Raw genomic sequence first — 252500 nt, 5'->3', positions numbered from 1 at the left:
ATATCAGTGGATAATGCAATATGCACTATTACCAAAAGTATTGGGACACCTGTCTTTACACGCACATGAACTTTAATGGCAGTCTTAGTCCGTAGGGTTCAATATTGAGTTGGCCCACCTTTTGTAGCTTTAAAAAATTCGTAATCGGCTGTCAAAAGCACTATACTAACGATCTGAAAATCGGCAGATCGTTAGTCGGGTGAAATTTTACTTCTGATTTTCTTATCGTGTGTACGGGCCTTTAGACTGAGATGCCATTAAAGTTCATGTGTGTGTTAAGCCTCGTACACACGATCAGATTATCGGACGAATTTTCCTCGCATGCTGGTCTCATATGGAAAGTGAAGAGGTTACTTTCATACGAAAATTCTCGTATGACTGAATTCAACTTCAGAAGTGATGTCATGTGTTGAATTGTTTTGTATGTATTTTTTAGTTTCTGAGCATGCCTAATCTTGCTCTTATGATTTTTTTCGGATGAAAACTGTACAAATTAAATGAAAATTTTATAGCCTGCACATCTAGTTTTTGCTGTCCGAAAATTCGTAATCTGTTGTTGCAAGCACCATACTAACGATCTGAAAATCGGCAGATCGTTCGGACAAAATTTAACTTCTGATTTTCTTATCGTATGTACAGACCTTTAAAGGCAGGGGTCCCAATACATTTTGTAATTTAGTGTATGTCATAAGAAATTCATATGACAAGGCTTCACTGCTGGGTTCCCTGACCGGCAATGGCGGCGGGAGCACCTGACAGCCGATGGAAACATCAGCTGCGGTGCCGACATCGCTGGATTCCAGGACAGGTAAGTGTCCTAATATTAAAAGTCAGCAGCTACAGTATGTGTAGCTGCTGACTTTTAATTTTTGGAGGGGGGAGGCGGAACTCCGCTTTAAGAAGTGGCAAAGTCGCATGAAGACTGATGCTGTTCTGCCCTCTGAAAAGCGATCCACCACAGGACACTTTTCAGAGGGTGGTAGAAACTGCTTCCTGCGTAAAAGAGGCGTTAGGTAGTTTTTCTCCATTGGGAGATTTCCCCTATATTCCTGTTTTAGTGATAGCTCAAATTTCACCAGGACAAATAGGGACAGTAAACATTCCCAGCAGGGTCATAAATCAAACTAGTTTGGCTGTGAAGAATAATCTGGGAACTGCTCACCTTTCTGTTGGCTGTTTCTATGTGCCAATCTCTTGCATGAACTTGTAAACAAGCCCTTTCTGTTTAACAGGTCTATTAGTTCTGATAAGACAACTTCCCCTTTCAACATACCTCATCACAGTGATAAGGAATGTAAATACATTGTAATGTGTGTTTAGCTATGGCCATAGACGATTCGTTGTTTTTTTTATATTTATCAGCCAGCCAGGTAATCAAAAAAAAAAAAATCAATGGACTACCCCATTCATACTATGGAGGTGGATGGAGGAACCCTGCCCTGGCTGCGGGACTCCCCCATTTCCAGAATACACTGATCAGTGCTGCAGCCGATTGGCTGCGTGCACTGATAGAACACAACTTTTCCAACAGTCCTGTTCGAGAGAAACTGATCACTAGGTTGACTTCTCTAAAACAGGGAGCGCCATAGATGGATCGAAATTTCGCCAGTCCCTGCTGAATCAGCCAACTTAAAGAGTAACTCCACTTTCATGGGGAAAAAAATAGCAAATAAATAAAAAACAATATAGCGTATACAATTGCGACACAAGTCATATTGTAATTGAATGTTAATAAAAATTACCTTTACTTTTCAATCTGCAGCCGCTGTAATTTTCTGAAAATGCAATGCAATATGGCTTTCTGGAGCTGTTCTGTACACGGAATGTGTACTGACCACACCCCAGAAACATCATTTCCTGCTTCTGTGATTGGCTCACCAATTTTCCCAGAAGTCTGCCTAAGATTTCTGGCATCCCCTGGAACACAAATGTCATTTTTGGTGAGATGCTTCCAATAGGAATACGTCAAAGGGATGCAGACCCAGCAGATTTCCTCATTAGTGCTCTGCAGCTGTCACAGCTGATAGATAATTATAAAACCACTCCCATTAGACTTCACTTTCCCACAGAGGAACAAACAGGTATTTCTTCAGAATAACAAAAGGTAGGAATCTGCAACAAAGTTTGTTAAAATCCTTGTTATGTACATAGATCACCCAGAGGGGAATGTTTTTTTTCTCAACAAAAGTGAAGTTTCTCTTTAACTCCCAAAAGAAGTTAGCTCTGTTATGACACTTTATAAAAATTCCCCCATAAAGCGGTAGTAAACCGCAAAAAAGACAACAAAAAATTCTTCTCCTTGCAAGTCAAGAGCATAATGTGCTAGTATGCATTGCGTACTAGCACATTATGAAAGACTTATCTGAAAACAAAGTCCACCAGCACAGCGCTGTCACGGCTCCCCTGAGCTTACATCTCCACTTGGTCTTCCTTACAGGTTTGCAGGCTGTGGCTATTTGACTGGCCAAGCCCCAATGGGGTCACTTTTGCACATGCACGTGGGAGTCACGGGCCCGGCACGGCTCTCTCTATGGCCAGCACGCACGGTGACATCACCGGTACTGCGAAAGTAAATATCTTCTAAATGGTGCACGTTTAGTAGATATTTACTGTACCTACAGGTAAGCCTTATTATAGGCTTACCTGTAGGTATAAATCATTAAAAGGCCTTTACTACGACTACCCGCAAACCGACGTACCTGTACGTCAGCTTGAAGAAGTGGTTGTACCGGGGTGATGCCTGCAGCTAGAGGCATCACACTGGTACTGTTTTTTAGAGCCGGTGGTGGCCTTTCTGATAACAACCCATACGGCTCAGCAGCCGCTCAGCCATTATCATAAGGAGCGGGAGGGGACCTCCTCCTCCCGTCGCTCTTCCCGGGTCTCCTGTGCCACCGGGAGACCGGAGCGACCAGCCAGCGTGTCCGCCGGCTGGTCAATGTCCCAATTGAAGCTGGATTCGGCTTCGAGCGGGTCTCTGATTAAGTACCCTGAAAGCGACTTCACTTCCGGTTTACTCGGCTGCCAATGGCGCCGATTTAAAAAAATTGACAGTATACAAAACGCAGATTTTGGCGTGTTGAATACTATTAAATGCAAAAGAGGGATTTGGGGTCTTTGACCCCAGATCCCTCCATAGAGTACCTGTCACTGTCTATTACTGTCACAAGGGATATTTACATTAATTGTGATGGCAATAAAAGTGATCAGATTTATTTATTTATTTATTTTTTTTTTAAGGAATAGTGAAAAAAATAAAATAGATTGGAAAAAAAACGTCTTTCCGCACTAAAGAAAACAAATATGTAAGTCGCGCCCACAAATGTAAATGATGTTCAAATCACACGCGGTGAAGTATTGCCGCGATCGTCAGGGTGAGAGCAATAATTCTAGCAACAGACCTCCTCTGTAACTCTAAACTGGTAACCATTAACATTTTTAAAACATCGCCTATGGAGATTTTTAAGTACTGTAATTTGTCGCCATTCCACGAGTGTTCGCAACTTTAAACTGTAACATGTTAAGTATCTAGTTACTCCACGTGACATCATCTTTCACAATATACAAAAAAATTGGGCTAACTTTACTTTCCTGACAGACTCCATGGCAGCATACGTTCGGGTAGGCCCTGCCTCCTCTCCTACCTCATAGGACCCCACTCCCATAAATCTTTGCTCCCTTTCAGCATCCGTGTTCCTTTTTTGTCCTCCTCATACATATGGTGTTATGTTCCTACTGTTCTTCGGTCCTATATAACGATAGCAGATTGGGTCACGGAGCCTCCGATAAGCCCTGGCTCTTAGCGGGGTATGGAGGGGGCAATGGAAGAGACCCTTAGCAGGAGCTCTGTGGTCTGGCCGAGAGAGCCCTGCTGCTGCGGGTGGCCTATTATTGCCTGAAGGTACAAGCCGGTGTTGCGTCTCCAGGACTCGATTCTGCTTTAGGCAGGGTGGTAATTCTCTCCCATTTCATTATAGCTTGCCCGTTTGCTTACTTGTGTCCGGTTCCCGGTTCGGCCGCGGCGGCAATCGCGTCCGCCGCTTCCGGGTTGTCCGGCGCTTCTGCGCATGCGCAGTACGCGCCGGATAGTAAATTCAACGCGCATGCGCAGAAGCGACGTGTGACGTCGCTCGCGCATGCGCAGCACCTCGGGATGACCGCAGGGCGGTCTATTTAAAAGTGCAAATTGTCCAGAGCTGGTGGGAAGGTCGGCACATCGGTAGCCTCTCCCAGACTCTGGTCTAGTATATTAAGGTAAGGTTTTGCTTTCCTGTGGTTGTTTTTTACAGTGTGGCATGGGACTGATGGTACATATCCTCCCTCCAGCTAGTCATACAGTTTACGGATTGCTTAAGCTATGGACTCATCGCCGCCCCCTAGTGGCCAGCCCGCTCTTCCAAGGTATGTGCTGGATATTCTGATGGGTGGAATGGTCTGTGTGTCTTTCTCATGTTTCTTATGTCCTGCTATATGTGTCTGTCTCCAGCTCTTTCAGGTCTGATCAACAGCCCCGCACACGCAGTGAAGACAGACATGCAAAATCGCAACACCGGCACTCCTCATCTAAGTCCAGGCGCAGCTCCCCCCCATAGTAGGGGACATGATGGCCAGTCTTCCACGCATCATGGCCACTCGGAACGCCCGCACGGGAAAAAATGCTGGGGGTGCGGTACCCTGATAGCAGATGGTTCCTCTCTGTGTAAACCCTGTTATACCCAAGCTACGGGTGAAAGGGAGAAGTCGGACCAACATATTGAGGAGGTTGTGCGCAGAGTTCTAAAAGACTCTCTCGCTGAATTTCACAGGCCAAGTGATTCCCGCAGGGCCGTCCCGCTCCCCTGGCAGAGATCTTTTGGTTCAAGATCCGTTTGAGTCTTCCCAGCCCAGCCATCCTTCTATCCTTCCGTCAGAGTCCGAATCTGATTCAGATGACTCCGGTACTGGGTTTGAGTTTAGCCTCGTCTCCCCATTAGTTAAGGCGGTGAGAGAGGCCCTTGATTGGGAAGATCCTGCTGTCTCTTCTCCGAAGCAGAAAAAATATTTCAAGCAGTTATGCAAGGAGCGCTTGAATTTTCCATTCTTAGGGGAGCTAGGAGACATAATCTCTGAAGAGTGGAGCAAAGTGGAGAGGAAAAATCCCATGACCACTAAAATGGCGAAGCTGTATCCTTTTAAACAGGAAGAGGTGAAACTTCTGGAGTCTTCCCCCAGTGTGGATGCGGCTGTGATGCGTCTTGTGAAGCACGTCACTCTTCCGATGGAGGATACGGCGTCATTTAGGGATCCTTTGGATAGGAGGATTGACGCTGACCTTAAACGGGCGTATCTTTCAGCCGGCATGGCCTGTAAGCCAGCCTTGGCCTTGGCTACAATTTCTAAAGCCATGGAAGTTTGGGTCAACGCCCTCGAGGATACTCTTGGAGGAGTTTCGGAAGAAGTTCTTCGGAGCTCCCCGATTCAGGAGCTGAAGATGGCTGCGGGCTTCTTGGGGGAGGCGTCTTTAGACACCATTCGCCTTTTGGCCCGAGTTATGCGGTCTTCTGTCACGGCTAAACGTGCCCTTTGGCTTCGTCCTTGGGTTGCCGATGCTGCTTCCAAACAGGCATGGTGCCGGATTCCCTTTGAGGGTTCTTCCCTCTTTGGGAACAAATTGGATGCAGCCATAACTCGGGCCACGGGCGGGAAATCTGGGTTCCTCCCTCAAGATAAACGCCCAGGCGCTCAGAAGCGCTCCTTCCCAAGGAGACAGAATGCTAATCGTTCTAGGGAAGCGCGCAGCTACAGACGGGGCAAGTCCTACGGAAGAGGTTGGAAGTCAAGACAAACCACCTTCCAGAAAGGCCCAAAAGGTTCTTCGTCTGGTGACCGGGAGGCCACCAAATCCTTTTGAGGTTGGGCCCATCCAGGCTTTCCCGGTAGGGGCCAGGTTGCTCCAATTTCGGGATGTCTGGGCGGCCTCGATCCAGGATCCCTGGGTTCTAAATATTGTGTCCCAAGGGCACTCTGGGTGTTCGACAATGTTCCCAAACCCAGGTTCGTCACCACTTCTCTTCCTCCTTCAGCAGAAAAAAAGAAGATTCTTCTTGGTTATCTAGACATCCTACTGGCTCAGCGAGCTGTTGTTCCAGTTCCCGAAGCGGAAAGAGGTCAGGGAGTCTATTCACCTCTCTTCCTTGTCCAAAAGAAGAACAGCACCTGGCACCCTGTGATAGATCTCACGTACCTCAACAGATCTATCCGTCGAGAAAGGTTCAAGATGGAGTCCCTGGTCACAATACAGCATTCGGTTCTCCCAGGAGACTGGTTAGCATCGATAGATCTGAAAGATGCGTACTTCCATGTACCTGTGGCAAGGGAATATCATCAGTTTCTCCGGTTTGCTGTCGGTCATGCCCACATGCAGTTTACATGTCTTCCCTTCGGGCTTTCAACATCGCCTCGCACATTTTCCAAGACCTTGTTGGCGGTTGTGGCTCTCATCAGGACCAGAGGTATCAGGTTGCACCATTATCTGGACGACCTCCTTCTTCTGTCCCAGGACAGATTTCAGTTACTCTCACATCTGGAGCAGGTGATCTCTACTCTCCGGGAGTTCGGGTGGATTCTGAACCTAGAGAAGAGCCATCTGGTGCCAACTCAGTTGCTGGTGTTTGGAGCACTATTCAACACGGTAAAATGCACCATCTCTCTGCCCGAAGAGAAAACCCCAGTGGTTCAAGGCAGGGTGGCTCTCGCCGCTTCCCGTCTCACTGCTCGTCAGCGTCTGAAGGTAGTAGGGACTCTTGTAGCTACATCGCCCATGGTGAAGTGGGCTCTGTGGAAACTGAGACCCTTCCAGAGGGGGGTTTCTCCAACAATGGACGACAGAGAACATGTCGCAAGTTATTCACCTGACCCCATTCATGAAGGGGTGCCTTCCTTGGTGGTTACGCCGTGTAAATCTCACCAACTGCCACTCGATTGCTCCAATCACCTGGATCACGATAACCTCCGATGCCAGCAGTACCGGTTGGGGAGGTGTAACGCTCTTGCGTTTTTTGTTAGTGAATGGATTTGCAGCTGCAGAATTATTACACTCAGTAGTCATGTAGAGATGTGTTGAACAAACATATCCAACTCTCAGGACTCATCACCGTGCACAGCCTGTTTTATGCAAATATACATACACTCAATATGATGTTCCTGGAGTGATAGGATGTATATGATAGTATATAGGTGAGAGACAGGCGTTAGAAATGGTGAGCACTCAGTAGTAATATTCAGGAGAGTGGTAGGTGATGATAGGTAGTATGCAGATAGGTTTAGCAATCATGTATAGTAACAGGTGGTAGGGGACAGCAGATGAAGTATACAAGAGAGAGTAACCTAGTGCAATGATGTAGATGATGGTAGGCTCAAGAGCTAGCAATCTATGAAGTTATGCAGATGATAGGAATAGTGCTTACATAGTAACAGTCCTTAGTATGCAGAGGTAGATAGTGTAAGTTAGTTAGGAAGAAATCCCCTGTGGGGTACTTATCACAAGTTGGGTTAGTAGTAGCAAGGTCCAGTAGCAAGAGAGTGATCCGGTAGCGAGATACGGGATCGGTAGCGAGGTTCCGGTTTTGTTCAGGCAAAGGAATAGCTAGAAGCTCCGGCAGCATAGGACAAGACTGGTCAAGCATGCGGTTTGAACGAGCAATGAGTGAGAGAAAACTGGCGATTGAAATAGCCGCTCATAGCGGCGCTCGGCGATGATGTCATCGTTCTTAAAGGTGTATGCGTTCCACCTAGTTAGCAAGGTGGGACGCAATATTAAGGTAGAAATGGGAAATAAGGGTACCAAAGGTATCAGAATCGTACAGGAGCCCACTGTCTGTCAGAAGTGGCACAAGGCAGATGGAATTTTCCGTTCACGGAGTGGTGTCCAACATTCTAGAACTACGAGCTGCCCTCAAAGCCCTTCAGGCTTTTCACCATCTGACTCAGGGAGCCTCAGTGTTACTCAGGATGGACAACACCACGGCAGTGGCATACGTCAAGAGGCAGGGAGGAACTCGCAGCATGTCTCTTCTCCAGGAAACGGAGCCGATTATGTCATGGGCCCAGCAACATCTGGCCAATCTTTCGGCAGTCTTTGATCCGGGAGTGTTGAATGTGGAGGCAGACTTCCTGTCCAGATACCAACTGGACAACAACGAGTGGTCCCTCCATCAGGAGGTGTTCGATTGGGTTCTGTCTCAGGGAATATCGCCAGAAGTGGATCTTTTTGCGAGTCCACGCAACAAGAAGCTTCGGAAATACTATGCAAGGTTCAGGGATCCTCGAGCCTTCGGAGTGGATGCTCTCACGGACAGATGGAATTTCCAAACTGCTTATGCTTTTCCACCGGTGCCAATAGTTCTCCAATTCCTTCGGAGACTGAAGATGGAGGAGGTAGAAGTCATGGCGATAATTTCCTTCTGGCCCAACAGGCCCTGGTTTCCCCTGCTGTCCCTTCTCAGCTTCAGGGATCCGATCCCTCTACCTCTCAGGCCGGACCTTCTATCTCAGGGTCCTACTCTGCATCCATGCCCTGCGTGTCTGCACCTCAAGGCTTGGTTCTTGAGAGGGGGAGGTTGGAGGCTCTCGGATGTCCAGAAGAGGTGATCCCTACTCTCATGAGTTCAAGAAGAGGTAGCACCAACAGGGTCTATGAGAGGATCTGGGCTAGGTTCATGAGTCATCAAGCCCAGAGGTCGGTTCCAGCAGACACACCTACTATTCAGCAAGTCCTGAGTTTCTTGCAGTCTGGTCTGGATCTCTCTCTTTCGATTAGTTCTCTCCGGGTGCAAGTCTCTGCCATTTCAGCCTTCACCGGAATTCCGTGAGCAAGGCATCAACTGGTCCAACAGTTTTTTTAAAGGCGCAGTCAGGCTCAGGCTTTAGAGAAAGCCGAAATTTCCAAAATGGGATCTCCCATTAGTTTTGAACTTCTTTACTTCTGCGGATGTTGCTTCCATGTCAATCAAGGAGCTTACGCTGAAGACAGTGTTTTTGGTGGCTATTACCTCTGCTAAAAGGGTCTCTGAGGTACATAATCTAGGTTGCAAAGAGCCTTTTCTGACCTTCTTTCAGGACAGAGTGGTCCTAATCCCTATGCTAGGGTCAAACCCTAAAGTAACCTCTGTCTTCCATGAAAATTCTGAGATAGTTCTTCCCACCTTCAGAACCGATGAGGAATCTCCAGTCCATCCTCTAGATGTGGGCAACACTTTGAGTCAATATTTGGAGTCCACATCCTCCTTCCGCCAATTGGATTTCCTTTTTGTTCTCCTCCATGGGAAAAAGAGAGGAATGCGTGCCACTTCTAGAGCGGTGGCTCCGTGGATTGTCCAGGCTATCCAATAGGCGTATAGAGCAAAGGGCTTGGCTCCTCCAGAGGCGATTACGGCTCATTCTACCAGAAGCATCGCTACGTCTTGGGCAGTCTCTAAACACGTTGCGCCTGATGTGATCTGCAGGGCAGCCTCCTGGTCATCTATCAACACTTTTCTTTCCCATTATTGTGTTGAACCTGCTGCATTATCCTCTGTTAATTTTGGCGTTCAAGTCCTGTCAGTTGACGGTGCCAATTAAAATTTTCTTTATTCAGCATCTTCCCACCCGGGAGTGTATAGCGAGTTATTTCCCGAACGTATGCTGCCATGGAGTCTGTCAGGAAAACGGAAAATTGATATCAAATACTTACCGTAATTTTCCTTTCCTGATGGACTCCATGGCAGCAGGAGTCCCCTCCCAATTCCTGAGTAGGCTAGTTACAGAACACGGATGCTGAAAGGGAGCAAAGATTTATGGGAGTGGGGTCCTATGAGGTAGGAGAGGAGGCGGGGCCTACCCGAACGTATGCTGCCATGGAGTCCATCAGGAAAGGAAAATTACGGTAAGTATTTGATATCAATTTTCCGTTGTTTAACTTTTTTTAAATTCAGTGAAGTGTATTTTTTCCCAAAAAATTGCGCTTGAAAGCGCAACTACCGTTTGACATAAAATATTGAAATTACCGGCATTTTATTCTCCAGAGTCTTTGCGAAAAACGGAATTTTTGTAAAATCTTACCAGTAAAATTCCTTTCTCTGAGTCCTCCGACAGTCGCCGCCTCTTCATATTCGTCACATATGGGTATTAGACTTTTCTCCGAAGGAGTAGCTAGGCAACAGAATATGTTAACATTAAAGCTTTTAACATATCCCACCCTCAAGGGGTGGTCCCCTCAGTCAATACCCTCCTACTTCCTGCAACCATATCTCAGTTTCAGTGGAATAGCAGTAGAGTATACAACCAAACCCCAAAAGAGGGGCGGGGGCGGCGACTGTCGGAGGACTCAGAGAAAGGAATTTTACAGGTAAGATTTTACAAAAATTCCGTTTTCTCTTACGTCCTCCGACAGTCGCCGCCTCTTCATATTCGTCACATATGGGGACGTCCCAAAGCAGTGCAAACATGAGGGGTGGGAAACGCATCCGCGCCGAAAGGCAACGCAGTCTCCGCATCAAAGAAAGGAACCTTACCAAAGGAAGGAAACCAGCGGGGCAACAGGAAAAACAAGTGCTCAACAGGAGCAACAACCCAGGAAAAGACAAATAACCAGGGGATAAAAAACTTATCCCAACAGCCAGAGGTCCCCAACAAGGGACCCTAGGGAATTGCCGCACTAAGAACCTTGCGGCCAAAGGAAGCATCCGCCGATGCCTGAACATCTACTTTGTAGAATTTTGTGAAAGTGTGCACGGTCGACCAAGTCGCCGCCTTACACACCTGGGCTACAGAAGCCCCATGACGACAGGCCCAAGACGTACTCAGAGATCTAGTAGAGTGCGCCTTCACAGGCACAGGGGGAACCTTCCCCTGCAAAGCATAGGCCTGTTCAATGGTCTGCCTGATCCATTTGGCGATGGTAGAGGCCGACGCCGCCATGCCCTTCCGAGGACCCTCTGGAAGAACAAACAAGTAGTCCGTCTTTCGAAAAGACTCAGTCGATTTAAGGTAAACCCTTATCGCCCGAACAACATCCAAAGAATGTAATCGCACCTCCTTTGGATGTTTAGGCTTCGCGCACAGCGAAGGCAAGACAATATCCTCATTAAGATGGAATTCCGAAACTCGCTTCGGAAGAAAAGAAGGATTAGGTCGCAAGACCACCTTATCCAAATGAACAACCAGATACGGAGACTTGCAGGACAAAGCCGCCAGCTCCGACACTCTGCGAGCCGAAGTGATCGCAACCAAAAAGGCGACCTTTTTGGACAACATAGACAACAAGATTTCCCTGATCTGTTCAAAAGGAGCACGTTGTAACACAGATAGAACGAGATTCAAGTCCCAAGGGGGCAGAGGATCCCTCCTAGGAGGAACCAGATGCCGCACTCCCTGAACGAAAGTGCCAACCAAGGAGTTGGAAGCCACGGGACGTTGAAACAGAACGGCCAGCGCAGACACCTGACCCTTTATCGTAGCCAGCGCCAAACGCTGATCGACACCCGTTTGAAGGAAGGACAGCACTCGGGAAACCGAGTACGTGCGGGTTGAAAACCCCCTGGACTCACACCAGGCAAAATAGGCCTTCCAAGTACGGTAATAAACCTTCCCCGAGGAAGACTTCCTCGCGTTGATCAAGGTATGAACGACATCTTGGGAGAGACCCTTCTCCTTCAGGACCTCGGTCTCAACAGCCAGGCCGTCAAAGCCAGCGACTGTAAAGCAGGATGGTATATCGGTCCTTGAGACAGGAGATCTTCTCGAAGAGGCAGACGCCACGGGGCGTCGACCGCCAGATTCACGAGGTCTGCGTACCAGGACCGGCGAGGCCAGTCCGGTGCCACAAGAATCACCGTGCTGCGTTCCGAGTGTAACCTGCGAAGGAACCTGGACAGCAACTGAATTGGTGGAAATGCGTACATCAGCCTGTACTGATGCCACGGGGCCACTAACGCGTCCGACGCGTCTGCCCGAGGGTCGCGCGTCCTTGCTACGAACCTTCTCACCTTGTTGTTGAGACGAGACGCGAACAGGTCCACATCTGGAAGACCCCACTTCGCGCACAACGTCTGGAAGACAGCCGGGTGGAGAGACCATTCCCCCTGATCCAGGGTCTGGCGACTCAGATAGTCCGCCTGCCAGTTCTCCACCCCCGGAATGTGGACCGCCGTTATCGCCGGGACATGAGTCTCAGCCCAAGACAGAATGTCGGCCACTTCTCGAGCCGCTCGGGCACTCCTGGTGCCCCCTTGGTGGTTGATGTAGGCCACCGCCGTGGCATTGTCCGTCTGCACCCGAACCGGGCAGCCCTGCAGCCGGTCCGTCCAGCGATGAAGACAGAGATTTATCGCACGCAATTCCAGAATGTTGATCGGAAGGGAGGACTCCCCCTCCGACCAAGTCCCCTGGGCGGACAGAACGCCCAGAACACCACCCCAGCCCGACAGGCTGGCATCCGTGGTGATTACAGTCCACGAGATAGGACGAAACGACTTGCCCCCGGATACCAACGGGGACTGGAGCCACCACAGAAGGTCTCTTCTGGTGCGATGACTCAACGAGATTTGAAGATCCAGAGATTGAGGTCGCCCGTCCCACATGGACAGGATCTCCGCCTGGAGACCCCGCGTGTGAAACTGGGCGAAGGGAATCGCCTCGAAGGCCGAGACCATCAATCCCAGACATCTCATGCACGTCCGCAGAGACGAGTGCGGAACGTCCCTGAGGGACCTGACTTCCTCCTGAAGAGTTCCGAGTTTGTCTTCCGGCAGGAAGACCTTCGCCTGCACCGAGTCCAGAATCATTCCCAGGTAGGGAAGACGAACCGACGGACTCAGTGTCGACTTTGGAAAATGTATCGTCCAACCAAACTCCTGCAGAGTTTGCATCGTGACAGACAGGTCCTCCTCCAGACCCTGGCTGGTCGCAGACCGAACCAGAATGTCGTCCAGATACCCCAGGACAGAAATGCCCTGGGCCCTCAATAATGCCAGAACCGGTGCAAGCACCTTGGTGAAGACCCGCGGAGCCGAGGCGAGACCAAAAGGCAACGCCACGAACTGGTAGTGATCCTCCGCAATGGCAAATCGAAGGTACCTCCGGTGACCCTCCAAAATGGGGATGTGAAGATACGCATCCTTCAAATCGATGGAGGCCATGAATTCCCCCGGAACCAGGGCAGCCACCGCAGGGATTCCATGCGGAACTTGCGAACCCGCACAGAGCGGTTCAGAGCCTCCAAGTCCAGAATTGGACGAACCTTGCCCTCCTTTCTGGGCACGGTGAACAGATTGGAATAAAACCCCCGAAATCTGTCCCGATAAGGCACCGGAACTACCACTCCCTGAGCCCTCAGGTCCCGCACCGCCAGGTGCAGGTCCCGTAAACGCTCCAGAGACAGTTGAAGATTTGAGGGAAAAAATCTGCTCTCCGGCCGAGAGAGAAACTCGATCTTGTAACCAGATCGAACGATCTCCTGAACCCATCTGTCCCGCACGCGGGCCAACCAGGGCTGAAGAAAACCGAGCAAGCGTCCCCCCACCCCAAAACTGGGTGAGGGCGCCCCTTCAGGCCGCACTGTTATGGGCTGCGGATCCGGATTGACCGGACTTCTGTTTCCCAGACCAGGGCTTCTTCTGAGAGCCTTGACCTTTGAACGGTTTTCCCTTGTAGTGCGACCGAAAGGCACGAAAGGACCCCTGAGGGGGCCGAAAATTAGCATGCTTCTTCCCAGAAGCCCCCTTAGCCTTGGGGAAATGGGGCAAGAGAGTGCTCTTACCTCCGGTGATCCCCTTAATCAACACATCCAAGGACTCCCCAAAAAGGCGAGACCCATCATAAGGCAGATTGGCTAAGGTCTTACGTGAAGACTGGTCCACCGACCACGCAATTGCGTGATCCACTGGGGGTGGCACACACCACCTTTAATCAGTGGAAGGCGAGAAAGGATAACGCAGCTTGAACCTACTTGGTACAGCAAAAGGTTTGCGCAGATTGCGCCATTGTTCCTTAACAGCGCGCTGAAAATCATCATTGCAGGGAAAAACCTGCGGCGTCCTGCGTTTTCTCTGCGTCCCATAAGCCGCCAAGGCAGCGGGGGGACACACTTCATCCTGCAAATGCAGTGTTTGCTTTATGGAAGCAATCAATTCATCCATGATTGCAAGCTCTTCAGGCGAGCTAGGGGGAGAATTATCAACCCCTTCAACTTCAGCCTCCACCTCGGACCCCACTAGATCCAGGGAGGAGCGGGACCCCGATAAGGAGGCCCCCGCCATAACAGCCCCATCACCTTCACCCTCAGAATCAGAGGAAAGAGCAACTCTGGGTCTTTTAGTAGATTGAGCAGCCACCAGCATCTGCACCTGAGCAGCAAGGCCAGCCACAATAGTGGCTAAATCCCCCCCTGGGGGGGAAACAGCGGTCCCCTGGCTTTCCACCAAGGCGGTAGGAAATTTGCCCTCCTGAGAATCCATTGCCCCTATAACAAATGCCGGATAATAAAGGGTTAACTGCCCCTTTAACAAGCGCGGCGAGCGCAGCCCACCGCACCACACACAAGCACAATGAGACCCCCACAGGGACAATAAAACTGACACAGGCAATGGATAGGAAGGATATAACCTGAGGAGACCCTCGCCGCTGCTGCTGCCTCGATCGGTGTTCCTGGAGAAGAGGAAGTGATGCTGCCAGGGCGCCCTATGAAAGCCTATGGGAGGCTACAAGAAAATGGCTGCCATGCATGTAGAACATGCGGCCGGAGCGAGTGTAGGCAAAATGGCGCCGTTTGGCGCCGAAACCGCCGCGCCACAGTACTGTAATGCACACATGTCATCCATGTATAAAAAAACATGTCAGATCGCCGCAGCGATCGCTGTATAATGCCCAAACATGCCACAAAACATGCCCCACAGCACACAGCTTCTCACACTGACAAGGCTGACACACACAGTGTCACACAGCTCCCCCCCCCCCTTGCAGCCCACAGCATGCAGCCGAGAGATAGGGAGACAAACAGTGTGAATAGAGGCAGGTTACACAGTCCCAGACTGACACCCCCCCCAGACAGACAGGTCCCCACATAGATACACTTACCTCACAGTGGCGTGGGGGACCCGCACAGGCGAACAAGCCGCTGCACATGAGGCAGGGAGAGTCGCATACAAGACGCACAGAATGGGGGTTAAGAAACCGCACAGCGTCCAGTGAGGTAGCCACCTCACCAATCATCCCTGCACCGAACAGGGATGGGTCGTTCACTGTGCCAGGAGCGTTACCTGGCTGAACGCTCGATGGCAGGCTGGGAAGCCACTGACCCACGACCTGCGACCAGGGGGATCAGCCCGAGACCCAGCCCGCATGATCCTCTTCATCCGAAGAACTAACTAACGCTGACAAAAAGAACAGCTAAGTAAAGGTGGAGAGAAAACTCAAACAAAAATTCAAAAAAGAAGAAAGAGTCTGGGGCACAAAGCCCCAGCACAGAGAGAGCCAGCCACTCCTGACAAGCTAGACATTGAAACTGAGATATGGTTGCAGGAAGTAGGAGGGTATTGACTGAGGGGACCACCCCTTGAGGGTGGGATATGTTAAAAGCTTTAATGTTAACATATTCTGTTGCCTAGCTACTCCTTCGGAGCAAAGTCTAATACCCATATGTGACGAATATGAAGAGGCGGTGACTGTCGGAGGACGTAAGAGAAAAAGCTGTTTGCTGTGGGGGGCACCTGAACCTGAGCAGAGCTGCAGCTCCGTGTGTCCATTCAGACATGGAGCTGCTGTTCGGCCCCGCCCCCTCTCTCTCCTGATTGGCTCACTTGATTGACAGCCGCAGGAGCCAATGGCATCCCGGCTGTATCTCAGCCATCAGGAGGGAGAGTTGCAGGATGGTCGAGGGACTCGTTGACATCGCTGGACAGAAAGGGGGCACAGGTAAGTATTAGGGGTGCTGGGGAGGCTGCTACACACAGAAGGCTTTTTATGTTAATGCATAGAATGCATTAAGATAAAAAACCTTCCTGACTTTACAACTCCTTTAAGTGGTCAATCAGAATCGAGGGAAATGTTTTAGTTTTTGGCCTAGGCCAGAATGATAGGTACCTGGCCTTGCAGCCTCCTGGGATACTTACATTACATCTCCCAAGTGTCTGCACGATCAGCACACAGAGGGGTTGGGGGGGAGGTCCAGAACGTGGGTGGGCCAGGCACATCATCGGAGCTGGCTACCTGTACCTAGAAAATGAAATCAGCTGAAGAGCATGAAGATGGCAGCACGGGACCCACTTTGTGGCATCTGAACAATGGAGTACTGCTTTTACAGATTTTCCCCCTTAATGACCAGGCCATTTGGCACTGCATTACTTTAAAGGACAATTGTGCGGTCGTGCGATGCTGCACCCAAATAAAATCCTTTTTTTTTCCACAAAATATAGCTTTCTTTTGGTGGTATTTGATCACCTGTGCGATTTTTATTTTTTGTGCTATAAACAAAAAAAGCGACAATTCTGAAAAAAAATATATATATATTTTTCAATTTCTGCTATATAATATTCTTAAAAAAAAATTGTTAAATCAAAATGTTTTAACAGTTTAGGCCAATTTGTTTTCTGCTACATATTTTTGGTAAAAAAAAAAAAAATTGCAATAAGCGTATTTTGATTGGTTTGCGCAAAAGTTATTGCGTCTACTAAGTACGGGAAAGATTTATGTAATTTTTATTGTTTTTTTTTTTTTACTAGAAATGGCGGCGATCTGCAATTTTTAGCAGGACTGAGACATTGGGGCGGACAGATCGGACCCCTAACTGACATTTTTTACGCTTTTGGGGGGACCAGTAACATTACTACAGTGATCAGTGCTAAAAATATGCACTGTTACTGTAATAATGACACTGGCAGGGAAGGGGTTAACATTGTGGGTGATCAAGGGGTTAAATGTGAGCCTAGGGGAGTGATTCTAACTGTGGGGGGGGGCGTGGCTTGTGAAATGATCATAGAGACCTGTGATCCTATATAGAAGGATCACATGGGCTCTGTGATCATTCCAGGGAGAAGAATGGTCAGCTATGTTTACAACAGCTGACCATTCTTCTCTCTCAGCGGGGAGCGATCGCGGGTGTCAGGCGGCAATCGGAGCCGCCTGCCCCCTGCATTGGAGTCCCTACTGCCGAGTGGGGGCGGGAGCACGGCGGCGTGCGCTCGCCCCTAGCTGCAGCCGCGTCACCGGTTTGCGCAGGAGGGCCGCAGTGCTGCAGTAAAAAGGCTGTGGGCGGTCGGGAAGAGGTTAAAGAAAAACTCTGCACATACATTATAGTCAGCATAGCTGCTGGAGAATAAAATCCCCTAATGCTTTGTTAGAACACTTGGAAGTCTCCAGATAGAAGCGGAACTACTTTAGGCTAAGGAAGTAAAATTGGTGGACAGGCAGGATTTTTAATTCAGAAAAGTCTTGCTTTGTCTCTTCTGCCTACTTACTTATGTGCCTGTCTACCCTTGTACAGTAAGCCACATACTCACAGCTCACTTCACAAATTTGGCAATTATTCATGACTTAACACCCGTGCATGTGCACTGGTCCAAATCATTTGGTGGAGGGGGGATTATGGTGTGGGGTTGTTTTTCAGGGGTTGGGCTTGGCCCCCCTCTTAAGGCGTCAGCATACCAAGACATTTGACAATTTCACGCTCCCAACTTTGTAGGAACCGTTTGGGGATGGCTCCTTCCTGTTCCAGCATCACTGCGCACCAATTCATAAAGCAAGGTCCATAAAGACGTGGATGAGCAAGTTTGGGGTGGAGGAACTTGACTGGCCTGCACAGAGTCCTGACCTCAACCCGATAGAACACCTTTGGGATGAATTAGGAGCAGAAACTGTGAGCCAGTCCTTCTCGTTCAACATCAGTGCCTGACCTCACAAATGCCTTTCTGGAAGAATGGTCAAACATTCCCATAGGCACACTTCTAATCCTTGTGGACAGCCTTCCCAGAAGAGTTGAAGCTGTTATAGCTGCAAAGGGTGGGCCAAATCAATATTTAACCTTATGGACTAAGACTGGGATGCAACTAAAGTTCATGTGAGTGTAAAGGCAGGCGTCCCAATACTTTTGACAATAGTGTATGTGAACTGAGCCTTAAAGCGGAACTAAATCCATCGATTTAACAGTTTCAAAAAGTTACATTCCCAAAACATGGCAGGAATGTAACTGTCACATTGCTTGTGGTTTCAGCCAAACTGTCAAACCATCAAATGGCTTTTGTCATAACTGATCACATGTGCAGCACCATGGCAGTGGAAGATCAAACAGAGGCCAACAGAGGTAGCTTCCTTGGCTGAAAGTGATAGGAAAGTTTAGTTCCACTTGAAAGCAGAACTAAACACATTGGATTTAACGGTTTCCCAATAATAACTGTCAGATTTGCTTTTTCTCTTGAACTGCCAAGCAATCACGTGGAGGATATCATAACTGATCACATGTGCAGAATCATGGCAGTTGAGAATCAAACAGGGGCCAAGATGGCAGCTTCCTTGACTAAAAACAATAGAAGGGCTTAGTTCTGCTTTAAAGAGGAAGTAAACCCATCAATTTACCAGTTTAAAAAAAAATTAAATTTCCGCCATGTCGGGAATATTTACATTGACATTCACAATGTCACATTGGTGGTGCTCTCAACCAAACTGTCAAAGCATCAAATGGCTGGTTTGATATCTGATCACATGTGCAGCATCATGGCAGTTAAAGAAAAAACAGAGGCCAAGATGGCAGCTTCCTTGGCTGAAAGCGATAGGAGGGGTTTAGTTCTTCTGTGAAGTGGAACTAAACACATTGGATTTAACGGTTTCCTAATATAACTATCAGAATTGATTTTTCTCTCAAACTAACTGTCAAACAATCACATGGAAGATCAAACAGAGGCCAAGACGGCAGCTTCCTTGGCTGAAAACGATAGGAGGGTTTACTTCCACTTTAACTCCAAAAATGAAGTTTGTTCCTGTCAACCCCCACTAGCTTTCAAATGTGTGTGTATATATATATATATATATATATATATATATAATGGCCTAGGCCAGAATGATACGCTGCTGGTTGTGCAGCCTCCTGGGATATTAATGTCACATCTTCCAGTAGGCTGCAGTACCAGGGACACAAAGTGGCCAGGATCAATAGCTGGCTAACTGAACTTGGAAGATTTATGTAGTGGCTGTATGGACCCCAGTGCACTCACGTGTCCATAGCCAAAAGTGCCTACAGGCATCAGACCTGGACCACAGAGCAATGGAAGAAGGTGGCCTGGCCTGAAGAACTCAAGAATGGTTGGAGGAACACAACAAGTTTAATGTGCTCACTTGGCCTCCAAATTCTCCAGATCTCAATCTATCGAGCATCTGTGGGATGTGCTGGAAAAAAACAAGTCCAATCCATGAAGGCCTCACCTTGCATCTTACAGGACTTAAGGGACCTGCTACTGACAGCTAAGTGTCAGATACCACAGCATACCTTCACAGGTCTAGTGGATTCCATGTCTTGATGGATCAGAGCTGTTTTGGCTGCAAAAGGGGGACCTATACAATACTGAGTGGTGATAACATTTTGACTGTTATAAATAAATGAAATGTCCATTTATATGTGGGTGATCCATCATGGGTAATAAATGAAATGTCCATGTATGTGTGGGTGGCCCATCATGGGTAATAAATGAAATGTCCATGTATGTGTGGGTGGCCCATCATGGGTAATAAATGAAATGTCCATGTATGTGTGGGTGACCCAACATGGGTAATAAATGAAATGTCCATGTATGTGTGGGTGGCCCATCATGGGTAATAAATGAAATGTCCATGTATGTGTGGGTAGCCCATCATGGGTAATAAATGAAATGTCCATGTATGTGTGGGTAGCCCATCATGGGTAATAAATGAAATGTCCATGTATGTGTGGGTGGCCCATCATGGGTAATAAATGAAATGTCCATGTATGTGTGGGTGGCCCATCATGGGTAATAAATGAAATGTCCATGTATGTGTGGGTGACCCATCATGGGTAATAGATGAAATGTCCATGTATGTGTGGGTGATCCATCATGGGTAATAAATGAAATGTCCATGTATGTGTGGGTGACCCATCATGGGTAATAAATTAAATGTCCATGTATGTGTGGGTGACCCATCATGGGTAATAAATGAAATGTCCATGTATGTGTGGGTGACCCATCATGGGTAATAAATTAAATGTCCATGTATGTGTGGGTGACCCATCATGGGTAATAAATGAAATGTCCATGTATGTGTGGGTGGCCCATCATGGGTAATAAATGAAATGTCCATGTATGTGTGGGTGACCCAACATGGGTAATAAATGAAATGTCCATGTATGTGTGGGTGGCCCATCATGGGTAATAAATGAAATGTCCATGTATGTGTGGGTGACCCAACATGGGTAATAAATGAAATGTCCATGTATGTGTGGGTGACCCATCATGGGTAATAAATGAAATGTCCATGTATGTGTGGGTGACCCAACATGGGTAATAAATGAAATGTCCATGTATGTGTGGGTGACCCAACATGGGTAATAAATGAAATGTCCATGTATGTGTGGGTGACCCATCATGGGTAATAAATGAAATGTCCATGTATGTGTGGGTGACCCATCATGGGTAATAAATGAAATGTCCATGTATGTGTGGGTGACCCATCATGGGTAATAAATGAAATGTCCATGTATGTGTGGGTAGCCCATCATGGGTAATAAATGAAATGTCCATGTATGTGTGGGGGGGCCATCATAGGTAATAAATGAAATGTCAGCACACACATATGTGGAGATATGCTTCTCATGTCACGTGCAGTCCTAGATGAACACTGACAGTTCTAGGACAGGGATCAGTGACAGAAGAAATGTGTCTATCGCACATGATGACATTCACAGTCTGGATGGAGTGTGTGGTGTCTGGGTGGCGGTGATCAGCGCATGCGCAGTACTCCGATCGGCCCCGGGGGCGCGCACGCAGCTTGGATGGTTCTGACAGTGGCAGCATCATCCCCGAGCAGGAAGCGGAGAGCTCCATCGTGCTGAAACTTTATACAGAGGAGGAGAAGCAGCCAAGCCCGCTGCACATCCCTTCTCCTGTCACAGACTGCACACAGCCCACCAATCCCGAGCCTGTCCGCGGACACAGCGACCAATGAGAAGGCGCTAAGGACAGGCAGCGGCGATTACTAGAGCGGTGTACAGGAGGCGGCCTGACTTAGCATTATAGTGACGATGATCCGTGCGGGTGGCTCAGCTCTGCTCAGAGACTTGCTCCGGGTAACTTCCAGGAGGCCTATCTCCCTCAGCGCTGCCGCTCTCCGCACTACAGCCGGACCATGTCCCTCCGGAGCGGACCGAGGAGGCGCCAACAGGTTCTGGGTGTCCGCTATGAGGAGAGCCCCAAGCCGGCTATTCTGCTCCAAGTCTGACGAGTCGGCCGGGCATGGGGCGGAGAAGAAGGGGGCTCCGGAGGAAGCAGAGCTGGCCAAGGCTGCCAAAGAGGACAAGTAAGTGGAGGGTGATGGGTGTGCCGTGACGTCACTCCGCCGAGGGGTGGGGGGCGCTAGCACATCGCCTGGTGTAGTATTACTAGTCTGCTCCTGTCCTCCCCCACCCCACAATCACATTAGACTCGACCAAGGCTCATCTGACAGCTCAGGAGACTCTCCATTCCCTGCCACACTCTGCTCATCATCACACATCATTGTAATCATAGAGACTACACATGATTATCATCATAGAGACCACACATTATCATCATAGAGACTACACATCATTGTCATCATAGAGACTACACATCATTGTCATCATAGAGACTACACATCATTGTCATCATAGAGACTACACATCATTGTCATCATAGAGACTATACATCATTATCATCATAGACACCACACATCATTATCGTCATAGACACCACACATCATTGTCATCATAGAGACCACACATCATTATCGTCATAGACACCACACATCATTGTCATCATAGAGACTACACATCATTATCATCATAGAGACTACACATCATTGTCATCATAGAGACCACACATCATTGTCATCATAGAGACCACACATCATTATCGTCATAGACACCACACATCATTGTCATCATAGAGACTACACATCATTGTCATCATAGAGACTACACATCATTGTCATCATAGAGACTACACATTATTGTCATCATAGACACCACACATCATTGTAATCATAGAGACTACACATCATTATCGTCATAGAGACTACACATCATTATCGTTATAGAGACTACAAATTATTGTCATCCTAGAGACTACACGTCATTGTCATCCTAGAGACTACACGTCATTGTCTACATTATTATTCTAGAGACTACACATCATTGTCTACATTATTATCATAGAGAATACACAGTATTGTCTACATCATTATCATAGAGAATACACATCATTGTCTACATCATTATCATAGAGAATACACATCATTGTCTACATCATTATCATAGAGAATACACATCATTGTCTACATCATTATCATAGAGAATACACATCATTGTCTACATCATTATCATAGAGAATACACATCATTGTCTACATCATTATCATCATGGAGAATTGTATTCACAGAAGGACTGTTATCATAGGAAGGATGTCCAGACACTTTAAAGTGGAACTCTAAGCAAACGTTTTCAAATCTGCAAAAATAAGGTTTAACCGCTTCAATACCGGGCACTTTCACCCCCTTCCTGCCCAGGCCAATTTTCAGCTTTCAGCACTGTCGCACTTTGAGTTACAATTGCACGGTCATGCAACACTGTACCTAACTGAAATTATCATTTTTTTTACACAAATAGAGCCTTCTTTTGATGGTATTTAATGACTGCTAGGTTTTTTTTTTATTGTTTGCTATTAAAAAAGAAGAAAAAGACAGTAAATAAGTAACTTTGCTCCTTCAATGATGTGCGCTGATGAGGCGGCCAGAACGTGAGGAGATCCATCCCGCCGTCATTTTACTATATGACGGGTGGGAGGTAGTTAAAGTGCTATTAAACCAATTTAAAAAAAATGAACAAATTTTCACCTGCTCTGTGCAATGGTTTTGCACAGAGCAGCCCCAATCCTCCTCATCTTGGCCCCTCCCCCTGCCTTGTGCCTCCAGAGCAAGCAGCTTGCTATGGCAGCATCCAAACAGGCTCACCCCTGAGCCACTGCTCTGCGTGTCCATTCACACACAGACCCAAGGCTCGGCCCCACCCCATCTCTCTCTCCTTATTGGCTGTGATTGACAGCAGCGGGAGCCATTGGCTTGCTCAGCCAATGAGGAGGGATTCTCCAGATAACCAAGGCTCTCATGCACATTGCTTCAGCATGATGGGGCTCAGGGAGGGAAAGCTGAGGGTCTGTTGCACAGAGAAGGTTTTTTTACCTTTATGTATAGAATACATAAAGGTAAAAAACCTTGAGCATTTAGAACCACTTTAAAGCCCAACTCCAGGAAAAGTGATCTCCTACAATGGGGCTGCACTAGCACTGCAAGGGAGGAGAAACACTTGTTAGGCCCCTTTCACAGGACCATTCCAGTTAGATCCACCTGTCAGTTTTTCAGGCAGACTTGATCGGATGGTCCATTCACCCTTATGGGCCGTCAGGTGTAAATGGACAGTGAAGTCTGTTTACATCCAGCCACTCATAGAGGAGAACGGGCTGTATCTTTGGCTGAACTGAACAGACACAGACCCATCACCTGCCCACTCTGATCAGCGAACAGATCCCCTGTTATTCAAAATGGAATCTGCCTCGTGTGAAAGGGGCCCTAAGGAGGAGTGCGGGAATCCTAAAAATATAAATACACATATACCACCTACCTACTGCAGAATCAGTCTAATGCTGCAGCTGTCCTCTGCCACCTCTAAGGTATAGATTTTATTGTATAGTTCCATTGGTCCAGCTTGAACCAATGTAAGTATGGATATTCCATACCAGTGGAATCTGAAATCACTGTAGTAGTCACTGCCACAACAGTAATTGCTACTGCTGCATAGTAACTAGAGGGGGCCACTTGCTTAGCACAGGTGCTGTTTAAAGAACACCTTGAATTTTTCCAAAAAAATGCAAGGCCTTCTCTGATTGGACAAGATAGAGATCAACCTCATCTAATTAGAGAAGGCGCTCTGTGAATGGTGCCCGTTCTGAGTGGCCACAGGACTGACCACTGCAATCATTGTAGTAGAGGTAACTACTACAGTGATTTCCAGCTTCCACAGGGATCCTACAGGTATGGAATATTCATACTTTCCATTGGTCCAAGCTGGACCAATGTAACTAAGCAAAAAAATCTATACCTGAAAATCAGCTTTCAGGAAGCAGAAGCCTAATTACCTTAAAGTGGAACTGCACTGCTTCTAATCACCACAAACCAAAAATGCTATTTCATTCATTTGTATCATTCAAAACAATCTCCCCCATCCATCAATGTCTCCATGCTTTATTTTGCTGAGATATCATTTTGAAAAACACCCCCTAGCATGTCTGGTCATGGCAGTTTTGAGTAAGGGAAGATGACTTATGTATCATTTACTTCCTGGAATCCATCTGCCCTCAGCTCAGGCATTGGCTGTGCTGAGAACCCTCCCTCCTCTCCTGAAGACTCCTGGGATGTATGACATTATTTGCCTAGGCATGGAAACCAGGAAGTAACTACAGAAATGTAAAAAAAAGTAAATATGATCTACTTTCTGTTCTATTTACTAATGCTAGCAGCACAAGGATTTAAAATAATCCATGTTGATTGAGAGAGTGAAGTTCCACTTTAAATGCTGAAGCCCAGCCCCAGTTAAAGGAACTATGTTTCTTTAAAAAAAAAAAAAAAAAATAGCGATGCCTGTAAATAACAGTTAATACTCACATGTTCCATCTATGCTGCCAAAAATCACTCTGTTATGAAAGCTATGCAATTCAAAGAATATTCTGCATCTGTCATTTTCACAGCCCTTAAAGTGGTTATAAAGGCAAAAGGTTTTCTTACCTTATTGCATTCCCTGCATTAAGGTAAAACCTTCCCATAGCATTTCTACCTCTCCTTGCCCCTAAACACTTACATGACACCACTCTTGACCCAGTGCTGTCACCACGGTCCTCTATTTCCGCACTCACAGGCTTCACTGAGGGCAGCGGGAGCAATTGGTTCACTCTGCTGTCAGTCAAATCCTGTGAGAAGGGAGCGGGGCTGGGGGTTGAGCCACGCTGTGTGTGTCAATGGACACACACAGCCCATCTCAGGAGCATACTCGCATGAGTGCCCCCATAGCACATGACTTGCTTTGGGGCAGTTGGGGAAGAGGAGTGGACAGTGCCGTGGGAGACACAAGGAGAGTCTGTAAGTGGTCACTACCACATGAAGTCCACATCTTCATACTTTTTCTGGATCTACGACTCCTTGCATTTTTAGGATAAATAAAACAGCCAGGCAGCTTTTATTTTCAAAAGAAGAGTTCAGTAATGGTAACGACACAGGCTTCCTTTAAAGTGTAACTATAATTGCCAATGTAGGGAAAAGCAACAGGTTCACTTTAATGCCCGCATCCTCAGCTGTACCTTTTCAGCTTCCTTCTGCTCCATTCAGCTTCCAGGAGAAGGGAAAGGAAGATTTATGTAAGTTCAGAGTTGCTCTAGTCAGCGCATTCGCAGGGCTAAGGATTTCCTTTCCCCTCCTCTAAGCGACAACTGAGCCAATTACCAAGCCCCAAGGCCCGGCATGCGACTTTTTTCTTTTCCACATGAGACAAAGGGGTGGGAATCACTTGCTGCTCTACACCTGGTAGTAATGGGTATCTTATTTGCTCCCAACCTGTTAATTGACCACCGAAAGGGAAATGTCTTACCCCTTAAAGGCCAGCCAAAGGTATATATATTGCATCATGGGGATGGGCTATGAACCTTTTGAACTAAAGCTCCACTGTGACAGACTACAAGCAGGCAGGCTGATCATTACAGAAGAGACTTAAGGCCCGTACACACGAGTGGAAATTTGGCCGTGAATTTTCGTCCGACGACCGATCTGCCGATTTTCGGCTTGTTAGTATGATGCTTCCGACAACCGACTCCGACTTTTCGGCCGAAAAAATCCTGGTGTGCAGGCTATAAAATTTTTGTCCATCGTCAAAACAAGTCAGATTTTCGTCTCATTAGTACAGATTTCGATGGGGAAAAATCTTATGAGTAAGACTAGGCATGCTCAGAGATGAAAGAACACAAAGAAAGCAATCCAACACATGACATCACTTCTGAAGTAGAATTCTGTCGTGCGGGAAAATTTGTGTGCAGTCTAGAGCACATTCCAACCAACAGACACCACTCTGGACAAAAGACGGACGACCGGTCGGTGGAAATTCGTTGCGTGTGTACGAGGCTTTACAATATCCTAAGCTCGTCAACGAAGATGGCCGCAGACCCTCATTCCTACATACACCGATCAGCCATAACATTGGGATTGTTTTACTAAAACTGTAGAGTGCAAAATCTGGTGCAGCTGTGCATAGAAACTAGTTGGCTTCCATTTTTTTTCTGTCAAAGCTTAATTGAAAAAGCTAAAGTTAGAATCTGATTGGCTGCCATGCACAGCTGCACCAGATTTTGCACTTCAGTTTTAGTAAATCAACCCCATTATGACCAATGATAGGTAAAAGAAATACTATTGATTGTCCTTTTACAGTGGCATCTAAAAGTGGGTGTGATATATTCAAAAGCAAGTAAAGATGTTGTCCCTGAAGTTGATGTGTTGAAAGCAGAAAAAAATTAGCAAGGGGAATGGTAATGGGGTAAGGATTTAAGGAATTTCCAAAGGGCCAAATTGTAATGGCTAGATGACTGGGTCAGAGCAGCTCCAAAACTGCTTTTTTTTTGGGGCATGTTCCTGGCATGCAGTGGTCAAGATCTACCAAAAGTGTTCCAAGGAAGGAAAACCAGCAAACTGACGACAGGGTTATAGGCAGCCAAGACTCATTGATGCACGTGGGGCGAAAAAGGCTGGCCTATGTAGTCCAATCAAAAAGAAGAGCTACTGTAGCTCCAATTGCTGAAAACGTTTAATGCTGGTTCCAATAGAAAGGTGTCAGAACACACAGGGCTTTGCAGTCCTGGTTTATTTGTCCTTGGTGGTAGGTTAGCCATATTGCCTGATGCCAGTGGTCTCTTTCAGCAGGATAATGCTCCTTGTCATACTGCAAAAATGGTTGAAGGAGAAACAAAACAATGAGTTTAAGGTGTTGACTTGCCCTCCAAATTCTCCAGATCTTATTCTGTGGGATGTGCTGGAAAAACAAGTCAGATTCTTGGATGCCCCACCTAGCAATTTATAGACTAAATTAAAGAATCTGCTAATGATGGCTTGTTGCCAGATACCATAGCATACCTTCAGAGGTCTAGTGGTTCTATGTCTCCAAGGACCAGGGCTGTTTTGGTGGCAAAAAGGGGACCTACTCAATTTTAGGTGGGTAGTCCTAATGGTATGGGTGATCGGTGTATATGTGCACAGCCATCATCTGTGTTTGTGTTGGGAGTACACTTACTCAGGGCTTCCAGCACAGTGGCCAGTGACGACGGTCCCTGGTTACTGTTAACATTTGAGATTCAGGGACAAGCTCCCAATCATGTCTTTACTAACGCAGCCAATTGTAATGAGGACATGATCAGGAAGCCCACATCCACTCCTCATGTGGTGGAAGGGGTTAAAATGCCCTTTTTTTATCTTAGTAGAAATGAAGCCCCAGCTGTTCCACTCCAATGCTCTAATTGCCTCCAGCATTGCTCCTGTTTCTTCTTGCCGGAGGCTGCCATTTTACTAAAGCCCAGACCCCCCGTAGTAAATCATAAAGCGATGATTTAACGGTTTCAAAAAACAGATGCATTCCTGGAATGCCAGGATTACTGTCACATTTGCTTGTGTTCTCAAACAAACTGTCAAACCATCTTATGGCTGGTGTCATAAATGATCACATGTGCAGCACTATGGCAGTTGCAGCTCAAATTAAAGCTGCTTCCTTGTCTGTAAGGCCTGGTTCACACCTATGCAGGTTGCAGTTGATGCATGTTCCAGGTGCATTTTGCGTTTTTTAACCACTTGCCGACCGCCGCACGACTATCTACGTCGGCGGTCAGCCCCTCACAGGCAAACTAACGTAGGGCTACGTTGCTTGCTTGTGAGGGTCTAGGGAGCGAGCGCGCGCCCCCGGAGGCGCGCTCCCGCGTGGTCACGGACCCCCCCGCGCGTGTGACCAGCGGACCCGATGTCCGCCGGCCACTCGGCGATCGGCGGGGGAGAGGGAGAATGTCAGGCAGCTTGTGTAAACAAACTGCCTGTCATTCTCCTCGCTGCAAAGACACTGATAAAACGGATCTGGTATGTAGATCCGTTGATCAGTGTCCTTACAGCTAGAGCCACAGCCAATCACAGTAGAAACCACGCCCCTAGGGACACACACAGCCCCTCCCTTCCAAATAAAGTTAACCCCTTCACTACCAGTGTATTTTTACAGTAACAGTGCATATGTATAGCACTGATTACTGTAGAAATGTCACTGGTAACCCCAAAAGTGTCAAAAATGTCAGTCAAGGGTCCGATCTGTCCGCCGCAATGTCGCAGTACCGCAAAAAAAATCGCAGATCGCCGCCATTACGCGTTAAAAAAAAAAACAACAAAAATGACAAAAATCTTTCCCTTTGTTAGTAAACACGATAACTTTTGCGCAAACCAATCAAAATACGCTTTTTGCGATTTTTTTTTTACCAAACATAGGTAGCATAAAACAAATTGGCCGAAAATTTTTAAAAATTTTGATTTTTACATTTTTTTTGGGGGGAATTTCATATAAAAAAATGTGAAAAATATTGCTATTTTTGCAAAATTGACGCTCTTTTTTTGTTTATAGCGCGTGATCAAAAAATCGCACAGGTGATCAAATACCACCAAAAGAAAGCTCTGTTTGTGGGAAAAAAAGGACGTCAAATTCGTTTAGGTACAGCGTCGCACGACCGCGCAATTGTGCGTTAAATTCACGCAGTGCCGAATCGCAAAATACCCCCTGGTCGGAATGGGGGTAAAATCTTCCGGGGCTTAAGTGGTTAATACATGTTTTTGATCCATTGAAGTCTATGGGACCAAAAACACAACCTGCAGGTCCCCGGGCCCTTTCAAAACTCTACAAAACTGAAAATGCACAAAAAAATGCATAGGTGTGAACAAGGCCTTAAAGCAGAGTTCCGCCTCCCCCTCCACCCACTCCATAAATTAAAAGTCAGCAGCTACACATGCTTACCTGTCCGGGAGTCCAGTGATGTCGGCACCGCAGCCGATGTTTCCTTTGGCTGTCGGGTACTGCCGCCGCCATTGCCGGTAAGGGAACCCGGCAGTGAAGCCTTGCGGCTTCATGGCGGGTCCCTACTTCGCATGCGTGAAGCGCGCTGCGCATTTGGATTGGCCCGTGGCGGGGGAAGGAGGAGGAGGCCAAACTTCAGAGGGACGGCGCCGTCTCCCGGAAGCGGGGAAGGGTACCTGTCAAAAACAGGTACCTGTCCCCCTCCCCCCTGAAAGGTGCCAAATGTGGCATCGGAGGGGGGGAGGAAGCAAAAGAGCGGAAGTTCCACTTTTGGGTGGAACTCCGCTTTAAGGATAGGAGGGTTTAATTCTGCTTTAAGGCTGTCCGCAGATCGACCCCCTGCAAACCCAGCAGTGACTAAAAATGAAGAGCAACTTAGCATATGCAGAGAAGGATGAGAGTGTATTACTGGATTTTAAACCATATAGACACTAATTTTTAATGTTTTACATAGCTATACCTGCAAAAGGGGCCAGCCTGAAGTGATCTAGCTACACTTAATTTTCTGACTAAAGTTCCACTTTGAGGTTTTTTTTTTTTACTTTCATGCATTCTCTGCATTAAGTTTAAAAAATCCTCTGTGCCAGAGGATCTCCACTAGCCCCCGCCCCCCATGACTTACCTGGGGGCAATCGCAATCTAACACTGTGCATGAGAGCAGTGGCTCTCCTGGCTCTGTCCCTCCTCCTGCTGCCACCAATCAAGCTCTGTGACGAGGTAGCATGGGGCAATGTCCCGCTGTTTGTGTCCATAGGCTCAGGCAGTGAGGCACAGAAGCTCGCCTCCGTGGATATACAAATGAAAAAGAAAGAATTGGCGGCACTCCAGATGAAGTCAAAATCCAGATTTATTAGCTGGACATCCCAACGTGACAATAGTGACAAGGTAGACGCGTTTCGCACACTACACTGTGTGCTAAATCATTAGTAATTAGTAATGATTTAGCACACAGTGTAGTGTGCGAAACGCGTCTACCTTGTCACTATTGTCACGTTGGGATGTCCAGATAATAAATCTGGATTTTGACTTCATCTGGAGTGCCGCCAATTCTTTCTTTTTCATTTGTATATCCACGGAGGCGAGCCGGGGCGTGCACCGGTGGGTGTCATCAGGCTTTTACATCACCTTGAGCAGTGAGTTTTTTTCCCTTGACAGAAGCGAGCCTGCCTGAGTGCCCCCAAAAGAAGCAGCTTTCTTTGGGGGCACTGGATGAAGAGGAGGAGCCAAAGTGCCAGCAGGGGACCTAGGAAGAGAAGGATCAGGGCTGTTCTGTCCAGAACCACTGCACAGAGCAGGTAAGAGCCGGTTCACACTGGGGCAACTTGTCAGGCGACCTGGTCGCCTGACAAGTTGCCGCGGGTCGCCTGCCATAGATTAGCACAGGACCCGTTCTAATAGGAGTGACACAAGTCGCTCCGACTTAGAAAAAGGGTCTTGAGCTACTTTGGGGTGACCTGGAGCGACCTGCATTGACTTAAATGATATGAAGTCCGTGCATGCCGCTCCGAATTCGCGGTGCGAGCTGCGCACCGCGACTTTACAGGTCGCCCGGCAAAGTCGGGTCGCGCCTGTGTGAACCGGCTCTAAGTATGACATGTTTATTTTTTAATAAAAAACAAAACAAAAAATCCAAAGCTTTACAAACACTTTAAAATAAAATAAAGTTATTAGTACAAGGTCTTATCTGACACAAATAATTAACAAAGGGTACCACAGGCCATATTAAAGCACCATTCTTCTAAGCTGAGGAGATGAAGCAAGGCTTGCTACTAATTACCAAGAGGCACAAGCCCTTTTGTTAATTGGGAGTTATTTTCTCCCCAGTCTGTGCTGTATCTGTAACAGACACAGCACAGGACAGTACAGCTGGAGCTGCATGCTCCAATCCCTCTCCCCTCCTCTGCTCAGCTGGTATTGGAAAGGAGGCGCAGGGCTGTGCAGGCTCAGCTTGTGCAGTATAATAGCTACACGAGCATCTAGATGGATGTGTGCTATCTTTAGACAGTTCACATATTGTACGTCCCTTTCAACCTGGTAGGGATCTGCTGCAGTTTTCTGCACTGAAAACTGCTGTGATCTGGTTAATCCGGTGCAGAGACCGGGCCCGTTTCTTCTATTTCACTCAGAAAAAGAAACTGGCATGGGTGGCACAAATAGACTGAAACAGGCCTATCTGCTCTGTTAATGCTGAGCAGGCCTTCTACTCCAGTTTCCAGTGCCATTATATTGGTGCAGGAAGCTTAGATCATTTCCTGGAATATCGAATTGTTTGGCTTTAGCAGTCATTTCTTATGGACTTGGGAATTCATAAATTGCAGGTTTGTTTGGTGTTCTATTCTGAACCAGTAAATGAGCAATGATTGACCCAAGTGTTGCTTAAATCTCCCTTCCCTCCAGCAGGGCATGTCTTGTAGGCACCCTCACATATACAGGTGGAAGTAATAGGATTTGGCAAAATGATTTAGCCACTTGTGAAGATATGAAAACAGACACTGTTTCTAGGAGTCAGAACTGCTGGGTTACTCGCACAAGTGCTGTTGGGCTTAAAGGCTGAATTTTGACCTTTGCAGCTTGATAATGTGTTCTAGCAGGGTGACCCATTCACTTTAAATTGGTCTCCCAACACATCACAATCTCCTGGGTGCCCCACAGTGCTCACTAGTTCCTCCTGCCAACTTCTCCATCACTACGGTGTCCTGTAATGGCTGGAGGTCAGCAGGGGGAGCCAGTGAGAGCTGGAAGCTTCCCAGCACATCTTATGGGATGATTCCTCCTCCTCCGCAACAGATTGGCATCTAGTGGCACAGGCAGCATCATAGGTTAGTATTTAACCCATTTTTCAGGGCACTGCTTACTTTTCACTGTTATATTGGTGACAGGGTCGCTTTAAAAGCTGCCAAGGATGGGTGAAATGAACCATGGCTACTGTTAAGAAGCAGAGTACATTGGGAATCTAATGGTTTCTGTGGGCACCAAGTTATATTTTAGAGGGTGGTATTGATAAAGAGGAAGAGATTTGGTAGAACAGGCACAGGAGGCTGACACTATACAATATTACCCTATATAGCAAGCAATGTACAATGCAATAAATGTCACATAAATGCATTGCATTTCACGTTTATCTTAGGCCTGTGCGTTTGTTCACACATACCTGTTTTACACATCAATAAAGTCCTCCTTAGGATAACATATAGACAGAGAGTGATCATAAAGTAGCGATGACACTCTGGAATAATGAGATCTTAGCACGCTGAAGTAGTATTGTTATATGAAAGCCTAAGGCCACAGAAATCCATCTTCAGAGCGGCAGGCGGCTTAATCACCGGAACCTTCCTTCCTCTAAATTGGTGTTTAACCAGTGTAGCAATGTATCCTTTTTAACTATAAGCATCCATTCACACCAGCAGGCACTTGTTATGCTTTATAGCAGGGATCCTCAAGCTATGGCCCTCCAGCTGTTGCGGAACTACCCATCCCATGAGGCATCGGAAAACTCTGACATTCACAGACATGAACTAGGCATGAATAACTGGAGGGCCATAGTTTGAAGACCCCTGCTTTATACTGTGTACCCGCTGGTTTGTGTTGTGTAGTGTTTGCGTTTTTTTTTATTTTTCTTTATTGAAATGCAACAAAATGACATTTCATTGAACTCTATGCAGCATGTTGTGATGCAGTGTAGCGTGTCACAACGCACTGCATGAACTGAACAATAAGATATAAAGACCAACAAATTGCCTTGTCTGTGCATCGTGAAAGCATTGGGCAACACTACCCAGCGCAGTCTAACAGGGATGGTGACCAAGCCAGTAAATTACATAGAAGTGAGTACCATGTACCCGAGAGTGGTCTGCATTGCTCTGTTATACAGGGGGTATCCCTCATGGGAGTGATCAACGGGTGATCTTTTTTTCAGAGGGCGTTTGACAGGTAGTGAGGAGGTGTTATGTCAACTCCTCATTGCTTATTTTAACCCCTAAAAACCTGCACCACTGCATTGCACGTAGTTAAATGGGTAGCAGTTGGAAGGGGTGGCACTGCCTGCCAAGTGAGATAGCAGGTATCATTTTAGATGCGGTGCTTTGGGGCTGTTGGACGGTAGCAGTGCGATTCTATTCAGGTGAATGGTTCACAGGTGGTACTGTGGCACATAATGTGGCTTGTGAGCACCCCCATCTACTGCCTTTGCAGTTTATAGGTGAGGGTTGGATGGGGTGGGTAGAAGCACGGGCCTGACCTATTACACGATAGTAACTATTGGGGCTCATTTACACCATGATGGCTTGCACTGGCCTGGGCAGCCCTTTTTTAATCACCAATGGCATAGACAAGGCAATTTGCACTGGGCTAGGCAGTTCTACCTCAGCGTGTTGACTTTAGCAGGGAATGGCTGAGATTCGATCCCTCTATGGGCAGGCTGGTTGCACTGAAGTTGATCCATTGATCGACTTGGGTACAACCAGCCTGTTAGATTTTTTACATGTGATTACTGCCAGCGGCTATAGCTGCTAACAGTAATCATTGCGTGTTGCTGGCTGGGAAGGCTCCCTGCTGTCAGAACACTGACTGTGTTGATGGGGGAATTAAATGATTTTAGGAAAATGAAATCATCTATGGCTTGTCTCAGCCTTAATTTTTATTTTGTTTTACTTATTGTGGTTGTAAAACCTTTACATATACCCAGTGAAATGACTGACCTCGGGTGATACAGAGATTAAACAAATCCTCCTACATAAGTTGTACCTGTTTACCTACGGCATTCTAGATCTATTCAAAGTGCAGAATTTACACAGAATCCCTCAGCTCTGAAAAACGGGGCATATAGCTGAAGTTAAATTAGTGAGGAGAGCTGATTGGAGAGAAGGGACACCCCTCACCCCTCCCCACAGTAACAGAGCTGAGGCTTTTAGTCTGCTGGAGGTCCTTCCCTTGTCACTATTTTTCTCTTGGTTTCAGGAGAACTTACTAGAAGTGAGACAAGTGCACACTATAGAGCAGTGATGGCGAACCTTGCCACCCCAGATGTTTTTGAACTACATTTCCCATGATGCTCATGCACTCTGCAGTGTAGCTGAGCATCATGGGAAATGTAGTTACAAAACATCTGGGGTGGCAAGTTTTGCCATCATTGCTATAGAGAGTATGCTTGGATCAAATTTCATGTCTGAGGTTTACAACCACGTTAAACATGCCAAAAAACCTGATCCTTCTTTGTTGTTGGGTTCACAAAGCTTTTTCCTGTTTTAGAACAGAAGTATTTATCTTTCAGTATCAGTAGAACCTGGTGGAAAAATTGCCTTTCTTCTGTGTCCAACACATGACCTATAATGCTGCCCAATATTTTTTTAAAGGAGCGTATTCTCCACGGTGTATTTTTCCAGCCAGGCTATAATTTCTAGCACAGCAGCTGATGTCCCTTTAGTAACGGGGGCAAAAAGTGTGCAGTTCCTCTGCTGATTTCTTACTGTTCAATATACCATTTAGGAGGGAGAATAGCAAAAGATGGCTTCTCATTCCTAAAAGATAAGACTTCTAGGTGATATGTGGCCGGAGGGATCCGAGATTATATTGGATACTTGCCATTAACTTTGGCAGACCAATCTTCCACCTTTTTAAAGCGCTATAAAACCCAAAACCAAAAATATATTGCAGCTTACCAATCATTAGATATGATGGCTGCATTAGTTTTTTCTTTTGCTTTTTACATGAATACATAAAATCTTAACATTTTAATCACCCGTGCCAGTGTTCAGTGTTTTGTCTCACCCATGTAAACTGATACATTCTGCTGGAGAGCTTGTGCTATGAAAAATACAAACTTGCTGGCTGGATTACCAAATGAAAATCGTATTTAAGAATTGGTAAGCTGCAATATAATACATGTTTGCTTTAGGGTTTCAATATGACGAAAGCCAACACTTTTTTAGTTTTTGTAAATTTTTTATTTTTTTTTGTGCCCTTGTCACATTGGGGAGATTTTACTTCACTTCTTGTTTTAGAGACACAACATAAAATAAGAAAATCTCCCCAAATTTAGCATTGGAAGGTCTCCGCTGACTAGGGCTGCACGATATTGGAAAAAAAGTACATTGCGATATTTTTTTTTCCAACTATATATATTGCGATATTGAGAGGAAATCATGGAAGTATTGCAGCAGCGCAGCCTTCTTCTGATTGTAATTGCAGATTGCACCATACAGCCAGGGCAGGCCAGGGTTAATGTTATTGTAGGGATTGACAGTGACAGTCAGTGTGGATTATGCACAGTCAGGACTCAGTGGTGGCAGGAGGTAGAAGAACACAGCCTGACATGACATCCATCCAGTTCCACACGTACTGACTCGACTCTTCACTCTGAACTGTTACAATACAAGCTTGTTTCCAGTTCTTCAGTGTCGGTGTGCTGAGAGCCGCTGATTGGTTACAGGGAGGAGCTGAGCTCCTCACTCTAGAATCATATTACAATCAGCTGGAGAACTAGGCTAGCTGCAGGCAGGCAGACTGAACATGTGGGACGGATGTCGGGCTGTGTTCTGCTACAAAGACTGTGAGTCATCCCGACTTCTCCCTGCCTAATGCCTATGCCTTACATCGTATCTTTGGCGATGTGACTATCGCACACGCCCACAGCACGATAGTCAATATCACATCGACTATCGTTCAGCCCTACCGCTGACCGTCTTTTTCCATTAATAATTGTAAAATTTTGTGTTTCTCATCACTTTTTCCCCTTGTGACAATGGGCATAGGCACAGGGACACAGATGGCAATAAAACCCTGGCAGAGGTTTATCACTGAAATTAAGAAATAAACAGAGGGCGCACCGGCCTAGTTCATTATCCTCAATAAGTAGCTTTACTAAATAAAAGAATTATACTCACAAGCATACACTTGAAAACAGAATATCAAATCAAGGTAGCTAAACGTCCAAGGTATCACGTTATAGATGTAACGTCCCACAGTAAGACTCGCTGACGCGTTTCGAGGTCTCACCTCTTCCTCAGCCAACTAAGCTGTGTCTCAACCTTTTGCTTATATAGTCAGAAATTACAAAGCAAGGGTGCGATCAGTTGCTTTCCCCACCCCAATGGGTGTAGGCTCTAGTAGCACCAATTCACAGTGTTGCCATGCAACCTGTCTCCTTGGCCCGGGCCCATGTGTAAAAGCACAATAATATCATAAATTGACAGGTGACAAAGACGTTCCTACCCCCAAATTTCGAAGGAGAGAGCAGAGTGCCCGCAGGAGAAGTTTTCTTCTTAATGGAAAATGTAGATGGGATTAGATCTCAAATGCCATGTATGACTCGGTGGCTAGTGCATCACCAGGTAAGGGGAGCGTTCCTAATGGCTATGTTTCCCTTTTTGCAGGGTAAACCGTGAGGATTCTAAGTGTATTACTAGCATGTTGATTGATTGTAAAGTGGCTGGAGCGTACACCATGGTCACAAACAGGAACTGCGATCGCATCCTGTGTTCCAGCCCATTGACGTCACTTCTGGGCATTCAGTGACGTCACTTCTGCCCTTATTTCAGTGCCTCTAGACACCCCCAGTCTTGTGAGGGTAGCAAGGTGGCATTTATCTGGATTTGCCAGGACAACCTTTCTCAACCTTTTCAAAACAAAGGAACCCTTGAAATAACTTTCCGGTTTTAGGGGAACCCCTGCTAAAAATTAATCTACAACTCACGTTACATTTTGGAGGATCCATGGTTGCAGCTGCATAGCCAGCTTTTAGTCTTCTAACTGTAAACCTCCCCAGTTCACAGTTCAGCGTCCTTCACACCCCGAGGTTGGATACTCAGCCATCTGTTGAAGCACATTATGTAGGGAGACCCAACTCTATTCCCTGCATGCAAAGGGTGGCTCCATAGGATGCTGCAGAAGAAAGGAACCACCCTAAAACAGTAACTCTGGGGCCGCAGTCATGGCATCAGCTCATACTGGCAAGGATTGAGGATGGGTTCATGCCTAAAAATAATGCGGCTCACAACAGGGGTCTGGTGCGTCCCTGTTCTCTGTTTCAGGGACGAATCAGGCCTGAATTTTTGCCTGAATTCGGACCTGAAGCGGAGCCAAAGACACACAGGACCCCTGTGCAATCCACTCTGCAGCCGCCCTAGAGCCAGGCACACTCTCTTGTCATGGGAATTTGATGCATGGAAACCCGCATTTTATTCTCACTAGTGTGAACCTAGCCTATAAGATAAAGAAGCTTCATACTCCGTAAATAAATCCGCTTCTCGTCCTGGGAAATTCTATAAAATTTGACAGCCATGGCTGTCCCTACGAAACTTACTGTACATTATATACCTTTCTTGAGAATGGAACTATTTTAACATTTATCTTTCTTTGTTTTCATCCGTGATGTCACTGTTGATGGACGGTTTTGTACATGGTCTTTGGTTGTTTTTTTTTTTCTGTACTGCATATTATTTTTACAATAAAAGCAATCCTGGTTTCAAAATCTACTTCTCAAAGTTCTAAAAAAAAAAAAAAAAAAAAAAAAAAAAAAGTTTTAAATTTCCTTTAGGAAATCCTCATCGCTTTTCCTTAATTCATCATAATTTAGGCATACAAGTCTCTTCATGTTTTTCATCCATGAACGTGGAAGTTTTGGTCACCTTGGTTTGCACACTGCTCTGACCCTACTGTGCCTCCAGGAACAAACTGTATTTGGCCTTGTCCCATGTAATCCCTCTCGTATAGCATCATTTACAGTAGAAGAAAGAGCGGTAGCATTATCGACCAGTTGGAATTTACTGCCTCTCACAGTGCTGTGAATCCAACGATTGGAGTTCTCTGATTTGAAGGAGAGAGCACAGAGATGACCTCATCAGAGAGCTGCTGCTCTTTTACTATTAATTGCAGTCTTGTTCAAGCTGGATTGTTTTAATGGAAGAAAAAGTAAATCGGACACAACTATTGTATTTTGCAGGTAGTCTTTATTAGAAAAAGACCGTACAGAATTACACATGTATAAAAAAGTGGCAACTACCCCCAGAGATGTATAGTAACGAAGTAGAACTACTTAAGTACTGTACTTAAGTACCGAAATGCGGTATCTGTACTTTCCTAGAGTAGAATTTTTTTCTCCTACTTCTACTTTTACTTCACTACATTTTTTCGATGATTTCGATACTTCTACTCAAGTATTTTTTTTTTGTGCTGCATAGTTACTCGTTACTTTTAAAAAAATTACCACTGCCAGAACAGTAGATGGCAGGTTGCATAAAGCTCAAAAAAATGTGTATAATGTCATTTGTAAATCAGCGCATACGGAAATAAAGGCTGTGTATAATAAAAGCTGCTATACCAAATCTTTCCAATAAAAAGAAAATATGAAACAAACAAATAAATGGTGCTACAGCGCTTAAAGTGCATCAAGAAACTACTAACAAACACAGGTTAATCATTTGAAATAATAAAAAACAATATGATGTTCAAATGTTTGACTTCTTTCTTTAATAACTACATAACACAGTACTTGTACTTCTACTTTCAGTACTTGAGTAGAATTTTTTTTTCAAAACTACTGGTACTTTTTACTTTTAGTACTTAAGTAGCAAATTTTTTTAAAAAACTACTTGCAATACTTAAGTAAAAAAAATGTTGAATACTTTAGTACTTCTACTTAAGTAACTTTTTCTGCGAGCACTTCCACTTCTACTCAAGTCACTTTTTGATCGAGCACTTGTACTTTTACTCAAGTAGAACTTTCGAGTACTTTATACAAGTCTGACTACCCCACTCTATAACTGGCCTGTTAGCCAAGGCAATTCGGTTGTTTTGCAGGCTGGTCGGTAAGTGTGCTGGGAAATCTTTTTTGTTTTGAGAATTACACATGTAGCAGCCCTTGCCTCTTCGCCATCTGTGAGCCTGGACTACCATGACACAAGCAGGTACATTGCATGCAGTTGCGGCGTTGCTGCTTTCTATTGAGGCACACCTGCGGGCTGTGCTGCCTGCTTCTAAAGACATGCGGTTCGGCTTGGCCCCGCCCATTTGCTCCAATGGATTCCCCTCCAATCATCAATCTGCCCTGTAAGGAGAGCGAGAGTGGAGAGAGCTGCTGCTCTCGGGAACAGCGCCAGATTGAGAATAGGCTCAAGTAAGTATAAGAGGGGGGGGGGCGGGAGCAGCACACAGGTTTTTTTTTTTTTTTTTTTTTAACTTAACGCAGAGAATGCATTAAGGTAAAACATCTTCTACCTTTACAACCACAATCATTCCCCCCCCCCCGAAAGTGGAGTTACCCTTTAAAGCTGAAGTTTAGTTACAAAAACAGCTTTGGTTACAATACTTGTAATGAAGGATTTCCCATGTTGTCTAAGTTGCTGGATTCTGTAGAAATCTTCACAATGGGGCTGCCCTGTCCTCTTCCTTCTGCTAAGCGTTCAGCATTGTGGGGGTTAACAGTCTCTGGGCTCAGTTGGACTAAAGGCCCCTTTCAGACCAGCGGACCGATTGGGTCTGCATGTCTGTTTTTCAGGTGGACCCGATCGGACCACCCATTGTTCCCTATGGGGCAGCGGACGTATGTCTTAGTGGGGATCAGCTGATTCTGCTCCCTCTGAAAGGGGCCTAAAGTTGATGCCAGGGACACCCACTGCCTGTCACATGATCTGTGAATGGGGGGTCTGATCAGTCACAGGATCCTCTCTGAATCATCTCAGAAGCATCCTAGACTGATGTCGAATGCAAGCTAAATGGAGCAGAAGGTAAGCTACGTTTACACATCAACTTCTTCCCAAAGCCCATGGACTCCGGCCCTTATGGTGGTCTTCTGTTCTTAGTCTTCTTTAACCATTGTCCTATATGCTGGACTGTCCGTAAGATAACATGAGGTTGTACTCTTACTTGTTTTTCCAATAGGAGAAGCTGTTCACCTCTCCAGTTCCCTGTAAACTACTTGGACATCTGTTAGTTATATTCATTAAAGGTTTGTTAAATTGGTTGCTCTATCACCCAGGAATAAGATGCTTGTTTGCATTATCTTTGTTGACAGCTGGTTTAAAATGTTCTGTTGATAACAAGAGGTTCAGACAGGATCATTTGCCTGAGGACATGTGTGAACAGAGGATTAAGGGTCATATTAATCATTCCTAACCTTGTTTGCTAATTTGTGCCTGTCATGCAGTTTAATATGCTATTAGAACAACCTAAGTAGCACACCTAGAACATGATGAACTTTGTTTTTGGATGGAGTGGGAAATGGTTATATGGTCTGTGAGGTTTTTATTGATGCCTGCGACCCTGCTGGGTAGATTTTACCCTTCACTGACAAGGGTCATAGGAACAGGAGGTGAGAGGCAATCTTCAGGTTGGGATGCAGAGAAAGGAAAACATGAAAGGGCTTCAAATTATTAGTAAGGCCTTATCTGGAATATGCAGTTCAGTTTTGGGCACCAGTTCTCAAAAAGGATATCGGGGAACTGGAGAAAGTGCAGAGAAGGGCAACCACACTGATAAGAGGCATGGAGGAGCTCAGCTATGAGGATAGATTAGAGCAGTGTTTCTCAACCTTTTTTCAGTCAAGGCATCCTCTAAAATGGACAGTCTTGTGGTATCCCATTCTGAAATGTAAAAAATGATTTTAATAGTTTTACATAATACATCAACATTCACACGTAGATCACCCAGCATTAGAGGTGATTTATTCTTCCAGATCCAATACACTTTTGCACACTGGTACTGGCTAGTATTCCAATGTTTCTCTTCTCCCTCAGTTTTTCACCATCACTCAGTTAAGTTTGGCCCAGCGCTGACAGAGAGGGGCAGGGGAGGGGCAAACAAGGTTGTTGTGCAGACGACCAACATCCTCCTTATCAACTGATGAACCCATTGTTTGTTAGGATGCCTGTGGCTAGAAAGTCGTAATGGTGCATAATGAAAACCTGTGGCTTTGTGTAACTAAAAGGCAGCCTTCATCCACCTGCTGGCTTGTGTACAATTTTTGGGCAATTTTTAGGCATTTTGCCAAGGCACCCCTGAAGAAACCTCAAGGGTGCCTGGGCATCCTGGTTGAAAAAGGCTGGATTAGAGGAACTGAATTTATTCTCTCCTGAGAAGAGGAGATTAAGGGGGGATATGAGTAACATGTATAAATACATAAGGGGTCCATATAGTGAACTTGGTGTTGAGTTATTCACTTTGAGTTCATCAGAGGACAAGAGGGCACTCTTTACTTCTAGAGGAAAAGCGATTTCATCTCCAAATTTGGAAAGGTTTCTTCACACTAAGAACTGTGAAAATGTGGAATAGACTCCCTCCAGAGGTGGTTCTGGCTAGCTCACTAGATTGCTTTAAAAAAAGGCCTGGATTCTTTCCTAAATGTACTAATATTTATAGGTAAAGTTGATCCAGGAAGTATCCGATTGCCTCTCTGGGGATACTATGTAATATCTACCTAACTCTACTAAAATTGTGTTTTTTTTTTTTTTGAGAAGTCTCTTAAAAGAAAAGCAGGGCCAAAGCTCTTTTGGTCATATTCTGTGGGTCACAAGTGCACTGAGTTCTACACTTCTGTTACCTAGATTCAGCTGGCTAAAGTCTCCTATTGGCTGCCATCACAGAGCTGGTCCAAGATCTGCAGCGATCCCGACGGTAGTGTCGGGATCCACCTAGATGCCTAGACCGGCAGCTGGCTCAGCCTCTGGGCATAGTGCTGAGAACCTAAACAAGCTGCTCTCACACCCTCCACAGCTCAGCGCTCCAGATAGAGGGACAGAGCAGAGAGCCAACGACTGACGGTCACCACTTTGTGCTTAGAGCCGACCCGAGAACTGAGCTATCAGTGATCTTTGATTGCTCGGTTCTCAGTTTAGAGCTGGTGGTGGACAGATGCAGCATCAGATCCATTCTGCAGCCATCTAGTGGAATATGAATGTTTGGTTCTTCTCTTTTAATTTCCTGTCCTGACAACTATCTGTCACCAGGATAAAAAAAATCTAAGGGACAAAAGAAAAAACATTAGATGGTGCAAACTGTAACACTAGCGCACTATCCGTATCACAGGGGACCATTTTGTAGGCTAAAAACTGGCAAATAGTCCCTTTAAATAAATTAAAGATGCCGGACATTCAAAATCAGAGGTCTAGATTGCACAGGGTTAAATAGGCATCCTTCATTGAACACCTTTACCACAGCTCCAGTGAGAACCTCCAATTGACAGCACATAAAACAAAAGCAGAGGGGGCAAATTCAAGTGTAGTATAAAACTCTTTAATCAAATAAAACAGTCCTCATCCATCTGCTCTGAGTGTACCCAGAGGCTCCTGAACCCCACTGCAGTCTGACTTCCCTTTAGCACACGGTGCTGTGCAGTGCAGTGTGTAAGATTTGGATGATGAAATTGGCGTCCCGGAATGTTGTGGAAGATGGCCTTGAGTTACTGCCTTATCGTGTGAGTGGTTATTTGACTGTTTATTGATTGGGGACACCATAATAAAAAAAAAACTGATAAAGTTTTAATGGTTTCGCACCAAAAAACTATGGCTGGAGTTCCACTTTCAAGGGGCCTAAGCAGAGCAACTCCCTTTGACTAAGATTGTTGTGCACTACTACTACAGCAGTGTGAAGCACTTGGAATCTCAGAATCATTGTTTAAGACGTGCTTCTATGATATGCCCTGGGCTGTGTGACCTACTTCAAGTCCAAAAAAAGTACCCATACAAAAATGGGGCTAATTTTAAACCAAGGATATTCTGAGGAAAAACAAACCTTGCTGTGCGCTTCTTAATTGGCCTTTGGGTAGCCCAACTGCCAATATAATGAGCATTCTTGGCAATGTTGTTGCTTATTGAAAGGCAGTGGCTTAGTGTTGTCAGCCTACAACAGGAAATGTTGATACTAGCAGGATCTTGATGTAAGAAACTTTTTAACAGATTGAGAAAATTTGCTAAAGGGCCCTTTCACACGGGCGTTCCGCATGTCCGTAAATCATCTATTTTTTTGCAGATGATTTACGGACATAATGTATGTCAATAGCATTGCGGATGTCAGCGGATGACTATCCGCTGACATCCGATTTTCTTCCTTTCAGTTCTGTTCCGTTTTTTGGAACGGAACAGAACCCTATTATTAAACGGAACGTATGCAAAATCGGATGTCAGCGGTGTCATCCGCTGACATCCGCAATCCCATAGACTTGCATTATGTCCGCAAACGGATGGGATGATATACGGACATACGGATCGGAAGACACAAGTGTCATCCGCTCCGTGGAAAAAAAAAAGTGCCGGAGCGGATCGCAATGCGGTCCGCTCCGTGTGAAAGAGCCCTAAAGTGATTGTAAACGATCACCTTGTGAAAAAAACCATTCAGTTTAAAATAGAATGAATGAAAGGCAAAACCTTTTTGTATAGATATAAAAAAAGGAAAAAAGATATTTATAATGTATTTTTATAAGTGATCACATTCTCTTTGTTCGCAGCTTGCAGCATATGAGCTGAAGGGAGGAGAAGCAGCAGCACACTGAGCTTCCCAGCGAATGGCTGAGCAGCGGGGGCGTGTCAGGGCAAATCTGATCATTGGAGGAGTACCCTGAGTTCCCAGCATAGCTAGAGAACTGACCACAGTGAGCTCTCCTGTTAGTGTGGTCAGTTTTTAATAGGAAAGCAGAGGGACTGGCAGGAACACCAGGGATATCACATAAAGAAAGCATACAAAGAGAACAGGAGACTTTCTCATACAAGTACATGGTACAGCAGGCACGTATCAAGAAAATGAAGTTTTGGACTAACAAACACTTTTAAGAAAATTGTGAACAGTGAGACACGATGGCAAACACTGAAAACTTGATTTGGAGTTTAAACACATAAAAAATACTTTAACACTTTGAAGTGAAAAACTTTCCACCAAGTTTGCAACGTAGACCATAGCATGTATTATATAAGGTTATTTCCCTATTATTGCACATTCTCAAGGTGTATTCGGTTCATTCAATCTTCCACCATAGCAGAGGTCCATCATTCCGTGGATGCTATTTCACCCCTCTAACAAGTAATCTGTGGTGGAGGTCTATTTAGCAGGCATTTGGCAGGCACTGAGGAGGAGATATGTCACCATGCCGCAGCCCATTCACTTGAATGGGTCATGTTTAGAAGTAGTGCCTCCTGCTGAATGCAACATGTCGTTTATATTTCTATCGTGCCTGCAGCATGTGTCTGGGAGTGGTAAAACCATGGTTCAAACACCTGCTTTTACCATCCCTTGGTAGCCCGTGTGAACAAGCTCCTTATCTAGTTGCTGTTTACAGCACTCTTTTCAATTCCCTTTTTGTGATCTGCATAGTGGAGATAAGGTGTCATTTTACAGGGGTAAGATTGTTTCCCTTTCTTGAGGTTGACAGTTCACTTACATGTAATTACATGCAGTGCACTTATATACAAATCAATGGCACTCCATAGCTCATGAAATCTACTTAAAAAAAAAAAAAAAACACTTTTTTTTTTTAACTATGTTTAACCACCTTCCTGACCAGGGGGTATTTTGAGATTCGGCACTGCGTGACTTTAACGGACAATTGCGCGGTCGTGCGACGCTGTACCTAAAGGAATTTGACGTCCTTTTTTTTCCCCACAAACAGAGCTTTCTTTTGGTGGTATTTGATCACCTGTGCGATTTTTTTTTTTTTTTTTTTTTTTTTTTTTTTTTTTTTTTCCCATGCGCTATAAACAAAAAAAGAGCGTCAATTTTGCAAAAATAACAATATTTTTCACATTTTTTTTATATGAAATTCCCCCCAAAAAAAGTAAAAATCAAAATTTTTTAACATTTTCGGCCAATTTCTTTTATGCTACATATGTTTGGTAAAAAAAATAGCAAAAAGCGTATTTTGATTGGTTTGCGCAAAAGTTATCGCGTTTACTAACAAAGGGAAAGATTTTTGTAATTTTTGGTGTTTTTTTTTAACGCGTAATGGCGGCAATCTGCAATTTTTTTATTTTTTTTGTGGTACTGCGACATTGGGGCGGACAGATCGGACCCTTGACTGACATTTTTGACACTTTTGGGGTTACCAGTGACATTACTGCAGTAATCAGTGCTATACATATGCACTGTTACTGTAAAAATACACTGGTAGTGAAGGGGTTGACTTTATTTGAGAGGGAGGGGCTGTGTGTGTCCCTAGGGGCGTGATTCTAACTGTGATTGGCTGTGACTTGAGCTGTAGGAACAATGATCAACGGTCCTACATAGTAGAACCGTATGATCAGTGTTTCTACACAGGGGAGAATGACAGGCGGCTTGTTTACATTAGCCGCCTGACTTTCTCCCTCTCCACCGACGATCGCAGAGTGACCGGCGGACATCGGGTCCGCCGGTCACACATGTGGGGGGGTCCGTGACCACGCGGGAGCGCCTCCGGCGGCGCCCGCTCGCTCCCCAGAGCCTCACAGGCTAGTAACGTATATATACGTCACTTTGCCTGTGAGGGGCTGACCGCCGTAGTATATCTACTTGCGGCGGTCGGCAAGTGGTTAATGCAAACATTTTAAATTCAAATACCGCATCGCACCCGACTCGCAGGCAGTTCACACTGCCATATGCCAACTGCTGGGGGTGTCAATACAAAGTTAATGACACCCCCAGATTAGTTCGCATATCACAATTCGGATAGAAATCAGATCGCATAGTTGTGAACACCCATGCAATCCGATTCTGGTGCGGAACAAAAAAAGGGTCCTTTCGGGACTTTGGTCCCAATGTGTATCAATCTGTATGGCTGAGTTGGCATCGCACAGACATCACATGTGATTTGCATAGCAGTGCGGTGCTAATCACATGCAATGCCTCACATCGCATATGTATCAAAACCAGGATAATGTTTATCTTTAGCTGCTATATTTTTCAGTTGAATTACAAACGGTGAGAGGATCATCTTCATTAGTGCAGGAAAGCCCTATATTTTCTCTAATTAGTCCTTGAAATTTGTTCAGGCAGTCTTGAAATTCTCAGTGACAGATGCAGCAGACTTTTTTGCTTTGTCACGTTGCTTTGGCAACCAGTGAATATGTTGATCTGCTGTCTGAATATAGTAGGTGAGTAAGCTTGGAATAATTAGTAGAAATAGTACATTATGATTCTCATAGATCATGTACGTTTAGTGATTGATGGGATCAAGCCCAGGCTTGCTTGCATATTCTGTAGGTCTTACAACATACAAGCTAGCATGGGACTGTTCAACTATGAAAATTGTTTAATCTATCGCAGAGATATTTTAGCACCTTAGAAATACTTTTTTTAAAGGAACAACCTCCTTTTTTTTTTTTTTTTTCAACCTTTTTGCTGGTTTATCCACAGTAAACCTACTCCCACACTTTGCAAATACAAGTTGGTCTGCTGTGGTCCACCACTCCGCTGCTGCACACCAGGATGTCCTGTGCCGGTGTTCTGTCAGAATACTATACCCTATCAGAATTCCATATCTCCATCATTTCCGGCTGTGGATCAGCTGTGGCTACGTCATGAATCAGCTGTAGCTGCATCACAAGTCCTACTGCGCATGCGCAGAATAGGTAGGGCATTTTGATAACATCGTAAGGGTCAGGCCAAAGTCCTAGTGTGCATGCACCGGCGCATGCACACCAATGGGTCGGGCAGCGGGATCTCTGATAACAAACATCCATCCGATCTCCATGGCCCGCACTGCACTGACCCGACACTGCGCCGAGCCTACACTGCAGCGACCCGACAATCCGATCGCCATGCCCCACACTGCGCCGACCCGACAGTTAGACAGTGGGCGTGCGCGTGTGGGTAGGGAATAGGATTGTCCCATTGTCGGCTCGGCGCAGTGTATGCCATGGAGATCGGATGGATGTTTGTTATAAGAGATGCCGCTACCCGGTCCGTTGGTGCGCATGCGCCTGCTCGTGCACAGTAGGACTTTTGCCTCACCCCCCTTACGATGTTATCAAAATTCCCTACCTATTCCGCGCATGCGCAGTAGGACGTGTGACGCGGCTACAGCTGGTGCATGACGAACCTGCACCGGAAATGACGTAGGTAGGGAAATCTGATGGGGTAGGGTTTTTTGATAGAACACCGGCATCTTCTCTGGCATCATCGGGAGCCAGCTGCCTATTCCTGGTTCTTGCAGCTGGCTCCCTGATGACACGCCACCAGGTCCCCCCTCCAGCACCACCAGGTCTGCCCTCCTCTGACACTGCATATGTCTTAGAACAGCCTTTCTTAACCTTTTCAACACAGAGGAACCCTTGAAATAGATTTCTGTTCTCGGGGGAACCCCTGCAAAAAATTAAAAATCTACAACTCATGACACATTAGTGTGACAGTCAGTGGGAAGAATGCTCCTTACTCTTTTCATCATTGGGAAGAATTACCCCCTTACAGATAGCTAAAAGGTACAGTGGCGTCATTGGAAACTTATCTTAGAGGCAGAAATTGCCCATTGCTCAAGGAATCCCTAGCAACCTCAGGAGAAACCCTGGTTGAGAAACCCTGTCTTAGATGAAGCCTCCTGCTATATGTGAGGTGTACAGTGCCTTGAAAAAGTATTCATACCCCTTGAAATTTTCCACATTTTGTCATGTTACAACCAAAAACATAAATGTATTTTATTGGGATTTTATGTAATAGACCAACACTAATTGGCTCATAATTGTGAAGTGGAAGGAAAATGATAAAATGTTTTACAAATATCTGAAAAGTGTGGCGTGCATTTGTATTCAGACTAGGGCTGCACGATATTGGGAAAAAAAGAACATTGCGATATTTCGTTTTCAACTATATATATATATTGCGATATTTGTCTGGGTGGAATGCAGAAGACGGATTAGGAGTCGGGACTCACAGTTGTGGTAGGAGGTAGAAGAACACAGCCCGACAAGACATCTGTCCCACACGTTCCCTCTGCCGCCCTGGAGCTAGTTCTCTTGACCGAGCGGTGAGCGCGGCACAGGGAACCAATCAGGTGTGCAGGCACGCGTGATTGATTAGCTGTGCAGCTGCTCACGGTGCGCTGCTCGCCGCTGAACGTGTGGGACGGCTGCCAGCACTGTGAGTCGTCGTCCTCCCCCCGAGTCCCGACTTCTCCCTGCCTCTCTGCCTAATGGTAAATATTGTGTCTTCGGCGATATGAATATCGCCCACGCCCGCAGAACGATAGTCGATATCACATCGACTATCGTTCAGCCCTAATTCAGACCCCTTTACTCTGATACCCCTAACTCAAATCAAGTGGAACCAGTTGCCTTTAGAAGTCACCTAATTAGTAAATAGAGTCCAACTGTGTGAAATTTTTGGCCTAAAAGCAAAACGCTGTGTGTGGCAGAAAACGAACACTGCACATCCCCACCGTGATGGTGGCAGCATCATGTTGTAAGGATGCTTTTCTTCAGAAATGACAGGGAAGCTGGTCAGAGTTGGAGGGAAGATGGATGGAGTCAAATACAGGGCAATCTTAGAAGAAAACCTGTTAGTCTGCAAAAGACTTGAGACTGGAGGATTACCTTCCAGCAGGACATAAACAGTAAACATACAGCCAAAACGACCATGGAATGATTTAGTTTAAAGCATATTCATGTATTCGAATGGCCCAGTCAAAGTCTGGACCTAAATCCAATTGAGAACCTGTGGCAAGAGTGGAAAATTGCTGTTCACAGACGCTCTCCATCCAATTTGACAGAGCTTGAGCTATTTTGCAAAGAAGGAGAAAAAATTTCACTCTCTAGATGTGCAAAGCTGGTAGAGACATATCCAAAAAGACTTGCAGTTGTAGTTACTGTGAAAGGTGGTTCCACAAAGTATTTACTCTGAGGGGTTAAATACAAATGCACGCCACATTTTTTTTTTGTGTTGATATTTGTAAAAAAAATGTAAACTTATTTATCAATTTTCTTCCACTTGACAATTATGTGCCACTTTGTGTTGGTCTGTCACATAAAATCCCAATAAAATACATTTATGTTTTTGGTTGTAACGTGGCAAAATTTGGAAAATGCTAAAGGGTATGATTAATTTCTTGTTTAGGTGAGAATGGTGGCACGGGGTTTGGTGGACCAAGAACTTTTCATTTATTTTTAATTTTTATGTGTGAAGATTCGCTTGAAGGATTTTTTCCTTTTTTTTTTATTTTTTTTTTTAATTCCACAGAAATGCAACCTCTCCCCAGTCAGGTGAAAAATCACAGTCCTTACAGTCTAGAACAGGATGTCGAAACTTATGAAATTTGTAGAATATTTATTTATTACAGCTACTTGCAACAAAAATGAGTACACCCCTAAGTGAAAATGTCCAAATTGGGCCCAATTAGCCATTTTCCCCAATGTCATGTGACTCGTTAGTGGTACAAGGGAGCAGGTGTGTTAAATTTGGTGTTCTCGCTCTCACTCTCTTACTGGTCACTGGAAGTTCAACACGGCACCTCATGGCAAAGAACTCTCTGAGGATCCGAAAAAAGAATTGTTGCTCTACATAAATATGGTCTACCTAGGCTATAAGAAGATTGCCAAGACCCTGAAACTGAGCTGCAGCATGGTGGCCAAAACCATACAGCGGTTTAGCAGGACAGGTTCACTTAGAACAGGCCTCGCCATGGTCGACCAAATAAGTTGAGTGCATGTGACCAGCGTCATATCCAGAGGTTGTCTTTGGGAAACAGACATATGATTGCTGCAGTGGTTGAAGGGGTGGGGGGTCAGCCTGTCAGTGCTCAGACCATACACTGCATCAAATTGATATGCATGGCTGTCGTCCCAAAAAGAAACCCCCTCTAAAGATGATGCACAAGAAAGGCCGCAAACAATTTGCTAAAGACAAGCAGACTAACGACATGGATTAATGGAACCATGTCCTGTGGTCTGATGAAACCAAGATAAACTTATTTGGTTCAGATGGTGTCAAGCGTGTGTGGCGGCAACCAAGTGAGGAGTACAAAGACAAGTGTGTCTTGCTTACAGTCAAGCATGGTGGTGGGAGTCTCATGGTCTAGGGCTTCATGAGTGCTGCCGGCACTGGGGAGCTACAATTCATTGAGGGAACCATGTACTGTGACCTACTGAATCAGAGCATGATCCCCTACCTTTGGAGACTGAACCGCAGGGCAGTATTCCAACATAACGACCCCAAACATACCTCCAAGAAGACCATTGCCTTGCTAAAGATGCTGAGGGTAAATGTGATGGACTGGACAAGCATGTCTCCAGACCTGAACCCTATTGAACATCTGTGGGGCATCCTCAAACGGAAGGTGGAGAAGCCTCTTCCACTGTTCCATGACATCCACCAGCTCCGTGATGTTGTCATGGAACAGTGGAAGAGGCTAGGTGTATGCTATTCGCTCATTATCCCATTTACAAGGAGCAGATAAAAGGTCCAGAGTTAATTTCAAGTGTGCTATTTCCATTTGGAATCTGTTGCTGTCAACTCTCAATATGAGATCCAAAGAGCTGTCACTATCAGTGAAGCAAGCCATCATTAGGCTGAAAAAACAAAACAAACCCCTCAGAGAGATAGCAAAAACATTAGGTGTTGCCAAATCAACTGTTTGGAACATCCTTAAAAAGAACGCATCGGTGAGCTCAGCAACACCAAAATACCTGGAAGACCACGGAAAAAACTATTGTGGATGACTGAAGATTTCTTTCCCTGGTGAAGAAAACACCCTTCACAACCAGTTGGCCTAATCAAGAACACTCTCCAGGAGGTAGGTGTATGTGTGTCAGTCAACAATCATGAGAAGACTTCACCAGAGTGAATACAGAGGGTTCACCACAAGATGTAAACCATTGGTGAGCCTCAAAAACAGGAAGGCCAGATTAGAGTTTGCCAAACAACATCTAAAAAAGCCTTCACAGTTCTGGAACAACATCCTATGGACAGATGAGACCAAGATCAACTTGTACCAGAGTGATGGGAAGAGAACAGTATGGAGAAGGAAAGGAACTGCTCATGATCCAAAGCATACCACCTCATCAGTGAAGCATGGTGGTGGTATTGTCATGGCGTGTGCTTGTATGGCTGCCAATGGAACTGGTTCTCTTGTATTTATTGATGATGTGACTGCTGACAAAAGCAGCAGGATGAATTCTGAAGTGTTTTGGGCAATATTATCTGCTCATATTCAGCCAAATGCTTCAGAACTCATTGGACGGCGTTTCACAGTGCAGATGGACAATGACCTGAAGCATACTGCAAAAGCAACCAAATAGTTTTTTAAGGGAAAGAAGTGGAATGTTATGCAATGGCCAAGTCAATCACCTGTCCTGAATCCGATTGAGCATGCGTTTCACTTGCTGATGACAAAACTGAAGAGAAAATGCCCCAAGAACAAGCAGGAACTGAAGACAGTTGCAGTAGAGGCCTGGCAGAGCATCACCAGGGATGAAATCCAGCGTCTGGTGATTTCAATGCATTCCAGACTTCAGGCTGTAATTGACTGCAAAGGATTTGTAACCAAGTATTAAAAAGTGAAAGTTTGATTTATGATTGTTAATCTGTGCCATTACTTTTGGTCCCTTTAAAAAGTGGGAGGCACATATAGAAACTGTTGTAATTCCTACACCGTTCACCTGATTTGGATGTAAATACCCTCAAATTAAAATCTGACAGTCGGCAGTTAAAGCACATCTTGTTTGTTTCATTTCAAATCCATTGTGGTGGTGTATAGGGCCAGAAAGATTAGAATTGTGTATATGTCCCAATATTTATGGACCTGACTGTATGTATGTATGTATGTATGTATGTATAGGACTCTTCACGTCTGTTTAGGTATGTTGCTGTGGATGCTTTTCATGTATGAAGAACATGCTCCAGGGCACGTTACGCAGCAAATTGACTACATTTATTCAGCACATTGCAATTTTACAATAGCCCTGCTTGTTACTGAGAACCAGGAAAATCTCCAGACAGAAATGTCTTAGAACAAGCTTTCTGCAACACCAGGAGTGTGAAGCCAGGAACAGTTGGCCATGTTTATTCATAAGGGAACGTAATATAATGATTGCTTAGTTTAAAGCTGCGAGCTCCACTTAAGCTTTATCTGATGAGGGGGCTGGGATTTCATAGAATAATCTGTCAGGAAATGGAAAGGGGTCAGAGATTACAATTGATTCAATGGATTGCAATTTATTAAAGACCTTATAATATCCGGGTAGCTGTAAATATGTTATTTCGTGTATCTGATGGTTATGTATTTACTAAAAATTACATGGAGAAAATAATGTGGTTTTTCATTTTAAAGCCTTGGACTAAACTATTATAATAATAATGTTATTATTTGTTTTTAGTGCGAAGGTGACGTAAAATCTTTTTATTTTGCAGGATAAACAAGCAAGGACTCTTGCCAAGCTTGGAAGATTTGCTCTTCTACACAATTGCTGAAGGTCAAGAAAAAATCCCAGTTCATAAATTTATTACTGTAAGTTCATTTAAATGCATACGGCTTTCATGCAGAATTAGCAATTTTTCTTTTAAAGGGAATTCTGAGCATAGGAACAAAAAAATGGGAGTTTTTTTTTTTTTTTTTTTTTTTTTTTACGTGCAGATCTGTGAGTAATGTAAAATCATGGCTTTATCAGCAGACCTAGTGGAAGCTGGACTTTTTATTTGGCCATGCTTACAAATTGTTAAAACGTGTAGAAGTATGGTGAAAGTATGCAGCCACCCATGTGCTACATTGAGGGATGCAGTGTGTGTGTGTATAAAATATAACATTTTTATTCACTCTGCATTTAAAGAAATAAATCTGTAAGGTCTGCAGATCAGACAGTGGACATGGAGTAAAAATACTGCACCAACAAAGTGTCTATGACATGCTTATAATGAATGCTAGAACGAAAAAAGAGCTAAATAGAGTGTAGGGGATGGAAAAAGGAAATTCATATCATAGCAATTAGTCACTGGTGTAAGGAGCACAGAGCAAGTTAAAGGTTCCCACTTATTATCTTACCCAGTAAAAATAAATCCCATGGGGGGCAAGTATCCCTATCTAGAGAGGAGGAGCAAAGCCCACATGAACCACAGCATTACAAAGTATAGTTATTGACCAAAAATGGCACCATATTGAATCTATGGGTGTCCTAATAAAAAAGGTGTGTTTTTTTTTTTTTTTTTTTTTTCGCTTCCGGGCATGAAGGTAAGTGGATGTAGAAGTACACACATCTGTGTTTATCTGCCTGCCCATAGGCTTACACTGAACTTCCTGGTCAGGTCTGCCTGAAAAACTGTCAGGTTCACCTAATCGTACTGCCCATGTGAAGGGCAAAAACAAATTATTTGCCGATAAAATACAGTACTCTCCATAAGAAGCAATGTTCTTGAAACGCTGTGACAAGAGCATGGCATTCAAGGAGAAACCTAAAAAAAGGACCTGGGTTTACAGAATTTTCTTTGTGTTACCAAAGCCTTTATGTGCGCATATGAAAAATACTTAGTCCCGGTTCATGCTGGGGCAACTTGTCAGATGACTTATCCACTTGACAAGTCGCGCTCTATTCAGTGCAATGGAACTGTTCTAATCGGAGCAACTCCATGTCGCTCCGACATAGAAAAAGGTTCCTGCACTACTTTAAGGGCAACTTGCATTGACTTCTATTTGAGAAGTAATTTGTAAGCCACGCTGAAGTCGCACTTCATGGGGCGGCTTCAGGGTCGGGCGACTTTGAAGCTGCCCCAGTGTGAACCCAGCCTAAGCAAGCGTAATGTTCATGTAAGGATACTCAAAAAACAACAATGTTGCAAGTTTACAAAACACTTCCTGGATATTCCATAGTGCTTTTTGGGACAAACATGGGTATGCAGTGCTATGTCTGGAGTAGGAATGAGCAAAGGCATTTGGGAATCCCAGTTCGAACCCACCTCAGTGAGCCTGCCAGAATGCTATCACTTGTACAGGCTAATGCTAAGCAGCCGCAGCATTCTCTGCCCCGCAGCCACATGTATACATGCCCATTCCATAGGGGTGGGGCGGGGAATGCTTCGGCCGCTTATTATTAACCCCTACAGGTGAAGGCTTCCTGGCGGGCTTGCTCAGATGTGTTTGGATTGGGATACCAACCTGCCTGAGCTCATCACTGATCTGCAGAAAGCAAATTGTCTACGCCAACACTTGTACCTTATCACAACTGTGAAGTATGGTGGAGGGACAGTCATTGTTTGAAAATGCTTTGCTGCCTTAGGGGCATAGACCGATTACTGATATGTAGAAAAAAACTATTCAAAAAGGTATTAAACTTTACTAGATAATTTTAAGTGGGCAGACCCTGTGGTGCCAAAAGTAGTCACGCTTTTCAGAAACGAAGACTGTCAAGAACAAAAATATCGGTCACATGGTTGAAAATAACTGTTTTGGCAAGTATAACACATGAGCTATAGCTTAGTGAATGAATGACATCAGACGCCCACCCAAGTAAATCAACAAAAGAATCCCTTTAATAACCAAGATCTTATTTTATGAATTGGACAAGTCAGAGTAGTGTATGCAAGGCTTCTCATGCTTTTAAAAACAGATCACTGAATATAATGGTACATGTTTCTGTGGGTTGTTAGTTTAAGGAAAGATTGTGCTTGCCTGTTTTTTTGACCAACTTGAAGAAGCCACAGTTTACGAACAATTCACATAAGTCCAGATTTTTCCAAAGGGTTCACAAAGCTTTTCTAGCAAATGTATATGGAAGCTTCCACTAAGGCTTTGTTTTGGAAGGTTCATGATCTGCAGTGGTTATTCTAATTCAAGCCTCACTTTTTAGTGTGCCACTTGTCCAAAACAAAGATTTACCAATCAAGGATCATCTTCTGAAAGAATCTGGGAAGGCAGAATGTGGTGTTGTCCTTGGATTCTTGGGCATCACTTTGTCCAACCCCCCAGTTCATAGTTCCTAGCTGGCTTGACCATGTTTTGTCTGTTTATTGCATCCCATACCTGCATTTTTCATGATTTGTTGATACCTGACTCTCAAGTTCATTGGCTTCTTGCCAGTCTGTTGTATTTTAACTAGAAGTGGGTGGACTGGAATGTTTACTGCCAGAACTAATAAATGTGCTTTCAGCTGGGTCTAGGCTTCTCCGGTACTAATCTAAAATGAGAGCTGTTAAAGGTCCCTCGTGATACATTAATGACGTAGTATTGGGTGATAATTTGCAGTTTATTTGCTAGTGCAAAACAGCCGGAGACTTGTAAAATTGCTGTAATCTATACATAAAATAGCGCACTTTCTCTTGCTTTATAATGACCCTGGAAATAATTCAAGGTTACATAGAGGAGACTTTTTGAATGAATGAAAGGTATGCAGCCCAGACTAATAAAAACTCCCTTCACTGCACACGCCATTGGAGATTCTAATCTGAAGGTGAACTCTGTAAACCCGGGAACCCTCCTATGTTTGAATGAAGCAAGTAAAAACAAATGCCTGTGTTTCTATGTCGTTTCATTTGGCCAGTTTCATCATACGACCCAGTAATTAGAAACCTCCGATTGGAACGGCCCCAGATCACACGCGTAGGTTATAAAGTACTTTTGTAACCTTTTTAAACTTGATACTCAGACGCATACAATCTGCCAGAAAAGACGGTATTAAAGTGTAGGTAACTTTAACAATACATTGTTTCTTCCCTTTTGTCTGTTTTTTTATATATATATAATGTCAATAGAATAATAGTAGCGCTGAAACACTATATAAGAGTTCCTAAAATAGACAGTGGATGTCAACCAAAATAACAGTGTGGTAAAAACTTAGTCCTCACAGTCTTTAATTGACTAATACCATAAGTCTATTAACGGGTGAATTTAAACATCAATCCCCCTTCCAGATCTTCAATAAACATGAAAGTCCAATGTTATTAACGGTAGTTGTTGGGTAAGTACTGCAAAACCTCCGTGTAGTCTGGTCGGGTCACCACAAATCCACCACCAAGTGCAGGGGGACAATAAGAAATGGCCACTCACCGGATAGATATGCTCACCTACTCTCATAAGTGAGCACCACTCGCATAATGATCACAAATCCACATGTCACCATAGGATAGGTTAAATCGAGCAAGAGATGGTTCCCAATCCAGTGTAGTGTCCCTTTTCTGCCAATGTCTCCCAAATATGTGGAAAATAAACAAATATTTCCACTAGTGCAATACGTCTCATAAGGCTTTATTCCAAAGTAAAACAACACATAATGCACTCACTTGTAGTTGGATAAATCACAGCATCTCTCATAAAGGCAGTATCGGGACCCCTTCTCCTAATCCGATGTGGCTCCACGCCAGATCGGGTAGTTCCGGATGTCCTTTGCTGCCGTAAACCACGATTGGGTGCGTCGTCTGGCCACGCCCCGACGCGTTTCGTCACTTCCTGACTTCAACTGTGGGCGCGGCCAGGACGACGCATCCATCCTCTTTATGCTCCGCAATCACAGCGTCGCAACCAATGATAGAGCAACCAGGTCAACCGGAAAGACCTCATGCCGACTTCCGCCGGAAGGTAAACAAACCATGGACAGTTTCCCCCGTCTGCTATTGATCACCCACCACCTCTGCGGACACCTGGCAATATGGAAACTACGCCCATAGATCTAAGCAACCCAGACCAACTCCTAAAAGGACTCTAGTCTGATCGGGTGACCTGTTACTCATAAACGAGCGGGCACTGCCGATAATTGTTACATTACCAGACAAATGACCCGATCTAAATATGTCATATACCCACAGTGCAAATAGCTGCGATATTAAGCATAACAAGATAAAATCATGAATATGCATAAACCTGTGTATATCATGCAAATTGGTATATATCGGGAGGACCAAACGAGCATTGAAGGTTCGTGTTGGGGAACACATTACCAATATTATCAATGGCAAAAGGGAACATAACGTACCAGCCCACTTTAGACAGTACCATCAAAGGGACCCGAGTGAACTAATGTTCTGGGGCATTGAACGAGTCACTCCATCATGGCGAGGGGCTAATTGGGTCAGGGAGCTTTCGAAATGCGAAACGAAGTGGATATTCCTGACCCAATCCCTTGCCCTGTGGGGTTAAACACCGAATTAGACATTAATTGTTTTATCAGTGACTCTTAAGTTTATTTAATTTTATGCATATTCATGATTTTATCTTGTTATGCTTAATATCGCAGCTATTTGCACTGTGGGTATATGACATATTTAGATCGGGTCATTTGTCTGGTAATGTAACAATTATCGGCAGTGCCCGCTCGTTTATGAGTAACAGGTCACCCGATCAGACTAGAGTCCTTTTAGGAGTTGGTCTGGGTTGCTTAGATCTATGGGCGTAGTTTCCATATTGCCAGGTGTCCGCAGAGGTGGTGGGTGATCAATAGCAGACGGGGGAACTGTCCATGGTTTGTTTACCTTCCGGCGGAAGTCGGCATGATGTCTTTCCGGTTGACCTGGTTGCTCTATCATTGGTTGCGACGCTGTGATTGCGGAGCATAAAGAGGATGGATGCGTCGTCCTGGCCGCGCCCCCAGTTGAAGTCAGGAAGTGACGAAACACGTCGGGGCGTGGCCAGACGACGCACCCAATCGTGGTTTACGGCAGCAAAGGACATCCGGAACTACCCGATCTGGCGTGGAGCCACATCGGATTAGGAGAAGGGGTCCCGATACTGCCTTTATGAGAGATGCTGTGATTTATCCAACTACAAGTGAGTGCATTATGTGTTGTTTTACTTTGGAATAAAGCCTTATGAGACGTATTGCACTAGTGGAGATATTTGTTTATTTTCCACATATTTTGGAGACATTGGCAGAAAAGGGACACTACACTGGATTGGGAACCATCTCTTGCTCGATTTAACCTATCCTATGGTGACATGTGGATTTGTGATCATTATGCGAGTGGTGCTCACTTATGAGAGTAGGTGAGCATATCTATCCGGTGAGTGGCCATTTCTTATTGTCCCCCTGCACTTGGTGGTGGATTTGTGGTGACCCGACCAGACTACACGGAGGTTTTGCAGTACTTACCCAACAACTACCGTTAATAACATTGGACTTTCATGTTTATTGAAGATCTGGAAGGGGGATTGATGTTTAAATTCACCCGTTAATAGACTTATGGTATTAGTCAATTAAAGACTGTGAGGACTAAGTTTTTACCACACTGTTATTTTGGTTGACATCCACTGTCTATTTTAGGAACTCTTATATAGTGTTTCAGCGCTACTATTATTCTATTGACATTGTTACCAAATATTCATATTTGTTCAAGTAGCAGCTTTAGGGGTATCATTTTATTTCCAGCAGTTGCTGGTGCATCCTAAAGCGCGGAGATAGTCACACAGTTTGGGCGGTAACTGAGGATTATTATTTTATCATATATATATATATATATATATATATATATATATATATATATATATATATACACATACACACACACACACACACACACATATATATATATATATATATATATATATATATATATATATATATATATATATATATAATTTTAATTGTATCTGTTCAAGTGCAAAAAAAAAAAAACATTCGTCCAGCCAGAAATCTTGTGAGCTGATAAGATCCTGCACTCTCTTCCTCTGGACTGTTGCCAGTTAGCATTGTTCCATGCTATGTTAACTACAAAATACCACCCCCGATGTAATGGAGGAAAGAGGGAAGTGTTGTCCTGACACATTCGGTACAGTTGTCACCCTAGGACATTAGGTGTGTTAAGCCGGCCATAGATGGTTAGACTCTCGGCCAGTTCAGCAGGGACCGGCCATGATTTGATCCATCTACGGGCAGGCTGATTGTACCCAAGTCGATCTAATGATCAATTTTGGGTTTAACCAGCATGTTGGATTTCTAGCATGCGATTATTACTACCAGCAATAATCATTGTGCTCTCCTGGCAGGGACGGCTTTCTAGCCCAACGCCGGGAGAACACCATAACTCCTCAAGAGTGATTCCTCTGTCAGCACTGACTGTGTTGAAGGGGGAATCGAGCGATTTTTCTTTTGCAGGAAATAAAATCGTATAATCTATAACCTGCCTTAAAGTGGTTCTAAAGGCTGAAGGTTTTTTACCTTATGCATGAAGGTAAAAAAACCTCTGTGCAGCAGTGCCCTCTATTAGTCACCTGAGCTCCATCACAATCAAGCGATGTACACAAGTGTCTCGGGTCTCCGGGGACTCTCCCTCCTCATTAGCTGAGACAGCAGTGGGAGCCATTGGCTCCTGCTGCTGTCAATCACAGCCAATGAGGAGGGGGAGGGGCCATGCTGCGGCTCTGTGTCTGAATGGACATGCAGAGCATCAGGTCGGGAGCATGCCTGTTCGGGTGCCTCTAGTAAGCAGCCTGTTCTGGGAGCACTCAACAGGAGGGAGGGACCAGGAGTGCTGGCGGGGGACCCAAGAAGAGGAGGATCGGAGCTGCCCTCTGCAATACTGCTGCACAGAGCATGTAAGTATAACATGTTTTGTTTTTTTTTTCTTTTTTTTAATTGTGCCTTTAATATCACTTTAATGGCAGGATTACCAGGTTAAAAGAAAAAAGGTTGAAAAGGAAAAAGAATGTAGCCACCTCATCTATAAGCTACTAAGCCGCAATACTAATAATTTTTGTTCCTTACTTTTAGATATTCTTTAATAGATGCCAAAAGGAAAAATATGACAAACTTTATTTACTGTAAAGCCATGTGACTTAAAGGAGAGCCCTTTTGGGGGGGGGGGGGGAGCCATGAGCCATGACGAGGTCCCTGGGAAGTTCAGCCCCCCCGGCACCGGGCCATTCACAAAGCGCGCGTCACGTATGCGCAGTAGGGAAACCAGCTTTGAAGCCGCAAGAAGGATTGGCAGTGGTAGCACCCAATTGTGGGTGCCGACATTGTGGGATCCCTGGACAGGTAAGTGTCTTAATATTAATAGCAGCTACAGTAATGGTAGCTGCTGACTTTTGATTTTTTGGTAGTGGGGGGGCTGGAGCTCTTCTTTATAGAAATGATATCCCCATGCCAATATTAGCAAAAAAAAAACCTTATCTTAAAGAAGATTGTTGCCAAGACTGGAGAGTGCAAAACCTGCTGCAACTCTGCATAGAAACCAATCAACTTCCAGGTTTTATTGCCAAAGCTTAATTGAACAAGCTTAAGTTTGAAGCTGATTGGCTACCATGCACAGCTGTACCAGATTCAGAGTGCTCCAGTTTTATTACATCTCCCTCTCTATGTCAATTAACCGCAAATTTACTGTGTGTTGTACATTTAATCCCCCTGTAATCTATATTAATAAAACCCATGTGTCCCTGCGTCCACATTCCCTGTGTCCGTGAAAATGCGCTACTGCGCATGTGCCACAGGACAGCCGTTGGGACTGGGGGCGGGCAATGACCTGTGTAGACTGGGGGAGCTCCTCGGTGTCGGAGGCCAGGTATTGGGGGTCACCCCCGATAATGGTGCGGTGTGAGGGCCGTTGTACTGCCGGTAGTTTCGGTAGCCACCGTTCTGAATTCGTATGTGGGGAGGCGGGAGGCGGAGTTCCAATCAGTTGCCTTAGATTTAAAAATGGCACCACCCGGCGCCAACATGTCACTGCGCATGCGCCGCTGCTCTGTAAAAGCCGTACACGTTCAGCTCTTTCCGGGAATAGCCGAACGTATTTGAGGTTTCCCGAGCGGCGCATACGCAATGAAGTGTTGGCGCCGGGTGGCGCCATTTTTAAATATCAGGAACAAGTAAGCGAGACTCCTCCACTGCCACACTGCCTGCCATTATGCGGGGCTGCAGGCATACTACAAGAGATGCAGTGCTGCAGGCATGGTACTTCTGTACCATGCCCGCAGCACTGCATCTCCTGTAGTATGCCCGCAGCCCCGCATTCCCCTGCACCATGCCCGCAGCCCCGCATTCCCCTTTGCCATGCCCGCAGCCCCGCATTCTCCTGTACCATGCCCGCAGCCCCGCATTCTCCTGTACCATGCCCGCAGCCCCGCAGCATTCTCCTGTACCATGCCTGTAGCCCCGCAGCATTCCCCTGAACCATGCCCGTAGCCCCGCAGCATTCCCCTGCACCATGCCCGCAGCCCTGCATTCCCCTGTACCATGCTCGCAGCCCCTCATTCTCCTGTACCATGCCCGCAGCCCCGCATTCTCCTGTACCATGCCCGCAGCCCCGCATTCCCCTGCACCATGCCCGCAGCCCCGCATTCCCCTGCACCATGCGCGCAGCCCTGCATTCCCCTTTGCCATGACCCCAGCCTCGCATTCTCCTGTACCATGCTCGCAGCCTCGCATTCTCCTGTACCATGCCCGCAGCCCCGCATTCTCCTGTACCATGCCCGCAGCCCCGCATTCTCCTGTACCATGCCCGCAGCCCCGCATTCCCCTGTACCATGCCCGCAGCCCCGCATTCCCCTGTACCATGCCCGCAGCCCCGCAGCATTCTCCTGTACCATGCCCGCAGCGCCGCAGCATTCTCCTGCACCATGCCCGCAGCATTCTCCTGCACCATGCCCACAGCATTCTCCTGCACCATGCCCGCAGCCCCGCATTCCCCTGCACCATGCCCGCAGCCCCGCATTCCCCTGCACCATGCCCTCAGCCCCGCATTCCCCTGCACCATGCCCTCAGCCCCGTATTCCCCTGCACCATGCCCGCAGCCCCGCATTCTCCTGTACCATGCCCGCAGCCCCGCATTCTCCTGTACCATGCCCGCAGCCCCGCAGCATTCTCCTTTACCATGCCCGCAGCCATTGCAAACTTATATTCTGAGGTTTTAATTACATTATTTTAATATAGTCAGTCATGAACTAAAGTGGGCCGGTCTAAGGCTTGAAACTCCAGGGCTGAAAATGAGTCGTACTCTGGCCCTGCCGGAGAGTCTACACTCACCCGCATGCTGGAGCCGGGCAGGAACACCCCGTCATGGGTCAGGAGAAGAGGCAGGCGCGGGGATCTGGATAGAGCCGCTAGAGGCCATGACTGGCCACACACACAATCCGTAAACCGACCGACCGAACTCACTGACAGCTCCGAGTCCGGGCAAAGAGCAGCAAGACTACAACTACGGAGAGCGGCCGGAGACAAATCGTCTCCGCCTGAGGAAACCACCGCCATCTACTGGCCAACTGTGAGTATTACAACTGGGAATTCACCTCACAGGGCTGAGGACAGAAATCACCTCATCATATATTGTGATATCCTACATACTATACACCCCAATATAATCAACTCATCATATACTATACAACCCAGTATCATCAGGATATCTGATGAGGTGATGATACTGGGGTGTATAGTATATGATGAGGTGATTATATTGGAGTGTATGTAGGATATCACAAGATGACGGTGGCTTCCTCAGGCGGAGATGATTTGTCTCTGGCCGCTCTCCGTAGTTGTAGTCTTGCTGCTCTTTGCCCGAACTCAGAGCTGTCATTGAGTTTGGTCGGTCGGTGTGCGGATTGTGTGTGTGGCTGGTCATGGCCTCTAGCGGCTCTATCCAGATCCCCCGGCGCCTGCCTCTTCTCCTGACCCATGACGGGGTGCTCCTGCCCGGCTCCAGCATGCGGGTGAGTGTAGACTCTGCGGGGAATATGGTTCTGGTCCGGAGCTGCCTGCTCAGAGGAACTTCCCTGAAGAGCACCATTATTGGGGTAACTCCCAACACCCGGGACCCGGCCTCCGACATGGAGGAGCTCCCCATCCTATACAGGTCAGTGTGACTTACTTCTGGGGCCCCTGACATGGTGCCTGCCCACAGTCCCAACGGCTGTCCGTGGGGCACATGCGCAGTAGCGCAATCCAACAGGGACGGACGCAGAGACACTTGCGTATTATTAATATAGAATAGATATCCTACATACACACCAGTCAGGCGGCCGGCCAAAACTCTTGAAGCGGCGGGTGTGCGCGGGCACGCGGCGGGTACGCGCTCGCACGCGAGAGCCGCTCGGTCAGCTCTGCGCGTGTCTCTGTTGCTAGGGCAACAGGGACGCTATGTGCAGAACTGGCTATGTCATGCGGCTCTCGCGTTGTTAGAAAAAAAAAAGAGATAAGCGAGAGCCGCTCAGTCGTCCATATGTTCTAGCGCCCGTTAATTTAACGGGCTTAATGTCTAGTTATTGATAATATGATATTGAACAGTCCTGAGACTGCTCCTGGGCACAGCCATCTTCTCGGATGTGATCTGAGCAGACTCGTAGTCGTCATTCAAATGATGATCTGGAGTATTTTCCTGCTATCATTTTATTCCTATTTATGCTTGCTGGCCAGTAAATGCTTGGCAGTTCATAATAAACTGGCCAAAGTTCCAGCCATAGATGGCCCTGTTGGCATCCACTTGCCTGACGTTCTTTGATCTGTAAATCGAAGGAGGAAAGTTGAAAATTGTATGCTGGAATTTGAACAGATGCAGCCACTGTTTGGCTATTCTGACATCTGCAGGTGCTGGCTCTCAGATTACAATAGGCAGCAAGGGAGATTCCTCCGTCCGAGCAGTTTAGTATGTACAGTGCCTTGCAAAAGTATTCGGCCCCCTTGAACTTTGCGACCTTTTGCCACATTTCAGGCTTCAAACATAAAAAGATGTAAAACTGTAATTTTTTGTGAAGAATCAATAACAAGTGGGACACAATCATGAAGTGGAATGAAATTTATTGGATATTTCAAACTTTGTTAACAAATAAAAAACTGAAAAAATTGGGCGTGCAAAATTATTCAGCCCCTTTACTTTCAGTGCAGCAAACTCTCTCCAGAAGTTCAGTGAGGATCTCTGAATGATCCAATGTTGACCTAAATGACTAATGATGATAAATAGAATCCACCTGTGTGTAATCAAGTCTCTGTATAAATGCACCTGCACTGTGATAGTCTCAGAGGTCCGTTTAAAGCGCAGAGAGCATCATGAAGAACAAGGAACACACCAGGCAGGTCCGAGATACTGTTGTGGAGAAGTTTAAAGCCGGATTTGGAAATAAAAAGATTTCCCAAGCTTTAAACATCCCAAGGAGCACTGTGCAAGCGATAATATTGAAATGGAAGGAGTATCAGACCACTGCAAATCTATGAATACTTTCGCAAAGCGCTGTATATAGGGGAATTGATAGCTCTCATTTAGCTCTGTAGTGTGTGCTCAGCTTTACTGATCAGTATCTGGTTTTTCTGATGACAGGGTGGAGAGGCTGATCGTAGGAGCTTGCACACAGCTGAGTTCTGAATATGACTGTAGTGATAATTCTACATGCTGCACATATTACAATCAGCTCCTGCTTTGTTTACTTCTTTGTGCACAAACCACTGTACTACAATTGACACTTCTGTTTAATTACTTTATGGGTGCACAGATAACAAATCACTGATCTTGCCTGAAATCCAGGCATTTGTTTGTTTACAAGTATACATGCTGTGCATACCTGTGCGATTTGTCTACATAGCAGCAGGATAATTGGGTGGGGGCTGCTACAGAGAGGAACTGACACTTCCAAGACAAAGGGGTTGATTTTACTAAAACTGGAGAGTGCAAAATCTGGTGCAGTTCTGCATGGTAGCCAATCAGATTCTAACTTCAGGTTGTTCAATTAAGCTTTGACAATAAAACCTGGAAGCTGATTTGCTACCTTGCACAGCTGCACCAGATTTTGCACTCTCCAGTTCTTGTAAATCAACCCTCATAGTTTGATTCCTACTAAAGTAACACGGGTCACGGCATCGGAGATATATATATATATATATATATATATATATATATATATATAATATATATAATTTTTTTTTTTTTTTATAGCGGGGAGCATGCAAATGTTCTCTATCGCTGCAAGGTTTAATTTTGTGAGGTCTGATGACATGGTCTTTTAACCACTTCTGAACCGGAAGGTTTTCCTCCTTAATGACCAGGCCATTTTTTGCGATTTGGCATTACGTTATTTTAACTGACAAATGCGTGGTCGTGCGACACTGTACCTAAATAAAATTGATGTCTTTTTTTTTTTTTTCCCCCACAAATTGAGCTTTCTTTTGGTGGTATTTGATCACCTCTGCGATGGTTTGTTTTTTATTTTATTTTTGCGCTAGAAATAAAAAAAAAAAAAAGATGACAATTCTGAAAAAAAAACATTATTTTTCACTTTCTGCTATATAACATTACCAATGAAAAAAAATTAAAAATCTAATCATTTTAGGCCAATTTGTATTCTGCTACATATTTTTGTTAAATCCCAATAAAAATATATTGATTGGTTTTCATTTTTATTTATCTTTTTTTTTTTTTAACAGCAGCGATCAGCTATTTTAAGCAGGACTGCATACATTGCGGCAGATAGATCGGACACCTGACATTTTTGACACTTTCGGGGGGACCAATGACATTACTACAGTAATCAGTGCTAAAAATATGCACTGCTACTGTACTAATGACACTGACATGGAAGGGGTTAACACCAGGTGCGATTAAAGGGTTAAATGTGTCCCTAGGGGGTGCTTTCAAACTGTGTGGGGGATGGACTTATGGAATTAACACAGGGACCTGTGTGCCTAAATAGGAGGAACACTGAAGCCCTGTGTTCATTGCTGACAGAACAGCGGTTTGCAATAGCAGACCGCTGTTCTATTTCCACGGGGAGCGATCGCGGGTGCCTGGCGGCAATCGAGGCCACCGGCCCCGCAGATCAACTTCCCCTCTGGCGAAATGGCGCGCATACAGGTACGTTGTTTCGCACAAACCTGCCACAGTAAGTGGTGACTATTCGCAAAGACAAATGTCTGCTGTTTGTGATTGGCCTTTTTTTTTTATTTTTCCTATTTACTGCTAACAAAAGTGCACTTTAGGGGTAAGTTTTTTCATAAAACATTTGTTTAAAATTAAAAGTTCTTATTTTCTCCTTATTACTCCATAGGCAAATTAAGCCTGTAATGAACAAAACAAGCAAGCTGCCATTGCTTGTTTATTTACAGCTGACTGGAACATGCATGCAGATCAGAAGTTCTGACCTCACTCAGGTGGATCAGAACTTCTGATCTGCATACTTGTTCTGGGTCAGTTACTTAAAAAATGTATAATTTTTTTTTTTTTTAACAACATAATAGCCAGGCAATTATCATTTTTAGCCAGGCAATTATCATTTTCAAAAACAAAGTTAAGTAATAGCCATCCATGTTTTTTTTTTTTTTTTTTCTCTGTACAATTTTTGTTTTCTCTTGCTTCGATTTGTTCTTTGCCTTTAAAAAATGGACATACATTTTAAACATTGGAATGGACATACATTTTAAAATTCCTTTTATTTAATTAATAACTTTGCTATGTTTTGTCAAAAACACAATTTTAATATTTAAAGAAGGGAACAAATCACAAAATAAATAATCCATGGGTCATTTATACAGTCTTTCATTCATTTGTATATTTTATATTGTCTAGAGCTGGGGTCTCCAAACTTTCTAAACAAAGGGCCAGTTTATTGTCCTTCAGACTTTTGGGGGGCCAGATCGTGGCCAGCAGGAGGGAAATTTTCCTCGTATCAGTGGGAGTAAATATCCCCACATTTGATAAAAGGTGGAGGAATAGTGCCCAATCGTTGGTACCACTGGGTGGAATAGTGCCCCATTGTTTGTGTCAGTGGGAGAAATGATGCCCCAGTGCTGATGTCAGTTGGCAGTATAGTGTCTCGTATAAGTGGAGGAATAGTGCCCCAAGGACCGCACCGGGCCACAGTGTGGAGACCCCTGGTCTAGAGGATCCCCTTCCTTTTTTGAATGGACCGGTTTACATCCGCCTGCCTGTCTATAGCAATGCATGGACCTTCCGATCAGGTCCTGATCGGATCTCCCATGTAAAGGAGCCTAACAGTTTACTTAATCACACCCATAATAATGCAAGCTATGCCTTTTTCTAAGCCACGTCACTTAGAAACTCTAAGAATTGGGGAGTCCTGTGAAAATCTGGAAATCTGGGCTATTGAATAAGAAATGCATGCTCACAAAGAAATAGTTTTATGAAGAATGATGTTGTGTTTACAGGCACTAAAGGCTACCGGGCTGCGCACAGCGGATCCAAGGCTCAAAGAATGTATGGATATGCTAAGGCTGTCTCTTCAGACTACTTCTGATGGTGTAATGCTCGACAAGGAGCTCTTCAAAAAGTAAGGCTTATTTATGATCTTTAGGTCATATTTTTAACTCTACATCTTTGTTCGCAGTTAAATTCTTCAGCAAATGAACTTGGCACATCAACTTCGCTCCTTATTACTAGAAAAGCATGATGTCCAGTTGAGGAAATTAAAATTAAACTACTACGCACATGCTAATACAACGGGGAAAATTGTAGCCAATCGCCTAAAAGCAAACTAAATCCAGGATGGCATACCTAAAGAGAGGCCACTCCGCTCACAAGGTCACACACCCAAATGACATAGCCAATGAATTTGAGGATTATTATCATTCACTGTACAACCTTAACACGGACCCGAACACCAGCGAACCATCCAATGCCTCCATATCCCTCTTCCTAAATAATCTAAATCTCCCTCATCTCTCAGCCTCCCAACTAGCTAAACTCAACGAACCAATTACATTAGAAGAAATTCGTAAGACCATCATATCTCTTCCACACGGGAAATCACCTGGTCCTGACTGGTTTCCAAATGAGCATTACCAAATCTTTCACCAAACCCTGACACCACACTTAGCAAAAGTCTTCAATAAGGCAATAGACACGGCGTTGTTTCCCAAAGATATGCTTGAAGCTTATATAATCACGATTCCCAAACCTGGAAAAGACACATCACTACCCAATAACTACCGCCCAATATCCCTATTTAATTCAGATTTAAAAATCTTTGCAAAGATTATAGCCAAAAGACTACAGGGAGTGATGCACACTCTGGTCCAGAAAGACCAGATGGGCTTCATACCCGGAAGGCAAACAGCTGATGCTACTAGAAGGATAATAGATATTACACATATTGCCAAGTCTAACAGAAGCCTTCTCTGCTCCTGACCCTGGATGCGGAGAAGGCGTTCGACAGAATCAATTGGAAATACATGTCCTCAACCCTGATCAAATTTGGACTAACAGGAAATATCTTATCAGCCATCTTGGCCCTATACTCCCAACCATCCGCAAGAGTCTTTACGTCGGGTACACTCTCCAAACCATTTACTATCACAAACGGAACAAGACAAGACTGCCCCCTCTCACCTTCAATATTTAATCTTTCCATCGAGCCCTTAGCAGAAGCCATACGATCTGACAACAATTACCGGGTTTTCTACAGGTGACTTAGAGCACAAAATCAACTTTTCTCTTACGTCCTCCGACAGTCGCCGCCTCTTCATATTCGTCACATATGGGGTATTAGACTTTGCTCCGAAGGAGTAGCTAGGCAACAGAATATGTTAACAATAAAGCTTTTAACATATCCCACCCTCAAGGGGTGGTCCCCTCAGTCAATACCCTCCTACTTCCTGCAACCATATCTCAGTTTTAATGTCTAGCTTGTCAGGAGTGGCTGGCTTTTTCTGTGCTGGGTTTTTCTGCCCCAGACTCTTTCTTCTTTTTAAATTTTTGTTTGAGTTTTCTCTCTACCTTTACTTAGCTGTTATTTTTGTCAGCATTAGTTAGTTCTTCGGATGAAGAGGATCATGCAGACTGGGTCTCGGGCTGATCCCCCTGATCGCAGGTCGTGGGTCAGTGGCTTCCCAGTCTGCCATCGAGCGTTCAGCCAGGTAACGCTCCTGGCACAGTGAACGACCCATCCCTGTTCGGTGCAGGGATGATTGGTGAGGTGGCTACCTCACTGGACGCTGTGCGGTTTCTTAACCCCCATTTTGTGCGTCTTGAATGCGACTCTCCCTGCCTCATGTGCAGCGGCTTGTTCGCTTGTGCGGATCCCCCACGCCATGTGAGGTAAGTGTATTTATGTGGGGACCTGTCTGTCTGGGGGGGTGTCAGTCTGGGACTGTGTAACCTGCCTTTAATCACACTGCTTGTCTCCCTATCTCTCGGCTGCATGCTGTGGGCTGCAAGGGGGGGGGGGAGATGTGTGACACTGTCTGTGTCAGGCTGATCAGTGTGTGAAGCTGTGTGCTGTGGGGCATGTTTTTTGGCATGTTTGGGCACTATACAGCGATCGCTGCGGCGATCTGACATGTATTCTGATACTGTAATGTAATGTGTGTTTTTTACTGCACTGTGGAGCGGCGGTTTCGGCGCCAAACGGCGCCATTTTGCCTACACCCGCTCCGGCCGCATGTTTTACATGCATGGCGGCCATTTTCTTGTAGCCTCCATAGGCTTACATAGAGCGCCCTGGCAGCATCACTTCCTCTTTCCAGGAACACCGATCGAGGCAGCAGCAGCGGCGAGGGTCTCCTCAGGTTTTACCCTTCTGTTCTTGCTATCCATTGCCTGTGTTCAGTTTACATATTCCCTGTGGGGGTCTTATTGTGCTTGAGTGTGGTGCGGTGGGCTGCGCTTGCCGCGCTTGCTTAAAAGGGGCAGTTAACCCTTTGTTGTCTGGCATTACAGGGGCAATGGATTCTCAGGAGGGAAAATTTCCTACAGCCTTGGTGGAAAGCCAGGGGACCGCTGTCTCCCCCCCAGGGGGGGATTTGGCCACTATTGTGGCTGGCCTTGCTGCTCAGGTGCAGATGCTGGTGGCTGCTCAATCTACTAAAAGGCCCAGAGTTGCTCTTTCCTCTGATTCTGAGGGTGAAGGTGATAGGGCTGTTATGGCGGGGGCCTCCTTATCGGGGTCCCGCTCCTCTCTTGATCTAATAGGGTCTGAGGTGGAGGCTGAAGTTGAGGGGGTTGATAATTCTCCCCCTGGCTCGCCTGAAGAGCTTGCAATCATGGATGAGTTGATTGCTTCCATAAAGCAAACGATGCGTTTGCAGGATGAGGTGTGTCCCCCCGCCGCCTTGGCGGCTTATGGAACGCAGAGAAAACGCAGGACGCCGCAGGTTTTTCCCTGCAATGATGATTTTCAGCGCGCTGTTAAGGAACAATGGCGCAATCTACGCAAACCTTTTGCTGTACCAAGTAGATTCAAGCTGCGTTATCCTTTTTCACCTTCCACTGATGAAAGGTGGTGTGTGCCACCCCCAGTGGATCACGCAATTGCGGTTTTAAACAAAGCCACTGCGATTCCTGCAGAGGATTCCCCTGTGTTCCGTGACGCCACGGATAGGAGACTGGAGTCTCTTACCCGTCATACTTATTCTGTTACGGGTTCTATGCTTAAGGCTCTGTTTGCTTCTCTCATGGCGGCCCAGGCGATCGCAAGTTGGACGCAGATGCTTAGGCGCGTCCTAGTGGCCGATTCGGCCTCACCGGCGACCCTGGATATGGTGGATCAAATCCACCAGGGTGTCATGTATCTGTGTGATGCGGACCTGGACCTGGTTCCGTTGGCTGCACGTGTGCACAGTGTGGCGGTGTTGTCTCGCCGCCTGATTTGGTTAAAATGTTGGTCGGTGGACCAGTCTTCACGTAAGACCTTAGCCAATCTACCTTATGATGGGTCTCGCCTTTTTGGGGAGTCCCTGGATGTGTTGATTAAGGGGATCACCGGGGGTAAGAGCACTCTCTTGCCCCATTTCCCCAAAGCTAAGGGGGCTTCTGGGAAGAAGCATGCTAATTTTCGGCCCCCTCAGGGGTCCTTTCGTGCCTTTCGGCCGCACTACAAGGGCAAGCCGTTCAAAGGTCAAGGCTCTCAGAAGAAGCCCTGGTCTGGTAAACAGAAGTCCGGCCAATCCGGATCTGCAGCCCATAACAGTGCGGCCTGAAGGGGCGCCCTCACCCAGTTTTGGGGTGGGGGGACGCTTGCTCGGTTTTCTTCAGCCCTGGTTGTCCCGTATGCGGGACAGATGGGTTCAGGAAATCGTTCGATCTGGTTACAAGATCGAGTTTCTCTCTCGGCCGGAGAGCAGATTTTTTCCCTCAAATCTTCAACTGTCTCCAGAGCGTTTGCGGGACCTGCACCTGGCGGTGCGGGACCTGAGGGCTCAGGGAGTGGTGGTTCCGGTGCCTCATCGGGACAGATTTGGGGGGTTTTATTCCAATCTGTTCACCGTGCCCAGGAAGGAGGGCAAGGTTCGTCCAATTCTGGACTTGAAGGCTCTGAACCGCTCTGTGCGGGTTCGCAAGTTCCGCATGGAATCCCTGCGGTCGGTGGTGGCTGCCCTGGTTCCGGGGGAATTCATGGCCTCCATCAATTTGAAGGATGCGTACCTTCACATCCCCATTTTCGAAGGTCACCAGAGGTACCTTCGATTCGCCATTGCGGAGGATCACTACCAGTTCGTGGCGTTGCCTTTTGGTCTCGCCTCGGCTCCGCGGGTCTTCACCAAGGTGCTTGCACCGGTTCTGGCATTGTTGAGGGCCCAGGGCATTTCTGTCCTGAGGTATCTAGACGACATCCTGGTTCGGTCTGCGACCAGCCAGGGTCTGGAGGAGGACCTGTCTGTCACGATGCAAACTCTACAGGAGTTTGGTTGGACGATAAATTTTCCAAAGTCGACGCTGAGTCCGTCGGTTCGTCTTCCCTACCTGGGAATGATTCTGGACTCGGTACAAGCGAAGGTCTTCCTGCCGGAAGACAAACTCAGAACTCTTCAGGAGGAAGTCAGGTCCCTCAGGGACGTTCCGCACTCGTCTTTAAGGACGTGCATGAGATGTCTGGGATTGATGGTCTCGGCCTTCGAGGCGATTCCCTTCGCCCAGTTTCACACGCGGGGTCTCCAAGCGGAGATCCTGTCCAAGTGGGACGGGCGACCTCAATCTCTGGATCTTCAGATCTCGTTGAGTCATCGCACCAGAAGAGACCTTCTGTGGTGGCTCCAGTCCCCGATGGTGTCTGGGGGCAAGTCGTTTCGTCCTATCTCGTGGACGGTGATCACCACGGATGCCAGCCTGTCGGGCTGGGGTGGTGTTCTGGGCGTTCTGTCTGCCCAGGGGACTTGGTCGGAGGAAGAGTCTTCCCTTCCGATCAACATTCTGGAATTACGTGCGATAAATCTCTGTCTTCATCGCTGGACGGACCGGCTGCAGGGCTGCCCGGTTCGGGTGCAGACGGACAATGCCACGGCGGTGGCCTACATCAACCACCAAGGGGGCACCAGGAGTGCCCGGGCGGCTCGAGAAGTGGCCGACATTCTGTCTTGGGCCGAGACTCATGTCCCGGCGATAACGGCAGTTCACATTCCGGGGGTGGAGAACTGGCAGGCGGACTATCTGAGTCGCCAGACCCTGGATCAGGGGGAATGGTCTCTTCACCCGGCTGTCTTCCAGATGTTGTGCGCGAAGTGGGGTCTTCCAGATGTGGACCTGTTCGCGTCTCGTCTCAACAACAAGGTGAGAAGGTTCGTGGCAAGGACGCGCGACCCTCGGGCAGACGCGTCGGACGCGTTAGTGGCCCCGTGGCATCAGTACAGGCTGATGTACGCGTTCCCACCGATTCAGTTGCTGTCCAGGTTCCTTCGCAGGTTACTCTCGGAACGCAGCACGGTGATTCTTGTGGCACCGGACTGGCCTCGCCGGTCCTGGTACGCAGACCTCGTGAATCTGGCGGTCGACGCCCCTTGGCGTCTACCTCTTCGAGACGATCTACTGTCTCAGGGACCGATTTACCATCCTGCTTTACAGTCGCTGGCTTTGACGGCCTGGCTGTTGAGACAGAGGTCCTGAAGGAGAAGGGTCTCTCTCCAGAGGTCGTTCATACTTTGATCAACGCGAGGAAGTCTTCCTCGGGGAAGGTTTATTACCGTACTTGGAAGGCCTATTTTGCCTGGTGTGAGTCCAGGGGGTTTTCACCCCGCACGTACTCGGTTTCCCGTGTGCTGTCTTTTCTTCAGACGGGTGTTGATCAGCGTTTGGCGCTGGCTACGATAAAGGGTCAGGTGTCTGCGCTGGCCGTTCTGTTTCAACGTCCCGTGGCTTCCAACTCCTTGGTTGGCACTTTTATTCAGGGTGTGCGGCATCTGGTTCCTCCTAGGAGGGATCCTTTGCCCCCTTGGGACTTGAATCTCGTTCTTTCTGTGTTACAACGTGCTCCTTTTGAACAGATCAGGGAGATCTCGTTGTCTATGTTGTCCAAAAAGGTCGCCTTTTTGGTGGCGATCACTTCGGCTCGCAGAGTGTCGGAGCTGGCGGCTTTGTCCTGCAAGTCTCCGTACCTGGTTATTCATTTGGATAAGGTGGTCTTGCGACCTAATCCTTCTTTTCTTCCGAAACGAGTTTCGGAATTCCATCTTAATGAGGATATTGTCTTGCCTTCGTTGTGCGCGAAGCCTAAACATCCAAAGGAGGTGAGATTGCATTCTCTGGATGTTGTTCGGGCGATAAGGGTTTACCTTAAAGCGACTGAGTCTTTTCGTAAGACGGACTCCTTGTTTGTTCTTCCAGAGGGTCCTCGGAAGGGCATGGCGGCTTCGGCCTCTACCATCGCCAAATGGATCAGGCAGACCATTGAACAGGCCTATGCTTTGCAGGGTAAGGCTCCTCCTGTCCCTGTGAAGGCGCACTCTACTAGATCTTTGAGTACGTCTTGGGCCTGTCGTCATGGGGCTTCTGTAGCCCAGGTGTGTAAGGCGGCGACCTGGTCGACCGTGCACACTTTCACAAAATTCTACAAAGTAGATGTTCAGGCATCGGCGGATGCTTCCTTTGGCCGCAAGGTTCTTAGTGCGGCTGTTCCATAGGGTCCCTTGTTGGGGACTCCTGGCTGTTGGGATAGTTTTTTGTATCCCCTGGTTTTTTGTCTTTTCCTGGGTTGTTGCTCCTGTTGAGCACTTGTTTTTTACTGTTGCCCAGCTGGTTTCCTTCCTTTGGTAAGGTTCCTTTCTTTGATGCGGAGACTGCGTTGCCTTTTCGGCGCGGATGCGTTTCCCACCCCTCATGTTTGCACTGCTTTGGGACGTCCCCATATGTGACGAATATGAAGAGGCGGCGACTGTCGGAGGACGTAAGAGAAAACGGAATTTTTGTAAAATCTTACCTGTAAAATTCCTTTCTCTGAGTCCTCCGACAGTCGCCGCCCCCGCCCCTCTTTTGGGGTTTGGTTGTATACTCTACTGCTATTCCACTAAAACTGAGATATGGTTGCAGGAAGTAGGAGGGTATTGACTGAGGGGCCACCCCTTGAGGGTGGGATATGTTAAAAGCTTTATTGTTAACATATTCTGTTGCCTAGCTACTCCTTCGGAGCAAAGTCTAATACCCCATATGTGACGAATATGAAGAGGCGGCGACTGTCGGAGGACTCAGAGAAAGGAATTTTACAGGTAAGATTTTACAAAAATTCCGTTATTTGCAGACGATATAATCCTTATGCTCACTAATCCCGCAACATCTCTACCGGCTGCCCACAAAATTCTGACTGACTTTGGGGAAATTTCTTATTATAACGTTAACCCTTCCAAATCGTGCATTCTTGACCTGGAAGTTGCACCAACCACTAAGCAATATCTCTTATCAAAGTGTCCATTTCACTGGACCACAGACAAGATAACCTACTTAAGAGTTCTTATTACCTCCCACCCTTCAGACCTACTCCTGACCAACTTAAAAACACTTAAACAGAAAATCTCTGACGACCTCAAAAAATTCGAGAAAGTAGACATATCCTGGGGAGCTAGAATGGCCACAATCAAAATGTGCATCCTTCCCCAAATACTATATTTGTTTAGAACACTTCCGATACCCATCCCTAAAACACAACTAAACGCCATCACGACCATTTTAAGGGAATACATCTGGGCAGGGAAAAAAGCTAGAATGGCTTATGACACCCTTTCGACACACAAATACATGGGAGGTGTGGGCCTACCCAATTTAGCGGCCTACTACTGGGCAACTCGTCTAGACCAGTTGAAACACTGGAATGTTAAACCTGATTCACCACTATGGGCTTCCATTGAAGAACGCCTGGTCCCAACAAACAATCTCAAATGGTTTCTATTGAGTGATCTATGGATTCCTTGGAATCTGAGCAAATTTCTGATTACAATTAAATCCTCCCTTCAAGCCTGTAGAACTGTATCCAAATCACAACCAAACCTAAACCTAGCACAATCCCATCCCCTCCCACTGGACATTCTACCGACGAAAATTCACAAACTATATATCAACCGACTTAAGACACTTAACCTACAGAACTTAAATCAATTCTATGATAATCGCTCCCTCAAAACCAAGGAAGTACTCACTGAGGAGTTTGGCATACCAGCTAACGCCTCCACCTCCCTATCCAGAATCCTACTGTTACTGTCCAAACACCCTTTCCTAGACATCCAAACCAATTCCCAAGCATGGGAATACATATCTACTGATAAACCAGGGAGGAAGGGCATATCCCTATTATATTCCGTTTTAACATCAGAATCCATGAACCAAAAATCACCTCCTATGATTAAATGGGAAAAATCCCTTAACCAACAGTTTACAGTTAAACAATGGCAAAGTGCAATTAAATCCACCTACAGGTTTTACCACTGTACTAATCATTGGGAAATGATTACCAAAATTCTGAATAGATGGTATTACACCCCATACAGACTGGCGAAAATGATGCCTAACATTCCACCCCTATGCTGGCGTGAATGCGGCATGATTGGTTCTCTCCCACATATACTTTGGGACTGTCCCTCCTTGAAAAGCTATTGGAACTCAGTGTTCCAGTGCCTCTCTGCTTGCACTGGAATTCTGAGGAAACCATCCATGGAACTAGCTATTCTAAATCTAAACCTAGACATATACCCTCACATGTACAGGTGGATAATAATCCATGTGCTGCTTGCTGCAAGAAACATGATATTAAGAAATTGGAAATCCAAGATTATTCCGAATCTGTCGGAAGTCATACACTCAGTGAATGAAAACTACCTACTTGAAAAAGCGTTATCTGTCAATAACCTAAAATATAGTAAATTCCAGATAGCCTGGGATGCTTGGCCTTATCTTACTTCTGATATTAGATTGTCTTGAGATTCTTATTAACTTGGGAGGATGGGACGGGTCTTCCTCTGTCCTGGAGACATTGATCCCTGTGGGTTCCGGACGGAGGAGTCCTGCCATGACTCCCGACTCACTTGACACTGTATAATATCACTAAAATATGTCTCGCAACTTAATCCTTGTAATATGGACTTGAAACTGGTTACACCAAATTTTTTGTTACTTGTATTCTCCTTAAGTTGATCTCCATGTTGGAGTGTTGTTAAAATTCTACTGAAAAATCAATAAAAATTTATTGAAAGTAAATTCTTCATTTTTATAGCTCAGAAAATCTCTCCTACTTTAATTGTCTAAAGCCGGCCTAAGACAGAGGGATTTGCTTTTGTTGAAGGAAAGAAAATGGCTTGATTTCCACAGGGAGGGTGTCTGATGGGGGAATCCCTCCCGTGGAGCCATTGTGTTGTCCTGGCGGGGGAGGCCATCCCCGCCAAGAGAACACCGTGATTACTGCTGGCAGCTATAATAGCCGCTAGCAATAATCTCATGTAAAATCTGATAGGGTGGTTGTACTCAAGTTGATTGATCCATCAACTTGAGTACAGTCAGCCTGCCCATACACTGTTCTAATCTCTCCCAGGTCCTGCTGAACCGGCCAAGATTCAAACAGACGATAGCCAGCTTAACTGTCCTGTAAGTTGCTAGTAGTAGAAAGCCGTTGTTCTGTAGAAGACATTTCACTACTCATCCAAGTAACTTCTTTAACTCTAATGAGTGTTGACAACATACCGTATATACTCGAGTATAAGCTGACCCGAATATAAGCCGAGGCCCCTAATTTTACCACAAAAAAGTGGGAAAACGTATTGACTCGAGTATAAGCCTAGGGTGGGAAATGCAGCAGCTACTGGAGCCAACTGGACCACCACTAGACACAAAACGGGCTGCGGGCATGGTGCAGGAGATGGTTCAGGCATGGTGCAGGAGATGGCACAGGTCATGGTACAGACATGGCACCGCAATGGCACAGGTGATGGTATAGGCATGGCACAGGTGATGGTATAGGCATGGCACAGGTAATGGTATAGGCATGGCACAGGTGATGGTATAGGCATGGCACAGTAGGTACAGGCATGGCAAAGGAGATGCAGTGCTGCGGGCATGGTACAGGAGAATTTCCTGTACCATGCCCGCAGCACTGCATGAGGAAATGCAGGGGCTGCGGAGGAGTCTCACTTACCTGTTGGTGAAGCGCCTTCAATTTAAAAATGGCGCCGCCCAGCGCCAACACGTCACGAGCATGCGCCGCCGATGCTCGGGAAAGCTTGTACACGTTCGGCTATTCCCGGTCATGCGACGCATGCGCAGTGACATGTCGGCGCCGGGCAGCGCCATTTTTAAAAAGTAAGTGAGCCAGTGACTCGAGTATAAGCCAAGGGGGGCTTTTTCAGCATGAAAAGTAAAGTTTAAGAAGATAAAAGTGCAAGCAGAAAACTTTTTTTTTGCAGAAAGAACTACTGTACGTCGCACCTGCAATGATACAAAGTTACCTGGCTCTTCACAGTTTTCTTTTAGAACGCGTACACTGAGCTTCACATGTTCAGCTCAGTGTATGTTCTTGACACGCATCACTGTCAGGATGAATTTACTCCCGTGTCCATGTGCCATTGCATGATGGCTGATCAAGACAGTCATAGACCCCTTAGCCAGAAGAAGCCAGGGAGTTGTTGGCACTGGTGAGGCAGCTTGTGGACATCACATTGCTGGAGCAGTGGCAAATATAAGGTATTTGCAGGCTTTAGTTTTGCTTTAATACAATCATAATGAAATGTGTCAAGGCAGATGTTGATTGTTAAAGAACAGGAAGTTACTTGAATGAGTAGAAAAATGTCTTTAAAATTTCAGAACAAGTCCAGCTGAATATAACAAAAAATAAGAGGGTTTGGGACTTTGAGAGGCAGGACAAAGCTGTCAGGGATATACATTGACATTTTTTGGTGTACAAATTGGTAAAGACATAATATGTTACAGAATAAAATAAACTCCGTAGACATAAGAGCTGGTAAGTGATGTCAGCCTTGCCTCTAACGCCATATACAAGCCGAGCTGTTTGTAAGTGTGGGATTTTGGGTGGTCTGTGCCCCCCCCCCTCCCTCCCTCCCTCCCTCCATGTTGGTATTTTCCCACACATATTTTTATATTCTTTGCAGATATGCATCACTTTTTACTCCTGATGAAGTGGCGATTTTTGGTCCACGATGCGCGTCAAGCTTATTGATGCTATGACTTCAATACGAAGTGTCTACTATTTGTATACTCCATGGAATGTTTATATGTTGGTTTTTATTAACCTGGACTTGGACATCACTTACCAGCTCTCATTTCTACTGAGTCATTTTATTCTGTAACATATTATGTCTTTACCAATTTGTACACCAATAAATGTCAATGTATATCCCTGCCAGCTTTGTCCTGCCTCTCACTCAAAGTCCCAAACCCTTTTATTTTTCTGCATATTAGGGATGGAGACGCATTCGCAACCCCCCCCCCCCCATTCAAAGTCCCAAAATTCCCCCTTTTTTGTAAGCTGAATATAACCAGCTACTACCAGTTCGTGACCTGGAAACTCAGAATCTTTGCAGTTCTATAATTACACACTCACTCATTCACTAATTGATACTTACTGTTTCTGTCTCTCCCTTCTAAATGGAAGGATAAGTTCACCTTTGGAAAGTGTTACATGTTTTATACGTTTTTAGGATGGAATATGCAACATGTTCAAACATCTACAGCCTCTTCCCCCACCGATACCCACTCCCTGTGACAGCGGACAGTGCATGCTCTCCCTGCACCCGCTGTCACAAGTTTTGAAAACAGTGTGGTCATGCAGGGCTCTGCCCACACCGCCACATCATTCATTCAACATTTCTTGTAAATGAATGCCTACAAGTACAGTCAGACATTGCAGCTGGTGGCTTGTAGTTCTCAATGAGCTTTGGGGGTGCTGGTGAGCGCTCTTGTAGTTCATTGATCTTCCTGCTCTCAGGTAATTGCCTGCCCGTACGAGGTAGGAGCAGATAGCTATCCTGAGAGTCTGCAGGAGTCTGAGATGGCACCCGCGATCTGCTGATTGCGAGTGCAGTGCTCTGCAGGCTCCTTAGAAAAAAATAATAAATACACTTTTTTTTTCCCTGCAAAAAATGTGCATTTATTATTTATTTATTTAGATAAAGCTGTCCATACACTGTCAACTTTTTTTTCAAAAAAAGTTGACAGATTCCTTTATCCACACAGACAAGGTGAATGGAGGAACCCTCCGCCTGGACATTTTATTCTGACAGTGGCACACAATATTGTCAGAATAAACTGTGCAGCTGCACCCGCTGATCGAGAAACGTTGTTCAACATGTCCCTTTTAATGGACCTCTATCAAACGATCCACTTCTGTCGAGAAGGGACAGGAATACACTGATCAGAGTTTGGCCAGTCCCAGCTGAATTGGGCAAATTTTGATTAGTGTATGGCCAGTTTTAGATTAAAGCCAAAGACCTTTAATTGACCTATAGGTCTTCCCTGGGGTTTGATATGTCACCAGGAGATGGACAGGCCTTTTTTCACATAGGCAGTAGAAATGGACTTGGGCGTGTTCAGCTACCCACCTGCCCGATCCCACCAGGAAGCCGTCACTGCACACGGCTAGTCACAGGCAGTGAGACCTTTCCCGACCTGTGCAGCTGCGGACCGGGAAATGTCTCACTACCTGCGATTAGCTGTGTGCGTGTCAACTTCCTGGTGGGATCGGCAGGTGGGATTCCAAACACGCCCAAGTCCATTCCTAATAGGCAGCATGTAACAGCGGTTAATCACACATGGTCAGACAATATACCCGAGCTGTGTGGGATTGATCTTTACTACATGCTACATGTGTGCTTTACACCATAGAGAGACATTTGTTGCATCTGTTTAGCGATCATTCACTGCTTGTAGCAAGTAATAGTCCCAGTAGCTTTATTCTAAAGCAGACATGACATAAATTGAGCAAATTTCAGCAGCTTTCAGATTAACTTTTTCGACACTCCCAAATAACAGTCCTAGATCTGAAAACCAAAAGATCGGGGTGAAAAATTGTCAATCTAGCAGTAGCTGCATCCGATCCCATACAGCCACTGTTCAGGTATTCAATAGGTGGCAGGGGAGAGTCCTCCATCCACGCTGTTTAGCATGGATGGGGGGTAGATTTTTCTATCAGACCTGCAGGAAATCTTACAACGTATTGCCAGTTTAACACTTGTAGATCTTGGTTTATGGCCTGAGAGATGTTAATAGCATTTCTTTAGGGCAGTAATGTTCTTGTAGTTGACATTTAGTTGTTTAACTACTTTAATCTGTTGTTTGCTTTTTCTCAGGTGTGTACAAAGCAACATTGTGCTGCTCACACAAGCATTTCGAAGGAAATTTGTGATTCCAGATTATATGTCCTTCACGTCACACATTGATGAACTCTTTGAAAACGCCAAAAAATTGTCTGGTGGGAAGGTAATGATCAATAACTTATAGTGCTCTGCTTCTTTAGCTATGTATTTTTATAAATTTATAAAAAACATGTCTTTGCAGATATAAGTGAATTTGTGTTGAAAACAGAACTGGTTATAAATATTTAAAATTCATATTTTTTTTTCTTATTGGAAGTATTCAGTTCAACATTATTGTCTGCTCAAGGCAATTTATGCATTCATTTTTATTAACATTTTTGCTGCCAGAGCTTTTTTTGCACACATATTAAAATGCACAATTTAGGCCTGAAAATTAGCTAAAAACTCCCACACGTATTTTCTAAAAGCTGGCACCTGGAGCTCCAACAAAACAAAAATATATTACGGCTTGTACGGGCAGTTAGTTTCACACTGACAGGCAGAATCCATGAACTACCACAGCACTCAACAGTGCCCTGGTAGTTCATTGAGAACTTTGAGCTGCAAAGGCTGTTGGTACATGTACAAGGCTGTTGGTACATGTACTTCACTATTTCACAGGGATCTGTGAATCAGTGATGAAGCCATGTGGGTGGAGCCCCCGCATGGCTATGCTCTCTGAATTGTGACAGAGAGTGCTGGGAGATCCCTAGCTCAGTACCACAAGGAGAGGGATCGGAGAAGTGATGCTGAACATGTTAAATGTTACACCCTAAATATGGATGCAACATGTTTAGGAAGGTGAACTTATCCCTTAAGGGGCAAAAAAGAAAAACAAAAAAAGACCCCTGCAGGGCACCCAGAACTTCATGTCATAGGCGTTAGGTGCTATGATGGGCAGAGTTTTTTATGGGCAACAATTTAAAATCCCCTACATCAGTTCAGAGATAGGGTCCTAGAATTATTGCTTCTACTCTGGCATGCACAACAATACCTAATGTGTAGTGAGATCAGCCGTTTTGTACGTAGGTGCCCTCAGGTCGTGGTTCTGTGTTCGGAAGTGCCTGGGTGTAACTTCAATTTATGAAACTTTTTGGTTTTCACTTAACTTTATTGATATGACACAGGGAGTTGACATGCATTTGTCAGTATTTTTCTAAGACCGGTTCTCTTTACTGAGACATTATCATGTTCCAGGCGTCCGTGGAAGCAATCCAACGGCTGTAAAGCGGCCGGATTGCTTCCATCTGAAAGCCAGGGAATGTGACATTTGAAACTGGAAGTTACATAATCCTTTTTGCTTCCCGGTTCTTACTAGCTAGTGGAGATCGTAAAAGACGTTCGCTGGTCTCCCTCCCCTCTGCCTATTAACAACTGCTATGCCAGTCCCGAGCCTGCAAATGGGACAACGGAGCCTGGGAAGCTTGGCTGGGTAGGGGGGAAAGTTGCTTTGTTGGTGGCAGTGAAAAGGTTAAACGTTAACAAAAGTCTGATAATCCAGGGAAAGCTGTTCTGTAGGTATATTTTACGCCTGTAATTTCATTGGAAATTTTATCAAGAATTTACCCAACCCTAAACATGGTATGCTTTATTATTTTTACTAGAGGGAGGCAGTGAAGGCACCTTGCAATAGGGTGGTATGTAAAACAATAGTGTAGCTACAATATGCAAAATATGTAAATTCAATGTGCAATAATGAACATAGAATGAAGCATGAAAGCAAATCATGCCAAATAAAAAGCACAAAAGTGACAGAAAATAAGTCCCACAGTGTATATAATCAGTGAAAATGCACTTGCTACAGCAACACCAGTAATCGTGAAGATGTTTTCCAAAGGTGCTCAGGTGACCAGCCACCAAGTGAATTGAAAACTCACCAGAGCAAATGGCCACAATTACATTAGCATATGCACCTAAGTATGAATGGTAATTCCACAGGAATCAGCGCAGCAACTTACTTCCAATGGCACCTCCTGATGTAGGGATAAATAAAGCTCGCCGCAAGCCCAGAGAATTTTCCAATAAAATAAAAATGAAAATGTTACCATAAAATAAAATGTAACCGCATAAAATCCAGAACAGTGAATCCAGTTAACTGGCATGGAAACCGCTACCGATCTGGGATTGTGAAGCAGCGTGACGTCCACACTAGAATCTCCACCTCGACACTTTATAGAATTCCTATATTTCTTTTTCTCTATTCATTTTTTCAACTTTTGTCATGTAGTTAGAAATTAGACGAAATATATGCCAGATCAGTTACCAGCAGTGTATTCATATTTTATTTCCTGTATTGATAAAGCTTTGACACATTACACAGCACTTTACAATACAGTATATAGAACCACTGACAAGAGTCTAATCCTCTGAGGGATTTTAAAATCCAAGATATCTACTCCATTTTAAAGTTTACATTCCCTGGCAGAATTTATGATTTTCTTGGCCATTTTTCAGAGAATATGAATAACACAAAAACATTTCTTTCACTCATGGTTAGTGTTTGGCTGAAGCCATTTATTATCAATCAACTGTGTTTACTTTTTTTAAATCATAATGACAACAGAAACTGACCCTGATCAAAAGTTGACATACGTACCCCAGTTCTTAATTCCGTGTATTGCCCCCTTTAACATCAATGACTGCTTGTAGTCTTTTGTGGTATTTGTGGATGAGGCTCTTTATCTTCTCAGATGGTAAAGCTGCCCATTCTTCCTGGCAAAACCTCCAATTCCTGTTAATTCTTGGGCTGTCTTGCATGAACTGCATGTTTGAGATCTCCCCAGAGTGGGCCCAATGATACTGAGGTCAGGAGACTGAGATGACCACTCCAGAACCTTCACTTTATTCTGCTGTAGCCAATGGCAGGTCGAATTGGCCGTGTGTTTAGGATCATTGTCCTTTTGGAATGTCCAAGTACGTCCCATGGGCAGCTTCTGGGTTGATTAATGCAAATTTTCCTCCAGTATTTTTTGATCACATACTGCATTCATCTTACCATCAATTGTGACCACATTTCCTGGGCCTTTGTAGCTCACACATGCCCAAAACATCAGCGATACACCTCTGTTTTTCACAGTAGGAATGGTGTACCTTTCATCATAGGCCTTGTTGACTTTTCTTTCCAAATGTAGCATTTATGGTTGTTGCCAAAAAACTAAATTTTGGTCTCATCACTCCAAATGACTTTGTGCCAGAAGGTTTGAGGCTTGTCTCTGTGCTGTTTAGTGTATTGTAAGTGGAATACTTTGTGACATTTGCGTAGTAATGGCTTTCCTCTGGTGACTTGACCAGGCAGCCCATCTGTCTTCAAGTGCCTCCTTATTGTGCATCTTGAAACAGCCACACCACAAGTTTTCAGAGAGTCCTGTATTTCACCCAAAGTTTTTTTTTTTTTTTGCATCTTGAACAGTTTTCCTAATTTTTCCTGGTTTGGTTTAAACAGAGCCCCTCCACTTCTTGATTAGAGTTTGAACCCTGCTGCTTGGCATTCTCAATTCCTTGATATCTTTTCACATCCCTTTCCTGTTTTATACAGTTCAACTTCCTTTTCCCGCAGATCCTTTGACAATTCTTTTGCTTTCCCCATGACTCAGAATCCAGAAACGTCAGTGCAGCACTGGATGAAAGATGCAAGGATCTGTCAGGAGTCCAGAAACTCATTGACCTTTTATACACACACACTATTTACAAGCAAACAGATCACAGGTGAGGATGGTTACCTTTTAATAGCCATTCAAACCCCTTTGTGTCAACTTGTGTGCATGTTATCAGGCCAAAATCACCAGGGTATGTAAACTTTTGATCAGGGTCATTTGGGTAGTTTCTGTTGTCATTATGATTAAAAAAGAGTAAACCGTTGATAATAAATGGCTTCAGCTTCAGCCAAACACTAACCATGAGTGAAAGAAAAGTTTGTGTTATCATTCATATTGAATCTCCCAGTACAAAACCAAAAAAATACAGACTTCCCTTGTGCAGATCAATCCAGAATCACATGCTGCAATACTAACCACTTGGCCTCCAGCTTGCAGGAGTGTCCCTAGTTAGTTTTAGTTCAACAGGCATATAGTATAGAATGGAAGACATTCCAGGGATCAGCAGCAAGTCAGCAAGAATAGGAATTCGTAGGCTGCCAACATAAAGTAGCGGCCAAGTGTGTACAGAACAGTAAGAGTTCAGCAAATGTCAAACCCAAGGCAGGGTGAAGCAGGAACGGCAAGTTATCAGATGTCAGAGAGGGCCTAGGTCAGCAACAAGCTTTTGGCTCTGTAAACAAATCTTTAATGCCCTGACTTGGAGGCATCCTTAGGTGCACATTGTCACATGCATTGGTGTCTTGGGGCTGATACCTTTTTGGGATTGCACACATTTAGCTGTAAAGTTTTTAATTTGTGTTTTGCTCACTTACATGCATAAGGAATGGGATTTCAGTGTGTGGACACCTGACAACCAGAAGGCAACTGCATACACAATCGTTATTCAGTTTTTTACGCAAGAGAAAATCCTGCTGTACTAGCAATAGTTTGCTTGTTGATTTGAAATTACATTAGAGTAGGATTCCACAGTTATCCTAGCCTGCAAGGAATGTGAGGGATCATTGGTGTAGTAAGTCTAAAGATGGGAGACGGCAGATTTGGTCAGTTGGAGAAGGAGGAGGACCATAACAAAGACTTATCACTAGTGGTATACCATAAGGCTCTGTACTAGGTTCTGTTCTATTTATTATGTTTGTAAGTGATATAACTAAAGGTTTGTTGGGCAAAGTGTTTTTTTGCTGATGATACAAAGGTGTGTATTAGGGTTGCTATCCCTGGAGGTAGGTGTCTGTAACATGGAACATAATTTGCCATTGCTGGAAGATTGGTCAAAGCAGTGGAGACTGCAGTTCAATGTTTCTAAATGTAACAATGCATGTAGGGAAAAGGAATCTCTTAACAGAGTACAATATTGGGGATACAGTGTTTGCCAGAACTACAGAAGAATAAGATTTAGGGATACTTATCTCAGATGATTACAAAGTGAAAAAGTAAGGTGACCATGAAGTGGGAAAAACAAATAGAATTCTAGGATACATCACCAGCAGGAGGTCCTGATCCCCCCTACAGTTAGGTCAATACATATTTGGACACAGGCACGATTTTAGTTTTTCAGGTATTTACCAAAACATAATCGAGCTATAGTTATATAATGGATATGAGCTGAAAGTGCACACTTTCCGGTTTAATTTGAGGGTATGTACATCCAAATCGAAGGAAGGGTTTAGGAATTACAGCTCTTAATAGCCATCCCTCCTTTTTCAAGGGACCAAAAGTAATTGGACAATAGAATCAAAAGCTGTTTCATGGCCAGGTGTGGGCTACTCTTTCTTTATTTCATAATTCCATTAAAAGGTCTGGAGTTGATTCTAAGTGTGGTATTTGCATTTGGAATCTATTGCTGTGAACCTACATCATGTGTTTAAAGGAGCTGTCCATGCAAGTGAAACAGCCCATTGTAAGGCTTCAAAAACGAAACATCCATCAGAAAGATAGCAGCAACATTGGGAGGGGCCAATACAACAGTTTGGTACGTTCTTAGGAAAGAAGAACGCACTGCTCAGCAATGTAAAAAGCCAGACATCCATGGAAGACAACAGTGGTGGATTATTGCAGGATCCTCTCTCTGGTAAAGAAAAACCCATTCACAACATCCAGACAAGTGAAGGACACTCCAGGAGGTGGGCATATCATTGTCAAAGTCTACTATCAAGAGAAGACTTGATGAGAGCAAATACAGAGGGTTTACCATAAGGTGCAAACCATTCATAGGCGTGAAGAAAAGAAAAGCCAGATTAGACTTTGTCAAAAAACATTTAAAACAGCCAGACAAGTTCTGGAAAAGCATTCTTTGGACAGATAAACCGAAGATTAATCTGTACCAGAATAAAGGGAAGAAAAAAGTGTGAAGAAGGCTTTGAACAGCTCATGATCCAAAGCACACAGCGTCATCTGTAAAACACTGTGGAGGCAGTGTGATGGCATGGGCATGCATGGCTTCCAGTGGCACTGGGTCATTGGTGTTTATTGATGATGTAACAGAAGCAGCCGGATGAGTTCTGCAGTGTTGATATACTGTCAGCCAAATTCAGCTAAGTTAATTTGACTGCGCTTCACAGTCATGGACGGTGATCCAAAACACACTGCAAAAGCAACCTAGGAGCTTTTGAAGGAAAAGAAGTGGAATATTCTGCAATAGCCGAGTCAATCACCTAATCTCAACCCAATTAAGCATGCACTTCGCTTGCTGAAGGCAAAACTAAAGGCAGAAAGACCCACAAACAAAGAACTGAAGACAGCTGCAGTTAGAGCCTGGAAAAGCATTAGAGAGGGGGAAACCCAGTCTTTGGTAATGTGCCCAGGGTTCCAGACTTCAGGCAGTCATTGCCAGCAAAGGATTCTCAACAAAATAATAAAAAGTTTAAAATTGTATTTATCATTATATTAATTTGTCCAGTTACATTTGAGCCCCTGAAAATGGGGGGGGGGGGGGGGGACGACTGTGTATAAAAATGGTTGCAGTTCCTGCAAAGTGGCTTACAAAATACAGCTTCTAGAGGAATTTTGCCTGTAGAAGCAGCTCATGTTATCCTGTGTCCATGCACATTGGGATGTTTGGGGGCATATTTTAAACTGGCCCATTTAGGGGCATTAAATAAAATCCCTTCTGTCTTGCATTTTTGGAGCAGTTTTCTGGTAGAAAAAAAAAAACGCTAAATGCTCCTAAACGGCTGTCTAAAAAATGCTCCTACAGGAGCATTTTGTCTGCCAAAAGCTTCTGCCAAAAGAACTGGCATTGTTTTTTAAGTCCAGTGTGCATTGACCCTGAGTGAATGTCATTGGATGGTAGTGTACTGCTTCCTCTTCCACTTTCTCCTTGGTATATATACTCTGGCTTCTCTTAAAGAGGTTGTAAACCCAAACATTTTTTTTTCTTTTTAACCTGAAAGAGAAACGCATAATGAGCTCCTTACCTTAGAAAGAGCCCCCGCCGTGCTGCCCGCTTACCTCTATGACGGGCGACATGTTCCGGGATCGCGGCATCCGGCCATCTGATTGGCCCGGAGCCGCGGTGACGTCACTCCCGCGCGGGAGCCGACGGTCACGGCACGGGGCTCTGAAGGAACGGCACCAGCGTCCGTTCCTTCAGAGCGCATGCGCCAGTGATGTCACTGGCTGCATGTAAGGTAAATATCTCCTAAACGGTACATGTTTAGGAGATATTTACAGTACCTATAGGTAAGCCTTATCATAGGCTTACCTATAGGTAAAAGTTGCAGAGGAGGGTTTACTTCCTCTTTAAGTGTTTAGTATACGAGCTGTTCCTCTGCAATGTGGAACTACAAGATCCAGCATATCCTATCTGTTCTGCCTACAATTTCCATACTTGCACATCTCTTCCTAAAGGCATTGAGTGTGAATAGAACATGCAGGATATGCTGTGTCCTTTAGTTCTCCTCTGAAGAGGCACGGCTGTAGCTGGAATAATTAGTAAAATGTTTGGTGTGTTTGCTGCTTTTAGAATGCAGAAGAAAAGACCAGTAAATCAATGGAAGAGGGAGGAATGCTGCGTGGTGGGAATAGGAAAGGTACTCGGGTAGAAGGGACAAAATATAGAACCAGCAATAGAAACCAATCTACTGAGCTTGCTTTCAGAGTCCTTATGACGCAGGTACCTTTTTTTAATTTGGGAATACTGTTATTAGTGTGTGCGATGAGTCACCAGAGGTCGCAAAGAGGACTCCAGTGCTAATAAGGTTGGTATGTGTTTCATCACAATTGCAAATGTGTAGGTGGTAAAAGTCCCATAGGTATAAGGCAGGTCAGAAGACGTTGGGACTTCCCCCACCCACTCTCTGAGATTTCTAGACGTTCAGTGTAACAAAATATCAATAAATCTAAGAAGACTGTTCAAATCACAGAGCGAACATGCAACAAAATGTTACTGCATGGTAAACCAGTTTTAAATTCAACGGGGAAAAATTAGAACAATTGAGGGTTTTTGTTGTGTTCAGTGTTCCGGTTTAGAGATAAAGGCTCCTTTCACACGGCTGCATCCGATTTTCCTTCCTTTCCGTTTTTTACACGGAAGGAAAAATGGGGTTCTGTTCCATTCGTAAAAACGGAACAGAACTGAAAGGAGGAAAATCGGGTGTCAGCGGATGGTATTCCGCTGACACCCGCAGTGCCATTCACTTACATTATGTCCGCAAATCATCCGCAAACGGATGGGATGATTTGCGGACACACGGAGCGGCCGTGTGAAAGGACCCTAAGTCTCACTTCCTACCCTAGTAACAGTTGTTGGTGGGATAGATTCTGACCGAAAATTTTACAGTGGGTATTTCAACAGGAGGTGAGGCGTGATCTCCCAGTGGGGACACCAGTTCTGGGGATAGCAGCCAAAGGTGTGTGTTGTTTTTCCCCCCCCCCCCCCCCTATTTTGAATAGAATTTCTCACTTTATTGGGTTTCCAAGACCAAATGTGATGAGGAATAGTTAATGAAAAGCACTACAGAGATTTACAGTGATACCTCGGTTCACAAACGTAATTCGGTGAACTGACTCTGGTCGCGAATTGAATTGGTCGTGAACCGAGGCACATTTTCCCATAGGGTTCAATGTAAATCCGGTTAATTCGTTCTGACCTTTTTTTTTTTTTTTTTTTTTTTTTTTTTTGGTTTTTGAAGCACAAAAATATGAAACAAATTACAATACACATTAGTACAGTATAGTAATGTATAAAGAGAGAACACTAACCTTGCTTGAGATGACTTCTGGCATGGAGGAAGGCAGGTGGGAGGCTGTGAAATACAATACAGTAAGTACAGTATTATACAGAAGTACTGTACAGTATTGTACAGTACAGTAGTACAGTACTGTATGTGCTAAAAAGCACACAAAAGAGCAAAAAGTGTCTTCACAGTACTCACAGTACTTCTTTCTGTGTCTCTTCTTTTCTCCAAGATCTTCCTACAGGAAGTCACGAACATGTGACAGCCTGGAAGTCGCATTAAAATGGCCGTGGCTCCTGTTCGTGAACCAAAGCGGAGTTCGTGAACTGGAGCATATTTTTATGAACTTTTCTGTTCCTGAACAGAGTTGTTTGTGAACAGAAGCCTTTGTGAACCGAGGTATCACTAACTTTAAAGTGATACTTTAGTCTTTTTTTTTTTTTTTTTTTGCTTTTGTTTTTTTCCTGTTTATTTTTTACCTGCACTGTGTATTGGTTTTGCACAGAGCAGCCCAGATCCTCCTTCTCAGGTCCCTCTGCGACTCTCCTGGCCACTCCCCCTTTTTAAGTGCCCCACAACAAGCAACATGCTATGGGTGCACCCGAACCGAGCCGCAGTTTCCTGTGTCCATTCAGACACTGAGCCACGCCCCACCCTCTCCTCATTGGCTCACTGAATTTGACAGTGAGCCCATGTCGCCACGCTGCCATCTCAGCTAATGAGCAGAGAGAGTCTGGGGCAGCCGAGACACTCATTCAATATTGCTGGATTGAGATGTGCTCAAGTAAGTATTGGGGGCTGAGAGGAGCTGCTACACACAGAAGGCTTTTATCTTAATGCAAAGAATGCATTAAGTAAACTCCATTCATGAAATTTGACCTAAGCACATACAGTGGATATAAAAAGTCTACACACCCCTGTTAAAATGTCCGGTTTTTGTGATGCAAAAAAATGAGACAAAGATAAATAATTTCAAAACTTTTTCCACCTTTTTAATGTGACCTATAAACTATACAACTCAATTGAACAACAAACTGAAATCTTTTAGTTGGAGGCAGTGTTCATTTTGACAGCAAGTTTTAGTTTTAGTCGTAGTCCTTTCACTAAAATGCCATTTTAGTTTTAGTTGTATTTAAGTTATCTGAATTGTTTCCGTCGTATTTTAGTAGACTAAAAAAATGGTATTTTATTGACGAAATTATTTTAGTCGACCAAATGAACACCGGTTGGAGGGAAGTGAAAATAAAAAAAAAAACTAAAATACATTAAAACCTTGGATTGAGAGTAACTTGGTTTAAGAGCGTTTTGCAAGACCAGCAACTTTTTTTTTTTTTTTTTTATAAATTTTGAGTTGATAAACAATTGATGACTTGATATACAAGTACCGTCATGTCACAACTGAGTAAAAAAGAAAAGAGAGACGCCTCTAAGTGTAGCAATATGGTTACATTAATGAAGGTACAACATTTAGTAACTCACATGGTTGATGGTTAAAACAGGCACATCGAAGTATGCCAGCATCAGGGGTAAAGCTGTCCACATAGACCATCCTCCGCACCGCCGTCTCCATCATCCCTTCCACGCTGCGCTCCACAAGCGCCTCAAGCCTCGTTTTCAGATCGCTGTACTGCAGAGTAGTCTTCCTGGTCACAATAGCAGACTAACGGCGGTGAGGTTCTCTTTTATATACTGTAGCTCCTACTGGATTTTGCTTCTATTTATGCTCGCAATCCAAGCTTTTACTGTAATATGGTTGCATATGTGTGCACACTCTTAAAAAAATACTTTTTTGAAGCACCTTTTGATTTTTATTACAGCACTCAGTCATTTTGGGATTGAGTCTATAAACATGGCACATCTTGACTTGGCACTACGCTTCTTTGCAGAAACACTCCAAATCTGTCAGATTGCAAGGGCATCACCTGTGTACAGCCCTCTTCAGATTACCCCACAGATTTTCAATCGAATTCAGGTCTGGGCTCTGGCTGGGCCATTTCAAAACGTTATTTTTCTGGTGAAGCCATTCCTTTGTTGATTTGATTGTATGCTTTGGGCCGTTGTCTTGCTGAAAGATGAAGTTCCTCTTCATGTTCAGCTTTCTAGCAGAAGCCTGAAGGTTTTGTGCCAATATTGACTGGTATTTGGAATTGTTCATAATTCCATTTACCTTGACTAAGACATCTGTTGTCGCTGAAGAAAAACAGCCCCAAAGCATGATGCTACCCCCACCATGCTTCACTGTGGGTATGGTGTTCTTTTGGTAATGTGCAGTGTTACTTTTGCCTGCTGTGTTGTCTTTTGGAATTATGGGCAAACAGTTCAATCTTGGTTTCATGAAACCATAACACATTTTCCCACATGCTTTTGGGACTTCAGATATGTTTGTACAAACTTTAACCTGGCTTGGATGTTTTTCTTCTTAAGAAAAGGCTTCCGTCTTGCTACTCAACCCCATAGCCCAGACTATGAAGAATACGAGAGAGTGTTGTCACATGTACCACACAGCCAGTACTTGCCAGATATTCCTGCAGCTCCTTTAATGTTGCTGTAGACCTCTTGGCAGCTTCTCTGACCAGTTTTCTTCTCCTCTTTTCATTCATTTTGGAGGGACGTCCAGTTTTTGGTAATAGTCACTGTTGTGCCATGTTTTTCTCCAATGGATGATGACTGCCTTCTCTGTGTTCCATGGTATATCTAATACCTTGGATATTATTTTGTACCCTTCTCCTGACTGATACCTTTAACAATGAGATCCCTCTGATGATTTGGAAGCTCTCTGCGGACCATGGCTTTTGCTGTAGAATGCGACCTAAGAAAATGTCAGGAAAGACCTACTAGAACAGCTGAACTTCCTTTGGGGCTAATCAGGGGCACTTTAAATGATGGCAGGTGTGTACTGACTCCTATTTAACTTTGAATTAATTTTGAATGTGATTGCTTAAATTCTGAACACAGCTACACCCCCAGTTATAAGAGGATGTGCACACTTATGCAACCACATTATTTATTTTAGTTTTTTATTTTTACCCCCCTCTCTAAAAGATTTCAGTTTGTTTTTCAATTGAGTTGTACAGTTTACAGGTCACATTTAAATGTGAAAAAAGTTCTGAAATGATTTATCTTTGTCTTTTTTTTTACATCACATATACCTGACATTTTACCAGGGTTGTGTACACTTTTTATAGCCACTGTATATCTGTAGTGTTTACTGATCTCGCTTTAAAGCTCTAATTAGATACATAGTGTCACAATATATCAATGTACACTAGAAAAACAGTGAAAGAAGAGTCCGTGGAGAGGAAAAACGTCCAACAGGAAGCTCAGGTAGTGTGTTGAATAGATGTGACCTTCACCAAAACACCCAAAGTAATAGCCTCTTACCAGACTTATATGATCCCCATGACAGAGATCATATAGCGCTTGCAACAAGGGCTCCTCACACTCCACAGCACTCCTCGATTCTTGTACATATAAAGGATCACCTCCAGCAAAGAACTGCCTTAGTACCATCAAACAATATCCTCTCGTGGGGACATATAGTCATGTCACATGTAGGAAAAAGAGACCTTGCATGGTGTAATACGTTCAAGATATTACTTTAATAAGAAGTAGATTTTACACTCACATGTGAATCACGACATATAGGCATCAAGTTATGGTCTTGCGGGGATCTCCAGATGAAATGTGCGGTAGCTGCAGCCCGGTCTCCTGAGTGAAGTAACAGGACACTAAAGGGTGTGCATAAAGCAGACGATCACCGGTCCCCTACCGGTTTCATCAAAATATGACATCATCAGGGGGCGTGATCACGCCCCCTGATGATGTCATATTTTGATGAAACCGGTAGGGGACCGGTGATCGTCTGCTTTATGCACACCCTTTAGTGTCCTGTTACTTCACTCAGGAGACCGGGCTGCAGCTACCGCACATTTCATCTGGAGATCCCCGCAAGACCATAACTTGATGCCTATATGTCGTGATTCACATGTGAGTGTAAAATCTACTTCTTATTAAAGTAATATCTTGAACGTATTACACCATGCAAGGTCTCTTTTTCCTACATGTGACATGACTATATGTCCCCACGAGAGGATATTGTTTGATGGTACTAAGGCAGTTCTTTGCTGGAGGTGATCCTTTATATGTACAAGAATCGAGGAGTGCTGTGGAGTGTGAGGAGCCCTTGTTGCAAGCGCTATATGATCTCTGTCATGGGGATCATATAAGTCTGGTAAGAGGCTATTACTTTGGGTGTTTTGGTGAAGGTCACATCTATTCAACACACTACCTGAGCTTCCTGTTGGACGTTTTTCCTCTCCACGGACTCTTCTTTCACTGTTTTTCTAGTGTACATTGATATATTGTGACACTATGTATCTAATATAGATTGCTCATTTTTTTGTGTTTTCCACCAAGCGCTGCATACTCTTGTTTTCATTCTACTGGGTTGAGGTACAACAACTTTCTTATGCCAGCAGCTGGTAATATCAAAACACTATTTTTCTTTGATCTAGCGCAGTATATACCTGTTTTTATTTAAAGCTCTAATTGCTGGTTCTCTCTTGGGCTTTGTGCCTCTGTTATCAGCAAGAGCCACTTCTGACAAGCTCTTCAACACATGGGATAATAGCAGCTGCAAATTTGTGTAAGGGAGGGTGTTTAGAGGTAGAGAGCTTGTCTATTCATAATACAGCTCTGCATGTTTCTTTGTTCTTCTGCCTATGTGGAGTGGGGGTGTGTGCACTTCCTCCTATTAGCTCTCACACAGTGTAAGCCCAGACTCCATACCCACCGCTATGTGCTGCTTAAACGGGAAGATAGGTTTTTAACACTTCTATCCAGAGCAAATTTTTTATGATTACATGCGAGTTATAATTTATATAGAAAAAATTAACTGTGAAGGTTGGCCCACGCCCCAATATATGCAGAAAACAAAAATCTAGAGATAAAGTAGGGGTTTCAAGGCTAGTTGGGAGAAGGAAGACCAGAAAACCAACACCTTAAAATTAATTCATTTATTAATATATCTTAAAAGAAGGTTTGTGTGTAATGAGGGATGTGCAAAGAAACACATAAGACATCCCTCATATATTAACCAACATATTAAAAGTAACAGCACAGAAATATATCCCTGTTAAGGGAACAATACATGCTGATGTTGATGCAAGAAGTCTTTGATGATATTCGGTTTGTGGGTCCCAATGAGCCAACACGTTTTGCATCAGGCTTCGTCAGGGCCAGAGAGACCGAGCAATACCGATATTTCTGCAGTGTACAATTGTAACAGGAAAAAAAACATTAAGTAATACATAATAGCAATGTTTTATATACATTTTAATAAAGCTTGATGTTATTACACTATCGAGCCCCTTTCTTTTGTATGGCACCATTGGAGTTTACCTCGATTGACATCAGGACTAGTTTACTCTCTCCTGGCTATATCCTTGGTCACTTGCTGGAGGAAGGATTGTTTATCTAAATGGCGCTGTGATGAGATTCATACAGGCTGTTTTTTACCAGTGTTCTGGTAAGGAGATAAGTGTGTCACTGTCGTTGGATCACTGGGGTGATTGCAGATTAGCTTCACATCTTTATCACTTCACCTTCCTGTGGATTCTACTTTGGGACTTTATCTGTTATTATTTATGCCCTGATTACTGATTATTTATGGAATATTATTTAATACTGTTTACATTTCTTTTGTGATTTCTAGTGGTCACTTTTTTATGTATACATCATTTTATTTGTTGCTTCACTGAGTGTTTGACATACAGGCACTATTTCTGTTATTCATTTATTTTTAATTCGGTTTTTTGCACATTACCTACTGGTTCATATTAGCGCAGCTTTTCTATCTATTTATTGTTTCTTTGGTATAGTCTCACTTATAGCTGCTGCTTTTTCCTTTTTATATTTAGCGCAGTTACACGATTTTATTTTTTAACACAATATGCACTTTCAAAAGGTGTAGAAAGGGAAAGACAGCAGATATACAAGTATAACTTATGTAGGAGGATTTGTTTTATCTGTGTGCCATCTGAGGCTGTTCACTTTACTGGGTATAGGAAAGGGTTTACAAACAATTTAAGATAAAATATTTCTGACTTTTCAACCAATTTAACCTGCTTTTATTACAAACTAAAAAGTGTCTGGAGTTCGCTTTGAAGGGGACAAGCAGAGTTGGTCTCATCAACATGATTATAGTTCCTAAAATCCTCTTTGCTGCCACCAATGCACTTGCCATTAAAAATGTAAAGGCAAGATTAAAGCAAATTTTTAATTTTTTTATTTTAGATTTGCGTAGTGTTGAGGGTTTAGAACCCTTGTCTGGTCTTTTATTGCTGTCTGTCCCCCTCCCCTCACTCTTATTGTCCTGATCACCAATGTCATTGAGAATAACATTTTTGGGTAAATCCATAATTTTTAGTTGACACCGGAGCATGAATAGAGGGGAAATCTTCTAACGAGGACATTTGTTTCTGTGACAGCTGTCTAAAGAGATTTTTCCTCACATTGGAAAGATATCTTCCCCCCTTTCTGTTGAGTCTACAGGGAGGGAAAGGGAGACCGATGGCAGAAAAAAAAAAAAAAACTTGACAGTGTTTACCCTTTTCCTACTCTATTCAAAGTGAGGGGAAAAAAAGTTTTGGTCTAAAGCAGACATTTCCATCCCTTTTCTCTAAATTGTGCCTAAAATTCTTGCACTTCTTGTGGATTATTGGTTGGGTTGAACTACAATAGTATAATTTCTTATGTATATGTAATGGTTTGACCGTATATAGATACCAATATTTGTATGAATTCTATGCCCACAAATACAACCCAAAAAAAAAGGGGGGGGGAGGATTGCCAATGTACTGTGACTGTATTATATTGTATTGGTACATTAAGGATTTTAAACAATAAAAAAATGTTCCTGATTTAACCGCTTGCCGACCGCCGCAAGTAGATATACTGCGGCGGTCAGCCCTGGCCAGGCAAAGTGACGTATATATACTAGGGATGGAACGATATCAAAATCTCACGGTACGATACAATTTCGATATTGACCTCACGGTACGATATTTATTGCGATATTGTGGAAAAGCTCATGGTATTGTTAAATAGCTCATGATAGTGTTTGTGATGATAATAGCGAAAAAATACCGACATTTATTCTGCTTTTGCCAGTCAACAGGCAATTTATTGTTGTATTTATGGATCCATGACAACATAAAACACTGATCACATAGTGCTTTTAAAGTGCAAGTTGTAGTCAGGAACATCAATATTCTGTATAGTAATATTTGGTTGCATAACTGATTCTTCTGTGCAATGTTCAAGTTAAGAAGCAGCTAGAACAATTGTAAACAAACAATAGGCAATTCCCTTTAAGTGCAAACAAAGATCAAGTTAATTTAGGTTTAAATGTGCAAGGCAAATAAAGGCAGCCTTTTAAAACTGGTATTTAGGAACATAACTTAAACTTAAATAAAATAGTCAGTCAAAAAGCCTTTAAAAAAAACACTGACCTATCATTTTAGCTTATGTTCACGTTTTTCATCAGAAAGATCAAAATATCTACATTGCAAGAAAAAAAAAAACAGTAAAAAAAAATCCTTAAACTCTGGTCTATGTAGTTAACAATGATTTGTTCCGCGGGACTGTGTTTATTCCTCTTGCTTTTTGACGGACACCTGTCCTTTTAATATTGTAACCCAACCACGACGATATCGAGACGACCACGACGATACGATATCGCGATATCTTCGATATCGTTACATCCCTAATATATACGTCACTAGCCTGTGACCGGTTTGTGAGCCAATAGCGGGCGAGCGCGCGCCCGCTGCAGCTCGTTCACGGAGGAGTCCGCGCGTGTGACCGGCGGACCCGATGTCCGCCAGTCACACTACGATCATCGGTAGAGCGGGAGAAAGGCGGGCGGCTTATGTAAACAAGCCGCCTGTCATTCTCCCCTGTGTAAAAATGGAGATCAGACGGTTCTACTATGTAGAACCGTTGATCTCTGTTTTTACAATAGGAGACCTGTCCCACTACAGTTAGAAACACGCCCCTAGGACACACTTAACCCCTCCCTCTCCAATACAGTTAACCCCTTCCCTGCCAGTGTCATTTTTACAGTAACAGTGCATATTTTTAGCACTGATTACTGCAGTAATGTCACTGGTAACCCCAAAAATGTCAGCCAAGGGTCCGATCTGTCCGCCGCAATGTCGCAGTCCCGCAAAAAAATCGCAGATTGCCGCCATTACTCGTTAAAAAAAAACACCAAAAATGACAAAAATCTTTCCCTTTTGTTAGTAAACGCGATAACTTTTGCGCAAACCAATCAAAATACGCTTTTTGCGTTTTTTTTTTTTTTTTTTTTTTTTTTTTTTACCAAACATGTAGCATAAAACAAAATTGGCCGAAAATGTTAAATTTTGATTTTTACATTTTTTTTGGGGGGGGGGGGGAATTTCATATAAAAAAATGTGAAAAATATTGTTATTTTTGCAAAATTTACGCTCTTTTTTTTGTTTATAGCGCATGATCAAAAAATCGCACAGGTGATCAAATACCACCAAAAGAAAGCTCTGTTTGTGGGAAAAAAAGGACGTGAAATTCGTTTAGGTACAGCGTTGCATGACCGCGCAATTGTCCATTAAAGTCACGCAGTAAAAAATCGCAAAAAAAACCCTGGTCGGAATGGGGGTAAAATCTTCCGGGGCTTAAGTGGTTAAAAAAAGAGAGTTGGGTGAGGTCCACTTTAAAATATACTTTCAGCGCATCAGTTTCTCAGCAGATTTCTTTGGCATGCCAAGTGACGCAAGCTACATTGGAGGGTAAAGCTGGGTTCATATTCGTGCATTGTGGGAACATTAAAAAGATTGCACACTTTTCCACAATGCACAAAAATGTGAAGCTCTTTTGCAGGCATGAATTCTTAACCACTTGAATACCAAACACTTTCACCCCCTTCCTGCCCAGGCCATTTTTCAGATTTCAGCGCTGTCACACTTTGAATGGCAATTACTCAGTCATTCAACGCTCTACCAAAATTACATTTTTAGCATTTTTTAGACAGATAGAGCTTTCTTTCTATGGTATTTAATCACTGCTGGGCTTTTTTTTTTTTTTTGGCTTTTGTTTCGGTTTAAAACATTTTGCAAATAAATAATCTTTCTTTATAAATTTAGGCCAAAATGTATTCTGCTACATTTTTTTGGGTAAAAATAACCCAAGTCCGTTTGTATTTAGTCTGTGTAAAAGTTAGAAAACGAAGTTATATTTTTGAAAATTGGTCAGTCCTGATGTACCGACTGCCCATCTCATTTCTTGAGGCCCTAAAATGCCAGGACAGTACAAATACCCCCAAATGACTACTTTTTGGAAAGTAGACACTCCAAGGTATTTAGTAAAAGGCATGGTGGGGTTTTCTTTTTATTTTTTTATGAGTTGTAATTTTTTTGTCAAATTTATTTGGAAGATGGCAAAATTTTTACATACTGTGACCAGCGCAGTACAGTGTCACCACAGTGACACTATACTGCTTTAGGTAGGTGATCAGGAATTTTTTACACTATGATTGCTTATTACAGTGTTTTTACTACGTACATCCAAAGAGTGAACCTTTTGATCACAAGCTGATGGCTGCGCTGCCATCAGCTTGTGTGGGTTTTATAGAGCCGACCACTGGCTTCAAAGTGAAAGTGATGCGACGGCTCCATAGCTGCCGGCCGTGCGGTGCCCCCTCCCACCTGCGTGGTTCCCGGGCTGTTGAATGCTTACTGACGCCCAGGAACACATCCGCCGGCGGGGGGAGAGACACTGCAATGAGACCGAGGCAAATCCATGCCTCAATTTCGCATGCAAACCATGAAACCAGAAGTGATGTCACTTCCAGTTTCATAGGCACACTTTCCTGGCCAATATAATAAGGGCACATCGCTAACCAAGCCGATCTGTGGTGTGATGTCTCCAAAAAGAGTAGCTGTCACCTGCCCAATGCTATCACATAGGGATTTAGGAGAACTCTGCCTTACAAACTACTGAAGTCTGACTAACAAACTAGTTACCAACTACTGACCTCTGCGTTAAAAACTACTGAATTGTGTTTTACAGACTGCTGAATGCAGAATTCAGTGGTTTGTAGGCTGAGTTCAAGTAGTTTGCAAGACAGATTTTAGTAGTTTGTAAGGAAGAGTTAAGGTGTTGTTAAGGCAGAGTACAGTATTTGGTAACGCAAATTACAGAGTTCGGTAGTTTGTTAGGCAGAGATGTCTGCCTTAAAAACTACTGAACTTCGCGTTAAAAAATTTTGAACTGCAAACCATGCATTCAGAGTTTAGCAGTTACAAACACAGATCAGTAGAAAGTAGCAGTTGTGCATTTTATCAGAGACCCTAGGGGGCGATCGTTGCAATTTTGTATGCCACATGATATTTGCACAGTGGTTTTACAAACACATTTATTTTTGGAAAAAATACACTTTAAAGTGGAGTTCCACCCATTTTTGGAACTTTAGATCTTTGTAATCCCCTTTAAAATGGCTTTTACCAATGGAAACTTTTTTTTTTTTTTTTTGCTAGTAAATACCTTAATTTTGGCTTTATTCCTCCTCTCCTCACTTCCTGGTCCGATCGGCGATGACGTCGTTCGGCGATCCGCAGTGTCTGCTGGGATGTATTCTACTTGCAGTATCTGTACTGAGCCGTGCCTGCCCCGCCTCCGCCCCGCCTCCTCTCATTGAATTGCATTGTATGAATGTATTAAGGCTGTTCTCTGCCCAGCCTCCGCCCCGCCTCCTCTCATTGAGTTGTATTGAGAGGAGGCGGGGCGGAGGCTGGGCAGAGAACAGCCTTAATACATTCATACAATGCAATTCAATGAGAGGAGGCGGGGCGGAGGCGGGGCAGGCACGGCTCAGTACAGATACAGCTACTGCAAGTAGAATACATCCCAGCAGACACTGCGGATCGCCGAATGACGTCATCGCCGATCGAACCAGGAAGTGAGGAGAGGAGGAATAAAGCCAAAATTAAGGTATTTACTAGCAAAAAAAAAAAAAAAAAAAGTTTCCATTGGTAAAAGCCGTTTTAAAGGGGATTACAAAGATCTATGTATTCCAACCTATTAAAAATGGGTGAAACTCCGCTTTAATGAACTGAAACAAAACACAATATATACCCCAATTTTTTTGTATATTAAAAAAATAGATGATATTACGGCAAGAAAATGGATACCTAACCAGTCACCCTTTAAAATTGCGCACGCTCGTGGAATGGAGACAAACTTCAATACTTGAAAATCTCCATAGGCGACGCTTTAAATGCCTTTACAGGCTACCTATTTAGATTTAGAGGAGGTCTAGTGCTAGAATTATTACTCTCGCTCTGACGTGTGCAGTGATGCCTCACATGTGTGGTGCGAATACTGTTTACATATGTGTATGCGACTTACGTATCCATTCGCTTCTGCGTTCGAGCGCAAAGGGTTGTGGGGGAGCTTTCAATTTTTTTTCTCTTATTTATTTTTCTTTTTTTTTTTTTCAATGTCGGTTTGAATTGTAATTTTTTTTTTTTATCACTTTATTCCTATTACAAGGAATGTTAACATCCCTTATAATAGAAATAAGTATGATCGGTCCTCTTTATGGCGAGTGGGACACTATAAAGGCAATTATAGATGTGGGAAAGACAAGTGCCCCTGCTGTCCTCATATTGCTTGGAGCGATGAGTTTGTGTCAAGCCATTAAAACAGGAGATTGAAGATAAAAGGATTTATTAAATGCAACGCTTAGTTCATTGTTTATTTAATCACATATTTGCTCCGTGCAATATATGGGGAGAACAACTAGAAGGTTGTGGGATCGCCTCCATTATCACATTTATAATCTAGAAAGGAAGCATTCTACAAATGTAGTGAGACACTTTAATGATAAGTATGGAGGTGATCCCTCAGCCTTACAGATATAGAGCATAGGAAAGGTTATTGCCTGGAGGAGAGCAAGGGATGTGCTCGGGCTCCTATGTAAAAGGGAAGTCCTCTGGATATTCCACTTACAGACAAGAATTCCAGGGAGCTTAAACTATGAGTGGGATTTGACACTTTATTATGAGTGACAAGGTATAGGCGGTATTCTGTCATAGTATGATGCAGGGTGTCATGTGTTGGGATTCCCATGGATCTTTTTATATGCAATGTTTTGTACAGATGTAATTTTGAATTGTGCACATATATTTTGTTTATTCTCCCCCACCTACATGATTGTAGGAGAGGGAGATCCATGTGTGGTGCAGTTTATATAGTATTTACTACACATACAGGTTCCTTTTTGTTATTTTATGTTTTTGATCTGCGCTTTGCTTGCTTATGTATTTGGGTAAATGTTTGCTCCCGTGCTGTTTTGTTAGAGAGAATCGTTTGAATGAGGTTTGGGTTCACCTCATGGTGGAGAGCTTGGGCACTTAGCTTAGGAGTAAGCAGTAACACATCGCGCAACGCGTCAATCATGCTTTTTTACACACACACAAATGCCTAATAAAGCTGATCTTTTCAAGAAGTGCAGCCGGTCAGATTTTTGCCTTCCAATACAGAAAAATCCCAGTCGATCCTGTTAAAAATCTTGTGTTTGAACTTCTTGTGGATGGAAATGAAATTGCCAACCAAGCTATCAACTTTCTTTGCTATCTTCCATGAACTACAGACCAACTCTCCTCTATATAATGGAGATGAGGAAAAGGGAAGGTGTTTGTATTCCACTTTAACTTTCCAGTTGGAAAATTATAGGATACAGGTCACTGTTCAGCCAATCAAATGTAATAACAGTACGGCTGCCTGAATATAACAGCCGGCAGTGAAGATTCCTCCATTCATGCTGTTAGCAGGCCACGTATGACTACCTTTAGCTCTTTCTGAGGTCAGGACTGCTGTGAATGAATTTGTATGAAGTAGTGTTTGTTCTATAAAGTAATGTCATGTTTGCCCCATATAAATAGATAAAATGAATGTCTTGGACAATGAAATGAAAATGTCTTCTATAATATTATTAAAAGTGTAAATGCAATATGTAATAATTTCCCAACAGGTTGCAGATTACATTCCTCAACTGGCAAAATTTAGCCCGGATCTCTGGGGTGTTTCCATTTGTACAGTGGATGGTCAAAGGTAAAGTATATTATATTTTATTGCTATTATCAGGTTACAACATGCTTTTATTACTACTTTCTGTTCCATTCTAGAATAGAGGAGAACTTCTGTGTTTACAGTACACAAGCACAAACAACCTACAAATTAGTGCTGCTACTGTATTTATTTAAGAGGTTGAACACACGGCCTTACATTTCGTGTTGCTGAGCAATTCAAAGTATAAGTACATTATTAGCCTTTACAAAGAAATGTGCAAATAGGACGCACGTGGAAATCGATCCCTCCTAAGGCTAGGTTCACATCTATGCAGGTTGCATTTTTTGCACTTTTTGACATGCATTTTTTATTGCATTTTTTTGCTAATAGGAAAGTATGACAGTTCTGTTCATGTGGTGCGTACTCTCCCTGGCACTCAACTGGCATCAAAGTAGTGCAGGAACCTTTTATGTGTCCAAAGTCGCATGTTGAGGTTAAGGGCAGGGCTTAGGCTTAGGGTTAGTGGTAACTGGCAAAACAAATGGGGATAGAAAAAGATGGGGCTTTGCGGGCCAGTGGGAGTAGAAGGATCAGACGCAAAACCAATTGTAAAACCAAAATTACATTTTATTAATATATAAATGATAAAACCAAGCATGGGCTACCATGCATAAGCGATGACAACAGACTAACATACAATAATAAAATCAAACATTTAAAGTCACTCGTAGTATAGAAACATATCCCATAGAGGGATTATAACCAAAAAAGAGCCTGTGTAGGATGGAGGATGGGTCTCAAGCTGGATTTGGTCAATGTAGGTCCCCAGCAAGCCGACGTGTTTCGCTCAAGGCTTCCTCAGGGCCTGAGAGAACATAACAGACCGGTGTTTCTATAAATAACATAAGAGCATAACCAAGTAAGTGTAAGTCAGTCATAAATTTCATAGTACATCATACATAGTGCTATTATATTTTAATTATTTTAATTACACTTGGTTCTGGTTTTGTACTGACCCTTCTTGGTAGTGACTTGTGCTAAGCGACAAGGTTGTAGCGATAGCAGATGCTGATTGGAAAATATTGCTTCCGTATTCACAATATAAAATCTATATAGACGTCAAAGACATATTCCTTGCACTGGATCCAATATATTAAGTCCCAGCTGTGTCACCAGAGGCAGGGCTGTAAATCAAAATACCAATAGGTATATATCTGTGTCTACAATATAACCCACAGAAATTTTAATACATTTATGGCATCATAACCAACCTTCTGGGGCTATCCCCACTGTAGCCTCTTGGGGTAGGTCACAGCCCAAAAGGTGGAAGTCCTCTCCCTGGTGTATTCACCCTTATATGTACATTCGCCCCTATATATGATAAATCTATGGATATGAGGGCATAGATTATTCACTTTCAATGGAGGATATCTAAAACTAGAATACCTCGGTTGCATGAGGCTATCCAGTAGACAGGTGATGAATATTTAGAGATACCATACATAGACAAGTGGAGGAGGGCTAATAAGGATCGCTGTTGGTTAAATGGAGATAGGGATAAATAGATAAACTACAGATCTAGTGGTAAAGTCAGAGATATCTAGCAACGGAGCTGAAGTATTAGCACCCACCTAATATTATATAACAATAGCTTGAACAGGACACAGTTAGTGGTAACTGTTAAGGTTAGGCGTTCTAACTATAACAATTACCGCTAAGTCTATCTCTAACCCTAGCCTGTAATCCTAACATTTTAACCCTAATCTGTAACCCTCACATTTAACCACAGCCTGTAACCCTAACGTTTAACCCTAACATGCCACTTTGGACACATAAGGGTTCTTGTACTACTTTGATGTAGGTTTGGCCGATAATCGGAGGCCGATATTCACTTTTTTTAAATTATCGGTATTGTCCACAAAACTTATCCGATATGACTGATATTTTCTTAAGGTAGGGCCTATTGGGCTGCCTCCGGAGGGGGGGGGGGGGGAATTAGAGCACCATCTGATTACACAGAGCAGGGTTCTTCTGCTTACACGGCGTGGGCGCTGTCATACAAAGTCCCGCCTCCTGGACCGGCTCCTACCTATGATAGACAGCACACTGGTGACGTCTATCATAGGAGACAGTCCAGGCGGCAGGACTTCGCATGACAGCGCCCGCCCCGGGTAAGCAGAAGAACACTGCTCTGTGTAATCAGGCGGTGCTCTAATCCCCATGCACTGGTCACTCTGCATTGGATGGGGGCACCGGTCACTCTGCATTGGATGGGGGCACCGGTCACTCTGCATTGGATGGGGGCACCGGTCACTCTGCATTGGATGGGGGCACTGGTCACTCTGCATTGGGTGAGGGCACTGGTCACTATGCATTGGATGAGGGCACTGCTTACTCTGCATTGGATGAGGGCACTGCTTACTCTGCATTGGATGGGGCACTGATAACTCGGCATTGGATGGGGGGCACTGGTCACTCTGCATTGGATGGGGGGCACTGGTCACTCTGCATTGGATGGGGGGCACTGGTCACTCTGCATTGGATGGGGGGCACTGGTCAGTCTGAATTGGATGTGTGATTAAATGTGCAGAATATCGGCTGATACCGATACTTTTTTTACCAAAATATCGGTATCAACCCTGGAAAAACCATATCAGTCTATCCCTACTTTGATGTGACTTTGATGCTACTTGAGTGCCAGAGAGTGTAAAGTTGCATCAAAATTGAACTACATCAACAGAACTGTCATACTTTCCTATTAGCAAAAAAACCCGCAAAGGCCCTGACTCTTTCCAAAAACACCGCGACTGAAAAATGCATAGATGTGAATGTGTCCCATAGGAAACAATGTTAAATTGACTGTAGTGCGTTTCTGCAAAACACACAAAAAAACACATAGGTGTGAAGCAGGCCTAATCTTTTTAGAGAAAAAATGAGGACAATTCTGGCAAGTCCACAATAGGGTTTCTACAGAAATTGAGATGTCCTTTTTGACTTTGTACATGTGTCTTGTTACCCAGTGGCCTTTGAAAACAAATAGAGGATCTGAGAGAGAACATATTGTTATGGCTTATCGTGCACTTATCCTTTAACCACAGATTGACAGTTGCTTCGTTTGTAGCATGCTAATTTGTGTTGCAGACAAGGTAGGTGTGAATGAAAGGATACATTCAGACAGGTAGCACTAAATTGTTACTTCAGCAATACACCACTATATCTTTTGTTGATAACTTTACCTTAAACACTATAACTTTAGAATAGAGAATAGGGAAGGATTATGAATGCCTATTTTTTTAGACCTACTCGCACACCCTTTTTTACGAGCATTCAATTCCCTCTCGAAACCAAATATTGGCACGAGTAACTTCTCAGAGGCAAATATCTCAGTGATCCCAAAAACAGGGAAAGACCCAAACCTAGTAACTAATTACTGCCTAATTTCCCTGTTTAATGTAGCCCTAAAAATATTCACCAAAATACTAGCTAACCGCCTTGCACTGATCATCAACACTCTTATCGCAAAAGATTAGGTGGATTTTGTCCCAGGTAGGGAAGCAAGAGACAACATCATTAAAGCAATAAACATACATTATTGGCTCACCACCTCCAAAGCTAAGGCTTCTTTCTTTCCCTTGATGCAGGGAAGGCGTTCGATAGGCTGGCCTGGGACTATTTGACAGTGGTGCTACATAAACTGGGCATTCAGATTCGTATACTAAACTGTATTATGGCTCTTTACGCTGCGCCCTAAGCTAAAGTTTTGGATCAATGGTCTCCTATCAAACGCCTTCTCTATCCACAGTGGTACAAAACAAGGATTCCCTCTTTCCCCTCTACTGTTTGTACTTACACTGGAACCCCTACTTAGACGCATATGAGAGAACGAAAACATCAAGGTATAACTATCGCAAATCATCACTATAAAATAGCAGCTTTTGCGGACGATGTCCTGCTCTTCCTCTACGAACCACATATCACCCTCTCCAATCTCATCGAAGACTTTCGTCTTTCAATTTATCTCTAATTTAAAGATCAACTTCAAGAAATCGTACGCACTAAATATTACCTTACCAGCTTCACAATGTAAACAAAATTTCCCTTTTTCTTGGCAATCAGAGGCGATTACGTACTTAGGCATACAACTCCCATCATGATTATCGGAATTATATGCTAGAAATTACCTGCCAATTTTACAGACTATAACTGCAGATCTTTGAAAATGGGACAAACCCATATTTTCCTGGTTTGGGAGAGAGCAGCCATCCTCAAAATGAATGTCATTCCGCGTTTGCTTTATGTCCTCCAGGCAATGCCGATAGTTACCATCAACACACCTACCAGAAACTATGCACAACCTTTTTATGGGGAAAGAAATGTCCACGCATCAGTTATGCTTAACTAACCCTACCTAAGCAAAAAGGGGGGATAGATCTCCCAGACCTAGAAAAATATTATTGGGCATATCATTTACCCAGAATTATTGACTGGCATGCACACGATAAAGCGAAGGACTGGGTGAAGCAGAAGCCTCAATCTCACCCATTCCCCTAAAAGCCACTCCATGGATGACAATTTTTCAACTCCCCACTCCCTTGCAAAAACACCTGCTTATTAAACTGACCATCACCTGTTTTCACAAAGCATATGACAAAACTAAGATCTCCTCAATGATAGTCCCTCTTAACCCCAGTGCGGATGAACCCAGACTTTCAGCCTGGGATGTCCCCAGGCTTTCTGGGAGGAGCGGACTCGAAAGATGTATTGAGAGCACATCGCTTCTTCAATACAGGAATATAATTTAACAAAGACCAACTTGCCTCCCAATTGCCAGCTGCCCATATAGCTCCTACACCACTTCTTTCTAACCCCAGGCTTTTCCACAAACATGTCCTGATCGATTACCCCATTTGAAAGCATATGCTCAAGAGCCACTCCTCAGCAACATGTTATTTCTACAATCTATGGTCTCCTCAGGGAAAATGTGCCACCGAATACAGGGAAAGCATGCCACGCCTGGGATAGAGACTTACCGGTTGAAATACCCCAGGAAGGTTGGAAACGTATTTTCGTATTTTTCATTCAACCCACAAAGGTTCAGCTAATGCTTCCAATCAAGAAACCAACTATAAACTTCTATTTAGATGGTACAGGACTCCAGAAATACTACACAAATATGACGCCTCACATCCCAATCGATACTGGAGATGCCAGCAAGAAGTAGGCACACTCATACACATATGGTGGGAAATACCCACTCCTCCAACCTTTCTGGACTGAGGTACACTCCATTATCCTTCAGGTTACTGCTGACATCCTAGAATATGCCCTGCCACACTATTTCCTGCTCCTTCTTAAGATACCATAAATCGCTCACAATGCATATGGTAAAAGTCATGCATACAAGTGCATTGTAACTCTTCTTGTGTACTTTCTTTAAGAGAATGGTTCACAAGTAGCAGAAATTGAGGAACTGATACACATTGCAAAGGAATCCATTGACAAATCTAACTCAACATGGGCCTGTTGGATCCATTTTCAAACTACAGACGCATATCACCGCACAATGAACATTTACATAGCATTCATATACTCAGCCTGACAAATTATAGACTAGTTGATACACATTTCGCCCTTACCGGAACCATTCATAGCGCCGTTGATCACTCTCCTTTTTCTTGCTTCCAGGAAACTTTTCCCTTAGTTGAGGGTTACTTGTTCCTGATATAGATAGATATTTTATTCTGGTGAGGAAAGGAGAAGGAGAGAAAAGAGAAAAGGTGCCCCCTCCCCCCCCCCCATTGTTTTTGTTTTTTTTAATAGAACTCCACACCACTTGCAGGATAACATTATACGAGAAGAGGCCTCCAAAGAAAAGATACACTTTCTTTGGCCTAATAGGGAAAACAATTAACTACATACACACCCCATACGCCCACTCTTATATCTTCTCCTCGCTCATATTAGTAGTCTCACAAGCCTGCAAAAAGGGGAGGGAAAGGGGAAAAAGAAAAATAAGAAAAAAGATTTTTGAGAAAACAATTCTTCTTTATTTGAGACCAAACCAGACGCGATAACTGATTTCCTAACAAAGCTTTGATCTCTAATATATGGTTTTGATAACCTCTTTACCTAACCTTGTGACTCATTTGTTCGCTGCTATAAGTTAATATAAGATCAGGGCGACAGCCCCCTTGTTTCTATACCATAATGTTTGTATGTATGAAATGTTTGTACCATTGATTTTGTTCATGCTATTAAGAATGCCTGTTGGGTTTTAATTGCTATCCAGGGCTGTACTAAAACGTTTTTTCACTTCATGTCTCCCTGACCGCCACTTCATCAGACAGACAGGAAGCCTGATGGTAATTCTAGCCTTCCCGTACTCTACTAAGACAACAATTTTTATTTCTGTTTCCGTTGTCTGTGTAAGAAGGCCAAAGATGGATTATTTTTTTTCAGCCAGCAGCTTGAAAAAAAAAAAGGAATAGATTCCTCTATCCACACAAGCAGAATATGGAGGAATTCCTCCTGCTTGGGGCATTGTATTCTGACGGGGGACCCGGTTCGGTCAGAATACACTGTATCGGTGTCTGCGAATCTGCGCTGTTTAAAACAGGGACAGCCACACACTGATTGAAGCTTAACCAGCCCCTGCTGAACTAGCTGAATTTCCATCCATCTATGGCCTGTTTTACTGTGTAGTAAGAAGGCCTATCTAGTCATCCTACTCCTTTTATATCCTGACAGGTAGACCCTTAAACAACATAATTCTGGACTGTATATATTACAATATGTGGGCTCAGCTTAACATTTACCATGTTCTAGAAGTTAACTAGATTAGCCAATAATTTATTTTCTAGTTTTCTATGTAGACATAAGGCAGACAATATTGGGTTTATGAACTGAAATTAACGTACCATATGTGCCTGGTTATAAAAGATGTGGACATTAAAAATGTCATTTTTTTTCAAAAGGCATTCAGTAGGTGATACCAAAGTACCATTCTGCCTACAGTCTTGTGTGAAGCCTCTGAAATATGCCATTGCAGTGAATGACCTTAGTACAGAATACGTCCACAGATATGTTGGGAAAGAACCCAGCGGATTACGGTTTAACAAGCTGTTTCTGAATGAAGATGGTAAGCAGTGATGTTTTAGTGTTCAGGTTGGATGTTAGGCTGTTTGATGTGACCTGGAAGTGTATTGCCTGTCCTCCTCCTTCATTTTCTTACTGGATTGTCTTTGTGTAAATATATATGTGTGATCTACACCACCATGCGCCTCTCTCCCTAAAGCCTCAGTTTCTACACATTACAACCAACTAGCAATCCGGTTTCCTTGTCCTCATTCCAGGAACCTGATGAAGGTGAAATCTTATTGATATGCTGTGGATTTTTGCATTTTGGACATCATTTTTGCAGTTTGCCCTTGACAGAATGCACTTATAGCAAACCTTTACTTGGAAAGCATACAGTCTGCCATTCTTGACCACTCTTTCTGAAAATACTAGTTCCCTTCTATGCCGGACAGGTAGCTAGCACTTTCAGTAGTTGGCCAGCATTGGCAGCCTCCATATATTTCTCAGTACAATTTTCTTTTACATATGCATAATTTCTCTCCTGTTCCAATGATGACATATATGACCCCAATGATTACTATACTGAGAGATGCATGGAATCCTGAGGACTTTTAAAATTTAGAACTGTCATATGAAATTTCTCTCCAAGGTGACAAGGGGGGCTAAGGGGACTTTAGAGTCACAGAGAAAATAAATAATTTTCCATACAAATACAAACAATTATTTTACAATAGCATAAAAAAATGTGTTAAACATGATTTTGATCAAACATATTTCCATAAAACACACATACTGTAGATGGATGTATTTATTTAATCCACATGGTATCAACGTATTAGCAGATCTTGCTCAGAAGTGAACACGGCTGTGCGGATGACCCATGTGTTTATCTTTTATAATGAAGGCATGTGTACACTATTGTGCTACTGGAAGGAAGCTGATACTTAACAGTATCACAAAACAGATAGCACTTGATCCCATTTTATGGTTCTATTTCCTCTTAGTGTTTACATGGCACTTGAACATGTCAATTCAACAATTCGGGAAACATTTCTGCCTATGTAGCACTTGGCATGCCAGATTGTATTATGTTAATGTTTAGAAGCTTGAGTAGAAGAGAAAATGTTATCTCCCTAAGCTAAAATGCTTTATTTGCCATAATAATTAGAACTCTCAACGAAGACCATGGTTGTAACGGCAAATAACTGTTATGCAAGGTGGCTTTGGCAGTGGTGGTTAACTTTTATGACCTTGGAGGCCTCAGGTGCAGCCCATGACATCACCAAAGATCCACACATGATATTTAGTTAATGTAATGCTATGCAAAGCTCTCCGATACTACAGGCAATGCTATAGAGGTGGTCAAAGACTGCAGAAGGGAAGTGATCAGAGATTGAACCTGTGTGAGAGTTGTTGGAGGCTCAATAAATACCCCAAGCAACAGTATTAGACTAAAGACGTGTTTCAGAAGACACAGCCCCTTGTACAGCCTCTTATAAAATACTTAAGCAACATTTCATATTTCTCTCTGCAAGATCCATTATGAAAGATCGAAGTTATAAAAAAAAAAACATTAAAAGAAAATAGCTGGACAGCACAAAAAAAGTAATATACCGTGAAAGAAATATACCAACTAAGACACTAAATGCCAGCCTAAAGAATATTTTCCTTCACTGGTCTGAACAAGCATCTAGGTAAAGAAAACACTCCTGTCTACAGGAGTTCATGAGGGCCACACAATTAGTGCCAAAGGGCTGTATACGGCCCCTGGACCCCAGGGAATGATGGGATCTTGGTCAATATGTATGCCTGTAAGAACTGATACAGCAGAACTTCTGTATCAAGCACAATACTGGTTAAGGCCCCATTTACATGGGGGTATAATATCGTACATCTGTGTGTTGGTCGTGTTTGCCTACATCCCCATGCAGGCAATCCCATTCATTTAATCGAATTTAAACTTTCTTTTAATAATCATAAAGGGCATTTTGAAATGACATATTTACATCAAATCGTGTTTCTAGCCACAGCAAAACTAAAGGAGCCTGTGCTACTGTTGCTGAAAATACAAAATGGGAGAGATTATGAAGATTCTCACTAGGAAGAAAACATTACTACTTGGAGTTACTGATTAGTAACTGTAGAGATTGCACCTATGTGATTGCTTGTACAGGGTCCAAAAAATGACTGCCTATGACTAGCTTTGCTTTCATAGGGAATCAATATCTAGGATAATCTTTGATGTATTATATTTTTCCAGAGAAACCACATAATCCAATGGTGAATGCTGGGGCTATTGTGATCACTTCTTTAATAAAGGTATGTTTTATGCTATCAAGAGTTTTCATTCATCTATGTGACAGGCTTCTTAAAGTAAATATATACATTATTTTATTACTTACTAGTTATTCTTGTAATTTGTTTTTCTATTATTTTCTATTTCACAAAAAAAGTAGTTGATAATAGAACTGGTTCATTTATCTTTCTATCCAGTTGAGCTCTGGCTGCTTCAGTTCTGATATAATAGAACTTTAACATTTTCAGCAGCCAATTAGCTGTACATCCTGCAGTTACACATTGTGGCTGTACGGAGTTGGGATTGTATTTTATTTTATTTTTTTTTCATCTGGAGATCTTTCATTCTCACCTAATGCAGAACAAGAGGTTTTGCTCTTGCTTTATTACAATGTTTAAAGGCCAGCTAAACCACAACTGGTGCTGCATTTTGGTCACCAGGGCTACAGAAGGAGCTTTATTTGATAATTTGTCAGATTTACTTAGAAGAACTATGAAAAAGATTGTTTAATTTGCTGCTGTTTTGCACAGAAATGAAAGGAAAGCTGTCATATGGAAGACCTAAATACTATCATTGCTGACCCATTCTGTCTTTTTCTGCATGAAATGAAATTTACCTGGCTCTTATGCTATTTTATGTAGTTAAAAATATACTTCACAGCTTGAGCTTTTTTAAAGATTCAACCTGGCTTCCAGTAGGCTAAGAGGTGGCTGAAATACGTTTTTACCAAGTTTCAGAAGGGTTTCAATGTACATTGAAACCCTTCTTTCAATGTACATTGAAACCCTTCTCTACATTGAATCAGGAGCTCAAATTTCCGGACACTTAGCATTTTAAGTATCTACAACCTAGAAATGAGGTTAGGGTTTTGTTTGGCCTAAGATATTTGGTTTTTCTCTACCCTTATGATACTCAACTAATCTCCAGAATCTATGGGGCCCACTGGAATAAATTTTCTGTTCCTACTTTGGCACAGCTGGATCTGTAAGAAATAAACTACAGTATTTTAAGAGGTTATACTTTGCTCCTGCCCATCTATGCAAAACGGGCAAATGGAACACCCTTGTTTTTCACAGATGTCGGACAAGGACAGGCTTAATAGTGAGAAAGAATGTTTGTGAGTCCAGAGGTCTGTATTTCTATTGCGAATTTGATTTTCATGGTTGACAATAAAAGTACAAAAATGCATGAACTAAAAAGAAGTGCTGCTGTCCTGGGGAGAAACTGATCTGGCAAGCTATCAGAGTATAGGCTTGTACACACTATAAGAAAATTGGGTGAACATTTTTTGTCCGAGGAATGATCGTACGATTTTCTAAAAGTGTGTACACAACTTTCGACAGCCGATTCTGACCTTGAGAAGGAAAATTTCCAAAGGGACAAACTCCAAAATCTTTCTTGCATAGTAAAAATATTAATGATTTTCGCTTAATGTGTACTGTTTTTATATGAGAAAAATCTGAACGAAAGACTGCGCATGATCAGAAACAAACAAACAAACAAAAAAAAAAAAAGCCTTTGTCATACGAGAATTTTCGTACATTATTTCCTACATTATTTCCTACATTTGTTCTGACTTACTGTGAAAAAACGAGAAAAATTGGATGATCGTTCGCTCGATTTTCTTAGTGTGTACCCCACTTAAGAAAAATGTGTTAAGATGTACTAATTGCAAATGTGTATAGCAGCAGTCAAGTGTGTATTTCTGTCTGGCAATATACTGTGGGGTCCATAGATACATTTGAATTCACTGTTATTTTCCTGCCTGGGTTTCACCAGTTTACTGGTACTGTAAGTCTGGCCAGCAAATGCTGCAAAAGGTGAATATGCTGAAACTGTGAACTTGGGCTAAAGGGGTGTTACGGGAAAATTTGTAACATTTGCTAGTCTGAGTACTGCGATGGTTACTGAAATCAGCATCTAATCTGGGAAGGAGAAATCCAGGAGCTGGTGAATATATCATAAAATAATGACAGGCAATAAAGCTGGCAAATGATTCATCAGGAAAGGATGGTGAATTTAACATGTGACCCTTTATAAATAGGTCCTAGAGTGTAGCACATGAAGAACATAAATTTTCATCCAACTGCACAGCATGTCTGTCCTGATGGTGGACACTGACTGTTTTTTGCTATACAGTATGTTGAGACCATCCGGTTTGTAAAGACTTGGCACAATGGAGTACATATACTCACACAATCAGTGAAACCATTAACTTGTGGTGTTTTTTCCTGCAGCAAGGAGCAGGCAATGCTGAAAAATTTGACTACGTAAGTATTAAAGATCTAGCATTTCCCATTTGCATCATTTAATTTCCTATTGCATAAAACAAAAAAATATTTGTTTTTAATTTAAATGTATTAAAACATTTATAAATGAAATGTTTCCTTAAAGTGCACATGGGAAAAATACTTTATTAGAAAGAACAGACAGAAAAAAGATGTCTGGACATATCGCATATTTCAATTGTCGCCCTCCCAGTGCTGTCCTCCCTTAGGCCCCTTTCACACGGGCGTTCTGTATGTCCGTATATCACCCTATCCGTTTGCGGGTGATATACAGACATAATGCATGTCAATGGGATTGCGGATGTCGGCGGATGACCATCCGCTGACATCCGATTTGCGTCCTTTCAGTTCTGTTCCGGTTTTTGGAACGGAACAGAATCCTATTTTTTCTTCCGTTTAAAAAACGGAAAGGACGCAAAATCGGATTTCAGCGGTGTCATCCGCTGACTATCCGCAATCCCATAGACATGCATTATGTCTGTATATCATCCGCAAACGGATGGGATGATCTGTGGACATACGGACCGGATGACACAAATGTCATCCGTGTCCGTGAAAAAAAAAAAAAAAAGTGCCGGAGCGGATCACAATACGGTCCGCTCCGTGTGAAAGGGGCCTTAGTGGAACTGAATATAGAGACTTTAATTAGCACTGATTTGCATATATGTATAGGCTGGCCATAGAGCCATAAAGCAAATTTCTTTCCTGAAATCACGTGTTTCGGGGGGGGCGCCCGGCGCCCCTGCCAGGAGAAGACCGTGATTATTTCTAGCAGCTGGCTGGTTGTACCCAAGGTGATTGACCAACCAACTTGGGAATGTTCAGCCTCAGCATACATGTTTTGAACCATCTATGGCTTGCTTCTGACCCTGGGTATTACATTGTGGGAATCAGTGCGGGATTCCTACATGTTCTCTATGTAAAACTGCCATGATTGTCCTTCTAACATTAAACTGTTTTCTGAAAATGTTAGTTACTTGGCTATCTCAGGCTTCAGTACTTTGTGACATTTGACTTCAAAAACTGAAGCCAGCCAGACAGATAACAAGCATTTCAGAAGAAGGTGAGCAGTGAAAACCTACATATCCCCTTTATTACACATTTCTTCTAAGGTAAGTGCTAGCTACAATCAGCCCTTTAGTTCTTCTGTTAGATTACACTCCTCCAACAGTTTTTCTTAAAGTGAATGCCAGGGCTTATTTAAAATATATGCAGTACATCTCTACTATACATGTACGTGTCCCCTTGTGTTACCCCTGGAAAGACTCTGTAGGTAGCGTAACAGAAAGCAGGTCCACAGATTTATATTTTTTTTTGTAACAGAAGAAAAATCTTTTGATCTGCCAAAAATGCACTCTGCTCCTAAGCCTTGTTGTAGGCTGACAGTACACAGCACATTTGTAGACTCATGATGTCAGCCATGCTTAGTTATATTTTGCTAAACTACTAAAACCCTCCAATCTTGTCATCTCTAAAATATAGGCTCAACTATTCTGTAAGGAAGAAATATACACAGGACACATCTGAAATTCAATTTTTTGCAATTGGGAGCAATGCTAGCTGATAGCAGTCGGCAGAGTGCAAAGGAATTTACCAGATCACAAGATTTTGGGCAGGAGTAACATTGGGTTTCTTTTTTTGCAACTATTAAACAGATATAACAAAACACTTCCAATAGTATATTTAACAAACCAGTAGGTAGTGAGTATCCTCTTGTGCTTAGGTGTGTATATACCCCAGCTGAACACAAATATCCCCATGGATATTAAAATGTATATTCAAACTGCAGTGATTAATAAGCCTTTACAAGTATATAAACCTAAACATATTATTGTGTTTAAACCATGAATATGAGCATATTTTCAGTGCTCCTAAATATGCATTCAGATAATCATTCATAAAGTATACAAGAGCGAAGTCCACAAACTGTGATCCATGCAAAAAGTTCTACTTTCTTATCCAATAAGCAAAGATTCACAATAAATCAATGTTACACAGCAATTCCAAAAAAATGATACAGAGGAAAAATACATAATTAATATTAAATAGATGTTTCTCTTTCGTTCATTGACAGACACAGCTCCTGGTATTCTTAACCATTGGGTTATACTGCCCCCTACAGGAGTAGGACATTAGGCAGAAAAAAAGGAGTAAGGACCTAGTTCCTTGCTGGGATCTTTGGTCTTGGCAAAAATTTTTAGATAGAAAATTTTTTCTCCTGGATTTTTCCTGTGAGATCTACAATCAACTGCCGGGGTGGGCAACCGGCTGGATAATCTAGATTCAGTGGTCACCCAAGTTTGGCCAGCGAGCGCATGCAGACCTCAGCTCCCCCCTAGGTCGGCTGCAACATAGCCCCACTGGACAGGGGTCTGGCTTGCGAGTTAAACGCCTCGCGAGGTTGCATATGACCGTGTCTCAGGCCGCGTTGCAGCGTTCCTCCTGGCCGACAGCCCCCATTTCGATGGAGTGTTTCTGTCTGGAGCGGTGCCAGCCTGGTTCCTGGTATGGTGAGTAGCTTTCCCCCTCTCACCCTGGAGGGTTTTGTGGTGGATATGGGCCCCTCCTTGAGACGGTTGGACCCCTGGGTTCCCCTCCTTCCCGCAGGCCCCTCCCCCCCAGCCATGTCCCTCTTCCTGCCCCCTTACCCCTCCACATACACTGGGGCTGTTTTTTTTTGGCCACCTTCCTGGGGTTAACTGGCAATGGGGGCCGGTCGATCGATTGGGGGGGAGGGGTTGTACCTGGTGGGGACTCCTGCCAGGGCCCCCTGTCCTGCCTGGATCCTGGGTCCCTGTATGCCTTGTAGTGCCACGCGTGGCTGCCATTTTGTTGTAGACTGTGTGTTTCTATACACAATGGCCATGTTTGTGTAGTCCGATGGCCATTTTCTTGTGGTTTGCTATTTCAAATAGCTGTGGCCGTAAAAATGGAGCCCTGTGGGCGGCGATTTCGGTGGTGGGAGCCCCTCCTTATCCCCTGGTGCTGACTCCTGGATCATTTTAGCTTCCTGATCGCCACATGTGTAGTGCAGATTCTACTGGTGCTTGCAGGTGGCGAGTCTGGTGGGGTCCTCTCCCTCTCTGCTGAGGATCGCTCTGAGCCTTGTGCTTGGCGATCGGGTGGTGCTGCCAGTGCAGTGAGGGTTGCCCCCTAACAGTGTGTTACACTATTTTTGTGGGGTCTCCCCTGGTGACTCATGGAGTCTTTAGAGCACATTTCCCCACCTGATCTCCTCTCTGAGGCTACAAGGTTTTGCAGGCTGCTGTTTCCCACCTCTCACGTTTAACACTGCTTTGGGACGTCCCAATGGTTAAGAATACCAGTAGCTGGGTCTGTCGATGAACGAAAGCAAAAATGGGATTTTTGACTTACCGTAAAATCCATTTCTCTGATGTTCATTGACGGATACAGCACCCACCCCTCTGTGGAGTTATAATTCTCCTGACACTGCTTGTAACAAAACTGAGCGGCTATAGTGAGGGAGTATACCTTCTAGGACTGCCCATGGGTGCAGCCAGAATTTTTTTTCTGCCTAGTGTCCTACTCCTGTAGGGGGCAGTATAACCCAATGGTTAAGAATACCAGGAAATGTGTCCATCAGTGAACATCAGAGAAATGGATTTAATGGTATGTCAAAAATCACATTTTTACATTTTCATACAAGTATGTATTTAAACTGAAATCTTTATTTTTGTGCAAAAACATGGCCTGGGCTATCTATGCGGAGGTTCCGCCAATTTACAGCCTGCTTCATGACCCTCCAGACTGTGTCTATTGTTTGTATGTGCTTAGAATTACAGGGAGGTGATGCCATCAATCAATATGTAATATATAGTAGCTGTTTAGTGGGCATGAAGGAGAAGGGAAGAAGTGAGCTGTCGTTTACCACTGTGTATATGCCCACGTGTGTGACTGTAGTGTCATGTGGGCTGCACAGATAAGAAAAGAGAAAAATGAACTACATTGCTGGGAACTGAAACTGCAGCATGCTCGGTAGATGGGGCAGCGGCTGGTCTACACAACCTCAGACTGCAGCAGGAACACAGACAAGGAGGGAGGGACAGTGAACAGCAGGATCAACCAGTTTTTTCTTTTTGCAGAATACAGAAAACAAATCCCATATGGACTGAGTATGAACATCATGTAATACAATATGGACTTAGTTTTTATTGATGTAGGTTTAATGACACTTTAATAAGCAGCTCTATATTTGCTTTTTATATATAACCTAAAAATGGTCTCCTTTGGTTCACTCTTTCAGCTCCTTCAGCTCCACACCGGCATATAGTAAATGCAGGTGGAGCTCACCTAGCAAAAAAACCATTTTTGAAAAAGATCCATTTAGATGAGCCTTTATTGGCACCCTGGTTTGTACCTCAAAATGAAATCCACAGAAACGACACCCTACTCGCTGTTACACTCAGGATACAGGCGTGCATTCTAAATAGCAGAAGGGACATAATGGCCCGGAGCCCTGCTCAATGCGTTTCGGCATCCATGGATGTTGTCAGGAGCCCGTTAATTTGTTTAGGTTTATTTATTTGTAAAGAAGTTTATTGTCAGAGTTTTTTTACATTTTAACAGATAGATGTACTCTAATAATAATTCTTCATCTCACACACACTGATAATAAAGGAAGGTAAATATTTACATATAATTAAAGTGAAATTATATTCCCACTAGCTGCACATTAACCCAAAACAAACATATTAAAATATAAATGAGTCAGTGTCATAAACATATAACTATGTATAAATGAACAAAAGTCCAAAACGTGCACTGCAATAAATCAATTAATTAGTGCCAAAAAGTCCACAGTGTAATCAGGGAATCAAGTGATATTTGGTGTTTAGAGTCCCCGCTTTGACAAAGTCGGATGTGACGAAACACGTGTCAGGGCGCGGTTACACGGCATACTGGAAGATCGGGTGAGCGGAGGTACTTTCCGAAGGTCCATTGCGCCATGGTGGAGGTGGTAAGGACTGAAGGAATACCTCGGACCCTCTAGATAACTATATGGGCTAATACTGTTTATCCTATGTGAGTACAATTATATTGGGCTTGATTTTAATTTAATAATGGGTCAAACTGTATTGCAATAGTGGACTCTTTTTCTCCTTACATATACATCTGAGAGAGGAAGGGGTGACACGCAGGAGCATCCTGAGGTGGATTCCTTGATTTTGCTACATTGATTTATTATGCGCATTGGGCCCTAACCATGAAGATGGTTGGCATTAGTATGGGGTGAGTAGCCTAGCTGAAGGGTGTGGATTCACAACGGTGGTGGATTTTGCGGTGACCCATTACTCAGCACGGGACTCTTAACACCAAAGATCACTTAATTCTCTGATTACACTGTGGACTTTTTGGCACAAATTAATTGATTTATTGCAGTGCACGTTTTTTGGACATAGTTATATGTTTATGACACTGATTCATTTATATTTTAATATGTTTGTTTTGGGTTAATGCACAGCTAGTGGGAATATAATTTCACTTTAATTAATTGTTTATCTGGTTTAAAGCTGCAGCACTCTATATGTGTGTTTTATAATATTTGAGCACCATTTATTGGAATACACTTTTTTTTTTTCTCATTATTAGCGCAAGAGTTTTCCTTTATAAATATTTACATATGTTTAAGTTAGAACACATGTATTACAAATGTATGTCAATTTCAACGGCAAATACTGCAGCGAACATAACCTTTTTATACCTGTTTAATCTGAATGCAAAGTATCCCAAATATGTGCAGTTTTATCTAAAAAGTCTAGAGATTCCCAGTAACATAAAAAAAAAACAATCAGCAGGCCTACTTGATAAGTAATCAAATACAGTTTGACTAACGAACATTTAATTAAATCAATATCGGCCATTTTTAGAAAAAAGAACGGATTCATTTATAACCCAATAATTGTCTGTAATCTGAAATGTTCATCAACTTCATTAACTATGACATACACCCCATGATAAAATCTATAGGTAAATAGCGATGTGAAAACAAATATTTAATATTTTACAGACTAATTATTTTTTCCCCCACAATAGAAACACATAATGTATATTTGATCAAGCTCTGTTTGTAGGTTTGTTTAGATATAATTGCACAAAAAGTGGTTCTTGGTTATATACCACATATATCTTCTCTTTAATAACTGAAGGTATTCTTTGTCCCCTAGAATCAATATAATGCTATTTCCTCCCTTAGCCGCCACCCCTCCACTTAACATTTTGATTGTTGCCTAATCCTGCCATCAGTGTGATCTGCTTGTGTATTATGCCTTTGCTCTTCTGCAAATATGTTCTTAATTTACCTTCTGCTTGATGCTAGCCTCTTCTAGTAGGTCCATGACTATCACTAAGGAATATTGGGCTGCTGCAGAAAGGAGAGCAAAGGATGAAATACCAGGCAGCGGAGCTCCACCCAAAAGGTGAAGTTTCACTTTAAGGACACGTTCCCCGCTCCTCTTGAACAATTGGCACTTTTGAGGAGTGGGGGGAGCTGGTACCCGATTTTAACAGGTCTCCTCCCTCCCCCCTGCAGTCTTCTGGGACATTGACAGGTCCCAAAAGACTGCATCCACTATTCATGATGCGCATCGCGACTCGCACATGTGCAGTGGTCAACCGGCTGTGAAGCTGCGAGCTGTCACAGCTGGGTGCCCATAGTGAAGATGCCGGGTGAGACCGACTGGGGAGAGCACACCTCTGGATCGTGGGACAGGTGAGTAGCTGTTTTTAAAAAGTCAGCAGCTACAGTTGTTGTAGCTGCTGTCTTTTTTATTTTTTCCACAGGTGACTAGAACTCGCTTTAACATCTGATGTCTTCTACTTTTATAGGTCATGCAGTTTCTCAATAAAATGGCTGGCAATGAATATGTTGGGTTTAGTAATGCTACGTAAGTACATAAAAAAATAATTTAAAATGTGTATAATCTTTAGTTTACATTTATTGAAAAAGTCATGTATGGTGTTTTTTTCATATATCCTTTGTGTATTATGGTCAGGACAAAAAACTGAAAAACAAAATTTGAATAGTGCCCTTTAATGTTATCTAGCTTTCTATCCAGCCAGCAGGGGGAGCTGTAGTCTTTTTTTTTTTTTTTTTTTTTTTCACTTGAGTACCATGATTACATTTCAGCTGTGCTGAAAAATGTCCCTTGATTACAGAACAGGAATGAGCCATCAGTGCAGCCACAGTGCAGGCTGAGGTTACTCTCAGACACATGTAGCTGCAAAGATTCTACAGTATATCAATAGGGTAAAGGCAAATGCAAAATAGTTAAAGTGGTTGTAAAGGCTCAAGGTTTTCTACCTTCATGCATTCTATGCATGAAGGTAAAAAAACCTTCTGTTCAGCAGCCCCCTCAGTCCAGGGACTCTCCCTCCTCATTGGCTGAGACAGCAGTGGGAGCTAAATTTATACACCTATACTTGGCTGTTTTTTTTTTTTCTCTCACTGTACTGCTATATTTTATGGACATGTTTAATTGTACTTTTCTTATCTATACATGCTCTACAACTGTTTTTCTTCTGTAAATAAAAAAACAATAAAGTTTACCTTTTAGGCAGTGTTCACACTGATGCAAATCTGATGCAACTGGAAAGGCATAGACCTGCCATCTGAAAATACTTTTTCTATAAAGGCCATTCACATCGATGCAGTGCAATTTTGATCCGGTTAAACAAAAGGTCCTGTGCAAGTTTTGTGCGGTTGTGCTGCGACTTTAACCACTTCCCCTGTCTTGATGTTCTATGACGTCAGGGGCTTGAAATGGTGATATCTGAATGCATGCATCATCCAGATATCTTTTTTCAGCAGGCGATTCCCTGCAATGTAAAAGCAATCATAGCAACTGTTTAGCCACTTGATTGCTTTTACAGGTGGCGGAAGGGGACGTCCTCATCGCTGCCCTACGGTGCTTCTCCCCTCTCGCCCGTGTGATTGGGGAGCTGGAGAATGAATCCGCCGGTGGCAGCAGTTTACATAGAACTGGCCATATAGTCCCTGGCCATATCTATGACCCTCGGAGGCCAGAAGCAATGTCATGACATCACTTCCGGCGCCGGCAGATGCACTTGCGTTTTTTTTTTTTTGCTGGGAAACCTGAGATTTTTATGTATTTTATTTGTACGTTTTCAGGCTTTCTAACATAGCCAAAAAAAATTAAAGGAAAAGTGTGAAAAATAAACAATGGAAGCGAACGCATACGTCGGTCATTCCCACATATGTAAACGACATTCGAACCACACATAGTTCAAACCATGCAAGGTATCACTGCTATTGGTAGAGCGAAAGCAATAATTCTAGCGCTAGACCTCCTCTGTAAGTCTAAGTTGGTAACCTGTAAAAGGCGCAGCCTATGGAGATTTTTAAGTACAGAGGTTTGGTGTCATTCCACGAGTGTGCCCAATTTTAAAGCGCGACATGTTGTTTATCTACTCGATGTAACATCGTCTTTCACATTATACAAAAAAATTGGGGTAAATATTGTGTTTTTGTTTTTTTGTTGCATTTTTTTTTTTTTTTTTGCTCTATTTTATTTTTTTTTATTCATGAAGGTGTTTTTTTTTTCCCCAAAAAATCGCTGCACAAATACCGTGTGACATAAAAAACTGCAATGACTGCCATTTTATTCCTTAGGGTCTCTGCTAAAAAATATATATATATATATATATATATATATATAGTGTGTGTGTGTGTGTGTGTGTGTGTGTGTGTTTGGGGGTTCTGAGTAATTTCTAGCAAAAAAAAATGATGATTTTTACATGTAGGAGAGAAGTGTCAGAATTGGTTTGGGTGGCAAGTGGTTAATCTCCAGCTATGCCCAGTCCCATCAGAAATCACTGTAAATCCACATCAATTCGCACCACATCAGTGTGAACCGAGTCTAAAAAAAAAATGAATACACCCAGATCAATCAGGGCTCATCCCAAATAGGTCCACAGCTGTTAACCTTAGATGATTGTACTTAAATCTTCAACTCCCAGTGTTTAACCCAGGAAATAGTTATTCTTTCATTAGATGCAACTAAGACTTTTGATAGTGTTGAATGGCCTTATTTGTATTGGAAAAAGATTTAATTTAGGTACCGGTTTTATCACCTGGGCGAAGCTATTATACCAAGCAACGATCACTCCAATAAGAGTTAATAATCCCCTGTCAGGGCCATTTTTCCTGTATGGTGGTACTAGGCAAGGATGCCTTCTTTCCCTTTTATTATTTACTGTGGCCATTGACAGCTGCTATATGCCTAGATCCATCTATAGTGGGATTCAAAAGAGGGGACTTGGAAGAGAAAATGGCTCTATATGAAGATAATGCGTTGTTTATGGGAAATAGGTGTGCTTCCTTTTAGAGCCTGATGAGCCTAGTGCAACTACACTACAGAGTGCATGAGCATCAAGGGAAATGTAGTTCTAAAACATCTGGCGTGCCAAGGTTCGCCACCACTGGCCTAGTAGATTGATTTGGGATCTTTTCAGGCTTTATAGTTAACTTCCCGTGCCAACTCTGACACGTCTTCCATATATTTAAAAACCTGCTTTTTTTTTTTTTTTTTTTTTTTTTTTTACTAGAGAATTATTTAAAATCCACAAACCTTAAATATTTCACTTTCGTTCATTGACACACAGCTCCTGATTCTTAACCATTGGGTTATTCTGCCCCCTACAGGAGTAGGACACTAGGCAGGTAAAAGCTTGAATATGCCTATGGGCAGTCCCAGGGGGTATACACCCACACTCTGCTATAGGCACCTCATTTTTTCTGCTCAGTAAGGAGTAAGGACCTAGTGCCTTGCTGGGATCTCTGGTGCTGCCAATTTTTTTCCTTTTTAAATGGATTTTTTCCTATCTTTGGGATTTTGTTCCTGTGAGAATCTTTCAACTGCCGTACTAGGCAAGGGACTGGATAATCTAGATCCAGAGGATCCCCCCAGTCTGGCCAGCAAGCGCACACAGGCCTCAGCTCTGCGCTAGGTCGGCCACGAAATAACCCTACTGGACAGGGGCTGGCCTGCAAGTTAAATGTCTCGCAAGGGTGCATACAACCTGGCCTCGGCCTGAGTCACAGCGTTCCTCCTGGTCGACAGCTGCTCACATCCTAATGGAGCAGTGGTCTGTCAGGAGCGGTGCCCATCCTGTTCCTGGTATGTAAAGTAGCTGTCCCCCCTGTACCCCTGGAGGGTTTTGGGGTGGATGTGGGCCCCTTCCTGGGACCCCCTCCCCCCAGCCCTCTAAAAATTCTGTGGTCACTGTGATTATGAGGTTATGAGCTGGCTTTTGCCACAGGCTCTTAAGGGGGGCTTGTTGGAGTTCCTTCTGACCATGTTTTTCTGTTTTTCCCTGTGCATAACAGGGGGTTAAGCAGGATTCCCCTGCTACCCTGGGGGTTGGTGACTAGGGCAGGGATGTCCTCTGGGCTCCCTGCTGCAGTTTTTGGGCTGGGGGAGTAGACGGTTTGGCATCAACGCATCCGCGCCTCACGTGGCCCCAAATTTAGGTTGCGGCTTTGCAGCCTACTGGTCGGGAGCTATGTGGGGCAGCCCCAGTGAGTTTGGCTGAAGCCACTACCTCCTTTTTGGGTATCTGCCCTTTCCTATGCTGCCCCTGGGTGGTTGGCTCCGCTGAGGTTCAGGCCCAGACGGCTTGGCATCCACAAAAATATAGGCCGCGGCGTGCGGCCTCCTAGGCCATGCGGCTGAGTCGGCCTCTGTTGGGGGGGCGGCCCCAGTGAGCCTGGCTGGGATGAGTGCACTTGCGGCTGGGCCTCCACACAAATTTAGGCCGCGGCTTGTGGCCTACTAGGCCATGCAGCCAGCTTGTCACCTCCCTTGGAAGGGGTGGTGCTGTGGGGGTGGTTTAATTTTTGATGGCAACCATTGAAGTTTGGTTGGATTCTATACCTTCAGAATTCTACTCTGGTTGCCTCCACAAAACTTCTGGGTTGATTCGGCCTCAGCCAGAGTGTTGCTTCCTCCGGAAAAACTCCAGAAATTGCAGGAGGCAATTCAGCTTCTGTTGTCCAGCAGACGGTCTTCCCTCCAGGCTTGCATGTGGGTGCTGGGCCTAATGGGGTCTACCTTTGTGGCGGTTCCGTTTGCGCAGTTCCACACGAGATCTCTGCAAAAAGAGATTCTGGTGACATTGGACAAGAATCCAAAGTCTCTAGATGTGGCTTTGTTCTCCAGCACTTCAACAGGGCAATCCTTCTCCCCTTGTACTGGGCGGTTGTCCCCAAGGATGCCAGCCTGTCTGAGTGGGGAGGTGTCCTCGGCACAGCTTGTGCTCAGGGGGTCTGGACTCGGGAAGAGTCTTGACTGCCGATCACTGTACTGGAACTCAGAGCGATCAGACTTTGTCTGGATCAATAAACAATTTGTCTTCAGGGGTGTCCAGTATGAATTCAGTTGGACAATGCCACGGCCGTGGCCTATATCAATCACTATGGGGACACAAGTGTCCTGGCGGATCGGGAAGTAGCTGGCATTCTAAGGTGACCAAAATGATCGTTCCAGTCCTCTCTGCTGTACTCATTCCTTGGAATGTGCAGATGTTTGTGGCATGGTCTCGGGATCCTCTGGCCAACGCCGCAGACGCATTAGTGGCTCCTTGGCATCAGTATCATCTGATTTATGCCTTTCCCCCACTCAGACTTCTGCCAAGACACCTGTGCAGGATCAAGGCAGCAAGAGATTCCAGGCTTTCTAGTGGCTCCAGACTGGCCTCGCCAGTCTTGGTACTGCGATCTGGTACGACTGGTCTCCGATGATCCTTGGAGACTTCCTCTCAGAGAAGATCTGCAGTCCCAAGGGCCAATCTTCCATCCTGCTTTACAGTCACTGTTGTAATGGCTTTTCTGTTGAAAGCCAGGTGCTGAAGGATAGAGGTTTGTCTGAATCGGTGATTCCTACGCTGTTAAAGGTTAAAAATCTACCTCTAGGAAAATCTACCAACGTACTTTGAAGACATACGTTGTGTGGTGTGAGTCTTTAGGGGTTCTTCCTCGCTCCTTTTTCGGTGGCTCGGATCTAGGCTTTCCTCCAATGGGGGTTTAGCAGCGCCTGGTCTTGAGTACCACCAGGGGCGAGGTTTCGACCTTGCCCGTTTTCTTTCTACGTCCATTGGCCACACATTCCTTGGTGTGTACCTTTTTATCCAGGGAGCTCAACACTTGGTTCCTTCAGTGCAGTCTCCATTACCCCTGTGGGTCCTCAAATTGGTGTTGTCAGTTATCCAGGAATCTCTCTCGAAAATATCAGGAGGTTCCCCAGCTAACGTGTTGCATGACCACGCAATTGTCAATCAAAATGCAACAGCGCTAAAAGCTGAAAATTGGCCTGGGCAGGAAGGGGGTCAAAGTGCCCTGTATTGAAGTAGTTAATATTCAAAGCAAACTCACCCATCCATCCATCTCTCCATGCTTTGTTTTGCCTAGATATCACTTTGAAAAATGCCCCCCTTGGCATTTCTGACCATGGCCATCTTGAGTAAGGGCAGAGGATTCATGTAGCATTTACTTCCTGGAATCCATCTGCCCTTAGCTTCCTCGGGAGGAATGACGACACTTGCCTAGGCCTGGAAACCTGGAAGTAACTGACGAAATGTAAAAAAAAAAAATAATTTTAAACTAGTAAATAAGCTATCCTTTCCTACTAATGCTAGCAACATAATAATTAAAAATAGATTTGAGCTTTTGTTTGTACATTATAGCGGTGTATGAATGGAACAATTTGGGACTGTATGTTTCTAACATTTTGTAAATTTTGTTTAATATTTTTGTACATTGTGTATTGATCATTATGTCTGTATACCTTTTTAGGTTCCAGTCTGAGCGAGAAAGCGGAGACAGAAATTTTGCCATTGGATACTATTTAAAAGAAAAAAAGGTTGGCCTTTTTTTATATGCAGTTTAATGGACACCTAGCTCAAAAATGGTTATGTCACTCAGTGAAGTCAGAATAAGAGGTGGCTGCATCTTAGATAAATTCTGCATGATGTTTAATTTTTGTATTTTCTATCCCCACCTGGTCTTAGATGTTTCTGCCTTTTATTTATTATTATTATTCTGTTAAATGGCATCAGATTTGCATTAGTTATTCTCTGAATTGCTCTAGTGGAGGAACAGTTGACATTATTATTTTGGGTCAGCTTTGTGCTGTTTGATTTTTTTTGATTTTTTGATTGATGGGTTGATTTGCTGCTTAAATATGCATATTTATAGCATCTGTGCATGATATATCTACAGTATAGAGTGAGTAATGAAGTTTGGATGTGAAAAATGCAGGTTTTCTTTGCTGGTCATTTCCATAAACCTGGTCAGAAGAAGGTGTGGTTAGGTGTTGCAGTCACCTTTTGGTTACTGTATTGCAGTCTATTTGTGATAAATCTTAATTAATCCAATTTGACATCCACATGGGTGGCTGAATTCAGAAATTACTTTGTGACTAATACATAAAGTGAATATTCAATATATACCATTATAAAATAAGTTTCTACTTCAGAGCAGCCTTCTGGTTAAAGGAAAAGGAATTGGCAGCACTCCAGGTTGAGTCAAAATCCAGATTTATTGACTGGACATCCAAATATGACAATCGTGACAAGGTATTACCTTTTGGATGTCCAGTCAATAAATCTGGATTTTGACTCAACCTGAAGTGCTGCCAATTCCAATTCCTTTTCCTTTATCAAGTTTTCACGGAGGCGAGCCGGGGCATGCACCGGTGTGAGTCATCAGGCAATTACACCACCTTGAGCAGTGAGTTCTTGTCTCTTCAATTGCAAAGCCTTCTGGTTACACCAGTGTGTAAGAGTTTAAAGTGACCCTGTTGCCAGACCATTCATTTCAACAGCAGTGTTTCCCTAAGAGTATTTGTGCATTTAATGTATTTTATGTATGTTATTGACATGTAAAATCCTCCCGTGCACAGACATCCAAAATTCCTGAGACTGCTGCGGGGTGCTGCTAACTTGGATTTGATGTCAGCAGCCCCAGCGCTGTCACTCAAGTGACACTCTATGACGTCATTCCTCCCCATCAGCCACATAAAAAGTTATGCGGAATGGTTAGGGAAATAGCGGAGATGCTGGATCAGTGCAGACAGTAATTAGATACTCCCTGAACAGGAGAGGGCTGTGATGTGTAAGGAAGGAGCTGTGCTAGGGGATTTATTCTTGAGAAGCAATAACATTCTTCCAGCTTTTCAAAGATATAATGCAAGTGAATAAACCATATTTATTTTAAAAGGAAAACGCTGGAAGTAAGCATTTAAAATACTTGATTTTTTTTTCTGTAAATTTGCTTGCATTTATTAAGTTGATGACACTCCAGTCATTGCTCTCAGCCATTGGCCCGACATTAGCCCGTGTGTACTAGACTTTAGTGACTTTGTCAGTTTTGAATTTCCCTAATGGGGGATTCCCAATGGATGGATACTTACCTGCAGTCTTGCTCTTAAGATCTTCACTATGCAGCCTCTTACCTGCAGTCCTGCTCTTAAGATCTTCACTATGCAGCCTTGCCCAGTGCTGCTTCGTGTTCTCTTCAAAATTGACTTTACTTTCTGTGCCTACACACCTACAGTTCACGTTCATTCTCATGGATAGCTCTGTTCTTTATTTGGAATATAATTATTGAAATATAAAGGTGCAGTGGATATAAAAAGTCTACACACCCCTGTTACAATTTTCGGTTTCTGTGATGTAAAAAAAAATGAGACTAAGATTTCACCTTTAGTGTGACCTACAAACTGTACAACTCAATCAAAAACAAACTGACATTTTTTTTTAATGGGGGGGAGTAGTAAAAGTAAAAACTAAAATAATGTGGTTGCATAAGTGTGCACACCCTCTTATAACTGTGAATGTAGCTGTTTTCAGAATTAAGCAGTCACATTCAAACTCGTGTTAAATAGGAGTCAGTACACACCTGTCATCATTTAAAGTGCCTCTGATTAACTCCATATAAAGTTCAGCTGTTCTAGTAGGTCTTTCCTGACATTTTCTTAGTTGCATCCTACAGAAAAAGCCATGGTCTTCAGAGAGCTTCCAAAGCATCAGAGGGCTCTCATTGTTAAAAGGTATCATTGTTAAAAGGTATCAGTCAGGAGAAGGGTAGAAAAGAATATCCAAGACATTCGATATACTATGGAACACAGAGAAGGCAGTCATCAAGTGGAGAAAATATGGCACAACAGTGACCTTACCAAGAACTTACTGGACATCCCTCTAAAATTGATGGAAAAGAGAAGAAAACTGATCAGGGAGGCTGCCAAGAGGCCTACAGCAACATTAAAGGAGCTGCAGGAATATCTGGCAAGTACTGGCTGTGTGGTACATGTGACAACAATCTCCCGTATTCTTTATGTGTCTGGTCTATGGGGTAGATCGGCAAGATGGAAGCCTTTTTCTTATGAAGAAAAACATCCAACCCTGGCTAAATTTTGCAAAAACGCATCTGAAGTCTCCCAAAAGCATGTGGGAAAATGTGTTATGGTCTGATGAAACCAAGGTTGAACTTTTTGGCAATAATTCCAAAAGATATGTTTGGCGCAAAAACAACACTGCACATCACCAAAAGAACACCATACCCACAGTGAAGCATGGTGGTGGCAGTATAATGCTTTGCTTTTGGGGCTGTTTTACTACAACTGGAACAGGGGCCTTAGTCAAGGTAGAGAGAATTATGAACCGTTACAAACACCCGTCAGTATTTAGGCTTCTGTTAGAAAGCTGAACATGAAGAGGAACTTCATCTTTCAGCATGACGACCCAAAGAATACATCCAAATCAACAAGGAATGGCGTCACCAGAAGGAAATTCAAGTTTTGGAATGCCCCAGCCAAAGCCCAGACCTGTGTCCTCGCAATCTGACAGATTTGGAGTGTTTTTGCAAAGAAGAGTGGGCAAATCTTGCCAAGTCAATATGTGCCATGCTGATAGACTCATACCCAAAAAGACTGAGTGCTGTAATAAAATTAAAAGATGCTTTAACAAAGTATTAGTTTATGGGTGTGCATACTTACACTTATACAACCATATTATTTTAGTTTGTTATTTTTACTTCCCTCCACCTAAAATATTTCAATTTGTACAGTTTATAGGTTGCTTTAAAGGTGGAAAAAGTTCTGAAATTATTTATCCTTGTCTCATTTTTTTTACATCGCAGATACCTGACATTTTAACAGGGGTGTGTAGACTTTTTATATTCACAGTACATCTCAAAAAATTAGAATATCGTTAAAGTTAATTTCTTTTAGCAGTTCAATTCAAAAAGTGAAAATCGTATATTATATAAATTCATTACACGTAGAGTGATCTATTTCAAGCATTTCTTTCTTTTAATTTTGATGATTATAAATTACCTTTTTGATATTCAATTTTTTTGAGATTCACCTATATATGGTAAGCACAGGGCCCAGCCAGGACTATGTTTAAGAAAAAGGGTGTAACTCCATACAGGACTGCACAATAAAGATCTCTGGTATACAACTGCACATAAGTATTTGTCCTTGGGGATTTGACTGTGAGGCTACATAAAGGGCAGCTTTATTTTGAGTAAGGGTTTTTTTTTTAATTAGCTGCATATGTCGTATGACCAGCATAAAAGCAAAATCCGTACCTGCCTTTTTTTTTTCTTTAAATATATTTAACATATATATCTAACATAATAAATACTAATAAAGTGCTACTACGCTGCATCTGAGCACCACAAACCAAAAATGATATTTTTAATTAATTTTTAATATTTAAAGCAAACTCACCCACCCAGCCATGTCACCATGCTTTATTTTGCTAGGAAATCACTTTGAAAAACACCCTCCTAGCATTTCTGACGGTGGGCATCTTGAGTAAGTGCAGTGGTTCATGTAGCATCTACTTCCTGGAATTCATCTGCCATTAGCTCAGGCATGCAGGTAGGAGGGTATGCTTAGCAGAGAAAACCCCTCCTTCCCTCCTGAAGACTCCTGGGATGTATGACATCATTTTACTAGGCCTGGAAACCAGGAAGTAACTGAAGAAATGTAAAAAAAAAAAGTTAAAAACAAGTAAATATATTATACTTGCCTATGTATTTACTAAAGTTAGCAGCATAATGATTAAAAATAGTCAATGTTGATTGAGAGAGCGAAGTTCCGCTTATACAAGTTGATATTTAGTCAAGGCTTATTTTGCTCCAGGTCTTGGACTTGGGTCTTGTGTAGCACGTTTTGTGTATTTTTACATTAAAGTTGTTTTATATTGACTGTTCTATAGCATCATTTTTGTTCTTTTTTTCTTCTTAACCAGTGTTTTCCAGAGCACACCGATATGGTTGGAATCTTAGACTTTTATTTCCAGGTAAGCTAATTGACATCACAGTCGAGTGGACATCAGAAAATGCTTTAAAAATCTTTAGTTATGTTTTTTTTTCTCTTAAAGGTTTCGTGCACAATGTAATAACGGCTCCAGTGCCCCTCTGCCTGGCACTACTGTAAGAGCCAGATGCACCATGGACCCTGCATGCTCCAATTTTGGACATTGCTCCCTTCATTATTAGTGCATTTAGCACTTGCAAAAATGTCATTGCGTTTTTATATTGTGTTCCCAACATGATAAAAAAAATTTCTGTGATGATCTCCATCCATCCTGCAGTCACCACATGGTGGATACAGATGCACTCTTGCAGATCCTGAAATTTTAGCCTTAATAGATGTGGTTAGGTCATTCTATATATGCCCACATACCCTATCTTGGCACTGTCTGTGTGTAGCACCTGTGCACTTGACCATGTCTGTCTGCTTAATTCATCCTCTACCTTACAGAATTTACTGCCCACCCAGTATCTGCAATAATGATTCTTGTTATTCACCTGCCCCACACATATCATATTGAGGGAGAAGTTGGTGTTTGGTGAATGAGTAAATCCATCATTGCATTGAAGTCTCCCTCGGTGCCATTTGTGATATGTGTGGAGCCTCCTTACACTGCTAGTGTCTGAGAACAAGGAGCGGTGGTTGCTGCCTTTCACACATAGCTTTCCCACACCTTGTCCTACTAAGAGTGTCAGGCAAGAAATCTTGAATACACTTCCTATCCACATTGTGATAAAACTAAAGCGCTAACTCAAAATGCAGGTCAGGGGTGTATTGGTGCTCTTGCCTAACATTAGTAGTGTAATAACATGTGAGTTAGCCATCACTTCAGTGTGAATGACAATTTTCTCTCTTCTTCGTCCTCCATAAACACAAGCATGATTCAAGTCTGTAAAAATTGACATTAGTTTTTGGGAAAGAGGAAGGGATGGTATGTACACTGACTGTCTATCTTTGGATGAAGAACAGGGATTTGAGATGTTAGTAGTAGGTGATCAGGAACTGTAGCTAGAGGGACAACGTACAATTGGCTTGATGTATCAATATGAGGTATTACCAGTAGTCTTATTTCAAGTATTAATACTAGATGAAATGTAGCTCTGTGTTAAAGTAGGACTTAAGGCAAAACTTTTTTCTTTTTATTAATTTTGGATAGGGTAAGGTAGGGTTATAACCCCTGTAAGGTTTATTTCTGCTCTTTGTCCCATTAGGGAGATTTATCTTAACTTCCTGTCCCGTAGCCAAAACCCAAAACAGGAATTTTGAGGAAATCCCTGTAAATCAAGGGAATCGCTTGACCCCCCCCCAGGTCACCAGAACTAGTGTCCCCATTGGATTATTTGCCTTCTATTACTTTTCTGGTGCCAACCCAAAATTTGGTATTTTTTTTTTTTTTTTTTTTTTACTTTCAATCATAATGATAAACCGGACAAAGGAGGGAAAAGACCGCGAAAAAAAAAAAAAAACACGGGGTTCTAATCTCTCTCCCCTCTATCCACAACTTTAAAAAAAGGTTTGCCTTTAGTTGTACTTTAATTAACAAGGGCATGGATATTTCACATAACTCTTGTATAAGCATTCCAGGGTGCCTGTCCTCAGTGTTGTATTCCACCCAAAGGTTTTAGGAATTCCTAACACCTAAGAGATTGCTGGCCAAGATCCTGAGGAACCCTTTTGGCTGTATTCTTGTATGGAATGCTTCACCAGTGATTGGGACACTGATGGGGTTCAGCAAGAAGGTAGTTTTTTTTTTTTTTAAGAAATTAAAAACGTAATATTTTATTAAGGAGAACACAGTACCTGCATAACTGTTATAAGGATACAAGGTGTGTACACAGAAGGCAAGACTGGGTTTTCTGTGTCCACTAACCATCATATGATGGCCAACATAGAAACGGAGATGACAAAGGTGGTCACATGGGGATAGCAGAAATATAGGGAGACAAAGCTTATACAATCGCAACACCTAGGACCATGTATAGTCATTTCTCAACTGCAATATTCCTCGTTTAAAGGATACCTTTGTAAATATGGGATTATAGTTAACACTGCTGATTTTTTGAAGGCGCATAGTCCTTTTTTTTTTTTTCTTATCCAGGCTTCACTTCTATGGAGACACTGACCCTGAACAGGCATGTGATTGTCCGATTTCCTAACACCCAATATGCACATGCTTGTTGCTTATCAGGAACTCACCAAACTGTTCAGTATGATAGCCCTGAAGCAATGTCAGTTCTCATATTTCTTTCCTGATGGGTGGTTGTGAAGGATAGTGGATGAAAATTGCAAATTGTCCCTTTATTCCTAGAACCATTGATTTATAGCAGATAGCCTAGTATCGAGCCATATTTATCCCGTTTTTATGTGGCAGCTGTGAGCTTGCTGTATTTTGTCATGTAAATACTATCAGTTTTTAAGACTGCATTGCTATACTTTCTAGTTTCTTTAAGCAGGACCTTCTGGTCTCTTTTGGCCAGCCTTTAAAATGACATTAGTGGTAATATAATTACTGTTAGTTTCATTATCTTGGAGGTGTTAAGATATGTGGAAATAGGCATGTCATCTTCTCTGTAGGACTATTTTTTTTCAGTAAATTAATAAACCTGGTAAAATGTTGTTTTCTATATTATACTAATGTTTTATGTCTTCTTTCCCCTATTTAGTTGTGTTCCATTGAAGTGACTTGTGAATCTGCCAGTGTGATGGCCGCAACCTTGGCAAATGGTGGCTTCTGTCCAATAACAGGGGAAAGGGTGTTAAGCCCAGAGGCAGTGAGAAACACCCTAAGCTTAATGCACTCTTGTGGGATGTATGACTTCTCTGGGCAGTTTGCATTTCACGTAAGAGCCTGTTACAAGTTATTTTGCACTAAGTATGTTGATGAAGAATATATACGCCAGGGGTGTCAAACCTTTTGATTTTCCTGGGCCACATTGGGAGAAATATAGGTGCTGCTGAAAACTGATGACCTAATTTAGGCGTCATTGTGAAGAGGGGGATATTTTTCTTTGGGAAGATAAAACTTATAAAAAGTCCAGTAAGGAGACATTGTCAAATTTTTCTTTGGCTGCACGTGTTCACAGTGTCGGTTCACACTATGGCGACACAACTTCGGGGCGACTTAATGCACCGCGACTTAGGCGCGGCTTGCACCGACTTCACATAATGGAAGTCAATGCAAGTCACTCCGACTTCGCCCAAAAGTAGTGCAGGAACCTTTTTCTAAGTCTGAGCGACTTGAGTCGCTCCTATTAGAACGGTTCCAATTGCACAGAATGGGGCACGGCTTGTCAGGCGACCAAGTCGCCTGACAAGTCGGAACAGTGTGAACCAGCACTAAGTGTAAACACATTTTTACAAAACAATTCCCCTGAAAAAATCAACATTTTTAAGTACGTATAAGATTTTTCATTGGGCCACATTCATAGCGGTCTTGTGCTGCATTCTGGATACCCCTGATATACATGCTACTTCTAGCTACTGCTATAAGCTGTCTGTTTCCTATAATTTGTGAGATTATGAGATTTGTGTGCCAGCATGCCAGCACTCATTCCTTTCCAAACTGTCTTTTTCAGTGCCCCCTTCCCCCACCCCCAATTTCTATTGGACTAATAGAATGATAATCGCGTTTGATTTATTTTGCTATAAAATATAAAAGAGGTTACACTTTCCTTCACTGTGCAATGATATTGTACAGAGTCCTGATGGGGCACCCATGCAGGCACGCTCCCAAGCTGGGCTGTGTGTGTTCATAGAAACGCACACCGTGGCTTGGCCATGCCCTTCTCTCCTTCCTCATTGGATTTTACTAAGCCATAGGGCTCCCGCTGCTCTGAGTCTCCTGTGAAAAGAGGAAGAGGGAGCAGTGCTGCTGCAGACAGGACAGCACTGGATCGTGAGTGGAGACGGGTATTTGGTGGGTGGGGGTGGTGGCTAGAACAAGTAGTGGGAGGTTTTTTACCTTAATGCTGGGAATGCATTAAGTTAAAAAATGTTCTGACTTTCGAACCATTTGGCTGAAGTTGCCACCGGATTGTCTCTTTTGTCACAGTGATAGATATAAAGATTTGATCAGGCTCTATAGAACTTTTGAACATCTTATCAATGTATGTATGTATGTATGTCAGAGGTATCTTATCAGTGTACTCAAATGCTTTCTTTGGTCTCTCGCAGGTTGGCCTTCCCGCAAAATCTGGAGTTGCTGGAGGGATCCTTCTTGTGGTTCCCAATGTTATGGGCATTATGTGTTGGTCTCCTCCCCTGGATAAGTTGGGAAATAGTGTCCGCGGTATCCAGTTTTGTCAGGTGTGTAATGAAACCCTGTAGATGTTTAGGCTTATGACATCCTTTTCTACTTTAGAGAGAGAGAGCGAGTCACATGTATTCAACCACCCCATTGGGGAGATTCACCCTATTTATTTGTCCTGTTTACCATTATCATTGGATGTGAAAGTAACAGAAAACCCCAAACTTTGGGTTGTCCCCAGAAAAGTAATGAATGGGAAATCTTCCAATGAGGATACTAGTTCTGATGACCTAGGAGTCCCCAATGAATTCTCTTTGTAGGGATGTCCTCTCACTTCTTGTTTTGGCTATGGCACAGGAGGTGAAGGTAAGTCTCTGTAATGGGACACAGATGGTGCAAAAAAATCAGACTGGTTATAAATCTTCCTTGCTCTATCCAAAATGAAAAACAAATGTTGCCTTTAGTTCTACTTTTAACTCCTAAGAGCAGTATTTTTTTTACAAAATAGCCATAATTTGCCTCCCTTGCTTTTTAAAAAGTTGCAGAAAACAAACGTTTCCTTTGTTTTTACAGGACTTGGTAGGACTTTGCAATTTTCATAATTATGACAATTTAAGGCACTTTGCAAAGAAACTCGACCCACGTAGAGAAGGAGGTGACCAACGGGTAAGTTTAATATTGCATCCTTGTTTGCTATCCTGACTGACTGCTTTAATACTTTCTGCAATGTGGCCCTCAGTGTTAGAAAATTTTAAATATAAGAAACCAAAATGCTGACCGCTACACTTGATTTAAAAAAATTGGAAATTGACTCATTGTTGAAATTTTAGGTTTATACATGAAGCAAGCTAACGGGGAACACTGGTTATTTTCTTCATTGTGCAAAACAAGCCCGTCAGCTTTTCCTAGGACAGTGCTACTGGAGACCAGGGCCAGATTAACGTAGGGGCTATTGGAGCTGCAGCTCCAGGCCCCTACCTTTTATATAGGCCCCGGGTTGGCCATATTCACTGTGACCGCTCTTCTGTCACTTGTAAACACAGAAGTCTGGCTTCTATGCTCGCTTCCCCAGGCAGCACCCTCAGAACCTCCCCACACAGAGCGAAGGCCTGACAAGGAGGGACAGTTGCCGATGCATGGATGTGTTTATGGGCTTCAGAGACAGCATCCCATGTTGAATTAGTCATGCATGGCTGCACCCTTCCTCCTCTGGGTGCATGCCAAGGCACGGCCCTTAAGGCCCTTCAAAATCCTCAGCACCAAGACCGTGATGCTCTTAATCCGGCCCTGCTGGAGACAGTTTGCTGTTTTTCTCTAAGATAAGGAAAACGTGTGACCTAAATTCAAATGTCATTTGAGCTGCAGATGAATATAAACCCCAATCCATTTTAGTATGACTTTACTGCTAATTCATTAGACATCATAATACAGTATTGATGTAGGATATCACAGTACTGTGTGTAAAGACTATTTTAGTAGATACAATGAAAATGTATGGATCTAGAACTGTATATAACTCTATGCACCTGATTGCTAAATATACAAGACATTACATAAATATGGACACCCAACAGATTATAATAGTGATGGACCCAAAACAGTATGTGGCATGTTCAATATTGTGGGATGAAGTATTTAAAGAGATTGTTTAAATTAGAGGAGGTATATGGTGTACATATATGAAAAGGTTGATATTGCATGGTTCCTTTTTAACAATGGAATATTATCGGAAATGTGCACCATGTTTGTGGTGGTAAATCTGATGTTTTTTTTCTTAATTTAAGTTTATTTTACACTGGAACATATATTGTGAGCCAGTACAGTAGAAATTAAGTAGCAGTGAAAAATATGAACTGTTCTGCAACTTAATATGAAAGGTAAAAAAAAATATTATTGGAGGAGATCAAAGGCACACAAACTTTTTACAGATAGTCATTATTTCATAGGATGGATATCCAGTTTACTAATATACTTTTAAAAGAAAAAAAAGACCCCTACTCTAAACTAACAGCACATAGGATCATCTATAAATTTATTTTTGTAGATGCACTAGCAAGTTTTAGCTGTGGAAAGTTCACATTATAATATAAGCCCAGGAATCATAATGTGTATAATGATAGTCTTTCCATTCACACACACACAGACAAATATATATATATAGATAGATAGATAGATAGATAGATAGATAGATAGATATACTGTGTATAGCAGACTAATAAAAATTAAAAAACCTAGTCGATAAAATGTGTGTACCTCAGCTGAGAGCATTGTACAGGTTAATGAGAGAAGACTAAAGCCCCGTACACACGATCAGATTATCGAACGATCTGTCGTCCGTTTTTTGTGGTTTCATGCTAGTCTGATGTGAAAAGTGAAGAGGTTATTTTCATACGAATTTTACCGTACAACAGAATTCTACTTCAGAAGTGATGTCATGTGTTGGATTGTTTTGTATGTGTTCTTTCGTCTCTGAGCATGCCTAGTCTTGCTCTTAAGATTTTTTTTCTGTCGAAATCTGTACTGATGATACGAAAATCAGACGTTGTTTTGACGGACGACAAAAATTATATTATTATACAGGATTTAGCCGAAAAGTCAGAGTCAGCTGTCGAAAAGCACCATACTAACAATCCTAAAATCGACAGATCGGTCCTCGGACTAATTTTCCCTACAGATTTTCTTATCGTGTGTACGGGCCTTAAAGGCGGGATCGTCATCCCTGCCCATTACTGCCTGTATGCACTTAGAAATTCACTGGTATTTGAAGCAAGGATAGCGGCCCTGGAGTATTTTGCTTTCAAAAGTAAGAAAGTTCCCATATTTACATCCCCACAATTTACCTTAATCAAAAAGTTTAGAATAGAAAAGGGATAGGTCTTCATCCTTATGATTACAATAACTAATCCAAGGGAACCAGGTCTATGGGAATCTCGCGTGAGTATTTTTAAAGGATGTGTTCACCTTTTGAAAAAAAATAACAAATGCACATTTTTTTTTTTTTATCTAAGGAGCCTTTTTTTTTAAGGAGCCTATAGCGCATTGCACCCACAATCAGCAAATTGCAGGTGCAATGCCAGGCTCCTGCAGACTCTCAGCTTAGCTGTCTGACAGTACCTCCAATATGGGCAGTCCATTACTTGAGAGCAGGAAGATCAATGAACTAGGAGAGCGCTCACCAGCACCATCCCAGTTCATTGACAACTACAAGCCATTAGCCACAATGAAAGACAGTACTTGTAGTCGGTTCATTCACAGGAAACTGTGAATAAAAGACTCAGCCATGTGGGTGGCGCCCTGCACGGACGTGCTGTTTTCAAAATTGTGACAGTGGCTGCGGGGAGAGGTACCTCTGCCCACTGTCACATGGAGGGGGAGAGAAGGCGTGTGATGAACATGTTACACCATAGTTAAGCGTTTAACATGTTCAGAAAGGTAAACTTAGCCTTTAAAAATTCTTTAACATAAGCCTTTGCTTTTCAGCAGCCATATTTCACATAAAAATAAATTGTGCACCTGCAAATTCTATGATTGATTGTTCACTAGCTACAAACACTGTAGAGTAGACAATTCATGTTCTCATTTTACAAACACTGTTAAAGCCACATTGTTTCTGCTTCTGTACACTAATGATAAAGAGTCCTATATGTATGTTATAAAGGAATAATTGAATTGGCTTTGGCTAAACCTGTCAAGGTAACAAGGCATTTTTGATGTTTGTGCACCTGGCACCAATTTCTTGTGCTGTTTGCTTGTCATTTTTTGCAAAGGTAAAGCACTAGCCTTTTGCTTTGCAGTAACCTTGCTTGTGCTTGTTGGATCTAACAAATGTGTTTGCCACCGACCCCATTGTTTTATATTTTTTTATTTTAGTATTGATAATTTTATTAACTAATCAATTATGTATGTTACTTGAAGAACCAACTTTTATATGGACCTCTGGACTATGAACATCTGCAGCAGGAACTTGCACTTAAAGATACAGTATGGAAAAAAGTGTCACCAGAATCAAACGAGGATTCATCAACAACCATAGTGTATAGAATGGAAAGCCTGGGAGACAGAAACTAAGTGCACTGGCTGTAGTTTTACAGCAACATTCTTCATTGTATGCATGATGCGTAAAAAGTTCCTCCCTTTATACTGCTATTTATTTCGATTTTACTTTTACATTGCATCTTTGCTGTAAAGCAAAACTGGAATGAGCTTATATCATTCATGCCTGTTTATGGATTTAAGTGCTTTTCTCTAAAAAAATCATGGTGCCTTTTATAGTAGTGGGTCCTAGATTGCTGCACTGCTGCAAATTCATGCAGTATTTAACAACTTTGTTATAACCATGCACTACGGCTACAAGAAAGCCAGCTTAGGCAGTTCCAATATTGTAATTTATCCATTGTGAGCAGTATTTCAAAGCTTTTGTAAGCTTATTTCATACCATATTTGTAGAACATGCCCTGCCTTATATGCAAAAATGTTTTTATCTAAGGTGTGTGTGTGTGTGTGTATTATAATATAATATATATTTTTTTCCTTTCTTTTCAAAAGCCATAACATTATGACCAACCACTGTAACCTGTTGCTCTGACCCAGTTATTTAGCCATTACAATTTGGCCCTTGTCAAAGTCGCTCAAATTCTTATGCTTGCCCATTTTTTTTTCCACTTCCAAACATCACCTTCAGGGACAACATGTTCACTCCCTGCCTAATATATCCCACCCACTTTCAGATGTCATTTTAACGAGATAATTAATGTTATTCACTTTACCTGTCGGTGGCTATAATGTTATGGCTGATCGGTATATATACATGCCTGTATATACAAACATGTACAGTGTATGCAGGTGTGTGTGTGTGTGCATATATATAATTTATGCATAGTCTGCCCGTCTGCATGTCTATATATGTATGTATGTAAAATATAGAAGTACACACACAATCTATACATACATACATATACACATACACACCTATATATCATATATATATATATATATATATACACATAGAAAAACTGATTAAAAATTTTTTGATAATACTTTGGAAAATGCACCTCTACAGTTAATTTTGATGTTTACATTGCTTCATGCCAGATGCTAAAAAGATGGCAGTGGCTAGTAGACAGAGTTTGAAATGAGGTGAAGAACTGATCTGTTTAGATTTGTTCTTTGTTAAATATAAGTTTTGTACATAGCCCCTATTTAATATTTACATTTAAAGTGCAATTCCAGGCCAGCAAACTGCCTACGCTAATAGGGCTCTTTCATATGGAGCTGCACCGCTCTGTTCAGAAGGGGAATCCGTTAGCGGACGTTTTTTTTTTTTTTTTTTTTAAATATTCTTGCCTGTTCAGTATGGATGGCCAAATGTAAACCGATGTGTCCGATTTCAATCAGGCTATCTGATATTTGTCACATTTAGGTCCAGAAAGATGAAAAAGAGCACAGTCATTTTTCTGTGTTTTTTTTTTTTTTTATATTGTTCAATTACCTGGACAGACTCAGAGGTAGACGGGTGTAAGCTGGCACAAGTCAATTTACATTATCCTGCCCATAGAGCTGCATGGAACCATCTGAAAGACTGACAGGCGGACCTGATTGGAAAGAGCCCTTAGGAAACATTGAACATTTGCTAGTCGTAAAGTGCCTTAAATTTCACTTTATATAAAACTAAAAAAAAAAAAATGTATTTTAATCTATTGTCATATTCAGGCTTTTCAAATTGGTAAATCCTCTTGGTAATATTCTTTGCCATGCAACCCTCTTCTGTAAAGAATTCACTTCTTTGAACAAGGATTTTCTATATTTGGGTTCAGGTCCTTACATAAATAAGGATTGTGGTAGTCCAAACATTTCACATATGGGGCTGCTAATTCATGATTAAATACTGTGGGGTTGATTTACTAAAGGCCCTAAAAGACTTTTCAAGTGCAGTTGCACTCAATTTTAGAGAATACGGTAAAGCTTCACTTTTTAAAGAATACCCAATCAGGTGCAGGGAAAATAGAAAAAAAAGAACACAGCATTTTTGCTTACACATGATTGAGTGATGGGAATTGTCAAGAACTTCACCACATTAGGCTCTAAGCTCTGGGGGAAATTAGTTCAACTGAACTTGCAAAGTGAACAGCCTTTAGTTAATCAACCCCAATATTTTCTTATGTAAGCATGGGGTATATCAGGTAGCTCTAGAGGACCACTGCTCTCATGGAGAGACCAGCAATCTAACTCTACAACATAATGACAATGAAAGGAGTTTTCTGTTTACGTAAATGACAAACCGTAAGCAACGTATAGCATACTATTTTGAACCCCTTATTTGATTTATAGAATTTTCTCAGAATTTACAACTGAAATGTAATCTGATGTTTAGTTTGCTTATATTTCAGGTTCCTCCACCACTCATTAACATTCTAATGACATTTTCCATTTTCCTCACATACCTTATTTTAGACGCACTCACATCAATAGTCTCTGTATATTTCCATGCAATGCAGGCAGATCATGGCTAGTGGGAGGGGCTAGCAGGTTTCTCTACATCAGGGATATGCTAACTGTGGCCCTCCAGCTTTTGCAAAACTACAAGTCCCATCATGCCTCTGCCTCTGGGTGTCATGCTTGTGGCTGTCAGTCTTGCTTTGTGTCATGGGACATGTAGTTCTGCAACATCTGGAGGGCTACACTTTGCATATCCCTGCTGTACATTGTTGCCTTAAAACATCACAGCACCCTGCCTCGGTACTTCTCTCAAGAGCCCCCAGTCCTGATGCAGAACATGATCTGCCTCTTGGGAAGAGTTATACAAATTAAAGAATGCCTTCATATGTGGGAGTCCGTCTGGAGCAGAGGATGTTCTTAGGCCCACATGCGATTTTGAACTTCCATGATTGAATGAATAAAAATGGGTGAACCAAGGGCAATCAGGCTGGGAAGGAAAGAGCTAGATGATACTGGCTGTCCTCCAGTATGCTCTATGTGACTTGCTGCTGCTTCTGTAAAGAGCTTACTGTCTTTATGTAAATTAGAGTAAGCAAATTACTGAGGATCATGTACAACTATGGAAGACTAAAGAAATGCTGTTCATCCTTAGTGTCATTTTTCTGGAGTGTGCCTTCATTTCTCTTTGACCAGGACCTGATGGCAGATGTTTTCCTAAATTAGCTTTATTTAAACATTTGTGCTGCCTTTCAAATTATTAAATACTACAAGTAACAAAATCTACTGTGCCTAAGGCGCCTTTCGCACGGCTCCGTTCCGTCGATGGAGCCGTGCTGCTCAGCGGGGGATTGATCCGTCGTTCCCCCGCTGAGCAGGCGGATGACGGCTCTGTGTGCGGAGACGGAGGTGTCAGATCCCCGCTCTCCTCTATGGGGAATCGGATGAGAACGGACCGCCTGTCTGTTCTCATCCGATCCGCTGGACGGATGGAAAATAGGGTTCCCATCCGTCCAGATTTGCCGGACAGGATCGGATCGGATGTCAGTGGACATGTCTCCGCGGACATCCGCTGCCCCATAGAAATGCATTGGGCATCTGTTCAGATTAGCCTGAAAAACTGACAGGCGGTTCTGTACGGTCCGCATGTGTGAAAGGGGCCTTAATACTTAAAATCGTTGATTGGTGCAAGTGTTTATAAACTGTGATATCCAAAAACAAGAAATGTTAAAAAGTAAAAAAAAAAAGTTAAAAGGAAAATATATCCTATTTACTTATTATCTATTTACTAAAGCCAGCAGCATAAGGAAAAATAATCAGTGTTTGAGTTCTGTTTTATTGGACTATTATTGATAATTGTGCAGTAGTGTTAGTTTGGACTATTTCAATGGTATTCCATATTTTTATATATTTTATACACACATTGTTTTGATCATTGTCGTTGGATATCACAGTTTATATTTACTTGCACCAATCAATGATTGTAAGTATTTAAGTGCTGTATATTTTGTTACATGTGGTTTAGTAAAGTGGATTAACACTTTGGGTGCTGCAGCTGATTAGATTACTACAGGTGAATGTAAGAGTTTTTTTGTTGATTTTTTTTTTTTTTCTTTTTATATAAATACTGTGGAAACCGAAAAAACAGCGTGTCTGTATTTTGGTGTATGGGACCCATAAGCAATGAAATGCAGGTATCTGCATTTTCCTCTTGTAACCTGTTAAGGGAGAATTTTGTTTGCTAGGGTTTGTGTATAGGCCCTTGAAGGAAACCAGTACTTACTATTGCCCTTGGGCAAAGTAACAGGTGAACATCCTCTGCAAGTACGGATCTTATTATTTCTCTGGCTAATGGTAACCTTTTACTTTGCCTTCAGTGAGCTGTGTGTGTTTATGTTTTTTTGATCCAGTACCATTTCTTACCTGAGCGCTAGCAGTGACCTTTTCAGGTATATGGGCTAGCCAGCTTGTGGTAATGTCCAGTTTTCGATATTTATTATAGCGGTCTAATAACTACATAGTAGAGCTGCACGATTCTGGATAAAATGAGAATCACAATTTTTTTTGCTTAAAATAAAGATGACAATTCTCGGTGTAACATCATCTTTCACAATACACAAAAAAAAAATTCAAATAACTTTACTGTTTAGTTTTTTTTTTTTTTTTTTAATTAATTGAAGTGTATTTTTCCCCCCAAAAAAATGCATTTGAAAGGTCACTGCTCAAATACAGTGTGACATAAAATATTGCAACGACCGCCATTTTATTTTCTTGGGTCTCTGCTAAAAAAATATGTAATGTTTGGGTGGTTCTAATAATTTTCTAGCAAAAAATACTGATTTTTAACTTGTAAGCAACAAGTGTCAGAAAAAGGCTTGGTCTTTAAGTGGTTAAACTACAGACCGAAGTTCATCCCTTTGATCTAAAAGAACGAAATGATACAATGTTTCTATTTTATCTCTCAGCACTGAGCATTGTTGTGATAAAGTTGTGATAAAGTTTTCCAGCTGTTTGTGTTTTTTTTTTTTTTTTGAACGCTCTGAGCAGAGAACGGTTCTGCACTGTTACATGAATTGTGGAAATGCTGGATTAAGATTGTAAGGGGGTTGAATCGAGATCGCAATTTTTTTTTTTTTTTTTTTTAACGATTAATCATGCAGCTCTGCTACATAGTTTCCAGCACTCTTTTAGCAGGTGCTCAGTACCTACCAGTCTTGCCACATTAGGCACTTGCCATAGGCATAATTCATCATTTTAAATGCTTACATTATAATAATTTATACATTTTTATATTCTATTTTAAAGAGTTCACTAAAGGGAAAAAACATTTTTTGAAGAATGCTCTGTACCTCTGATTATAACTTTATCCTCAGTGTTGCTCCTTACAGTAAAAATGTCTCATTCTAGCCAAATACTGCAGACAGCACTAGACTGAGTGCTGGTTCACACTCTTGCGGCTGCGGCGATCGCATGTAATATCGATGCGCACTGCTCCTTCATTACATGTGATCGGCTGTGCGGTGCAAATTCAGCCATACACTGTATGGCTAAATTCGCACTGCACCCGCACCAAAGTCGCACAGGACCCTTTTTTTCAGCCGCATCAGGATCGGATCGCACAGTGGTTCACACTTGTGCGATCCGATCCTGTGCGAACTGTAAAGATCGCACTGCGATATGCGATCAAACTGGGGGTGTCGTTAACATTTCATTGACACCCCCCAGCGTATCGCATATGGCAGTGTGAACTGCCAAGGGTGCGTTTGTGATGCGGGAACAGGCTGCGAATTCGCAGCCTTCCCGCATCGCATAATGTGACCCCGGCACTGACAGTTCCTGCTGAAGTACAGTGAAAGATCACGTTCATTCTCCCTTTTTTCTTTTTCCTAGTCAGTTTGCGAAAAGCCTTGTATTGTGTTTACTAAATACAAGGTGTGCTGTAAATAGACGAGGGGAGATCCTGCCATTACTCGCCTCTCTTCTCCCCTAGTCCATTTACAGCACACCTTGAATACTAGAATACAAGGTGCTTCCTGAATGGATGAAGGGAAATGAACGGGAGAGGGAAAAGCACAGACCTTGCATTGTCCACTAGCCAGAACTGTCCGTCGCAGCCCTTTAAATAATGCTGCCTGCAGTATTTGGCCAGAAATTAACTACTATTTTTAGCAGAACCACTGAACACATATGATTCTTCTCATTAGAGGCAACTTATTTTACTAGAGTATCCTTCAAAAAATATTTTTTCCTGATGTTTCACATTTAAAAAAATGATATATTTAGCAAACTTGTGCACTACCTATAATAATAGTATGTTTCAGAAAGTTTGAGACTTGTTTTATCTCAATTTTGAAGGTACAAGTAAGGCCCCTTCCACAATGGCCAGTCTCAGTTGGAGTCTGCCCCCTCTGCGGGGAATCTGTCTGGTGATCCCTGCTGAGCAGGCGAATAGGCTGGTCCGTGTAAGCGGAGCGGAGATACACAGCCCACTCTTCTCTATGAGCGTGGGGATGTAGGAAACACACGGCCCACTCTTCTCTATGAGCGGTGGGATGTAGGAGATACACAGCCAACTCTTCTCTATGAGCGGTGGGATGTAGGAGACACACAGCCCACTCTTCTCTATGAGCGGTGGGATGTAGGAGACACACAGCCCACTCTTCTCTGAGCGGTGGGATGTAGGAGACACACAGCCCACTCTTCTCTATGAGCGGTGGGATGTAGGAGATACACAGCCAACTCTTCTCTATGAGCGGTGGGATGTAGGAGACACACAGCCCACTCTTCTGAGCGGTGGGATGTAGGAGACACACAGCCCACTCTTCTCTATGAGCTGTGGGATGTAGGAGACACACAGCCCACTCTTCTCTATGAGCTGTGGGATGTAGGAGACACACAGCCCACTCTTCTCTATGAGCTGTGGGATGTAGGAGACACACAGCCCACTCTTCTCTATGAGCTGTGGGATGTAGGAGACACACAGCCCACTCTTCTCTATGAGCGGTGGGATGTAGGAGACACACAGCCCACTCTTCTCTATGAGCGGTGGGATGTAGGAGACACACAGCCCACTCTTCTCTGAGCGGTGGGATGTAGGAGACACACAGCCCACTCTTCTCTATGAGCTGTGGGATGTAGGAGACACACAGCCCACTCTTCTCTATGAGCGGTGGGATGTAGGAGACACACAGCCCACTCTTCTCTATGAGCTGTGGGATGTAGGAGACACACAGCCCACTCTTCTCTATGAGCTGTGGGATGTAGGAGACACACAGCCCACTCTTCTCTGAGCGGTGGGATGTAGGAGACACACAGCCCACTCTTCTCTATGAGCGGTGGGATGTAAACAGACCGCCTGTCCGTTTACACCCGATTGTCATCTGATCCGATTCACCAGATGGATAGGGAGGAGGAGACTGGAGGGTCCAACTGAAAAACTGAGTAAAATTATTTATAATTTTGCTAAAGCTGCTTACAAAAATTAACCCAAACACAGCCAATAATAGTAATAAGGTGTTTCTAACAAACTAGATAGAGGACTCTAAAGGCACCTTAAATCCTGGTTCACACTTATGCGATGCGGGAACCCTGCAAATCTACTGCGGGTTCCCGCTTCGCATTCCCAACGCAGGCAGTTCACACTGCCATAGGCGAATCACAGGGGGTGTCAATTCAAAGTTAATGACACCCCTAGATCAGTCCACATATCGCAGTGCGAACTGACATTCGGACATGAATCGGATCGCATAAGTGTGAACCACCGTGCGATCAGATTCTGCTGCAGACCCAAAAAAGGGTCCTGTGCGTGTTTGTGCCGATTCAGATGCAAATTCAGCCATACTATCTGTATGGCTGAATTCGCATCGCATGTGATTTTCAGAGCAGTGCGCTCCGAATCACATGTGATGTCTGCCATCGCACTAATATGAACTGAGCCCAAAAGCACATTTAGTGCGATTTTATTGTGCAAGAAAAGTATTTATTAAATTCATACAAGTAAAAGATTTTTTAACCGGCATTAGACATATACATATAGCTCTATCTATATAGGAACACTAGAATTCCCCAATAGTCGCACTTATCTGTCCACCCTGCTGCAGTTGGGTGGTGGATTGTCTCGCCATAAATTGCATATTAAAATCGCACTATATGTGCTTTTAAGGTACCTTTTTTTAAAGTCCTCTAGCTTTACAGGATGTGGTACCGGACAGAAATCTGTCCTTTATAGGGTTGACTTTGTCACCTTCTCTCAACAAAAAATTTTTCTCATTAATAGTAATAAATGCGCTACAGAGGAGCCAAACCATTCACCAAAACGAATTAACGCCTTAAAATCAAAATTGCGTTTTTAACCATTTGAATATTTGCACTTTGCCCAGAAGAACACTGATCAGTTCTTTAAGGACAGTCGTATTAAAAATAAGGACAATTCTTGTTCATAAATGAAACAAGAACAATTAAGTAGTGTCCGTGATACTTTTTTTTTTTTTTTTTGCACCAACTTCCAAGTTTTAAGGACAAGCTTTTGCAGTGTACCCCCTGCTTTAAGGTCCAATCAATGGGTGTTGCTTGAACCTGGAAAAAGTGAGTACACCCCAAAAGCTTTACCTAAAAATGTGGATGTTAGTGTAATTAAAAAAAAAAAAAATACAATGGACAGTACTTGGTTGTGCTTATTTCAAGTGCACGAATACGGCTACAAGCGTCTCAAGCTTGTTCATAAAAAAATGTTAGCCGGTTATGTGTGACACATGTCATTTAAAGTCTGCATTCTTCTGATGTTTGTAGTATTTATAGGGGATGTGCGGTCTTGAGGACTCTAAGGTCAGGGAGTACATTGGATGTCTCGGATATATTTTCAAGGACACAAGAATCATGTGACGTGCAGAGGGTAGAATCCCTTTTTCAGTAACATGGTACAGTCTGGACATGTTGCTGCTAGTAAACTAAACAACAAGATAGGTAAGGATTAATAACAATAAATCATTGTTTTAGTAAAGATCTGTTAAATATATTTTGTGTTACAGAAAACCTGTCTACATTTTATTTATGATCGAAAATTTACCTTGGGTTTCATGCTTGTTTTTAATGTTTTTTTTTAAATTACATATATTGTTAGAAACATCACAAAAAAATGACCTACAAACAAATTGGTTAGTATTAGCTGGCGTGTTAATTGCCAGGTGACATCTGTTATAGGCCATCTGCTTCTAGTTGTAGTTATATTAGCCTTCTGTAATTGGCATCAGACTTAAGCTCTTGCTGATGGAGTCAGCGGTTCAGAGGCGTTTCCAGGCCAACTAGGATCTATAATCTCTCCAACATCTTCTAAAGCATTCTTTCATTTGGGGTCTTCCAAGAAGGCTGCAAGTGTGTGATTTTTTTATTTTTTTTAGGAGCCTGGAAGGACTCCTACAGACTATCAGTGTAAGCTGTGTGCCCATACATCATATGGGCAGGCAGTTTCACAGAGAGGAAAAATCAAGTAACTACCTTGAGCATTCAACAGCACCATGATAGTTAATTGAGAACTACAAGCAGACAAGCGCAAAGGCTGTGGGTACTTGTAGTTCATTCATTCACTCACAGAACTTTGTCAATAAATGACGCAGCCATGTGGGCGGAGCCCCGCATAGCCGCGCTCTTTTTCAAATAGTGACAGCAGGTACGGCGAGAAGATCCCCGAGCTGCTGTCACAGAAACAGGTGGAACATGTTCCCAAAGGTGAACTCATCCTTTAATATTGCATGTTTCTGCTCTTCAAATAATAAACGGTGCAGGAAAGTGTCACGTCGTTGCAATGCAGCTTGGTGATCTGGACCACCTAGACAAGCATCTATTCATTTTTAATTGCCCCTAAATTTTATTATTATTATTTTTTTTTTAAATAGTGTTATAGTTCAGATGAACACAAGAAATTGAACAGGAAAAATAAAATCCTTTTTTTAGTGATTACTCAGATTTTCCAACATATGCAGTGTTATCGCTTGCAACTTCTTCACTTCCTAATACTGATAAAAATTTGTTTGGTGCAGTTGTATAGCTTGTAGATTGGACAGTACAAGGGAAGTCTTAACTAGTAAGTGTAATAGAGTATATGCATCTGTATTTGTTCTAGACAAACTTGACTTGAACATGCAATACACTCTACAAGGCTTTTAATCACTAAAATAAAATAAAAATTATATAGCCTTATCTCCATACTTGTTCTTAGTCAGTAATGACTACTAGTTAAATTATTTATTTCCACTTTTGGGGATTTCACTTTTGGGATAAAGCCAACTTTATATTTGTTACATGTCCCTATTCACATAGCAGAATTTAAAAAAAAATTAGCTTACCTTTTTATTTATGAGGGGGTATTTGCCATAATTGACCCTGTTTGTACTGTGCAGGCAAATCTTCATTATCAATTGCAACTAGATTTGAGTATTGTCCCAATAAAGTGTTAAGGTGCATAGAGTGGGCTTCTTGCGCTGTATGTTATTTAGGACAGACTTGGGACAGGCTCACTCTAACATTTTTAACTTTGCTCAGCCATAACCCCACCTCCTGAGAAACCTCTCAAAGGTAGGAAATAATAGAGAAAAAAAAATAGGCATGCTGCGTGAATGGGAACACATAACAAACGTGTAATTGAGTTTTATCATATTTGACTGCAAAAGTGGAAACACGCTTTAAAAGGTAAACTGTGCATTGCTCTGGCTTAGAAAGTCATTGTATTTTCAAAAACATCTTTAAAAAGATAGAGTAACACTTTCTGCAGGCAAAATACAAACAAAAAAAGAAGATTATTAGAAAATGGTTTTTGTCACCTAATTGTACAGAGTGTTTAGTATACTCTAAACATCCTCTGCATTGAAAGTGATGCATTGAATTCATTTTACCTAGTAAAACCACTGCTTTATCTGTGTTTCGATATAGATATATATATATCTATATCTCTAAGTCAGCCATACATGGCTCGAAATTCAGCAGGAACGTATGAATTTTGATCCATGTACCCATGTATGGGCAGGCTGATTGTACCCAAGTTGATTAATCAACTTGGGTACAACCAGCATATCGGATTTTTCTACATATGGTTACTGCCAGAGTCTATAGAGGCTAGCCGTAACCATTGTATTCTGCTAGCCGGGAAGGCTCCCTGTGCCCCCTGCTGGAAGAATACAGTAGTGCAGCTGGAGGAATTACCCCATCAACACTGACTGTGTTAATTGGGAAATCAAGCGATTTTCTTTTCTTCCACCTGTGGTGGATGGAAAGAAAATCTGATTATCTATGGCCAGTCTTAAAATTTCCATTAATTCTACTCTTTTATAAAAAAAAAAGAAAAAGTAAAGAAAATTTATCAGCTGTGGGGTCCCATCCAATACAACTCCCCGTGTAAGCCAGTGTCTCATTTAGGTTAACATGTTTAGACTCCATTGCAGTGTGCTTAATGCAAACACATTGATGTGTGTTGCGTTAAGACAGCCCCTTGAATGAGCTACCTAACACACCATAATGGAACTAAAATTGGATCTGTAGTATTTTTTTTTTTTTTTTTTGTACGCACTGACAGTAAGTTATCGTAAATTGCAGTGTTCTGCAAAGCAGGTTCTCTGGAAAGGTGCACTGGGGTGTCATTCACATTATGTGTAGCACTATGCATTGCAGTAACTTCGTTTTCAAACTAAAAGAGAAAGTACACATTTTGTTGTAATATTACTTAGAGGGCTTGATTGAAAGGCCTAGGTCTACACTTTGGTTGTTTACTAAAAGGTGGAAACTATAAGTGTTATTTCTGTTCACCAAAGAGGTAGCAGACCAAAGATCATTTACCGTATATATATCATATATAGATAGCATACCAAAGAGCTTATGGTTGTTTTTTTTATTGGCATAGTTTGTTGTATATGGCTTTCTGTTTTGTCTTTTAAATTGTCTTGATATTCAAGTTGCTTATAAAGTTCTGTACTTTGTACATTTCTGTTGAAAAGCTTTTCAATACTTGTGTATATAAGTTCTGTATTGTACAATTCTACTACTTTTTTTTTTTTTTTACATTTCTTTTATTCACATTTCATTTCCCAGCATGTTTTTTTGTATTGTGCAATAAATTTACTTCCACATAATTGCTTTGTTTTTGGAAGAGATCTCCTATTTATTCTTTTTTTTTTCTTCATTGTTCTGCATATATAACCATTATGGTATCCTTTTTTATTGAATATTTTACCCAAACGTGAGTTTAAAATTTAAAAAAAAACTAATTATGCATTTAGAGAACGCAGTAAAGTGTTTTAAACTGAAAAAGGTGACCATTCCAAAATTCAGAGGTATAAAATGTAATCTGCTTTAAAGTGCATCTATACCTAAATTCCTTATTTCTTTTGTTTTGTTTGTTTTTTTTAATAGCGTGGCGAAGTGCTATAACCCCTGTCAGATTTTACTTGTGTTATCTTATACGTGTTAGAGAGATTTTCCCTTGCATTCTGTTCTGGAGACAAGATTTTACCAGATAGAGAGGGAAAATCTGCAGCAAAGAAATAGACTACAATAAAAAGCTGACCGGAATTCTAGTGTTCCCCCTCCTTAAAACTTATGTCAAGACAAAATTTAGAAAAGGAGGAAAAATGCAGTACATCTCTGCAATAACTGCAATACATGCACATTTCCCCATGTTTTATCTCTTTACTCCCTGCAATTGCAGAAAAATGTTGTTGATCTTCCAGAAAGTAACTCTGCTCCTAATGCCCCGTACACACGTGCAGATTGTCGGCCGAAAAGATTCAGCCGACGACCGATCGGCCGATTTTCGGCTTGTTAGTATGATGCTTCCGACAGCCGACAGCGCACTTTCGGCCGAAAAGAATCTGTCGTGCAAGCATTAAAATTTTTGTATGCCGACACCAGAGCGGCCGATTGTTCGCCAGTCAATACAGAATTCGGCCGACAGCAGATTTGCAAGACTGGGCATGCTCAGAAAAGAAAAAAAAAAAGGAAAGTTAACCATCACATGACATCACTTCTGCAGTCGGCTGTAGTCGGCGGACAAAATTCTTGTGCAGTCTTTTGCACTTTTCAACAGACACAACAGCCCGGGGACAAAAGACGGCCAATCGTTCGGCTGACGATCTGCACATGTGTACGAGGCATAAGTCTTGTTGTGGGCTCACGGCGGACAGCTTTACTTGGACTAGATAGTCAGTCCCCCCCCCCCCCCAATTGTCTTTTGCTTAACCACTCAGAAGCAGGACAAGAGGGGAGGTAGAAGGGAGAAGGAGCACTTGCACCAGATGCCATGACTGTATATGGGGAAGGGGGGTGCGCTAGGAGGTCTATCTAGCAGGTCCCTTTTCCCTGCTTTATTGCTTCGGACAAAAAAGCCCTGCTGACAGGAATGACACTTCAGTCGCTCCTGTCAGTATGAGCTTTTTTTGTCTGAAGCATGGTGGTACTGCCACCTTTGGCACTAGCCCTGTGCTCCCTGATGTTCCTGTACTGGCTTCTGTGGGCACATCCTCCATGCTCAAGGAGCAGCTGCCAGAAGGCTGAGCTCTCATGCTCCTTATTTTGCAGCATGACAGCACAGCCTCCTCTCATACGCTCTTCCTGCACTGAAGACTTGGTAAGTAGCTGAGAGCAAGCGGAAAAGCTCCGTACTAGGGGGAGTGGGGGGAAATAAAGAATGAGCTTTGTTGTGGGGAAGGGGGGGGCAGGGAGGAGCTCTATACTGGGGGTGAGGATGTTACTTTGTAGGGACATTTTTTTCCTTTTAATGACACCGCTTATGCAGGGAAATGTTTTCCTTTTAGTGACACTACCAACCCAGGAACATTTTTTCCTTGACACTGTAAGACTCGGTTCACACTGGGGCGGCTTCAAAGCTGCCCAAATCTGAAGCCACCCCCTGCAGCGCGACTTCAGCATGGCTTGCAAACGACTTCTTTAATAGAAGTCAATGCAAGCTGCTCCGAAGTTGCCCCCAAGTAGTGCAGCAACCTTTTAATGAGTCGCTCTGATTAGAATGGTTCCATTGCACTGAATGGAGCATGACTTGTCAGGCGACTAAGTCGCCTGACAAGTTGCCCCAGTGTGAACCGGCTCTTAGCCCCATATTTGTGCACCGATTTTAAACAGTTCACTTCAGTATAACGTAAACATTGGTACTATTTCATTGCATTCCACAAACATTTTGGCGTTCGCCACTATTGGGCTTGTCATCCCCTCCACCCGACAGGCGGGGTGAAGGTGGTGGGGTGTCGGGGTTTGCCCATTTCTCTTTCATTCATTGACAGACACCGCGCTTCATAAATCAGAACTACTGGGTTATATTGCCTCCTCCAGAAGTAGGACTAGGCAGCACAAAAAACACCTGCTCTGGGTAATCAGTTTTTTAATCTTTCTAGTCAGGACCTAGGTTCCCAGCTGGGACCTCCACTTGAAAGGATGACTAATGAATCGTTTGATGCATGTGTCTTTACAGAGGAAGACGTTCTAAGATTGCTGTCTGAAGTGAAGACAAATAAGTCACAGGGTACTGATGAGATACACCCAAAATTATTAAAAGAGCTTAGTGGTGAGCTGGCAAAACCATTAACAGATTTATTTAACCAATCATTAGTAACAGGAGTCGTCTCGGAAGATTGGAAATTGGCAAATGTCGTGCCCATTCACAAGAAAGGTAGTAGGGAGGAATCGAGCAACTATAGACCAGTGAGTCTGACATCAATAGTAGGCAAATTAATGGAAACCCTATTAAAGGATAGGATTGTGGAACATCTTCAATCCCATGGATTGCAAGATGAAAAACAACATGGGTTTACTTCAGGGAGATCATGTCAAACAAATCTTATAGATTTTTTTGACTGGGTGACTAAAATAATAGACGGTGGAGGTGCAGTAGACATTGCATATCTAGATTTTAGTAAGGCTTTTGACACTGTCCCACATAGAAGACTTATCAATAAACTGCAGTCATTGAGCATGGACTCCCATATTGTTGAGTGGATTAGGCAGTGGCTGAGTGACCGACAACAGAGGGTTGTAGTCAATGGAGAACATTCAGAACAAGGTCATGTTACCAGTGGGGTACCTCAGGGATCTGTACTGGGACCAATTTTGTTTAATATCTTTATAAGTGATATTGCAAAAGGCCTCGATGGTAAGGTTTGTCTTTTTGCTGATGACACAAAGATATGTAACAGGGTTGATGTTCCTGGAGGGAAACGCCAAATGGAAAAGGATTTAGGAAAACTAGAAGAATGGTCAGAACTCTGGCAACTGAAATTTAATGTGGATAAGTGCAAGATAATGCACCTGGGACGTAAAAACCCAAGGGCAGAATATAGAATATTTGACACAGTCCTGACCTCAGTATCTGAGGAAAGGGATTTAGGAGTAATTATTTCAGAAGACTTAAAGGTGGGAAGACAATGTAATAGAGCAGCACAAAATGCCAGCAGAATGCTTGGATGTATAGGGAGAGGTATAAGCAGTAGAAAGAGAGAAGTGCTTATGCCGCTGTACAGAACACTGGTGAGACCTCACTTGGAGTATTGTGCGCAGTACTGGAGGCCATATCTCCAGAAGGATATAGATACTCTAGAGAGAGTTCAGAGAAGAGCTACTAAACTAGTACATGGATTGCAGGAAAAAAATTACCAGGAAAGGTTAAAGGACCTTAACATGTATAGCTTGGAAGAAAGAAGAGACAGGGGATATGATAGAAACTTTTAAATACATAAAGGGAATCAACTCGGTAAAGGAGGAGAGCATATTTAAAAGAAGAAAAACTACCACAAGAGGACACAGTTTTAAATTAGAGGGGCAAAGGTTTAAAAGTAATATGAGGAAGTATTACTTTACTGAGAGAGTAGTGGATGCATGGAATAACCTTCCTGCAGAAGTGGTAGCTGCAAATACAGTGAAGGAGTTTAAGCATGTATGGGATAGGCATAAGGCTATCCTTCATATAAGATAGGGCCAGGGACTATTCATAGGATTCAGATATATTGGGCAGACTAGATGGGCCAAATAGTTCTTATCTGCCGACACATTCTATGTTTCTATTACCACGAACGCCAGCCTCTCGAGCTGGGGTGGAGTCCTGGGCAACCTGTCTGCCCAGGGCACTTGATCGGAGGAGGAGTCCTCCCTCCCGATAAATGTGCTGGAATTGCGAGCGATAAAACACTGTCTCTTCCAATGGTCGGACTGTCTTCAGGGCCGTCCTGTTTGGGTACAGACGGACAATGCTACCGCGGTGGCTTACATCAACCACCAAGGGGGCACCAAGAGTGCCCGGGCGGCCCGGGAGGTGACCGACATTCTGTCTTGGGCCGAGACTCATGTCCCGGCGATTTCAGCAGTTCACATTCCGGGTGTGGAGAATTGGCAGGCCGACTATCTGAGCCGCCAGACCCTGGACCAGGGGGAATGGTCCCTGCACCCGGAGGTCTTCCAAATGCTGTGTACGAAGTGGGGATCCCCGGACGTGGATCTGTTCGCATCTCGTCTAAACTAAAAGGTGGAAAGGTTCGTGGCAAGAACGCGCGATCCTCTGGCAGACGCTTCGGATGCGTTGGTGGCCCCTTGGCATCAGTATCGTCTGATGTATGCTTTTCCTCCGATTCAGTTGCTGTCCAGGTTCCTCCGCAGGTTGGTCTCGGAACCACACCCGGTGATTCTGGTGGCACCGGACTGGCCACGCCGGTCCTGGTACGCCGACGTTGTTCACCTGGCAGTGGCGCCTGCGTGGCGGCTACCACTGCGGGAAGATCTCCTGTCACAGGGTCCGATCTTCCATCCTGCTTTACAGTCGCTGGCTTTAACGGCCTGGCTGTTGAGACCCAGGTCTTAAGGGATAGGGGTCTCTCCCCTGAGGTCATCCCTACCCTTGTTAAGGCTAGGAAATCCTCTTCTGGTAAGATCTATTACCGTACCTGGAAGGCTTATTTCGCCTGGTGTGATTCCAGGGGGTTTTCCCCTCGCTCGTACTCGGTGTCGCGAGTGTTGGCCTTCCTCCAGTCTGGGGTGGACCAGCGCCTGGCGCTGGCCACAATCAAGGGCCAGTTGTCCGCACTGGCTATTCTTTTCCAACGCCCTGTGGCGTCTCATTCCCTGGTTCGCACCTTCATTCAAGGTATGCGACATTTGGCTCCTCCCAGGAGGGAGCCTTTACCTCCATGGGACTTGAACTTGGTTCTGTCCTTATTGCAGCGTTCTCCCTTTGAAAGCATCCGGGAGATATCGTTGCCTCTGCTGTCTAAGAAGGTTGCCTTTTTAGTGGCGATCACTTCGGCTTGCAGAGTATCGGAGTTGGCGGCATTGTCTTGCCGCTCTCCTTACTTGATTATTCACAAGGATAAGGTGGTCTTGCGACCACACCCATCTTTTCTTCCTAAGGTGGTCTCTGAGTTTCACCTTTAATGAGGACATTGTCCTGCCTTCGCTTTGTACGAAGCCTAAGCATCCCAAGGAGGTTGCATTGCATTCCTTGGATGTTGTCCGGGCGATCAGGGTTTACCTGTCGTCTATGGAATCCTTTCGGAAGACGGATTCCCTCTTTGTCCTTCATGAGGGACCTCGGAAGGGCATGGCTGCATCCGCAGCGACTATTGCCAAATGGATCAGACAGACCATTGAACAGGCTTATGCCTTGAAGGAACGGGTTCCACCCTTCCCTGTTAAGGTGCACTCTACCAGATCTGTGAGTGCGTCCTGGGCCTATTGGCATCGGGCCTCGGTGGCCCAGGTGTGCAAGACTGCGACTTGGTCGTCGGTGCACACTTTTTCCAAATTCTACAAAGTAGATGTTCTGTCGTCAGCTGATGCCTCCTTTGGCCGCAAGGTTCTCAGTGCGGCAGTGCCATGAAGGACCCTTGTTTTTTTCTGGGTCCCTGGCTGTTGGCGTTTGCTTTCCTGGGCTGTTGCTCCTGTTGAGCATTGTTTTCTGTTGCCCAGCAGGTTCTCCTACTGTGCATGTAAGATTCCTTTCTCTGATGTGGGTACTGCGTTGCCTTTTCTACGGTTGCGTCTCCCACCCCTCATGTCTATACTGCTTTGGGACATCCCAACAGTGATGACTTAGAGGAGGCGGCGACTGTCGGAGGACGTAAGAGAAAACTGAATTTTTGTAAAATCTTACCTGTAAAATTCCTTTCTCTGAGTACTCCGACAGTCGCCGCCCCCGCCCCTCTTTTGGGGTTGTGTTCTTATTACCTACTGCTATGCTACCAAACTGAGTTGGGTGTGGTCACTGCAGGGGGGTATTGACCAGATGGGACAGCCCCCATGGGTGTGTATATGCAAACGCCTTTGTTCTTTTGACTAAGTCTTTATGCCTAGCTACTCCTGCGGAGCGGAAGTCAATACCCAACAGTGATGACTTAGAGGAGGCGGCGACTGTCAGAGGACTCAGAGAAAGGAATTTTACAGGTAAGATTTTACAAAAATTCAGTTTTTTCAGATGGGGCTCCTGTAACCCGGTTAAGGCTCCTGTGTCCTGGTTAAGGGCTCTTATGTTTAGCCCTGGGTTATTTTCCCCACCCCTCATTTTCCTTTTGGCACTGCTTTTGGACGTCCCAGTAGTTATGATGTATGGAGTGCAGTGTCCGTCGATGAACAAAAGAAAATTGGATTTTTGTGCCTACCGTAAAATCTATTTCTCTGAGTTTGACGGACACAGCACCCACCCTTCTATGGAGTTTTAATACTTCTAATACTGCTTGCTACTAAACTGATTACCTAGAGCAGAGAGGGGGGTTATATACCAAGCTGAGGACGGCCCATGGGCGTAGCCAGGTATTTTTTGTTCTGCCTGATCCTACTCCTGGAGGAGGCCATATAACCCAGTAGTTATGATTTATGGAGCTCTGTGTCCGTCGATGAACTTCGAGAAATGGATTGTATGGTAAGTACAAAAATCCCATTTTTCCCGTCTTTGCCCTGGGCAACTGCGTAATTTGTCTTAATGCAGAGGATAGTCCCACAGCTGCAGGTGATTTCAGCTTACACTCTACTAAAAGTTGTAGTGTCATTTACCAGGGGTCCCAAGATGTAACAGAATCTGGAGCCTGGGATGTCTATCATTATAGGGTATAAGGGGAAGCCGAGGCCCAAGGTTGTTCACAGTTCTCCTGTTCTTTAGAAAACTTATGGTTCAGATTCAGATGTTGGTCTTTCTGGTAGTTTCCGATTGTTCCTGGTCCTATCTTAAATCTGCCAGTGGCTGTTGTCACCTCTCAGTTGGACTGCATTTGGATGTCCTAACTACTTCTGAACTCCTGTGTCCGTCTGTAGACAAAAAAATAAAATAAAATGTTTTTGCGTATTGTAAAACCTTTTTTCTTGAGGTCCAATTACGGACATGGGCCTGCCCCTCTGTGTTTATTAGCCATATGTACTGCTTGCTCACAAAACTGAGGCATGCCAGTTAGAGGTTTTACAGGGGCTGGCTTTCAACATTTTTTTTCTGTTTACCAGTGTCCAAAACTCCTATAAGCAGCAGTATAACCCGACTGTTTCAGACAGTGAAATGTTGTCCCTGGGACAGTCAGTAAAGGGAAATCTCTATCAAAACACTGAAGAGCAGTAAAACCTGACAGGTTTCTAATCCCTCCCATCTTTTTAAAAAAAGAAAAAAAAACAACAACTTTGGCTATATACAGTGCCTTACGAAAGTATTCGGTCCCCTTGAACTTTGCGACCTTTTGCCACATTTCAGGCTTCAAACATAAAGATATAAAACTGTAATTTTTTGTGAAGAATCAACAAGTGGGACAGTGGAAGTGGAACGAAATTTATTGGATATTTCAAACTTTTTTAACAAATAAAAAACTGAAAAATTGGGTGTGCAAAATTATTCAGCCCCTTTACTTTCAGTGCAGCACACTCTCTCCAGAAGTTCAGTGAGGATCTCTGAATGATCCAATGTTGACCTAAATGACTAATAATGATAAATAGAATCCACCTGTGTGTAATCAAGTCTCCATATAAATGCACCTGCACTGTGATAGTCTCAGAGGTCCGTTTAAAGCGCAGAGAGCATCATGAAGAACAAGGAACACACCAGGCAGGTCCGAGATACTGTTGTGGAGAAGTTTAAAGCCGGATTTGGATAAAAAAGATTTCCCAAGCTTTAAACATCCCAAGGAGCACTGTGCAAGCGATAATATTGAAATGGGAGTATCAGACCACTGCAAATCTATGAAGACCTGGCCATCCCTCTAAACTTTCAGGTCATACATGGAGAAGACTGATCAGAGATGCAGCCAAGAGGCCCATGATCACTCTAGATAAACTGCAGAGATCTACAGCTGAGGTGGGAGAGTCTGTCCATAGGACAACAATCAGTCGTATACTGCACAAATCTGGCCTTTATGGAAGAGTGGCAAGAAGAAAGCCATTTCTTAAAGATAACCATAAAAAGTGTCGTTTAAAGTTTGCCACAAGCCACCTGGGAGACACACCAAACATGTGGAAGAAGGTGCTCTGGTCAGATTAAACCAAAATCAAACTTTTTGGCAACAATGCAAAGCGTTATGTTTGGCGTAAAAGCAACACAGCTCATCACCCTGAACACACCATCCCCACTGTCAAACATGGTGGTGGCAGCATCGTGGTTTGGGCCTGCTTTTCTTCAGTAGGGACAGGGAAGATGGTTAAAATTGATGAGAAGATGGATGGAGCCAAATACAGGACCATTCTGGAAGAAAACCTGATGGAGTCTGCAAAAGACCTGAGACTGGGACGGAGATTTGTCTTCCAACAAGACAATGATCCAAAACGTAAAGCAAAATCTACAATGGAATGGTTCACAAATAAACATATCCAGGTGTTAGAATGGCCAAGTCAAATTCCAGACCTGAATCCAATCGAGAATCTGTGGAAAGAACTGAAAACTGCTGTTCACAAACGCTCTCCATCCAACCTCACTGAGCTCGAGCTGTTTTGCAAGGAGGAATGGGCAACAATTTCAGTCTCTCGATGTGCAAAACTGATAGACGTACCCCAAGCTACTTACAGCTGTAATCGCAGCAAAAGGTGGCGCTACAAAGTATTAACTTAAGGGGGCTGAATAATTTTGCACGCCCAATTTTCAGTTTTTTATTTGTTAAAGTTTGAAATATCCAATACATTTCGTTCCACTTCATGATTGTGTCCCACTTGTTGTTGATTCTTCACAAAAAATTACAGTTTTATATTTTTATGTTTGAAGCCTGAAATGTGGCAAAAGGTCGCAAAGTTCAAGGGGGCCGAATACTTTCGCAAGGCACTGTATACAGTTTGTTGTTCATGGGTGCCAGAAGATGCTACCAGCCAGCAGCTGTTGCTGAGGAAGGGGGTGGCCAGCATTGGATAATTGGTGGTTAAATGGGTTAGGAACATGACCCGATTAAACCTTTGTCCTCAGTAGAGCCCCACAGTGCTCTGAAGATGTTGCTAGCCCTCACATTGTGTGTATTAATTTACAACCCCAATTCTAAAAAAAAAAGTTGGGACACTGTGTAAAATCTACTGTACATAAAAACAGAAGGCAATCCTTTGCAAATCTCATAAAGCTATATTTTATTCATAATAGAAAACGGAAAACAAATCCAATGTTTAAACCAAAGAAAATGTACCCTTTAAGAAAAATAGGGTAATTGAAGGAAGCAACACATCTCAAAATTGGGACAGGGCAACAAAATGCTGGCAAAGGAAGTAAATAACAAGGAAGAACATTTTCATATCAGTAACATAATTGGGTAAAAAAAGAGCATCTTAACCACTTGCCGACCACCCGCCGCAGATTTACTGCATCAGGCTGGCTCGGCTGCGCGAAACGGCGAAGCCTTACGTCAGTCATGCGCCTGGTGCTGGGGGGCGAGCGGGGATGCCGATCCACGGAATCGGCGGCCGAAATTGCCGCCGCGCACCCGCGTTCGCTTCCCGCTAAGAGGACGACTGTCAGCTGTTGTAAACACAGCTGACCGTTCTTCTCTCTGAAATGATCATAGAGCGCCTGTGATCCTTCTATATAGGATCACAGGTCTCTGGTCATTTCACAAGCCCATCCCCCCACAGTTAGAAAACACCCCCCTAGGCTCACACTTAACCCTTTGATCACCACTGTGTTAACCCCTTCCCTGCCAATGTCATTATTGCAGTAACAGTGCATATTTTTACCACTGATTACTCTAGTAATGTCACTGGTCCTCCCCAAAAGTGTAAAAAATGTCAGTTAGGGGTCCGATCTGTCCGTCGCAATGTCGCAGTCCTGCTAAAAATCTCAGATCACCACCATTACTAGTAAAAAAAAAAAAATTACATAAATATTTCCCGTGTAGACGCGATAACTTTTGCGCAAACCAATCAAAATTATATTTTTTTTACCAGAAATATGTAGCACAATACAAATTGGCCTAAAAGGATGAGCATTTTTAATTTTTTTTTTTTTTTGGGGAATGTTATATAGCAGAATGTGAAAAATATTGGTTTAATTTCAGAAATGCCGCTCATTTTTGATTTAAAGCGCAAAAAATAAAAATCGCAGAGGTGATCAAATACCACTAAAAGAAAGCCCTATTTGTGGGGAAAAAAAGGAAATCAATTTTAATTCAGTACAGCGTTGCACTACCACGCAATTTTTAGTTAAAGTAACGCAGTGCCGAATTGCAAAAAATGGCCTGGTCATTAAGGGGGCAAATCCTTCCTGTCCAGAACTGGTTAAAGTCTCAAAGTATTTCTGAAGTAAAAATGGGGCGGAGGTTAACCAATCTGTAAAAAGCCACTTCTAAAAATTGTCAAACAATTTCAGAATAATGTTCTTTAATGTAAAATTGCAAAGACTTTAAAGGAGAAGTATTGTCAAAACTTATTTGGCTATACTTCTATTGATCACAAGAGCCGCTGAGAGCCTGAGCCAGCCACTCCCACCCCCTCTACATCGAACCGCTGAGAGCCTGAGCCAGCCACTCCCACCCCCTCCACATGCCAGAGCTCCAGTCAGTGCCAGAGAGGCAAAGCAGAGAGCCAGTGACTGACATTCACCAGCTCTTTGCAGCCTAAGTACCAAGAGCTGAGCATTCAGTGGTGTTTGATCACGCAGTTCGGGCGGATGCTGTATATACATAGGTAAGCATGATTTTTTTTTTTTATTTGTAAAACCCATACTTCTCTTTTAAATATATCATCATCTACAGTATATAATCTAAAAATATTCAGAGATTCTGAAGAAATCTCTGGGCGCAAGGGACCAGGCTGAAACGCAATATTGGGTGCCCATGATCCCTGGGCTCTCAGACGGCACTGCAATAAAAACAGGCATGATTCTGTGATAGACATCACTATATGGGCTTAAGAATGCTTCCAAAAATGCAAAACATGGAATCCTAAACATGATCCAGAAATGCTGCCATCCTCCCTGGGCCAAAGCTCGTTTAAAATGGTCTGTTGCAATGTGTAAAACTGTTCTGTGGTCAGACAAATCGAAAGTTGACATTCTTTTTGGCAACCATGGGCGCCGTGTCCTCTGGACTAAAGAGGAGAGGGACCTTCATGCTTGTCATCATTGTCCAGTTCAAAAGCCTGTATCTCTAATGCTATGGTGGTGCATTAGTCCGTATGGAAGGGGGAATGGGCAGCTTGCAGATCTGGAAAGGCATCACCGATGCTGAAAAATATATCCAGGTTTTAGACCAACATATGCTTCCATCCAGTTGTCCTTTTTTTTTTTTTTTTTTTTTTTTTTTATATATATTTTTTTAGGGAAGGCTTTGGATATTTTAGCAAGACAATGCTAAACCGCATACTATATCTTTGACATCAGCATCGCTTTGTAGAGTTTGGGTGCTTAATTGGTGAAAGGTCTGGACTGCAGGCAGTTTGACAATATCTGGCGCATATTGAAACCAAAACTATGACAAGACCAAGGACTGTTGAACAGTTAAACCCTATGTCAGGCAAGAATGGGACAACATTCCTCTCCCAAAACTCCAGCAACTGGTCTCCTCGGTTCCCAGAGATTTACAGTGTTGATAAAGGGGATGCTACACTGTGGTAAACGTGGCCATGTCTTAACTAGGGATGATCGAACGGTTCGGGTCGACCATCGGTTCGACCCGAACATTGGGTGTTCGAAATTCGGCCGAATTACGAACTTTTTGCTGAAAAAGTTCGGAATTCGGCAAACCAGAACCGACCAAAATGCAATGGGACAGGAACTGGGCTTTAAAAGCCCGTGATTGGACCAGAACCATCAGTAAAAGCCAATTGAGGGGGCAGGAGAATGCTAGTGTCAGAGAAACGGCCATGCTGCAACTGGCAACTCCGCCAGTACTTCCAATGGCCGCAATGGACTCAGGCCATAGACTCATTGTAAGTGAAATGGCTGTGCTGCAACTGGCAACTTTGCCAGTACTTCCCATGGCTGCAATGGACTCAGGCCATAGACTAATTCACTGGCCTATAAAAGGACTCTGCTCAGCCCATCTGATTGCTGGATTGTCTTCAGCTCTTCCTGTTTCCTGTGTATTGTTACTTCCTGGATTCCAGTTTGACCCGGCTTGTTCCTGACCTGTCTGCTCTCTCTCCTGGCTTTGACCCTCGGCTTCATCTGACCATCCGATCCTGCTCCAGTGTTTGACCCTCAGCTTGTGTGACCATCCCTGCTCTTTTGCCCTCTGCCTGACTTCTAGTGTACCGATCCCGGCTTGCTCAACGGACTTGCTTCTGCTCAAATCCCCTTGTCTTGGCGCCTGTTTGGACTGATACCTGTGTATGACCCTCGGCCTGGCTTTTACCTGCACATTGCTTGATTCCCTGGAGTTCCTGAGAGTTGTTCCGGGTACCCTTGTGAACCTCTACCTGCACTCCACAAGCATCCAGTGCTCCTTGGGACGCGTCACCTCCTGTCCCACTTCCAGGGGTGATTCGCACCGAGCTGCAAGGGAAGCCCTCTCGGCATTTCGGCCTCTACCAAGAAGGGATCTGACAGTACAATCCAGCCATGTCAGAGGCCGACAGAGGTGCTTCCCAGCTCAAGACTCTTTGTCAGCAAGTCTCCTCTTTAACACAGGCAGTCCAGAGACTGCAGGACGGTTATTTTCAATTAGAGGGTCGAGTGTTGAACCTAGCTGGCGCACCCTCTCCTTCCGACCCCAATCAACCTCCTGCCAGCTCCGGGGGCACCTCCACTCAGCAAGGACCAGCCAGCCCTGCTCAGGCAGCCATGGTTTTCCCACCTGAACCCAGGGTACCTACACCTGAACGCTTCCGTGGGGAACGGAGAAGGTTCAGATCCTTTAAGAACGCATGTCTCTTGTATTTAGCCCTTCAGCCCAGAACCTTCTCTTCAGAGACTGTCAAAGTAGGATTTATAATTTCTCTGTTGTCAGAAGAACCCCAGACCTGGGCCCATAACCTCCTTGAGCAAAAGAGCCCCTCATTGAACTCTGTAGACTCCTTCCAGGCCATGGCCCAGTTATATGAGGACCCCCAACGGACTGTTACAGCTGAATCAGCCCTACATGCCTTACAACAAAATAAACGTCCTGTAGAGGACTATACCATTGACTTCCGCAGATGGGCTGCGGATACAGACTGGAATGAGGCAGCACTCAAGTACCAGTACCGTCACGGATTGTCTGAAGCCCTTAAGGACGAGTTAGCTCAGGTAGAAACCCCTACGTCTTTGGAAGGTCTAATCTCACTGGCAATCCAACTGGACAGGCGCCTGCGGGAGAGACGCTCAGAGCGCCTTCAAGGGGCCCAACCTACCTGGGTACTCCCGAAAGTCCCCCTTGCTGCTTCACCCCATCCTGGGCCTTCTGTCTCCGGGGGATCAGAAGGAGAACCCATGCAGATTGGTCTAATCCGTTCTGCCTTGACCCCCGAGGAAAGACAACGTCGCCGTCAAGCGAACCTCTGCCTTTATTGTGGGGAATCTGGCCACTTCCTACGCAATTGTCCTGTGAGACCCAGTAAGTCCTATTCACGACCTCTGCTGAACTGTCAAGTCGCCGGGTCATCCCCTACTCATCTTATTCTCCCTGTCTCCCTACAGGTAGCAGAAAAGAAGATTCGGCTTCTGTCGATCGTGGATTCCGGGGCATGTAGTTGCTTTCTGGACCGTTCTTTAGCTCAAAGACTGGGTGTCCCCATGCAAGCTAAGGAACAGCGACTCCATATTCTTCTGGCTGATGGTTCTTTGCCCAGTTCCGGGCCTGTTACTGAAGAAACGTGCCCCATCTTCACCACGACAGATTCCTTTCACCAGGAATTCCTCCGATTCGACGTCCTTTCCTCACCAATGTTTCCCATTATTTTAGGACTTCCCTGGCTACAGGCCCACAACCCACAGATTGACTGGGTTAAGAGAAGGATCTCCTTCACGTCTAATTACTGCCTGAACCATTGTTTCCCATCCGGATCTGATACTTCTGCTGCTTGCCTGGCCGTCCAACCAGTACATGATCTCCCGGAAAATGTCCCCGCAGTTTATGAGGAATTCATGGACGTATTTGATAAAAAAAAGGCCGAAGCTCTGCCTCCTCACAGGCCTTATGATTGCCCTGTAGAACTTCTGCCCGGAGCCGAGATTCCTTTCGGAAGGATATTCCCGTTATCTGAGAAGGAGCTAGAAACCCTCCGGATTTATATTAACGAAAATTTGGAAAAGGGTTTTATCCGCCCCTCCTCCTCACCAGCAGGGGCCGGGATATTCTTTGTCGAAAAAAAGGATGGCACACTAAGACCTTGTGTAGATTACCGGGAGCTTAATAAAATTACTATTAAAAACCGGTATCCTCTACCTCTTATCCCAGAACTGTTTCAACGTTTCCGGGCAGCTCAGATCTTTACCAAATCTGATCTCCTTGGAGCTTACAACCTTGTTCGCATTAGGAAAGGAGATGAGTGGAAGACTGCGTTCAGAACGCGGTTTGGCCATTTTGAATACCTGGTCATGCCTTTCGGGCTGTGTAACGCCCCTGCTACCTTCCAACATCTAGTTAATGACATTTTTTGGGAATTCCTGGATCTCTTTCTGATTGTCTACCTAGATGACATACTAATTTTTTCCTCCACTCTGGAACTCCACCGGACCCATGTTAAAAAGGTACTATTTACTTTAAGGAAACACGGACTTTATGTGAAACCAGAGAAATGCGAATTCGAGAAGGACTCCATTCAGTTCCTGGGTCTCATTATCTCCACAAGCGGCATTTCCATGGATCCACAGAAAGTGCAGTCAATTCTCGATTGGCCAGCCCCCTGTGATCAGAAAGGAGTTCAACGCTTTGTGGGGTTTGCTAACTTCTATCGGAGGTTCGTGAAGGGGTTCTCTATGATTATCTCCCCCATTACCCAATTGACCCGCCAACAGGTCCGTTTCCATTGGTCACAGGAAGCTCAAACGGCCTTTGACAAACTGAAGACGTTGTTCACCTCAGCACCTATTCTCCAGCATCCTGATCCAACCCTACCTTATGTGCTTGAAGTGGATGCTTCAGAAATAGCCACTGGAGCAATCTTCTCTCAAAGACAGGGCCCAAAGACTCTTCTGCACCCTGTGGCTTTCATTTCCCGGAAGATGACACCTCCGGAGAGAAACTATGATGTAGGGGATCGGGAACTCTTGGCCATCAAATGTGCCTTGGAAGAGTGGAGATACTTGCTTGAAGGGGCTACTCATCCCATTTTGATATTCACAGACCACAAAAACCTGGAATATCTCAGGACAGCAAGACGCCTGAGACCCCGTCAAGCTCGATGGGCCTTGTTCTTTTCCCGGTTTAACTTTCATCTGACTTACAGGCCAGGGTCCAAGAACGGGAAAGCAGACGCCTTGTCCAGAATGTTTCCAGATACCCCAAACACAGCTGAACCTAACACCATCCTCTTGGCTCAAAATCTTTTGCTTATTCAAACGGATCTGCAATCAGCAATTAAGCAAGCCTCAGTTCAATGTCTCGAGCCTGGGACCTCTTCCTTGGAAAAACGCGGGGGATTCTTGTGGTTCCAAAAAAGGATTTTTGTTCCTTCACAAATCAGACTACAGGTCCTAAAGACTTTGCATGATCACAAGCTTGCCGGGCACTTTGGGGTCAGGAAGACATGTGAACTCATTCAGCGCCACTTTTGGTGGCCCGATTTAGTTCAGGACTGTAAATCCTATGTGGGTTCTTGTATTACGTGTCAGCTTAACAAGGGGGCTAAGACCAAGTCCTGGGGCCTGTTAAGGCCATTGCCCATCCCGGAACAGCCCTGGAAGCAACTATCCATGGATTTTATAGTGGAATTACCACCTTCAGAAGGTTTCACTACTGTCCTGGTGGTGGTGGACCGTTTCTCGAAGATGGCGCACTTTTTGCCTATGATTGGCACACCTTCTGCCGTGGAAATAGCTAACATGTTTATTAAAGAAGTGGTCAGGCTACACGGTCTCCCGGACAGTATAGTATCGGACAGAGGCGTCCAGTTCACCTCCAAATTCTGGAAAGAGCTTTGCAAATCCTTGTCCATTGAGATATGCCTATCATCAGCCTACCACCCGCAGAGTAATGGTCAAACGGAAAGGACCAACCAGACCCTTGAACAATACCTACGTTGCTTTTGCACTTGCTCCCTGGATAACTGGGTCTCTTTACTTCCGTGCGCAGAATTTGCGTATAACGCCCTGCATTCTGCAACCAACCAGACCCCGTTCTGGGTGAATTACGGGTTCCATCCTTCTTTTTTGCCCAGTGCTTTCTCAGAAACATCAGTTTCTGCAGTGCAAGACCGGATAATGGCTATCAGGGATAACTACCGGGTGCTACAGGACTCCATATCCAAAGCCCAACAGGAGTACAAGAAATTTTATGACCGCAAGAAAAAGGAAAATCCTATGTATAAGGTCGGGGATAAGGTGTGGCTCTCCTCTAACAATCTACGACTATCTTGCCCTTCTAAAAAATTGGGACCAAGGTTTATTGGGCCTTTTAGAATCAAAAGGATGATAAACCCTGTGGCTTTCGAACTAACTTTACCTAATTCATACAAGGTCCACCCTGTATTCCATGTTTCCCTGCTTAAGCCTGCAATTTCTAGCCCCTTCCCAGGGAGGGAAGAATTGCCTCCACCTCCAGTTTCAGTGGAGGGTGAACCTGAATATGAAGTGGAAACCATTCTGGATTGTCGAAGAAGGGGTGAGCTCATACAGTATCTTATTAAATGGAAAGGTTACCCCCCTGAAGACAATTCCTGGGAACCCGCTAGTAACCTGCATGCCCCCAGGCTGGTACAGGAATTCCACAGGAGATTTCCGGAAAGATTGGCCCGGTTGGGCATCCGGAGGCTGCCCCTTGGGGGGGAGCACTGTCAGAGAAACAGCCATGCTGCAACTGGCAACTCCGCCAGTACTTCCAATGGCCGCAATGGACTCAGGCCATAGACTCATTGTAAGTGAAATGGCTGTGCTGCAACTGGCAACTTTGCCAGTACTTCCCATGGCTGCAATGGACTCAGGCCATAGACTAATTCACTGGCCTATAAAAGGACTCTGCTCAGCCCATCTGATTGCTGGATTGTCTTCAGCTCTTCCTGTTTCCTGTGTATTGTTACTTCCTGGATTCCAGTTTGACCCGGCTTGTTCCTGACCTGTCTGCTCTCTCTCCTGGCTTTGACCCTCGGCTTCATCTGACCATCCGATCCTGCTCCAGTGTTTGACCCTCGGCTTGTGTGACCATCCCTGCTCTTTTGCCCTCTGCCTGACTTCTAGTGTACCGATCCCGGCTTGCTCAACTGACTTGCTTCTGCTCAAATCCCCTTGTCTTGGCGCCTGTTTGGACTGATACCTGTGTATGACCCTCGGCCTGGCTTTTACCTGCACATTGCTTGATTCCCTGGAGTTCCTGAGAGTTGTTCCAGATACCCTTGTGAACCTCTACCTGCACTCCACAAGCATCCAGTGCTCCTTGGGACGCGTCACCTCCTGTCCCACTTCCAGGGGTGATTCGCACCGAGCTGCAAGGGAAGCCCTCTCAGCATTTCGGCCTCTACCAAGAAGGGATCTGACAGCTAGGAATGTGATTGGAGTGACTAGGGGGTCCAGAGGCCAATCATTAGTGAATACGCCCCCCAGTATAGAAGATAGCTCCGCCAAATTCCTAGCATTGTAATACAGGGACGTGAAAGAGAGTGGAAGCAGTTCTGTTACTTCTGCTTCAAAAGTGTCATTTAGCAATTATTAGTGTGAGGAAAGGGATATCTAGTGTAGTTAGGGTGCTATTTTCCACTTTAGTTAGATTCAAAAATCTAGTTTCTGTAGGTAAAGTGTTACGTGCCAGGGTGACCGTAGTGTAGTGTAGGGTGAACTGACACTGACTGCTATGGCAGGGTGACCAAACCCTTCCATTTCAGGGTGACCGCTATAGAGAAAAGATTGTTTCTCTTAGGTGACTTATAGAACAGTGATATGGCTTCTCTCCTGTCAGCCTGCTTTTTGCTGCAGGCGTTTATAGGGTTTTTTTGAGGACATGTTTGGAGTCAGGCATGACATCTGAACTTCTGTATAGGGGTATATATACACACACATGTATGTGTATATATATACATATATAGGTGTGAAAGTAGCAGAACACTATGCTTGCGCTAATGAAATAATTAACAGGCATATGGCTCCGCTCCTATCACACCTAATATGTGTGTATGTGTATAAATACATATGTGTGTGTGTATATATACCCCTATACAGAAGTTCAGATGTTTTGCCTGCCTCCAAAGACCCCAAAAAAATGCCCAAATAAACGCCCAGGTGTGTTATTGCAGGCGTTTTTTTTTGGGCATATTTTTGGGGTCTTTGGAGGCGGGCAAAACATCTGAACTTCTGTATAGGGGTATATATACACACACACTTATATGTATATATACACATACACATATATAGGTGTGAAAGTAGCAGAACACTATACTTGCGCTAATGAAATAATTAACACCCATATGGCTTCTCTGCTATCACACCTATATGTGTGTATGTGTATAAATACATATAAGTGTGTGTGTATATATACCCCTATACAGAAGTTCAGATGTTTTGCCTGCCTCCAAAGACCCCCAAAAAATGCCCAAAAAAAACGCCTGCAATAACACACCTGCGCGTTTTTTTTTTTTTTTTTGGTGCAGGCGTTTTTTTTAAATTAATTTTCTCATAACTTGTGGCAAAATATAAAATATTCTATGGACTCAACATGGCTCTCAGCAAATAGCTTGGGTGCCATTTGGGGGGTGTTTGAACTGTCCTGGCATTTTAGGCTCAATATTAGAAGCTTATGACTCACATCACCCTCTCTTCTAACCACTTTAAGACTAAGCCTTTTCTGACACACTTTGTTTACATGAAAAAAATAGTTTTTTTTTTTACTAGAAAATTACGTTAAACCCCCAAACATTATATATATTTTTAAAGCAGAGGTCCTCCAGAACAAAAACGTGGGTGTTGCATTTTTTTTTTTTTTTTTGTCGCACGGTATTTGCGCAGAGATTTTCAAAATGCAATTTAAAAAAAAACACTTTTTTTTAAATGTAATGCACAAATACACTATATATTGCCCAACTGTTTGGTAAAATATAAAAGATGATCCTTTTCTGAGTACATAGATACCAAACATGACATGCTTTAGATTTGAGACATCCAGACGAAGCTACGCATTAGACCTGTCAAACGTGTTGATGTCACTCACGGCTGTGACGCCGCCCCAAGTATCTTCGCAGGGTGGCGAGCCAGAAGATGGTATTGGGAGAAGGACATTCATACGGACCATCCAGCCCCAGTGATGGTACTTGCCAGCTTGAAAAGGTTAAACCGCGACTCCCACTGGCATGGACCAGCATGGACAGTGGGAACAGTACATGCACCTGTAGGACGAACAGCACAGCATGGACGGAGTAATCGGCAGAGTAACGTACTTCATGACACAGCTCTGATGGGACTTCCACTCTCCTGACACAAGCTGACTATGCATTATTCACACTTCGTTCCTAAGCACAGTCCCTCTGTGGCAGTTTGTGTCCCCTGGTGTTACCACTCTGGAGTGTTTATTCTTTATGGGAGTTCAGGAGAGAACCAAACTGGAATATATATCCCATTAGGGAAGGCTTGAGACTTGCATGCAACATATGTTGTATTAGTTACACAAAAGCTTAAATTGTCCAGATGATCTCCCATTCCGGCAATGGGTGGACATAATCCCTGACAAGCACAGTGATGGTTAGGGTCATCGTGATGCCAAGATTGATACGGCCAGACAATCAAGCATAACCCCTTTCCCTTCCAACGAGGATTATTTTCTCCTTCCCCCACCATTGGGCAGGACCCACTGTCTCTCCTTTCTATCTCGTGAGCTCACGCTACCAGGGGCGTGTACATAGAGGGATCCCTAGTGCATTAAACTCCGTTAGTATGGTTTATACGGCACCAAACGTTGGGATGCCGTCTATGTGCAAGGGGTACCTGGCGTGCGGCCGGCAGTGTATCTATGTTGTTTTGTGTCTTGTCTCCTGCTCAGTGTAACTTGTCACCTATGGTACATGCCAAGTAGGTTGAGATATTTTCAACCGGGCTTTAATGTAGTATTTATTTATTAGATAATAAAGTATTTTGTATTCCTTAAACACATCCCACAGCCCATTATTTCGTCAGCATTATAGCTTCTTGCTTCTGTGTCTATGCAGGGTATTTTTTTTTGTATGATTAACCTCCCTGGCGGTCTGAATATGTCCAGATTTCTGTGCTAAAAGTATTACATTCTTTTGCATGAAAATCTGTTATTTTATATTTTAATACTCGCCTTCCCCTTCGATCCCCTGCCATCCTCCTCCCCCGCCATCCTTCCGCTGTCCTCCCGCCGTGTGCTTGGCCAATGCCGGCACCTGTCTTCTGGTTCCCTTCCCTGCGAGCGTTGCGACGAAGCGGGGGTGGAACCGGCAGCAATTTAAAAAATGAAATAAAATAAATGACATGATACAAAGTTGTGGTCCTAACGGATTACACTGTATCATGCCATTTCACCACAGGACTGCACCTGGTGACTTCTCCAGTGCCCTGCCTGTGCTTTTCCAGCTCTTTGTGCCTGGAAAATTGAGAATGACCATAGCGTCCAAAAAGCATTCTTTTTGCGCAAAAGGGCTTTTAGACTAACTGGAAAACAGCGAAACGGAGTTACTTGAAGAACTGAGCGATAGCGATTTGTGGGAAAATTCGTCATCCGGTACGGAAAGTGACGACAGCGACGATTCTGATGTCTCTTTCTGGTACATAGCTCTGTTAGAAATTCTTCAGAATCATTTGATATACTTCCCAAATTCAACAAGCTATGTGCCAGAAAGAGTCATCAGAATCGTCGCTGTCACTTTCCCTACCTGATGACGAATTTTCCTACGAATCACTATCGCTCAGTTCTTCAAGTAACTCAGTTTCGCTGTTCCAGTTAGTCTAAAAGCACTTTTGCGCAAAAAGAACACTTTTTGGATGCCATGGTCGAAGAATAAACAAATCAGTGCGGCAGCTGATGGGCGTACCTGCAAAGCAAACAATGGTTAACAATAGAACACAGTAACAATAAATCATTACATTATATTAGCATACAGTAGAATGGTGGTATCTGAAAGGCAAAATATGGTTAATGAAAAACAGTAACAATAAAACATTACAGTATAACAGTATATTATAAAGTACAGTAAAAATAGAAAGCGTAGAAACGTAGAGTAAGAACAGAAAATTAACTCAATATAACGACAACTATTTTTGGCGTTTTTACTTATTATTATTTTTTTTTTTTTAATTTGTAATTTTTTTTGTAACCTTTTCTACACTTTTTTTTGTAACTGTAAAATGTTCCAGGTTAGGGTTTCCCAAAATGCGATCGCCATCTAACATCTTTCGAGACCCTGTGTAAAAGTGTGCCCGAGACTGTGCCATGCTATACCCTATACTAATATTGTACTAGTGTGTGGTAGTGACAGTCCCCGATGCAGAGACCAGGTTGGCCAGGACAGGCGGAACAAAAATAGTGGGTGTCATGCCTATATCTGCATTTTCTACAGACATGACATCTTCTTTGGGAAAATGCTTCTCATGCAGCCGACTCACTGCATCTGGATTGTGAATTTGGGCCACGGCACCTTCTGGAATTTTAGGAAGGATCCACTTCTTCCTGATGCTTTGTATAGCACATAACCGTTCAGCAGAGCCAATTGGAATAAGTCTACAGACACTGTCTTGTACCAGCGTCTGGCCTTACAAGCAATTAAGTATGGCACCATCATCTGGTCCTTGAAGTCCACCCCTCCCATGTTAAGGTTGTATTCGTGGGCTTCTCAACACCAGTTGCCATTGCAATTTGGACTGTCATATCTGCGTGAATGGAGAACAGAACAAAAACAGTCTGTGTGTTCTTCCACTTCACTGCAAGCAATGTATTACACTTCAAGCAGGCTCTCTCCCCCGTCTAAGTTGGGAATCTACAAGCCGTTGGGGGAAGTCCCGGAGATTAGGTCGCACGGTGCCATATGCGCCAATTCCAAATTCAAAAAGGTGACTAAAAAGTGGCACTCTTGTGTAATAATTGTCCATGTACAAAAGGTACCCCTTTCCGAATAATGGTTGACACCAAGACCCAAACAATCTTGCCACTGCTCTTCATGTAGTCTGGGCAGTTGGGGGGCTCCACATTGCTATCTTTTCCCTCGTAAACATGGAAACTACATGTATAGCCTTAAATTCTCAAGGTGAAGGCGCCTGGTTTAAATGAGTGGCCCTATATGGGTAGAAAGTACCTGCTGCCCTTTTTATTTGAATGGTAAGGGTACCAAAAAAATGACTATTAAAACAATGAAAAATGGGCGCTGGTAGTAATGTGGGCATGTGGAATTATATTTGTGGCCGATATAATTGTGAATAATAAGTGGAAATTTTATTGTTATCCAGTGAAGTATGGCCAGTGAATGAAATGTGCATGAAAACTCAAGTAATACCTTGATGTGTGTAAAATATATTAGTATATAAACTTATTCGAAAAACTTATTCAAAAAAATTAATAATACCCAAAATGATCTGTCAAAAGCTATGTGCAAATATAGTGACTTTTGTGGTGGCTTAATAATACAAATGTGTGACACTTGTGATTATTAGTAGAAACTAAATCATGGTATTCATGTGATTCAAATAAAATTTGTGCAACTGGTGAAAAAGTCTGTGCATATACAAAGTGAAAATCTTCAAAAGTGATTCGTGCTCCAATTTGTGCTCTTGAGAAATCAAGCAATTGTTGCCTCTTACCAGATAGCCTTAGGTCACCAGGACCTAAATCGCTTTTGATCCCTTTTGATTTTTCCCCCTATGGTAAGGTTCATAGTATAGTTTTTTTTTTTTTTTTTGTTCTATTATTTCTTCATAGCTTCACTTAAACTGCACCTCTTCATTGTCTTGATTAATATTGATATTACATTATTGTGTTTGGTTTTAAATAACTTTTAGAGGGTTGATTTACTAAATGCAAATAAGCTGTTCAGCTTGTGAGGACATTTTTACTTTGCAAGAGAATTTCTCCTTAGCTTAGTGAATAAGGTGAAGCTCAGGTGACTTCTATCATACAGTCATGTGCAAACAAAATGTATTTTCTTTCCTTGCATGTGATGTTTTACCACATTCACTAAGCTGAGGGAAACTTCAAACAAAAGTTGCTAAGTGAAAAGCCTTTTTGCCTCTAGTAAATCAACACCTTAGTTTCATTTGCAGGCTAATGGAAACTAGCTCCCTGTACAACTATATGTGGAATAAATAATTCAAACAGCTTTGTGATTTGCCTTTCACAGTGCTATGTTTATCAACCACGCTGCTGTGTACTCTCTCATTGCTGAGAATTATGGGCGAAACATAAAGGGAAATTCCATTTTCTTTGTATTTTTTAAAATAGATTTCCTATCGAAGGTAATACTAGAAGAAAAATACAGAGAGCAATCTTTAAGTGGCTTACAGTGGTTCCATCACATATCATAGCCATTTATAACAGGTTCTCTGCACGTATGATCAAGGGATTTACTGGTTGCAAGCCCAGCTGCTGCACACCGAACTATAATCTGCTTGCAAGTAATGGTGACAAAAACTCCTAAAATAAAAAAGGTTCAGCACTCCAAAATAAACAAATATTCTTTCTGTTGTCTTTAACCTCTAATATCTATTTGTGGTGTTAACAATACATACTGCTGATCACTGCAAAACATTATAGTGTTCATAAATGTCAGTGCTGGTGATTTACATGTGCCACGCCACTCCACATTCCCATCTCTCTGAAAACGTCCAGCAGATGAAACCTGTCGGGCAGGGCAATACCTGTCATGTAATTTCTACTGTTTGGAGAGCAGGGCCATCTTGGATGAGGCTGGTAGCGCTGAGATTGTTATGAGGCACAACTCCGTGATACCATCTAATGTAAGTGCGCAATTAGCTGTTACTGTTACTGAAATAAAAACTATTTATCAGACTGTGTACAGATCTTTCCAATATTTATCCTATTGTGACGTGTAGGGGGTTGGAGGCTGGGAGGACAGAGTGGGAGAGAAGAAAGCCCTATGGAGTTGGAATAAACATTTAAAAGGTGCATTGAGACCCATTGTAAAGGGAAGGCGTCAAACAGTCCGTAGAGTGTATTTTCAAGGGGGAGAGTTGAGTGGCACATGTAAATCGCCATCACACAAGGTTGTGTATGACACATTGAGCATTAAGAAGCACCCGTAATTCTCTTCAGTGAAGAGTAGCAATTTTGCAGTGGAAATTACATGACCGCTATTGCCCCACCCAACAAGTTTCGTCTACTGGGCGTGTTCAAGAAAGCGGGAAAGTGGCATGGCACATGTAAATCACCAGCACTGAAGTTTCCAAACACTTACATTTTTTGCACTGATCAGCAGGAGGTATTGTGAACACCGTAAATGGTTATTAGAGGTTAAACAAACAAAATATGTTACATTTTGGATCAAGTATTGAGAATATTTGTTTATTTTAGAGCGTTGCACTTTTTTTGCTTTAAAAACACATCACAGCCATGCTCATGGAATCATTTTGTATCATACTGTCATTAAAATTTACAAAAGTTACTCATAGTGTGGGATTAGACAAATGGCTTTGGGAAATTATTTCCCTCACCGCCACTCCAGGGGTGTGTTTATCAAGTGCTATTTGGTGGGATAAGTGTCTACTAAACTGTGATACATAAAGAACATTGTGGTGTCACACATTGAATTCAGGTAAGCTAAGTAAGTTGCCTCAGCATTAAGGTAAGAAAACATCCTAACACCTTTTAGTAGCCTCCATCTCCAAACACTTAACTATGGTCTGTTGTCACTGCTGCCGGTCCCCAATGAACTGCACTTCTTCCCTGATTTTTCCAGGTTCTGAAGGTGGCTACTGAGGGCAGCAGAGCCATAGGCTTCAGCTGCCGTTGGTCATAATGCTGGGAGGAGCAGCGAGGCAGCAAAGTGCCTTGTCAGGAGATGTTTGTGTTTATGGATTAACCAGAGAGGAGTCTGCATACATAGGTGACTACTTAGCAGCCAGCTTGCCATGGGGACACCTGCAAATAGACACAGGGCAGGGAGGTACTAGCAGTTTGGGGACTGGCCACAAGAGAAAAAAAATCAATCATCATACATAGTAATTGTAAACCTCCTCTTCCCAAAAAGACATAAGGGTTTATTATTCCTTTATTTACATTTTTGTTCCAGGACCTAGGATAGCACCAAGCCACAAACTGTAGTAACTGTGATACCTGATGACTTTTTCCTTGTATTGTTTCTTTCTTTTGTCTCTCTTTGGAAATGTGTAGCTAAATTCAGCGGAACTTTAGGGCAAAGGGGTATATTAGAGGGAAACATTAAAGCACCTCTCCTTTTTATAATCTTGGCAGTCTGAACAACTAAAAAGTAGTCTTGCATATGAAGCGTGCTGCATTCTAGCAGTTGTTTGTACTCGAATAATCACATGCATGGCTTTTTTTCTTAGAGAATAGGAACTCCTTTCTGACTCAATTCTTGTCTCCGCCCCCGAGCATCATTTCTTGATTCCACTCACCTTTTAGAACCACCCATTTTAGAGAATACAGAGCCAAGTATCATTTTGTGATGCTAAGTAGTTTGTATGGAATTTCTTAAAGATAACAAGAAAAGCAGTAAAATAGATCCCCTGCAGCAATAGACCCTCCCCAAGCAACAATAGAAATTCCACCCCAAAAACAATAGACCTTCAGCAGCAACAGATCTCCCAGCAACCAGCATCAATGGACCCCTCCCTCAACAGCAGATCCCTTCCAGCAACAATTGACCCCCCCCCCCCCAGCAACATAAGCCCCACCAGCAAGAATAGACCACCATGCAAAAATAGATCCCCTCCAGCAACAATAGATCCACCAACAGCCAGCATCAATAGATCCTCCAGCACATCCCAGCACCCCTTGTCGTTACATTTAGTATATTTAGTACTGGAGGTGCCAGAACTGCATTCCCCTGCGGTCCAGCTGAAAAAAAAGCCCTGATCACATGATACTAGGGGCAGAGCTTGTCTAAAAGGACATTATCTCATATTTATGCCTAACAAATCACACACGTTTGTGTAGAGACTTGGTGGACACTATTTTATTTGTTTGCTGTGTAATAAGTTGGTTGATGATCGAATAGTGGTCCATTTCTGTGGTGGTTATTTGTTAAACAGTATTATGAAAATTATATTCTTGTACTGTAAATTAATTCTTCCTACTGAGTGAAATAAAAAAGTGAGTCAGCATTTATTATTAATGCCTGGAAAATTCCAACAAACAGTGAAACAGGGCACCTAATTATCTAGGTAGCATGCATTGTTCTATACTGGAAGTCATTACACGCTTGGAACTGAACAGGAAAAAGGAGTCAATAGGCATCTGTGCATGGCTTGTGTGTGGACATGTAAAATAAGTGATACTTATATTTATTGCCCTTACAAACGTTAATATTGTTGTTAGAAAAATGACTTTTCTTTTTCAGATATTAGCATGTATGCACAGCTAAAAAATAGAAAATAGATAAGTACAGCGCTTGCAACTGTGCAAAAATACAAAAGACAAAATCAGATAAAAAAATACAAAAACTCCCTATAAAGAAATTAAGATGCAAATATCGTCTCTATATTATAAAGTGCTCTTGTGCTCCAATATTTATTATTAAATATTTATTGTGCAGTAGTAGAAATGTACTTACAGGACAAAAGATAAAAACGGGCATGTAAAAAGCAAGAAGTCTTCCGGGAACACGGTAACCAGCGTACATTCCATGGAACCGAAAGGTCCTTGATGACGCCCTGTGGGAGGGCAAAACACGGCGCAATTTCCGGTTCTGGGTTCTAACGATGTCACTTCTGGTTGCCGTGGAACGCACACTGGTTGCGACGTTCCTGGAGGACTCCTTGCACTTTACATGCCCGTTTTTATCTTTAGTATTGTAAGTACATTTCTACTACTGCGCAATAAATATTAGCCTTACAGTACTTCACTATTGGCTCCCTTTTTTGTTCTAAGCTTGGTGAGCATTCTGAATGTCTGAGAGCCAGGCTGGGGAGTTCCACACCGGACCCTTGTGACCTGCCATTCCCCATACCAGATTTAAGCCTGTTTGGCCCCCCAGACTGAAAAGCTGGGGGTCCATTACCTTTGGTAAGTTTGCATACAGAAGGGGTGAGTGCCACATCATGGAGTGAGTTTATTTGGAGCAAATCAGCACTTATAAGAAGATTGGAGCACAAGAGCGCTTATATTGAGACTATATTTGCATCCTAATTTCTTTATTGGACGTTTTATGGATTTTTTATCTGATTTTGTCATTTGTAATTTTGCACAGTTTCAAGCGCTGTACTAATTTATTTTCTATTTTTTATGTTTACAAGTGATTAGTACATTGTGTACAGGAGCTGCAGTCATTTCACATTTATTCTGGTTTAGTATATCTTTCACCATAGTGCGGGTTTATATATAATTTTTCACTGTATGCACAGCTGCAGTGTTCTGCATTTATAGACTTAAAGCCCTTGCACACCGGTCATTAACTGTTGTGCTTCCCTCCCAGGGTTTTAGTGCACCCATGAGGGACAGATGCAGTCCCCAGCCCTGCTCCCTGTCAAAGTCTGTGGCAGGCTGCAGCTGGACGGGGTTGAACGCTGTACCGAGTGGTACTCATGTTTAGGGCTCTATGCCCCCACAGACAAATGCAGAAGACCTACGTTCTGTGCATTTGTTACTGAACACAAAGAGCACAAAACATGGGTACTACTTGGTGCACCATTAAGCCCTGTCCTGGCACAGACTTAGACAGGCTGCCGGAAGTGTGGTAGGTGCTGCATCTGCCCTCCTGGGAGCGCTAAAATGTTGAGAGGGACTTACAGTATTTAGACAGCTCTGTGTAAAAGCAAGGTTCTCTGCTCGGACATCCACAGCCTTGTACTAAATGCTAGTATTGCAACTTTTAAGGTCTATTTAGACTGATGCGGACATTATCAGTTACGTGTTGACCAGCATTGTGGTAAAGTAGAAAAAAGGTAAAAAAAAATCCCACATCAACCCCAGCATCTTTTCCTTTGTCTTCCTGGTGCCAGTCTTAGGCCATCTTGATTCGCAGCTATGATCAAGCACCAGACTATGGTGTGAAACGCGTCAGCTTTCATTGCTGTTGTACTTGATCTCCACGTTGCTGTATGAGTTTTTTATACACAATAAAGGGGTTGCATCTGGAGTGCGGCCATCCAGGACTTTTTTGCTTTACTTGCTACACAAGGCAGAGCCAGCACCCAGACTTACAGGGCAGAGGTGTATATTGGAGAGAGGACACCTGGAGCGGTATCTATTCAATTGTGGGATGACCCCACTCATTGTGCCGGAATGTAGGCATGTGCTGCTTAGTGTACATTCTACAGGGGGATTGCAAACAGGCAAATAAGTGTATTGTATTGCAGAGGAGACATTGCAATGTCTCTCCTGCACTAAAAATCCTTCCCATTAGCAATTTTTTATTTTCTAACTTTAGTTCTGCCTTAATGGATAAGTCTACCTTTTGGAACATGTAAAAAGGTTCCACCCGTATAAAGGGTGGAACATGTAACCGCTTCTGCCACCTTCCTCTATCCCCCCTCCCAGTGTGACAGCAAATTTTCTCCCCAAACCTGCTGTCACAATTCAAAAACATTGAGATTGTGCGGGGCTCCACCCAGACAGCCACGTCATTTATTCACAGCTTCCTGTGAATTAATGAACTACAAATACTGTAATCCACCTCGGCAGCTGGCTTGTAGTTCTGAATGAACTGTGAAAGTGTTGATGAGCACCCTAGTTATTTATTCACAAGTCCTGTGACAGCCCGTATGGAGGTACGAGCTGAAAACTGCAGGGCTTGTCTACAGAAGCCTCACATTGCACCACTGATCACAGGTGCAATGCTCTCCAGGATCCTGCAGAAAAAAATTATAAAATTACATTTCTCTTACGTCCTCCGACAGTCGCCGCCTCCTCTAAGTCATCACTGTTGGGTATTGTCTTCCTATCCGTAGGAATAGCTAGGCATATAGACTTAGTCCAAAGACAAAAGGCATTAGCAGATACACACCCATGGGGGCTGTCCCATCTGGTCAATACCCCCCCCTGCATCACCACTCCCAACTCAGTTTTAATCTGCCTAGCGTCAGGAATAGTCAGGCTTACCTTGTGCTGGGGCTTCAGTCTCAGCCTTCCTAATCTTTTATTTGATTTTATTTGAAAATTGTCAGTTTTTTCTCTTATTTTACTAGCTGTTTATTTTGTCAGCTTCTAGTGTTAGTCTTCTCTTCGGATGAAGATGGATCATGCGGTGCTGGGATTCGGACTGGCCGCCCTGGTTCTCCAGAGCAAAAGGGTCAGATGGACCCCCAGCCCACCATCGAGCGTTCAGCAATGGTTCGCCCTGGCATTACGAACGACCCATCCCTGTTCGCTACAGGGATGCAGCCGTGAGGTGGCTACCTCACAGGACTAGTCTGCGGTGCTGCAGCACCATGTCCCTGGCTCACGGCACTCCCTGTCAAATGAGGACAGAGGTTTTCCGTGCATGGAGGCTCCCCACGCCATCTGGTACAGGTAAGTACTTTTCTGTGTGGGGCCTCTGTTTGGGGTGACAGTCTGTGTTGCTGTATGTTTCCCTGTGTCTGTGCATGTGTGACTCCCTGTGCGATCCCTGCGGGGTTCGCTTGTGCAAATCTGTATGTTGCCTTGGGGGGTCCCTGTCCCTGTGTCACCTTAGGTGCATGTTGGGGGTGCAGACGTTTGTGCTTGTGCGGCGACCGCAGCAGTACATTTTCGCGCGGTCCGCCATCTTTACTGTGGGCACACATGTATAGCTCCTCTGGGGCGATCATGCATGTCTTTTTGGCGCCATCTGCTGCCATTTTGTGGGCGGTGGAACGATCGGTCCGGCCGCATGACGTCGGCCATTTTGGCGTAGCCTCCAATGCATCCCTATGGGGCAGCCATTTTCCCGGGGTCTGGCTTATAATCCAGCCCTCTCCAGCAGCACTTCCTTTTCCATCAGCAGCAAGGACACTGGTAGCAACGCTCTGCAGGCTCTGCAGGTTTTCCCTCTCAATTTCCCTCTGTATATTGCTTCTGGCTCAGTTTCTTTTCTCCTTTGGGGGTCTTTCATAGCTGTGACAGTAGCTGTGGGCTGCGCACATTGCAGCGCTTTTAAAGGGGACAGTACACTGTTTTTTGCACTGTAGTTTGTTTGGATAACTTGAGCTATGGATTCTCAGGAAAGCAAGTTTCCTCCAGCTTTAATGGGGGGCCCCAGTTCTCCTGTGTAGTTGCGACTTTGGTGGCAAATATGGAAATGCTGATGTCTGAACGGGCTGCGAGAAAGAGGCCCAGGTTGTCTTTCTCTTCTGATTCAGATGGGGATAGGGCTGCTGCTGCTGCGAGCGTGCCCTTTTCAGGGTCCCGCTCATCCTTAGACCCCCCGGGGTCTGAGGGGGAGGCTGAAAGAGAGGGTGTTGATACATCCTCCCCAGGGTCACCTGAAGAACGGGCGACCATGGATGAGTTAATTGTTTCTGTTTAAAGAAACCTTGCATTTAGAGGATGAGCCCTGTCCTCCGGGCGTTGTGTCCTCGTTTTGGGACGAACAGGACCCGCAAGTCTGCGCAGGTTTTTCCCTGCCCAGCTAAATTTCATTACACTGTTAATGAAATGTGGCGCACGTTAAAACGTCCATTCCTGGTACCTAGTCGGTTCAAATTGCTTTATCCTTTTGCACCGGCTACGGAATCACGATGGTGTGTGCCTCCACAGGTGGACCACACTGTGGCCGTGTTGAACAAGGCTACCTTGGTTCCTACTGAGGATACCCCGGTTTTCCGGGATCCCACGGACCGGCGGTTGGAGTCTCTAGCCCGCCATTCCTATACGGTGGCGGGTTTGTTGCTCAAACCCGTTTTCGCGTCCGTTCTGGTGGCTCAGGCGGTGGCTGATTGGACTAAGATGCTTAGAAGCAATCTCGTGTCTGATGACGTGCCGCCTGCCAGACTGGAAATGGTGGATCAGATCCACCAAGGAGTCATGTATTTGTGTGATGCAGCCTTAAATGAGGCCCCCTTGGTGGCTCGCCTCTCTAGTGTCGCGGTACTTAACCGGCGACTCATATGACTGAAGAGCTGGTCGGCCTACCAGTCCTCACGGAAAACAGTTGCTGATTTTCCCTATGCTGGCTCTCGCCTTTTTGGCGAGGCGTTGGATACCCTGGTGAAGGGCGTCACGGGGGGCAAGAGCACTATGCTGCCCCAGAACCCGAAGAACAAGTCTTTCCGAGGCAAGTGGGGTTCTGCGCCTAGATCCAATCAGGGGTCCTTTCGTGCCTTTCGGAACCAATCCAAGGGCAAGCCCTTCAAGGCCCAGGGAAACCAGAAGAAACCCTGGGCGGGTAAGCAGAAGGCCGGCAATGCCGGCTCGGCGGGACATTCCGCCTCTGCCTGAAGGGGCGCCCTCACCCATATCAGGGGTGGGGGGACGTTTGCGCGGTTTCCTCCAACCTTGGCTGCTCCGGATATCGGACAGCTGGGTCCAGGAAATCGTTAGATCAGGTTACAAGATCGAATTCCTTTCCCGGCCGGCGAACAGATTCTTTCCCTCCAATCTCCATCTGCTTCCGGGGCGTCTGCTGAACTTGCATCAAGCGGTGCAGGACCTGCTTGCTCAGGGAGTGATTGTCCTGGTGCCTCATCGGGACAGGTTTCGGGGGTTTTATTCGAATCTGTTCACTGTACCCAGGAAGGAGGGCAAAGTGCGTCCTATTCTGGACCTGAAAGCGCTGAACCGCTTCGTGCGTGTTCGGAAGTTTCGAATGGAGTCCCTCCATTTGGTTGTGGCCTCCTTGAGTCCAGGAGAATTCCTGGCTTCGATAGATCTGAAGGATGCGTACCTGCACATCCCCATTTTCGAGGGTCATCAGCGCTACCTTCGGTTTGCTATCGCAGAGGACCACTACCAGTTTGTTGCGTTACCTTTCGGTCTCGCTTCGGCACCCAGGGTGTTTACCAAGGTGTTGGCACCGGTCCTGGGCCTGTTGCGGGCCCAGGACATTGCGGTCCTGGGGTACCTGGACGATCTGCTTCCGAGATCGCGTGCCAGTCAGGACCTTGTGTCCATCACGGTACAGACGCTCCAGGAGTTCGGATGGACCATCAACGATCAGAAATCAGCGTGGTCTCCGTCGCTTCGCCTTCCCTATCTGGGAATGGTTCTGGACTCTGCTCAGGCAAAGGTGTTCTTGCCGGAGGACAAGCTCCGGACTTTGCGGGACGAACTCAGGTCCCTCAAGGACAATCCGTCCTCGTCACTCAGGACCTGCATTCGGGGCCTGGGGTTGATGGTGTCGGCCTTCGAGGCGATTCCCTTTGCCCAGTCCCACACGCGGGCTCTCCAGAAGGAGATCCTGGCCAGGTGGGACAGACTTCCTCAGTCCTTGGATCTGGATGTCTCCTTGAGTCGCCAGACCAGATTGGCTCTTCTGTGGTGGATCCAGTCCCCGTCGGTGGCGGAAGGCAAGTCCTTCCGTTCGTTGGTGTGGACAGTGGTTACCACGGATGCCAGCCTGTCGGGCTGGGGTGGAGTCCTGGGCAACCTGTCTGCCCAGGGCACTTGGTCGGAGGAGGAGTCCTCCCTCCCGATAAATGTGCTGGAACAACAAGCGATAAAACTCCGTCTCTTCCAGTGGTCGGACCGTCTCCAGGGCCTGCCTGTTCGCGTACAGACGGACAATGCTACCGCGGTGGCTTACATCAACCACCAGGGGGGCACCAGGAGTGCTCGAGCAGCCCGGGAGGTGACCGACATTCTGTCTTGGGCCGAGACTCATGTCCCGGCGATCTCGGCAGTTCACATTCCGGGTGTGGAAAATTGGCAGGCCGACTATCTGAGCCACCAGACCCTGGACCAGGGGGAATGGTCCCTACACCCGGAGGTCTTTCAGATGCTGTGTGCGAGGTGGGGATCCCCAGACGTGGATCTGTTCGCATCCCGGCTAAATCGAAAGGTGGAAAGATTGGTGGCAAGAACGCACGATCCGTTGGCGGACGCCTCGGATGCGTTGGTGTCCCCTTGGCATCAGTATCATCTGATGTACGCCTTTCCTCCGATTCAGTTACTATCCCGGTTCCTTCGCAGATTGGTCTCGGAACCGCACATGGTGATTCTGGTGGCGCTGGACTGGCCTCGCCGATCCTGGTACGCCGACGTTGTTCACCTGGCAGTGGCGCCTCCGTGGCGTCTGCCTCTGCGGGAAGATCTCCTGTCTCAAGGTCCGATCTTCCATCCTGCTTTACAGTCGCTGGCTTTAACGGCCTGGCTGTTGAGACCCATGTCTTGAAGGACAAGGGTCTATCCCCTGAGGTTATCCCTACCCTAATCAAGGCTAGGAAATCCTCCTCTGGTAAGATCTATTACCGTACCTGGAAGGCCTATTTCACCTTATGTGAGTCCAGGGGGTTTTCCCCTCGCTCTTACTCGGTGTCGAGAATCTTGGCTTTCCTCCAGTCTGGAGTGGATCAGCGCCTGGCGCTGGCCACGATAAAGGGCCAGGTGTCTACACTGGCTGTCCTTTTCCAACGCCCTGTGGCGTCTCATTCCTTGGTGCGCACCTTCATTCAAGGTGTGCGACATCTGGCTCCTCCCAGGAAGGAGCCTTTACCTCCATGGGACTTGAACTTGGTTCTGTCCGCGTTACAGCATGCTCCCTTTGAAAACATCAGGGAGATATCGTTGCCTGTGCTGTCGAAAAAGGTTGCCTTTCTGGTGGCGATCACTTCGGCTCGCAGGGTGTCGGAGCTGGCGGCGTTGTCTTGCCGCTCCCCTTACTTGATAATTCACAAGGATAAGGTGGTTTTGCGACCATCCCCATCCTTCCTTCCCAAGGTGATCTCTGAATTTCACCTTAATGAGGACATTGTCCTGCCTTCGCTTTGTACAAAGCCTAAACATCCAAAGGAGATTGCCTTGCATTCCTTGGATGTTGTCAGGGCAATCAGGGTTTACCTGTCATCTACGGAATCCTTTCGGAAGACGGATTACCTCTTTGTCCTTCCTGAGAGATCTCGGAAAGGGCATGGCTGCGTCCGCAGCAACTATTGCCAAATGGATCAGACAGACCATTGAGCAGGCTTATGCCTTGAAGGAACGGGTTCCACCCTTCCCTGTTAAGGCGCACTCTACTAGGTCTTTGAGTGCTTCCTGGGCCTATTGGCATCGAGCCTCGGTGGCTCAGGTGTGCAAGGCGGCGACTTGGTCGTCGGTGCACACTTTTTCCAAGTTCTACAAAGTAGACGTTCTGGCATCAGCTGATGCTTCTTTTGGCCGCAAAGTTCTCAGTGCGGCAGTGCCATGATGGACCCTTGAATTTTTCTCTGGGTCCCTGGCTGTTGGCATTTGCTTTCCTGGGCTGTTGCTCCTGTTGAGCATTGTTTTTTTCTGTTGCCCAGTTGGTTCTCTTACAGTGCATGTAAGATTCCTTTCTCTGATGTGGGTACTGCGTTGCCTCTTCTACGGTTGCGTCTCCCACCCCTCATGTCTATACTGCTTTGGGACATCCCAACAGTGATGACTTAGAGGAGGCGGCGACTGTCGGAGGACGTAAGAGAAAACTGAATTTTTGTAAAATCTTACCTGTAAAATTCCTTTCTCTGAGTCCTCCGACAGTCGCCACCCCCGCCCCTCTTTTGGGGTTCTTATTACCTACTGCTATGCTACCAAACTGAGTTGGGAGTGGTGATGCAGGGGGGGTATTGACCAGATGGGACAGCCCCCATGGGTGTGTATATGCTAATGCCTTTTGTCTTTGGACTAAGTCTATATGCCTAGCTATTACTACGGATAGGAAGACAATACCCAACAGTGATGACTTAGAGGAGGCGGCGACTGTCGGAGGACTCAGAGAAAGGAATTTTACAGGTAAGATTTTACAAAAATTCTGTTTTTTTTTTTTTTTTATGCAAAAATATGTGAACTTGTTCGTTTTTATAAAAAGGTGAAATACTGCTCTCAATGCACATTTCATTAGACATCTCTGCTTTGCAGTGCGCTAAAACTCAAGTTGCCCTAAGTGCATAGCACCAAAGCACCGCAAAATGATTTTTTTTTTGTGTTACCATGCATTACAGCAGCGCGTTGTGCTGCAGCACAGTAATGTGATTCTTAAACTGGCCACACACACCTCTGTTTTACTTTAATTTCTTTTAAGGTTTGATTCCAGGTTGTAAATGATCAAGGGAATAAAACTAGTTTGGTTTTCGACATCCTAATCCCCATTGAGTGCAATTTTACATATTCCAACTGATTGCTTAATTTTTCGATAGGACCTCAAGAAAATTGATTGGTTCTATTGGTTGATTTTGGTGGAGTTTTATCTTTTTTTTCATCCTGACTAACTATGTAGCTATGATTCAAAAGTGATTGAAAATGCCCACATGCAGTTTGATTTCTCGTAGATATATTCAGATTGTAATGTGTGGGCACCTCCACTGTCAGTTGGTATAGGACTGTTCAGGGTCAGAGATGCCAGTCACAGTGAAGCAGAAAATGTTCAGCTTTTGTGCCCTTAAACAAGCATGCCCCCAGCATTAGCATACAGTAGGCAAGGTTTTTAGGACCTGCTGCTATATCCACTTACATGATACACCAGCTCTGTGTACACAGATTAATATTTATAAAAAAAAAAGATTTTTACTAACTAACCTCCATTAATCAGCATGTTAATTGTTGTAAAATGTTAGTATTTTTTTTCCTCCATAGGTAAAATCCGTGATTAATCTTCTGTTTGCGGCATATACTGGAGATGTTTCTGCCCTTAGAAGGTAATTTTACAATCCTAGATATTGAAATGGCAGAAACAAAATGAAATCACAAAACAAAATTAAAATTTCCATTTGGGGTGAGCATTGGTGTGATGAAGCATCCACTGGGGACATCAAGTATGAGTTCTGAGCAGAAGTTTATGTACAGTATCTCACAAAAGTGAGTAAACCCCTCACAATTTTATAAATATTGTATTCTTTTTTTTCATGTGACAACACTGAGGAAATGACACTTTGCTACAATGTAAAGTAATGAGTGTACAGCTTGTATAACAGTGTAAATTTGCTGTCCCCTCAAAATAACTCAACACACAGCCATTAATGTCTAAACTGCTGGCAAAAAAGTGAGTACACCTCTAAATTAAAATGTCAAAATTGGGCCAAATTGGCCATTAAAATGTATAAAAATGTGAGGGGTGTACTCACTTTTGTGAGATACTGTACATAAACTTCTGCTCAGAACTCATACACTTGATGTATCTCACGTTTGTGAGATACTGTATGTATGTATATATAAGTGCAGCCTGCAGCATTACTCCTACTAAAGTATAAATAAAAGAAAAAGCATAAATGGTCTTATTAAACCTTTGCCAATTTTTGTGTGTTTTTTGTATTTATTGTATTTGGATTTTTTTGAATTGCAAGCTGTCCATATTCTATTGTGTAATAACCAGTTTTAAACAGTGGTTGCCAAACTATGGTACACATCTTAACTAGCCACTGCAATGAGAAGTCCCTGCCTGCAGGGCTTTCTTACTGCAAGCCCGGAATTGGGGACTGTTAATTGCAAAGTGGCAGGCTACTCCAGAATCTGTCAGTTTAACATAGGCATTATCAGGCACAGTGGTCTTCTGTCTGATGGTGCCTGTATAGCCTAGGCCATGATGTTGCCACAAGGAACCGTGTGGGACATGGAGCCTACAAGGTAAGTGTCTACTGAACAGCAGTGACGGACCTTGAATTCCACCACTAACAGCCAGTAATGGGGCACTATAATCTGATCAGTGACTACTAAAGATGGAGCACCATTCCTCCCAGTGACCACTAATAAACTTGGGCCAATTATTACTCCTACTGTCAATGGGGCATATATTATTCCCACTGATGCCTGAGAATTTTTGACCACTTATAAAGGTATTTATTTATGTAGTTATTGCCCCTACTGACCTCCAAGTCCTAGGCATTATTTGTTCCACAGACCTCTGATGCCTGGCCATTTAATATTTCCACTGATCTGTAATCTCTGGCCATTTATTTATTTCAATGACTGCCAATGCATTTATTATTCCTACAAAACACGAACTTTAACTGTACTCGTATTGCAATAACTAAGGCTTCCCCTCCCCAGGCTAAGTTCACTTTTTTTCCAAAAGATAATAAATGCACATATTTTTGCAGGTAAAGTTATTGAATTGTACGCAATTCTTATCTGCATAGGGTGTTAACAGGGTTACTTATAAAAAAAAAAAAACAATTGCACTGCTTGGATGCCTCTCCAATATTGATGCCTAATTGTGATTAATAAAAGCTTCTCATGTTCGCAGTTGTGTTTAATAGAATATTTCTGCCTGAAGATAAAAATACCTCTCTAGGCAAATGTGTAAATATATAGTTGAGTTACAGGGAATTAGAAAAGGAAGAAACCAAATCAGGTCCATTTACTAATTGCATTTAAAATACATTTAAAACATCCCTGTATTCTTTTGTCCTGTTTAAATATCTTAATGATTTTCATCTTTAAGAATTTTTTTTTTTTTTTTTTTTCTTTAGAACAGTAACATTTTAAAGAATTCTTAATCATTTTGGTCACTGCTTTTCTATGCTTTAAATTTTAAAATGTTACCATATTTTTTTTCTAGATTTGCATTGTCAGCAATGGATATGGAGCAACGTGATTATGATTCTCGCACAGCTTTGCATGTAGCAGCAGCAGAAGGTATGTGCTTTCACATTTTAGTGATTTGTATGAAAAGATACCTGGATTGGGGTGGGTTTAGAATTACACTATATTGTCAAAAGTTCACAACTTCACAGGCATGTGAAATTTAATGGCATCCCAGTCTTAGCCCATAGCGTTTTATATTGAGTTGGCCCACCCTTTGCAGCTATAACAGCTTCAACTCTTCTGGGAAGGCTGTCCACAAGGTTTAGGAGTGTTTCTGTGGAAATGTTTGACCATTCTTCCAGAAGCACATTTGTGAGCTCAGGCACTGATGTTGGTTGAGAAGACCTGGTTCGCAGTCTTCACTCATTCATTCAAAGGTGTGCTATGGGGTTGAGATCAGGACTCTGTGCAGGCCAGTCAAGTTCCTGCATCTCTAACTCACTCATCCATGTCTTTATGGACCTTGCTTTGTGCACTGGTCCAAATCATTTGCTGGTAGGGGGATTATGGTTTGTGATTGGTTTTTAAGGGGTTGGGCTTGGCCCCTTCCAGTGACCAAGACATTTTGGACAATTTCATGCTCCCAACTTTGTGGCAACAGTTTGGGAATATTCCCTTCCTGTTTCAACATGACTGCGCACCAGTGCACAAAGCAAGGTCCATAAAGACATGGATGAGCGAGTTTGGGGTGAAAGAAATTGAGTGGCCTGCACAGAGTTCTGACTTCAGCCTGATAAAACACCTTTGGGATGAATTAGAGTTAAGACTGCAAGCCTGCCATTCTCGCCCACATCAATGCCTGACCTCACAAATGCGCTTCTGGAAGAATGGTCAAACATTCACATAGATACACTCCTAAACCTTGTGGACAGCCTTCCCACAAGAGTTGAAGCTGTTATAGCTGCAAAGGGTGGGTCAACTCAATATTGAACCCTATGGACTAAGACTGGGATGCCATTAAAGTACATGTGAGTGTAAAGGCAGGTGTCCCAAGTCTTTTGAAAATATAGTGTATGTTTAATCTAAGTTTTTCAGGTTTTCACAAAATAACACCTTAACATGTTTATTCAAGCTGAAAAAGAGACAGATCATACATATATATTAGTACAGGGCAGAAAAAAAATTGTCAGGTTATATAACAGCTGAACAAAACAGCTAAGAACAATTAGATCAATATACATACACAATCAACAAAGCCTGTTCTAAATTGCAGGACAGTGTATAGAACAAGTCTTTAACGCACACTGTGTAGGCGTTCTAGTTCCAGTAGGAAAGCCTCACTGGTTCAACAACCATTAGTGATATACTCAAAGTAATCTGTAGAAGCATAATATGGTAGCAACCTGATTAGGTAGAAGATGCGTATAATCCCACAAAGTACCACCAAAGTGACACAGAAGGAAATTAAATGAAGAAAGAGAAGGGAAAAAAGGGGGAGGGGTGGGGGGGAGGAGAAGGGAACCCCCTTCCACTGCAGATTACGCAACCCAGGAATTCAGGTCACAAACATTGCAAACTCAGCAGAGTATCAAAAATATGACCACACAGTCCACATGAGCTCAAATGTCTCCATTTTATCCTAATCCCAAGTGAATGGAAAGGTTTCTTCAGAGTAAGAACTGTGAAAATGTGGAATAGACTCCCTCCAGAGATGGTTCTGGCCAGCTCCCTAGATTGCTTAAAAAAAAGCCTGGATTCTTTCCTAGGTGTAAATAATATACCTGGGTACTAATATTTATAGGTAAAGTTGATGCAGGGAATATCTGATTGCCTCCCGGGGGATTAGGAAGGAATTTTTCCCCCTGCTGTAACAAATTGGATCATGCTTTTTGTATTTTTATTGGTTGAGCCAGATGGACTTGTGTCTTTTTTTAACCTGACTAACTATGTAACTATCATGTGTTCCATGTTACTGATATTCTCCAGCTCGCATTCCCATGGGTTTAGAATTATGATGTGCAAAACACTTACATGCCACTGATCAAGGGATCTTCAGGAGTAAACTTCTGAAGCTGGTATGCTTCCGCTGTCAAACAAAAAAATGGTGCAATGCACCTATCTCCTGCGCTCTCAAAAGTGACCTTCTGATCCACTTGAGCCAATCTCATGTGGCTATCAGAGACAATACACTTGGCTTCTCCTGGATACTTCAGCCTTGCAGCCCCTTCAAAACCAGGGTTATTTGGGACCACTGTAATCAAAAACAAACACAAGGGCGCAACGGCAAAAAAGTTATTGAAAAAAGCATATCACAACACTGTATTGCAGTCAGCGTCAGAAACGGAAGAAGTACCGTCCATAATGGCTTGAAATGGCTTACACATTTCGAGGCTTAGCCTCTTCATCAGAGCCTACAGACTAGGGATCGACCAATATCATTTTTTCATTACCGATATCGATATTTTGTTCATCGCGTATAGGTATCGGCCGATATTGGCCAATATTTTCGTACATTTAAATTTTTTTCTTTTTTTTTTAACTTGACAGGGACTCTTGTGAAGGGATCTGGGGGTCTAAAAGACCCCAAACCCCTCCTCTGCACTTAAAAGCATTCAAAACACCAAGTTTGGCTGTTTTGAATGCTGTCATTTTTTTTAATCTGGCACCAGTACCCGGAAGTGATGTCATGATTTTACTTGCGGGTTTTTGCATGGAGACTCGATCAGAGCCGGATGTGGCTTTGATCGGATCTTCGGCGGCCGTGCAGGCTGGTTTCTCAGCAGCATCGGTTGTCATTACAAGACAGCCAACCGTCAGCTATGGATGGCGGTACCGGGGTGATGCCTCTAGCTGCAGGCATCACTCCTGTACAAGCACTTTCCGGGGAAAGTATATATCGGTAAAATGCATATCGGTCCTCGATATATTGGCTTTGCCGATAATCGGTCGATCCCTACTACAAACCATGCCATAGCCATAGGCATAGACACGGACATGGTCTGTAGGCTCTGAGGAAGAGGCTAAGCCTCGAAACACGTAAGCCATTTCAAGCCATTGTGGACAGTACATCTTCTGTTTCTGACGCTGACTGCAAAACAGTGTTGTGATATGCTTTTATCAAGAACTCTTTTGCCGGTGCGCCCTTGTGTTTGTTTATGATTACCATGCTTCTACTGTCAGTTGGCAGTTAGCTGGTTGTTGAATAAAACCCCAGAATGTTGTGGTGTCAATGAACTGTGGCCAGCTTTAGAGCAGTATGCTGTCAGCAGAAGCTTGACAGATCATAAAGCTTACACCTGAAGATCTTTGTTGAGCTCACCCAATCCTGGGATCTTTGAACAGTCAACATTTTCAGTGTCTGAGAAGACTGCATGAGATTGAATTTGTTCATGTTTTCCCCTCTAAATATTTGAACAGCACAAATTTGTTGATGTTCTGCATGAAAGACCAGTCTGCCTTTTCAGATCCACTTTCTCAAAAAATTCAGAACTGTACACAGTACAAACTTATTAGCCTTTTGAGTACACTCTCATTCCTTTTAATATATTTTGTACCTTTTGTACTTTGCAAATCCTATACATGGTAAATAGAAAAACTGAGATTGACAGCACTGATCTCTTACCAGACAATTTGATATGCATTTAAATAAGCTTGTGTAAATATTGCAGAAATGACTGCGCCTACATTGTAGAAATCTTGTGGTAGACTTATTTGTTATTAATAATTACAGGTCACGTTGAAGTTGTGCGCTTTCTCCTAGAGGCTTGCAAGGTTAATCCTTTTCCAAAAGACAGGTGAGTGTGTTTAAGATGACATAACATAACAAATATATACAACATTGTATATGTTGTAAAGAGGGTTCTTTCAGTGCATATCTGTGGTGGATTATATAAACTTTATTCAATATTCAGGACATGTATTTGTAAAGGCAATATATGACATATATGGTAGGAATACAAAGTATTCACAAGCTCATGGAATACATTAGTTATATTGGTATTAAATGAAATGCAAATAAAATTTGCTAAAGTCTTCTCAAGTGGCCCAGACCCCCACCACCTTTGGCAGTGATGGCGAACCTTGGCACTCCAGATATTTTGGAACTACATTTTACATGATGCTCAACTACACTACGGAGTGCGCCAGCATCATGGGAAATGTAGTTCCAAAACATCTGGGGTGCCAAGGTTTGCCATCACTGACCTAGGGTAATCTGATATGCACAATTTTATATAGGTTGCAAAAGGTAAAGGCTTGTCCAACTTTTCCCAGCTCCTACACTTAGCTATTGGTTACTGAGCTCACCCTCTGCAATTAAAAACCAGTAGGTAGCTGTGGATGGAAGGAGAGGAATTGCCAGCTTTCAACTTTGGGAAGGAATGACAATAATTGCAAAACATAATTCCAGGTTTCAAGGTCACAAAGCACTCCGTAAAATATTCAGGTACATGCAGGCACCAAAGGGTGGCTGCTATTAGGTTTGAACTATAGTCGCTCTTTTCATAGAATAGTAAGACTTAACTTTAAAATTGCTTCAGGGGACACAGTTCATGTGAAATACAAATACAATTTTCCAGGATTAGAAAAAGACCCACAGCTTTTCTGCCCTAAATAATAATAATTTCTCTTACGTCCTCCGACAGTCGCCGCCCCTTCATATTCATCACCAATGGGTTATGTCCTCTCATCCGTAGGAGTAGCTAGGCAATAGAATATGTTAGTACAAAGACTTTTAACATATCCCACCCCCAGGGGGTGGTCCCCTCAGTACATAACCCTCCACTTCCTGTATCCAACTCAGTTTCATTTGTCTAGCTGTCAGGAGTGGCTGGATGTTTCTGTGCTGGGACACTTTGTCTCAGCTCTTTCCTTTCTTTGGATTTTATTTGAGTTTTTTTCTCTCTCTTTCTTGTTAGCTGTTATTTTATCAGCGTTAGTTAGTTCTTCGGAAGAAGAGGATCATGCGGGCTGCGTCTCGGGCTGACCCCCCTGGTCGCAGGTTGTGGGTCAGTGGTTTCTCAGCCCGCCATCGAGCGTTCAGTCAGGTATCGCTCCTGAGTTATCTGAACGACCCATCCCTGTTCCGTGCAGGGATGCCAGGTGAGGTGGCTACCTCACCGGACGCTGTGCGGTTTCTCAACCCACCTTCTGATGCGTCCTAGATGCGACTCTCCCTGCCTCATGTTCAGCGGTTTGTTCGCCTGTGCGGGTTCCCCACGCCATGTAAGAGGTAAGTGTATGTATGTGGGGACCTGTCTGTCTGGGGGGTGTCAGTCTGGGACTGTGTTACCTTACCCTGTGTTCACAATGTTACTGTCTCCCTATCCCTCGTATTGCATGCTGTGGGCTGCAGGAGGGGGGGTTGTGCTGCACTCTGTGTCAGTTTGCATGTGAACGGCTGTGTGCTGTGGGGCTTGAGTTTCTCATGCTTGGGGCACATTACAGCGCCGCTGCGGCGGTTTAACATGTTTTTTCCTTTTGCTGGGCAATTGGTACGTTTTTCTACTTCACCCTCATGGGGTGTGGGAGCGGCGGTTTCGGCGCCAAACGGCGCCATTTTGGCTGCGATCGCTCCGGCCGCATGTTTTACATGCATGGCGGCCATTTTCTTGTAGCCTCCATAGGCTTTAATAGAGCGCCCTGTACACCAGCACTTCCTTTCCTTCAGAAGCACCGCAGGCAGCAGCAGCGATCTCCAGGTTCATTTCCCTCTATTCCCTGTATCCTGCCTTGGTTCATTGTCCCTGTGGGGGTCCCTTGTGTGGGGTGTTTTGTGTGAAGTGGGCTACGATCGCAGCGCTCTCTTAAAGGGGCGGTCACCCATTTATTTTTCTGCTACAGGGGCATGGATTCTCAGGAAAACAAATTTCCTACAGCCTTAGTGGGAAGCCAGGGGTCTGCACTCTCCCCCCCCGGGGGGGATTTGGCTGCGATTGTGGCTAGCCTTGCGACTCAGGTGCAAATGCTGGTGGCTGCTCAATCCACAAAAAGGCCCAGGGTGTCAGTTTCCTCTGATTCAGAGGGTGATGGTGCTGGGGCTGCTGTGGCTGGGGTCTCCTTATCGGGGTCCCGTTCCTCCCTGGACCTTATCGGGTCAGAACTGGAGGCTGAGGTGGAGGGGGTTGATAATTCTCCCCCTGGCTCGTCTGAAGAGCTTGCACTCATGGATGAATTGGTTGCTTCTATCAAGCAAACACTGCGGTTAGAGGAGGAATCATGTCCTCCAGCTGCCTTAGCGGCTTATGGAACGCAGAAAAGGCGCAAAGCGTCGCAGGTGTACCCCTGCACTGATGATTTCCAAAATGCTGTGAAAGAACAGTGGCGTAATATACGCAAGCTATTTGCTGTACCTAGTAGGTTTAAGCTACGCTATCCCTTTACGCCTGCTACTGATGAGCGCTGGTGTATTCCACCGCCGGTGGATCATGCGATAGCGGTTTTGAACAAATCCACTGCGATTCCGGCTGAAGACACCCCGGTGTTCCGGGATGCCACGGACAAGAGACTGGAATCTCTTGCCCTTCACACCTATTCTATTATGGGTTCTATGTTAAAAGCCTTATTTGCTTCTCTTATGGCGGCCCAGGCGGTCGCGAGCTGGACGCAGGTGCTTAGGCGGGTCCTGGTGGCTGATTCTGCCCCCCAGGCGACTTTGGATATGGTGGATCAAATCCACCAGGGTGTCATGTACTTGTGTGATGCGGACCTGGATATGGTTCCGTTGGCTGCACGTGTACACAGTGTGGCGGTGTTAAATCGCCGCCTGGTTTGGTTGAAGTGTTGGTCTGTGGATCAATCTTCCCGTAAGACTTTGGCCAATCTGCCTTATGATGGTTCTCGCCTTTTTGGCGAATCCTTAGATGCACTGATTAAGGGAGTCACGGGTGGTAAGAGCACGCTCTTGCCTCAATCCCACAAGCCCAAGGCGGCTCCCGGTAAGAAGCATGCTTCCTTTCGACCCCATCAGGGGTCCTTTCGTGCCTTTCGGTCACACTATAGGGGCAAGCCGTCAAAGGGTCAAGGCTCCCACAAGAAGCCGTGGGCAGGTAAGCAAAAGTCCGGCCAATCCGGTTCTGCGGCCCACAACAGTGCGGCCTGAAGGGGCGCCCTCACCCGAGTCTGGGGTGGGGGGGACGCTTGCTCGGTTTCTCTCGGCCATGGCTGTCCCGGGTTCGGGACAGGTGGGTTCAGGAAATCGTTCGATCTGGCTACAAGATCGAGTTTCTCTCTCGGCCGAAGAGCAGATTCTTTCCCTCAAATCTTCTGTTATCCCCGGAGCGTTTGCGGGACCTGCGCCTAGCGGTGCAGGACCTGAAGGCTGAGGGTGTGGTGGTCCCGGTGCCTCATCGGGACAGATTTCGGGGGTTCTATTCCAATCTGTTCACCGTGCCCAGGAAAGAGGGCAAGGTACGTCCGATTCTGGACTTGAAGGCGCTGAACCGCTTTGTGCGGGTGCGCAAGTTCCGCATGGAATCCCTGCGGTCGGTGGTGGCTGCCCTGGTTCCGGGGGAATTCATGGCTTCCATCGACTTGAAGGATGCGTATCTTCACATCCCCATCTTCGAGGGTCACCAGAGGTACCTTCGATTCGCCATAGCGGAGGATCAATACCAATTTGTAGCTTTGCCTTTCGGTCTCGCCTCGGCTCCGAGGGTGTTCACCAAAGTGCTGGCACCGGTTCTGGCCTTGTTGAGAGCCCAGGGCGTATCGGTCCTGGGATATCTGGACGATATTCTGGTTCGGTCTGCGACCAACCAAGGTCTGGTGAAGGATCTGTCCGTCACGTTGCAGACTCTGCAAGAGTTTGGTTGGACGATCAATTTCCCAAAATCAACATTGTGCCCGTCGGTCCGCCTCCCATACCTGGGAATGATTCTGGACTCTGTCCAGGCGAAGGTCTTCCTACCGGACGACAAACTCAGGACTCTTCAGGAGGGAGTCAGGTCCCTCAGGGACAATCAGTTCTCGTCCATTCGGACGTGCATGCGGTGTCTGGGATTGATGGTCTCGGCTTTCGAGGCGATTCCCTTCGCCCAGTTTCACACTCGGGGTCTCCAAGCGGAGATATTGTCCAAGTGGGACGGGCGACCGCACTCTCTGGATCTTCAGGTATCCTTGCGTTCTCAGACCAGAAGGGATCTTCTGTGGTGGCTTCGGTCCCCCTCAGTGTCGGGGGGCAAGTCTTTTCGTCCCTTTTCATGGACGGTGATCACCACGGACGCCAGCCTGTCAGGCTGGGGTGGTGTTCTGGGCGTTCTGTCCGCCCAGGGTGTTTGGTCGACGGAGGAGTCTTCCCTTCCGATCAACATTCTGGAACTGCGAGCGATACTCCTCTGTCTTCGCCGTTGGACGGACAGTCTTCACGGCTGTCCGGTCAGGGTGCAGACGGACAATGCCACGGCGGTGGCTTACATCAATCACCAAGGGGGCACCAGGAGTGCCCAGGCGGCTCGAGAAGTGGCCGCGATTCTGTCTTGGGCCGAGACGCATGTCCCGGCGATATCAGCAGTTCACATTCCGGGGGTGGAGAATTGGCAGGCGGATTATCTGAGCCGCCAGTCCCTGGACCAGGGGGAATGGTCCCTTCACCCGGATGTCTTCCAGATGTTGTGCGCGAAGTGGGGCCTCCCGGAGGTAGACCTGTTCGCGTCTCGTCTGAACAACAAAGTTCCACGGTTCGTGGCAAGGACGCGCGATCCTCGGGCAGACGCGTCGGACGCGTTGGTTGCCCCGTGGCATCAGTACCGACTGATGTATGCGTTTCCACCGATTCAATTGCTGTCCAGGTTCCTTCGCAGGTTGAACTCGGAACCAACTGCGGTGATTCTTGTGGCACCGGACTGGCCTCGCCGGTCCTGGTACGCAGACCTCGTAAATCTGGCAATCGACGTCCCGTGGCGTCTGCCTCTTCGAGAAGATCTTCTGTCGCAAGGACCGATCTTCCATCCTGCTTTACAGTCGCTGGCTTTGACGGCCTGGCTGTTGAAACCGAGGTCCTGAAGAACAGGGGTCTTTCCCCTGAGGTCATTCACACCTTGATCAATGCGAGGAAGTCTTCCTCGGGGAAGGTTTACTACCGTACTTGGAAGGCGTATTTTGCCTGGTGCGAATCCAGGGGTTTCTCTCCTACCACTTATTCAGTGTCTAGGGTGTTGTCCTTCCTTCAGACGGGTGTTGAACAGCGTTTGGCGCTGGCTACGATCAAGGGTCAGGTGTCCGCTTTGGCCGTTCTGTTTCAACGTCCTGTGGCATCTAACGCTTTGGTTAGCACTTTTGTGCAGGGGGTACGTCATCTGATCCCTCCTAGGAGGGACCCTCTTCCCCCTTGGGACTTGAATCTAGTCCTGTCTGTATTGCAGCGTGCTCCTTTTGAAAGGATCAGGGAGATCTCGCTGTCTTTGTTATCCAAGAAGGTCGCCTTTTTGGTGGCTATCACCTCGGCTCGTCGAGTGTCGGAGCTGGCAGCCTTGTCCTGCAAATCTCCGTATCTGGTTGTGCATTTGGACAAGGTGGTCCTGCGACCTAACCCTTCTTTTCTTCCGAAAAGGGTTTCGGACTTTCATCTCAATGAGGACATTGTCCTACCTTCGCTCTGCGCGAAGCCTAAGCATCCGACGGAGGTGCTGCTTCACTCCTTGGATGTTGTCCGGGCGATTAGAGTCTACTTAAACTCGACTGAGTCTTTTCGCAAGTCGGATGCCTTGTTTGTTCTTCCGGAAGGTCCTCGGAAGGGCATGGCGGCGTCGGCTTCTACCGTCGCCAAATGGATCAGACAGACCATTGAACAGGCCTATGCTTTGAAGGGGAAAGTTCCCCCTGTACCTGTGAAGGCGCACTCTACCAGATCTCTGAGTACGTCTTGGGCCTGTCGTCATGGGGCCTCTGTGGCCCAGGTGTGTAAGGCGGCGACTTGGTCGACCGTACACACTTTCACTAAATTCTACAGAGTAGATGTTCAGGCATCGGCTGATGCTTCCTTTGGCCGCTAGGTTCTTAGTGCGGCAGTTCCCTAGAACCCTTGTTACGGGTTCTTTGACTGTTTGGGACATTTGTTTTTCCCTGGGTTTTCTTGCTCCTGTTGAGCGAGTGTTTTGTTCTTATGCCCAACTGGTTTCCTTCCTTTGGTAAGGTTCCTTTCTCTGATGGGGAGACGGCGTTGCCTTGGGCGCGGCTGCGTTCTTCCCACCCCTCATGTTTACACTGCTTTGGGACATCCCATTGGTGATGAATATGAAGGGGCGGCGACTGTCGGAGGACGTAAGAGAAAACGGAATTTTTGTAAAATCTTACCTGTAAAATTCCTTTCTCTGAGTCCTCCGACAGTCGCCGCCCCCGCCCCTCTTTTGGGGTTTTGATATACTCTCTACTGCTATTCCACTGAAACTGAGTTGGATACAGGAAGTGGAGGGTTATGTACTGAGGGGACCACCCCCTGGGGGTGGGATATGTTAAAAGTCTTTGTACTAACATATTCTATTGCCTAGCTACTCCTACGGATGAGAGGACATAACCCATTGGTGATGAATATGAAGGGGCGGCGACTGTCGGAGGACTCAGAGAAAGGAATTTTACAGGTAAGATTTTACAAAAATTCCGTTTTTTCTTGCATGCAGTTTTTGGACCTGTTACATTGTGCAAAATTTGTTTGGCAGTTTTGGCCACCCCTTCTGATACTCAAGAAGTGTTTGATAACATCCCGTAGCCCTGGCAAACCGCAATAATTAAAAATACTTTTTTTGTCATAGCTTTTGCATTGTCAGGATTCCATAGTACCTAACAAATATCAAAACTTGATTACACTGATCTGCAAAGCTGGACTAATAACCCCAGGCTTTTTCCCATAGTCCCTCAGTCATTAACTTTGGGTGTTTGTGGTAAGGATACCAACTACGAAAATTCTTCAGGTTACCTAGTGAGCCCAAACACTAAACTGTAACTCTGAATGAAACTTAAGGAAGACCTGTGCTGGGAAAAAATGTAGCTATTAATGTCCAGCTCCTGAAAATGCTAGTTGTTTGGCTGTTTGATCTTCAAAACATTCTGAGAAGCTAATCACCAAGGCTTTAAGTAAAGCCAAATCCGGATTCCTGATCTGTATACTTGCTCCAGGTCAGTAGCGTAAAAAGTACCCTAGTGACTGGTTCAATATTACAGCCAGACAACTAGTGTTTTCTGGGGGTGAGATCAGCAGTGATGGTCTCCATAACACCTAAAGTAAATATTTTCTTCAAATTTTGATGAGAAAAGCCCCCTCAAGATTTAGATTTCAAATAAAAATGTCAATGTGTTGTGTAGAACTAATAGGTAGCAGTTCTATATGTTTTAGTTAATGTGTTATTTTTATTTAAATTTAAATAAAATCGTAAAAAGCACCTCTAAGCAAAGCTGATATAGATGTTACAAATATTACACACCAAAATATGTAGCTGTATAGGCATACAAACAGGTGTAACGGGTAAGAATGTTTGCTCTGTCTCTGTCCTGCTGACGAGCTACAAAAATAAACTGTCCCTCATATAGTTGGTGATGAAACATGACCGATAATTTCAGTTGATACTAATTCATCATGAATGTATACAATTCTGTTTCAAATGATGGCATTACATTTTATTATAATTTTTTTTTTTATTTTGTTTATTACAAAATATTTCTTCCTTGCAATTCTACATCTGATAAATGTACACATTTTAAACTACAGTGTGGCCTGTTAGGTCATGGTAAAGGCGCAAAATAGAACCAGACAACCTACCTTTTTACACACTAACAGGATTGCCTTTGTATGTAATGTAAATGCAATCTTTACTTTCTGCACCTGTATTTTTTTGCATGCTTCAACTTGAAGCATCATTTTAAAGTACATCAAAGGACAAAATATTTGTTTTTCATTTTCGTTTGTGTACAGCAGGGGTGGGGAACCTTTTTTCTGCCAAGGGCCATTTGGGTATTTATAAAACCATTCGGGGGCCGTACAAAATTATCCCCTTAAAAATTAGCCTGTTATATTTGGTCAAACATTTAATTAACTCACCCCTAATGTGATGGCTGCAACTGCTTCTATGTGGTGAAGTGTGTGTTGTTAGCTGGTATTGATGATGTTGCTACTTGCAACAGGTTTTCAAGGTTTTCATCGGTCAGTCTGGAGCGCAGTTGACTTTTTTGTGGTGGTAAGTTTTGAAAAGAACTGCTGGCAGGTACTGCTGGTGGGTATAGTTGGCTGGTACTGCTGGTGGGTACAGCTGGCCGGTACTGCTGTGGGTACTGCTGACTCAGGCTGGTACTGTGCTGTAGGTACTGCTGGCTGGTACTGCTGTGGGTACTGCTGGCTCAGGCTGGTACTGATGGCTGGTACTGTGCTGTGGGTCCTGCTGGCTGGTACTGCTGGCTCAGGCGGGTACTGCTGTGGGTACTGCTGGCTCAGGCTGGTACTGCTGGCATGTACTGCTGGCTGGTATTGCTGTGGGTACTGCTGGCTGGTACTGTGCTGTAGGTACTGCTGGCTGGTACTGTTGTAGGTACTGCTGACTCTGGCTGGTACTGCTGGCTCTGGCTGGTACTGCTGGTTCTGCTGTGGGTACTGCTGGTACTGCTGGCTCTGGCTGGTACTGCTGGTTCTGGCTGGTACTTCTGGCTCTGGCTGGTACTGCTGTGTGTGCTGCTGGCGGGAAATGCTGGCTAGGAGAAGTGTAGCAGCGCCACGCTGGAGGAAGAGGTGATGTTTCCTGTATTGGTCATAGACAGAGTGCATTTGATATCACTCCCCCTGTGACTCACTCAGACTGTCATAACGGAGCAGGAACTATACAGGAAGCATTGGCTCCATTCTGACAGATCAGCTGAGAGACACAGACTCAGCTGCATGGGGGGCCGGACCAGATGACTTCGGGGGCCGCATACGGCCCCCGAACCGTAGGTTCTCCACCCCTGGTGTACAGTCTCTTTATTTCATTTTTTTTTCCTAAGTCACATTTAAAAAATATGCTTTCAGCAAGAAAAAAAATTCTGCAATATCAAGGAAAATCACTCTAGACACTTGTCACCTGAACAGTTGTCTCCATTGGAGGATTTGCCATCACTTTCTATCCCTTTGGCAATTATCACCAGGATAAATAGAGAGGATGAATCTGCCTAACACAGTCACAGACAGCAATTAAACACAAAGGAAGTTTCAACACTTCTCTATTCTCTATCGATAATTTAAAAAATAAAAAATGGCTTTATATACACTTTAGGTATACTGAAAATGACTAAGTAGTCAATTCAAAAATCATTGCATCTTTAGCCAACTGCAATGTTGGAAGTTGGAATAAAGAGCCATTTATTCAGTTTCCATACAACTGTTTCAGGCATACAATGGTGCATGATATTGTAATTGTGACTTCTAGAGATTGGAAAACAATGAGAGAGTATAACCAGACTGAGTATGATGATAAAGGCCAAAAACTATTAACCACTATCTGCCCAAGCTAATTCTGACACTTCTCTCATACATGTAAAAATCAGCATTTCTCTTTAGTTCATTGACGGACACAGCTCCTGATCTTCATAACCATTGGGTTATACTGCCCCTACAGGAGTATGACACTAGGCAGAAAAATAATCTGACTGTGCCTATGGGCAGTCCCAGTGGATATACTCCCTCTCCCTGCTATAGCTACTCAGTTTTTTTTCTGCCTAGTCAGGAGTAAGGACCTAGTTCCTTGCTGGGATCTCTGGTCCTAGCAATTTTTTTCTTTTTAGATAGAACATGTTTCTCCTGGATTTTTCCTGTGAGGTCTACAATCAACTGACTGGGCGACCGGCTGGATAATTTAGATCCAGTGGTCACCCCAGTCTGGCTAGCGAGCGCGCGCAGACCTCCGCTTCGCGCTAGTTCGGCCACGAATTAGCCCCACTGAACAGGGGCTTGCCTGCAAGTTAAACGCTTCGCAAGGTCGCATATGACCGGGTCTCAGCCTGAGTCACAGCGTTCCTCCTGGCCGACAGCCCCTCCCATTTCGATGGAGAGGGGTTCTGTCTGGAGCGGTGCCCACCCGATTCCTGGTATGGTGAGTAGCTGACCCCTTCTCCCCCTGGAGGGTTTTGGGGTGGATGTGGGTCCCTCCTTGGGGCGGTCGGACCCCCGGGTTCCCCTCCTTCCCGTCCAGCGTCCCCCTTTCATCTGTCCCCCATCCTACCCCCCTCCACTTATGCTGGGGCTGTTTGGGTGGTCTGGTCTACCTCTTGGGGTGGGGAGCAGGGTGCTATAGTGGCGATGGGGGCTGGGGGGTGCGCTGCCGGTGACCAGACAATCGGCGGTGAGGGGGGGTTGTACCTGGTGGGGTCTCCTTCCAGGGTCCCCCATCCTGCCTAGGTCTGTCCCTGAGGCCTTGGGGTCCCTCCTGGGTCCTTGAAAGCCTCGTGGGACCACGCGGGGCTGCCATTTTGTTGCAGTCTGTGTGTTTCTATGCACAGTGGCCATGTTTGTGTAATCCGGTGGCCATTTTGCAGTGGTTTGCTATTGAAAATAGTGGCAGCCATGACAGTGGAGCCCTGTGAGTGGGGATTTCAGCGGTGAGAGCCCCTCCTCATCACCTTGTGTTGACTCCTGGATCCTTTTATTTCCAGATCCCAACTCGTGCAGTGAAGATTCTTCTGGTGGCTGTGGTGCCTGGTTTCTGCGGGGTGGGGATTATGGTGGGGTTCTCTCCCTCTCTTCTGAAGATCACTTGGTGCTCTGTGCCTGGCGACTGGGTGGTGCTGCCAGCGCAGTGGGGGTGCCCCTTGCAGTGTTTTTACACCTTCCTTGTGGGGTTCCTCTGGTCACTCATGGAGTCTTTGGAGCAAATTCCCCCACCTGATCCCCTCTTTGAGGCTGCGGGGTCCTCCGGGTCCAAACCATCCATTGATGCACTGAGGGCAGTCCTGGAGTCCTTTGTGTCCCAGATGTGGGGTGACTTTCGGGCGACGGGCTAGCAAAAAATGACCCAAACAGAAAGGGGGGAGGATAGGATAAGTCAGGAAAGGACAAGGTAGGGGGGGAAAGAGGGGAGGGAAAACAGGAAAAAGTGGTGAGCAGGGTAGTACACAAATGCAAAACAGTTCCTCGGAGAGGTGCAGCATGCAAAAAGGTCACAGGGATCCATACAATAAAGATATATAGGCCTGAAAGAGAGAAGTAATTATACAGTAGTAGAGGAGGTATAATGTATCCATGTCGCCCACTTCGCATAAAATTTGTCATATCGATCTCTGCACTTGGCCATCCACTCCTCCGCGTCCATGATTTTATTCACCATTTTAATCCAAGCCTCACGAGTCGGAATTTGCATAGTTTTCCAATACATGAGGATCAGACGATGGGCCGCATTTAAAAGATGCGGTAGGACACTCTTTCTATAATGACAAAGAGGAAGGACGGCATGTGCAGCAGGAAGTGCATTGGATTATTGGGTATGTCCACATCCAAAATGGACTGTACCTGTGTTTGTATGTCCTGCCAGAAGGGCTGCAACAGTGGGCACTCCCACCAAACATGGAGGAAAGTTCCACGCTGCCCACAGGCCCTCCAGCACAGATCCGAGGTGCCCGCAAAGATCTTTGCCAAAGGAGTGGGGACCCTATAGGCCTTTACCATCATGTCATAAGTTTATAACCATTCTCCTGCATCCTCGTGTCCACTGTACTAGAATGAGTTAGCTGGTACATATGGCTCAGCTATTGGTCCGTAAAGGTAAAGGCCAGGTCTCTCTCCCACTCCCGTATGAAGAAGGGCTTTGACACTGGCTCCCCAGAAAGCAGGAGCCCGTACAACAAGGCAATGCCATGAGGCACGGGGGCTTTGGCAATCCAAAGTTTTTCAAAATAGGTCATCAAGGGCAGGGGGCGTATCTCACTCCCAAGGAGGCATATGAAGTGATGAAGTTGATGGTATCTCCAAAAATCCATGGGGAATCTGCCATACCTTTTCCGTAAAACCGCCAAGGGGACGAGCCCCCCGCCCTGGACAAACCGCCCGCACCGGATCTCCCCATCCTGTGCCCACATCCCGAAGAAGGAAAGATCCTCCCCGGTAGTGAACCACGGGTACTCCCCCTGGGGGGATACCAGTGCGGACAACGACAATCGTACATTAACCCTATCCCACGTGCTCAGAGCATGTGTGGTAGTCAGTTACACTAGAGGAGAGGGAGCATGGGAGAGATTGCGGCCCGCAATGGTTTTCTCCATAGGTACCCACAGCATATTGCGGACGTGGTGGTGACAGTCCAACAGCCTCTGTAAGGCCACTGTCTCATAGTAGCGCCTCACATCCGGTATACCGAGCCCACCCGACCTCTTTGAGCGCTTTATGAGGTGGAGTGCCAATCGGGGGCTCCTACCTCTCAGGAATAAATCGGACAAACAGGCTGTTGAGGCTTGAAAAGAAGGACCCTGGTAAACGGATCGGCAACATTTGTAGGTGAAACAAAATTGTAGGCAGGACACTCATTTTTAATATGTTCACACAGCCAATCCACGTGAAGGCAGCCCTATTCCAGTCTGAGAGGTCGCGCCTGATTACAGTCAATAACAGAGCGTAGTTGGAGGTATAAAGGTCCGCGGTGTTATCAGGTAAGTATACGCCTAGGTATTTTAGCCTGGATTGGCACCAAGCGAAAGAGAACGAGGATTGTAATTGAGCGCAGACGTTCCGAGGGACATTAAGGAGCAAGATTTCTGATTTACTCAAATTGATTTTAAAATTAGAAAGCACGTGGAAGCTACGGAGTTTGGACATAATGTTAGGCAGGGTCAGTAAAGGGTGGGTGACATAAAAAATTACATTGTCCGCATAGGCAGACAGTTTGTGCTCAGTAGAACCCACAGTGACACCCCGGATGTCAGGATTCGCCGAAAGCACGGAAAGAAAAGGCTCCAGCATCAGGGACTCAATTAAGAGGGGACAGCGAGCAGCCCTGCTGAGTCCTGTTACTGATGGGGAACGGGTCCGACAAGAAGCCACCCACCTTGACCCTGGCCGTGGGGGATGCATACAGAGCGGCCAGCCACGTCACCATATGAGGTCCCAGGCCCAGCCGCCGCAGGACAGCTGTCATGTATTCCCAATCCACCCTGTCAAACGCCTTCTCGGCGTCTGTAGACCGCAGTAGACAGGGTGGATGGTGTGGCTGAGACTGTACCCAGTGGATAATCTGAATGGCCCTATTAGAATTATTCCTGGCCTCCCTCCCCGCTATAAAGCTGATCTGGTCTGCATGGATGACAGAGGGGAGCAAAGGTTTAAGCCTGTCTGCCAGGATGCGAGCCAGAATTTTAATATCAGTATTCAGCAATGATATGGGTCGGTAGCTACTGGGCAGGGTATGGTCCTTGCCCTCCTTTGGGAGAACAGTGATATGGGCCAGGAGAGCCCCGCCAGCCACTGGGGAACCCCCCGCCAGTGCATTAAAATACGCACACATTGGAGTGAGAAGTACAGACCCAAGCTTAGTATAACTTTCCCCACATATTTTGACAAAATTGTCACTAAAGAGTGGGGACGACCAAAGTGTCCCCTTGGGGTCTCTAAGCGATTTTCCAGGTGTTACCCCCCTATGAGAAATCCCTTATTAAGAAGTGGACTGTTCCACCGGTGGTGGACCCTCTGGTTTCCAGATTAAACGAGGCAACTATGATTCCGGTTGAAGAGTTCCCGGCCTTTAAGGATCCAGCTGAGAGAAGGCAGAGGCTGTGGCCCGCAATTTGTACACTCTGGCTGGTTCGGCACTGAGGCCGCTATTCACCATTGTCTTAGTGTCACAAACTCTGACCGAGTGGGCTAAGCTTTTACACCGTGACCTGGAGGGAGAACAGCTCCCCCCTGCCTTTGCTAATCGGGTGGACCGGCTGGTCCAGGGACTGCAGTTTATCTGTGATGCCTCTTTGAATACGCCTTGTGGCTCGGCTCAATGTTTCGGCAGTGGTCCTTCGGTGTTTCTTTTGGCTCAAATGCTGATCTGCAGACCAGACTTATAAAAAGGCCTTGACTGATCTACCCTATCAAGGAGATCGCCTGTTTGAGGCTACCCTGGATGACATCATTAAATGTCTCACAGGGGGGAAGAGTATCTTTCTTCCACAGGCTACTAAAGAGCAAGGAACCTCGTCGTAGAAGTGGGCCCTCCTCCGCTATTAGGACGTTTTTTCGTCCCTCAGGGTCGACTGACAAGGGCTTGAAGCCTTTTAGGGTCTCCCCTGGAGGATCCAAACTAACCTGATCTGGCAAGCCGAGAGCATGCTTCTCCAGACCCACAGAGAAGGCTGTGCCCTCACCTGTATCAGGAGTGGGGGGACGCAACTTTCACCTGTCCCCAGACTGCTTACAGGGTCTGGTTGGGGCGGTACAAGACCTGTTCCTTCAAGGGGTGATTGTCCCGGTTCCGACTTCGGAAAGTTTTTAGGGTTTTTACTCAAACCTGTTTACAGTTCCTGGGAAGGAAAGCAAGGTGTTCTTAAAGAAATAAAGGTGTTCTTTATTCTTATGCACAATTATATAGGCATTATTGATTACTTTTTTAACTTATATTCACTTTCTGTCAAATCTACTCTTGTTTTTATGCGAGCAGATGTATGTCAGGTTTGGAGTAATTAAGAGGCTAATTGAACAGGGGTGTTCACCTTCAGCTGAGCATTTAAATGTTGGCCTCTCATTACACACTTTGTAGTGAACAAGCATGTAGCATTCGTGTGAAACGCGTCTACTGTCCTACCCTCCTGTAGCTTGTGCCATTCAAGTGAATAAAGACATTTTCTTTTTTGGATCCCGTGGTGGTGTGCGACCATTTTCTTCTTGTAAGGTGTGTCCAATCCTGGACCTCAAGGCACTGAACTGCTTTGTGTGGGTGCAGAAGTTTAGAATAGAGTCCATTCGCATGGTGGTGGCATCCCTGCATCAGGGGGATTTTCTTGTCTCTATCGACATCAAGAATGCTTACCTTCACATTACAATATGTGCCGGTCACCAGCGCTTCCTCCGCTTTCCTGTGGGAGAGGAGCATTATTAGTTTGTGGTGTTACCCTTTGGTCTCGCCTCTGTTCCTTGGGTCTTCACAAAAGTGTTAGCCCCGCTGCTAGCGTTGTTACACCAACTGGGGATTGACTACTGGGCTTCTTGGACGACCTCTGTCTATGAGCGGAGTCCCCTACTACTCTGGTGGAAAACCTGGAAATCACCATATGAGCTCGGAGGAATTTGGCTGGATTCTGAATTTTCAGAAGTCTGCTCTGGTTCCATCCACAAAGCTGGACTATCTGGGTCTGACTCTGGACTCGGCCTTAGCCAGAGTGCTCCTTCCTCTGGACAAACTCCAGAAATTGCAGGCTGCAATTCATCTCCTGCTGTCCAGCAGATGGTGATCGTCCAAGCAGCCCAGTAGTCGATCCCCGGTTGGTGTAACAAGGCTAGCACCAGGGCAAACACTTTTGTGACTTGCGTGCGGACTTGCATCTCTCTCCGGACTTGCGTGCGGGAGCTGGGCCTGATGCTGTCTACCTTTGAGTAGGTTCCGTTTGCACAGTTCCATATGAGGTCCCTGCACAGGGAGATTCTGGCCAAATGGGACAAGAATCTGCAGTCTCTGGACAATCAGCTCCAGCTGATCCAGGGAACAAAGTAGTCCCTGATATGGCGGCTTCACTCCCCAGCGCTTTGGTTGGGCAAACCCTTCCTCCCCTTGTATTGGACAGTGGTTACCACGAATGCAAGCCTGTCTGGCTGGGGAGGCTTCCTCAGCAAACATTCTGCTCAGGGGATCTGGACAATGAAAGAGTACAGACTACTGATCAATGTCTTGTAACTCTGAGCGATCAGACTGCCTGGACCATTGGACAGATTGTCTTTAGGGATGTCCAGTGTGCATTCAATCAGACAATGCCACGGCCGTGGTTTATGTCAATCACCAAGGGGGCATTCTAGGGTGGCCAGAACGGTTATTTCCAGCCCTATCCGCCGTATACATTCCCAGAGTGGAAAACTGGCAGGTAGATTATCTCACCTCAGGTGTTTCATCATTTGTCTCTCCGGTGGGGCATCCCCAACAGATAGGTGCAAAGGTTTTTGGCTCCATTACAGGATCCTCTGGCGGACGCCCCAGACTGGCTGGTGGCCCCATGGGGTCAGTATCATCTGATTTACGCCTTCCCTCCTCTGAAGACTCTGCCAAGACTTCTACACAGGATCAAGGCACAAGGGATTTTGGTCATCTTAGTGGCCCCAGACTGGCCTCGTCGGGCTTGGTACGCCGATCTGGTGAGGCTGGTTGCCGACGTTCTTTGGAAGCTTCCTCTCAGGGAGGATCTGCTTCCATCCTGCTTTACAGTTGCTGACTTTGACGGCTTGGCTGTTAAATGCCAGGTGCTGATAGATAGAGGTTGGTGATTCCATAGCTGTTAAAAGCTAGGAAATCTACTTCTAGGAAGATCTCCCACCATGCGTGGAAGTCGTACATTGCGTGGTGTGAGTCTCTTGGGGTTCATCCTCGCTCCTTCTCAGTGGTTTGGATTTTGACCTACCTTCAAGGGGAGTTGAACAGAAATTGGCCTTGAGTACCATCAAGGGCCAGGTGTTGGCTTTGGCGGTCTTTTGACCACACACTCCCTGGTGCGTACTTTTCTTCAGGGTGTCCAACATTTGGTTTCTCCAGTGCGGTCTCTGTTGCTGCCTTGGGACCTCAATTTGGTGCTTTCGGTCCTCCACAAGCCTCATTTTGAGAATCTTCGGAAGATTCCCTTGCTTACGCTGTCTCAGAAGGTGGCATTTTGGTGGCAATCACCTCTGCATGCAGGGTGTCAGAATTGGCAGCGTTATCCTGTCGTTCACCTTACCTGGTGATTTACAGAGATAAGGTGGTTATTTGCCCTTGTCCGTCATTCTTCCCAAAGGTTGTCTCTGATTTTCAGTGACGCAGGTTTGCAAGGCGGCCACTTGGTCGTCGGTGAACACTTGCAAAATTTTTTATAAAGTGGATGAGTTGGCATCTGCGGATGCTTCTTTTGGCCTCAAGGTTTTGCAGGCTGCTATTTAGAGGACATGATCCTCTTTCAGGGTGTATTGTTTTTTTCAGGTGGGCTCCAGTTGTTTTGGTTGAGATCCTGTTGCCTGGTTGGCTACTCTTTAGCCTTGGAATTTTTTTTGCTGTTCCCACTCCTCATGTTTAACACTGCTTTGGGATGTCCCAATGGTTATGAAGATCAGGAGCTGTGTTTGTCAATGAGCGAAAGAGAAAAATTGAATTTTTGACTTACCGTAAAATCCCTTTCTCTGATGTTCATTGACGGACATGGCACCCACCCCTCTGTGGAGTTGTAATTCTTCTGACACTGCTTGTAACAAAACTGAGTACCTAGGTATAGCAGGGAGAAGGAGTATACCCCCTGGGACTGCCCAAAGGCATAGCCAGATTCTCTTTCTGCCTATTGTCCTACTCCTGTAGGGGGCAGCATAACCTAATGATTATGAAGATCAGGAGCTGTGTCCGTCAATGAACATCAGAGAAATTGATTTTACAGTAAGTTAAAAAAGACTTTTTTTTTTTTTTTTTTTTTTTTACTAAATAGTTACTTAGAACCCCCAAACATAATATATTTTCTGAAAGAAAAGGCTCAAGAGAAAAAAATGTTGGTACCTGCAATTTAATTGTACAGAGGTTTTTCAAACGTAAACATTTTGGAAAAAAATACACTTTAATTAGTTTTAGTGCACACAAACACAATATAATACCCATTTTTTTGGTCAAATTCAAAAGATGATGTTACACCAAGTAAATGGTGTAAACCATAGAATGGTGACAAAATACGGTATTTAAAAATCTCCATAGGGGACACTTTAAAGAGTTTGTTACTCAAATAAAAACACTATGTATCACTTAAAAAACCTGGCTGATCCTACCTGTTTTTACTCTCCCCTCTGTAAACTGACCACGGTTTATCATGGCTGTTGAGCCCTGACACTGTGGTCAGTTTGCCGCCGTCATCTGCAGCCCTGCACTTTCCTCCTCTCTGCTCCCTTTCCCCCTCCCCTCCCTGCCTGTCTGCTCGTCAGTGCCCGCCCCTCCACTCCTGCTGCTCTTCTATTTAATTTAAAATGATCCAATCCACTCTGTAATAGAACTATACAGGCCTGTGTTATAGAAAAAATATGCAATCAGTGCTTGCACCAAAGCGGCTCCCAGCGATCACGTGACCACTCGGCTCTCTCTCTCTCCTCTCTTCCCCTCCTCTGCCCCGCCTGCTGGAGCTGTCAGCCGGGCAGAGAAGAGAGCTGAGGGGTCAGCCGAGCGCCGGGAGCCGCTCTGATTAGGGTAACGATCTGCACGTTTTTTCTATAACCAAGGCACAGGGACACTTATTGTTCTATTACAGGGGGGATTGATTAGATAATTTTATATAAGTGGCTTAACAACCACTTTAAAAACATTTACAGGTTACCAGTTTAGAGTTGCACAGGTGGTCTCATGCTCTCGTTATGATATTGCCGGCAATACCTCACATTTGTGGTATAATTACATCACTGTTTACAAAAATGTGTGAGACCAATGTATGCACTTTCATTTGCATGTGAGACAGGGACGCTTTACATTTTTTTATTATTTCAGTTTTTTTTACACTTTCTCTTTTTTTTTTTTTTTATCAACTTTATTGCTATCACAAGGGATGAATAACACCCTTTGTGATAGCATAGGCAATGACAGGTCCTCTTTATGGAGAGCACTGTGGTCTATTAGACCCTATAATAAAAGGCCATATGAAAAATTCCACAGTTCAAAAAAAAGAAATAGGGTTTCTTTTAAAATGATTCTTCATGTTGTACTAAAAGCAAAATAAAAAATGACCTATATGATGCAGTCTGTCACTAGCATTTTTTTTATCTGTTGATCCAGTTGTTATTTTTCAGCTATCTTTAATGGACTAAATTGTGCAGCAAAAGTGGAAGTTATAGGTTTAAGACAAACCATTTACTGCTGACAGGAGTGCTTACAATGGTCAGCTTTTATTAATTTATGTAAAAACTTTATCCAACAAGAGGAAACAAATGTATTTTACTGCTTAAAAGTGTTAGATGGAGTTTGGTTTTATTTTCTATGTCACTTATGTAATGTCCATCTAACACTACCCTCTACAGACAGTGTTGCTGTCCATAGGTAGAGGAGCAAGCCTAAAGCCTAGTACATACTACTAGTTTTTTTTTTTTTTCCTTTTTCATTTAACCCAGCAGGGCTGTAGTAAAAAAACTGGCAGCTTAAGAGGAGCCACTGTACTAACCATGCGATGTTAGTACCGCTATGCTATTGTAATCTTAAAGGGGACACCCCCCCCTCCCCCGCCAGAGCACACTGGTCAGCGCTCTCAGCCATTGGCTGAGAGTGCTGATCAGGAGCCGATCGGCAGACTATTTTCAGTCATTCCCCTTTGACAGAAGCCAACCAAACTGGCTGCAGTACACAGGGGACGAATGTCCGCTGGTTTCTATTGAGCCAGCCGATGCCACCTGATAATTTCCCTGTGTGTACGGGCCTTTAGACAGGATGCATGCTACTGGCAAGATTGTCAGGTGAAATGAGAAAAAGAAAAACAGAAAAATAGTTCAGCAATGAGATCTAAGGCTTAGTAAGATGAAATATATAAAATGTTTGTTTTCGAGTTTAGATGTACTTTAAATATCTCCACCATGCATAGTAATCTTTACGAGTGATGGTCCACCACCTTTTGGACACCACTCACCAGATCAACTGATCTCTAAATTATAAGCAGAAAACATAAAGCAAATAATCAGATCCTCCCTCCATTTAAAAGCAATGTTAGCAACTATTTATTCCCAAGCAGCACATGAGGATATCATTTTTTTTTCTACATTGTTTTAGGGATTTATTATTACTACAGTATTTGCTCTTTTGTCATGAGAACACAACAGAGTTGTACAATTAGGTAGAAGAAACGTGAACATTACGATTGGAGATAAGGTCGTCTGTTTGCTAGAGATAAAGTATAAAAGCTAGGTATTTTGCATAAATATCATAAAGCTCATCTCCAACCCTTTAAAGATTTTGACAGTGTAAGGCCTCTTTCACATGAGAGGTCCAATCTGCCTGAAAAATGGACAGGCAGAACCGATCAGACCCTCCATTCTCCTCTATGGGCAGTTGGATGTAAACTGACTTGTGTCTGTTTACACCCAGGTAATTCCGATCCGGCAAAAACAAATGGAAGAGGTCAGTCGGGTGTAAATGGACAGCCAGTGAGTTTACATGCAACTGCCCATTGAGCAGATCATGCTGTGTCCTTGTTATTTGGCTGCTCTGCTCAGCAGGGGATCAGTAGATGGATCCCCTGCTGAGAAAACCTGGATCTGGCCTATGTGAAAGGAGCCTAAGGCAGAGCAGCAAAAATAACTTTCTTTTAATCCCATTAACCACACTTCGTAGTTCCTAAACACATACAAGTTCTTGAACTATCCATCGTACCCTCCGGGAAAATTGTTGCCAAGTCAGATTGGAGCTATATTTGCAGAATGTTCTAACGGTTCTTGCTGCACATAGGCACAGCATTCTGTACTCTCAGACAAATTTTCTAGACAGTGCAGTAGAAAATTAAGGACTTTATTGCAGTGTCATCCTGTTGTGATTAATTAATGTACCCATTCACTTAACATCGCTCAAATGGATAAAGCAGCATCTATGAACAGATAGAGAGAACACAAGGCGCCTCTAAATGCAGCATAAACAATTTATTCAGGTACACAAGGGCTCAAAACACTTACAAGAACTTCCATTATGATAAAGCATGTCACTGAACCAATCCTCTTAGGATCTGCACTGTCCTGTATAGATGTGGGAGCGAGCCGACCTACGGCTGTCATACACCCAAAAGGACGCCAGCGACTGTGGGAGCAAGAAGGCAGCGGTGCAACTGGGCTTCCAGAGCCATGCTAGAATGCAGGTGGCCAATGAGGATGTCAGGGTGTCAGGTGGTGGTGGGTGGTAACACGTTTCAGGGCACGGGGCGGCTTTTTCGTCAGACCTCTGAAACGTGTTACCGCCCACCACTACCTGACACTCTGACATCCTCATCGGCTGCGTACGTTCCATACAGGACAGTGTGGATCCTAAGAGGATTAGTTCAGTGACATGCTTTATCATAATGGAAGATCTTGTAAGTGTTTTGAACGCTTGTGTACCTGAAAAATATTGTTTATGCTGCATTTAGGGGCACCTTGTGTTCTCTCTATAGTCCCTAAGAGTTGCTTCTTCTCCTCAAGTGCTGCCCTAGTGCTTGCTGACACCACCATCCAAGACCGGGCTCCTGTCTCACGGAAGCGCCCATATCCCCCTTGTCTATGACCAGATAGTTCTACTAATATCCCAACTCTAATACACATACCCAGTGTAACCCAGTTTAAATGAACACAGAGAAGTGCACAGGTCGTTTCTGGATCTTTCGTTCTATGTGTTTTCTCAGTGTCATAGCATCTTGTTCTTCCCTTTAACTGTCCGTTATTTCCTAATAAGATACATGTAGCTTGTGTCTGTGAACAGCACGCTTTTGCCAAATGTTAGGCAAAGGAAAGACAACCCTATGTTTCCTTTTGCAGATGGAATAATACTCCTATGGATGAAGCTATGCACTTTGGACACCATGATGTCGTTACAATCCTTCAAGATTACCAAAACAATTATAAACCTCTGGAGCAACCAGATAGTGAAAAGGAAGAGCAGACTGTTCAAAAGAACCTGGATGGGTTGCTATAAGATTTGTTCACAAAGACGACATATTTGCACATGTTGTAGAATCCTATAAAGTGTGTGTATTTTTTATCTTATAGTGATGTATATTTTAAATGAAGACTATCTTTCAGTGTTATTTTTTTCCTTGTTGGATCCTCAGGATGACATTTTAAAGAAAAGCAACAAAGGCATAGCCTCTTTATTATCCCCTAGAGCTGCCAAGGAGAAGCTGCCTGATTTATTTCCTTGGCATCAGTGGGTGACTTTATGCTGCATAAATGTGCTTTCCTTTTACTGTGAGAGTTTTGTGAAGTGATGTTTTAGAAATAGTTGCTAACAAGTCCACAGAAAAATAAGGTGAAATGTATACAGCCTTTGGGCACATACCTAGTCACAAAATATATTAACAAAGGCTGTAAAATTCATTATTGGAAGAAAGGATCCCTTCTTTTTCTGAATAAACCAGCTAAAGTTGGTAACAACGTAACTTTTCCACCGAAGGGTCACCTTGCGTTTTGTTGAAAATGTCTTATTTATCTTGTGATATCCTTTCAACAGACATTGTAGTTTTATGTGCGATTATCACATGCTTTTTGTGATTTCAGAGTAAGATGTGTAACTGTTTCTTGTTTGGTGCGTGAAGTGCATGGTGGTTTGTATCATTTCCAGGCGAGCTGCATGGTAAAAAAAAAAAGAAAACATGAAAGCGGCCGTTCCCAGCAAACCGCCAAAGGAAAAATTTTATCTGAAAAGAATACGAAATGCACAATACAGTTCACTTAACATACAACCAAAATTCTAGTTTTCAGCAGCCAACTTGGGTTTTAAAGGTTTGGCACTAGGAATGTCCTTTACAGCGAACGCTGATTAACTGAACTGAAGACCTCTGGACATGGGCGTCCGCAGAACTTTTTTCAGGGGGGGGGGGGGGCATCATTTTAAGGTCATCCATGCTGTGCCCCTTTTTAACAATGTCATGAAGGGGAGGGGCTTAGTCATTATACTTATTTTGAGTATTTATTTTTAAAGGGCAAACAGCAGCATTTATTTTTAAAGCATTTGTTACCCTAAAAAAAAAATTTATCCTGTTCCCTTAAAGCATGTTATACACATTACAGTGCTTGTGCTGTGTAATTTTGCCCTCCCCGTATCACCTAAAATACCTGGCTGATCCTGCCTGGCTATGTCCTCCCCTCTGTAAACTGACCACTGTATGCCATGGCTGCTGAGGCCTGACACCGTGGTCAGTTTACGTGCCTCCATCATCCGCAGCCCAGCACTGTCCTCCTCTGTCCTCTCTCCCTTCTCCCTCCCTGCCTGTCTGCTCCTGTGTCAGTGCCCTTCCTGCTGCTGTAGTTTCATTTAACGTTTAATATCTTGTCTACAGTCTGTTTAATAATCCTGTGTGCCCCTGTGTATGTGTTTTGTAAAAAAGCAATTTTTTACATGTTTTCAGAGCACCGTTCGCCGCTCTTGTGTCCCGCCGCCTCTCCCCTCCTCTCCCCCCCCCCTACCGACTGACGACAGTGAGGAATCCTTGGCCCCACTCGCTGCAGGCAGCTGTCAGACGGGGAGAGGAGAGAGCTGATGGGTCACGTGAGTAGTGCTCGGCGCTCTGAAAACTGGTAAGGAACGCCTTATTTTTTTAAAACACATACACAGACACACAGGAATAATGAACAGACAAGACAGGATGGTATAAAGTGGCTTAACAACCACTTTAAAGGGGAAGTTGAGATTCCGGGGGGGGGGGCATTTGCCCCCCCCTGCCCCTACCTGCGGACGCCCATGCCTCTGGATACTGATAAATGTTATTAGTTGTGCTCTGAGCTTTAAATTAGTTTAAAGATATAGAATAAATAATTTGAATACCCATTGGAAATGGGAAACTGTCCTAGTGTGAGTTAGTATTTATTAAAGGGCATTATACGGCTCCAGTGAAATTTTGATAGTAAGCTATAGTAGTTTTGATGGAACAACTTACAAGTACAATATCCCTGGGAATTATTTTAAATTATTTGACTGCTGTGTTACTACATAGCATATGCTGTATATAAATTATTGCTGCAATATTATATGTTTGTGTTGCTTTATAGATCTCTGCCCAGTTGTATCTCTTCCAAAATTGTGCACTCTTTTCTCACGTTTTCTCTGCAGAGAGATATATGTATTCTGTGAATGTAGACTATACTTGGGATGAATTCCACACCATTTTTTTAAACAGAAAGTTGCCCTTCGGCTTTAATTGTTTCCTGTACCAATAATCAGTAAGTTTGCACTGTTAAGTTTCTTATGAACAAGTATGCTGTATCGCTTTTAAAATGCACTGTAAAGCAGTTTAATAAGCATTTTAGTTATTTTTCCATTGCTGTGGTAAAAACACTCCAGTGAGGTTTATGATCTCTTGTATTACATTTTTTTTTTTTGCGATTTGAATTTGTTTTCAATAATGATCAAAGCAACACTTGTATAATGTGTGTTAGTAAAGTATGAGTGAATGCATTGTAAAAAAAAAAAAATGACATGTTCTATGTAAAAAGGCTTTAAATTTGTGCTCATCTGTCTAACTTGCAACACAATAGAAAAACCGTTCTCTTGATCTTCGCTAATAATTATTGTATAGTACTTTAGAGTAGACCAGCAATTAGCACGAAATAGCATTAAATAACCTTTAAAAAAAAGCAATATATAATTGCTCAATACTTTTAGTTGAAAGTTAATGAAAGGAAAGGTGGAAATACCCAACCCATCGGGGTCCGGTGAATTAGCATTTTCACCCTTTTCTTGATCCATGATCTTGGAAAATCTCTTTATGCAATAACAATCCATTATAAAGTTTGGAGGCAATCTTTACCACGTCTGTATGGCCTGAATAATGCAAGCCATGCTTTCAGTAGTCGCATTTCTTGTACTTAGTAGGTTGTGTATGGTTAGCGTTAGAAACCATATTTAACATTTTTCAGTAATAAGCTTGATTTGGGGCTCTGTAGGTTTCTGTATGTGACGGAACCATGAGGCTTCTCATTTGTTGTTGGTGTGAAGATGATATAGCAACTTTTATAGAACTTGCTCCAACTTGATCCCTTGCTAGTAAATGAAAAAGATTTGAAACCATCTAGGGCCAATTCTGACTTGAAAAAATGCATAAAGTGCCTGTCTGACCATAGCCTTAGAATCCTAGTCCTGCTTAAACCCGATGCCTAGATCCAGTCTTATGTATCATAGAGTAGCAATGATAAATAAGGTTTATGGCAGAAATGTATGGTTGTATGTACAGAATAAAGATAGAAAATAAGCAACATTTTATTGATACGGTTCAAAAATCCTCAGAGCTTTAATGGAAACAGCTGTAAGACAAACATTTTAAATTAAAGTGATTCTAAAAGGTAATGGTTTTGTATGGAGCAGCCCCAAGCCTCTTCCTTTTGGGGCCCCCAATAGCAAGCCTCTTGCTATGGAGGCACTCAAGCAGGCTGGCTCCTGAGCCACGCTCTGTATGTCCATTCACACACAGAGCATGCCTCAGCCCTACCTCCTGCTCTCTCCTCATTGGCTGTGATTCACAGCAGCAGGAGCCAATAGCTCCTACTGCTGTGTGAGCCAATGAGAGAGAGACCCCGGAGAGCCAGTGCTATATTGCACAACGCTGGATTGAGATGGGGCTCAGGTAAGTATTGGGGGGGGGCTGTGAGAAGGAGCTGCACCCAGAAGTTTTTTTTTTTTACCTTAATGCATAGAAGGCATTAGGATAAAATAAACCTTGAGCCTTTAGAACCACTTTAAGGCAAAGCAAAGACAATGATAATGTGCAAAGTAGAGTAACCCTTAACATGTCACTTTACATGTTTTCGTAACCAGACCAGTAAAATATTAATTTCTGTTGATTACTAGGGGGTATCGCACATCAGTTTTTGTCTTATTGGTGCATTTTATCAAGGAATGAGTTAATTGCATTACATTGTGAAGTTGGAAGTATAGTATAAATGACAACAATGTAATTTCAAATATGATGAGTTTTACTATACAGGATTATATGATAACTGTAAATATACACATAGGATTATAATACAGGTTGTTTATGCTACCAAAGACCTGGCAGAGGTTCTTCTCAAGTGTGGAGTTATTTCCTTAAAGTGCTTATGTAATTGTTAATCACCAGTTAATGGCTTTTTGAAACAAAGAATTGCTAAAACCCCTTCCTACTTAATTCAAAATTTAAAAAATGACTTTAGATTTTAAAGAAAAATGTATATTAACTTTTGAATATGAAGTGTATTTTACCGCTGTTGTACTGCAAATATTCAAACTCTTTCTGCTTTCTCTATAATTGGAAATCCTCTGGATTGCGAGTTTACCAATTGTTTAGTATGTAATAACATTCCATTGGTACTGAAGAAAGGAGCAATACATTTCAAGGACCCAATGCTCCAGTTCACTGCCAGTAAAATTTGTTAATTTTCAACAATACTGAATCAGTTTGCTGCAAAACAATATTTATCTTCTGCAGCAAAAATATTCACAAAAATGTTCAAATGAAATTAGTAGTTTAAAATTTGTATTTTTTTATCAATTTTACAACTTTAATACCCTCTCTTATCTATTCCATCTACTTTTAGAAAATGCATATTTTTCTTTTTCCTACAGCCACCAATCACATCCCGCTTTTGTAATACATAGATAGAATTTAAACGTTTAAGTGATGGCTGTGAACCTGGTGATTAAATAAGGTGACTTTTATTTATTTAATTCAGTTTTGATTTAAATTATTTGCATCTTTTCAAACTAGGGTACTTAAAATTTTTAGAATCTGAATCCTAAAAAACATTATAAAAATAGACAAAACAGTATGGTTTAAGATTTTCATGACAGAGTGTAAACAAAGATGTCGGCGATTACCTATTTTAAAATTGGAGTAGACAAATTTATCACAAAATAGTCCACTAGACAATGTCTAAGTGTTATGACAGACAGAGTGTGGATGGCATAGGGCATAATTGGGGAATTTTAGGATGTGCAGATTGCTTGACTTGCAGGTATTTGTGCAGGTCTGCGATGATCCACAAGAGAGAACATGAAATTTGGATGGACTTTTTTTTTGTTAGAAGGAAGTTGGTGCTGGAAGCCTTCACTCTGATTGCAGGTCTTAATGGGGAACAAGTAGCTCTATAACACCCAGCAGCTAATCTCCACACAGAGCCACAAGCCCAACATAAATTACTATTAATGATCCGAGGAGCAAATGCCCCACTGTCAACCACTGATATAGCTGAACTTACTGAACACTGGTGAGGAATCTGGGAGTGAGAGATGAAGCCAAAGCACCAGTTTTCTAGCTGAAGTTTATATCAGTGCCACAGACTGTAGAAAAAAAATAGGAGATGTGTGCAGGCACTTTGACTGCCAGACTTTGTGTTATATAACATTTGATCCAACAACAAAGACACAAAGGGTGCAACCACTGTTGACCACATGGTTGGATGAGACCTGTGAAAACCCCCAATCCCCACACTTTATGTTTATTATTTTGGAGTATCTGCACATTATTTCTGTGCTTCATGAAACTTCAGATGTTTCGAAACATTTGGTATTGCTCCTACCTAAAGTGGAGAAAATGTCTATTTGTGAACTGGTCAAATTGGGTGAAGCTGATCCTTTCTGTTTTACAAAGATTTTATAAGGAATGTTGACAAGGAAATACAGCGTAAACAAATCTGAGGTGCACAAGGAAATTGAAGTTAGGTCAACCATGCTCACCTAATGCTTGGCTGCTAGAAACATAAAAAGAAAACAAATGGTCCTGCATTGGTGAAAATAAGAGAGTTAGGCAAGAGGTAAGCACAGGAAGGGTAAGAAGGCTGGGGGGTAGGGGGAGATGGTGAAGATCTGGCCAGGGGTTGCTATATTGAGCAACTCGTCATCTGTCAGAGACAAGAGAGAGTCATCAAGATTGGGATCTTGGTGGTAATTTAGTCAAGGAGACCATATTGTGAGGAATTTCATATGGGATTCAATATGGAAGTGAACTTTTCATGGACCTTAATGCCCATTATTCGCAGGTTTCACTTCCATGAAGTTCAAAGTTGGTTGACGCCATACTCTTGCTATAGTTTGGCAAGTGGCTAGGAATATAAAGGAGATCAATTTCCTCTCGGCTCAAGTAAGATTGAAGCTGATCCTTTTTGAATAATCAGATTTGTCAGCTCTGCAGTTCTTTAACACAAGCGACCAATATTGCAAAGTTGCACGATTCTTTGCAAATATGCTAATCGGCATGCCTACATTCAAGAGAAATGGCAAACTGTGATTCATCAGAATGGATCAGATTTGCCTTGATGTTCAGGGACATGTTTTGGGGGGCCTACCCCCTTCTTGTGGTTTAAACACTGATACTGATACAGTGCTGATTGTTATCAGTAATGCTTGGACCAAAAAGAAAGCTGCAGACCCCTAAAAGCTTGTCCTGAAAATTTTGCAAATAAAAAAGTAGTATTGGACAGTGCTCAACTTTGTTATGGTCTAGTAGCAAAGAAAGCCAAACCTGTCAAAGTACTTTTCCACAAATATCTCCAAGTAAATACTGCAGTAGACATACAAATCTTTTAGAGGAGAGTATGACCAAAGTAAACATTTTATGTGTGATTTTTTAAAAAACTGTTAATTTGGGGAATGTTCTTTAGTTTATGCTTGGTAGTTGCTGCACTTATACTGGCCTTTATTTTAGTGAGTATATACGGTATTCAGGTTTGATCTATGAAATCTACCAAAATATATATGAAATCATCCAAAGCCCCTGAACTGAATGTAATATACTGCATATTGAGTTTGACTAAACGTATGAGTTTTAAGGTTAAGGATGAAAATTTTATAGAAGGATCACAGCCAAAACTGGTGTAAGCAAGTGTACGTCCACGTAAAGCTGCTAACTCCAATCGGTATAGGTTAAATCATCATCCATGTTTTTAATTTTCCTTTAGGGTTCTAGTGGAGTATTCACTCTGGTGAATACTTTATTACTTATTAAGGCATGAATTTAAAGCAGGAGGCGTGGGACACTAAGTCTGAAAGATATGAAAGCAAATGATTCAACCTATCAGCATCTATGCATAAACAAAATATAAGAATTGGGTGGGTTGAACCTTTTATAATGTGTAAAAATATACATGTACAGTAAAAACCACCACTGAAGAGGTTGCTGGTTCAGGTCATCACACATTAAGCAGTCTACAGCCAATGATTGAGCAATATCCCTCCACTTTATATTTCTGTCAATAGCCGTCACAAAACTGCCCCCCATTGTCTGTTGATGCAATAAACCACTGCCTTTACCCTATGGCAAAAACATAACATTCTTTCTTAATACTGTCAGTATAATTATGAAAACCCTGTATGTATGGTAAACTCGGCACTAATACTTTTCTGGGTAAAATGCCAACCAGCAAAGATTCCTATCAGTAAAAAAAAAATTTAAAATTTTTAGTCTTTCAAAAATAATATTCAGCAATCTTGGTAAAATAAAATGCTGTCGTCAGCAGCACTTGCCTGATACTAAACGCATAAAGAAATATTTGTAAAGGGCAAAAAAAGAAACTGTAATAAACAAATGAATACTGCATACAGAAACTTCAACTCAAAATCAAAAAAAAAAAATGAGTGGTTAGTGAATACTGTCCTCTTACATTTCCACATAATCAGTTTCACATACAGGTGAATACATACTACAGTTTGTTATAGTTACCTGGTAGGACTGGTATTTAAATAATAATCAACAAAAAGAAACCTACTACTCTGTATCATCCAAAAATGTAAATATTTTATTGGCTATACGATAAAATCCAATGGACGGGCAGGCTTACACGTTTCAGCTAGAGAGACTAAATCTAGGACTTTCTACCTGAAACGCGTAAGTCTGCCCATCCATTGCATTTGATCATGTAGCCAATAAAGTATTTACATTTTTGGATGGTCCTGAGTAGCTGTCGCCTTTATGTTGGATAGATGACCTGTAGGGTGTGATGTTCCCCCAGACTGAGCACTGGTAATTCAGCTCTGACAGTCCGAATAGGTTGAGCACTGCTCTCCTTTGTGTATGTTGCTGTACTGAATTGATATTAGACTTTATGGATACCTCTTTTGCTGTAATAGGATCATTTCACAAATGTTTTACAAATGGGGGGGAAAAAAACAGGTCTTAGTTATTTGACTTGTGCAATATATAAAGCTGTGCTAAGTTTAAAGAATATTTATTCAATTCCTGTTTTATTTGTATTAGTTATATATGTTTGTAATTGTATCTCAAATCAAATTTTAATGAAGGTTATATAGACAGTGCTGAATGTATTGTTCAAATGACTTTAACTCTGTTTCCAATGCAAATAGTAACGGTGCAAAATTTTATTTATTTCATTTATTCTAGTGTTGCTTTTTAATGCATAATAAAGCAATGTTGAAGCCAAATGTTTGAAGTTCTTTTCCGTGACAGATATGATCCCTACCATTGTCAGCTTTGTTTGAATTGAACAATCCATGCAAAAACAGTGGATTAATTTTTTGTTTCCCACTCTGTGAATATCTGCACAGTAATCATTAGGAATTTAATTTTAGTATGCTGACACACTGTTGAAGAAAAGGCTGCTGTATAACGACAATGTACATAAACCACAGTCACAAGATTACCACTAGCACCAATATGTCTACGGAACATAATAACTTCAAACCACATCCTGCCACCACAAGGACAGCAAACATAATTCCCCAAGCTGATTAACCATTGAATACTAGCCTGTATATACCCCTTCGTTACCAGGCCACTTCAGTTTTCAGTGCCGTGATAGTTTGACTATTACTCGGCCATGCAACACTTTATCCAAATAAATTCTATATCAATTTTATTATATTAAATTAATTTTATATAAGCTGGCCATACTTTATACAATTTCTTGTTCAATTCCCTTTAGATTACCTTGAACTATGTAATGCAAGGGCCTGCCTGATTGCATACAAATTGAAAGTGTTTAGGTTTGACCTCAGATTGTATGTTTTGGTAAATCTAAAGAAGGATTGTACAAGAAAATTGCAGCCTATGTTTAGCCAAACAATTAAAAAAAAAAATCAGCACAAGGGACATTATTATCAATGTAATATGTCCCCTGTGCAGCTGGCTCCTGTTGTAGTTGAAATATTTTCCCTCCAATTGCATCCCCCCCCCCTTTCCATTGCATTAGAAGATTATGGCAGCTGTGGTGTAGGGGATCGAAGACTGAAAATTGAAACTAAACAGGAGCCAGCAGCATAAGGGATACATCTCATTAATAAAACAAATGAAAAAAGACTTGTTTACCATACTTCCTATTATCCTATTAAAATAAAAATGCCAGGACAGCATGAACACCCCCAAAATGACCATTTTTGGAATGTGCTCACCCTAAGGTGACCTCATTTTTCTTAGACAATTTTTTAGAAATTTAAAAAACATACTGGAGATGAGATCGTAGAACATGGAGAAGGGGGTAAATGTACAGGTCACATGGAGTGGGAGGATGACGACGAGGGGGGGGAAATGTACAAATATACAGGTCACATAGAGAGTCAAACTGGAGATTGGATGTATAGGTGAGAAGGAGGTGTACAAGAAAATTGCATAATGTATGGCCAGTCTATGTTTAGTCAAACAATTTTTAAAAAAATCAGCACAAGAGACATTACTATCAATGTAATATGTCCCCTGTGCTGCTGGCTTCTGCTGTAGTTGACATCTTTTCCCTCCAATTGCACCCCCCCCCCCCCTTTTCCATTGCACTAGAAGATTATGGCAGCTGTGGTGTAGGGGATCGAAGACTGAAAATTTCAACTAAACAGGAGCCAGCAGCATAAGGGACACATCTCATTAATAAATCGAATGAAAAGAGACTTGTTTCCCATACTTCCTATTTAAATAGAACTGCCAGGACAGCATGAACACCCCTAAAATTACCATTTTTGAAATGTGTTCACCCATAGGTAACCTCATTTTAGAAATAATTTTTTAGAAATGAAGAAACATACTGGAGATGACATTGTAGAACACGGAGAAGGGGTGAATGTACAGGTCACATACATGGAGTGGGAGGATGATGATGAGGGGGAAATGTATAAATATACAGGTGACATTGAGAGTCAAACTGGAGATTGGATGTATAGGTGAGAAGGAGGTGTACAAGAAAATTGCCTAGTGTATGGCCAGCCTATATTTAGCCAAACAATTTAAAAAAATCAGCACAAGAGACATTACTTTCAATGTAATATGTCCACTGTGCTGCTGGCTTCTGCTGTAGTTGAAATCTTTTCCCTCCAATTTGCCCCCCCCCCCTCTATTGCACTAGAAGATTATGGCAGCTGTGGCGTAGGGGATCGAAGCATGAAAATTTCAACTAAACAAGAGCCAGCAGCATAAGGGACACATCTCATTAATAAAACAAATGAAAAGAGACTTGTCCATACTTCCTATTAAAATAAAAATGCCAGGACAGCATGAACACCCCTAAAATTACCATTTTTGAAATGTATTCACCCATAGGTGACCTCATTTTAAAAATAATTTTTTTAGAAATGAAGAAACATACTAGAGATGAGATCGTAGAACATGGAGAAGGGGTGAATGTACAGGTCACATGGAGTGGGAGGATAACGAGAGGGGGAAATGTACAAATATACAGGTCACATAGAGAGTCAAACTGGAGATTGGATGTATAGGTGAGAAGAAGGTGTATAAGAGTTAAGATAATAATTCTATTTGCTACTGCTGAGATCATTGTTATGCTCTGGAAATAACTCTGTTTCAAAGGAGGGGAGTATTTACAGATTTAAACACTACGCTGTTTACATCTGCGATTGCCAGTGTACCTGGGAGCCGCCCGCCAGCAGTAAACAGAGTGGCTGGCTGTGCCACTCTCCCTGTGATTTTCCACTTGCCCCCTTTCCTAGGAACAGTATTGAGCTGATTGGCAATAGAAGGGGAGAGGATTGCAGTCGGCTTCTCTTCCCTCTCACTGTGGCTTAAAGGTGTAAAATAACCTGGCTCCTTAAAGGGACACTGCAAAATGCAAGTCTATGGGGGCTAGTGGAGCTACAGACTTTAATACCCAGGATTCCCCATTTCAAGAGGAGTGATGTAGTATATTCCCAGGCAAATTACAGGCAATCAGAGCAGACCAGCAAAGGAATGGGATTCATTCAAGTGCCTTTTGAGCCCCTAGAAGAGTCTTCTATCCAGCTTCTTTCTCTGAAAAGCCTTCTTGTTTGTTTTACACAGAATTTAGAATTAATGGAATTCAATCTACCTCTGTAAAGAAGCTTTTTCTATCCATTTTTGATGACCGGATTCACAGGACCCAATATATTGTTCTACATACTCTGGTGTTGGGGTAATTATGTGGCAGATGCAATTTCCAAGTTGTGCCAGTCCAAACTGTATTTTAGGACATTGCAGCTAACTTTTATAAATAAAGTCCATAAATGTAGATTCCCATGCAAGGATACTTTACAATCAAGACACGAACTAAAGAAAATGCTAGCCCACCTGGTGTCACTTCCACAGCACCTCTGCTCTAAATACTGCCTAGGTTGCAGCACCTTGCTGCTCAGATCCACACTCTGACCTCTCGATAGGAGCACACTTGACTCCTGGGATGAGACCACCTGCCTCCTGGCTGGGGCACACCTGACACCTGGCTCCAATATGGGAGCCCTGGCCCATCCTCAGGATTGGTATTTAAGACCCTGCACACCTGTGTACTTACACAGGCTACAGGTATCCAACAAAGGCTAGACACCGGATTAAAGGTTCCAGCCCATCCAAGACACTTTGGAACCTTCACATTCCAAGCCCCAAGCCAGGATTACAAAACCCAGATAAAGCTGTAAATACAGCTTTCCTTACTCAGAAACAATCGTTTGGAACTTCACATTAAGCCTTAATGCAAATCCTGTGTCATTTCTATCTTCATTTCCTAAACTCAGACTGTGGCAGAGCCTCACACTGTCACATACCCACCCCACTTTGTTTCCAACGGGAAAAAGAAACACACAAGCTTTTCAGTTTGGCATATCTCTGCTAGCGACCACTTAATTTAGTCACCTTCCCTCATACCTTTAAAGAGGAACTCTGAACTACAGGTTTTAAAGAATTCTTCCCAGATCTTTTTCCAGGTACGTCTTTTTTGAACCTTTACCTGAGATCCACAGGTTTCACTACCCAACCTTCTACCCTTTTGCTTAGGGTTCCAGGGTAGATCCTTACTTCCCTGATGTATTTTGGACTTCCAGACACCTTTCCATGAACTACCATCCTGAAACTCAACAGGGCCTCCTTCTCCTTCGTCTGTAAAGAGACCATCTTTCTTCTCTCTGTTACTTCTCTCAGCCTATCTATGTGTTCTTTTGGGTTCATCAACCCTATTGTGGTTACCCTTGGCAAGTGCTGCTGTTAGAAATTGCAGGGCACCGTGCAGCCTACCTGACAGGTAGGCCCCCCTCCCTTGAAAATATCAAATAATGTTTTCTCTAAAATGGCATGGCCACAATGCTACAGTATGCTTCCTAGTCATGGCAGAAATTATAACCCCATAGAACAAGACTCATTCAAGTGAACAGTGGTTGCTGTGCATTCGTGTGGAGGTTAAAGGATTAGTTCACTTTTACCAAAAATATTCAGATAAGGGGCATCTGTAGATAAAAACAAATAAACTGTGCACCTCTGACTGAAGTTGAATAATGCTATTGGTGTAGGCAATTCACGTATCTTATGAAGCCTGACTGGAATATTGACTGGAGGCGAGCAGTAACGACTAGGCCTCACTTAGCAACATCCTAGAAATGTCCTGGAAGCATTCCTGTCTGGCTTTGGAAGGTACGTAAATGGTCTACACCTATAACAAAGACATTATTCAAAATCAGTCAGAGCTGCACAATTTGTTTTGATGTACAGATGCATGTTATCTGCATAGGCAATTTTTTTTGTAAAAGGTGAACAACCCATTTAAGGCAGGCTGTGAGGAGGCAATATACCACCTCACTACTTGTAAAATGCTCTCTGAGGAGCGATCCAATTACTGACTGCTCTTTTGAGAGTAAAGCACATTTGAAGGAGTCCCTAATTATTTTTTATTTTAGAACTTTATTTATTTTAGATTTTTTTTTTAACATTTTAACAGCCCTGTTGAGGGGCTTTGGTGAAATATCAGGGTTCTAAACAGAGTCTCACATTTGAGACAGAGAAAGGGAGTGAGGACATAGATTTATCAGTCCCTTCCTCTGCACTGGACAGTGAATGAATGGGAAGTGCTCTGGGTTTAGAGGCTTCGTGTTCATTCACAAACTGAAGCATAGAAAACACCAGTAGTAAGGGTTGTAACAGGTCTGACCAGTGATCTCTCTGTCATTTTTCTCATATAGCAACACTCTCAAACTTTGCCAAAATTCCTTAGCTTATCAAAAGGCAACATGGGCTGTATGAAGTCAGCTACTCCAATCTCATCATTGTTGCCATAGCTAATAGCAGTCGTCTCCTGCTTTGGCAAACTCTGTTTAGGCATACAAGGGGCTTGCCCTGGTGGTGACATCCCATTCAGCCACAGAATTCTCCTTTTCGTGTCTTTAAAGTGGTATTAAAACTCTTGTTCAATAGTTTTCCCTATGTAAAGCAGATAAAAAAAAAAAAAAACGAAGAGATTTCCAGTCACAACTTACCATACTAACAGTATGCATTAAAAACAGGGGTTTGGTTGCACACATTTGCAAATACATGCGTAAGCTGCAGACCACGGCAAGGCACCCTGATATCTGCAGTCCCTAACTCTACAATTTAAAGCGTCTCTACAATGAGAGCACATGCATTTAATGGGATAGATGGAGGACAGGTGACTAAAGGGAGCCCACCTCTCCTTAAAGGCACAGGGTCACACTGAACATCCAGCACATCGCACAATGGCGGCAAAGGTGTCCGTGCGTTGCCTGGCTCAATGTAGATATCAACGGTAATGCAAAAAGTAGTTACTGCCTCCACCTATAACTGTTCTTAATGGTAAGGAGCACTGGAAGGGCGGACGCAGATCAAAAAAAAACAAAGAGATTTCTAGTCACAACTTACCAACCAGCCAGCGACCAACCGAATTGACCTGTCTTAACAGTATGCGTTAAAAACAGGGGTTTGGTTGCACACATTTGCAAATACATGCATAAGCTGCAGGCCACGGCAAGGCACCCTGATATCTGCAGTCCCTAACTCTACAATTTAAAGAGTCTCTACAATGAGAGCACATGCATTTAATGGGATAGATGTAGGACAGGTGACTACAGTGCACTTTCACCCCCTTCCTGCCCAGACCGATTTTCAGCTATCAGCGCTCTCACACTTTGACTGAGAATTACTCAGTCATGCAACACTGTACCCATACAAAAATTGTGTCCTTTTTTTCACACAAATAGAGCTTTCTTTTGATGGTATTTGATCAATACTGGGTTTTTTATTTTTTGTGCTATAAATAAAAAAAGACTGAAAATATCGTGAAAAAACGCATTTTTCTTTGTTTCTGTCATAAAATTTTGCAAATTAGTCATTTTTCTTCACAAATTTTGGCCAAAATTTATACTAATACTTATCTTTGGTAAAAACAACCCAAGTAAGTGTATATTATTTGGTCTTTGTGAAAGTTATAGAGTCCACAAGCTATGGTGCGAATCATTGAAAATTGATCACACTTGATCACACCTGATGTACTGAAGGCCTATCTCATTTCTTGAGACACTAAAAAGTCAGGAAAGTACAAATACCCCCCAAATGACCCCTTTTTGGAAAATAGACATTCCAAGGTATTTAATAAGGGGCATGGTGAGTTTTTTGAAGTTGTAATTTTTTTCCCACAATGCTTTGCAAAATGAAGATTTTTTTTTTTTTTTTTTTTACAAATTGCCGTATTAACAGGTTATTTCTCTCACACAGCACATGTATACTTGCAACTACACCCCAAAACACATTCTACTACTCCTCCTGAGTATGGGGATACCACATGTGTGAGACTTTTTCACAGCCTGGCCACATACAGAGGCCTAACATCCAAGTAGCAGCGTCCGGCATTCTAGGAGCATAAATTACACATATAATTTCCTGACAACCTATTGCACTTTTGAAGGCCCTGGAGCACCAGGACAATGGAAACCCCAATAAAATGACCCCATTTTGGAAAGCAAACACCCCAACGTATAATCTTTGAGGCATAATGAGTCTTTTGAACATGTCATTTTTTTCTACAAGTTTTTGGAAAATGTGGAAAGAAAATGAAAATGCTTTTTTTTTACACAAAGTTGTCAATTTATGCAATATTTCTAACACATAGCATGTACATAGCAAAAATTGCACCCCAAAATACATTCTGCTACTCCTCCTGAGTATGCTGATACCACATGTGTGAGACTTTTTCACAGCCTGGCCACATACAGAGGCCCAACATTCAAGTAGCCCCGTCCGGCATTCTAGAAGCAGAAATTACACATATAATTTCCTGACAACCTATCGCACTTTTGAAGGCCCTGGAGCACCAGGACAATGGAAACCCCCATAAAATGACCCCATTTTGGAAAGCAAACACCTCAACGTATAATTTTTGAGGCATAATGAGTCTTTTGAACATGTCATTTTTTTTCCACAAGTTTTTGGAAAGTGTGGAAAGAAAATGAAAACGCATTTTTTTTTACACAAAGCTGTCCATTTATGCAATATTTCTAACACATAGCATGTACATAGCAAAAATTTCACCCCAAAATACATTCTGCTATTCCTGCGGAGTATGGCAATACCACATGTGTAATACTTATACACAGCCTAGCCACATACATAGGCCTAACATCCAAGAAGCTCTTTACACAAAGTTGTCCATTTATCCACTTTAAGACTGGGCCTATTTTTGACACTTGGTGTTTATAAGCTAAAATCATTTTTTTGCTAGAAAACTACTTAGAACCCCCAAACATTATATTTTTTTTTTAGCAGAAACCCTAGAGAATAAAATGGAGATCAATGCAATATTTTTTATCACACCATATTTGCGCAGCAGTCTTCCAAATGCAATTTTGTTGAATAAAAAAATAAGAAACCAGTAAATTTAGCCCAATTTTTTTCCATAATGTGAAAGATAATGTTACGCCGAGTAATTAGATACCCAACATGTCATGCTTCAAAATTGCACACGCTCGCGGAATGGCGCCAAACATTGGTACTTAAAAATCCCCATAGGCAACATTTTAAAAAATTCTACAGGTTACCAGCTTAGAGTTACAGAGGGCTCAAATTATTGCTCTCGCTCTAACGATCGCGGCGATACCTCACATGTGTGGTTTGAACACCGTTTACATATGTGGGCGGGACTTGCGTATGCGTCTGCTTCTGCGCGCAAGCTAACGTGGCCTGGGCGCTTTAATTTTTTTTTTTCCTATTTATTTTATTTAATAATTTTTTATTTTTAAAAAGTTTTTTTTAAAAAAATGTTTTGATCATTTTTATTCCAATTACAAGGAATGTAAACATCCCTTGTAATAGAAATAGGCATGACAGGTCCTCTTTATTGTGAGATCTGGGGTCAAAAAGACCTCACACCTCACAACTACACTAAAAAAAAAAAAAAAAAATTGTTGAAAAAGAAAAAAAAAAAAAAACCAAAAAAAAAACCGGCCCTTTAAACCGGTTGCTAGGCAACGACTTTTGACATAGCTCTGGTCCTCCAAGACCATAGAGTCGAGTGAGGGCCATCTTGCCCTCACTCAACTTCCTGTCTCTGAGGATCCGGGACCGGATAGTTTTCCCCGCTGCCGGCGGGTCCGGTAAGCTGAAAAAACGTCTAGGACGCGGCGGGAGGGGGCACCTCTTCCCATGCACCGTTGCGGCAGATTCGGCGGCGAATCTGCCACTGGGACCACCCTTATCTGAAAGCCGACCGCCCGCCGTTTAAAAAAATACCGGGGTTATGGCAGCTATCTGCTGCCATAACCCCAGTATTTAGCTTTAAATGGCTGATGTATATAGTCGTTAGGCGGTCGGTAAGTGGTTGCATGTATATAGCAAAAATTGTACCCCAAAATACATTCTGCTACTCCTCCTAATTATGGCAATACTACACGTGTGAGACTTTTACATAAAATGCACATCTAATTTCCTGACAACCTATCATTTTTGAAGGCCCCTCACATTTTTAACACATAGCATGTACATAGCAATAAATACATTACAAAATACATTCTATAAAGGAAAGTGTAAAAAAAAATTATTACCTGTGGTTGTAGTAGTGCAGTTGTCCACAGAGGAGAGCATTAGTCCAGGCAGCAGGCAGGGACATGCTTAGCGACGACAATAGCAATTTTCCAGGCAGCAGGCAGGAATATAGTCTATAGTCAATACTGGGATATTGTCAGCACAGCCGCAGCATTTGTCCAAATGAATTTTCCAGGCAGAGACATGGCCAGCACAGCCATAATATTGGTCCCGGTACACTGCAGACAATGATTGTACCACTCTCCAGCTAATATCATGCAGCAGGCAGAGGCATGATGGTAGTAAGTCAGCTGAGGGCCTTGGTTAGGTAAGACCTGGGGACAGGGGTAGAGGCTTCTCCCACCCAAATCTCTTTGAAGCCTCCAGACCCTAATCCGGAATTTACAGAACCCAGAGAGAACCAAAAAAATTGGTTTTCTCTATCCGGAAAAACAACTCTGGAGCCCCTCACATATGTGAGACCCCTGTGTACTACAGTAGCAGGGGGCGACAGATCAGTTCAAGCGGTAGGCAGAAGAATAGTCGGTAAAACAAGCCAGGGTCAGTTCACGTGCAAGCAATCCAAGCGGCAGGCAGAAGCGTTGTTGAAAAAACAGGCCAGGGTCAGTTCACAGGGAAGCAATCCAAACAGTAAGAAGAAGCGTAATCGGTAAAACAAGCCAGGGTCAGTTCACGTGAAAGCAGTCCAAACAGTAGGCAGAGGCATAGTGGAAAAACAGGCCAGGGTCAGTTTATGTGGAAGGCAGGGGCATGAGGAAAATTGGTCAGCACAGATGAAAACGGGGAAATGGGCTAGTAATTTATGAATGTATGGTAACGTGTGAAGCATTCTCCAATGCACAGGCCAGGTTGGGAGGGACAGTACTGACAATAGAAGCTGGTGTCTTTACGAAACCCCCTTCTGCTGCACACACGGCATCTTTTTTGGCGTCTTCGGGCCTCCTTCAGACGGTGGAAGGTAGTCTGGGAAGTGGCGCTCACTAAGTCGGCTAACAGCCTCAGAGCGAAGGTTTTCTTGGGGGAGTCCTTGTGGGTAGACGAGGGTCGTGACATTTTCCTCAATGAATTTTAGGAAGGAGATGGGGCTTTCAGTGGATTTGGAGTAGATTGCATAAGAGTTATAAAAGGCCAATTGAAATAAATAAATTGCAACCTTCTTATACCAGAATCGGGACTTCCTTGTGGCCAAGTAGGGCTGAATCATCTGGTCGTTAAAATCCACCCCCCCCATATAAAGATTGTAATCCTGCACACATGATGGTTTTTGGATGGGACCTCTTCTTCTCCGAACCTCCACTGTGGTGTCGTCATGAATGGTGGACATCATGTACACATTTCGGTTATCCTTCCATCTCAAGGCCAGCACCTCGTTGTTTCTCAAGGCTGCTATTTCCCCCTTCCTCATTCTTTTATTTACTAAGGACTGTGGGAAGCCCTTCCTGTTCTTCCTGGTGGTTCCGCAGGCCAGGGTTCCTTCAAGGTACAGATGTCTGAAAAGGGGCAGGCTGGTATAATAATTATCCAGGTAAAGGTGGTAGCCTTTCCTCAGCAGTGGGTACGCCAGGTCCCATACAACCTTTCCATTTGTGCCCATGTAGGCCGGGCAGTCAGGGGGATTGAGCTGGGAATCTCTTCCTTCGTATATGCGGAACTCATACAGATATCCCGTAGCTCTGTCGCACAGTTTGTATAGTTTGACCCCATATTTGGACCTTTTGCTAGGAATGTATTGCTTTATTCCTAGCCGGCCTGTGAAGTGTAGCAGGGACTCATCTACACAAATGTTTTGATCAGGGACGTAAAGTTCTGCAAAACTTTGGGAAAGAAAATTTATGAGGGGGCGAATTTTATACAGCTTGTCAAAATTTGGATGATTTTGGGGGGGGCACTGGCTGTTGTCACTAAAATGAAGGAAGCACATGATAATTTCATACCTGGACCTGGACATTAGGGCAGAATATATGGGCATACTGTGTATGGGGTGGGTGGACCAATAGGCATGTCCTTCATTTATTTTTTGTAACCCCCATGTTTATTGTGAGGCCCAAAAACATTTTGAATTCCTCCAAGGTCAACTCTCTCCACTCAAACAGACAGGAATAGGAAGATTGGGGGTTGTTAGCAATAAACTGCTGGGCATACAGATTCGTTTGGTCCACGATGTATTGCAGAAAATCGTTGGGCAAAAATAAATGGAGAAAATCAATAAAAGAAAAATTTTCTGTATTGGCCTGCACACCTGGCTGTGCGGTAAAAGGGGGAATATTTGCTGATCCCGAGTTGGAGGGCAGCCATCTTGGGTTGGCAAGAGCATCTGGGAGGTGGATAGTGGCCCTGGCTCTTGGGGGATGTGACACTCCAGTGCTGGTAGAAGGGGGATTCGAAATTGGGAGTGATGCCGCAGCGCTGGTGCTGGGCCTGGGCATTCGCTCCTGGGGTGTTTCGCTGGGGGCAGAGCGGGTACTGGGCCTGGGCTTAGGATCCTGGGGTGTACTGGTGGTGGCAGTGCTGGTGCTGGGCATAGGATCCTGGGGTGTATCCCTTGTGGCTGCTTGGTTTCCAGAGCGCCGTGCCCTTTTGGGAGGGACCCATTCTTCCTCCGAGTCCATCTCCGATCCGCTACTATTAGCGACTTCAAATTCCGAATCGGATTTGGAATTGGACTCGGATACTGATGAGGGCTCCCCGGTGCCTTCATTAGACATAGAGATGATCTCAAACGCCTCCTCGCTGCTGTACATCCTTTTTGACATTATGGCTGTGCGACGGGTGACTGCGGATGATCACTGATGTGTGGCAGGTGACTGATAGGTGGCAGGGGACGGTCACTGATGGGCTGACAGATGACGATGACTGATGAGGTGACAGGTGACAATGACTGATGGGGTGACAGATGACGATCACTAATGGGGTGACAGATGACGATGACTGATGGGGTGACAGATGACAATCACTGATGGGATGACAGGTGACGGTGATTGATGGGGTGACAGATGACGATCACTGATAGGGTGACAGGTGACGGTGATTGATGGGGTGACAGGTGACGGGCGCTGGTCACCGATGGGTGACAGGTGCACCGCTGGCGATACTGATGGCAGTCTCTGGTGACAGGTGCACTTTATAGGTAGCGATTTTGGCCACTGATAGTGACAGGTGACTGTTGGGTGACAGGTGCAATTGGGGGGGGGGGCTGATGACACTTTTTTTTACACTGACAGACCCAGATCAGTAACTCACTGTTTCTGGCTCAGCTCTCCTCACACTGGAAACGGTGTGTGAGGGAAGATGAGCTAGTAACAGTCAGTTACTGCTCTGTGTTTACATTTGTGATGGGCTGTGAATGGCTTCACAGCCCATCACATGGTAATCAGCCACTGGCATTGGCTGTTTTACACTGTCGGTGACTAGCTGTGTTCCTAGGGAACACATAGCCACCGACATGACCGCGCTGCGCGCTCCCGATCGCGCATGCGCGGTCTTCTGCCCGCATCTACTGTTGTGATCGGCTATGTCATTGCAACATAGCCGATCACGTGGGAAACAGCCATGCCTATTGGCTGTTTCCCCCCTGCCGGTGACCGGCTGTGTCCCGGGGACACACCGACACCGGCAGTGCATTTTCTGGGCACCGGCAGTGCGGGCACCGGCAGTGCCCGCGATCGCGCACCTGCCCTGCATTTTCTGGGTCACGTCATATGACGTCCGCCCAGGATAATAGCCGCACCGTCCCGCCGTCATATGACGGCGGGCGGGCGGTAAGTGGTTAAAGGCACAGGGTCACACTGAACATCCAGCACATCGCACAATGGCGGCAAAGGTGTCAGTGCGTTGCCTGGCTCAATGTAGATATCAACGATAATGCAAAAAGTAGTCACTGCCTCCACCTATAACTGGTCTTAATGGTAAGGAGCACTGGAAGGGCAGACGCAGATCAAAAAAAACAAAGAGATTTCCAGTCACAACTTACCAACCAGCCAGCGACCAACCGAATTGACCTGTCTAACAGTATGCGTTAAAAACAGGGGTTTGGTTGCACACATTTGCAAATACATGCGTAAGCTGCAGGCCACGGCAAGGCACCCTGATATCTGCAGTCCCTAACTCTACAATTTAAAGAGTCTCTACAATGAGAGCACATGCATTTAATGGGATAGATGGAGGACAGGTGACTAGAGGGAGCCCACCCCTCCTTAAAGGCACAGGGTCATACTGAACATCCAGCACATCGCACAATGGCGGCAAAGGTGTCAGTGCGTTGCCTGGCGTTCCAATCTCATCATTGTTGCCATAGCTAATAGCAGTCGTCTCCTGCTTTGGCAAACTCTGTTTAGGCATACAAGGGGCTTGCCCTGGTGGTGACATCCCATTCAGCCACAGAATTCTCTTTTTCATGTCTTTAAAGTGGTATTAAAACTCTTGTTCAATAGTTTTCCCTATATAAAGTAGCCTAGAGTACTTTACATAATAGTGTCTTTCCTTTTATTCCAATGTGCGCCCTTTAGGAGAAATTTACTTTAATGAAGTGTAGCACCCTACAAATAGGTGCTAGGTAAAACTATGGTGGGCCTTGTCTGCCTAACAGCAGGACTGTGATTTAACTAGTCAGGGTGTCAGGGCTTCCAGATGTGCCTGCTGAGGGGAGAAGTATCCTCACTGGCTCCTGTGAGAGGCTTTTCATAGGGCAGTGTCAGGGGACACATCCCAGCTTGTAACTACCCCAGAAGGCAGATTATGCTGCAAGGGATTCTGGGAGTGGGTATAAGTTTGGGGGGAAGTGCGTGGCATGGTGTCTTTGGCGGGAGCAGAGTCCCAGGAAGGAGAGTGCGGCTGTCTCTCCTCCTGTCTGAGAAAGGTGGATGTCTCGGGGTGTCGCCTGAGAGTCCAGAGAGTGATGAGTTGAGCTGAGGGGGATTCGGTGTGCCGAGAGCCTGCGAAGAGGGAGAGGGGTCCAGTCCCAGCAAAGCCTATACAGGTCGTGAGTACTGAGGATTGCCCCTGGGGGTCTGCCTAGAGTCAGAGGGGACCACTCCGGAAGAGGTTAGGGGATCCAAGGTCAGCTAGCTGTAAAGGGGGTACCTAGGTTGAGGACCCTGAAGTGTAAAGGGGGTACATAGTCAGTGGACCCTGAATTGTATTGCGTGTGCCAGTTACAGTGTTAGCTATCTGGAGTTCTACAAAATACTACCTCAAGCTGTGCCAGGCGGGGGAAAGTATTCAAAGACTTACACGGTGAAGCAGTGTAGGGAGTTCTACAGTACTCAGTCTTGGATCTACTGGACTATAGGTCGGGGATTCAACACTTCCTCGGTTTTACAGAGTGTTCTCAGAGTCAGTGAGCATTGGCTGGCGCTGCCTAGCGTCAAGGAAGCGCCAACGGGCATTTTTCCAGGTTCAAAGTCCCAATTGTAATTAGTTCAAGCCGAAAGGAGTATCCCACTCATTCCCTTCTCCCATCCCCTTAATTTATAATAAAAACCACAAACAAAGATGCCGGAGTTGTCACTGTTTCAATTGTCACACCTGGGGAATCAGCTCACATGGGCTGTAGAGGATTCCGGTACTAATGGCAGACCCACATCAGGCCACAGGCCTGGAAACCTTGCTACAGACGTAACCGGTGCATGCGCATTTTGGCCTTCATTTACAGCATGCTCCGTGTGCGTCACTCTATTTCTCGTGTCATGCCAGCATCATCAGCACTTAATCTCGCAACATTTTGAACCCATTAAGATTTTCCTGCTGCACCCCATGTGACTTTCTACATTAGTGGGGGTGTAATATCAGCACTCAGCATCAACGAAGCAAGCAGGTACACTGCACTTGTGTGAAACACAGAGGGAAGGGCGGGAGTATGCTGTGGGGAGGAAGCAGTAGACAGAAGCTAAAATGGCGCAGACTTCAACCAGGATACATAGAAACAAAACAAACACTGGAAAATAAGTCATGGTAGGTGAATAAATTGGATTGCAATGTGTTTTAAATATAAGGGGCCTTATAGTTGCGGATGATTTGTGCACTGGAATTTACTACCATTTTAGTATCAGTTTTTCCTTTGAACGTCACAGTCACTCCACTGCACAACTACTAACACTCTTGCACAGTTCAGAGATGGAGTTCTGTCTCTTTAAGGGCTGCAACACATAATGCTTTTCCTTGCAGGTACATCACCTGCTGCACACACTGCAATTTACAGGGGCTGATTTACTTAAAGCAAATAGACTGTACACTTTGCAAGGGCAGTTGCACGCATTTTCCTTAATAAATGTAAATGTGGTAAAGCTTCACTTTGTAAAGAATACCCAATCAGGTGCAAGGAAAAAAAAAACAAAAACACATTGCTTGTACAAGATTGGATGATGGAAAAGTAGAGCTTTACCACATTTACTAAGCCTTGGAGAAAATTAGTGCAACTGCATTTGCAAAGTGCTCAGTCTATTTGCCTTTAGTAAATCCACACACAGGATCCAGCTTTCTCAACTAGATGTAAATACAATATAATAAATACAATGTAAATATGCAGAATAAACTCCCAAGGGACTCTATTGGCCATGATAATCACAAAACAGATAGAAATAGTGAAATATAAAATAATTTGTACAAACTTTATTTAAGCAACAAAAAATTATTAATAAAAGGAAGAAACGGCTGTAGCAGTTATTTCTCTTACATCCTCTGACAGACGCAGCTCTCCATGTTTCTTCACTATTGGGTAATGCTCCTCTCCACAGGAGTGGACTAGGCAGTAAAAACATTTTACTAGACACGCCTATAGGGGCTGTGCCTCACGACATTACCCCAGACACACTGTGCTCTACAATCAGTTTCTTGCTGCCTAGTGAAGGAGTAGGACCTAGGTTTCCCTGCTGGGACTTTGGTCTCAGTTTTTTGTTTTGTTTTGAAAAATGTTTATTTTTATTTATCTTTACTCACTATCGCTAGCTAGTGTCAGGGGGATCCTCCTGGTGAACTACAAGCGACAGCCGGGCTGGAGTTTAGCACTGGATAATCTAGATGCCTATGGTCTCCCAGCCTGGCCTACGAGCGTGAGCAGGTTGTGGTCCGCCCAGGCCTCACCACCACAGAGACCCGGTGGATGGGGACGAGCCTGCGAATGGATGCTTCGCCGGGACGTATCAACCTGGAATGCCCTGAGTTGCAGCGTGCCCCTCTTGGCTGACAGCACCCCTACTTAGGGTGGGAGGTGAGCTGCTTCGGAGCGGAGAACCCCGGTCCATGGTATGGTGAGTTATGCTGTGTCCCCTGTGTCCCTGTGACAGTCATCTGAGGGAAAAATGGGGCCCACTCCTGGGGATAGCAGGCTGTGTGTCTCTGCAAAGATCCCCCAGGCCTATCCGGACGGTCCTGCCCTCCCCGCTCCCACTGGGGGCGCTCTAGTGGCATCTGACACCAGGGGGGGGGGTCTTGGAGTTGTTACCTTGTCCGGGGGGGGGGTCCCCTTAGGTGGATCCCTGCGGTGGCCTCATTCCTGGGTTACCTGTATTATTGGCGCCGGTTTTGGCCGCCATTTTGGCTGTGGGCATCAGGCTGACTTGCTGTGAGGGCAGCAGCCATTTTCCTGAGGCTTGGTGCCGTTTCAGGTGCCATTTTTAGTGTGGGCAACTGTGCTGTATGGGCAGCGGCCATTTTCCCAGTGTTTCCTATGCTTTCTAATGGGCGCCATTTTGTTGTAGCCATCAGCCTTTAGTGCGGTTTTGTCACTTCCTCTCCTCACCCACGCTGAAGACTGCAGGCAGAGCAGCTGCTTCTCGGGTTTGCTGGCACAATGAGGAGTTTTTAATCCTTGGGGCATTCCTCAGGCATACCTTGCTCCTGTCAGGATACTTAGTAGCATTAAAGGGGGACTCGGCATTGCGATCGCGATTTAAAGGGCCAGTGTACTAATTTTTTTCACTTTATTCAACATGGAGTCCCAGGGTGAATATTCCCCTTCTGACTTTATTTGTGCATCTGGATCCCTCTGGATCAACTTCTCTGGTGTCTCTGTTTGCAGCCTTAGAAACTTTAGTGTCCAAGGTGGATCTTGTGATGAACCAAGTCACTGCTAGTAAAAGTCCAAAGCCCTCTCAGTCCTCTGATTCAGGATCTGATTTGGTTGCCACGGACAACGCCCTCCCTGAATGATCTCTGTCCTCACAGTCCGGCGGTGAGGAGGATGAGTCCTCCTCAGCTGCGGTGCGAGAATGCGCGCTTGTGGAAGCACTGATTCGTTCAGTGAGGGAAACATTACATTTGGATGATGAGCCCACACAGTCAGGGAAGCAGCTTGTCTTCGGCTCCCCCAAAGCCCAGAAGTCGGGTCAGGTTTTTCCTTGCCCCGAGAAGTTTCACGATATTGTGAATGAGCAATGGAGGCGCATTACACACGTGATGGTGGTGCCCAAGAGTTTTCAGCGCCATTACCCCTTTGCAGACTCCAATTTCCAATCGTTGGACAGTGTAACCTAGGTGGATCACACTGTTTCCCGGTTGAATAAATCCACGGTGGTCCCTGTAGTGGATTCCCCGGCATTCAAGGACCTGATGGACTGGCGCATGGAATCACTTTCCCGCCCCCTGCACTTGTTGGTGAGTTCAGTTCTTAAGCCTGTATTCGCCTCCATCTCTCAGATCTCTCAGACGGTTACCAAATGAGTCGAGGTGCTTAGGAGCAACTTGAACGCTGAATCGGTTCCTCCAACTCTGATTGAGCTCACGGATCAAATGGTCCAGGCCTTGGTGTACCTGTGTGCTGCGGCCCTGGACAACAGAGTGTCTGCGGTGGGGATTGCCATTTGCCGCATGGTGTCGCTGAAAAGCTGGTCAGCGGATCAGGCTTCTAAGAAGGCCGTTACTGATCTCCGCTTTTTGGGAGGACGCCTCTTTGGTGACTCCTTGGATGAGTTCATCAAAGGCCTAACGGGGGGTATGAGTAATCTTCTCCCTCAATCTGCAAAAGGCAAGGCACCTCCTCTGCATGAAGGGACGCCCTCACCTGATTCAGGTGTGGGGGGCCGTCTGCATTACTTTCAGGAACCCTGGACATCTCGGATTTGAGACAAGTGGGTTCACAAACTGATTCGTACAGGGTACAGGATGGAATTTCGGTCTCGTCCAGCAGACAGGTTCTTTCCGTCAAATCTCTGTCTGTCTCCGGATCGGTTAACAGCTCTCAGGGAGGCAGTGCAAGGCCTCTAAAGGAGAAATTCTTGCCACGTGGCACAAGGCTCTGCAGTCCTTGGACCGGATGATATGTCTAAGACATCCCACAAGGTCAGAACTCTCGTGGTGGCTTCTGTCGCCCGCTCTGAGCCAGGGCAGGTCTTTTCTGTGGCTGTTGTGGATGGTAATCACCACAGATGCCAGCCTGTTGGGCTGGGGAGGAGTACTGGCCACTCTGTGTGCCCAAGAAACGTGGTCACAGGTGAAATCGCCCTTGCCAAAATATGTCCTTGAGCTCAGGGCGATCAAGCTCTGCCTGCTCCATTGGACAACTCGGCTGCAAGGTCTCCCGGTTTGGGTTGAAACCGACAATGCCACGGCTGTGGCTTACATCAATCACCAAGGGGGCACCAAGAGTGCCCGGGTGGCCAAGAAAGTGGCCGAGATTCTGACTTAGGCCAAGGCACATGTTCCGGCTCTTTCCGCTGTCCACATTCCAGGGGTGGAGAACTGGCAAGTGGATTACCTGAGTCATCAGGCCCTGGATCAGGGGGAATGGTCCCTGCAACCGGAGGTTTTTCGCCTGCTGTGTGCCCGATGGGGAACACCGGAGGTGGATCTGTTTGCATCTCGTCTAAACAGAAAGGTAGAGCGGTTTGTGGCCAGGGCTTTAGATCCTCTGGCCGACGCCGTGGATGCACTGGTGGTGCCTTGGAATCACTTTCGGCTGTTTTATGCCTTTCCTCCGATTCAGCTGTTGTCCCGGTTCCTCCCCAGGTTGGCGGTGGATATGGTGCGGGTGGTTCTGGTGGCCCCAGACTGGCCTCGCCGGACTTAGTACGCGGACCTAGTAAAGATGGCCATCGAGCCTCCCTGGCAACTGCCTCTGCGGGAGGATCTGCCGTCTCAAGGGTCGATCTTCCACCCTGCTTTACGGTTGCTGGCTTTAACGTCGTGGCTGTTGAAGGCCAGGTGTTGAGGGACTGAGGTCTCTCGGATTCTGTGATTCCTACGTTGCTGAGAGCTAGGAAGACGACTTCCAGGAAGATTTATTATCGCACTTGGAAGATGTATATTTACTGGTGTGAGCTGGAGAATTTGCATCCTCACTCCTTCTCGGTGGTGAGGGTTTTGGCTTTCTTGCAGAAGGGAGTGGAACAACGTTTGGCTTTGGGCATGATTAAAGGTCAGGTATCGGCCTGAGCCATTTACTTCCAACATCCCTTGGTGACTAATTCCTTGATCCGCATCTTACTTCACGGGGTGCATCGTTTGGCTCCGCCGAGGAGATCCCCTTTGTCTCCATGGGATCTGAAGTTGGTTTTGTCCGTTCTTCAACGTCCTCCCTTTGAGAATATCAGGGAAATTTCTCTGCCTTTGTTGTCCCAGAAGGTTGCCTTCTTGGTGGCTATCACCTCTGCTCTCCAAAGTGTCTGCGTTGGTGGCTCTGTCTTGCCGCTCGCCATATCTGGTTGTTTTCATAGGGATAAGGTTGTTCTGCGGCCTAACCAATATTTTCTCCCTAAGGTGGTGTCAGCCTTCCACCTTAATGAAGATATTGTTTTATCTCGACTCTATCCTAAGCCCAAGTATTCTAAAGAATTGGCCTTGCATTCCCTGGATGTGGTTCGGGCGGTAAGGGTCTACCTGTCAGTCACGGAGTCCTTCCAGACATCTGATTCTCTGTTTGTTCTTCCTGGGGGACCCCGTAAAGGTTCGGCTGCGTCTGCTGCAACCATCTCAAAGTGGATCAGACAGACTGTTGTTCAGGAATATTCATTGCAGGTTTAGGTTCCTCCTTTCCCTGTGAGGGTGCATTCTATGAGAGCACTGAGTGCCTCTTGGGTTTCTCGTCACCAGGCTTCTGTGGCTCAGGTGTGTAGGGCGGTGACCTGGTCGTCTGTGCTCACCTTTACAAAATTCTACAAGATCAATCTGCTGACATCTTCGGATGCCTTCTTTGGCCCCAAGGTTTTTGCAGGCTGCTGTTTGACGAAGATGCTTGGTTTTTTTTCTCTTCAGGGGTTAATTTTCGTTTTGGGTTGAGCTCCAGTTGGTTTGCTTGAGCTCCTGTTGCCCTGTTGGCTACGTTTTTAGCCTTTGGAAATGCATTAACTGTTTTTGGTTGCGTTCTTCCCACCCCTCATGCCTACACTGCTTTGGGACATCCCAATAGTGAAGAAACATGGAGAGCTGCATTTGTCAGAGGACGTAAGAGAAAATTGGATTTTTGTAAGAACTTACCATAAAATCCTTTTCTCTGAGTCCTCTGACAGACACAGATCCCGCTCCTCTAATTTTGGGGTTGGTTGTGTCTTCTTTCACTGCTTGCTACAAAACTGATTGTTGAGCACAGTGTGTCTGGGGTAATGTCGTGAGGGACAGCCCCAATAGGCGTGTCTAGTGAAAAGTTTTCACTGCCTAATCCACTCCAGTGGACCGCTAGAGCACAGCTGTCAAACATTAAAACCAGAAGCAGAACATCCATAATGCCACCAGGAGGTCGTAACAGCAGCTCCTACTCACCAAAGTAGGGTCACATAAAGGGCCGCCTAAATGCACACCAAGGGATGGAAATGCATAAAGGGTATGAACACCAAAGGATAAAAATCAAGACAAAAAATACAGTATAGACAAAAATGTGATCGTTTTGGTGGTCGTAAATTAAGGGTGTATGCCATATACAATATATAATTAATTGCATATATAATGCACACATCATATTTAGTCAGACATGCCTCCTAATATGTAACATTGCCTCCCTGCAACCAGAGATCTCACGTTAAAACGCATAAAGGCAAACCCAAAAATCAATAAATCAAAAAATGGAGTATAGGTAACACATGTGAGAAGAACTTACCAGAGAACTGCCAAAATAGATCCTCGCCAGGGACCCCAAACAGGCCAACTGGATAGGGGCATAAGGTGAGAGCATCCAGTATAGATGTGCCTCATAAAATGCAGAGGGATGCTGGGAAAAAACCCACGAACATGAGTAGGCGGGACATCTCCATCCCTGCCCAGCGCACATCAGGAAGAGGCACAGCCCACTTCTGGCGGGATGACATTACACGGTGAAAGTCCACCAGCCCACTAAAAGGAAGAACATCCGACGTCAGTAAGACAGGAGAAAGAACATACTCCGCCCCAGGTGAACAAACAAAACCTCCATCCCAAGCCATAAAAACTGCTGCCTAACTGAAAGTCTAACAGCTAGACAGTCGGTGTGTGCCTGGCTACCCCAGAAGGATACAAACCAGATGGAAAGGCCCCTAGCAGACAAAAATGGATGTTAAGGAATGGGCATATGGCAAAAAGTATCCTATTTAAAGACAAAATAAATACAGATATATAACAACAACAAAGAAAAAGCATTAAAGCATGACCATATGGATAAAAATAAATATAAAATGATGGTAACCCCCTGGCATAGTTCCAGAGCACAAATGAAGTACATAATGGAATCATAGCAGGAGGTTTAGAGGGGTAAAACTAATTTAACTTTTCAATACCACCCGAAACAAAACCTTCCAAAAAGGGTCTGAAATTGATTGCATCATTTAGGCTGGGGTGGACTGTTGCATCCAATCTGTGAATCCACTTCAGTTAACCCTGGAGAATAACTTTATTCCAGTCTCCTCCCCACGGACTGGGGTATACACAATCTAAGATCAAGAACTGGATTTTTGGAAATCTGCCCTCATGTGTAGAGGCCACATGACAGCCCCAAGGAAGATCAGGGTTACATGTTCTCATACGTAAAATGTGGCATTACGCTCTCATCCAAAATTCCTTTCTAGTCTTACTGACATAGAAGCAGCCACATTCTCTGGATAACAAATAAATTACCCCTGCTGTCCTACAGTTGGCATAGTGCCATGGTTTGAAAGTACTGCCGTCAGGAAGTCTAACATGTCTCTCAACCCTCATGTATTGTCAATAGTTGGACCCCCCCCCCCCCCAATTTAAAGGTACCAAAATTCATCAAAATTTCATTAATGTGAATTTTGCCTCCCCCCCATCCCTTTTTTTTCCACTGTTTTGTATTGCTTAAAATGTAAAATAAAGATTATATAAAAAAACGAATAATGGGCAATAATTTGCATATGGTCATTGGGCTTGGGATCCCCATTGCCATAAAGTAATTCTGACTTTTTCTTAGCTCGTTTGTAGGCTTTCTTAAGGCTGGTGGATGCATAGCCTCTTGCCTTCAGCTATCAACCTGGCCGCTTTGTTCTGGAAAGTGGTCTCATTAGAGCACTTGCATCTAGTCTGCAGGTAATGACTGTACGGAATAGACTTGAGAAGAGGTTTTTGATGAAAACTGGAGGCATGGAGGATATAACATATAATACCATAAAATTCTCTAATACATGAATAATAAATGAATAATTAATATTAGAATAATATTTTCATAAAGTGCAAATCTCTATGCTGTGCTGAAAATTGTGCAAAATGACTTGTTAAATATAAATAAACAAGTGCAAAAATAGTGCTATGCTAGAGTCCATATAATAGTCCTTTTTTCCAAATTATAAAAGTGCTGGTGCTTATTCCGTGCTGCTTGTGGGGTTTCCCCCTTTGTAGATCTACTTACCACAATGTGGCTTATACAAAGCAGAAAGTGATGGCCATGGTAATCCTTAGATTCCTTGGTGGTTGCTGAAAATCCGTAAGAATCCTTTTCCTTTTTAGGTAATCCCAGATATCCTCATAAAAACAAAAGGCTTTCCATAGTGAAGACCGTTTAAAATTTGGATTTATTGAGGTAATAAAACAATGGGATACTCACAAACATGTTAAAAACAAAGACATGTGGATATACACTCGGCTCGGTGGTTAGCTGCTCCCGCAGCGTGCGCTTCACCGACCGGATATCATGTGACAGACCGCTCAGCCAATGGCTAGACGCGTTTCGCTGTTGAACACATCGTCTTCTGTAGCTAGCTAACCGAGCCTGTCACTGTGCTATAAATACTCATGCATTATGCGGCTCTTCCTGTTACCGCTCAGTGCTAAGTAATTACTTATGTATTTCACTTAGCTGCGTATTTGTAGTGCTATATTGCTATCTCGTGATTTAGTTAGATCTCAAATTTATTACAAATAAAAAATGATCTATACTGTGATTGTGATCATTATAATAGCCAATTTATGGACACACTGCCCTCTAGAGAGTGAATGTGGAACCTGCTCTCTTCATACAGCGTCTATTGGAGTCATTCTATTAATTAATCCTTTTAGGCTGGTGCCGTCTGCTCATATATAAATATCTGTTTGATTCTCATGATATGGAACAACAATATATGGAAAAAATTGATATATATGTGTGCTTAAACCAATACTTCTTAAAGCCATTTGATTTCATATGTCTCCTTAGATTGCCACCTAACGGTGGGAGCTGAGATTGTTGCTTTACAACTTCTTATGTATATGTAACCATACACCTTCCAATCTGTGTCCGATCTGTGTCCTTTTTGTATATGGGATATGCAGGATTATTTTAAATGGTTTCAAGCTTAAATTAAATATGGTCATTGCAAATTCATATTAAAAATACATGTTAAAATAATTAAATTATTAAAACCTATAAAATCACTTAAAAATCATTTATGAAGCAATTGATGTCAATTTCTACATTAAGTCCCTTCGGTGTCATACTATCAAGTAAGTAAGTCAGTCTTACATGGAGGATATAGTTGCCTGCTGAAGGCTTATGGTACATGCTACTGGATAGGCAACTCGGTCCTCCCTAGAAATGACCAGATCCAGGAAAGTGATAGATTTAGGGCAGCAGGTCATAGTCAATTTATGATTAAACTCATTAGCATTTATAGAAGTAATGCTTTGATGTAGTATCTCCTCAGGGCCCTTCCTCACAATCAGTATGATACCACATGCAAATATGGCTCAAATAAAGAGATAGGATGGGGCACAAAAAGTCCCCACCGCTATGCCCTGTACCTGGAGGAAGTGGGAACCCCCGAAACAGGAAGATGTTATGAGTAAGGATAAATTCCAAAGCGGAAACAACAAATTAATTTAGTCTCCATTCATTTTGTCCTCTTTGGGACAAAACTTGTTTAATTGCGGAAATGCCCTTGTCATCGGGAATCGAATAATAAAGCAATTCAACGTCTATGGCTAGAATAGCATCTTCAGGAATATAAAGACCATTAAGAATTTGTAATAGGTAGACAGTATCGCGAATGTAGGTGGGCAGGCTGAGGACATGGGGTCTCAAGTACTCATCCACAAATCAACTAAGGTTCTCAGTGAGAGCCATTATTAGAAACAATGGGCCCCCCAGGAGGGTTGGATACATTTTGTGGACTTTTGGGAGGGCATAGAAAGTGGGAATTTTGGGAAAGGTGATACATATAAAGTCCCACGTGGATTTTGAAATCTCACCATTAGGGAGGCCAGATCTACCAGTTAATAAATATGATCATTAAATTTACCAACAATAGAGGTGGATATGGTGCGATACCAGGTAGGATTTTGTAAAATGATCATACATACAGTATGTTCACATAGTGATCATTGTCCATAATCACAATATTACTGCCTTTGTCAGACGGTTTACTCGTAACTTCAAGTTTGTTTCCAGTTTTAAATCAGTTAGTGCCTGTCTTTCTTGGGGTGGCAGAAAACTTTTGTGGGTACAGATTAGGGCATTGATGTCTCTGCATGTAAGTTTAAGAAAAGCAGTTGGGGTTGACACTTGGTGAATGACATTTGTCTGATCTTTTCTTCAATTGTGAGAAGTGTAGGGAAATAACTGGGTTTCCTCCCAGCACCACAAATCCCCCCACATTTATTCTCCCAGCAGAAATTCTCTTGCCCTCAATTTCCCCTTCCAGCATAAAACTTCACCCACCCAGCATAAATCTTTTCCTCACTTCTAGCACAAATTCTCTTCCACATACCCCCCCCCCCCCAGCACAACTCATTCCAGCACAAATCCTCCTTTCCCAAATCGCCCCTCCCAGCACAAATCCTCTTGCTACTTCTAGCACAAATCCAAAACCATACCAGCACAAACCCCTCTTCAAACCACCCAGAACAAATCCTCTCCCCAAATCCCTCTTCCAACATAATCTCCCATCAAATAACAAATCCTCTCCCCCCCAATCTCCCCTGGCACAAATCCTCTTAACCTCCAAATCCCCCACAACAGCATAAATGCTCTCCCCAGTTCTATCACAAATTCTCTCCCCCTTCTGCTACAAATCCATACCTCCCAACCATCTCAGTTTGGGCAGGACCCTCCCAAGATTAGATGAAAATCCTGGTATTTCGCGAATCCAGGCTGAATAATTCCCTCTCCCAAATTTTTCACCTAAGTCTACCTCCTTGTTAACACCCCCCCCCCCCCATCACTGTGTCCCCCACCATTGCAAGCTCTCTGTGCTGTGAAGAAATACTCAAGAAGTGCAGTGTTTATAGCAGCTAATTACAACTTCAATTAATTCATCAGATAATGACAGACCTCAGATCAGTATGGCTGCAGTACAGTAGTGTCCCTCCTCCCCGGTATTGGTAGCCTGTAGGGAGAGATGCCGGCTGCCATAGAAAGATGTGATCACAGAAGGAACCCGGGGCAAGAGGTGGGGGGCTGGTGTTACTGTTGCTCGTGCTACCGCACCCCTAATAGACCAGTTACTGGAGCCAAGTACCAGAACTTGTCCCGGCACTGGGCTCTGGGACTCAGCCTTGATTCACCACGAAGCCGTGATTTAAATCAAATACTGGGACAGTCCCAGTGAATCCAGGACGGTTGGGAGGTATGCACTATATTTGCATTTAACATACTAGCTTGATATGCCCCCTGTTTTTCTATATTTTTCTATACTTGCTATAGTTCAGCCCTTTTGTGTAGGGCAGGGCTCGAAATGTCAAGTCCTGAGCTACTAGCCAGGCCTTAAGTGTTACTAGCCACCAGTTAACCTCACCCCACCCCTATTCCTCCCCGCCCATAAATTCCATCCCTAATCACGCCCTGATAAATTATCTCATGAAATTACACTGTTCATCAATGCTGCCTCATCAATGCCCATCAATGCAGCTTATCAGTGCAGATTATCTGTGCTCATCAGTGCCCATTAATGCAGCCTCATCAGGGCCCATCAATGCAGCCTCATCAATGCACATCAATGCAGCCTCACCAGTGCAAATTAATTGAACCCTTATCAGTGCACATCAATGCAGCGTCACCAGTGCCCATCAATACAGCATCACCAGTGCCCATCAACGCAGCCTCAGCAGTGCCCATCAACACCGCCTCAGCAGTGCCCATCAATGTAGCCTAAACAGTGTCCATTAATGCAGTTGGATCAGTGCCCATCAGCGCAGCCTCACCAGTGCCTATCAATGCAGCCTGATCAGTGCTCATAAGCGCAGCCTCACCAGTGCCCATCAACGTAGCCTCACCAGTGCCCATCAATGCAGCCTCACCAGTGCTCATAAAGCAGCCTGATTAGTGCCCATCAATGCAGCCACACCAGTGCCCATAAAGCAGCCTGATCAGTGCCGCCCATCAGCGCAGCCTTACCAATGTCCATCAATGCAGCCTGATCAGTGCCCATCAGTGCAGACTCACCAGTGCATGGGGATTAGAGAGAGTTGAGCTGGCCGGATCACACAGTGGGGATCTCCCATTGTCACACAACTTGAATTTGAATTGCCCGGTAGCCGCAGTCAAACAAAGTCCCACCTTCTGGACCGGCTCCTATAATAGACATCACACTACTTTTCCCAGCATTGGAACAGTATGCTGTCCATCATAGGAGCCAGTCCAGGAGGCTGGAATTTGTTTGACTGCAGCCATTAGGCAATTCAAATCCATGCTATGTCACAGCGGGAAATCCCTAATCTGTGTGATCTGGTGGCGCTCGCCCCTCCCCTCCCCCCTTGAGGCAGCCCCGCACTCACCCTCAAGTTTTTTTCCACTCGCCAAATGCGGGCGGCAATTTTGAGGGCTGGTGTAGGGCATACATCCTAAAACTGACAACTGACAAAACTATCACATTTTTGTCTATACTGTTGTTTTTGTCCTGATTTTGATCCTTTGATGCGCATACCCTTTAGAGCTTGTTCCCACTTAACTACATTTCTAATGCTTAACAAATACTCCTGTAGCGTCGGTATGGGTGTTAGACTTGCTTTAATGAGCTTTAGTGGCGTATTACAAGCGTTCATGGCGATCTATGGGCAGTTTTGGTGTTTTTGATGAGCGTTAAAACTGCTCTACAATCTTTTATCACATTACAGTTAATAAGCTAAACTTAACACCCAAAGGTGGTCCAAATCATTTCGTGAAGAGATGATTAGGGTGTGGGGTTGTTTTTCAGGGGTTAAGCTTGGCCCCTTAGTTCCAGTGAAGAGAACTCCTAAGGCGTCAGCATACAAAGACATTTTGGACAATTTCATGCTCCCAACATTGTGGGAACAGTTTGAGGTTGGCCCCTTCCTGTTCCAACATGACTGTATACCAGTGCACAAAGCAAGGTCCATAAAGACATAGATGAGCGAGTTTGAGGTGGAGGAACTTGACTGGCCTTCACAGAGTCCTGACCTCAACGCGATAGAACACCTTTGGGATAAATTAGATCACAGACTGTGAGCCAGGCCTTCTCTCCAACATCAGTGCCTGACCTCACAAATGCGCTTCTGGAAGAATGGTCAGACATTCCCATAGACACACTCTAAGCCTTGTGGACATCCTTGCCAGAAGAGTTGAAGCTATTATAGCTGCAAAGGGTGGGCCAACTCAATAATGAACCCTACAGACTAAGACTGGGATGCCAATAAATTTCATGTGCGTGTAAAGGCAAGCGTCCCAATACTTTTGGTAATATAGTGTATATGTAGCAGGTTTTCCAGGCATTGGGCCTGATGTGGTTCTGCCATTGTTTCCGGTGACACCTTCAGCCCATTTAAGCTGAATACCCAAGTGTGAGATTGGAGACAATGACCATTCTGGCATCCTTGGTTTGTTTTGTTTGGGAATGAGTGGGATACTCCTCGGGCTCAACTAGGTAAAACTGGGGCACTCTGTAGAAGAATGCCTGTTAGTGCTGTCTTGACGCCAGCTGGATGCCGACCAACGCTTGCTGTCGCTTGAAAACTGCTGTCTTGCTGAACAATGCTTTCCTGAAACTGGACCCCCTCTACCACACTGGTCCTCGGCACACTGGATCCTCTCTGCAGCTCAGCTCAGCCCAGCTCTCTGTCCCCTCAGGCAAGCCGCCTGGGACACCCGATCCTTCTGACAGGAGGAGAGACAGCCATACCCTCCCTCCTGGGACTCTGCTTCCCGCCAAAGACGCTGCGTCATGCGCTCCCTTCAAACTTATACCCACTCCCAG

General features: G+C 43.9%; 1 protein-coding gene across 3 annotated transcripts; it reads left to right on the top strand.

The window, feature by feature from the left end:
* The first annotated feature begins 20974 nt into the window (after nt 1-20974).
* Nucleotides 20975-216094, top strand: GLS (glutaminase). 3 transcript variants are annotated; one of them, XM_082260717.1, is made up of 18 exons: nt 20976-21531; nt 52664-52760; nt 67306-67427; nt 80644-80773; nt 102492-102571; nt 109504-109667; nt 111867-111925; nt 114140-114172; nt 121037-121095; nt 127020-127086; nt 131486-131536; nt 134214-134390; nt 135724-135855; nt 136370-136462; nt 188050-188111; nt 189971-190047; nt 193667-193730; nt 215540-216094. In XM_082260717.1, exons 1-18 carry the CDS (start codon nt 21257-21259, stop codon nt 215694-215696), a joined length of 1899 nt encoding a protein of 632 aa, XP_082116843.1. In that variant the 5' UTR covers nt 20976-21256; the 3' UTR covers nt 215697-216094. The 3 variants fall into 3 exon arrangements, with proteins under 3 accessions (XP_082116844.1, XP_082116843.1, XP_082116845.1); XM_082260719.1 differs by having other exon boundaries at nt 21336-21542; nt 52674-52760; XM_082260718.1 differs by lacking the exons at nt 188050-188111; nt 189971-190047; nt 193667-193730; nt 215540-216094 and adding an exon at nt 139712-140267 and having other exon boundaries at nt 20975-21531.
* The last annotated feature ends 36406 nt before the right edge of the window (nt 216095-252500 follow it).

Source organism: Pelophylax lessonae (assembly GCF_965119305.1).
Source record: "Pelophylax lessonae genome assembly, chromosome: 6".
Taxonomy (NCBI): domain Eukaryota; kingdom Metazoa; phylum Chordata; class Amphibia; order Anura; family Ranidae; genus Pelophylax; species Pelophylax lessonae.
This window is presented reverse-complemented; position numbering and strand designations above follow the sequence as displayed.

Bases quoted from the DNA above. Each gene is read 5' to 3' on its own strand.
- GLS (XM_082260717.1), top strand. From the start codon at position 21,257: ATGATCCGTGCGGGTGGCTCAGCTCTGCTCAGAGACTTGCTCCGGGTA. The intron at 21,532-52,663 runs GTAAGTGGAGGG...TTTATTTTGCAG, and splicing joins AAGGCTGCCAAAGAGGACAA to GATAAACAAGCAAGGACTCT. The intron at 121,096-127,019 runs GTAAGTACATAA...ATACCTTTTTAG, and splicing joins GTTGGGTTTAGTAATGCTAC to GTTCCAGTCTGAGCGAGAAA.